Below are 262794 nucleotides of genomic sequence, written 5' to 3' on the forward strand. Positions count from 1 at the left end.
CCGAACCCGCGAACCCAGGTCGGCTGAAGCAGAACGTGCAAACTTAATCACTGTGCCACCAGGCTGGCCCCTTTAGATTCTTCTTTTTACATATTTTTAAAAAAATCCCCCCTTACTCTGAATTCTCCCTTATTATTCTTGATGTTCCACCCTCCAGTTTGCTACTTAATGGAGAAACCAGATATTTGAATTGGTTAAAATGATGTACAAAGTAAGACCAAGCCAGCTCTGAATTAGAGCCTAAGTTTTCCCACAGAGTAAAGTACACAGACTTTCCAGAATGGTCTTTGAAACACCTAGTTTGACTGTTCAGAGACTGTTCCTCACTTTTATTACAGTTCCTTCAAGTTGCTGAGTAAGTTATTTTTGAAACAATGTGAAAAACAATTATACCAGATTTTATCGACCTTAATATTTTCATATTTTCTGCAGTTATTTTTGGCCTCAATGGTGAGTTCAACAACTTTCCTGAGTTTGTTAAAATTAATGTTGTGCTGGAATAACTATTACATCAACTTTAATGCATTAGGGAAAAATATATGTGTAGTCACAGCACTATTCAAGATGTTGGCCAGATTAAGAAGATAATTAATTTACATATTTTTTATATATAAGATCACCCTCGTTTTTGCCTTAGGACCATATTAAGAATGCTGCCGTGCCTCAGTGGGGGTCTAGACAACAATGCTAATAACCAAAAACATTCGGGAAGAATCTGGAAGAGAACTATTAAAAATTCCCAGCTGTGCTGTACATGATAGGATTACTGTTCAAAAACTAAATAATCTTGGGGGAGAGATGACCGTAAAATTTCAAAATCCTAGAGTTGGAAAAAAACTTTTAGGGCCTTTTAAACTTCTTAGTGAAGTAGCTTAATTTTCAATCCTCCTGATATTTACACAGTTCCCGTGATAATGCTTTCAGTAATTAACAAAAAAACTTCTGTCTTGAGATACAATCAGATCAAATTAGTTTTTTCCAAATTGTGTATTAATTAGAATGCACCTCCTATCCTATCTATTTGTTCTATATGCATTGTAGAGGAGGAACAATTTAATTACTCTTCCATATAATAGGTCTTCACGTCTAAGTACTTAAAGACCATTTTTATGTCTTTCTGCACCCCTCACTCCTACCCCAACTCTCCCTCGACACTCACATATCTCAAGCCTTTATCTTCATAATTCTTAAGACATAGTTTCCACACAGATACTTCACTGTTTTTTTTTGCTTCATCAGTATCAATATTAGTTTTCCTATTTTTATATATGGCGCCCAGACAGATTTTAAAGCTAAGTCATTTAAAGAACTATAAGTTGAACAGGTAGATATTTTTTGTCTTCATTATCTTGAAATGATGTACTTCTTCCCTATAGTTTCCCACATCTTTTCTTTGTCACATTTTTATTGTTTTTTACTTTGTCTAGTCCATTCTTAAGATTGCATCTCATTGGGGCAGGCTCCGTGGCTGAGTGGTTAAGTTCACGCGCTTGACATCCACAGCTCAGGGTTTCCCTGGTTTGGATCCTGACTGCGGACCTAGTAACACCCATCAAGCCATGCTGAGGCAGCGTTGCACATAGCAGAACTAGAAGGACCTACAACTGGAATAAACAACTATGTACTGGGGGGCTTTGGGGAGAAGAAAAAAAAAAGATTGGCAACAGATGTCAGCTCAGGTGCCAATCTTTAAAAAAGGAAAGAAAAAAAAACAAAGAAAGATTTCATCTCATTGATCGTTCCACACGAAGTCAATAAGCTTGCTTATTCCTTCAAAGCTCCCTAAAAGATTTAGTTTCACTCCAGCCAACTCCAAAACAGAAATGGCCAACAAACTGAACCAGAAGTGACTTTTCATAGCTTTGAAAGTGGCTTATGTTCAAACATAAAGAATATAATCATGGAACATATGTCATGACCTTTCAAAGATGCCACATTATATTACACTTTAAGGTCACTTGAGGATTCTTTAATTAGTTAATCTGACTAATACTGAAAAATACTCATAACATTATGTTAATGAGACTAGTGAATATTGTCCAAACTTTGTCAAAACAGTCTCCCTTTTGCAGAAGTTTAAAAATTTTTGTATGAAGGACTTTTCCAGTCTTTACTCAGGAAACAAATTCTTTGTGGTCTGGAAAGAAAAAAAAATCTCAGAGAAGAATCAGGGTCAGTATCTAGTGATGTGATTTTTTTTCTACCTCAAGTTAGCTTATTTGAAGTAAACTATATCATTCATTTTGCATCACACTTTCAATACTTACTTCTCTTCCACAGTGAAATTTTATTGTCTTTACTAGACTAAAATGTAAGGATGGAAGACTGAAAAGATAACAAAGATTTTAGAACACAAAAGATGGTCTCAACCCCAAACTATTAAAAGCAACAACTTGATGGAGGAGAAGACACATCAGAAGGGTTAAATTAGTTGGACAGAAAAAAAGAATCTAGTTATTAATAAGAGTAAAATACTCACTCAAGTTTTAAATATTGTCTTATTAATAAATTCAATATTGGCTTGACTGAGCAGGAGAATAAATGTATAATATGGAATTCCAAGGGATATAAACATAATAAAAGATTTTCTTGATTTAATTAAAACTCTTACTCAAGGAAACAAATATTTAAAGACTTGAATACCAATTTCTTGCTCAAAAAAATGGCAACATAAGAGGAGAACTCAAAGTATAACAATTCACTGGATATAAGCCAATCTTATAAAGATAAAAGTGCAGAATTCTAAAGGAGACTGGCAGACATCCCAGATCAATTAAGGAAGAAATCCTGCAGTACAGGCAACATGTTCATCTTTGAAATCTTAAATTTAGATAATGCAGCTCAAGAATGGATAAATGGAAATAAAAAATATAACTAAGCTGAAGAAAAATTACAGATATAGGAATACTTTTACAAGATGAACTTATTACTCAATGACTTATTCCATTAAGCTGAATCACTGGTTAATTCAATGAAGTAAAAGAAAACTAATGCTTGACAGAACAGACGACCTGACGGACTGATTCGACCTGTTCATTATCAAAAAGTCAAGCTGATCATCTCCCCTACAACCAATTTTGAAAGATCAGCTCTGGAAGTCAGTGCTCAAAATGGATCAGCTTTATAGCTGGATAAATTGTATTTGACATTGCTATGTAGGAATCTAGGTAATATGTGGTAATGATATATACACATTGTTTATAGAGTAAATAATCCAGCGTAGTGTAAATTGAACACACAGGCTTAGGGTTCTATCACCGTGTACTGTGATTTTCTTCAAATTAGGACCCGGAAAATAGAAATAGGTTTGCTTTTGAGTCTACCAAGTAGAAGAGAACATCACTACCAGTTGTCTTGTATTTTTATGGTATGTGCTATTGAAACTACAGTTTTAAAGAGAAATAGTTAACAAGAAGGAACTCAGTGCCATGGCCTGTTGAGGAAAGGCAATGCTCAGGGAATGGGCTCCCTCACCAATAATTGGAAAGAAGAGTAAATGATGCTGCTTTGAAACAAATTAAATAAATCAGGAAGTTTCAGTTCTCCAAAGAGCTCCGATTTGAGTCATTTCCTCCCTCTTTAAACACAGAGAACGTAATGCTTTTAAGAAAAGGTGCTTAAAAAGTCTTTCTACAACTTATTTTACTATTAATAATAATGGGGATAAAAGGATACATATGACACATGGCAAACAAGTCAGTTAAAATATGAAAGAGTTTAACAAAAGGATAACTTTAATTGTTAAAAGACAGTCATTGGATGGGTTAAAAAATGGTATGCTTCTTGATGAGTCAACATAATTTAATAATGTGTTTTGCACATACTTGATATAAAATATTCTGTAACCTTGCTGGTATTCTAGGTCTTTCAAATCATTCGGAACTATTTAGAAAATTTACCACAGTTTGTCATCTTATAAATATTTAATGTCGTTCTTTGGCACCAAATATTCAAACATTATCTTTTATTCAATTTCAAAAATAAACTAAGTTTAATCCAGTTTTCTGAGCCAAATCACAAGTCAAAATCATTTTGTTAAATATATTAAAGGATCAGAGTTAATTTTGTCTATTTTCTAAATTTGTCATAATTTTAATCAACTGTATTTCATCTATTTAGTTATTTCTACTACTAAAACATGTTCTCCTTAGCTATGTTTTATATATTTGAACCATTGATTTCTTTAAAAGAAAACACAATTTTTAAAATTAATGTTAGATGATAAACCAACCTTTGATCTAGCATTTAATAAAACGATGTTAAATATATTAAATATATAAAAATTTGTCAGTTAATGAAATTTCAAAATATAAGCTCATTAAAGTTTGTAGAATACTTCTGTTCTTGTGTATAACCAGACTTTCTAACAACTATATAAAATACATTTGAGCTTGATAAAGCTACACATGTAGCACATAGAAGAATTATGAGTGAAGGCAAGATTTAAAAAATAAAACAAAATATTCAGATTTCTGAAAGAAACCTTAAAGGTAATCTGGCATAACACTCCCATTTCACAGAAAGGGATCTAAGTCCCACAAAAGTTCAATGTTGACCAAGCTCAGAAGCCTAGAGGCAGAGCAGAATTAGGATCTCCTGTCACGGTGTTTTGCTTTTTCTGAGATGTAGCGAGTGGAGGATGAATAACAGAGGGACACCCTCTCTGAATGGAGTAGGCCTCATAACATGACTACTAGAGTCAAAATTCCTGCAATAAGTTATAAATTAAAGGCTGGTAGAAGTTAAGTTAAAAAAAAAAAAACAAAAACACTGGTGTGAGCCACTTACAGAAATGAGAAGATTTCAAAAAGGTCATGCCATGTTTCATCCCTTTTCCACTGTGACTTTTATGAGTCAGTGAAAGAAACCAAGCATATCTGAAAATGGAATGGAAAACACCATTCTTGTGTCCTATTAATGTAAGGAAAAGAATATATGATAAAAATAGTGTCACATCCTAACCTACCCTTTTATCAAATCATTACATCTAGAATGTTTCTTTGTGATGAATGCCATTTTACACAGACCTGTTATAAGCTGCTCTTATATTTTTAAAAAAATTTTCTGAACAATAGAGGTATATTTATAGTTATATAAATGTCATTGAACAATGGCTAAACATAGAACAGATGATTTATGTTATTCTGAATAGTAATAAATATTTATAAATTGGATTTCATTGTGTTAGCTCACGTTCTTCTAACCGACCTATACGCATTTCAAATGTAGTGGCAAATTCAATGTTTTGCTAAGTTAGTTTAAGATACATGTGAAAAGTAAATTGAAACAATCATCTTTTATCTTGATACCAGAACTGTCCCACTCTTTCAATATATATATATATATATATTTTTTTTTTTTTATAGATTGGCACCTGAGCTAACAACTCTTGCCAATCTTCTTTTTTTTTTCTGCTTTTTCCCCCCAAATCCCCCCAGTACATAGTTGCATATTTTAGTTGTGGGTTCTTCTAGTTGAGGCATGTGGGACGCCACCTCAGCGTGGCCTGATGAGCAGTGCCATGTCTGCGCCCAGGATCTGAACCAGTGAAACCCTGGGCCGCCAAAGCACAGAGCACGAAAACTTAACGACTCTGCCATGGGGCCGGCCCTCTTTATTTTTATTAAACACCTAGTCTGTGTACAATGATATCTTAGTTGATATAATTGACCTAATTTGTAAGAATTAATTATTAGGTAATGTGGAAAACCAGGTTCAGAACAATTGGTTAGGCACAGTTCCCTAATGTTTTCATTTTATGGTTGATTTTGGATATTTACTGACATTAAAGATCAAGAGCATGCTGACACATGTGATGGTCTTTACTAATCTCAGCTAAAATTTTGATGTTATGAATTCATAACACCTTGTGAATGCACGTTATTAGTATCTTGGACAACACTATTTTGAATACTTTAAATTCAATATTTTATATACAATATTGAGATAAATAATCCTCTTTAGCATTTCCATACTTGTCATAATAACATAAGCCATTTGCACATTTTCTCATTTTTCCTATATTCTCTTGTCAGGAGCTAGGTATGAAATTTAATGAGCATTTCCAACCACTTTTTAAAAATGGTATCATATAATTTAATTAGCCATCACTCCTATCCCATCAATTTCTGATCCTCTTCTCCTTTTTACTTGTTTTTGGTCTCTCTCTTCCAGTAGAATGCAAGCTTCAAGGCATTAGTGACCTTATCACTCGTGTTCACTATTTTATCCCCAAAGTCTTTAGACCACGGCATTGCAAAAGGGAAAGTCTAATGCTTAATTAATACTTGTTGAATGAATAAGCCATTGAATGAAAACCCAGGTTTTATACCTCCCCTTTGTGCCTCTTTCAGTGATTTCTTATGTTTTTGAGACAATGTGAGCAGGCCTTTTGTCCAGTGGCTTGCAAGGTTTTTGTTTTTTGGCTGAGGAAGAGTGGCCCTGAGCTAACATCTGTTGCCAATTTTCCTCTATTTTGTATGTGGGATGTCACTACAACACAGCCTGATGAGTGGAGCATAGGTCCCTGATGGGGATCCAAACCCACAAATCCCTGTGGCTGAAGCACAGCAAGTGAACTTAACCAATACACCATCCACTGGCCCCGTTTTCAAACTTTTTTGATCATGTCCCACAGAAATAATTTTTATATCACTGTGTGTATTTGAAACAAAATAGTCATGAAACAATATTTAATGTTATCTTCAATGAACCCTGATAATTAAATCTCTAAGCTATTGTATTCCATTCTATTTATTTAAAAAATAATGCTGGAGCACAGAGGACTTTTAGAGAAGCAAAAATACTCTCTATGATACGGTAATGATGAATATGTGTCACCACATATTTGCCCAAACCCAAGGATTGTACAACACCAAGAGTGAACCATCAAGTAACATTTGTGTGTACCATATGTACTCAAGAGTGTGCCATAATGCAAATTTTTGGTGATTATGATGGGTTATGTAGGTTCACCAATTGTAACACATGTACCACTCTGGTGGGGGATACTGACAATGGAGGAGGCTATGCATGTCTGGGGGCAGAGGGCATATGGGAAATCTCTGTACCTTCTCCTCAATTCTGCTGTGACCCTAAAACTGTTCTAAAAAGTAACGTCTTAAAAAAATAATAATGCTGCTCGCAAAATTGATTTCACAACACACACAGTTGCAGTTTGTAAAACACTGTTATGGACAAAAATGCCAAGAGATGAACCACATTAATCTTCGAGTATGTGGAAAGAACACATGTAGCCTAGTCAGCGTTGGATGGTGTAATCGCTCAAGTCTATATTTTCCTCCACTTTCTACCCTTCTCAGCCGTTTCCAGCTCTCTATGTATGGATATCACTTACTACTCACACCCCACTCTTTCAGGAGCTGGAAGGCCTAAAAGAGACTGGAAAACATCCCTTGTAGAGCTCACAGGGGAGCAGCTGAGAAATTATGTCAATTTGGATTTGGCTTCAGCTTCCAACAAAGCAAAACACATACTAAAATTATTTCATATAATTCTCACCACAACCATACAAACCAAGAATTGCTACTTTCCTGCTGTAAGTAAAGAAAGTGAGGCTCAAGAGAATGACCTACTCAAGGTGACAAAACCAGTGAGCAGCAGAGTCTAGACACACTCCTGTTCCAAATATAGTTCCCTACCCCAGGGAGATAAATGTATGATGTAGAAGTTCCTGGAATCCAGAGGCCATTCCTCTGGACCTCTAAGCTTCCAGATACTTCAAGGAGGGAGGCCAAAGGCCTGGATGTTCCCTGCCTCTTACTAAGGGCTGTGAAGACAACACAGTGTTCTCTCTTGACTTCTTCATCTTACCACTCTGTCCCTGCCCGACCCCACCCTGACCTCCAGCTCCTTCTCTTGTGCGGGTCTGGGAGGGGGCAAATAAAAACACCCGTGACGATTGACTGTACGCTTCACCACATGGGCCTGTCACACCTAGAGCCCTAGGAGATAGGAAGGACGGGCTGTTTTTCCCCCTCAGAAATGAACCTTTACTCAGCTAAGGTCACACCTACTGACGCTCAAAGGAAACTCAGAGCCTAGCTGCTTTGCCCTTGCGCTTTTCCACTTTTTCGCATAGTGAAATCTTGACTAAGGAGAATCTGATTTTGGTTATTTGTAAACTAAACGCTTCCAGCTCTAGTCCCCCTCCCTAACCTCCACCATCACCAAGGGTGAACTCCGTCTTGCGGGTGGATGAGCCAGTCACCTCTGGACAAGTACTGGGAAGCTACCCTCTCCCACTCCCTCCTGGCCACCTTGTTCTCTGCTCCCTTTCCAGTCCAAGGACGAGGGCTTACCCCCCGGAGGTGGGAAGAGCCCTGGCCCACTGTCAAACTGGGCATGCTCAGTGGCCGCGCGGGTCTGGCCGGGCCGGGCCGCGGGAGCGCTCGCGCCGGGCTGGGCTGGGAGCGGGCGTGCGCGCAGCTCGGGGCGCCGGCGCCGGGGCGGAGGACGCGGCTGCTCCGCTCGCCTGCCCGGGCCGCCGCCGCCCGCCCCCTGCAGCCTGTGCTGCAGCTGCTGGCCACCGGAGGGGGCGAACAAACGTCAACCTGTTGTTTGTCCCGTCACCATTTATCAACTCTCAGCACCACAAGGAAGTGCGGCACCCACACGCGCTCAGAAAGTTCAGCATGCAGGAAGTTTGGGGAGAGCTCAGCGATTAGCAACAGCGGCCCGGCAAGCGCGGGGCGAGCGCAGCGGCGAGAGCGCGGCGTGGCCTCCGTCCCGGAGCAGACCCCGGCTTTCTCTTGGAGCGGCGCTGTCCCTGGGTCGCTGATCCCAATGCACCGGCTCATCCTCATCTACACTCTAGTCTGCGCAAACTTTTGCAGCTATCGGGACGCTTCTGCAATTCCGCAGAGCGCATCCATCAAAGCTCTGCGCAGCGCCAACCTCAGGCGAGATGGTAAGAGACTCAGATTTTATTATTATTCTTTAAATTGAAAAAAAGCACATTTTTTGTTGTCGTCGTGGTTGTTTCCTTCTCTCTGAAGTTTTTCAAATGAAGTCTGGAGAATGCAGAGTGGTGGGGGTGGCGGTGTCTCGTGCTTGTCCCCAGTGCTGAGGGAGCCCCTTTTTCCGGAGTGGGACGGAGGTGTGGGACGCTTGCTGGAGGGGATCGGATGGGTCAGGTGGCTCTTCTCGCTGCACCCTAGAGCAGTCATTTTGGTGACCAGTTGTCACTGATCCCAGGATCCTGGAGTCGCAGAAAGTTGCAGGCTGCGCCGCCCCTCGATCAGGCTCTTAATCTTTTGAACTTGAAACTCGGGTCGATGGGGCATTTCTGATAGGTGGAGGAACTCAGGAGTGGCTTTGTCTGGGTGATTTATTTTGACCTTTATTGTTTTGGTGGGAGGAGGGAATGATGCGTTTCAGTCCCGCAGTCGTATATGAAACAGAGCGAAAACCTTTGTAGATTATTTTGAGGAGGTGGCGGTGTACAATATGTTGCCCTTTTCGTCCCCGAATTGACTTTCCCTTTGGGGTGAAGTGTGGCTCAGAAACTCAGATTCTGGGAGAATAGGGCTTCTGGGGTTTCATGCGTACCACAGGGGGACCAGGATCCTGCTATTAGTTTCCTTGCATAGAAGGCTTTCCAACTGTTTGCAAGAAGCAGAGCTCTTTAAACAGCTAACCTAAGCAAGGTCCCAGCAGCCTTGTTTGTTTTCCTTTTCTCTAGAGGACACCTGGGCCCTTGGGTCCCAGAGACGTTAATAGAATTTATTTACTTTCTGCGTTTCCACCAAGATCTGAGGTTGATTTATTCCTCAATTCTCAACTACAGCTGATGTTTCCAGTAATTTGCAGCTGTTTTCTGCCATCTACCTGAACTGACCCATAAGTCTTTGTTGTTTTCCTTCATCAGTAATATCTTTCTCTCCGTCTTCTTGCTTCAAGTTCTAACACATCCCCTAAAGAGATCACCAAGGTCTTCTTAATGACTTCACTGTTTGAGCTGGCAACATTTGACTGTTCTCTGGTAAATTCATATTAGCCATCTTACTTCCTTATCAGTTTCTTTCTTGGTATGTTCTCAATTTGACTTCAGTGAAAGGCTTTTGGACTTTGAAACACACAAAAACACTATTATATTTTTTGTTGACAAGTAGACTGTGGATCTCAGTGTGCTCAAGTCATCTGAAGTGTTGTAAGTGTGTAGAGGGCCTACAGGAAGCCAGAGAATCACCTCCTGGCCAGAGACCCCCTATATTTATGGAATAATGTTATCACAGTGTTTTTATATAAAATACTCTAGCAGTGCATTTTTGATAACCTTCCATCTTAGTTAAAGCACAACATTTTCTTACTAAACCTAAAAAAAAAGGTTTAGGCTCAAGACCAAACTAATCACCTCCCATAAAAATCACCACCTATGAAAATGATTTATAGTTTTACTTCACTCATTAGTGTTATGAGACGATCTTCTCCTAGTTGAATTTTTAGATTTGTTAATATTTGCACTTTAGATGCCCTTTCAGCTGCATAGAGTAAAATGCCATTTATAATTTGCATGACTTCATAGCCATAATTTTGTAATCCTCAGCCTCCAAAGTATCAGTTACAAGAAGTCAAGGACAGAAAATGAAAAGTATGTAACCATTGCCCAGTAACTCAAGATTTCAACTAAAACCAAGTCATGCAACTCATAATTTTTTTTTTTCTTTGGAAAAGAGTAGTCTGATTTTAGTTTTCATTGTTAAAACTCTGTACGTCTGTCTAGTCTATATAAGCAATGCTTTTTTTAATCAAAATTTTAAAAACTACCCTGGATTTATCTTTTCGTATTTTAGCTAAAGCTGTTTTACAGTTCCCAACAGTACACACACACACACACACACACACACACACGTTTTGATTAGTTCAGATTTTTCAATACTTTCCTCACCATCAATCTCATTTTATAAACAAGAATAGGAAGGGCGGAAAGGTAGTTAGATTAAAAAAAAATTGTTATATACAGAGTAAAAAAAGTTAACACTCATAATTTGCTGTTAATTTAGGGAATTTTTAAGAGGCAGCTTATTCTTAGGTGTTACAGGGCATGCGTTCTCAAAGAGAGGCAGTATTGCCCAAAAGGAGCAAAATTGGATTTTAGGGGGTGAAAAAATCTTAGCTATTACTGCTGTTTGTGGTCCTCCAAAGGGCCAGTACATAAAACAGATAGACAATATATCTGTAGCATTAACGTCTCATGGTGGGAGGTGATTAGGAAAACACTGTCCAAAAAGTCTGCTTAAGGGGGGATTGATGATAATGAAAAAAAGATTGAGAAACTCTGCCATAGAGATTTGGTGAGAAAGTGAAAATAAAGGATCTTTGAAAAAGCCTAGACAGTGTCTGGAAAATCTTAATGGCGACAGTTGAGCTGATGAGAGTAAGTAGTAACTTATTAAATTAAAGCCTTGTTCTGACTCTAGACATTTCTAACTTGCTCTCGCAGGGTTCCTTAACGGCTCCTTAAAAAGGACAATATTCTTGCTCTTTTGACTTCCAGATTAAGACAGGATATAAACTTGGGGAAGACAAGGACCTGGAATATAATATGGGGACAGATAGAAGATCAGTTTCCAAACATTAACTTAGGGTCTTTGGAAGATCTGGCCCTCAGATTAAAGATGGTAGCAAATCACAACAGAGTCAGACATGATCCTTGAATAGGAGTTTTAGAAACCATTATCTAATGATAAAACTGTTTTCACACCTGAGTGCCATTGATTTGTCCCCACTGACCCTGTTAGCTGCTACCTAATATTGGCATCCAGAAAGGAACAAAGAGGGCAGGCATCCTGTCTAGGGCATGAGGTGTGTTGGAGTCTGTCCAACCTGATACAAAAAAAAGCTTGTTTTGCATCTACCTGTACCTGATAGCTCCGGATAACTGGAGTAGCTAAGAAATGATATGGAAATAGAGTATTAGGATTGATAAATGATAGTTGTCCTTCTGCCAGTGTAGGAGGCTGGTCTGCTGCTGTCTCCTGGCCTTCCAGAACTCTCCATCACAATGTATTCCTGTTCTAAAGGGGATATCTGCAGAGCCCTTTTCCACATCTGCAGAATGGCTAGAAGTGACCCAGTGGAGGAGGCTGATTGAATTTGGTCTGTCTCCAGGAAGAAACTCAGATTTACAGCTAAGAAGGATTAAAATATTAATATTTTGCAGTACTTAATTGAATATTTATACTTCCTTATATCATATTTATTATTCTTCCTCAAGCTTATTTACTTCTGTTACCCATTTCTAATCCACCTCTTGGCACAGAGAAAATCTTAATTTAGCAATAGCATCCACACATTCTTATTTTAGTGCCTGTGCAATTGGTGCTTTTGTAATAACTGGCCACAATTGGTGTTGCTCAGAGTGTGGATCAAGAAGTATAAAGGTAGCAATTAACTGACAGTATTACTTACTTATTTTTAAATCTAACTAGAGAGAACTTCCCGCTTAGGGGGTTAAGAATACAGATGCGCTCTTCATTTCCTTGACTTCTTCTTGCTTTCAGAAAGTACTGGTGTTGGTGGTAATGATTCTGAATTTAGTTCCGTTTGGTTGTTTAATATGCCGGAACTTGAATTATCTATTACATGGTCATTATGTAGTGATGGGCCTGCAGTTTTAGTAATTGTGGTCTTAGATTTTTAAGTAGTCAAGCTTGTTTCTTAAATAACATGAGTTTCTATTGTCATCATTGATGACAGCACATTGACTTTGGTGCAAAGATCAGAGCTTAAAGGGAAGGCAACAAAACAAAGGACAATATAAACAAATTATTTATAAAGTGTCTGAAAGCTAAGAATCAGTGTCTAAATTTGTGTTCTTCTGTGTTGATGTTTTCGGTTCAACTCTAAGGATATTAAAGCTTCATAATCTTATAGAGCATAGTGGTGATTTCATATTTTAAATGCAACATGGCTTTGGCTTGCTGCCATAGGTTATAGTATGTAATAGAGGTTCCTTTAAAGAGGGGAGTTTGGCCAGGTGTCTGTATACTATGTAGTAGAAGATGCCGGTAGGTTGAGAGTTAGAGTAATGACCATTGTGTGTTCTTTGAATGCCAGTGAGTTTTGTCTACAGGATTTTCCCTTTCAGTGAATGAAAGCAGAACTTATTGTTTCAGAACAGTAGGGTCAAACAATGGAACAATGTCCCCAGAGTCACTGATCTCTAAGCATCAGTGATAAGCATACTGTCACACGGGACTCTTAAGTATGTGTGGTCTCAGAACTCCATCATTCTAAGAGTCTGGAAGGATATGTGTATTTATGTCTCTGTCCTTGGGAGCTGAGTCATAAAGCAAATCATCTTCCTTCTGGAACTTACTCATGAACTTTCTTTGCTGAAATGATCTGACTAGCTTAAAAAGGGACTCTCTGAACATCTTAATAAAATTCTTCCTCTTATTAAAATAGGGACATCTTTTAAGCAAACCAAGTGTAGGATATTTCTAATTCATCTGTGCCATGTCGTTTAAGTAATGCATTGGTCTTTCACCACGGATCAAGAGTTAGTGAGTTAGTATCTGAGCTATCTGGCCTCTTTTAAAGTTCTCTCTTTTCAGGTCATTCTTTACTTGACCTGGACTGTCCTCTAAAGATGAAAGGATGAAAACTAACGTATAGATAGTTCTTTATCCTGAGCTGTGCTGCTGACCTCCACTGTAACTATTATTCATTTATTCAACAATTATTTATTGCATCTCTAATATCTGCCAGTTTCTGTGCTGGATCCTTGGTTATCTAGCACATTATGAATGAAACATCCATGGTTCCTGCCTTCTTGGAGCCTATAGTTTAGTGGGCAATGTAGACAAAGTATTAAGTTCCACTGCGTTGCAGTTGTCTTTCCGATGTGTTCTGGAGAGTCCCAGGATTCTCCCGAAGTTCTTTAGGGGTCACTGCAGACCTACTGGGGAGGCAGAACATGTGTAGCTTCAGCTTCTCCAGCCCTTCTTCAACAGAACAATTCCACGTGTCTCCACATTTCTGTTTCACATATTTGAATTCATCATACAAGTTTTATTGGAAAAAAAATTATTTCACAGTTAAAAAAGGGTGACATCACTGTGTGGTGTGATAGTGCTTCAATGGAGGAAATACAGAGGGGCATGGGAATTCACAAGGAGTACCTAATATAGACTTAAGAGACTGGAGAAGGCTTCCTGGAGGAAGTGATGTCTAACTGGGGAAATGAAGGGTGAGTAGGAGTTAAGAAGTTGGGGACAGTGAGGAAGGAGGGTGGAATTTCCTGGTGGAGAGAAAGCACTTGCCAAGATTTGGAGATGAGAACATAGGTGAGCAGGTGCCCTAGTGAAAGCTTTGGAAAGTAATGGTCGGGAGTTTGGCTGTTATGCTGAGGGCTATTGGAAGCCCTTGAAAGATTTAATTTGGAGAAAGATATAGCCTGTCCTGTGTTTGTATACTGAATGATGGTGTTCCTGAGAAGTCAGCCAGGCCAGTGCTAGATCAGAGCCAGTCCTCTTACACCTCCACTGCCTCTGGGACATGGACATGGAATTATTTCATTTTCAGTGTGATAGTGGGAGGTTGTAACTGACTTCCCTTGCCCCAAATCTCCAAATTTTAGGTGCCCAGCACCTCAGGGCCTCGCTGAGATCCCTTGCCCTGGATGCCCCTCTGCAGCTCAGCATGCCAGATGTTAGATGTTGTTAGCTGTCTCATTAGGGTAATAGAAATCACGAAAGTAACCTGTCTAGTGTTTAAGTTATTTCAAACTCCCGTATTTCAAAATTAATGCAATTTAAAAGGGACCGTTTTTACATTAACTTTCCTGTGAAGGACAGCTTCAGCAAAAAGCTACAGGGGGATAATATATAATAGCAAAAAAATGAAAGAATCAAAGACAAATTCTGCAGCAAAAATGTTCTGCCTCCCCATCCAGTATTTCAGGACCAAGTGTAGGTCATAAATAAAGGAATAAACCCAGGAGACTCTAAAGTGCACAGACAGGAAGAAATAGTTTCTTCCAACAGTTTTTTTTTTTCAGAACAAGAATGAAGCCTGCCTTGTTTCTTACAAGTGTTGATGATGCATGTAATAATGTATCTTTTCTCTGCTCCTACCCATGGTATGCTGACATCTATTAGCTTTAATATTCGTAGATTAATACTGTTTTTTGGTGATTTGTGCCGTGTGCAGGTTAGTGGTTTTGTATAACTGGGAGCCAGGGAGGTCTGGGGAAAGCATCATAGCACGGGCATATGAGCTTGTCTTTCATCGTGAGGAGCCATCTTTTCTCAGATTTTAGGTTTTTTACTTGAGCATGTTTTTGTAGTGTGTTTATGAAGACGGATAGTTTTGGTTGCAGTACTTTGCCTATAAGAGTGAGTCAAACATGATTTGAAACCGTGTATATTAGGGTTCTTGATTTTTGACATTTTCCCTCCAGCATGCCTTCAGATTGGACCGAAGTTGCTCAGTGACCATTGCTGAGTGTGAGCTGTGAACATGGGTTGAATATGCTGTGTTAGTTTTGAACAAGTCGTTTTAGACCCAATGTAAGAAGCTGCTGACAAGTTCTGCATTTCACTGAAACATTTAAAACAAGCAAGATAACAAAGGTCTGCTTTTACAGAATTTAGCTATTCAGCAACTTCCCCTATGTGAAACACAACCAAATGAACTAATAAATATGGAACAAATACACTTAGAAGTCAAAATCAGTGTCATAATGTGTATAAATGAGTTCATAAAGTTCATGTGGTAGACACTAAAAGACCATTTGCCTTTACTTTCCGTGTAATTCCATCACATTTGCTTATGTGGTTTCCATATCCATGGAACGTGGTGTTAGAATAGAGAACAGGACTGATTCGAGTTATTCACACTATTAGCATTGAGAAGTGAGAGCTTACAGTTTTCCTGTCTCCTCTTACATTTTCAGGCCTTGAAAAGCATTTTTAAGACCTAAGCAAGCACAACTGGCTTAGGCTTTTTATTGAATAAGTTGAAAATAGTTCCAGCCTACAATGGACTGAATGTTTGTGTCCTCCCCAAATTCATACATTGAAATCCTAACCCCCAGTGGGTGGTATCAGGAGGTGGGGCGTTTGGGAAGTGGTTAGGTCATGAGGATGGAGCCCTCCTGAATGGAATTAGTGCCCTTATAAAACAGACATTGGAGAGATCTTCTGCCCCTTTCACCGTGGAAGAACACCAGGAAAAGACACTGAATCTACTGGTGCCTTAATCTTGGACTTCCCAGCCTCTAGAAGTACAAGAAATAAATTTCTGATATTTATAAGCTACTCAGCCTATGGTATTTTGTTATAATAAACCTAATGGACTAAGACACAACCTATCTCCATATGTCACTAGGGAATTACTATATGACCCAGTAAAGTTGCTGATTTTTAAAATGATGTTCTTGAGTCATAAAGGAAAATTTAGATTATGTGTTTGATAAGTTTACCAGGATCGTAAACTGGAGGTATTAGCTTAAGTATATATGGATTTCAACCAGAAAAATTGACAACGCTTAGTATGACAATGTATGGAAGAGAAAGATTGTAGACTGGGTGATGATCAGCTATTATTATCATTTTTCTAGTGGTAACTAATAGATCTGTATTAGTTAAGAGATAAATGAAAAGGAATTTTGTTGGCATTTTGGATTAGATCCTATTGGGTTTAGATTTCTTTCTCTTTTTTTTGTGAGGGAGATTGGCCCTGAGTTTTGCTTGAAGAAGACTGTCCCTGAAGTAACATCTGTGCCAATCTTCCTCTATTTTATATGTGGGACACTGCCACAGCATGGCTTGATGAGCAGTGTGTAGGTCTGCACCTGGGATCCAAACCTGTGAGTTCTGGGCTGCCAAAGCAGAGTGCACAAACTTAACCACTACGCCACCAGGTCGGCCCGATGGGATCAGAATTCTTAATTAACAATTAGTAAACTAATTTAATTAAAACTAAAATTATTAACACTACTTATTAAGTTAAAGTAAACTCTCCAATTCAGTAGGCTTGAGAGTAAAATAATTAGTTTTTAGAATATTAGGTTATTCATCCAGTGGTGAATTCCTTAACAGAATTAGTCTTTTTTTTGTTGTCGTTGTTCTTCCAGACATATCACAATTATCTTTGAATGAACTGTTGAGTGAGAGTACTGACCAGGCATCAGGTTTTAGATAGAGGAATTATGCCACTCCCTGCAGGCTTCCTGACTCCCAGCCCTCCCCATGTAGAATTGACTGCTCCTTTATGTATCCCACATTTCCATCAGAAAACCTACACTGAGACTACTTATTTACGTATCTGACATCTGCTGATGTGAGCATACTCACTGTATTTAATACAGCTGAGCATCCTCATTGTCCATTTTGTTGCCTGGCACATAGGAGAAGCTCCATGAGATTTGAAGGATCAGTAAGTCAACCAATCATTGCCTTCTTTTTATGACTGCCTGTTGGGCCACAGGAGCCCGCTCACTATCAGATTGTAAAAGAATGGGAGAAGGAGTGTTTAAACTCTCAAGCTAGGGTGACTGTCAGGTTTCTGTTAAGTGGGTGGCTGTTTGTATCATTGAACAAGATAGGGAATAGAAGAGGAAAAGCAGATAAGCGAAAGCCATGGTTAGAAAATTAATTTATGGACACTTTAAGCTTTAGTAACTTGTGCACTATCTCTGTGGATGAAATCTGGAGGCAGGGAGGCAAGAGAGAAAAACACTTATTTGCATGAACTGTATGCACACTGAACATGAAGTAATCAACTATGTGTTATGTTTTTAAAGTAGGTGGTATTCATGGTTGTGGGTGTATGATAATACCTGATATTTCTCAACTGTTTGTAACGTGGCCAACTGTTTTCATCACCATTGTATACAGCGGCTTGGTGTGAAGCCACTGTATACAATGGCGTTTCCAAAAGACTTTGTTGAGAATGCCAAGATTATACATACTTTTAGACTGCTGCTAGGCATAAGCATGACATTTTGGGGTTAAGTTTGGACTAACATCAATGAAATGTGGAGAATTTTCAACCGCCTCCTCCCTGCCCCCCACCACCCCAGTACATACACTGACTAAAATGAATCCTTTCCTTTCCGGTATTAGCATTTGAGTAGTTTTACATGAAATTCCCACTGCTTAATAAAAGCTCAAAAGAAAGAGTGAAAGTAAGTTAAGGATCAGGAAACAAGTCTTAAGGTTCAGTCTGGATGATTGACTATAGAAGATTAAGGAAAGATTAATGCATCTCCATTCTGTTTATACATTTATCTATAGAGAGAGAACATATTCACATTGTATGTCATTTTACTGAGGCTTGAGCAAGAGAGTTACTATTGAATGGAATAAAAAAGTATACCTTTCTTATAAAAACAAAAAGTTTGTTGAAGTTCTAAATATATAATTACAGGATTTTTAGACAGCTGTTAATTTAAAAAAATAGAGAATGGAGAGAGCCATTTGGAGTTTAGTTTAAGTACAGCATCTGGGGAGAATATTTAAGTACCCTGAGAAAAGCCACTGTGGCTTTATATTGTTTTGATTGAATTCTTTAGGTTACTACTTTTCATCAAACCCTGCCGCAGTAAACATAAACACTACTCATTCGTTTGACAAATATTTATTGAATACTGACTACGTGCAAAGCTCTGGGTGCAGCACTGAAGTAGAAACAGTTAAGCCTAAGGCACAGTCTCTACTCTGTTAAAGCTCTTACTTTGGTGAAAGAGATAAATTATGTATGTGACTAAGCATAGGGCAAGGCAGCGTCATCTGAGTGCCACCCTTATGTGACTTGGGATTTTTTTTTGGAAGACTCTATCCTGTTGACCAAATTATAACCGTAAATCATCTGTGCTAATATTTGTTTAGAAAAAGTGGTATTGGTTAAGCTATTGTTGGGTACAATGTTATTTGAAGATTGAAAGACAAATCTCTATTGCTTATTATTATTATTATTTATTAAAATGAGCAGAGAAGTAACTTTTAATTGTAGAGAAGTAACTTTTAATTGTAGAACAGTGAGTTATACTTTCTTGATTTTCTCTTTGTGTGTTCAGATGTTAGGCTAAAGGTCCCTGAACCATAAAAGTAAATATGTGGGCTCACTTACCAACCCATTATGACAACTTAATAGGTGAGATGCAATATGATTATTTGACCACCGGATGGCAGTAGAAAAAAGACAGCTTTGTGCATCATGTTTTTTTTACTCCCTCTCTTGGTTGGGAATGTAAATTAAACTCGAGAAATTTCATATTTTCCAAATACATTTAAAAAATTAAGAGTAATGGTCATCTGTGTTAATGGTCATGACTTTTATTGCGTTGTACCCTTTACACATCCAGTTTGTGTGCATGTGTAAAATTCATGAAAGTCTGATTTAGAAACATGGATTAATTGTAAATCATTTTTGAGCAACATTTGCATGTGCACAGCTATGGTTGACGAGTTTCCTTTGAACACACAGCCAGCTAGTTGGCCACTCTAGACTTGCAGGAAGTCTCTAGAGACTCGTCATTACTTGCCAGGTGAATGGGTTTATCAAAAATGAGTTATTTGGGGAGACAAGAGTGTTGTTATGATATAAGAACTGAGAGGTCATCCTCTAAGAATATTACAGTTTATCAGATCCTAAGGAGACGTAGGCAGAATGGTGAGCATGTAGGAACCTGAGACCTGAAGCTTGCTATGAAGGTGTGAGACAGTAATCAGTCATAGGTGAGCAATAGCACATAATTGCTACAGAAACAAATTTGGTTGTGTTCTTCCAGCTTTAATAAAAATTGCAAAGCACTATACAAAAATGACCATTTTTAGTGAATGCTTTTGGGTAGATTGGAAAACTGTGTATTGGGGTCTGTAGTAGGCTGAATAATGGCCCTCAAAGATGTCCTGTCTTAATTCTGGTATCTCTAAATGCTACCTTATATGGCAAAGACTGTGCAGATGTGATTTAGCTAAGGAACTTGAGTTGGGGAGATTATTCTGGATTATCTGAGTGGGCCCTGATGCAACCACAAGTGTCCTTATAGGAGAGAAACCAAAGGAGATTTGACACAGGCAGAAGAAGGGAGGGCGATGTGATATAGGAGCAGCTTTGAGTGATGCAGCCACAAGCCAAGGAATCCCAGCAGCTACCAGAAGCTGGAAGAGGCCAGGAAGAGATTCTCCGCTATAGCATTCAGAGGGAGCACAACCCTCCCAACACCTTGATTTTGGCTCATTGAACTGCCTTCAGACCTCTGGCCTCCAAAACTGTAAGAGAATAAATGTGTGTTGCTGTAAGCCGATAAGTTTGTGGCAATTAGTTACAGCACCCACAGGAAACTAATAAAGGGTCTTTGATATGAAAGATAAATAGTTGAATTACCTGTTTGTTGGGCCCAGTTTTCTAACCATTTATGAAATTTCATTGTCCATTAAATCTATATTGACAATTAAATGATACATTTAGACCTATGCCTTTGAGAATTCTCTAGTAAGACCAATCTTACTTTTGCCCTACTTCCATATCAGAATATTTTGAAAGTTCTGGCTCTGAATCTTTTCTCTTTTTCCAATAAGATTAAGTCCTGACATGATGAAAAGGGCAGTGATCCTATTTCATTATCTTTTCACTGATTCTTAAAATTTTTCCTTAACTCAAGTGTATCACTTATGTATTTGTTGGCTCATACATTTATTCATTTGTTTATTCCACACACTTTTGCTGGAGTCCACTATGTGTCAGTTTCTATACTAGGTTCTGGGGAAAAATCTTGAAAATGATGTGATAGTAATTACTTTGTTAATTGACTATGCGATAATAGCTGCCATCCACAGAGTACTTATTAGTGTGGAAAGTATGCTGATATAACGTGATATGTTTTAGTGCAGTGACGATATTGTATGTTAGGTGATGGAACATAGAAAAGACATATCTAGATGAAATATTTGCAAATATTAGGATTATTGGAAATTTGGAGTTTAGGACAGAATCAGAGAATTCCAGTTGAATTCCCTTAGCTGAAATTGAACCCAATTCTTGGTACTCTAGGCCATCATTGTCCAGTAGAAGTATCATGCAAGCCAATGCTATTTAAAAATTTTTAGTAGCCCCATAAAAAAATAAAAAGAAATCATGAAATTAATTTTAATAATATACTTTATTTAACCCAGTCTACATCTAAATATTATCATTTCAATGTTTAATAAATATTTAAGAGATAAGATTTCTTTTTATATTCTTTTTATCATATTGACTCTTCATAATATGATGTGCATTTTATGCTTACAACACATCCTGTTTCAGACTAGCCACATTTCAAATTCTCAGTAGCCACATGTTGCTAGTCTTTACCGGTTTGGATAGCACAGTTATCTTAAGAGCATTTATTTAGATGAATACAACTTATCATTGGTCTTTTGCTAACATAGAAGGTATTTAATTTGTGAAAGCTGTTTCTCTAACACTTTGTTATAATGTGTTGAAATTGACTGAGTCACCTTTTAGGGAGATTAATAACCCAGCATGAGCAAGTTTTATGTGGTTTATATTTTGTTTTCTTATTCTATCAACATTGATACAGTTGACGTTTCTGGTTACTTCCATGGATTCTCTTGTTTTAAAAAGATTTACAGTCATCTAATAAGCTTGCAGTCAACCAGAGTACTCAATTTTATATGCCAGGTGCAAAATTTCTGATATTTGAGAAGCTCCTTATGAAAACAGCAGCTGGCACTTCATTTCCCTGCCATGGATGGGAAAAAGCTGTGTTTAACCAGCATTGGTTTTCTTTTTCGTTTACAACTTAATTTGACTTAGGTAATGATAGCATTCTCTTTTATCACTTGACCATTTTTTAAAATTACTCTTTCTGGCTGATCAGTATAAGATTTGTGAAAAAAAATCCTGCCATGTTTTTGGGGCGTTTAACCTGTTATATATTTGATACAGATTTTCATTAAATAACCCATATCTGCTTGGATTTAGAGGCTTTGGATGGCACACTTTTGGAGCATACTGTTTTTAGGAAAATTAAATGTTATGAAAACTGTTCTTCTGCATTTTAAAAATCTCAGATCTACCACTTACTCTAGGCCCAGAATTGAGAGGTGATTAAAAATGATCACAGAAATATAAACCATTCCTACTTTTGCTAATTGAGGTATTTCTACAAAGCTTTTGGTTGGGTGTTTTTTGGCATGGGCTTTTCATTGGCTTGTAATTTAGGCAAGCAAAAGCATCCTATATCAAGTAAAATGGCTTATGAGGGTCCTATTTCTACTCAACTCACTTTAGGAGCATCTCATTGGATTATGTTCCCATGAGAAGCTCATGTTTAATGATGCCCTCTAAAACTTTCATTGCTGCAGAATTTATTTCCTCCTTTTGTGGAGGACTCAATCTGAGTTGCCTATTTTGATGTCTCGTCCCATGAAGAGCCTCAGGACAGTGTACCTAGTTTCTAAAACAAGCACCCAAGATGGAAAAGGCTTGTTGTAAGGAAGAAACTGCTGCCTGAGCGCTGAATCTCTTCCACAACTCTCTATGTGTCCAGACACAGCATGACCCTACTATTGTTGAAAACGTTTTATTCATAAGGCACTTTTCATTTTCAGAGAAGTGGTTTTAAAAACAGCTACTTTTTTGGTACACCCTTGTGCCTGGTGTGCACCATTCTCACTTTTCTCGAACTGAAATTATATCATTTGTTTTTACTTTTGTATGTCCTGTCTTCTCCCAAGAATCTAAGCTCTGGTAGAATAGAGACTTTGTCTCATTCATTCCCTACTGTATCCCTGGCTCCTGGAATAATCCCTGATATATGGGACATGCTCCGTGAATACTTGCTGAATGACTGAATGAACATCAGCACACTGCACTTCAGGCGAAGCTCAAACTTGTAGCGAGAGGAAAGTGTCTTCTGTGGGTAGCAGCAGTGGACTGACTTGGAAGCTAATGAAGTTTAAGCTTCAGGCCCCCTCCCCTGCCAGGTCCCCTCCAAGGCCCTCTTACCTAATTTTCTATTTATAATTTGTTATTCTTTTTCTTAAAGAAATCATCTCAAATTATATAAGCGTCAGACCCCACAAAATCTGGATCATTCCTTGGTGTTAAGATACATGTCTTGTCATTCGAGGCTTCCTCTGAAGAAATGTGGAAATATCCTCGACCAGAAGAACAAATCAATGCTGCAGGAGTTCTGTTACCCAAGAGCTGGATTAACCACGTGCTCTAGTCTCCATTGAAGACGTTCTGACTGACTGGTGCCCACAGTGCTTGCAGCCCTCTTGCCTTTCTTCCCTTGGGTGCATTTCTGCTTCCACCCTTGAGATCTGTGTATCTCAAGAGTCTCTTGTATTTGTTTGCAAACATATGTCTTCCAGTTATACATGTTAGTATAATGAGATAATCTAATTAAATATTGCATGACATCGCAAAACATGAGTGTAAAAAAGAGTTTTGTTTCCAAAAATACTTAATTGAATACTTTATCCAAACTTTAATGGTGAGTCATTAAAAAAATATGTTGATGAGTTAAGTATAAGTGAGACAACAGAACTATTCTACAAAGAATGAAAATAAAATAAATCTAAAAAGCCTGAAGGGTTCTATGTATAAATTTTTTCACGTATGTCTTTAAGTTTTTCTCTACTTTCAAGAAAGAGAAATTGGAACTTATGGGTAAGTTACGCATATGGCTTATGCAAGAAAGATCACAAAGAATTTTATCAGTATGAGACATTCTCAAAGTAAAGATCTTTGTACTTCATCAGAACTTGATCACAGGAATGCACATTTATATGTTTTAAGCTAAAATAAAATGTAAAACTCCCCACTTTAGCATTTTAAATTGATCAATCCAGTACTGTTGCAACTATGTTGGATAAGAGGGTTCCCAATGTGTGTACAGAAAAAAAATAATAAAGAGGCGCATGTATTGTATAATAGAACATCCATTTATCCCAACAGAGGTTAATGAAATTCATTAACATGAAAAGAAAATGAAGCCTGAGGAGAGGCTGGATGGAATAATGATGAAGGGTAACAAGACCTCAGCTGAAATCCTGCCCCTACCACTTGCTAGCTATGGATTTGAGAAATTGCTCAACCTCTCTCAGGCTTCAAAATAAAAATACCTCTATTATTAAGAGACTATGAAGATTAAGTGTAGCTAATGTATGTAAAGCTCTTAGCGCAATGTTTGGGAAACAGCACTTAGTGAATGATAGGGCGTTTAGATGTCTGCATTAAGTTGTTGATCAGATTTTTTTTCACACTTCCACATTTTTTCAGAGTATACCTTAAATGAGAAAGTTGTATCTCACTACAAGTAGTAGTGACAGCTATGTGTAAAATATGCTTATGTGATGACTTCATAGACTCACTAACTTTTATTGCTAGAAGGCTGCTTCGAGGTAGTCTAAGCTGTCGTCTTGCTCTATTGATTGATGAAACCATGATACAGAGAGGTGCAGTGACTTGCCTAAAGTCACACAGAGAGACAGAGAAGGGTCAAGATTCAAGTTCAAGTTTTCTCGTGAGCAACCTCTTTGTTGCTTTTCCCATACTTCTGCAGATGCCTCCTGTCTATTGTTAGATATCACAATTGAGGCTCTCAGTAAAGATTGGTGATAAGAATGAAAGAAAGTGGGCTCACCAACACCTTGTTGGTTGTATCATCAATATGTCTACCTTTTCCCTCCAAAGCTATGTTCAGTTCAGTCTTGTTTATGATAAATATAATGGCTATATGTATATTTTTTGTGTTCTGAATGAAAAAGTAGTGCTAAGAACTGAGAATTTGTGGTTCTTCCTTTTTTTGTTGTTGTTTTTTATTTTATTTATAATCTCAACCTTCAGCCAACTGGAGTATATTCAAGTCAAAGTTGTAGATCAAGGCAGTTTGCAGCCTCTTCAGGGGAGGCTTGACTTTTTAGCAGTCTGCTTTCTATATATAAAAGCAGGGATCTGAATAAAGTTGGAAGTGAGAATGAAATCCATTTCTGAGTTGCCCGTCAAAGCTTTTGTTAATGTCTAAAAGCAATATGTATGCAAATACAAACTGGTCTTAAGAAAAAGAACAGAAATCTAAGCTGCCTTAAATAATCTTAGCTGGATTTGAAAAGTAGACAGATCAGTTTTATAATATAACCAAGGAAAAAATGTAAATCCTTTCCCAGTTTTTAATCAGCACTTTGGAAATGTTTTTGCTGGATTCGTCAGGCACTTACTGAATATCTACTATGGTCCAGGCACTTAGCTGCTAGAGACATGGTAGAGAGACATGATTATCCACCCTAGGAGCCCGTTTGCTGGGGAGACTCTTGAGGCCAGTAGATTATATGCATGAGAGTAAATGCTGTGAGATGAACATGCCAGGGGAGCCCTGAGGAGGGGCCTCCATCCCAGAACCACACAAGGGTGGTTCCCCAAGAGCTCTTCTCCAAAGAGCTCAGAGTTGCCATAAAATGTAAATGATGCCTTTAAGGATAGAAATAGATGGGTGAAACCAAACCTGTAAAGTCCAATGGGCTGCAAGGTTTTTTATTTTCAGGGAGGCCATAATCAAATAAGAATTCCAAAAAGGACAGTGTTACAGCTTTATTCTACAAGCATTGGCTCAAGAACCCTTTCTAATTCATGTCTGCTCCCCTCTAGTGTGTTCAGAAATGTGTAGGCTAGACATTGATATTGGTTTTAGTATAAATCTTACCTAATCGAAATAAAAATAGCCCCAGCATACAGTTCCTGATCTGGAGATGTTCCTTATACCAAAGAGGAAGTTACAGCTTCCTATTAAAAACACACACACACAACATATAAAAATACAGTGGATCTTTTAAAACTGTGTGTTTAATAGAGAAAACAATTCATTTTCTTTAGAAAATATTAATGATAATAAAACCCTATTCTTGAAATAAGTGCTACAAGGAAAACCTCCATAGCTCCCTAAAACTGAAGCCATCATCTTTCAGGGAGTTGTGGGAGCAGGTGGTCTCAGTACCACGGAGGACGCCTGAGGCATATTGCTTTCAGAGAGCGTCTCTTCCCTGGAGTGTTCTCTGTAGTTACAGGACCGATTTCCTGGCATCACTCAGGACACCCTGAGAGCAGGTGATTCTGAACCATAATGGAAGTGCAGTTTCAAGGCCCATATGATTGCTCCTTGATGCATCACAATGTTGAATCCCACAGAAAGCATTGGCTATGTTGGGGTGACTTACGAACATTTCTAAAGGATTTTGGTGGAGCGACCATCACTTCCTGAGACCCTTTTCAAAAGCTGAATTTAGGGAGAGCATTACAGGCTGCAAGACTGGACTAAGCAGAATGTAGGGGCATCTCTTCTCTAGGAAAGTGAAGTCATGTTGAGTAACTGGAAGGAACATCAGGGAGCAGCACTGTGCAGAGGAGAGGAGAGAGAGAAGCAAGCAAGCGTAATGTGGGACCAGGCCATGGAAGCCCTTTGCTCTTGGGCAGCCGTGTTAAAATGAATTGGAGAACGAGTGAGAACCAGTTAGGAAGCTATTAATATAGGCCAGATGAGGCATCACCAAAACCTACATATAGCTGGAGACTAGAAAGAAAGGGAGAGATTTCAGCAGTAAAATCAACAAACAGAGTTTGGAATTGATTGGGTTTAGATTCCACTGAAGAGAATTCCAAATGCCTGGATTAACTGGGAAAGGGGTTCGGACATTAACAACAATAGGGAAATTAGAAGGTAGAAATGATGATTGGGTTTGGGTGTGTTGCTTCAGTTGCCAGGATCACACACAGAGGGGGAGGTGGTTAGAAATGTACAGTTGGTCTCCAGAGAGAGTTTGGTGTTAGACTCATGGACATTGAAGGGTGGGGTTCGGAAAGGAAGAAAGGGAAGGGGAAAAAGAGACTGTCTCCAAAATTACGATCTTGGAGGTCTCCTTCATTCAGAGGTTAGGGGAAAGAAAAAGAGAACTAACCTTCCTATGTGTCAAAAAGTGCACTTTTGGACACAGAGGATTATTCAATTTACAGGATTTTTCATGCATTAAGTGGTTGTAAGTGAGCTCAATCTCTTTATGTCGTCTCTACTGGAATATTGGTGTGTGAATCTTGCTATGATTCTTTGCATTTTGTGCTGAAGTAATTTACTCTGATTATGATCTTATTAAAGTAACATGGTTACATTTGCTCTTTGTTTTATGGTAATGACTGGTAAACAATATGCTAATTGGCATTACAATTTTGTGCTATATTTGTTCTGATATTCAAATGATTTAATTAGGATTTAATTTATACACTAGCCTGAGTAGTTGTCTATCCTGATCGTTCTTTTGCTTTTTTTGTTCAGGGAAAGTTCTTTATTAAGAGGTGGCAAGGGCCCAGAGCTTTGTCACTGTGTGTTGTGCTAATGCTGGTTTTCACGGAAGAGAGTTTTCTTTATTACCCAAGGAAATATGCAGTTGCTTCCAATTATGTCATTGTGTGTGAAGTTTTTGTTGTTGCCGGTGAAAAATCACTGGATTATCCTTTGTCCATCTGAAAGCAATAGCTTCTACATGTAACTTTTGTGTTAGTGTTTAGTCTTTAGCGTCCGTGATTGGATTCTCGTCTCAGGGGTTATTTCTAGTTGAGTTCAGATCCATACAAACCTGTTTTTTCACCACTTATCAGAGAGCAATTTCTCCTGGGGCACCTGGTGCTCACTTTTCCCGTTTATTGTCTATTACTTCTCTTGTTTTACTTTTCAACTATTTCCATTAGAAGTTATATTTCCCACCCCCTGCCCCACATACCCACCACCCTGTCTTATGCTCTGAGCATGTGATGTGGTGCATGAGATTCCTGCATTAGGAATTAGATGTCCTATGCTTCATTATCAACTCTCTCATTAACTACATGATCCTTCAGTGTCATCTGTCAACTGGAAAGAATACGATTCTGTTGCAGCATTGTTAGAACAGAAAATGGAAGAATCAAATGGGATCATGTGTACTTAAAAGTAGCCTGAAAAAATTCATTGGACCATAAACTGTATGGTATAACTGTACTGTGTGTTTAATACTACAGACATTTAGTTACTTTATTTTGAAGTGACACATTCACACTACAAAGAAGGAGAGGTACGTGGACTGAAGTTGTGCATCTCAGAATTTATTGTGCATATAAATCACCTGGGGATCATGTTAAACTGTAGATTCTGCAGATTCAGGAGGTCTGTGGGGGGCCTGAGATTCTGCATCTCTAACAAGCTCCTAGGTGATGTCCATGCTGCTTGTTTGTGGACCATACGTTTAGTAGCAAGGAGCTAAAGAACTTATGCTTTACTAATGCAGGGTTCTCCCTAATCAAATGTGAGAAGAATTTAAAAGTACATATATGTAAGTTTATATCACTTATGGACCCAGAAACATTCTTGATAATACACATACGGCTGGGAGGAAACATAAGAATTTATTTAACCCAATTGGAGAATCAGGGCATTTTAAAAACTGGAAAATAAAATTAATCTAACCAGGGATTTTACTGTTTAAATGAGCCACAGAGGACACCTTTTGTAATGCAAAGCTCTGTCTAAAATAACTGCTTTGTAAATGTAGATTTCCTCATTGGGTTTTCTTAAAAGTAGACTTTTTTAATGAAAAAAGAGTTAATGTATAAATTAAAATCTGTTGTCAGTTTTTTCTCTATTCAATAAATATGGTAATTTGGAGCATAATATACCTCATTTCATATTTTTTCTTTGACACATAGAATTATTACAGTACATTAGGTATCACAACTTGTGGATTTATATCATTTGTTCCTAATAAGAAAATGTTCAGAAAATATTCATCTCCATAACATAAGCCAGGTTGAGGGGTGCCTACAGTCTAGCAACTGTTGGCCAAAGGTGGAGGATGCAGGAGGAGTCGGCGTGGTTTCTGCTTTCGGAGCTCATTTTCTTCTGGGGAGACAGGCTTGTGCATAGCCAGAGGCAAAACTCTGGGAACTCTCTGCAGAGGGGAAGCTCTGTGCTCTGGACAAGGGTGAGTATGGACTTTAGCAGGTGGGGGTTGGCAAAGGCTGCGGAAGGCAGCTTGAGCTGGGTGTTAAGTGGTCTTCTGGCAAGGGCAGAAATGGCAGACAGAATTCCAGACAGAGAATCCCAGACATTCAGTCAGTGAGAAGCACGAAAAGGTGATGTACATCAGTAGCAGAATAATTTTAGGGACAATGGAAGATCACAATCAATCATCACAGAATTGTTTTGTGGAAGTCGGCCAGCACCATCAATCAGTGACCCAGTCAACAAGTCAAGGTGCTCTATGGCAAGAAAGTGAGATTTACGAAATCGACCGCCACTTTATGAAGTATGGAATACCAAAGGGGCTCAGGGCTTTTGTGAGCACTATGGCTTTTCCTTATACTAATGATAAAATTTACCAAATATACTTTGCTTTTATTCTAGAAACAATGCTGCAAATTTTGTATCCGAAGGCATATTTGTGATTTCGGGATATTGCAAAATGTTCCACTTCCCATAAAGTTTTTTAGTGCCAATCAGCACACTTTATTATATTTTTGGTATAGTGCTCCCTTCTTCTGCTGGAATGATGTGTTGACAAGCTACAGAAAAGGCAAGGATTGAATCTCTCTTATTCATGGCTATGTCATAAGGAGAGTGCTGGAGCATTCTCTTCATTTAGGATGCAATTCTGTATTGGCTCAATGTTTAAAGATCCTTTTTTGTTACCGAAATTCTAAATGACAGACAAATTAAAAATGCACTTAGTATAGACAATAGTGTTAATATTTTGTGCAGGCCATTTGGTATAGTGGACCTAGTGTTCAGTAGATTAGAGCTTGAGAAATGCTGGTTTAGTGGAACAAAGAATGGGCCAGAAAGGAGGAACTCTGTGTTGTTGTCTGAGGGTGCAGCCACTGCTGAGCTGTTTGACCTCTAGCAAATTCTCTGGGATGGTACTTAGTTTTTCCATATGCAAAATGAGGGCATTGGAATGGTTATACTCTTAAGTCCCTTCTAGTTTAAAGTTTTATGTGTATGTAAGTGAAATATGACTGTAAAATCTTTTAGGAAGTTTGACCCAAATGTTTGAGTGTTTCTTAAGAGTACTTAGTCTGGCAGGTAGGATAATTCTTTATAGTTTATCTGCAATAAAGCATAAAAGTGCTGACAGATTGGTATTTGTGCAGGGTGAAAATGCCTGGCAGAGCAAACATTGACGTAGATTTGGTACGTCATAATCATGCTTTTCATGTTATTTATTATTGGAAAGGGTGTATTTGTGAAAATACTTGTGAGCTGAATCTCATTCTCATGTCTTTTATGTAGTTTATAAAACGTTTATTTTCACCAGAATGATATATATATATATATAAAAAATCAAACAGAAGTCTCTCAGGGTTTATAATGATGAACGGTGGTCCTTCCAATCCTTTCTTATGCACAAGTTCCAATTCCTAGAGGACTCTGTTTATTTTCTTTAATTGACATTTGTTTTATTATTTCTTCACATATTCTACTGTTTCTAGATTTGTCTGTTTTAGACATTATTTTTTGTCTTTTGACACTGGGAGGTGATGATTTGTGGGTCTTGTGAGGAAGGGAAGGTGAGCGTGCTTGTTCAGCGTGTCATGCTTACCTGGAAGCCCACAAAGGTATTTTTGTTTCTGTTGAACCGTTATAGGACAGTAGCTAGATCGTTAAGTCACATATGGCCTTGGTTCTCTTGGCTGTCCAGTCTCCAAGGACTGATCGTAGAGACAATTTTAGGTCTTGTGTACAGAGAGCTGAGTGCTACCCCATATCATCCTTTTTCAGATTCCAAAGCTGAGGCTCATAGAGTTGCCCCTGCATTGGCACTCCTCTCTGTGGGGAGAGCCCCCCCCAATCCCATTGCCCCTTCTGCCTGGAGGCCCCTCTTCTCCTTCCCACTCAAATCCAGTGTTGCCTTCTCTAAAAATGCTTCCCCAGCCTTCCTGAGAGTTGTTGGCTCTACTTCTGTATTCCTGCAGCTCTTGGTGCATGCATTTTATATATTTTCTCATTAGCCCTCCACCCATTTGTAGACCTCTCTATTGAGTGCAGACCCTTACCTTCAGTTTCCTTATAGACCTCATAGCTGACTTTCAGGCACTCAAATTCATCAAGCACAGAACTAAACTCATCCCAGCCTTTTGTAAAGCGGCTTTGCCTTTGGGAAGCTGTATCTTGGTGAACGGCACTCCTATCAACCAAGATTCCCACTCCCTTCCTGCTGTTATCTAACCCCCAGTCCTCCACGCTGCAAGGAGCAGGGGAAAATCAGATCAGGTCCCTCTCTTTCTTAAAATTCTTCAATGCCACCAAATAGCCTTCTTAGTAAGGCCCATGTTCTGACTTATTCAGACGCCTCAAGCCTCATCCCACCCAGCTTTTGCACAAACATACACCCTGGGCTTCTGGCAATGTAAACCACTTGAAATTTCTGGAAAATAGCATGTTATCTCTCATCTCTGAGATTTCATATATACTGCACCATTTTAGAATACTGTCTTTCCCCACCTCTCACACAAACTCCCATCATTACCTGTACTTCCTCATCTTTCACTCGCTCATCTCATAAGCCTTCCTAAATCCCCTCAAAACTGACACAGGTGCCCCTGCATTGGGCTGTCCCAGATCTTTGGCCTTACTTTCCTATAACACTTGATACTGTGTGGTATTATCGATTCTGAAAAGTATAGCCACCATTTATTTAGAACTTCTTTTGTTCCAAATTATACTAAGTTCCATAATTGTACTAAGTGTTATATGGATATATGTTATATAATTATAATAATTATATGGATATCCATATAATTATATATGGATATAATACCATCTAAATGTGATTGTCTAATTACTAGTAAAACAAACATAGTGGTCAATTTACTTGCTTTACTCATGACCCTTCTCTAAGAGACCAACTGCAGTCCTTGATGAGAGGGCTTTGGATCCCCTGCCCTGTTCCACTGGCCCCAGGACATTGGACAAGGGCAGACACTTGACTCAGCCTGGGTCAACCAGATTCTCTCTCATAGAAAGCTTGAATTTGGGCTAAGAAACTCTAATGAGCTAGGAGGTCATTGAATGCTAAACTGAGTGGAATAACTACTTTCTATTCCATGCATACAAGAGTAAGAAAGCTAGCCAGAAAAGAAAAAGGAGACTGGAGATGTGAAGCCCATGGGGCGCAGGGAGTCAGAGAGCAGACCTCTGTTTGAGACTTTGAGTTACCGGTTTCCGCCTGTCATGAGGCCTGAGTAAACATAGTGCCTTGTGTTCTAGGAGACCTCTCTGTGTCTGCCCCTAAATTCTCCTTATTACCTAAGCTAAATGAGTGGGTTCTACTGCTTAGAACCAAATTACCCCTAATTAAGGTTTGGTCTTAATCAAAATACTGCCTGTGAGCTTCATAAGCATGTGGAGTGCGAGTTCTCAAAGCTTGGCATATGGCCTGCTACATTGGAGGTGCTTAATAAATGAGTGAATGGATGAATCAATCTATCCTTTGGACGGAGAACTTCAGATCGTCAAAGCCGTAGCGTGACTCCTCATTTCCTGTGTTTCTGGAGTTGTACCACTGGAATTAATTGAGTTTTTAATGAGGCTTATTATCCCAGTTTAGAATTCCATTTTGTATATGTGATAAATTTTCTAATCCAACACGATCATTTCTTTTAATAGTATACTTAGGATGTTCTAAATATGATTAATGGGATGTATTTCCTTAGAAACACTTAGCATCTGAAAAAAAAAATTAAGGCTAGTGTTAAATGTGTGTAATCCATTATTGATTTTGCAGGTATGTAGTACTCCATAGATGGCATTGCGTGTATGTGAGTATATATGTGTGTCTGTAACGCCTAAACTGCCATTCAGATACGCACAGCTGGGTTTATACTTGCAAAGGGTAATGGAAACAGACCTCTTAAAAATTTAATTGTTATCTTCATGCTTCCTGTATATTTCATTAGTGGGTGATAGGAATGATTGATATTAGAGAAATGCATGTGGTTGTCAGAGATTCATTAGGTGAAACAAGGAGTAAGCATGGGTGTGATCCACATAGATGTCTATCCTGACATGGGGGCCTTATCAGTAGTTAAGAGGTATTCATTCTGGTGGCTGCTAGGTATCTTCAGTTTTACCAGGTCATGTCACTGGTGAATGATATGCAGAGACCTTGGATGCAGGATACACCAGGGCTCAGGGCTCTGCCACATATTAGATTATTCAGCGTTTTTGAGCCTCAGTTTTCTTGTTATTTTGGTTTGTTTTTTATTCAGTAGAATGGAATTCAACACTGATCTTGCATTCATGCATTATATGACTAGTCTATATAGTAGTCTAGTGCATTATATAACATAGTAGCATCTCAATAAATACTAGTGATTGTTACTGCTGTTTAACTCCAGGGGAGACAGTCAGTTGCTATGAATTAAAAACTGGATGCACATAGTGAAACATGTCAGTAAGTTCCTAAAGGAGGATAGCATTTGCAGAGAACTAGAGCACTTCTCACAGATAACACCATCACAGTTGAGTATGCTGGAGCATCTCCATCACTTATACTAGACAACTCCAAGTGCATAAATATGTTTGGCATCTTTGCTGTATTCTCTTCAGCATAGAAGCTGGAAGTATAATGAGAACTTCAAAACTTTGCTTATCATTATGACTTTTAAAAAACAGCCAAAAAGAAGTTCAGCTACAGAAGTTCTTCCAGCTTTTAAAAACTGCCTCAGCTTCTAAAATCCTATGAAAATCTTGGTGAAATTATTCATAATCCCTATTTCATTATTCATCATTTATAAAGATTTAATATATTAATCGAAACCAGAAAAATTATCTTCATTGCGTGTTATTTTATTGAATGCTGGCACCATTTAATCTTCCATTTATTTAACAAATAATTGAGTGCTGGGCACAGTTCTAGGTCATGCATGTACAACAATGGCCAAGAAAGGCAAGGTCCCTACTCTCATGGCATAAGCTTTCTAGAGAAGAAGAGGCAAAGGACACTAATAATTATTTATATATTTATATAGGACGGTCTCCAAAAGTTAGAAGTACCTCAGAAAAAATAAAAGGTTTGTGAGTTGTGACAGTGAGTGGGGTGGAGAGGTGGTGATATTAGGTGGATTGTAGAGGAGTGAACTCTCAGGAAGTGACATTTGAAATGAGACCCCAATATATCAAGGAATAAGCTTTGTGAAGATTGGAAGGAGGAGCATTGCAGCCAGTGGGAACAGTAAGTGCAAACACCTAAAGGCAGGAGAACAGAAAGCAAGCCAGTGCACTGAAGCATGGTGTTGTGAGCCGAGCAATGTCTACCCAACGATATCAGGTCCTAACGCCTGGAAGCTGGGTATGTAACCTTATATGGTAAGGTTTTTGCAGATGTGATGAGGAGATAAGGAAATGATTTTGGATTATCTGAGTGGGCCCTAAATGCCACCACAAGTGTTCTTACAAGAGAGAGGCAGACGGAGATTAGACACAGAAGAGGAGAAGACCCACAGAAGAGGAGAAAGCAATGTGAAGGTGGAGGCAGAGATTGGAGTGATGCAGCCATGAGCAAAAGAATGTTGGCAGCCGTCAGAAGCTGGAACAGGCAAGGAATGAATTCTCCCCCAAAGCTTCTGGAGGGAGCATGGCCCTGCCAGCACCTTGATTTTGACCTTCTAGGCTCCAAAACTGTTAGAGAGAAATTTCTGTAGTTTTAAGCCCCAGAGTTTGAGGTTATATCTTATGGCAGCCTTAGGAAACTAATGCCCATGGTGACGTAGAACTAGAGTGACAGTAGACAAGCAGATCTTCTAGGGTTTTGCAAGCTGAATTGGATTTTTTTCTTCTAATGCATTGGAAAGGTCTTGTATTGCAGAATTTTAAGCAAATCAATTTGGCTGTAGGGGGAAATAGATTATAGTGGGGAGCGAATAAGGATGCGTTAAGAGTGGAAACACACTAGTTAGAAGTCGGTTGCAGTAATCCAAATAGGAAATAATGGTGGTTTGATTTAGGATGGAAGCCATAGAGATGGAGAAAAGTAGATGAATTCAGATTATATTTTGGAAGTAGAGCTCATAAAACTCACTAATGGATTGGATGTGAAACCTATGGACAGAGGTATCTTGCTCTGAGTATAAGTAAAATTAAGGGCGTAATACCCGTTTGTTTTCATCTTGTTGACAGGAAATACAACCTGTCAAATTTTAACAATTCTTTTTAAATTTTTGAACAAACTAAAATAAGTCACCTATGAAATGGGTTACTTTTAAGTTATTTTTCAAGATATTTTAGATAACATCAGCTCAACTGTAATTGGAAGGAGACAAGACTGTTTGTGTGTAAGAGTAATGGCCATAGTTGGTGCTTCTTCTGGTGGATTTCAAGGAAACGTGTTAGAGAATACTGTGGAATGTACCAATTCACTCACTCCTTCTTTGAACATTTTAACATGACTCCTCATTTTGGGGCTCTTGGAATTTCTGTAGCCACACATGGCCCTAAGTGTGTGCACTACAGATATTACAAGGACAGTTAGAGTAAAATTTACAAAATTGTAAAATTTTGTAAATTGACGAAGTAAATTTTGTAAATTAAATTAAATTTTGTAAAATTGACTAAGTAAAAAGTAAAATTGACAAAGAAATTGCCTTCACAGCTGTTACCCCATCCTGCATTACTCTGGATGGTAAAGCGTCAGCTTTAAGGAAGAACACATCTCATTCTTTGACCATTATTTGAAGGGTAACACCAAGATTGTGATGAAAAAACTGATAAAAAAATTGATATTTACAAGCACTTATATAATATTTTTCTCTGTTAGCTGTAATTCACTAACAAAGGATAGATTGAAGAACTTACGTGTTTTGTTTGTTATTCAAGTAGGATGTGTTACTAATTTCAAGAAAATTTTTATCCACATTACTCAGTTTTCAATATTGAGGAAAATAATATTATAAAATGAGCAGGATTCAAAATCAGTCCATAAAATGGAATTGTTAAGTATAATAATAATAATGAAATAGTAATATTATATGTTATATAAATATAATAAGAATGAATTGAAATGGTAGTATTAAATATCTTGAAATGGTAATATTCAAATTAATATAATAACTAAACATCATTGAATGTTACTGTAGGCTAGGCATCACTTTATGAGTTATTTTTTATTATTTATATCTTCATAACTAATTCTAGCTAATGAACAGTGGTTGAAATGACATTTGTCAGTTCTGGGCTGAGGCAGTTGAGAGTCAGTGTGTCTTCCATCAGGTTCTTCCTCTACTTCAGCAACCTTGGAGTTCCAAATGGTGGAGGTACAGGAGGGCGACCCGAACTGCTTGGATTTTATGCGAGTGAGAAAGAAACTGAGTTAAGCCACTGAGATATCCAGGCTGTTTTGCTACTGCAGCATAACCCATCCCGTCCTGACTAATACAATCACTGCATAATATGTTGTGCAATAACATTGTTCATTTGGTATATTCTCAGAAGATCATGCAAAGGTAGGTTTAATATTAAGGAAATACGTTTTATTTTGACAAATCAGCTAATTGTACTCTTATAATCTCCATGTAAGACTACGCATTGGTCACATAAGGAGAAGATATTGGTCTCAATAAGAGCATAAATATTCAGCATAAAGAATTCTTTAAAATAATGCTGTACAGAAGTATATTATCTGGAGTAGCTGGCTCATTAGACTACTTTCCTTATAAGAATGGTTTTACAAGCCTGCTTTCCTCATGTTATAGAGTATAAAGAGGAGAATTGAAAAGATAATACAAATAGGAGACACCAGCAAAATTCACCATGAAAGAGGAGCCCCCATGTAAAGAGGTTGCAAAAGAGGCTGCCGGGAACCCAAACTGAGGTCACTGAGCATTTTCTGTCTGTGTGTAGGAAAGTAGGCAAGTATGTTGTTACATCTCTGTACAAAGCAGGGGGAGAAAAAAGAAAACAAGAAATTCTTCTAGTAATGTCTTAAATTCATCTGGGTATGTACATGTCAAGATTATGTCACTTGTGCAGAATTTTTGAAAAAAGATGCATGGTTTTTGTTGAATTTTATCAGAACTCTTATCTATTCAGTATACTATGATAAAGGAACTGCAAAGAGAGGGCATCAGAGAAAACAATGAGAAGTTGACCTAAGAGTAAGTGATGTGAGTTAAATCATCCTATTGGATAAAAGTTTGAGAGTTTTGTCTACTACAACCTGAATTTCTGTTATTTCCTTTCCTTCGGCACACTCACCATGTCAGGGGGTATTTAAATCTCTAGAATTCTTGAACCTGAAGGGGATATTATGTTTTTAATGGAGACTATGGTATGTAATTCCAGAGATTCATCCTCGTGGCACTTTGTCACATTATCTCCACTTTACCAGGCTTCTGCAAATGAGAATTTCAGCCTAGAGGTTATCTTATCAGAGAGTAGATCACCAAGCAGCTCATTTTTTTTTTTTTTTACAGTTCATTGCTGTCTAGGATACTTAAAGGAAAACACTAGGTCGATGTCTCTGTCTAAGGAGATTAAATGGCATTTCTTCTCATTGGTGGCAGCAAACCTTTAAGGCACAATTACTAGACCAGAAATGCCAGTTGTCATTAAGTTGACAAAGAAATTGCCTTCACAGCCGTTACCCCGTCCTACATTACTCTCGATGGTAAAGCATCAGCTTTAAGAGAGAACACATCTCATTCTTTGAACAAATATTTTTTAAGTACCTGCTATGTTCTAGGCTCTAGGGATATATAGGTAAGGTTCCTGCTCTCATAGACCTTATATTGTAAAGATGGAGAGGCAGTGAGAGAGATGGTAAATAATCAGCTTATTGTGCTGATTCTAAGATACACATTTTGTTTCACATTTTAGCAATTTTAACGTCACATGCAACTTACAATTGAAGTGTCTTCCCTGCCATTGGCCAGGCAGCAGTCTCATGTAGCTGTCATTTCCTGCTATGCCCAAACTGGTTAAAAGATGGGCATATTGTTGCCAATTGAGTTGTGTTATGTGTCCACAGCTTGAGTTTAGTTGCCATTTAAAATGTCTTTGAGAATATTACACTGTGATTTAACATTATGACATAAAATTATTGTTCCTGCCAGAAGGCTAGAAACAGAGCACTTAAATTTAATATTACTAAAGTTAATATTCATTTTTGAAAGAATGACTACAATTTTGTATTTTACTGTAAAACAGTACACAACATATGTCATTTATATCTTCCTATTTATGTTTGTAAAGGGCGATATATGTAAAAATCAATGGATAAATAAGTCTGAAACAGTCTCTTTTAATTAAGTGTACAATCAGAATTAAAAATGGCAGGAAAGTATCCTGTCTTAGTTTAATTGGCAGCATTTTGCTTTGTTAGGAATACACAATAATAGCGCATCTGATAATTAATTGGTGGCCTCTTGAGTTCCATGAAATACAATTAATAAACCAAAAAATATCAGGTGATTATAAGGTCAGTGAAAATACTAAAACAGGAAGAGGTAATAGAAAATGGCTAGGGGCTGGCCCCATGGCCGAGTGGTTAAGTTCGCGCACTCTGCTTCGGCGGCCCAGGGTTTCCCCAGTTCTAATCCCGGGCGCAGACATGGCACTGTTCATCAGGCCATGTTGAGGCAGCGTCCCACATGCCACAACTAGAAGGACCCACAACTGAAAATATACAACTATGTACTTGGGGGATTTGGGGAGAAAAAGCAATTTAAAAAGAAACGGATTGGCAACGGTTGTTAGCTCAGGTGCCAATCTTTAAAAAAAAAAAAGAAAAGCAAAGAAAATGGCTAAATTAAGGGGAAGGGAGGTACTTTTAGAGAGGTGGCCTGAGAAGGTATCTTTGAGAATGTTTGAGCCCAAGCTTGAATTCACAAAAATGAGCCAGGCTCCAAGAGCATTCCAGAGAGATGGACTGGAAGGTCAAGGCCCAGAGGGTGAACACACATGGCTTGTTCAGCCAGCAAAGAAGGCTAGTATAATTGAGTGTAGCCACGGCTGATGTAAGGATATTTTTATCTTCTTTTGTGTGTTTCAGCAGTCAAAGACATTAACTTATGCAGCTCAGAATTTGCCCTTCTCCTAGTAGCTGAGATCACCTCTCTGGGCATTTGGAGAAAAGTGGACTATTCTCTGCTCACCTCCAGTCAGTTCTGCTGCTTCTCTGTGTCATTCCCAGAACTTCTGTGTCCATTATTCATCACTTTGCGGCACTTCACCACCTAGAGACCCAAAAAGCTGCCCCTCATCAACAGCTACATTCCTGCTCCTGCTGTTTGTTGGTAGTGCCTGTGCCTCCCTTCACAGCCCCATCTCACAAGGATGTAGGGTTGCATTAGATTTCACTCAAAGTTTTGATAGAGAAAGAGGAGATTAAAAAAGACTTAGAATGTAGAGCGTCTTCTTTCTGCTTCATCATATGCCCTTCCCGAGCCTCCACCAGCCTGAATTTCTGCAGACTGCCTCCACCTATTGTACTTTTCAGCTCCCACCTGTCTCTCCCCTCTCTCTCATTCTCTCCCTTCCATACTGTGGCCCCACTCACAGTTCCCCTTTAATTTCCTATTCTGCATGGATTAGCTATTTCTTCCCTTTACTGTACTCTTTTAACTCTTGCCTTCGCATCTCACTTTCCACCTCCAAGAAACTGAGCAAGGTATTTAACTTGAAGTTTCTTCTTTAGGAGGAACTTTGGTGCCAACTTTTAAGATGGTAAATTTTGCACCCTGCTGCATCAAGGAAGCATCTGATGTTGGTGCGCAGTACCCCCTGCAACCATGATAGCAAGGTTTTATTCTATTCTTTATTCCTTCTCTTCTATGTTGTAAGTAAAAACGAAAAAGAACGTGTTCCTGCAGACATGACTGGGAAGGCAGATATTTATTTCCATGTGTCTGCTCGTGATTCAAGATGATCACAGGAGGAAACATAGTAGGTTAAGGGAGTAGTTGATAAGAAATACTGTAAAATCTTCGTGCCATGTTATTTTCAGAAGACGGAAGATAAGTGTGTCAGGGCTTCCTCATCATTAAACCACTCTCTGTAGTGCCTAAATAGTTGCCACACAGTGCTACCTGGAAAGATAAAAAAAAATTTTTGAAGTTGCCCAAAGGAGAAAGGAAAAACAAGAAAAACCAAGATGACAATGACGAAATGAGACTTCAGTTGTTAGGAAAATATAGAGCTCGAATAGGAGGCAGCTGTCTGCATGTGCTCTGCCAGGTTCCTTGCAGTTTGCTGTGTCTCCTGCATTTTAAGATTTATATAGGTTTCCAGCGTATTCCATGAAGTCCAAGGTACAGCTGCAGAACATTTGCAATGTTGACTATTAAACTGGTGGTCACAGCATTTATTTGGAAACTCTGCTGAATCACTGGATTTTGGACTTTGCATTTCTGGGACACCATGAGGGTAATTTAATTTTCAAATGCAGTATTGTAATTAAGAATTATGAACAACAGTAATAGCAGCGACAGCAAAATAATAATCACTGCCATTCACTGGGCATATTTTAATGTGGTGGGACAATGCCAAGGACTTCATGTGCATTGTCTATTCGCATTATCTCATTTAATCCTCACAGTAGGTTTTCCAGGTAGCTGTGATTTTTACCCTCATTTTAGAGTTCAATAAATTAAGTTTCCTGAATGAGAAGACAGAATTCCAAAACAGATTTTTTTCTCATTCCAAAGCAATTCTATACTGCCTCTTCTGAAACAGTATTTTTTGGATAGTAAACATCTCTTATTCATTGTTTATAGCAGGCTTGCAAAAGAAAGGAGAAATATACACATAATTGTCTGTGAAGTCTTCCTTTTGTGCCAGCCTTTTGATGTACTGGGAGGGTCTCAACTGGGGGTGAAACTACTACGCTAGAGGTGTTTGGAAACACAAGGGGTGTTTTGGTTTCCTGATGAATAGAGGGTAACACTGGCATTTAGTGGACGTGGGCCAAGAGAAGGGCATCTCCTCTCTGGGTGGGGCTGTGTTTGGGCACACATTTTAAACTATGCAGCGTTTTTGATAGATTAGTCCATTTCTGTGGAGACCACCATTTAATCTCTCTGTTTTTCCCTTTGTTCAGGATGTCATAGCCTTTCTAAGGTATAATCGGCCGGTACTGTGTTTTATCAGTGAGCACAGGTCATGTCCCCATGTCCCTTTACACTCTCCTCCCCTTTTTAGGTGGGTGGGATAGATTTAACACTAAGTAAGTTACAGTGGACAGAAGCTTGGGGTGGAGGTTGGAGGCCGGAATGCTGCGCAGCTCATAACAATTCTGTCAGATGCTGTTCCATGCTGGTTCTTTTATACTTCCTGGTCATGACTAATTGATCCATGAGCATTTCTAAGACATGAGGTGGGTTCATAACTTTCTCCTTGGAATTTCTAATGGGAATGGAGAGAGGCACAGAGACAAAATTTGTTGGAACACTAAATACTAGTATTAAAACTAAATAACTAATTGGCAGTGCTGTCAACTAGGAGAAGGTTTCTGAATTGTTGTGTTGAAGCTCTCGGAGCTTCCCTGGATCCTGTCCTTAGCATTCATTGGTTGCTCATATTCTTCTTGCAGTTGTTGAGCTTTCTCTGTGTCTTTCCTATAGATATTCTGCATCCACGTACACCACACACACACACACATATACATATATTTAATTGAGCCACAATTATTTTCATTGCTTGCAAAACCAACACACAAAACCTTGGCTAGTATACAAGTGTATTAGGACTGGAACGTGACATGAAAAGTTACTCTGTGCAGTTACCTTTGCATAGATAGTTTGGAATTTAGTGAGTGTTTGGTGTTAGAACCACGTTAGAGTCTAGACTTCCATAGGACATGAATTTGACCTTTTGAGAAGTGAATTCAGCTTTGTCGCTTTGTTCCCCTTTTGTCTGTCAGTGATTCTGACTTGCTGCACACTAGAATCACCTAGAAACTTTTAAAAGTCTCAAAGTCCAGATCATACCTCACACTAATTAAATCAGAAAGTCTGAGGGTGCAATCTAGGCATCAGTAATTCTCAAAGATGCCCAGGCAATTCCAATATGCAGCAAAATTTGAAAATTACTCACCTAAAAGACAGTAGGCTTCATTGTCTGACCTCCAGCTCCCACTCTAACCTCAGCTCTTGCCACTTCCTACTTCACGCTTCAGTTCTTAGATAATGTTTTTCTATCCTTCTTCGGCTTTTTTTTTTTTTCCCTAGAAGTCCTTTCTGGAATGACAGTATATAAAGTAAGAAAAAACAGAGCTGGTGTGATGGTAGGCATAGGGTTCGTGCTCCTACAGGGCCTTGAGCCCCTGAAGGTCTTTAAGAATTCTCCTCCCCTTCCAGAAAATTCCAAAGAGCAGAGTTTAAACATGACTGCTATAGCACTTTCACTTTCCATGGGGGCTTCCTGTGCAGTTGGGAGAGCTCAGGTAATTTGTTACTTCAAGGTACTGTAGTTTGCAAATGATTTTTTTTTTCTAAATTAGAGTTCTTTCACAGTTGTTCCTAGAACTCCTTTTCCTTGCATTGCAGTGTGTGTTGCTGTGTAGGAAGAAGGGAGGTGGAGTTGCAGCCGATGCCTGTCAGTAAGCACATCTCTCAGCCTCTGTTAGCAGAGACTTGTGCAAATTATTGATATGAGAGCGTCAGATGTCTCGCTTTTGCCGTTTTAGATTGATGTGCTCTATATATGTGTCCCTCTCTTACTAGACCTTAATCTTCGTAAGAACAGGAATTACTTGTTAATTATTTCTTTTGCATCTAGCATAATGCTTGGTATATCATAAGTGCTCAACAAAGGCTGGTTTTCTCCTTAAAAATCAACTGGTTAACAATTGACCTTGTTTGAGTTTAAAGAGACCCAATGAATAGTACTTGCCTACCCCAGCTGGTTTTTGAAACCTCTGTGAAATAGGCAAAAAATAGGCAAGACAGAAAATATTGGTAAAACTGGTTTTAGAGGATGCTTTTAAGTGTGAAGTTTCTTACCGCTTACGGAATCCCAGTCTTAGATCCCAGCACTGTTGGGCTAGGGGAGGCCTTCCCAGTGTCCTGCTCCAGTGAACTCAGGGCAGGACAGTGAGGATTATACATGCCCAGCTTTTCATTGCAAACTCTCTAAGTGCCGACCAAGTTACTCTTCTTTGAGAGTAAGTAAGGGAGCAGTGAGAGGCTAGTGACATCATGCTTGTGGAAGTCTCTCCACGTGGAAGGAAACATCAGGACTGGTGGGAAGGACCTACCTTGAACCCACCCCTCTGCGACCCCACACAGTCAATCTGTGCTGCTGTACTCTCAGCCTTCAAGCTTTGGTCTTCATTATATGATAGGTATGAGATTATGAATGCCCACTCTCTGCAATGGTGTCAGCATTATTCTAGCTCCTGAAATGAACACCTTGCACCTTAAATGTACGTTGGCATCATCTGTTGGTGATGGTGTAAACAGCTTTACCCACTGCCTAACTTTAGCATCAGGAGTACTCATGCCATACATATGCTAACAAAATTATAGGGAGTTTGATATTTTTGCAAATAAGATTATGAGAATTTTGTGTGCTCATATGAAGAGTCATTGGTAAATACACGAGGATGTAATAACATGTAATTTGATTCTTAACATGTTCCTAATAGTGGGGTATTGTTGAGAGTCTATAAACAAGAAACATTTTGGGGTAATGTTATGTGGTTTTATTTGAACCTAGGTCTGAATACACATAATCTATAATTACTATTTTAAAGTAAACATGTCCCTGATAATTTTTTATGAACAACTTAAAAAATCTGAAATTGAGATCTCTCACAAGCACTTTACTTAAGGTAGAAATTCTCTCAGTATAATGTAATAGTAATAATAAGAAGAAAGAGTATGTGTGAGTGTTTACTTGTTATGTGCAGCCCTTTATACGTATTATTTTATTTGATCCAGAAAACAACCTTATGAGGTATATATTTAGCCCTATTATCAGATAAAGAAATTTAGAGAGGTTAATTAACTTATTCAAGGTCAAATAGCTGGTAAGCAGGAAATTCAGATTCCAAAGCACATGCTTCTTTACTTCTAAGCCATGCTGTGATGGAGGCACACTTTCTAACCAAACCTTGAGGCTCGAAACCAACTATTGCCTTCATACCTATCCTTCTCTCCATTACTGCTTTCAAAGTTCTGGCTGTTCCTAAAACTTAGCAGGACTGCCCACAGATGAAGCTGGAGTTCTTTAGTCAATACGAAGAGCTTGGTAATTGAAGATCATCAGAGTACTTCTTTGTTGTAGCAATTTTAATAGTGAAAGGCAATTATAAGTCTAAAAATGAGTGTTTTTGACATCTACTTTAAAAGAAACGCTAGCTAAACAATTGTTTTTATTGTTTTCTACTTGAAGATGTATAAAGAGTTATTTTACTGACTTGGCTGGACTCTTTAAGATCCTTTGTCTTAAATTCTTAAACTGTTTATGGAGTAGGAAAGCCTGCGTGTAGTGCAGCTTTGCTGGAGAAGGGAAACTCTCATTTTTTATAGTCTTTAGGAAAGGGTATCATTTGGGCTAGAGACAATACTGAAAAAGATTCATTACATCATTAAAACAGTTATTACATTTGCTTATCAAAACTCTGCTTCATTGTAAACTAGTATAAACTAAAGCATCTAAACTTTTTATAGCCACTTTGATAAATGAATTTGGTGAATGTGTTCTGAAAAAGTGAGAAACAAATGAACATAAACACAGCTGATTTAATGAATGTAAATGTTTATAATAATTATACTTAGTGAAGATGAGGGCCATAAAGATTAACTGCTGGTCTTCTACTGATAGAAATCTCCTCTGTGGCGGCTCTAATGGATGTTGACACTGGACTTCTGGTAAAGGGGACTCACCACCATGTCATACAGCCCATTCACAGCTGTTGAGTCTATAGTTAAAGTCCTTTCATGCCTTAACTGGAATCTACCTCCTAAAAATGCCCACAAATTGCTCTGACTTAACAGCTGAATATGCAAAATGATCCTTTCCTCCCTCCTGACAACTCCTAAAATATACTGGCATTTATTTTGCTCTTTGCCCTTTATATTTGTTATATTTGTGCTGGAGGAGACTGGCACAGAGGTACTCTGTTGCTGAGTTGGGAGGCGAGGAGGGAAGTAAGGACTTTAGTTAGCTTGCGCCTGCAAACCAGATACCTGGGAAAACACAGCATTTGGAGCCTGGTACCGTCCACTTGAAAGCACTATTAACGTAATGTAGAAAAAGGTTTGATAAATTCAAGGTCACTCTTCTCCAGGATTCTGTCTAAGCCCTCATCTCTTCCCACTCTGCTCACTTTCTGGAGGGGTAGTCTCGTTAATGCTCATCCCTGCAATTGCCATCTGTTTATTATTGATTCCTAGGTGTTCCATGTCAGCCGGACTTTTTTTATATCTAACTGCTTACTGGACATCTCTACTTGCATATTTCACCGATATCATATAAATTTCAACGTTGTATAAATTTAATATGCCAAAATCAATCTTTTTTTTCTTCCAAATATGCTCTTCCTTCTGTGTTTTCTATTTTATTGAGTAGCTCTACCATTCAGCCAACCACTTGAGCCGGATTTTTGAGAGGCCTGCTTGATTCTTCTCTCTCCTTCACTCTTGTATCTTATCTCCCAGTGAGCTCTGTGTCACCTCCTCAATAGCTTCCAAAGCTTTCTGTCTCCATCTCCACTGCAACCACCCTAGTCTGAGCTCCTATTACCTCTAGCCTGCATCACTGTGGGTCCTCTGTGATCCAGCTCCGTGGTCTGTTCTCTGCCTCCATGCAGGCTTCAGATGAGGTTCAGTTCCTTGAATATTCCCTGCTTATTTCCATCTTAGGTCTTTCACGCAGAAAGTTCTGTAGAAACTCTCTGTCCTTCCTTGGCTGCCCTTAAGGACCCTTAACCCTCTTCCACAGTTGCAGATGCAGGGCAGTGTCTGTTTTCTTAGATATATCGTCAACTCCGTGAGTGAAGGATCTCCTTTTCACCATGGTTTCCCAAGCAGGGAGTTTGATGTAGACTAGGCAGGCAGTGACTCTGTGAATTAATAATCAGCCTTTGAACTGAGCTTTGGTGGATGGGTTTGGCCTTACTCAAAGAGGAGAGAAGACTACCAAGGCTAATACAGTCAGTAGCTACAGAAGGACTGTGCTAGTTGGGCCTTTGCCAATTAGGAGCAAATTTTTTTTATTACTTTTCTTGATTATCTGGAGTCAGCACTCAATCTCTACAGTAGACACTAAAACAGAGAAAAGGAAAGGAAAAAGTAGTGGTAGAGAAATATCAAATCCCAGGAAGGTGGTATCAGAGGCATACAGTTATGTACAAAACACAGGGCATTTGAAAAATCTGTCAAAGTCTGCATTAAAATTGCAAGCTTTGTCAAGAAGTTATTTATTTTTCCTTTGAATTCATGAATTCAGGATAAAGACAAATGAATGTCACTTTAAACATGTTTAATTAGTCAAATTCCTGTCTTCAGGGTATTATTGACTCATAGTTTACCAGGTTTAAAAATTGATAGAACACATATTAATAATACATACTTGTACTCATTATTTAACATTCACTAAGCAACCATACTTTTTGTCTCCATAGACAAATAAAGCAGTGGTTTGAGGCAATTAACGAGGCATTTCAAGAACTTTTTACTTGAATTGTCTAGATAATTGGCCTGGTGCCCTGTTTGTTTTTCATATGCAGACAAAGAGATAGAACTTAAAGTTTTCTTTCTCTTTCAAAGGCCATTTTATAGGAAAAAAAGACCTCATTGGTCAAAAGCAGCACCCAGGCCAATAATTAGGACCTGATCGTTACTTCGCAGGTATCAAATAGTCACTGTTATGGTCAGAAGTTTTCAAAATGCTATGCTGTTAGTCTTTTACCTATTTTAAGTTTGTATTTACTTATGTTTTTGGTTTTTTTTGGAAAAAAGTGAATTATTTCCCAAATACGATACCGTATTTAGTAAATATTCAGTACCGTGGAAGGTCCCAGGAAAACATTCTTTAAAAAAAAAAGGAGAGAAATAACAAAACTCCTCAAACTCCCCAGAGGTTTAAATCATAGGGATTAACATTAGTAGGGAAAAATGTAAGCACAGCTGTGTGGAGCGTGTAGGAGATCCAGGGTCCTGCATGAACGACTGTTGGCATTATGTGCCCCAGTTTGGACTAATAGTAATTTTTCCTTTTAGCATTATTTTTTTTATCCATTTAGTCTTTTGTTCCATGTTCCTCTCATATCTATACAAAATCATCAAGATCAAAGTACAATTCCAGGCTGTACAAAGTCCAAGACTGGCACTCTTAAAAACTGAAATTAAGGGCAAGTTTATTTTTCCTTTCACAAGCCTTTTGATTAGCTGAAGCAAATAAATCTTTTTTCTATCGAAGCTTGTGTTTTAAGTATCACATAGAAACAGAATGAAGATACTTGGATATCCCTGGGGTTCGCTGCTAACTGTGTTATCAGATGTGCCATGTTTTATGGACATCAGTTTCCTCAACTGTAAAATAAGGATGCTGTTTACCTAAAAAGGATTTCTTGAGGACTAAACAAAATAATATCTGTGAGGATTGAAACAAAAAAACAACCCACTAGTTGGGAAAAAATATTTACAAGTTATATATCTGACAAAGGGTTAATCTCTATAATATATAAAGAACTCACACAGCTCAACAACAAAAAATCAAACAGCCTGATCAAAAAATGGGCAGGGGACATGAACAGACATTTCTCCAAGGAAGATATACAATGGCCAATAGACACATGAAAAGATGCTCATCATCACTAATCATCAGGGAAATGCAAATCAAAACTACACTAAGATATCACCTTACACCTGTTAGAATGGCAAAATATCCAAAACAAAAAGTGACAAATGTTGGAGAGGTTGTGGAGAAAAAGGAACCCTCATACGCTGTTGGGTGGGAATGCAAACTGATGCAGCTGTTATGGAAAACAGTATGGAGATTTCTCAAAAAATTAAGAGTAGGAATACCTTATGACCCAGCCATCCCACTACTGGGTATCTAGCCAAAGAACTTGAAATCAGCAATTCCAAAAGTCCCATGCACCCCTGTGTTCATTGCAGCATTATTTACAATAGCCAAGATGTGGAAGCAACCTAAGTGCCCATCAACTGATGATTGGATACAAAAGATATGGTATACATATACATATATATATATATATACACATACACAATGGAATTCTACTCAGCCATAAAAAAGGATAAAATCATCCCATTCACAACAACATGGATGGACCTCGAAGGTATTATGTTAAGTGAAATAAGCCAGATAGAGAAAGGCGAACTCTGTATGACTCCACTCATAGGTGGAAGTTAAACATATAGACAAAGAGAACTGATTGGTGGTTACCAGGCGAAAGGGGGGGTGGGGGAGGGCACAAAGGGTGAAGTGGTGCACCTACAACATGACTAACAATAATGTACAACTGAAATTTCACCAGGTTGTAAACTATAATAATCTTAATAAAAAGTTAAAAAAAATATATCTGTGAAGAATATAGATCAAGGCTTAGTATGTTGTCAGTGCTAAAAAAAAAAAGAAATTTTTATGGCTCTCACTTTGCTCTTCAAAAAATAAGGGGACTTTATTAGTGTCACTCCGTGTATGGTTTGGGAGCCAGTAATGACCAATAAACTAAATCATTTGTGATGAGTTGAGTACAGAAATTGAGAATGTGTGTTACAAATTATACATAATCTGCCAGAATAACTGTATGTCTGTTGAATCTAATAGCTAGAAATTAGAACTTGTATTCTTATACATTTTGCTTTTCTATTGTTTTATTTTGTAGTAATTTTTTTTTTTAGTAATTCATTTTTATTATGTTTTACAAAATTAATGGTGGATGGCAGATTGAAAATTAAAAACGAAGGCTGGCCCTTCACTACAGGTACTTTGAGTAGTGCTGGGCTGGATGAACTCTGAGATATTCTTTCTAGCTCTAAATTTCTGTAATTCTAGATAAATTATACACTTTTTTTCAGAGCACTGTGAAGTGTATTCACAACAGATACAGAGGTTTTTAAAACATTTCATTTGGTGAAAATAGCTTCACTACATTAAAATTCCAAATATGGAGCCCTTAATATGTATTCACATTGTCACCTGGATGAAAAAAAGATGTTATAGATGCCTGAGGAAAAAAGCAATGTGTCTGCATTGTTGACAATCAAATTAAACTTTCGATTTGTTCCTTGAAATCTAATCTATTTGGATTCAAAGATCTGTTTTTAATGAAAAGCAGTGGGAGATCACAAAGCGATGGTGATGCCTGCTGTCACTTTGTGTCTTCAGTTGCTTTTGTTAGATTAAAAAGGAAATCATTCACTTCTCAAAAACTCACTTCCTTTAATTTAAATGTCCTGCTATGGGTGGTGGAGTTTCTTTGGAATTAAGGTTGCAGATGTGATTAAGGTTGTTAATCGGCTGTGTTTGAGATAGGGAGATATTTCCTGGGGGATCTGATGGGCCCAGTATGATCCCAAGAGTCCTTATAAGTGGAAGAAAGAGACAGAAGAGTGAGAGCCAGAGAGATGGCAGCATGAGAAGACTTTGGCCTGACATTGCCAGCTTGGAAGTTAGACGAAGAGGAGCAGGAGCCAAGGAATGTAGGAGGCCTCTGGAAGCTGGGAAAGGTTCCCCTGGAGTCTCTGGAAGAATGCAGCCCTGTTGACACCTTGATTTTAGCTCAATTAGGCCCATTTCGGACTTCTGACCTCTAGAACTATTAGATGATAAATTTGTGTTAAACCACAAAGTTCATGGTAATACGTTGTAGTGGCCCTGGAAAACTAATACAGGCAGGCACGCCAGAGACAGTTGTGTTATTTCCTCCTTCCTGGCCTCTAGCACAGCCACCAGACCAGCCAAGAGGTGCACTCCTCTGGGCTCAGAATAATCTTGTCTTCCCAAAGTGTTCGTTAATTGATCTGTTACTGAACAGAGAGAAGCAGAAATGTGCTAATCTCTCCCTTTTTCCTACACCTCTGCCATCTACATATGAATTAAAATTTATTTTAAAAATTACCCATCAGATTTTCTTATATAAAGTCATCAAGAGAGATGTGAGTCAAAAATTGACCTGAGGGTAAAGAGTAATCCAGGTTTTGTGTAGTTGTAAGCTTAAACAATTTGGGGGATTTAGTTTTAAAAAAATAGAAATTTAGGGGCTGGCCCGGTGGTGTAGTGGTTAAATTCCCACGTTCTACTTCGGTGGCCCGGGGTTTGCTGGTTTGGATCCAGGGTGTGGACCTATGCACTACTTGTCAAGCCATGGTGTGGTAGGCATCTCACATATAAAGTGGAGGAAGATGATGAGCACAGATGTTAAGTCAGGCCAGTCTTCCTCAGCAACAAAAGAGGAGGATTGGTGACAGATGTTAGCTCGTGGCTAATCTTCAAAAAAAAGGAAAAAAGTAGAAATTTAGTTAAGTGACTAACATGCCTTTATAATGGTTTTTCTATATTTTTGACTACATACCCTTGGATTATTTCTTCCATGATTTTATAATTTTATTTTTTGTAAAGAGAATGCTGTCTTTCTTCTAGCATTGCTAGTCACAATATTTTTCTTTTCATTTAATGATAGTTTAGAAAAGTTTCTTTTAGAATCACAACTTGTTATTAGCAATGCCATGTGAACTTTTCAGATTCTTGCAAACCTCCGTGAAGTGTCTGTCATATATGAGTTGAAACATTTAGAAGAGTTTTCCGTAAACTCTACTGGCTCCATACATTCAAACTTTGCTTCTCCTCCACTACCTCTATTCTTCCAGTAATAGGCCCCAGAGGATCTTTTCATCTCTCTACACAACTTCTGACTTTGTGACTCCAGATCTTGGCAGCAGGTGCATGAGGAGTCAGGATGGTAGGTGGTAGGATATTTCTGGAAGCCATTCCTACACCAGAACCATTATCAGTTACTTGACTATACAAGGACATGGCTGTGGACCGCATAAATATAGCCCATTAAACCCAAACTAAGTGTCTTCCCAACTCCGCTTTCCTTAGCATGGCTCACCAAGCGTCTGCGCACTCCTTCACTACCTGACATGAGAGGGAGCCTGATGAAATGTAAGAATGGAAAGAGACAATGGTCTTAATTGATTGCATTCAAAATATCTTACCTTTGCAAATTTTACTAAAACATAGGATTTGGTGAACACATTGCTAGGGCCTCTCCCAGAACCTTGGGAAGAGCACTTGCAAGGGAAGGGCCTTGAGAAGCTTCATTGGCTTCTCAGTAAAAACGTCTGTGATAGGACATGATTCCACACACTGGCAAGAGTCTGTAATTCTTTTGTCTTTGAAGTTTTCCAACCGATGATTCTGAAATTCTAGATATAGAAATAACTGAGAAACATGGGTCATATCCCATGGTCAAAACTTTTATTCCCATAGGCTGCTCTCCTCGACCTTGAGAGCCCCAGCTTTACACTAGGCTAAAGTTTTCAGACTTGTGTCTGTTTGAAGGAGCTTTCTTATGTGCTTTCACCAGATTTGACTAAGATAGACGTCCTTAAAGCAGGTGGCTCCCTTTGCTTTTTGGGTATTTTTTTCATTCATTTTTATAGTAGCCATGCTTTGATTTGAAATAGATTAGTTTGCACATTCCCATCCATTTGTCATTTAGCTAAAGCTTAAGTATCAGAACTTCTTCAAATATGAAGGCATAATAGGGAACAATGTTACCTGGAATGGAAAAAAAAGTGATACAGCAAGATTTCTAATGAAAGCAGAAGGAATGGATCAATGCTTTAATTTTAGCCATGGGTGAGAAGTTTCCCATAACTGGTGACTTAGTCAGTTGGGTGGTACCTTACAGAGCATCGGGAGTAGTTCCTGCATTTCATTTCTAAGGAAGATAAGACCCAGAGAGGAAAATGTTCCATCATTTCTGAATAGGTCTTTCCCCTCTGGGTTGGTAGAGCTTTATTCAGTATTTTTAGATATTCCAGTATTTCTCTGTTTGACAATATGTATAAGCAGTTAACAATTCACTTGTATTTTTCATCCTTGCAGATAGAATTTCCCAAATTTGTTGAAAAATTGAGGAAAGTTTTTCATTGGTGAAAGGCCAATGTGGGGCATGGAGAAGTGGTGCGAACACTTGACAATGTCAGGGTACAAAATTTTGGAAACCTCTAAGTGAGAGCAAGATGTGGAGTTATCACTTAGAAATAACTCTTCTAGACTGTGTGTTATAGCTTCAATGCAAAACAGGCGGATTCTTTGTGGGTCGCGTATGCACATGCCCTTCTATGTTGTGCTTAGGTCAAAGAAGTACATTCTGAAATACTCTTTGTGAGAAGCCTGTTTTCATATGTATTGCATGCCACTTTGAGTTGAGAACTTACTCTGTCTTGGTAAACTTCCGAGGGAATATTGAGCAGCTCCGGTTTAGAATTCTCTTCAATCTCAATCTCAGATTACACAGGGTCGCATTGAAGGACCTCCGCAGCACGGTCCCCTCCCCCTCACTTCAGTCACAGCTGATTACTCACTCCTCCCTGAATAGGACTTGCTCTTTCTTTTCTGTTTTTAAACACTTTTTGTTTTTGTGTGTAATACCTGTTAGAGAAATAACTGTTTGGTCCAGGAGAGTCTTTGTCATAACCTTTGTCCTCCTCACAGCCCTTTCCAAATCTTGCCTGTCTTCTGCCTCCTCCTTGAAGTCCTTCTTGATTTTTCCTGTTGGAATCAATCAGTTGATAGATCTCTTTTCCTCCCTCTCTCTTCGTCTTTCACTATGCTTACAAAAAGCCGTCCTTACTATATTCTGCTGTGTTTATAAATAGATATGCTTCTCCTGACTGGCCTGTAAGTTACATGATGGAAGGGATGGTTTCCTGTACTTTTTTGCCTTATTTCCGGTGTTTTGTCTAAATAGGAGATATTCACTTTTTTTGCTTGTTGCATTCATTCATTCATTCAACAAAATATTTATCAAGGACCTCTGTTTACCAGGCCCTGTTCTAAGCATTGGAGATGTAGCAGTGAACCAAACAGATAAAAATTTCTGCCTTAATGAAACTTACATTGACTGAATTGAATTATACATTAATTAAGTTGAATTATACTCATATTTTATTCTTTAATCTCTGATGTGCTACTTGATTTATAAAACATTAGTTTTGTTCTCCAGTCTTTGACAACTCCTCACATTAATATTGATTCTTGCTAACTAGAATTAGTAGGTATAATGCTGAAAGGTTCATCTTAACTGGTTTGGCAAAACATCTTTGTAGAATCGTTTTAAATTATCTGCAAAATTGTCAGACAGTGGTTTAGTTGACTGATGTATACATTGCGTATAACATAGTTACTTATGGGTTTTATACCTCCTTGGATGGATCTTGCCCTAATGCCATGTTGCTACCCAACTCCTTCCCAGCCACTCTTCACTCTCCATCCTCGTATCCTGTGTAATTTTCCATATTATATGTGTTGCTATCTGTTACTATGTTTTGGGCTACGTGTTTATTATCTGTCCCTCCCAGTGGAGTGTAAGCTTTATGCAGACAGGAGCTTTGGCCTGGACATGGCTGCATCTCCACTGCCCACTATAGTGTCAAGCAAAAAAGAGATGCTCAATCAGTGTTTTTTTTTTTATGATTGAAAAATAAATTAATAATGCCTTCTTGATTTCTGGGGAACTTATGTAAACTTTGTATAGACAATTTCCCCTACAAAATTAATTTTTAAACTTGCTCCAACAATGATGTCAATGATGGTCAAACATTCTGACTAAATCAAGTCCTCTTTCAGTTATAGGTCCTGTACTTAATCTTTAAAATCATATCATTGGTTCTCATTTTCCTAATCCTGCTTTACATTTTCTTTCATTAGTTGAATTAGTAAATATAATAAATACATTTGCATTTTTAATTGTATGAAATGACAGACAACGTGCAGATGACAAAAATTGTTTGAAAAGTTACATTGGTCTTACAGTCTTATTTGAGACTGACATGCAATTAAGATATAACCAATAAAATCCTTAGTCTGAAGAACTGAAATTTGTGGTAATGTATTTCTGTATCAAGTTATACAGGTTACAAGCTACTCCTTAGAGTAGGTTTAGATGCAGTAATAATAGATATTTAAAAGTCTGAGCTGTTTTACCATGACTTCTAATCATGCTTAATTTTATAATTCCCAATTATGTATATTATATTTCAGGATCCATATGGGATGGGTATATTTCAGGAAGTCTCTTATCATTTATTCTGCTTCACTATAACTCCTAAAATAGATAATTTCTCTAAACTGTAGAATGAGCATATGTCTAAAATTTGTCATTTTCTTATCAACAGCAGCATTTCTTCTTTTTTTTCCAGCCTCAGTTTCTTTCAGTAGAATGTTGCCTAAGTTTTCCAGAAGCTAGAATGGTGGAGAATGGGATTTACTTGTTTATGGAAAAATAATCAATAAGCAGATCTTATAGGATGGATTTGTTACTCATACTGTTCGTGTGTAGAATTTTCGTTTCTCCTGAATAGGAATTTTAAGAATTGGAGAAAAGTAGGAAATAAACATTGAGTCCATTAGGAATGGTACTGTTTGTGTGGTTATAGTCATTGTTATTGTTATATTAATAAATACCTAGAATTCTTGCACTTTTAGATAATAACCATCATGGGAACATTTTCCTCCCATAGAATTTCACTCAATAAACAGAAACAGTATATTTCTTGAGTTGAAACTGTTTGCACTAGGATTAAAAGCATTTTTGGTGATGCACGTAATGGTTAAGGAGATTTTTTTTCACTTTTATACCTTTTTTCCATTCCACTTGCTGTCAAATATTTTATTCTGAGATTCTAGTTATTGGAATCTTTCCTAAAATCCTCATAATCTTCTTACCGTTGAGAAGGGAGACAAAAATGCAAATAGACCAAACAATTAACCTCATAGATACTACCATCACCAAGCCATGATCAGAATTCTGTAACATCACTGCAGTGAATTTTTTTTCAGCTATATTGAGATATAACATTGTGTAAGTTTAAGGTGTACAATGTTTTGATTTGATAAACCTATCAGTTGTAAAATGATTGCCACCATAGCTTTAGCTAACACCTCTATCACATGATATAATTACCATTTCTTTTTTGTGGTGAGAATATTTTGTATTTACTCTCTTAGCAACTTTCAAGTTATAATACACTATTATGGACAGTAATCACCATGCTGTATATTGGATCCCCAGAATTTATTCATTGTATAGCTAGAAGTTTGTACCTGTTGATCAGCATCTCCCATTCTCCCACCCCCAACCCCTGGTAACTACCATTCTACCCTCTGTTGCTGTGATTTCAGCCTTTTTACATTCCACCTATAAGTGATACCATACATATTTGTCTTTCTATGTCTGACTTATTTCACTTAGTAGATATATATCACATCTTATTTATCCATTCATCTGTTGGTGGACACTTAGATTGTTTCCATATCTTGGCTATTGTGAATAATGCTGCAGTGAACATGGGAGTGCAGATATCTCTTTGAGATTCTGTTTTCATTTCCTTTGGATGTATATTTAGAAGTGGGGTTGCTAGATCATATGGTAGTTCTATTTAAAATTTTTTAAGGAACCTTGATACTCTTTCCCATAGTGGCTGAACCAATTTACATTCCTACCAACAGTGTACAAGGGTTCCTTTATCTCCACATGCTTGGCAACACTTGGTATCTCTTGTCTTTTTTGACAAAGAAAGATCTACTGATAGTCTTATGGGGGGTCCCTTGTATGTAACAAGTTCTTTTTCTCTTGCTGCTTTTTAAGACTCTCTCCTTAAGTCTTTATCTTTTGATATTTTAATTATAATATGCGTCAGGGTGAGTGTCTTTGGATTCATCTTACTTGAAACTCTCTGAGTTTCCTGGATTGGATGTCTGTTTCTTTCCCCAGGTTAGGGAAGTTTTCAGCCATTATTTATTTGAATAAACCTTCTGCCCCTTTCTGTCTCTCTTCTTTTTCTGAGACTTATAATGTGTATATTGGTCTACTTTGTTGTGTCCCATAAGGCCCTTCACTCTTTTTCATTTTTTTTTCTTTTTGTTGCTCATTGAATGAATTTCACTGCCCTGTCTTTGAATTCAGTGATCCTTTCTTCTGCTTGATCTAGTCTGAGGTTGAACCCTTCTGTTGATTTTTTCAGTTCAAGTATTATATTCTTTGGCTCTGTGATTTCTGTTTGGTACTTTTTAAATATTTTCTATCTCTTTGTTGAAATTCTCACTTTGTTCATGCATTGTTCTTCTGACTTCAGTGTACATCTTTATTTTAAACTGTGTATTATCAGATATATCACTTATCTCTCTTTTGTTAAAATCCTTGTCTGGAATTTTATCTTGTTGTCGTGTTTGGAATATATTACATTAATTCTTCACTTTCCTTGACTCTCTATGTTGGTTTCTGTGCATTATAAAGAAGAGCCACCTCTCCCAGTCTTGACACAGTGGTCTTGTATAGGAGATGGACCTCATCAATCAGGCTATCCTGTGCTCCTTGTTGTCTCTCAAACTTTTGTGGTTGTCCAAGCAGCTTTCTTTGTTCTTAGTGGCTCCCAGTAGTTGAATGTGCTGAGACCCAGTGGTGTCCCGAAGGGGAGGATAGCAGTCAGCACCTAGATGCAGGTGGTTGAAAGCTAGATCCTCAGGAAGAAGCTGGGAAAGTATGTAGTTAGACCTGTTCAGAGAGAGAGCATTTTTGTTTGCTCCCTCAGCACTAGGCCCAGCATATAGCTGCTCAGGGGTGCTCTTGAGCCCGCTGAGAACTTTTTCATTGTTGGTTACAGTCCTGTGGGTCTTCTGAATGCAAGCCCTGTTGGCAGAGCCAGGCAATTGAGGGCCCATTCCTCAGGAGGCTGCCAAAAGTGCTGGGGCACCAGCTCCTTCCAGAGAGATACTGGTGACTTGGAGTGGGCTACGGAGAGGGAAAGGGAGGTGTCGGCTGGCTTGCTTGGTCTCTGGGGAGGATCACAGTCTCCCCCTAGATGCATACTAAATTAGAAGCCTGACCCTCAGGCAGCAGCTTTTTAAGTAATTGGAGTGAATTTTAGAGAACAGCAGTCACGGGCTTGGGGAAAAGATATAGTAGGGAAGATCTGGATTATGGTTTCCTGTTCCCATTAAAACCATGACCAAACTGTTGTTGGGACCTTACAAATCTTTTGAAGCTTTCCTAAGCTTCCTATCTCAGTCTGGTCTCTAGTTTCAGTATGACATATAAGTTTCATCTCCAGTACCAACAACTCTCACTTGGTAGTACCTGCTCTGGGCATTGTGATGAAAAGGATTCTGAAGGGCTAAATAATTTTGTTTTAATGAATAAAGGATTAAAAAGTATTACGGACTGCCAAAATCACAGTCATCTGCAGTTTCCATGAAGCCGTTCCAAAATTCTCTCTCATTTATTCATTCATTCATATTTTTCAGCCTGGGCTAGATGTTGGGTATGTAGTGGACATACAGACATGTTTTCTTTAGTTAAATTAATAATGCTGGTAAAAATAATAATTATAGCAAAAACAATAATAATATTTTATGGAGAGCTTACTCTGTGATAGAAGCTGGCCTTAGCATTAGAAAAGTGTTCTCTCACTGAACACTCACAAACTCTATATATTATCCCCCATTTTATAGGGAAAGAAACTGAGGCACAAAGAAGTTGAATAACTTGCCAAAAGTCACACAGCTATTAAGTGACTCCAGAGTGCTTTAGTCTAACAGCAGTGAATTTTGTCATTGGAGAAAAACAGGGTCTTATTCTCTCTGAAATTTGTAACACTTCATCTTTTCTAGGGCATTTTTTGTTTACCCTGAATTTTGTATTAGTTTTCTATTTCTGTGAAATAATCTCCAACTGAGCAGGCTAAAATAACACTTATTTATTATCTCACAACATTGGCTCAGGAGTCTAGGCATAGCGTATCTGGGTCCTCTGCTGAAATGCAGATTAATGTGTCAGCCAGGACTACCATCTCATCTGAAGCTTGGGGTCCTCTTCCAAGCTCAGTGGTTGTTGGCAAAGTTTAGTTCTTTGTGGTTGTAGGATTGAAGTCTTCAACAACCATTTCCTGCCACGTGACCCTCCCCCTAACATGGCAGTTTGGTTCTTCAAGACCAACAACAGGGTATCCCTGGCACTTCTTATCTCTTAAGTCTAGACGTTTTTATAAAGGTCTCACTTGATTTAGTCCTTTTGGAAATAATCTAAAGTCAACTGATTAGAGACCTTAGTTACATTTGCAGAATTCTTTTACCTTTATCATATTTTGTAATTTAATCATGGGAGTGATATCTCTTTATTCTCATTGGTCCTGCCCACAGTCAGAGGACGGGATTATACAAAGGCATGGGTCATTGGGGATCACCATAGAATTCTGGCCACTGCAACTTATAATGAGGTCTTGCCTCATCTCTGCCGCTATACCTTAGGTTTGTGAAAGGCCTAAAACCAGCAGCCTTTGTTTTTCCCACTACATACAACAAAATGCCTTGCACAGAATAGACAATCAATGTTAGCTGAGTGACAGAACGAGTTGTGCAGTTTTTATCTTTTGTGTGTCAATTCCAGCATCTCACCCAGAATCTTAATTGGCATGTGATCTGTATTAATATAAATTATGCGTGTTTCCAGAAACAGAAACAAAGTTCTCTGCTATCGCTATTTGGAAGTTACACTATTGCAGAGGTATTGGTTTTTGTCCCTGAAAAAAAAAACCCAGTATGTTACACATGGTAAAAGTCTGGCTGTGTTTCTTGGTGGTATGCTAACATTTTTCAGAGCTGAAAAATGTAAGCATATGCTATAAATTAGTGGGTTCATGAGGAACTTTGCAAACAAATAGTGCCAAAGTATGGAAAAATTGGAATTACCTCATTTTGTATACAACTGGACTGCATGGAAGTTTGAGATTATACAGTTTACTAAGGCACATTGTGTGAATGCTTTTAAATCATCTACCAAGGATTTATTCTGCTGCTCAGTACAAAAATTTATGTTTCTAATATATGTATGATTTAAAAATCCCTGTGGTGCTGGTTTAATTTTTTAAGTGAAGATTTAACAATACTTCTAAAATTACTTTTTTATGAACTTTACTTTTTTTTTCTACAGTCATTCTATCTGGAATTTCTGACAACCATACATACCCTTCTAGACTTCTTTGTAGTCCTGTCTCAAATTTAAGTTCATTTTTCTAATTCATGATATACAAACTTCTACTTAGAAGTTTACTTTTTCTTTGAAGAATTATGAATTCTCCATCAAAACCCAAGAATACATTCCAGGAATTCTTTTATGTGATAACTTTGTACTTCATCCAATTTTACTATCCATCTCCTTTATCTTGTGACGCTATTTTCCTTCTGTCATTTTGGAAATTATGGGCTTTACAGCTGAATTATATGAGCCTTCACCTCTATCCAGAATATCACTGACTCCACATAGAGAAAATGGCATGGAAAGCAGAATAAGCATTTGGAAAATATGAAAACATTCCCAACAAGAACAGTTTGAATAATTGGAGATACAAACTTCTTTTTTCTTTTACAAGAATAGTTTTATGTGAGTTAGATAGATAACTGACCACATACTTTCCTTTACCCATGTAGACATGGTTTATTTTTCTTCTTCCCACGGTTTGTTCTCAGCTCTGATCTCTTAGTCTAAGTGGGGTGACATTATCTAGCAGGCATTTTATTAGGGTCTGTGACTTGTTAGTTAGGTCACGTAATTTGAGAAAACTGGTTACTAACAAAACACAATGTAATGAACAGTGGGTCATAATGAGAACCAAAATTTATAGGCGTCACTTTAGCTCTCCCTTCTCCTTACTGTAGGAGCTTATGGGGGAGCATGGGCTTCAAATCAGAGACGTGGGTTCAAATATCATCACAGCTGTTAACTTTCTGTGTCGTCTCGGACAAAGTACCATATGAGTGATTTTAACTCTGTTTCTTCATCTCATAAAATGATAATCACGGAGCCCCCTCGTGGGGTTGCTGTGTGGCTATATGGCTTATGTATGAGTAATACATGTAAACTGCTTAACACAGTGGTGGGCACCTAAGTTGTTTCATTTAAATGTTACTTGTTATTATCATTACGTTTTATCTTGCATCATACTGATGTATGTGATGAGCAGCAAGAGGGAAGTCCTTATTAGTGGAAGATAAGAGTTTTCCTGTGTAGTGTTCCTGTAGATATATGTCAATTTGCATGTGGTGTCAGTGTTTGAGGTAACAGCTGTTTTACAAAGTACTTTTGAGTCTTACCACCTGTTTCCAGTGACGCATACACTCAGAGACTTACAGCATTTCTTCATTGGAGAAGTTTCTGTGTGGATGTGTAGTAAATCGTTAATGGAATATTTTCACAATATTGGGTGGATTTTTCATACACATACACATAATTTTCTGTGTTTGTTTGGATATTTTGCCCGTTGAGAAAGGGAAAGAACTCTGTTCAGGTGAAAGATGCAGGTCCAAATGGATACTTACAAATAGGATTTTAACTGGATCTACAGAGCAGATGGAGAAAAATACAAAAGAGACTGGTTATATTTATAAAGATAAAAAGGTAACATTTATGTAGCCATTACAGTATACCAGCACTTGGCATGTATTAGATCATTTAAAACTTATACAACAAATCTGTGAGGTGGGCACTGTTAGTATTGCCATTTTACAAGTGAGGAAACTAAGGCACGGAAAAGATAAGTGACTTATTTGTGGTCACATGACCAATATATGGGGAACAGGGATTTGGAGTCCTGTAATGTGGCTCCAGAACCTTTGCTCTTAGCCCATATGTGAATTCAAAATAAGATGTCATTTCATATATTGCCAAATATTACCGCCTTAGTTAGAGAGACCTGTGCTCTAGGTGCTATATCTTTGTGGGCTCTGCTGATCACACACACACACACACACACACACACACGTGCACATGCACACACACACACACACGTACAAATGTGAAACAGCACATGAGCACCTGGTGCCTCGGGATCCTCTGCTCTTTTCTGGCAAAGTGTGGCCTGCTGCCCACTCAGGCCCCGCGAGCCTCTTTGTGCATTTCTTATGCTGAGTCCTCAGCAGGGCATCTGTGTCTGAATGTCCTGAGATACATGGGCTGCCAGGCGCAGAGAGACACTGCTTCTGAGGGTTCAAGTGGTGAAAGTGCTTAAGAGAGGGAGAAGAGTAATTAACGTCGCAAACCCTTCTTCTCGGGGCATGCATGAGTAGATTTTTGCACAGAACTAAGCATTATTCTCTATACTAGATGGATTACTTACATGCTAGAATTGCAAATATTTTTATTTTTTTAAGAAATGTGAAGATTTAGTATAATTTGATTAAATTTTCAAAATATTAATGAAGCAATTTAAGTGATTTTTTCAAGGTAGGAAGATGAAATATGTTTCGTTAAACAATTTGTTCACTTGATTTATAACTTTTATATATTTAGACATACTCTGTGTCAACCTCCATTTATACTCTTGCTGTGGGCAAAGGATGGGCCTGTTAGAAATAACTAAACATTTGTCAGAGTTTGAACTTTAGCAACCATATGATTGGCTTACCTTTTCACTTTTCTTTTTGGTAGTCTTTTTCTTTATTATACAACTTGGAAGGGGAAGAACATTCAGGAGGCAAATTTGAGACCCTATAAAATCCAGATTTCACCTTCTCTGCTCTAGATGGTACCTGTAGTTATTTTTGTTTGTTTGCTTGCTTATTTATTAATGTTTTTCAAGATTGGGTAATTTAAGGTGCAAGATCTCTTTCAGAAATTTGGTTACGAACACAGGTCCTTCCTACCATCAAGACCAAGGAGGTTCAAATTCTGGCTCTGTTGATTTGCTATGTATTATTCAAAGTAGTTGAGCTCTGTGTATCTCAGTTTGTTCCGTGAAATAGACATCTAATACATTCTGGTAGTGTTTTCGTGAGAACTGGTTCCAGGAAAACCCTCAATGGATGTTAGATATACTGAATAATTTATATGAGGAATTTCATCTGCCTTCTCAAAAACAAGACAAAGATCTTCTCCAACAGATTTTATAATTTTTATGTGGCTTGTCCATTTCTGTGTAACACACTGCATTTTCCTTCTTTTTTGTATTTGATGAATAAAATTAAGCAAAACAGAGAAAAATAGTTCCCCTCCATATATATGATTTGCAGCCTTTTAGACGGCTTTGAATTAGCAAATACTTCTTACCAGAGCAGGTGAAAGTGTAAATTAAAGGGAACTGCCACCCCATGAGAGGCAGACCTTGCAACTGTCTTCCTCCTCCTTCTTTTTTTCATCTCTTCTAGAAGGTTCAGTTGGCATCTCAGAGAGCCTCAAGCCCAGCAGAGAGGTAGGAGAATTGAACAGAAGTAGCCACCACATCTAATCTTTGCTTTACTCTCGCCAAACAAAAACCTAGCCCCGGATACAGGTGTGTAGTAAGCGCCAGGTGGATGCTTTTATATTTGTTACAAGTTCAAACAAATTGTGTGGTTGGAGTAGCCCGTTTTCAAATAGAAGTTGGTGACCCATCTCAGCAATGACAGAAATGTTCTCATGCAAAGCACTATTTGTGTTGGCATTTTAAGGGGGAGATTCTTTTTTCTAATGATTCAAAGTGATTTTTATGCAAAAAGAAGGTGGTCGGGGCTTTTGGAGAGCAAAGTTAGAGTTTTCCTTCTAAAGTGATAGATCCACTATTTTAAGTGTCTGAAATTTGCTCTAAAATTGCAGGAGGCCCCACTCAGAAATGGCTTGTGCTAGGGGGAGGCAATATATTTGTGTTTAAGAACAGACCTGGTACGGGTCAAAGCTCAGTTGTTTATCAGTTGGACAGACTTCTTAGTATCCCTAAACCTCAGTTTCTTCATTTGTAAAGTAAGGATACCACAGGACCTTCTCATAGAGTTGGTGTAACCATTCTTAGAAAAATCTGTGTAAAACAGTTAGCACAATTGAAGAAAACAGTTGCTACTCTATAAATATGTTATCATTATTAATGTTGCTGTTACTGAAGTGTCAGAGTAGTTTCTGTGTAATATTAGCATCTTGTGAACTCTTTGGAGGCTGGATTGTACTATTTACTGACCAACTTGCTTGTACCAGGCATTGTTCTAGATTCTTCCTGTTCTTTTCTCATCAACAGTAACTGGTAGGTGTTATTAAATCCTTGTCACAGAGGAACTGTAAGCACAGAGGAATGCAAAGTCTCAGTTTCTGGTTAGTGTGAAAATGTTCATGTCTGACTACTGCATTTTGGAAATGCCTTTGTATGTGACAACATCATGTCTTGAAAGAATACAATAAAATTTTCTTTGTAATTACTGTGATGTAAAACTGTCAATGTAGCAACACCCTAATAAATGCCTCAGTACCTGAGCGTGTTTGGTAAAGGTCCATGGCCTGGTGTGCTTATGACTTTATTTTGAAACCATATGAGTTTTCATCTAAGTGCTGCACAAAAAATCAACAGCTCCCTTGAGTGTCTGTTCTTGCTGAGGTCTGGGGCAAATCTCTTGACCTCATTTACCTTCTCTTTCAAGAGTAGAGGAATGAGTTTCCAGAAGTACTGTAAGGCCTGACGTGTTGAAGAACAAAACTATTTAGTAGAAAAGCTATGTTAAGACAAGAGGAAATAAATAGTGACCTCACTTAAGTCAACTTGTGATTATTCAAGTCCTAACCATATAATCCATCTCCTTTTAGCCAGTCTGGTCACATCACTACTCCCTAGCACAACTAGTGTTATACCCTTTGGAGAAGAAGTTTTAAACCATTGGATAAAAGTGTGCCGTGGATATCTTCTCCCTAATTACATCCTACACCAGCCGCATATATACATATGTGCATAGTTACAAATGATAGCTTGAATTGTTATCCAGGTTATTAAATATTGACCACTCTTGAATGAGGCAACTTAATCAGTGATCCCGGAAGCCTCTACAGAATAAGACATTTGTAAGAGATGCTTTTTGAATGACTGCGTGCATGATGCATATTGCATGAAAGGACATGTGTATCTTCCATGCGTCCTCCCTCACCCTGAGTGCCTTGTGTTTAGTAAAGTCTAAAAATGGTTTCTGATGAAGAAATGGAGTTTGGGGACTATTGGTAACTGTAATTTGTCCATTGTTTCTTTTAACTCATTCTTGGGTGAAATCAAGAGTTGAATAAACGTGTCATTCACATGCCTTATTTTCATTCTTTGGCTTTAAATTATATAATAAATGCAATGCTCTCCATTTGCAGTTTTCTCATCATTCCTGATATTTTGACCAATATTCCCATTATGGTAGCCAAAGATAGGAGAGCTTCTGTTGTCTTTTTTTGCAACTATGTAGCCTTTCTTTTTTTCAGGAAAAATAAGACAGTTGTTGTACATTTGGATTCTTGCACAAGTACTTAGAAAAACTCAAATTGTGGCTCATTTTATAAACTTCAGTTAGTAATTTTAGATTGAAATTGTTATCTTTTCAAGGAACCCATTGCAGAAAACTTAACTGTAATAATAACAGGAGATTCTAAAATTTAATGCCATATTCTCCAGCTGCCTAAGTAATTCTCTTGGGAATATGTTTAGGCACATCTGCAGTTTGTATTAATTCTTTCATGCCACTGGGGGAGTATTGAATGAGTTATTGTTTCAAAGTATGGGCTGTGAAATAATCTGCTCCAGAACTAATAGAGCTAATTTGCGTTTTTATCTACTCATATATCAGTAAGAGGGATTTCATTTCTAGTGTGATATATATGAAGAGATAAATATGAAACTAGAGTTTGTAGGATGCTTCCTTCTAAAGACTGGAGCTGTATATCTGGCCTTTCCAAACATTAGCAGTAATGGAGATTGCCTGTGTAAGTATTCATTACAGAGATGATAAGCTTTTCTGTGGAGCATGTTTTATAGACCAAATCTTAAAGGAAAATGGTGGGAATATTTCTTACATATAAGATGTCTTCAACTGCAAAAATTAAATCTTTTTCTCCTTCTTTCCCTCCTTCCTCTCATTTTCTTTTGTCTTTTTTTAAATCTCTGAGAACTAGATGTTATAATGGAAATTTTAGGCATGGATGGCAGAGTCTTAATGTGAATGAAAGCAGGAGCTTGTAAAACTCTCTCCAACCTCCTACTTACAGGGCCCTGATTATAGTTGAGTGGGATGCCCACACTTCAGTGGAAAGCATGGTTTTCAATAGTCAGAATCTTTTTTTGTTTATTAATTTACGCGTAATTCCTGAGCAGCTCCTCTGTGCACTGTGCTAGGTGCTGGATATACAGTATTGAAGAAATAAAGATCTAATTCATGCCGTCATGAAGAATATAGTTAGGTGACATAAAACAAACAAAAATAAATAAATATATTGTAATAAGATAATACTGGGTTAATTTAGGTTATGTAAGTGGTCAGATAAGACATCTGAGGATGTAATATTTAAACTGAGATCTCAAGAGTAAGTATAGGTGAGTGAGGTTAAGAGTAGCGGGAAGACATTTCCAGGTAGAGAAACTTACAAGAAAAAGAAATATTAGGCAGGAAAGATCTTGATGCATTGGAGTAACTGTCAGGGGACCAGTCTGGTTGGTGTGCTGTGAGCTGGGAGGAAGATAGGAAACCTAGGCAGGAGTCAGATCATGCAAAATTTTGTGGGCGTATATAGGAATTCTAATTTTGTTTTCAATTTGGTAGAAAGTCATTATAGGGCTTTAAAAAGGAAAGCATCATGACTTGATGTGTATTTTAAGAATATAACTCAGCAGTGTGCATTGGAATGGGGAGGAAGTGCATGGGAGAAACCAGCTAGGAGGTTATTACATTTGTCTATGTAAGGGATGAAGTCATGGCTAAAGTTTTGGCAGTACAGTTGGAGAAAAAAACTGAAAAAGTATAAGTGGATATAGTGATAGATAACAGATTGCATAGGACTTGGGAAACAATTGGATAAGGATGGTGAGAGAGAGGGAGATCTCAAGATTGAACTTTGGATTTTCATCCTGAGCAATTGGCTAGATGATAATGCTATTTATTGAACAGGAAGACAGACTTTGAGGAGGAAGGTGAAAAGTTTAATTTAGGAGAAGGTAAGTCTGCAATGCTTGTATCTCAGGTAGGTTTTTGGATATATTATTCTGGTCCTCAGATATAAATTTTGGCATAGAAATTATATTGAATGGATGAGACGACCTAAGGAGACTGAATGCACAGAGAAAGAAGAGGAAGCCAGGATTGATTACCAAGGAATTTCAACATTTAGAGTTCGGTTAAAGGAGAAAGAGTCAGCAGATACTACTGAAAAATAGCAGGGGGAAGCCAGCAGAGGCTAGAAGAAAATCATGAAATTGTGCTGATTTAATGATCAAAAAGGAGATGATATCAAGATAGAGGGGATGGCTAATATGCCAAATGCTACTGAGGGGGCTGATAATTTAGGAATCAAAGCATGTCCAATCAGATTTAACAAGATGAAGATCATTTGGTGTGTAAGATAAGAAGAGTTGGTAGAGTAGGGGAGGCTAATGCAAGACTGGAACGAGGTGAAGAATGAATGGGGAGTGAAAGAATATTGACAGCATGTGTAGACAATGCTTTAAAAATTTTATTCTCTGAAGGAATGGAGAAATTGGAAATTAGGCAATAGTTGGAAGAGATTGTGAGATTAGGATGATTTTGTTTTTTAAATATGGGAGATGCTGGAATAGAAAGAGAGAAGACAACCAGAAGGGCAAAGAGAATTAATGGGAGTCAGAGGCATGTGAAGAATTGGCCTTTATTTAGAAAGGATAAGGAGAAGATGGGTGGAGACCCATAACCTTTTGTAATTTGGTGATGTAATTAGATGAGGGAAGTGAACTCTCATGGATTCTGCTTTCTCAGTGAAGACGGAAGCAAAGTCATTGGCTAAAAGTGAGGGATGGAAAGATTTGGGAAGTTTGAGGGACAAAAGAGCAAGGATACTAGGAGATTATGGGAAGTGTACCCATTTGAGAACTGTTCTACAGAATCTTGATAAAAAAATTGATAAAAGAAGAGATGTTTTGTTTCACGGTGAGAGAGGAGGAGCAGGGTTTTGTCCATTCAGTTTTCTCCACACTATCGGAGCAGCCCCAGAGGAGCTCTCAGGCTCCATAGCACTCCATTTGAAAACACCTACACTAGGGAAAATATTCCTGGATTCTCAGCAGGGACCGAGCAGTCAGTTGCTGTGATTATGTGTGTATCTGTGTGCATTTATGCCACCCCCTCTAGGGCTGACCTATGGAAAATGATTGAAATCTCTCACCACTCCCATCACTTTCCCCTCAAATTTTATCATGAAAGTTTATCTTTTCATCTTGAAGACACAGAATTCCCAGTGAAAAGTCAAATTCTCCTAGAAGAGCTACTCGCTTGAAACTTAGAAGCATTTACATTTCAGCTGATTGAAAGCAAGATGAATGCCTGCACCCAGGACCTGGGAGACCTCAGAGTTGAGAAGAGAGTCACTCAAAAAGCAAGTGGGAAAAGAACCATGGCAAACTCCATCTACTTCATAATTTTCTAGTAGGTTGAACTTGCTTTTTCTAAGCTATTGTCTAATGTCACAGGAAAGTGTTGGACCTGGCATGTTCTCAGCCCACCTGTGCAGTGACTCATTTTCTTCTTGGGTCAGCCTTAAAAATATGAGAGGGAATGAGAGGGCAGGATAAATTTTTAGAACCCTAAGATGATCATGTTCTGTTTTTTCCCTATAGTCACTATTGACTTTCTACTTCTTGAACGTAATTCAGCACATTTAATCATGTCGGAAAAAGCCAACACCATTTGTGTAGTTTTGTTATAAAGGGGGTTATGTTTCTCAAAATTTTGATAATAATTACTTACGCATGTGCCATTGATATAACTCTACATAATATGCAATCGTTTCTTTCAAGAAGGGCAGAATTAGTACCTTTTTTCCTGGAGACATGTTTCAATTATAAAAACATGTCCTTTGGGAGTGACATTTTCTAATCTATGAGAAAAGCTATTATTTTTCAGAATATCATTCTAATTCTAGTTGATTTTAAAATGGGAAACATAATGGGTCAAATTGGCCATCTGTTTTGCTGTCTTTGTGCTTAGTGGCTCAGGACAGTGTGGCGGTTAAAGGAGTGGGCTCTGGGGAGTTCTCCTCGGTGTGATCACAGGCACTCTTCTCTCCTCTTCTGGAAAATGTGAATAATAAAATTACCTCTCTTATGAAGTTGTTCTGAGGATTTAACGAGTTAATAGACCCAAAACATTTCAGCTGTTGCCTGGTAAGCAGTAGCCATAGGCTAGTTTAGACGTGAAGAAGCTACAGAAGCTGTTAGGAGACCACATAGTATAGTTGAAAACTCATTGTCTTTGAGTCAGACTTCTAGACTTTCCAATTCTGGCTCTGACATTTATTAGCTGTGTGATCTTAGGAACATCACCTTGCTCTCTGAGCTTTGGCTTACTTAATCTTACTGCTGGGAGACCCTACTTCTCCTCGAAGCTTTAGTTTCTTCTTGTTTAAACTAGGAGTAGTCATCCCTCCTTCATAGGGCTGATGTGACAATTACGTGGGATAATGTGTAGAAAATATATGGAAAAGCATCATCGGTAAAGTTTGTTTAACATTGCTGGGGACGCTTATATAATGTCAGCCTCTCTTTTATTGCCAGCCAGATTTGTTTCCATCCAGAAAGATATGACTGTAGTTATTTCTGACAGCTTACTCAATCCTCACGGTCTGTTGCACCTACCAGTCCCTGAATATTAGATCATTTTTGCAATGAGGTGTAGATTTTGGAACAAGTCAAAATCGGTATTATGAAACCATTAGTTATATAATGGTAATTATTATTACTTATTACATAAACAGTGTAGGCTCACTTCTAAGTGCATAAAACCTAACTCCTAAAGAATACGTCTCAGCTTACTCCTCATTGAAGGATGTAGTCAGGGAATCTTTTCAGCAAACTGTGAAAACTGACTCATTAAAGACAGCTTGTCTGTTCTCCTGCAAGTACACAGTGCCATAGCACAGAGCACTGTTGCTGGAGTGAATAAAATGTGCATCAGTTTTCGAATATACACCCCGGAGGCTGTTGGTTCAGTCACACTGGGTAAAGTGTTTCCTATAACTGCCTCTCTGGGTCCTGCAGGAGTAGAGAAGGGCTGAAACATGGAAATGTATTGAACGAAGGAAACTTTTCTTTCTTAGATACAGATTAAAGACCTTATGGTATCTATCCCTTAAAATAAAATTTAAAAAGAGTATTTCGTAGTTGATTCTACAGTGTTAAGCATTTCTTAAGAAAGGAAAAATAAATTATCAACGTGTTCTTCATTTCTAAATATGTTCAACTGAAAAACCATTGATAAAACTATTTCTGCCATATGCTCAGACACATATAAGCAAGCATGTTTTGGTCACAGACTGTCAGAACTTCTGTTTTAATTTACAGTGCTGCTTTCTTTTCACACCTGAGGCATCAGCTGTATAGCTGTGTAAATCACAGTGTTTAGCTGGCTTAGAGTTTCTGGGGAATGCTTTAGGATTTCAGCATTAGGCCTGGTATTTTGCCTAAGGGGCTTCTAAGAGACTAGTTGCAGACCGAGTTACTACATCTGTTTTAAAGCCATAATATAAACTGCATCTTAGGCTCGGTGATGGCTGCGGCTTCCACGTGGACTGCTCCTGGGAGAGACCTAGGAGATCAATAATGCTGCGCATTCCGGGCAGAGCTGGGGGAAAGCACATGGTTAGCTGCTGGGCCTCCCTAGGAAATGGTGCACAAACAGAAAAAGAGTCATTTATTGCCTTTCATTGGCTTTCTCCATTGCAAGCAAATGTTCCTTGAAAAATGATATTTTTAAAAATAGTGTTGTGAGTTTTTTTCTTTTCAATTAATGCGAATTTTTCCACAGTGCTTGTTCTGCTGTACCTTGGTTTTTGGCATTGACTGAGCACTAAAAGTGATCTCACAAATGCTGAATTGTAGTTGGAAATTTTGTACAGACTTGGAAGCTACAAACCCAAGTGTTAAAGATGGAAAATCGATTTCCATAAGATTCATACCTTGTTATGGTTAGTGGTGTCATAATATGGTTCCAAGGAAAGTGTTTGGAGGAAAAAAAGAGAGAAAATATAGTTAAGATTTCTTCTTTTCTTTCTACTTTCCCATCCTGTCTTTTTGAAGAAGAGATGGCACTCCAATCAATCTTATAAAAATTATATATTTGATTGATAGTGACATTAATAGTTTTTCATTGTTGATCTTAATTTGGGCATGAGGAATTTTATGTTCTACTCTCTACTGTCTGCCTCTGAGGCAGGTGAACTGAATCTTAAATCTCTGTATCCAGAGAGAGTGGGCAGCTCCAATAAAATCTACAATTTGTGCTTCCTTTGCTATTTTATCATAAGTATGTTACTGATAAGTTGTGTTAATTTTGTTGTGACAAATAGATTCTGCTTCGCATCTATCAAAGAGACTTTCATTTAAAGCATCCTTTGGTAAATTCTTTCTTAGTGTTAAGGCTTCATCTTGTGATAGAAAATGGATACAGTTTCAAGTAGAGGTGCTCTCATTGACTGGCCAGCCATAGACAGACTTCTGACCTTGCCAAGACCCATTTCTTCATGTATAACGTGGAGATGATAATTTCCCATGAGGGTTGGTGAAGATCAGTTGATGTAATTCTTGCAACAGCACTTGGTAAACTCCAAATTCTGAGCTGATGTAATTAAAGTTCTGTATGATGTTATTTTATTCTTACAATTGAATTTTTACTTTTTATAGACTTGGAATTTCTAATATCAAACTCACATAGAAAGTGCATTATTCTCTGTACCTAGAAAACCAAGGATGTTGTGGTCATCTGTTAATTGTTGCTTAACAGTGTTGCTTTTTATGATTCCAGCTTTGGTAATACAGTGACTACTGCTTCCTAGGGCTTCAAGCTCTGCCTGCTCCTCAGAGAAGACCCTTTTGTCCCCCCTAGTTCCTATGGTTCCAAATTCAGTGTAAACTAATTCTCTGGCACCCAAATGAACCCCAATTTTCATCACCTATTCAAATTGTTCCCATATTTCAGGATCCTGTCCAAAACCTTTCTCTTCATGAAATATTCTCTCTTGGCTCCAAAATCCATTTCATGCTTCATGTTTGAAGATAATCTTTGATTCACAATTTTCCAATTTACCACTTATGGATGAATATGTTTATTACTCTCTAATTAGTTGATTTGTTTTGCTTCCCTAAAGCTTTTGGAGTTCCTTGGAGATGGAAGTAGTATCTTATAATTCATTTCCCTTCTCAGTGGGCTTTTTCCTATTCTTCTTCATTGCACTTTGATGCTCATGCTTACTTGAAGGAGCTAATGAACAGCTGCACCTTTTGAACTTTTCTGGGGAAGAATTTTGATCAGTGAGTTCTAAGAGGGCCTCCCCAGCTGAGGGAGTAGTCTGGCTGTTCTGATATCTCTTAGCCTCACTCATCTTTGAGGCTGATGTGGTTGACCTGGTTGTTGGTCCAAGAAGGTCTCCATGACTGTCCCCTGTGAGTCCTTCCCAAAGTTTCCTGCTTTGTTGGAACAGTCTGCCTTCCCTTCTCCCAGAGAAAAGGCATCTGTTATTGAGTCATAGCTTCTCCCAAGTTGTAATTCCAGACAAGGAGTCCAAACTCAAAAATTTTAATTTTGCAATGTCATGTTTATAAAACATGGTATCCCTTATATTTCAGAAATCTTTTATGTAGTGCTTCTACGTATCCATACATTTTCCCTTTGTGGTTGTTCTAGGTAATGAAGGTTCTCAGTATGAAGATGAATTTAGTGCTTAGAGGCAAGTTGTTAAGCAGTCAATAAATAAGTGATATGTTGAGCCCCATGGAGTATGTGTAGACACTTAGTTCATGTAATTCTCACCTTTGGAGAACTTTCAGTAAGGCAGGCTGAACAGATTAAACTTGTAATTGTTAAAATGTAATTTTGGGTCTGCAGAATCGTCTGTGTGTGTTTTAACTGAAAATGTATTGAGCACCCACCATGCACAAGAGCTTGTACTAATGACATGTGGCACAGATAGAAACCAGACACAGGCTCTGCCATGAAGGAAGTCACTCTGCTCATTTGAGTATAGTGAGAAGGTAGTTATTAGCACAATATAATGAAAGCATGGAAAAAATCGATTAATTATATGGGGATGTCTTCACAAAGAATGTGAAGCTTCAGTTTCTTTTAGATGGAAAAGTAAGATTTCGCTTGAGCAAGTGTAATGGGTGAAAGGCTATTGCATGTTCAGGGAATAAGTAATTTAGTATGACAGGACCATTGAGTATGTAAGAAGGCACATCATGGAAATTTGTTATAAATTAGTCCCGATCTCTGTGCCCATTATTCCAAATGAAAATGTTGTAGGTCTTTTTTTAATGGGTAATAAATAAATACCTGCCTGGAGCACAGCAGTAAGGCGTGAACTACACCTCTGAATAGAAATACAGTTTCTCTGTGTTGGGTATAAAATATTTCAAAAGGTGTCCCTGGGCATCCTGAACCTTAGATTGTCTTGAATAGTTTTTCAGGATAAGATAAGGAAGTTGTGAGCAAACAGTAATCTGTGGGCAAATGGCTTGTGTTTGGATTCTGTGGGATTGTACTGAGATAATTTAGGAATAGGTTTTGTTTTTTAGTACCATGTGTCAGATACATTGAAAAGATGGGAAAAAGGGGGCCTAAGAGCTGAGATACAAAAGGGGAACTGCTTTCTCTCTCTTTTTCTTTCTCTCTCTCTGTCTAAATCAGCTGAGCGATTGGCATTGCATTATAAGCTAAAGACCACTAATTCTAACTCTGTGACTTGGAATCTGTTATAAGAACATTACTTGGCACACAGCGGACACTCTAATTATCTGTTGCCAATACTGAGGCATCTCTGTTTACATCTGGGTCTGAACATATGCCTCAGTTTTCACTTCAGTAAAATGACTTTGTTTATATAGTATCCTCTAAGGGAATTGAGCAAGATGAGTATCTGAAAAAAAAGTGAGCATTATTACAGTGTTTGGGTGATATGTTTGCTTAATGTTAATAACCTTTGGTCTGAACTTTGCTATGTTTATTTCTAACTAAGGTACCAACAACATGAAGAGGGAAATGGAATCGTTAAACATTTGTGCATTCCTAGTTATAAAACTGCCTTTAAAATCTATACTTAGTTCTAGTCTGTGTTTAGATGATAGTGGAATAGAGAAGAAGGATAGTCCCTTAAATATAAGATGTTGGTTTTAAATGCACCATCAATTTAACAGCAGCTTTCGAAGAAGCAAAAAAAAAAAAAAAGTATATGTACTACTAAATGCACACATTTTTCTCCTTTGCCAAATTTACCTTAAAACTTGCTGCTCCTCCAGGCTTTGTCCGTATACTAGTGCAGGTGCAAAGTATATCTGTTCCCTGTTTCCTCTCTTTCCCTCATTTCCCAAGTCCTCTTCATTATCAAGACCTGTAGATGCTGTTTACCAAATATACACGACATCAGTGTTATTTTCACTGCCACCCCTCTAGTCCAAAGTACCACAGTGTCTTTCAGGGAGAGCATCAGTAGCCTCCTGGTCAATCCCTCTGCTGTCACTTAGGTCCCTCTGCCACATTCTTCGCTGCCATCAGCTACCCCAGACGTTCATTATGCACATAGAAGCCAGAGGAGTGATTTTTCAAAAAGGTATAAATCAAATCATGTTACTCCCTGTTTAAAATTGTCTCGTGAACTTCCTTTCCTTAAAATCCAACCTCTTTATCATCCATGACATAACTCAGTGGTCCTCAGTGGTTCAGGAAATCCTGGGAGCCCTTGAGGCCCTTCTGGGGGATCAACAAAGTTAAAACAAGGTGTTATTTACTTGTTCTCCCTCATTCTCTCATAAGTGTTCAGAGACGGTTCCCAGAGGTCACATGACATGTGATATCAACACGATCCAGTTTATCTATGTTGGGACAATGCCATATTTTGTTTTGTTTTTTTATTGTTTTAAAGCCCAGAGCATAGACAAATTTTCTCTGCAATTAGCAATTGGAAAATTTGATACTTTTGTGTTATCAGGAAATCTAGTGGTATTAACACCAAGTTATAGAATAAAAGTGATCAGGGCTCAGGAAAATAAAAGATAATGGGACTTCTGTCTATTGGGGAATGTTCCATTTCTTGGGATGCCCTCAAAAACCATTACAGACAATTTTTGAGTTATGTTTTTGTCTCTTATAAGCCAGGTACTTTAAACTTTGTATTAAAAATATTTCTCCCACACATCATTTCAGCTTTTCCCCACCTTTGGCCAGATCAAATGTTTTGTGTGCAAACCAATATCTCTTGTTCATTTCACTTCTCCCTTCAGTTAGTTAAAAAATGACCAAGATGCTGAGATATTTTTGAAAATTTTATACCATTCTTCATCTAACTTCCAAAAATTTGATGAGTTTGATTTCCTACTAGCAATATAAACATGAAACTAGTATATTATGAACCAATACATTATATGGGCAGTTTATAACAACCTGAAATATGCAGGATTGTGACTAACAAAAAGAGGAACCTGAAGAGGTTTACAGTCAACCACAACTAGTATATTTGTACTTAGAGACAATGGTAAGATACTCTTAAAACTTATGTTTTAATTAACTATGATGTTATAAATAAGCCTAAACCTTAGTGTTTAGAACTGACCTTTAAAAATGGATGAACCAAAAATTCAAGCCTCCAAATTTTGAACGAAAGTCACTAGTAGTTTTGGTAACTAAACAGAAAAAAAAATCATGACTGTAATCTATAGGGTAAAAAAACAACCAAACCCAGAAAATAATCCTTTTCTTGGAACTTCCTTCAAGACCAATTTCAGAATGGCCTTTGAAAGTGAGATTCACGTAATGGGAGAAGATTTTGTGAAACCTTGCCATAGATCAAGTTGAAACTCTTCTGGGTCAAAAAGAGGTAGCTATTCAGAGAGAAAGGCACCCTTATCTAACACCATCAGAGAATGTATACCTGAACAACTAATTGAGAGCTTGAGTTCTTGCCCATATATCTATATTATTTTGGAGCTATTAAATTTAATACTTTAATGGTCTTTGTTCATGTATATAATGGCATCAGCAAAGATATATTAAACTTCACATTGCCCAACTGATAAGCAAATGGGAAAAAGCTTGGCAATAATTGACAGTTCTATAAACAGCAAAACTTTGGGAACTCAACAGACTGTACCAAGGGTATTGCTACATTTATTAAGAATTACCGTTGGGGCTGGCCTGGTTGCACAGTGGTTAACTTCGCATCTTCCGCTTCTCCATGGCCTGGGGTTCACTGGTTCGCATCCCAGGTGCGGACATGGCACCACTTGGCATGCCATGCTGTGGCAGGCGTTCCACATATAATGTGGAGGAAGATGGGCATAGATGTTAGCTCAGGGCCAGGCTTCCTCAGCAAAAAGAGGAGGACTGACAGTAGTTAGCTCAGGGCTAATCTTCCTCAAAAAAAAAAAAAAAGAATTACCTTCCTTAAAGACTTTGGCCATAGTTCCCTCAGTTTTTCAATGGGATGGTTAAACAAATTTATAAAATCAAGTGCTTCAAATGCCCATTATTTTAGATAAATTTGTGATGAATTGCAAGATAAATTAAAAAACTTATTTTATGAATATATATGTTGAAGTGAGAAAGGTAGTTAAAATGCTAAAACTTAAGTTTGAATTGTGGCTTTTCTTTCAGAGGGAAAATCTGGTATATCATGACAAAAGGCGAAGACCTGGATAAATGGCTGATCTCATTGTTCTCATAAATTTGGTTTATTTTGCAGATTTTTTATAGCTGAATATTCTTATCAATAGCTGCAATTGGAAAACTGAACTGGTTTTTCTTTTTACTGTTTCTATCAACATTACTACCATAAAAATACAATTTTATAGTTGAATGAAGAGAATTGATCATATGGACTGTGTATTCTTTGTGGCACTCAGTTCATTTGGATTTGATAGAAATTATAGGTTTCTTAGTGAAAGAAAAATAACTTCTGATGACTTATTTTTCCAAGACAAACTGAGGAGTGATTCAGAGAATATTTCAATCTGTCACACAAAACAAGATTAACTCATTGAATTGCTTATCAACAGTAGTTTGAAAATATAACTCCACCAGCTTACTTTTAGGATTATGCACACCTCTCTTCAGATATTGCCTTGACATAGTTCAAGAAGTAAAAAATAATTTGCCATCTGTATCCACTTGTGTATTACTTATCTTTGTGCATAGCAAAATATCCCAAAATGTAGTGGCTTAAAAAAACAAGAAATGTATATTCTCTTAGAGCTTTTATAAGTCAAGAATTCGGGATGGCTTAGCTGGGCATTTCTGACTCCATTTTTTAATGAAATTGCAGTTCAGATGTCATCTAGGGCTACAGTCATCTGCGGATTTACCCGAGGCTGGAGGATCCGTTTCCACGTTGACTCACTCACATAACTAGTGCGGTAGTGCTGGTTGTTGACTGGAGGCCTCAGTTTTTCCCCATGCGGGCTTCTCCATAGGGGTCCTTGAGTGTCCTTATAATGTGGCAGCTGATTTCTCCCAGAGTGAGCAATCCAAGAGGCCAGCATGGAAGCTGCAATGTCTTTTATGGCATATTCTCAGAAGTCACACAATATTCTCAATATCTTTTGGCCATACAGGTCGCCCTAATTCGATGTGTGAGGGTAGTACCCAAGAGGAGTAAGCAAGGTTCATGGCAGAGGGACATAGTGGAGGCTGGCTATTCCAACACATGTCGGAGCATATACATGAAATACTGTGATACCAATATAGAGACAAGAAATTTTCTAGGTCTGAAACTGGGTGTGCAGTGAATTTCTAGGCATGCAGTAAATGCCAGATCTCTTCTGTTCAGCCCAATTTACAGACGTTTCAGATTCAGTGCAAGTATATCTTACATATTAACCAAACGATGTCAAAATCTCTTTGTTTTCCAGAAGATATTTTAAGCCATCAGTTTAATACTAAGACATAACTGATATATTATAGAGTCAAATTCAAATTTTAAATGAGATTTCTAGAAGACTAAAATATTTAGATCAGGCTGCTTAGACATTTGCTCTCCTCTAACTTTAATGATTCTTTGATAGGGAAGTTTGAGAAACTCTTTCCTTTAGAAAGCTCTTTCCTTTAGACAGTTTGGCTGAATAACTAATTCAAAATATCTGACTTAAAAAGGTATAGTATCAGATTCTTCTGTTAGTGCCTAAGTCTTGAACATGTTCCCTGCAAATCTTCAGTCTTTTTTGCGTTTCTGTATAGCTCAAGCCTTTTTCATTCACCTTCCATCTTCGTATGTCTAAATCCTTCCATCTTTCAAAACCAAGAGTTAAATGCTTTGTTTTCCACAGTCTTTTTATGTGGTCTCTATAACCGTCTTTTGCCTGCCGATTCCAGTCGACTCTGAGTGCAGCAGGGGCCACGGGATGGTTGAGGTTGCGAAGAGAGAGGGAGGTTGATGATAAGTTAGAAGTAACAACAGTGTTGTCTGAAATCCCTCCCTTTACTCTGCTGCTTTCATGTCAGTCACTAATAGCCACCTTGTAATGTCATAGTCACACATAAGAGACTCAGTAATGACATGTTGAATGCATGTGGTGAAAGAAATCTGTGCTTGACAAATAACTTACTACTGATTGTTACCTTCATGTGGTAAGCTATCGTGATATGAAAGTCAGGCAATTTCATGTCCATGCTTTTCTATATTCTTTTTAAGAAAGAGAAAACTCACAAATTAAAAGTTCAATTCTGCAGTTTGTCATTCATTGATCTTAGTTTAGAGTAGAATTGATTTTAATCCATTGAAGTTTGCTACTTTGGTTCTTCATTCTCATATAATCCTTGGCATTATTGCCTTTATTGACAAAAATATTAGTTGTACTGTTGTATTTATTATGAAAAAAGAACACTGGTGATCATTCTCTCAGTTATATTTTGTAGCACTTACTGCTTGTACCACCCATGGAACAGTTAAATTGAATACAGTTTTGAATAATTCTTGGTTCCCTAATTAAACAATAAAATACTGTAAGACAAGGTTAGTCTTTAGACTCCCTGAAGCACCAATACAGTCAATTTTGTTGATTAATTTGATTGCGCAAAGTGTGAGCTGCTAGAATAGTTTACTTCTCTTACAAAAGGCTTGTTTTTATTTTGTTTAAATGGCTTCACTCAAATCAACATCTCTCTCTGCTTTGTCTCCCTTTCCCTTCCTTCCTTTCTTCTTTCTTTCCTTCTTATTTAAGTCGAACAATTTAGCATCATAATTGGCTCTTGTGGGCATAGGACTTGCTTCAGTTTTGGAAACATACCAGTCTGTAAGCTTCTAGGACAAGCACTGTACCTAGTTCAATATTATGTTCCGGACATCAAATATAGCGCCTGAGTAGAGCGGATGTTTAAAAATATTTGTTCAGTGAATGAATGAATTAGATGGATCATACATTATAATCAAATTACTGAATCCCGTATATAATTTTAAAGTATTGAATTTCTGGCCTATAGTTCAAATCTAGTGATAATTGATATTACTTGATGGTTCTTTTTTTTGGCTTAAGCATTATTTATTTACAGTTGATAAGCACATATATCATAACTTATTCCCTTGTTGATAGCATCAAAAGGCTGCAGTGTTGAAAGACCAAAGACATAATGAATTACAGTCTTTGGAAATTCTGCTTTGAGGTCAGGGCAGTGCTAACAATGGATTTTAATGATTCAGACATAAAAAATCTCCACTTTTCTCTCAGTAGAGGACACACTGTACCAATCATCTTTTCACTTTATTTAGTCCCAGTTACTGTAGAATTAGTGGGGAAAACTAAGAGTAACTCATTGGGCTTTTCTGCCACATTTGTATGCATAGGCAATAATACTGTCAGCACCATTATCTTTTAATTCAAAGAGTACGACATAGACTTCAAAGCATGTACAAAACATATAAATTTATAGAGGTTCATTGCTCTCCTGGAAATGTAAGCTTATACTATGCATAAATGACATTAAATCATTTTTCCAGCCTTCTTCTTTATAACCTTGCCATTAATAATTCATTCATGGATGTGGTAATGTATAGGTATTTATGTAGAGATTAATTTTTCATATTAAAACTATTCTGTTACTATACATGTTGGGAAAACTGGACAGAGCATTTGTAAAGATAATCATCAACAGAGATTGAAAGTGGCCCTGAGTGTAGAACTAGCGTATCTGTTCAAGAAATTCAGGGTACCAATCTGATAATTTTAGAAGGAAGTTGGGGTAGCAAAGAGGCTTATTGCAGTTCTCTAGGTCTTTCTTGAGTAAATAGTATCCCTCCTGATTGTGCTGAGGTGATTAAGGATAGGAAGATGCTAAGGCAGGCTAGTTCTTTCACTTGCCTGGGTAGTGGAGTCTGAATTATTCAGTTAATGCACCTACATTGGTTTGAATTCATTGGATGAGTTTTTTTCAGATCTGTAGTTGATATTGTCAGAATTGAGAAAAATTAAATTATGCTATCTGCTCAAGTGAAAATAGCAATTTAACCAATTATTTTTAAGCAATATTCAAAGTAGACCTTAAGAAGCATCACATGGAAAACTATTTCTTAATCTGCCAAATTGCTAAGTGAGAGCTTTCTTTAAACACAAGTAAGCCTAGACAATGCTAATTCTTACATTTATTTAGGAAACATATATAAAGTGAATAAATAATGTGACTTGTTATAATATTTCTGCCTTCATTGGTAAGCAGCTGGCTACCTAAACATTAAATAGTTTATACAATGGGAGTGATTACTGTAAAGGCCGTTTTTGGTCAAAATACAATCAACTTATTAAAATGAAATAATATTTCAGTGGACCGCTTCCAAAATCAACATGAATTACATATGGAATAATCCATATTAATACACTCAAAAGCATTTCAGCTGAGATCGTATTGGACTTTCAGGTTGAGGAGCTAAACCACATGGAATACATAATGAATTACCCAGAAACAAAGAAATGAGAAATATATATTTTCAAAGTAGAGAGTAGTAGTCAAAAGAGAGAGAGCAGATGTTCTTCTAAAATGCTAGGGTCACATAGGCACAGAGCGTCTTTACTGTGTGTGGGCAGCAGATGCGCATATGAGAAACAGTGGCAAGGGCTGTCATAAAATCCACTTGAAGTTGTGATGTTTCCTTCTGCGTGTGGTTAAGTTGTGGAGCTACAGCAACACAGCCAGCCATGTCCTATCTCATTAGTCCACCAAACACAGCATGAGGCAGTGGAAATAAATCACCTTTGAAATCCAGCATGCCTAGTTTCATTTGTGAAACTTCTGCTCTGCCAAAGTGGGGAATTCCTTAAGCATGTTGAGTCTCCCTTTGTTTATCTGTAAAGTGAGGATTAAAATATTTACCTTATAAAGTTATTGTGAAGATGATGAGGATATTTTTACATTTTGAAATACCTCCCACACTATCTCCCTTAATAGGTAAGTTTGTTTTTCCTCCTGTGTCTCATATGCAATATGAACCCCAGGAGAGGTCATCCACCACCTTGAGAAGGAACTGAGTATAGGGGGGCCCCTATAAGACATAGGGGAAAGTAAAAGAAAGTCTGCATTAGGGAGAGTGGGAGAGTGATGGAGTAAGGGAGTGAATAAGAAAGAAGAGTTAGGGGACACTGTCAGATTAGAAACAGCCTACATAGGAAAGGAGGATTCTGAGAATTTGGTACTTAGTGGCTGGTTTCCTAGCGTTGGTGGGTGTATCAGCCTTTTGGAGAGATGCTGTCCGACACATCTCAAAAGCACTAGTGAAGTACTAATGGAAGAAGATGTCTGTATAACTAGCCTGAGTTAATGCTGCTGGTTAGATGGTGCGGATGTGGTGTGCACTTGATGCAGAAGTTCTCCATTACACAGCCACCAACCCATCTCTCTGGCCATGGATATAAAGATGTGCCTCGTGGCCTGACTAAATAGAGTAGACCTGTGGTCAAAGGAGGCTGAGAGATTCGAGACCATGACAAGGTCCAAAGTCCATGGCAGTAGATGCAAGCCTATGTGAAACTGGCCAGAGAGGACTGACAGCATTGCCAGCATGTTCCCTGTGGCCAGTGCTCACAGGTAAGAGGGGCCGGGGGCGTGTCTGCAGAGACCAGAGGACAGCATGATCACCCCTACCCTGGCTCCCAGGGCCTGTAAGCTTTCCCCTCACTCATATGCCATTTTGAAGGATGGGGGAAGGGTGAAAAAAAATTCTTAGAGAATCTGAACTTTGAATCGATTGAATATTTACCTAAAATAGATTGATTAGAATAGAATGATGCTCTTACCACACGCACTGAAATACATTTATCAAACAAGGGCATTTTTTCCCCTGCTATCCTTTGCGATGTGGGATCATGAGAAAATCTAGATCAGTTACAGAGCAGGAGGGAAGCTACAGTAGTTTGTCCAGTCATGCAAACTGGAAGTAAATGTTTATTCCTCTATACATTTTTAATGCTAATCTCTTCTGCACTTCTGCACTTGGGTGTCCCAAGTGCAGGGCTTTTGACATGCCTGTTTAGCATTGAACTGATTACTTCTCACTCACCTCTCTCCAGAGCCCAGCTTATTCTGCTGTCCTCTTTTTGAGGGAAATGACACCACCAGTTGCCCAAACCAGAGTCCTTCTAACTCTGTTTTCTTAACTCCTTCACATCTCTCTCTCTTTCATAATTTACTCTCTGTTCCCACTTACACAGCCTTAAATCTGGCCCTTGTCATCTCTCACCTGGTTGTCCTCAGTATCTTCTTTTTGGCCTCTCTGCCTCCAGGCTTGTCACCAGGTAATCCATCATCCACAGAGCTGTTGAGAATGCTTTTTCAAAAGTAGATCTACCCTTATCTTGTCCTTTCTTTAAAAATCCTTCTACAACAACCTCTTGCCTAGAGAATATAGTCCAAATTCCTAAACATGACCCATTCAGCCTTTCAGAACAAATGCATCAGAATAATCTGGGTGTGAACCTTCTTGGATTGATATTTTATCAGACACTCACTCCTTGGAGATTCCAGTATGATGCAAGGTTAAGAAGAAATGATCTAGATAATTCAGAATAATTCTGTGTACTTTTTAAAAGATGAATCTGAAGTGAAAACACACAATTCAAAAATTCTCATCTAGAACTTGCAGATCCCTGAGAACTGTTTCTGCAAGATGCTGGAGAAACACTATTCTGTCCTCTGATGGAAAACATTTGAAGAATTGTAAGCTGAAGAGTGATGTGATCACACTATATATCAGAAATAATAATAATAATAAATAGTACCTCTGGGAATAGTTTTAATGGAGGACACAGAGAGCACAGAGCTATCAAGAGGAAGTCCTCTGAAATACTTTAGGTGGTAAAGGCTACTGATACACAGATAGATGAGGCATGGAGAAGTCATCGTGGAGGTAGTCTAGGAGAAGAGAGAAACAATCACAGTCCATGGCAGTGAGGGTGGGAGAGATACATACCAGCTATAATGGGAGCACAATGGAGAGGGGCAGGTGGTAGTCAACCTGGCTTGGGGACATATATCACGGTTTTTAAAGTATTGAAATTATTCTACCATATAAGCACAGTCTCGTATTAGGTAACAACTGAGAAGAAAGGGAAAAAGTTTCCCTCAGACTTAGTATAATTTTTTTTTTTAAATGCTGAAAAGTAGAATAGTGAGTTCAGATAGACTTAGTATGTTTTGCCAAAGGCTTCTGCTTATAAAGCCAAATACAGCTAATGGTTCATTAGAGTAATGAGGTTTGTGAATTCATTCATAGCATAATTCACTTAATTATTTGCGTGTGAGAAAGAAATGGCCAAGATATATGGATTCTTTGAAGAGAGCAAATTACAGGACCCTCCTGTGACCAGTTACTGTTTTTGTCTCAGCCACATTTGCAAGCTGCATTACCATGTTACCGCATTACAAAGCGATGATCCTGGATCACGAAGAGAAAGTTAGATAGTACCCAATATATGTTGCGTATTGTAGCACACTTCCCAGCTCCCTTGGACGGCACAGCATTTTTAGTCCACCTGTGGACTGCTTTTACATGGTTGTTTACATGAAATTAGTTTATTTAGTTTTTAAATATTGTAATAAAAATGTGTGTGTTCACTCCACAAAACAAGAGCTAGAAGTTTTACAATGACTTCCATTTAACCATATCATTTCTCCATCCACCTATTTTCTCCAACCCAAGAAAATCAGCATCATTGATCTCCTGCTCATCCCTGCCTTGCTTTCCTTTGTATATAATTCTGTTGCTGGTTGTTTATTATGTAAAACAGGTGTCACACTGTGGATAATCTCTCTGGACTGACTTCTTCACGTAATGTTATTTTACTAAGATTCAACCATATTGTTCCCTGTTGCTTTAATTTGTTCGTACTGACTCCTGTGAATACACTGCAACTTAGCGTTCCACTCTTCCCTGGTTAGTTGTGTGGACCTGAATCAGTACCACACTTCCTCATAATCAGCCTTGATAGCTGCTTTTCTTCACATGTGGTTCCTTACTTATATATTTAAATTTTGTAATCACATTATCAAGTTCTATTTGAAAAGCTGTGTTGGAATTTTTGATCTCTTGACACCAAGAAACATTTAAAATATCCCTCCTTACAGGAAATTTTAGACCCTTTGTATCAGTTGTTCATTGCTACAATAATATTGTAAAACAAAACGTCAAAACTAAAGGCTTAAAACAACAACCATTTATTGTTCTCACAAGATCACAGGTCAGCTGGGTGCTTCTGCTGATCTGAGTTAGATTGGTTGTTCTCAGCTGGGCTCAGGCAGATGCTTTTGGCCAAATGATGGGTTGGCCTGGGACTGACTGGTTGGGACCTACTCAGCTGGGACTACCTGACTTATCTTCCCGTAGACTAGCCCAAATTGTTGTTATGGTGGTAACAGGAGTCCAAAAGAGGAAATGGAAATGGGCAAGCACTTTTCCGTGCCTTTGCCATGTTAAGTTTGCTGTTGGCCTGTTGGCCAAAGCAAGAGGCACTGAGGGTGGTGTGCACTAACTGAAAGTGTGGATAAGAGAGGTTGCAGCCATTGATGCAATCAATCTGCCACACGTTTTTTAAAATCAAGTATTCTCATATACTTTGTGAAACTACTTTGTATTCATTTTATGGTTGAACAAATAAGTAAGTATATTGTGGATAATGGGAACCAAGTTTCTTACTGTTGGAGAAGGGAGTTACAAATATAGTAAGAGGGAAGGATAGAATGAACCCTGTGATTTTAGATTTGTATTTGAGGTATCAGTGTGAACTGATGGATTGTAATACAGATAGCTAGATACATCTATTCCCTAGCTCTGTTCTCTGAGAAGGCTTAGAATCCGTGACACTATAGTAGGAATGAACCAACTTAGTACCTAGTTCTTGGTTTCTAAATACACTCTCTGCTAAATGGACCAGGGCTTCTTGGAGAAATGGCAAATTCTAGTGCTAGGGCAGGGAATATCTAAGTTTAGCCTGGAAAATTTTATGTGCCAAAAGATAAGGAAGTGTTCAAAGAATAATGGGGACAGGTCAAAAAGGCACAAGGACCAACATGAATGGGCTCCCACTGGCCAAATCTAGGAAAATATGAATGTCAAAATTATGATATAAGAGGATTATAACTATTAAATAAAGTTAGAATCCATGAGCCCATCTGAGGAAGCTCTTGTTTCAGTAGAAAGCCATCTGATAAATGTAGAAGGAATGATGGAATTAAAAAACCACCATTTGTCAGCCATCATAATAATGATTGATTCAGGCAAGAAACATCAATAGATGCTAAAAGAAATTGGTGAAAGTTTAAGAAGTAACGGAATGCTTACATGATCTCAAAATCTCTCTTAATAAGATATATATTAATTACAGAAGGTAAAATAACTTTAAAGTGGAAAAACAGGGCAGACACTACCTTAACCAAATAATAAAAAACTGTCAGTTGTGGGAGTCTAATTGACAGCTTGGGCTTCCCGATAACAATGCATTGGAAAGGACACACAGTATTTCTGTGGTATTTCTGCCAAAAGTGCACACAAACTGAATCTAATCATGAAGAAACATCAGACAAACCCAAACTGATGGTTGTTCTACAAAATAATTGGCCTGTACTCTTCAAACATGTCACTGTCATGAAAAAGAAAGACTCAGAAATGGTTTCAGATTAAAAGGGGCTTAAGAGACATGACAACTGAATGCCATGCAAGATCTTGGTTTTTCATTTGCTCTTAAGGACATTATTGGGACAATTTGGAAATTGAATAAAGTATGTAACATCTGTAGATTAGATAACACTGTCAGATCAATGTCAATTTCCTGATTTTAACAATTGTACTATGATTATGTAAGAGAATTCTTTGCTTTTAGAAAATACACATGGAAATAGGAGTAAAGGGACATCATGTCTGCAACGTACTCCGAAAGAGTTGAGGAGAAAAATACATACATAAAAATACACACATATAGGAAAAAGAGAAAAGGGAGAAAGAAGGATAAAGCAATTGTTATTGAATGCCAAAATCTCGATGAAGGGTATTTGTAAATTTTTTGTATTATTCTAGTAATTTTCAAATTATATCCACATATTTAAAAAGTGATCCACAAATATATAAATATATGTTTTTCCATTGGTGATCAATGTCTTTAAAAAATTAATCAGTGTTGGTCAATCCCAATTTAACATCATATGAAATGAGGATACTATATAATAGATGTGATAGCTATTTACTAATTGCCAGCAATATTAAACTGAAGAGTGGGATTTTGTTTGGGCCCAACTTAGGTAGCACCCAAGATCTTGGCCTTTTTCTACTTTTGGAGTGAAGGGACTTTGTATAAGTGGATAGGATTGGTCTTTCCACAGAACCCGTGTCTGCTAAAGCAACATGTTCTTTGCCAGAGGCATCCACTGGGCATTAGCTGCTATCTACCTCTAGTCATTGCTAGAATATTCACAGAAGCCCAGATATTTGAAGGTCAAACACTTTAGTAAATCATAATCTGGGTGTAGGTAATGCCTTCTCTATAAATATCCCGAGATATTTATGTTGTTGTAGTGTATTGTATTGCCTTATTTTATCCTGCCTCAAAAATATCTGTTAGACTCCCCAGAATGTCCCCATACAGGAATATCTCTTTTAGTTTAAGGTATTTTTGTCTTTGGAGAAATGTTTAAAATGGTGTATATAATCATAGGAGCTGACATGCCACCAATGCACACATTTCATTTCATTTCATTTCCAACAAATGTATATATTCAGCATATACTCCATAGGGAAGACTTCATTTTGTATTTTTGTATGTGTTGTTGTAAGAGGGGTATTTAATTGCAGTCTGGATTCAGTCCCACTTTGGAAAAAAAGCATGGCTGTGCACGGTGAAATCCTGAGACTTTTTTTTAATCCCAGATTACAAAAGCTACGTGAGGAGAGGTAGTCACAGTGAAAAAAGAAAATAATCATTAGCATTTGGTTGTACTTTAATGAAAATGTATCCCCTCATTTGGGGTTAAGCATATGTCCACTGCCTGTAGAAAATAGTCAGAAACAAAGCAATTTGGTGGTTTATTACAAAATCTCTGGAGCCAGACAGATTTGGGTTCAAACCTGATCCTATACTTAATCTCTGAAATGGAGACCTTTGTCTCTGCCACATGTGGTGTGAGTATGGTTTAACAAGATAACCTAAAGAAGCACAGTATTGCCATTATTGTTATTGTTTCAGTTTTCCAAATAGGGAAGTGACACCATCAAACTAGCTGCTTTCTGATCTCCTATGCTAAAAACAATTACCTGGAAAAGAAACTTACTCTTTAATGTGTTAACGTTTAAGTGTGTGATAACACATGATTCTCTTTCACTTAACTGAAATTTTTTGGCAGTTTCACACACATAATTCCCTCTCCCCTGCAATCTTATTAACATTGTCCCATGAAACAACCAAAGAAATAAAGCAAAAGCATTTTAATTAACTCAGGTTTAATACGTTTTCCTTATCTGCCATTACTGCAGACACCAGATGAGCATAACAGCTCTGTGTATTCAAAATCTTTTAGCTGATCAAACAAAAGAGACTGCAGGAATTTCAAGGCTAGAAATTCATTTAGTTCTACTTAGGCCACGGGCATGAGCAGAGGCCATTTATCCTTCAAAATATCTTAAATTTTCTGTTTTTCTCCTTGAATCTAATATTCTTTAAAATTATCCTGGCTTGCTAAAGGAGACAGTGCACCTGGCTGACCTCCTTCTTTTCTTATGGTCTCACATCTTATTGATGGGAAATCAGGAGATCTCTTATGGTACAGTTAGTAATACGTTGAATACAATTTAAAGGTGCTTGCATGTGCATGTGTGTATATGTATTGAAGTTGATTGAATTGCAATAAAAAGATTTTTGATTTTGCAGTACCTTTGTTTCTTCCTTAATATATATGAAACAAGAAAAATTGCTTGGTACATGTTTCAACTGGCTGTTTTAATGTTGTCAGGACAATTATTCAATCCATTAAGAAACGTTTAGCAGGTATCCACTATTTGAAAAGAAATTGTTTTCAAAATGTAATTGAGAAACAACATAAGGCTTTATTCCATCCTGCCTGAGACGTCTGTTACACTCCCCGGAATGTCCACATACAGAAATACCTTCTTTAGTTTAAGGTATTTTTGTCTCTAGAGAAATGTTTGAAATGGTGTATATAATCATGGGAGCTGACGTGCCACTAAAGCATGCATTTCATTTATAATGCATGTATCTATTCAGCATATACTCTATAGAGAAGACTAAATAAATGTCAGAATCCTTGCTTTTGAAATCTTCAGATGAAATATACCATCTTTGTGCTCCATTCACCCTTCCCCACAGGCACCCAGCCTAATGCCTGGGCCATATTTGGTCCTCAATAACTATGTGAAGAATTAGAATATACAGCTTAGGGTGCAAGAGAAAGTAGTTGGAGATGTACAAACCAGATTCTCCTGGAATTTGGTAGTGTGAGTATTTTTACTTCAAGACTTCAAGAAACGGGAACATTGGAGCTAATCCTCAAAGGGTGAGTGGGCTTTGATCGTATGATTTGATCATAGGCACTATGTCAGTACCGTCTGGGATCAATAGTGGTGCTGACTGAGCCCAGTGTTTTATACAGTGACGCTAGGGATTTTATATCACTTCCTTCTGAGATATCCTTAAAAATGTGCTCCAGATACCCTGAGCATTCCTTTATAGATTCTTAAGGACATTCAGGGGTCACTTTATCCAAGCACTTTCTTTATACTGTGTTATCTCTGGGTGTTAGTTCAAGCAGTCTATTGTCTACCGTGTACAGGGATGTTTCTTTTTACTTGTCTGAAAGCTACTATGACAGTGTTTGTGTCATTTCACTTAGAGGTTTTACTGAGTGCTCACTCTTCAGATTTGACAGTAACAAGACCAGTCCCAGCATAGATTCCTGAAAGAAACACAGTTAGCACTTCTTCATCCATTGAAGCATCTGATCCTTTCGATGACTATATATGACAAAACATATGATCCAATTCAGTTCAACGGGGGCTTTTCAGTATTTTAAAAATTTATTTTATGGCTTTGTTATAGGGCCCTAAAGAAGGAGTTTTTGGTGATTTTAACAAATCATGGCTTTAATTCCTATCACGGTATATCAAAAGCTCTAGAACACGAGGAAGGTATAGCATTCTACTACCAAATTCAGGCATTTTTCCAGTTCGAGGTAGGACATGCTGCTGATGCTTCTTTATGTTTAACGATAAATGCGCTTTCAACTTTATATCCTGTCAGTTTGCGAGAATTTGTAAATATGATACCATATGTTCCAAGTAAAAATGAAAATATTTTGGTTAACCACCAAGATACTCTATTTAGAATGTTTGGAATAATTCAGGTATTTGCATTTCTACACTTTATTGACTGGTCAAAGCGATTTATTTTCTCATCTCTTCAGTATTTATTAAATATATGCTATAGATCCTTCAGGACAGAATAAGAAGTCTCTAGCACTTTAACAAGATTTCGTTCTAGCATATATACAAGGTATAATATATAGGGGAGTCAATGCTTTATGTTTTCAAATGATTTGAGGATAGTTCTCTACAACACCTTGATAAAGAAAGTGGAAGAAAGAATTACACAAACATTAAAAATGACTTTGCCCAGAGGTTTCATTTTGAATATTCACTTCCATACTGAAGGTGATTAAGCAGTGAATAGCAGGGAAGAATTTTCCATTCCCAGTTAATTTTTTGACAAATTTTTAAAAAGTCATTTCTATTTTAAGTTTTATATTCTATTCTTATTTTATTTATGTTTCATTGCCAGTAGCCCTTCTATGAGTTCTTTATAAAAAATAAATGTTTATAAGGAATTTAAAATCTCATGTTCCATAATGAGAATTTTTTTAATGCTAAATCTTTCTAAAGAATATAAACCTTTAGTAAGACATGAGTTGGCACAATGGTTGATTACAGCTGAATAAGTTAGAGAAGTGTACAGTTGAAGTCTAGAAATAGTGCCCAGTAGTAGTTGTATTTTATATTAACTTTAGGTTCTGTTAATTTGCAGCGTGAACAATTAGGCATTACCTCCGTTTGAAGTCAAAATCAGAATATGCAGTGTGCACAGAGGCAATGTCTCCAGGATTAAATGTGAAAATACAGCATTGCAGGAATGTGGCTGTTGGTCCAGAGTGAGGGCTCCAAGTAGAGTGATGTCCCCCCTCTTGCTCTTTCCTTCTTCCCTCCATTTCACTTCTCTTTTACCTCTTTTACTTTATCAACACAATATTCCAAACTCATCAAAATCCAAAATACTCCTTTGGAAATGAAACCCCAGTTATAGAAAGTACTTTGCCTGCCTTGACTATGTACCATGTTGACTTTTTGAACATCTTAACTGATTCTGTGTCTCTGCCTGTGAGGGTGTTAGGAAAGCATCTACCTGCCTTTCAGAAAGGATAGTTACGTATTTGTTCCCACGTGCTTCAGAAGTGTGCTAGGCATCTGTCTAAAGGATACTTTGGAAGTATACTTCCTATAGTATGTGTATCAGTACTTTCACTGGATTGCCTTATAACCCCAGTCAAGGTATTTATCACAGAATGATTTAATGAATAAACCCAACACATCAACATAGTCAGTTTTAGGGGATATCTGTGAACTGTTTCAGCTCAGTGGGAAAGGACACATTGTAAAGAAAATACTATTTCTATTTTCTATCTTATAAACATGTAGTAAAATCAACCATGAAGGCTATACTTTAGATGTTATGAATGTACTTTAGGTTATATCAGTGACTTCGTGTTGAAAGTCACCAAGTCATGGCCTGCATGGGGTAGGTTCCGAAACCCAGCCGCCCAGATCCCAAATCCAGGCTTCGCCACTTAACGTAAAGCCCTGAACAAGTTACCCACACTTTCTGAACTGGCCTGCTTCTTTCTTCATTCGTTTCCCACCCTCCATTGGTCCTCCACTCTTCTCCTCCTCTGCCCTTTGAGGCAACATAGAATTTTTGATGGGGCGGGTTTAGTCATTGAAAAGAAAATCCACTTAAATTTTAAGGATGAGGAGACTATGACTCACTATTGTTCCCAGGATTCCCTCTCTAATTATTGCAGAGCCCAGAGTCGTTACTCTTCCCGCTCTGCTTCTTCATCAAAGTAGCCCTTTCTCTCCCTCTCTTTCTCTTGCACGCACACACACTCACACACACACACACACAGATCTAAAACAACATAGAAGGGAAGACAAATGATTAAAAGACTCTCTGAGAGGTGTCCTGTTTTATTTAATGTTGGTCATGATGCTGGAGTGAGTGTATGTATTTATAGAGAGACCTCAAGATCTTTTGCTTTAGGAGAAAACAACCTTCCTTACCCGAAACAGCCTGGCCACCACCCTCCACCCTCATTCTGTAATATTCAGCAGCATAATTGAATGAATGTCTGTTAGTCCTTTTCAAAGCTTGGAGCCTGGGGCGACTGCCCTAGTTTGCTGGAACCCAGGGGAAGCACCTCATAAAGTATTTATATAACCCAAATGTATGGAGGTTTGAAATTAGAGGGTTTTTGTTTTGCTCTTTGTTCCAAAGTGATAGATGTTTCAAAGTTTTGTAAGAATATGTGGGAGATAAAATTAATAGCACTGACAGATATTCCATATTTGTACCTCCAGAGAAGGCTGCATATCTGATCCGCACATTCATTAGCATGTCTGTTGTGGATAATGGTGCTTAATCCGATTGAAGACATTTTTGTTTTCTCTCTTTATTTTATTTATTTTTTTTTTTAAAGATTTTTTTATTTTTCTCCCCAAAGCCCCCCGGTACATAGTTGTATATTTCGTTGTGGGTCCTTCTAGTTGTGGCATGTGGGATGCTGCCTCAGCGTGGTCTGATGAGCAGTGCCATGTCCGCGCCCAGGATTCGAACCAACGAAACACTGGGCCGCCTGCAGCGGAGCGCGCGAACTTAACCACTCGGCCACGGGGCCAGCCCCTTTGTTTTCTCTCTTTAATATGAATTTTCAAACATGTCCTCTTGTTCTCAGGAAGTAGGTTTGAATTTACTTTTTTTTAATTGCAGCCATTTAGAGGATGTTCGTAGTAACATAATGATCTATTTGTTTTCTTTGTATGTCAATTCTCAGCTGGTTAGTGCTGCACCAAATTGAGGATTTAAGTGAGTGGATAAGCATGTTTAATTAATATAGATAATTGTTTCTAAGATATTCCGAAGTGTTGAACTGCCACCTGGATATTTTTGCAATCTGACAACAACAACAACAAAACCCATAATTTAATTCAAAACTTAAATGGGTTATTTCATATCAACTTGATAACATTGATTATGCAGTTTTGACATCCTGTATTAGAATTCATAAAAAATCCTTTTTTTATTAGACAGAGTCAGGGAGGTACAGGGAAGGAAGTACAGAGCCAGTTTGATTATAGGCTAGGAAAGAACAGATGGAAGAGTTTGCCTTTTCTGTGGCCAAGAAGAACAACAGGGATGAGAAACATTCCAGGAAGAGTTGGCCCAAGGTTCTAACTGGAATGCTGGTTGAAGGTATTTGTTTCTGTGTGACAGAGAGAAACCCTGAGAGCATTCTGGGAGCTGGATGACCATCACTGTAGGAGTTGAAGTCAGCAGTTGCTAGCCTTTATTCCCAAGGCCCGAACAAAATGTCTTTGAATCTCCCCTCCACCCCCCTACTCCCATCTTAGATGAGCTTAGCTTTGATGAGAGGAGATGTGTCTCAGTTAGGAATCATTCTATGAAATGTGACAAAGCATATGAACAGAAAATAGAGGTGTACACAAGCCTGAATCATACTGGGATGGGAGAGGTCAGTACCTGCCTGAACTGCAGCTTGTTGATTTTCAAGTTGAAACAACAAAATGCCAGAGAAACTTAATTTGGGCCGGCCCAGTGGGGCAGCGGTTAAGTTTGCACATTCCGCTTCAGTGGCCTGGGGTTCCCTGGTTCGGATCTCGGGTGCAGACATGGCATCACTTGGCAAGCCATGCTGTGGTAGGCATCCCATGTATAAAGTGGAGGAAGATGGGCACGGATGTTAGCTCAGGGCCAGTCCTCCTCAGCCAAAAGAGGAGGATTGGAAGCAGATGTTAGCTCAGGGCTAATCTTCCTCAAAAATAAATAAATAAGTAAAAGAAAAACTTATTTTAAAATGTATCAAAAATGCACACCTGAATATACCATATGGGAAATGTGGTTCCTGAAAAAGGCCTGGCACAAAGTAGGTTTGTTCATTCGTCTAATAAATAGTTATTAAGCATGTATTGCTCTGGACACACGGAAGTGTGAAGAGGAATCTCTACTAACAGGGCAGTCAGAGTTGCCCTTGGTCTCCAACCTCTGCAGAATCTAAGCTTGGACAGTGTGACTGGGCTGAATTAGCAACCTGGAGGCCATCTTTCAGCCCCTCCCAGCCCTGTATTGGAAGAGAGTGGTGATACCTCTATGTTCATGCCACCCAGACGGGTACCCAGGCCCAGTATAAAGAGGACTGTACTCCTCCAGGCTTCTGGGCCAGCCACCTGGCCCAGAGAACCATGCTCACCTTGTCTATAAGAGGTGAGAAAACCTGGCCCAGGGAAGAGGAAACTATGTGATTCAGAATACAGTCAACCTGGGAGTGTAGTGTCTGAAAGGTGTAATTACACCCAAATGCACCTGGACGCTTGGAGCCTCCCTGGGTTGCTGATCTGGGCGATACCCAGATCTAGAAGTGAAGATGCCAGTACACAGTCAGAATGTGATTCATAACAGAGTGAATCTATATAATCCTTTGCAGCTCTAGTTCTGCATGTTTTTGATGCAACCCTCCATTAGTAGGTCTTTGGGGATGACACAATGCCTTTATGAAAAAGAAACAAATAGGAGGCAAGCACAATCAAATTAAGATTTAGTCGATTGTCCTTCCAGTGCCATTTAATTCTGAAGTCTCTCCTTGGGCTATCGCCCATTTAGGCCATTCTATTGCTGGGGCTGAATCTCCCATGCAGTGAAATGACAGCCGATATTCAAAATGATTGATTTTCAAAGCATACTTGTATTTAGCACCTTCTAGGTGTTAGGCACTTTGCTAAGGGTTGGACAAATAAAGAGATATAAACTAGAATTCCTGTTCTCATTTTAGTAGAAGAGACAAATAAATGTTAGAGGGATGCTATCCTAGAAACAGACTAGGTAGAAGTCCTGGAGCTCAGGGGAGAAATGGGTGAATCAGCATGACACAGCAGCAAGAGTTTTGGAGAGGAAGCTGCTCTGTTCCCTCAGTGTTGAAGGATTAGTTATAGTTCCTGAGGTAGACAAGGTCTCAGAAGAAAAAGAAAAAACGCATAGCATGTGGGAAAGAGCTATAAAGTGAGAATTTTTACAATGTAAATTGGGAAAGCTCAATAAATTAATTAGAGAACTAAGTTTGACTTAACTGATCTTAGTAACAATATTGTAACAACATAGAGCTAAAACTTTTGGGCTATTTTCACTGGGGGGAGGGGTGTTTCACTTAGAAAGAGGTACTCTGTGCTTAGTTTATCAAAACAATGGATAATAAAGATATAAGGATGATCAGGAATCCTGTGGTAATGACAGTGCTGACAGTTATTAAAAAAAAGGTCTTTACTTTTTAGTCAAAGATACGTATTTGGATTGTAGTTGTTTAGGAATGTTTAGCATTTGTAATTGCTCGGGAATGTCAGACTTTTTGAAGAACACAGCTGTGTTAATAAAACTTTAAAGGGACAAATAGTATTTCACAGCTACTCAAACTCTTTAGCTCCAAACCTTCCTTTTTGCCATTGAAATAGCTTTTTAGACAGATTTATTGAAGTGTAACTTACAGATAGCAAAATTCACCATTTTTTAGGTGTACAAATCAAGTTTTGACAAGTATAAACAGTTGTGTAGCCATCACCACAATCAAGATATGGACCATTTTTGTCACCTGACAATGTTCCCTGTTGCTCCTCTATAGTCAGTCCGCTCCCCATCCGCAGGCACTGGCAATCAGTGATCTGTTTTCTGTCTTTATAGTTTTGCCTTTTTATGAACATCAGATCAATGGAATCATGCAGTATGTAGCCTTGTGTGTCAGATTCTTTCAGTTAGCCTATGCTTTGTAGATTCATCCATGTTGTTGTGGGTATCCATTGTTCATTCCTTTTTATTACTGAATGGTTCTCCATTGTATGGAGATTCTGTAATTTGTTTATGCATTCAAATGTCCGTAGACATTTGGGTGTTCCTATGTTTTCTTCTAGAAGTTTTATAGGCTTTACATTGAAGTTTATGATCCATTTTGAGTTAAAAAGATTTTTTCTTGGTATATAGATGCCTTATTGTACCAGTACCATTTGTCGAAAAGACCAGTCTTTCTGCATTTGACTGCTTTGACATCTGTTGAAAACCAACTGACCACAAACGTATGGATCTCTTTTTGGACTCTCTACTGTGTTCCATAGATGTATATCACTGTCTATATGCTAATACCAACTTATCTTGATTACTGCAGCTTTGTAATATATCTTGAAATCAGGTATTGTGAGACTTCCAACTTTTTCTTTATCTAAATCATTTTAGCTATTGTGGGTCCTTTGTTTTATGTATAAATCATAGAATCAGATTGTCAATTTTTACCAAAACATTTCCTGCTGCGTTTTGGTTGGGATTACTTTGATTCTAGATGTCGAATTATGAGGAATCGACATCTTAACAATATTGGGTCTTCCAGTCCAGAGTTCTTTAATTTTTCTTGTCAATGTTATGTAGTTTTCAGCATACAAATCTTGCACATTTTCTTAGATTCATCCATAAGAAGTTTTTTTGATGATATTGAAAATTTTTAAATTCAATTTCCAAATGTTCATTGCTAATCCATTAAAAGTACAGTTGATTTTTATATAAAATAATTGGTTTTAAACTATTTTATTAAAATATAAATATGGAAAGAAAAATTGTTTTAAAATGCAATTTTTGGCAAGTTTTTTTAGAAGCAATTGCCATGCTGTTAAGGAAGAATATGTTTACAAAAGCACGTAATACTTAAAATATCACTCAAACAAAAATATTTTTTACTTTAATCCATGATTAATCTGAACCAGTCTCTGTTAGAATTTGAGTTGTGATAATTTTCGAGAAAGTTCCTTCTCTGATCCTTAAGTTCTTCCTCTGTAAAAGGGGGCAATTTTTCCTCCAGGTTTTGTGAGATTAAATACACAGCATTTAGCATAGTCAGTGCTCAACAAAGATCGCTTTCCTACTTCCCTTTCCTTGTTGCATGTTGTATTAGTTTCTTAGGTCTGCTGTAACAAATTACCTCACTTGATGCCTTAAAACAACAGAAATTCATTCATTCACAGTTCTCAAGGCCAGAGGTCCAAAATCAAAGTGTTAGCAGGTTGCTTCCTCTCTGAGGGAGACTTCCGTTCCATGACTCTCTCCTAGATTCTGGTGGCTCCCAATAATCCTTGGGTTCCTTAGCTAGTAGCTATGTTACTCTATTGTCTGCCTCTGTCTTCACATGGCCTTTTTTCTCTGTGTATTTGTGTCCCAAATCTTCCTTTCTCTTCTCTTGTAAGGACACAAGTCATTGGATTTAGGGCCCACCCTAAATCCAGGATGATCTAATCACAAGATCCTTAACTACACCTGCAAAGACCCTGTTTCCAAATAAGGTCTCATTCTCAGCTACCTGGGGTTAGGACTTGAACATATCTCTTGCTGGACACTATTCAGCCCAGTACACGTGTCCAGACAAATATGTTTGCAAATAAAGGCGTTGCTTCATATTCAGTACATGTACAACACAGGAAAAGAGTATAGAAGAGACACAACTTGGGCATAGGATGGATTTATGTTTGTAGATGATCTGACATGTATATGGGTTGCTCTGTCCCTCTTTCCATTCTACATTTTAAAAATATTTATTGTTTGATAGATTTTATATAGTTAAAACCAGAGATCAGTATGGGGGTAAAAGGACTTTTACCAATTTTATATTGAATTATAGATTAATCTTTTAACTTGGAGGTGGTGGTGAATATTCTGGCTCTGCTTGTTGATTTTTGTTTTTTATTAGGCATGTTATTTTAAAAGGCAGAAAAAGAAAAATTTAATTAAAAAACAGAAATTACTCTCAGTGTTTTTATTTTTTGGGTTTTTTTTTTTTTTTTTTTACTCTTTTATGAAGAAAGCACATCCAAATGAAGAAAGCAAATTGGAGAAATAGCATTTCTATGGCAACAGTTCTATTATGCTTGTGCTTCAGTAGTAATTTCTATAGCACGTTGGATCATTGTAGTTGGCACCTCCAAAGGACTCAAACTGGGGAAATAACACATCAATATCTATTATGTCACTTTAGTAAAAATTCTGGAAAAATTTCTCGAAGTAAAAAATATTTTAAATGGATCATATTAATGGTGTAGTTCAGATTTTAAGAATAATAAAGTTCTGATTTATATAACCTTTCTCTTAATTCTTCAAATAATAACGTTTTTACTGTTATTAATATTTACCACATAGCTCCAATTAAGTGCCAGACACTGAATTACTGCTTTAATATGTTATTTCTATTCCTTGTAACACACTTGAGTTAGAAGTATTATTACTTCCATTTACCAATAAGGGAGCCAAAGCTCAAGAAGTCAGGAAACTTTATTCATTTATTCCTTCAACAAATATTTATTAAGCCAGCTGCTATACTGAATGTCAAAAATGCAGCAATGAATAAGAATGAGCTAGAAACTGGCAGGGCCAGAATTCAAACCCATGTCTGTGTGACTCTAAAATCTACATTCTTTCTGATAAATACTTGCTGCTGAATCTGATTCTGCTTGCCAGACTGTGTATATAAAACTATATATGGTGTGTGTATATGTATATATATAGTATATATAGAGAGAGTCTATATAAATATATTTTATTTATATGTTAATATGTTATATATATGTTAATTCCTTATAATGAATTCTTTGAATTGAATTGCTTCTTGTGTTACAATGGAGTAGCACATCCTTTTACCTGCCAGAGATTTGCTTCTGAACGTACATGGCATTTGCTAAAAGCCACTGGTAGTAACAGGTTACTGGGCTTAGGAATGTTAAACTTGCTCCATCTTCGGCCTGGCCCTCCTCTTGCCTAAGAGACATCCCTCCACCTGTCCTTCTGTGCCATCTCTCTCTCTCTAGGATTCTTTCCCTGGCACCACTTCTTTTCCCCTCTCTCTAACCTTTACCAGTGGCTTCCTTTTGCATTTCAGCTTAACTCAAGTATCTCCCATCTAAAAACATACACCCTCCCTTTGCCCTTCTAGTCCCCTCCAGCTAGCACTGTTTCTCTTCTTCTGAAGCTAAACAATTGAAAACGTTCTCTACATTTGCTGTCATTACTTTCTCCCCTCCTATTTATTCCTCACCATCTTAATCTTGTTTTCTCCCCTTCTACTCTTAAGTGCCTTATCTGAACACTTTGTCAATCCAGTGTTACAAATGATGCCTCATTGCCCGTGTGTTTATTTTATTTCTAATGTGATTGAACATTAGTTCGTATTTCTTACCCATTTCTCATATATGTGTTTGGGTTTCCTGCTCAAGACTTTCACCTCTTTTCTTGTTATGGTTATCCTATTTCTTTTAAATTATCACATATTTGATGGGGAAAATAGATTATTTCATCACTCTTGGACCAACATCAGGTAGAATGAAGTTAAAAAACCATCACTGGTAAAGGTCAACTGTGTATGTGCGGATGAGAACGTTAAACAACAAAACCACAATGGGTACTGTGCAAATAGGCAGCTATCGTTTTACCAGAACTTTATTTCCTAGAAACATGAAGCTTTCTTCCTCCTTTCCAGTAATCATTTCCCAATAGTCAAAATCCAGTTATGAAGTAATCATGTAATCTGTGGATGCCAGTGTTTGCTGCTACAGGATTTGATATAAAGCTTTCTAGAGACTACCTGTCTGTCTCATGGTGGCATGTTGGAATAATGGTGGATGTTGTGGGCTTCCAGCAAGGTGGTCTTGTGAAGAGCATCATGCCTCCTCTTTTACTGGCCTCTTTTGCTTCTTCTATAATTCATGAATCTTCTACCTTTAAAAATGTCTTTGTTCTGCCTCCTGCTGCACTGTAAATCTCTTTTATCTCTGTTATGTGGCAAAGTGCCATCACAACCAAGACTGCCCTGCAGTTTGGAAGCTGCAAGAGTTTGGGGCATTGTTCCATCCAATTTTATAGATTCATCAAACTTTACACTGAACATGTGTTGTTTTGTGTCTCAGTATTATATCTGGTTTGATTTTTCTGGACTATGCAAGTGTTTATAAAATCCTGCTCTGTTGAATATATGTGCTTCTTCTGTATCTTCTATTATAACTATATTCCAAATAACTGATTTGGCCCCCCAAATTTCATTTTTATGTGGATGCAATTTGGTTTTATATATGACTGCAGTTACATTAAAGGATGTAAATAATTTATCTTCAATTTATAGCTATTTTAGCTATTTAACATATTTTCATAGGCATAGGATTGAGCTTTTTGTCATAAGCTAATTATATTCCAGTTGCTCTTTGCACAGCTATTAATTTCTGCAGGAATGAATTGCCATCTCACTTAAATTGAGCAAATAAAATGACCACAGTTTTTAAAATACACATGTATGAAAAGACAGACACAAGCAAAGAGTTAAATTTCAGTTATTTTGCGTAATGTTTTTGCCTAACTATCTAAAATATAAAAGAGAACAAAATGTCTCCTTGGAGGAAAATTTATACATTGTAAACGGTCTCTCAGCTTCTTAGTATTCTTTCTGAAAACTCTTGCAATATAGAAAGGGCTTATTTTTTTCCTCCAAGGTATCATTAGGAAATCAGGTTAGATAGCTATCCCTCTTCAGTTCAGTGGACTGAAGTTCTTAAAAGAAGTTCCCCATTACAGGTTTCATAATAATAAAGTATTTTTTCAATTAAATCATAAGCGTGTAAACCAAATAATAGGAAAAGTGTGACTTAAAATCATAGCATGGAAAATGACAGTTAAGACCAATATTCTGTTTCATAAATTGCTGTGTCTTTGACAGCTAATAAAAATATAGAAATTCTGTACTAGATGTTGTTAGAGTCAAGATCCCACAGGATGGAGATGTGGACTAAAAAAGGAAAAAGGAAAATCTTCTCTGACATTTTCTACAGCCGACTGAGGACATTTCATACAAAAGCAACCTGCTCCGCCAGCCCTGGTGTGGATCAGACTACCAGTTTAGAACCAGGTTTATGATAACTTTGAGAATCAATGTGATTGACACCGGACACAGAAACAACTCCCTCTGTTCGTGTAAACGATATTGCATCAGCCCTAGTTGGAGATAAAAAACAAACACCAAAATACCATGTAATCTCTTTGATTCCTACTGTAATTCATTCAACAGACATTTTCTGAGCACCTTCTACATCCTAGGTAGGGAATTCCAAACCTTCCAGCTCCTCAATAATTAATGAATATTTATGTCTCCTTAGTAAAGATCTGAATGTCACTTAGGAAGCAAAGAAAGGGCTTTCTAATAGTAGCATCTTCCATTTCATGAATGATTCCTAGTAGTAAAATTAATAAAATAGGCTCTTTTTTGCTCCTCTTTCCTTAAGAGTTGTATTCATCAGAGTAGGCTAGATTTTGCTGGATTTCTGCTGGGCTCTGCTTATTGTTGTCTCTCAGAACTGAGAGGTAGGTCCATGCCATGCTTTGAAATTAACACTGCAATTCTAAAAGCACATTGGCTTCAGCCATAAAACAGAATGAAGTACTGTATGCTGCAAGGTGGATGCGTCTCGAAAATATTATGCTAAGTGAATGAAACCAAACATAGAGGGTCACATATTGTATGATTTTATTTAAATAAAATGCCCTGAATACATAAATCCATAGAGAGCATACACAGATTGGTGGCTTTCAGGGGCTAGAGCAGGGGGGGAGGCAGAGCAACTGCTTGATGTGCACAGGGTTTCCTTTCAGAGTGATGAAAATGTTTTGGAACTAGTTAGACGTGGTGGTTGCACAACATTGTGACTATATTAATTGCTACTGAATTACTCATTTTAAAACGGTTAATTTTATGTTAGGTGAATTTCACCTCAAAAAAAATTATACCAAAAATGTTTTTTTTAATTTTTGAAAAGTCAAAAACAAAGCACATTGTCAATTTGTATATTTGTACTATATTTGATTATAGTCTGTAGATGAAACGGTCGTGTTTATAATATCTGGCAGGCATTTTAGTCAATAAATGTGAGTAATAAAACTATTTGAGAACTATGTAATCACTGGTTTTTCTTTTCAGGAATTACCATCCTACTATTTAAGATTTTCACCTAGAATTTTTCTCATCTGTGTTATCTCACTATATAATTGCCTGCCTTGAATTTGAAATCTTCCCAGGAACCTCTGTATTCATTTCTACTTAAGTTATTACTGTGATGTTGGAAGCTAGCATTTGGAATATCTCCCTCAGTAGAATCATTTTTGAAAATCCATTCACATGCTGGTTTTCCTCTTACACATCATTAATGAAGGTGTCAGCTAGAAAGGTCGGTAATAGCAATGCCTGCAGCACCCCACTGATCTTTTGAGTAGAATTTGACATATTGCCTTTAATAATTGCCCTGTCCTTGTCAACTCATTCTCAGTTCATGTTGGGGACGTCATGGTCAAATTAATTAAAATTAGTTTTTTCTCCATTTATGGTAGTGAGATGCTATCTAATACCACACTGGTGATACCTGTGTACCAAACTTTCTTTGCTACTATTGGGCTCTCTTGCTGGCAGCACTTCTGTTTAATTATTATGATAGTTAGTGACAACGGTTTCCATGATAATAGAGGGCTGATTTTTCATTTCAGGATCACCCTGTGCTGGCTCTTCCTTTTCCTGGCTGTAATCTATAGACTGTTTCACTGCTCATTAGTACCTCTAAGCCGCGAGGAAATAACAAGGGCAAACTCAACTTCTGTTCATTTTGCCTCGTTAGCAGCCTATTTTCAGTCTAAAAACTGCTTTGGGGAGTGAGGGGGAGGATTGATAGTGTGAATTAAATGGGTGTGTGGTTTATCCATCAGTGTAAGCTTCCACTGACATGGACACCTAAAGTTACAGTTAGAGTCTTTGAGTTGGAAGGACGCATGGTGTGATCCTCTGCCCCTGTGTTTCTCACGGCGGAGAGTACTGCTGGAGATTTGGGAGGGACAGTCATGTCTTACAGGATTCTTCCCTACACTAAAGGACATTGAGGACTCTGGGACCTGGAGTTCTAAAAGCCAGTAGTTTCCAGGACAATCCAAAGTATGCTGTGCATTTCTGGGTGCCTCCAAGTGGTAGCAGATATGCTGCTTGATGAGCAAACTGAGGCCCAGAGAAGTTTGATGCCTTACCTAAAGACATGTGTCCAGTAAGTGGCAAAATTGGCGATAGGACCAAAATGCCCACTTTCTTTGTCCAGTGTTTCTTCTATCAGCATAGCTACTTTTATTTAAAATATTTAAATTAGAATCTTAAGTAGATCCTGAGAATTGGTCTGAAATTCAGTTACTTTTCCTACTCAGTTTGCTCTCTTGTGCTCTAAAATGACTATTTCATATCTTCCCCTGACACCTCAATCCTTCAGCACTCTCAACCCTCATCTCACTCCTAGCTGGTGCCCTTGCTTCTTATTTCACTGTGAAAATAGAAGATAGAGGAGAACTAGCTCATCTTGATGCCATCAGATCTGCCATCCTGCTTGCGTGTACACCTATATACTGTGCCTGCCCTCCCCTTACAAGCAATGAACTCTTCCTGCTGTCTAAGCCCAATTCTTCTCTCATATGCAAAGACTGTGCTTTCTTGAGTTACCTTGTTCTCTCTTGTTTCTTCCATTTCTCCTTCCCACTGGACATTCTTGTCAACATATAAACATATTGAAATCCTTACCTTTCTAGTAAAGGAAATGCTCTTGTGGCCCCTTCATCTACTATGATGTTTCTCCACTTCCCTAGAAGAATTCTTTCCTGCAAGTATTGTTAGTACTTGTTCTCCCCACTTCCTTCACTCCAGTTGACTCCTCAACTTTCTCAGACTAAGCTTTCTTTCCCCACCACACCCACAAAGTCATTCTTGTCAAAGTTACCAACAACCTCCACCTTCCCAAATCTAGCCATGAATTCTCAGCCGACTTCCTAATCTCCTGGCAGCATGTGACTCAATGACTGCACCATTCTTCAGGAAACATTTGGCTTCTAAAGCTAAACATGGTCTTCTTTATGTCTCTGCCTACAGTACTCACAGCCTTTTCATTGATGAGATGTTATATAGAGAGTCCAGTAATCTCTGTAGTCTTCTCAAAAATGTATACTAGATTATTCATATGTATCTTGGTAGACTGAAATAAGTCAGTGTTTCTTAATCGCTATCAAAGATAGTGTATACTAGAATTATTTTGGCCAATTATAAATTAACATAATGCCTTTAATCTGGCCAATCACCTTCACCTATTCTCCGTGGCATCTCAACTAAAGGATGCTGAATCACTAACCTATTCTCTGAACTTCCTGAAGGACTTAAACTCATCCCTTTAGTTGGCTGCCAAGTTCTTTAGACCTTCATAAAGCTGTGCTGTAAAGTTAAGAGTGCAAATGGAAATTTGAAACTTCCACATTTATAGCACTTAGCTACAACCCGAAATATGTTTATAATGTTTTTCAAAGAATAAAGCATTTGAACATATATTCCCGCTGTTCTTTTGGAATTTTTGCTAAATGACTTTTTTTTAAATGATTTAACCTGAATCATTGAAAATCCTTGGATAGCATGGAAGAGTTTTACCATTTTTCATAAGACTTAAACAATTTTTTAGTTATTGAACACTTAGAGAAAAAGAGCAAGCATTCTTTTAGTTTCTAGCATTAATAAAGGCACTTTCGGACCAGACACTTAACAGTCATTATATAATGAGGTTTTGACAGTGGAGACCTTGCCATATGGGGACATAACCTCCAAAGCTTATGGAATATCAGTGAGACTGTTTTCTGTCAATTACTGCTTTGGAGACCAAGTGATGAGAGTTGGCAGTGTCTGAACAGAGAATATCTTTGTTTCTGTTTTACTTTAACTGCCCATCTGTTGCTTTAACTTCGTACAATTATTTCTGATAGAATGAGATTTATAGCACTCACTCCAGTATATTTATATAGAACTTTTCCTAATATCATTTAGTTCTAAATTTTTGGTCAGATATGCTAGAAATGAAGTTATTAAACAGTGAATTGAAGAACTGACTCAACTGACAACAAAAGTTGCCTTGTGTATGTGCTTCTGATGTCCCATTGATGTCATCAACTTCTCTGTGCCATCATCCCTCAGTTCTACGAAAGCTGCCCTTGTCACAGGTTTTATTGTTCTTCCAGGGGCGAAGGTTAAAGATAAACTTGGTCATTTTGCTTTTCTTCAAATTATTTGGCACACTGGTTGTTAGTGGCTGACCTGTTTTTCCTTCTTAGACCTCTGCTTCCGTGGCAACACCACAATCTGGTCATATCTTCCTCTCCTTTTTCCCATCCCCCACATCTGTGGCTTTCAACTGAAGACTCATAAGCCCTCCCATGTTTTTTCCACCCCTCAGCCAGATGCTCATCAAATCTTCTTCTTCTAGCCATCATCTGCAGTCTATAAGCACATCTCTTTATCAGAAGCTGCTTGTCTTTTCACTGCTCCCCATTGTACAATCCTACCTTCCATTCTGTTCATTGCATCTTGACCTTCCAATAGTTCCCTGACAACTTAACATAAACATGAAGGTAACATCATTATTTATTTGTGCTTCTCTCTGAAGTTTCTGCTCCTTTGTTCAAATGTTGTTTTAAAACTTAAAACCTAGAATTTACTTTAAGGCTTAAATTCAGTCCATCACTGTCCTTACTGTAAGTATAAAAAAATGATATAATTTTGTTTTATCAGTGCTTTTTCAGGATAATCCAAATTCAGAGATAATTTAAATATTTACTTGAAGCCCATGTCTCTGTTTTCTGATATCAGTTTCTTCTCATTTCATTTTTTCAGTTGCATAAATATATACCACTTCCAGGGAAAATTAAAGAAGTTTCATCAGCTTAACTTACATCGTGGACTTTCTTGAAAAAATATATAGGGTTTCTTTCATTAAATACTTATAGTACTTCTTTTAAAATGTGATTTTCTTACAATTTTTAAATGATTAACTTTCCAGTCCAGAAATATTTGATGAATGAGTTTAAATACGGTTATTTCTCCTATACAAAATAGATTGGGATATTATACTTTCAACATTTGGACATATACTGATAACATGGATCATTGATCATTCAGGCCTATTAAATTTGCAGTTTGTTTGAAGGTGCCCACAGCATGCCCACATGCTTTAAATTAAAAATGCACTACCAGGGCTGGCCCAGTGGCCGAGTAGTTAAAGTTCCGCATGCTCTGCTTAGCTGCAGACCTACTCCATTCATCAGCCATGTTCGCTCAGGGCTAATCTTCATCAAGCGAAAAAAAAAAAAGGAGGATGGGCAACAGATGTTAGCTCAGGGCAAATCTTCCTCACCAAAAATAAAATCCTCTTCGAACACTTGTAGGGTGACCAACTGTTCAGGTTTGCCTGGGACTGAGGCCGTTGCCAGGACTCAGGACTATCAATCTTCACGACAGAACGGGCCTAGGCAAACTGGGTGGATTTAGCCACTGCAAACACTAGTTAAATTGCCTTTAGATGGAGCAACTGGCAACTTTACCAGACTAAAACTGTTTTTCCAGTTAGAGGAACTAGAGGGAAAAAAACAAGAAAAGAAACCATTTTCTTTTTCTTTTTGAGAAAGACTTTTGTGAATCTATATTTCTAACCAATAGGCTTATTTTAAGAACATCATTAGAAAAATCACAAGATAATTTCCTCCTATGTTAAAGTCCCTAGAATGCAACATGGGACTGTGCTCCAGATGAGAGTGAAGAGTTTATCATCCTACTGTTAATTGATATATTGATTCTGTGTCCAAATAATAGATGCTGGTTACCAACATAAGCATGTTCCAGGGAAAGTAATCACTTAAATCCATCAAAGTCTTACCCTACAACATCAATCACCATTCTAAAATCTTACGCTACCAGCACTTTACTACAAGGACCCCTTGAGATGACGAGGGAAATTAATCTAAAATTACATTAATTCACATATTCCCCCTTCCAAACTCATGTCATGTCTAGAGAGTGAATTAGTCTATCAGTTAAAAAGTATCAGTGATTTGCACGCATCAATGTCACTAACTGGACTCTGTTGTCATTTTTACTGCTAGTGTTTTGGTAGTTTCTATAGGTTTTTTTTTTTTTTTTTTGACCCCTGCACATAAGCAGTTGGGCCATTTATTGGCATTGGGAAAGCATTCCCCTAAACAAGGGAGGAGACTCTGAACACTAAAGGCTCTCCCATTTTGTGAAAACTTGAGACCAAACTTCCCATCATCTGTACACAGCTTAATCACCAACAGGAGGGAGAATTCAAGTTAATGAAATTTTGTGACGATTTTGAACTGGTGTCTAGGATTAAAATGTGTCAAGTAAAGGTTACATGGTGGAAAGAACTTGAAATCAGAAAGACTTGAATTCGGCCATCTGGTAGGTCAGTCAGTGTTTTTCTGATTGTGGATCAGGATACCTTGGTGGGATACAATTAGTGGGACATGTCTGTTATCTTTCTTAAATAATAAGATATAATGTTTCAGAGAAATAGACTAGGAAAGGATAAAACATGTCATATTATTTCAAGAACTTTTTGTTTCAGAGATAGACTTGTGTATGCGCATGTGTTTCGTGTGTGGGTGTGACATAAAAATGGATCATAATCTAAAATGTAGATTGTCGTCAAGAAAAAGTTTTAAAAACACTAAGCTTTGAATATTTGAATGTTTCATAGTAATTCTGAGCCTTAAATTTCCCAACTGCAAAATGGAGTTAATGATAACTACTTTGAGGGTCTGTTCTGAGAATTGACGGCAGTAATAAATGCCAGGTACCTTGCATAGCACCTGATTTATGTAGTAGACATGCAAAAGATGTTGCCTTTTACTAAACCTAATCCATTTAAAATTTAATCGATTAAGATCTATGCAAGTGTACACAGGATTAGGTTAAGACTTTAAATCCATGAAACTAATTTTTAAAATACTTTCTGATTTGAAAGACAGTGTAAAAAATTAATCAGTAAGGGCATTGCTTAATTAATTCACTCTGTTTATTGACTTTTCTTTGAGATCATTGTTTTTCAATTCAATGAAAGTGTTTTTAATTTACAAATCCATTCACTCAAGTGATATTTTTAGAAGCTGGAATATGTCCAAAGGAATGTGACAGAAATTTTTAGGTGATTCCAAACTTACCCTATGAGGAACAGTTAAAGAATTTGGTGAAAGCCTACAAAAGAGAATATTTAACATGACATCAATTTCATATATTAAAAGGATTGTCTCGTGCCAGAGAAATTTTTAACATGTTCTTGGCAAAAGGAAGAGTGAAGACTAATTTATTGAAAGTTATGGAATAATAGCATTCAGCTCAAAATAAGAAACAGGGAGTTATAGCTGAGACTGGTCCTAAAACATTATAGCTACTTAGAACAGATGTTCCTCTGGGAAGGGAGAGTGGGGGTGGTCAGATCTGATATTGTGCAAATTGTCTTTTAATTTAAAGATTCAGTGATTTTTAGATTGGCTTGTATGGGTTAGATATCCTGATAAGCCATATACTAAACTTTTATGTTGAGCAGTCTCATGTGACATATGCAAATCAGATGTTTTTTGCATAAAGGGGCCTGAAAATTGAGTCCAGTGGAAGATGCTGAGGAGTTTGCATATTTTTGTCTGTGAAGGAATCCATGTATTCATCAGTCAGTTCTCCTCTAGTCACAGTACTTAATTAGAAACAAAAGTAGAAAAGAAGTTTGTCCATTGGTCGTTTATAGCAGTTCTCCTGGGTGTAAGCCTTGGTGCTGGTGCAGATGTGGAAAGGCTGAGGAATATGAGCATAGGAACACCTATAAGGAAGAAGGAAACTAGGAGGTGAACTGATGATGGCTGGAGGGGAAGAGCTGATTCTCTTTAGAAAGAAGATGCTTAGTCTCACCAAGAAGCAGACCAAGAAAGGGATATGGTGATTATAGGGGAGGATTTTTTTTTTTCTGTAGGATATCGTAGAGAAGAATATCCTAGATCATAATGTAGTCTTAGTACCTGAAAATAGCTCTGCCCTCCGAAACAATTTTTAGATGAGAAATCTAAGTTGTGTAATAGGTGAATTGATTTGCCTAAGTAATATAGAGCTAGAATCAGAACAAATATTTGTTGACTTTGAATCCACTATTCTTTCTAATGCCAGTCTTGATGGATTATTGCCCTAAAATGTTTTCGGAGCCTGATGTCCTTGGGCAGCTGGAGTACTTTTTTTTTTTTTTTTAAGATTGCCACCTGAGCTAACAACTGTTGCCAGTCTTCTTTTTTTTTCTTTCTGTTCTTTCTCCCCAAATCCCCCGAGTACACAGTTGTATATTTTAGTTGTGGGTCCCTCCAGCTGTGGCATGTGGGACGCCACCTCAGCATGCCCCAATGAACGGCACCATGTCCACGCCCAGGATCCGAACCCGCAAAACCCCGGGCCATCGAATCAGAGCCTGCGAACTCAACCACTCGGCCACAGGGCCGGCCCCTGGAGCTTTAGTCTCAGGTGTTTTACATGGATTGTAATTAAGTCTGGGATCTTCTGTTTTGCACTTATCCGTAGTAATGGAGAGTTGCTTTGTCAGAGTGGGTTATAGAGCTGAATGAGGCCTTAGAGATCTTCTCATTGAGAAGGTTTGAATATTATTTTAACAGTGAAACTCTTTGTTCACACAATATTTATGTTGCAGCTTAATATATAAAGCAGATTTTTTTCCCCCCAACAAAGGAGCTGATCTAGTTGAAAATGAGTACTGGGGGACCTGGACCACTGCCTGCTGCTCCCTCCCACTCCCACTGCAATGTAACCACGAGGCTTCCAAGAAGCCCCATAATTTAAAGAAAAAAAAGATCTACTTGATTGCCTTTGTTTTACAACCAGGATTTCTTTGAATGCAAGAGAAAGAGGAAATTATGTTAGGACATCCAAGGAGAAAAATCCATTTTCTCAAATATGGCAAAAATAGCCTTTAAGGGCAGATTGCAGTGAGCATGACTCCAGGGACGTGCAGGGGAAGGAAGGATGTAAAATATAAGGAAATTGGCCCTTGTGCTGTGCAAAACAGACATTTATAAGTACTGCATTAATCAATTCAAGAGTATAATTGACCCACCATTTTTCATATTTTTCCCAAAGGAAACAAAATCTGCAAAAATAGACGTATTTCTCTGAATATAAATAATTGTTAGTGCTGACTTGAAATTGTTTTATGTAGATGCTTTGTAGGGTCTGCAGCAATGGCTTTTTCTGGGGAATTCGGCAAAGTAGCAACTGGTTTGGACAAGCCACTCTGTAATCTGATAGGACAGTGTCTCCAAAGGAAGAGGCTGATTTTCCTTTCATGGATTATCTGGAAAACAGTTAGAGCCTGAAGAGCTTTCCTAAGATGAGGTTCAGTGATCTTTGGATAAGGGGAATGGAAGAGGGGCTGAGATCAAGCGATCATGACTGACATAGTGACAGATCTGAGGACTTAGACCCAAGGCCAGGTTTAGTTGTTACTGATGTTTTTAATGATTACATTGCCAGTGAGCTCATGTCTTATAATTTCCCGGAACCTGAGATTCCCTCAAGGTGGTGGCCTATTTTTAACCTGCCTCAATGCTTTTTTCTTCCTGAATCCATGACTGAATGTTTAGTAGTATTTGCTGCTTCCTTGTTTGAAGACTCTTCTTGCCCAGCACCACTTACCAGCTTAGCACATGGAGGTAACTCTCCCTCAGGAAGAAAGTGAGTCTGTGTGCCAGTGGTGCCGATCACCAGCACGTTTTTCTTCAAGTCAATGGAACACTGATGTCTCCTGAGCATATCTAGCCCTAGAAGCATGTCCATGGGCTGCTCCTCGAGGATAGAGAAAGAGCATTGTAAGAAATCACCTTCGATTTGAATCTGAGCCAGATGAATTCGGCCAATAATTCTCTGCATGCCCACTCCTTTAGCAATCCCAGCCCACCGTCGGTCAACCAGCCGTATTATATTACATCTCTCCGCACAAGCTTGGCTCATAATGGTCATTTGGGCTCCTGAGTCAACAAAAGCCTTCAAAGGATGTCCGTTCACTTTGCAGTTGATATAGAGCATGGCCACTTGTCCGAAACTCTCTGGAGCCTCTTCCATCGCTATGTTCATGTTTTCCTCAATGTTCTGCTGCCGGATTTCTTCTTCTATTTTGGCCTGAGCTTCCAAATCAAATGGATCAGCTGAACAGAGGCGAAGCCTCTCTTGCTCTCTCAGGGCCCTTTCCCTTTGCTGCTCCATCAGGACCTGAGAAAACGTCTCAAGGTTTCCGCTGAGCAGGGCTTCCGCCAAGGTGGGGTTGCGTTCCTTCAGCAGGGACAGATCATGGGGATTGGACAGCAGCATGCTTCGGATCAAGGCGGGGCTGTCCAGACCTTGAGCAGACCTCATCTTCTCTCCAGAGTCCAGGCCATGGGCCTTCTGGGCTGATGGTGCACGCTGCTGCTGATGGTGCTGCTGCCGGGAGCTGGATGTCCCAGGCTCGGCTATCCCAGTGAAATCAATTCGAGGGAGGCTTGATGTCCGTCCGGGATGCCAAGGTCCCACATTCTCCTTCTGAAGTAAAACAACGACATCGCCGTCTTTGAGGCCATAGGAGCCTAGGGAACAGTGGTCATCAGTGAGGAGTCGCTCCATGTAGATGATCTGGGTCTCTTCAGCAGGAACACCGGACTCAAGCTCACAGAGGACCCGAAAGTTGTGGAGCTCGAAGTCAGGGCTGACCTGGAGGGAGAAGGTTACTTCGGAGAGGTCCCTCCGCACGCAGTACACAGTGACCAGCATGGCATGGGCTTCAGAGGGCCAGGTTGGCAGAGGGCATGGATGGTTCTCTGGCTGACTGGAGCTGGTCTTTGTTGATGGCTCAGCTGCTCCTCAAGACTTGGTGCCTCGCTTAGGTTCATTCACCTCTCCAAGAGGCCCAGCCACTCACCAGTCTGGGGGCCGCTGGCCAGCCTCAGTGCCTGCTGCTTGGCCCTAAGGAACCTTGAGGTAATGTGTTGTGTTCCAAAGTTCATTTGTATGTGTGCTGTTTGGAACTTAGAATGCCCATTCCCATAGAAATGAAGTTACTCAAGTCCACTAGGTTCCAAGGCTAGTCCTTCAAAACCTATTTAACCCGTGATATGAAAAACATTATTACAGGGGGCTGGCCCCGTGGCCGAGTGGTTAAGTTCACACACTCCGCTGCAGGCAGCCCAGTGTTTCGTTGGTTCGCATCCTGGGTGCGGACATGGCACTGCTCATCAAACCACGCTGAGGCAGCGTCCCACATGCCACAACTAGAAGGACCCACAACAAAGAATACACAACTATGTACTGGGGGCCTTTGGGGAGAAAAAGGGAAAAAAAAATCCTTTAAAAAAAAAAAGATTATTTCAACTCTTCCTAAACAGCATGTTAACATCCATTTTGTTTGTTTGAGAATTGTATCCTACATACTTTTACTTATTCTCCAAACAGTGAGTATTTGTTTCTCAGATAGCAAGTATCATGCTGTGTGCTTGATTTGAAAGATAGGGCAGCCTGAGTCCTGCCCGTGAGGTGCTCACATTCTAGGGAGGGACTGATGTCAAATGGGTGAATCACAATACTGGAGAAAAGTGCTTTTACGTGGCTACATTCAGCATAATAAAGGAAAGCAGAACGGAGGATGTTTCTCTGAAAGGGAGACATGGTGGGTGTTGAAGGATGAGCATTTTCTGTGAAAAATGGTGAGAGTCACCCCAGACGAAAAAAAACTGCATGTACAAAAGCAAGAATTCATGACAAGGTCTGTTATTTCCAGGGAAAAGTGAAACATGCAGTGTAACAGGAGAAATTTGTACATGCATTTGAATGACAGGATATGAAGCTGGAGAAAATTGACTGGAGCCAATTTATAAAGAGTAATATGAGTCCAAGGATTAGAAATATTATCAATAAGCAAGAATCCCCTCTCCAAAAAAAAAAGAGGGAAGAAAAAGAGAAAGGAAAGGGAAAAGATTTAAAGCAGATATTTGTAATATTTATTGTTTTTCATTTAACTGATTTAAGGAAGAGGTTTCTCATGACACATGGAGGACACACAGTAGCAGCAGGGACAGGAAGAGGCTTTCTCAATGGCTCAAAGAGGGAGCAGTTGCTAGAGTATGAAAATCTGAGGAAGACTAAAGCCGAAGCAGTGGAGAATAAAAATGTTTCTTGAGTAGAATGGACAGGATGTGTTTACCCTTTGGATGTGGGGAATGTAAAAGAAGGAGAGTGTGTGGATAGCACAGAGGGTCTCTAAAATGGGAGACTGGTTAAAAATAGGCCATTACCTTCAATGGACGAGCAAGATGAACCTTTGAGGAGACCAATTTGATATCAATTCTGTAGTAAAATGCACGATGAGTGCCACTCTGGGGCCGGATAAGCCTCACTCTCTGACCCGAGGGCACAGCCCCTCACACACGCACACCAGAGTGGAGGAGGCCTGCAGAGTAAGGGTAAAGAGGTCCTTCGGGTAAATGATGATTAGGTAGAAATCCTTGAGTGCCAGTTATTTTTCTTTCTGTTTCACAAAGTGTTATGCGCTGTGAAGAGCTCACACTTGCCTGGCTTGGTCTTCCTGGGCGTATCTTAATATGGACCAAACAATAGTCAAACTCCTCTGCCTCATCCCCTCTCCTTAGTTCAAGTCTTGCCAGAAGACCGGCACCACTACGTAGAGAAGGATGTTGCATTAGCCTAAAGAATTTTTCTTTTGCCTCCTGTTTCTCTTATGCTTGTCTCAGATGGAAGACCTTATCTCACTCGTTGTAATTATCATAATGTTTCCGTACCCATATTCATTTATATTGGAAATATTGACTGAATGCCCAGTGTGTGGGAAGCATGTACTTCTGGGGATAGACACATGAATAAAGTTAAATACAGGCTGTATTCTTAAAGGGGCTCACAGTCTACAAGAGGACACACATACAAATTGGTGGTGGGACGGGGAGAGGGGGTAAAAAAAATGCCGCAGAAGCCGACACAGCACGGGAGAAATTAATAATGTCTGGAGCATAAATGAAGAAGATGGAGAGGGCTTTTGAGTAAGGAAGGCTTCCCAAAAGAGTTGGGCTTAGAAAGGTGACAAGAAGTCAGCCGTGTCGGGGTGGGCCTGGGGGGAGAAAGGCTGAGAAAGGTTCAGACCATCCTCTTCTCAGCCTTTGTTTCTGATATGAAGGACTTATTACAATTTTAGGGAAAAAAATCCAGCATTGTAACTTGTAGAGAATTATGAATCATTTAGAGCTATTTTTCACTATTTGTGGAAATGGATGGCCCTTTGACCCAGCAGTATTAAGTTAATACATTTCTTCTGTGGTTCTTAGCATCCTGGTAAGTTCCTCAGAGATCAATACTGGTTTTTCTGAGTTTGAGAACAACTATACTGTGAGACATGTCACGTGCGAATTACTCTGCTAAAGAACAGATGAGAAGCCAGGGAGGTTTCTATTCTATCTTCCTTACCACCCCCTTCCCCACAACTAGCTTTGGACAGTTTGTTCTTAAAATCTTACTAAGTTAGAGAGATAATACTGGGTTTTTTTTTTTTTTTTTTTTAACAGTGGATAAAATTATTTTTGTAGAATAACCTTTTTTGTTTTTTTGGCAAAGCGAGAATTCAGGGCTCACATCAAAAGAAGCTAGTATCTTTTTTTAGTATATATGTATATTACCATTTCCTTGATACTGAACATAGTTAAGCTTTATGTGCTATGTTTTATTATCTTGCTATAATTCTTTACTTTTGATGACATTTTGCATTTATGTGCTTTTAACTACTTTATCCTTTTCTGAGAACATATAAATCAAAAAGCTTCAAGGTTTGGCCAGTTAACTGTCATCATTCTATAGATCACAGGACGTCAGGATTGGCAGGGATTCTTCAGATTTTGGTCCAGCCACCCATCCAGGCCTTAAACCTCTGTTGCAAAACAGTTTGGAATCTGAAAAGATAAATACAGCCTCCTGGGGCTGTTTAGTACTTCTGTTTACATATTGTTTGATTCTTTCATTTTACTCAGCACTATTGATGATTCAAGTACGATGTGTATAATTCTCTTACCTCAAAATTTTAATCAGAAACCTCTTCTGATTATGTGATAAACTTGAGGATCATTGGGAGTGTATATAAATACTCCTAAATATAAAATGCTCTCATACCATAAATCCCTGTTGCACAGACCGCTGAGAAATGGGGGATCTGAATTTTCCAGGTGTGCTAATATAGGTAACTGAAGGCTATTGCAAGTTTTCTTGAGGAGTTTTTTGTGAAGTATATTCCCTTACTTTTCTTCCTTGGTAAGTACAAAATAGGAACATAATTGAATCTTTCTTTGATAAGTGAGACTCCTGCAAGGTCTCAGGGCTATCACTCAGAAAATCAATTCTATTGTATAGCCTAAGTACCCAGAAAATAGAAAAGATGACAGTGATTTCATACCGGCCAAGTAAATAACCCCAAAGTTATTTTTAGAATAAATCTACAATAATGCTTTTTATAATTTGCCTCTTTATGAAAACTTACTGGGGCAAAAAAAATCCATAAAATTGATGGTTCCACTTAGTATAGTCAGTTGATGTTTCAAGCACTCTTTCTTTACAGAGCAAAATAAGTGGTGTTTTTGTGAAAAAAGAGTAGCTGCATAAATGTCATTATGTAGCGTATACAATAATCCACGTTAAGTAGAATATATTAGTTTGCTGTTTTCAGATTCCTTCTTAATGTGCTTGGTGTTACTTTTAAAATAAAGTGTAATTGAGACTTATTAAGACAGTTAAATCATCACTTGAGATTTTTCAGTGCAAATTAGGAAAGATGCAGAATTTTGAAAGCTGTATTCATAGATTAAACAACTAATTTTCTCACTATTCTATTTGCTATACAATAATACAATGTTATGTCAGAACTGTCACAAATGAATAAACCTTTCTTCAGATAGTTAATTATTTAATAGATGTTAAAAGTGGTCTAATGAAAGTTCAAGCTTTTGTAGTGTGTTTGGAGTTTTCCCATAAGAAAACGTTTAGTATTGCTTGTCTTTGAAGCTTAAATGCCCTGATAAGACCTCTTAAACAAATATGTAAATAGATATGTAATTGAAGAGACTTATGAGACCTGAGAATTTAGTGTGTATCACCCTGCTGGGAACTCAGCTAGTGGTTTTTCCTTTCTTAAGGAGACAGAATATGGACAGAAGACCCACACATACACACATGCACACATACATACACTTGCACTCACATGTGGAGAGAGAGTGAGCAAGTGCACACTCAGAACATGTTTTCAATTACTTTGAAAGTGCAGTGAAAAGATTATGTCATTTTCCAGCAGGGAGTATTGTTATGGTGCATTTTATTTATTGCTTGAATTTATAGATTATCATTTTAACATTTTATCATAAAAAGAGATGCATTTTTAGTTATATATTTCATGTTGGAAATAATATAATCTCTTGATAACTTTTGGCATTTTCCAAGTATATACTTTGCAAGTCTATACGTATGTGCGTGTATACATTCATGTTTATAATATCTTGATAACTTTTGGCTTTTTCAAAATATGTAAGGCTAATGTTCCAAGTCTAAATATACATGCGTGTGTATTTGCTTACTTGTAAGAATGTTTGCTGCTACAATTTTGTGCCTTATGGGCCCTTCCAATGTCTTAATTATGTGAAAATCACTCTGATCTGGGGACGCAAGCCTTGTTGTTGAAGCTTTGGAGATTACTTATAATTTGTGAGAGAAACATTTATTGATTAAATGAATTTAGTATGACAGATTAAAAACAGGATAAAAATAATTTATGGCTTTGTGGGTTGACCCACAGAGATAGCTACTTGTTTCTTAATTTTCAGTGTCTCTTAGAAAAGGAATGTTTTCGTTTTCCTGTTCCTGCTATGTGGAGAATAACCATGTAACACAAAATAGTAATAGAATGATAATAGGACCTTATGTTTTGAATTCAGCTATGATTGAGGAAAATCATTCAAACCATTTTTTGTTGTTTACTCTTTTATAATGACGTAATCAACTCATTTCAAAAACACTTCCACTATAATTTAGAAATACCAATGTGACCTATTCATAAGTTCAAGTACACTTTAATAACTTCAATATACGTTTTCTTTGTCAAAATACTAATGCTAATTCTATATGAATTCATCATTACATTTAGGTAATAGCATATTATCCTGAAAATGAGAAAATTAGCTGGTTCCCTCCATGTGGTGTTAATATTCAATCACCTAGGTGTCTATCTCTTCTAGGGTAGTTGATAGAAAAGTCGTGTATTTCTGAGCATAGTTCCTTAACTTCCAAGAACAATGGTGTACGTTAGACCAAAATATCAACTAGAGGACAATGCAGAGAAGTTTGCAAGTCAGCACCTTTATGAACTTTCTTATACTTTTATTTTAGAAATTATATCTGTATTTCATTAAAATTAGTTGCATGAGATATTTCCTCCATTAGTTTTTTTTTATGTCAGATACCTTATTGTATTCAACCTTGAAACCTCCAAAGTTCCTAACACAGGGTCTTGATCATGATGTATAAGCCAAAATGTTTGAATGAACGGCAAAATAACCACAGACCCGCACACTGGACAAGAGTCCACATGAAAGAGTAGCACTAAAATCCTAGATCTTTGTGAGTCCTTTCTGAGAGCTGCCAGGAGGATGCTGCTAAGGTTTGAAATCACTATTTGTATTTGTTTTGTTTAGTTCTAACTTACTTGTGATTTCTGTGCTTTTCCTCTTTATCCTTCCTATATAGTCATTCCTGGTGAAAAGTCAGTGGAAGGCAACATCATTCTTTGGAAGTGTCTTGGCTTGGTTTCATTAATTGCCCAGAAGTATATGTATTTGGAAAGTTATAGACTTGTTTAGCATTTCCATAATTACTTAAGCTTTTTACTTTTTGGAGATGAGTTCAGAAACATGCTAATAATTTCTCATAGTAAATATTTAATGATGACTTCCTATGAGCAAGTCAGTGGATGAGGGCCTTTGAGGATAGAAGGATGAATAGGAGCCACTTTCCTCCTTCAAAGAACGAGATATCTACTAGGGGAGATAAGACTCATGCACTTGGAATTATTTTATGTAATACAAAGAATAAGAGTCATGATAGATGTGTAAATAAAATGCTGTGCTTGCTTAGAAGGGATAAAGGTAACTTGTTGCAGGAGGGGAGTGCACGGAGTGGATGGGACTGTACAGAATGCTCACTGGAGAAAGTGCCACTGAGTGGGGCCTGGAAGAATGATTTGGTCACCGCCATAGTCAAATTTTACCCACCTGTGTTTGGAGACGTACCATACCACTCACTCGACTCCTTTCTTCTCGCGCAAACATACGTTTTCCTGTTCCTTTTAAATGCCGTAACCAAATGGGTGCAGTAGGATGGTAGGATTGGTGCAGGGGAGGAAGAGTAGTCTGGCCTTCCTAAAAAGCAGTCTCCTCAACCCCAGATTCATGCAGGCACCCACACAGACACAAACAGAATGAATTGCCCATGTTTCTTTCTGCTGCAGTGTCTGACTAGTTGAGTTAAGAAACAGTCTTTATTTCATGATGGAAAAGCTTATGCAGTGCCCAAATTGAAATCCACATAGGTCTTTTTATCAGTTCCCCTTCATCTGCTAGTGAAGATTCCTCCAAAACTTTGGCATTACCTTGCCCATCCAGTCTTAGCTTATGTACACTCTAGCTTGTGCAGATATTTTATTAGGAAATGAGAAGAAGCTACATCTGGAACTTCCAAAAGTCTTTGTGGGTCCTTTTAATATGAATGTGTATAATTAGTGGAGATCATACTTTAATTTTAAAGAAGGTGTTGATGGAACTACACACGTGTCTATGACACAATGCAAAACTTTCTGAAAGTAGCCAATTTCCATATTATCCACGTACATTCACCTCTGACACATGAGACTTCTAATTATAGGGTACAGAGGAGTAGCATACAGTTCACCCAAACAGGAAGGATCTGATGCCTCCAGCCACTGGCCATGCCACCCCAAAAGCTAGTTACATGGCACGTCACTTTATTTATGGTAACACTTTGGATCCAGTTGTCTTTGCAGCAGGGAAGTATGTTAGTTTCCTGACAGGGCAGAGATAATAGTGAAAAGATCTGGAGTAAATAAAAAAGCCCATTGTACCACAACAACATGGTCAATTGGATATTTCATGAATTATATGCATGATAGGTAATGTTTCTACAACTGTCTATAAAAGACAAAATTTCCAGATTGTTGTTTATGTAGCTTTCTCTATTCTAAACAACAGCTGAGTGAATTGATTGCCATGGTAATTAGCATGGCTAAAGCCCATCTGTCTATAGAATTTAATTGTATTCCAACCATGAAAATGAGAAACAAAGCCTGATAAACAAAAGCTTCATTTGTAAAAGATAGCAAATAAAAGAGAAATCAACTCACCTTCTATTTTTCTCATAAAAATCAAATTTAGTAGCTTAGATACAAGAATTCTTCCTTAGACCATCTAAATGACATCAGGTCCAGAGCATTTTCCTTCTTGTTATTAGAATGGTTTGGGAGTGTTAATGTCTCCATGGGCAATCTCTCTTTTCTGAGAGATGTGACACTCCTATGCCTATCCTCTGTTCCATTATCATTTCCATTCTACTTATGAATATTCTGTTTCACTCAGCTCATAAAATGTGCTTAACTGCTGATATGCTCTTGTTTACTCGTGTATTGGTAAAATATTTCAGTGCTGCTTATTCACAGAACATAAAGTAGTCTCTCTTTGGAGGCCTCCAGAGGACAAGAACTCATCAGATGTTGAAGAGAAAGAAGATGGAATCATTGATTCTTTTTCTTTACAAATCATGCATGAAATGGAACAGCAATGTCTCAGGCAACCTTACAAAACTGTTCTTGAGTCTTTTGTTTTTCTGTATTTCCTTTTTGTCTTCAAAACAGCTTAAAACACTATTAATTTTGAACAAAGACTTGGTTTTATTTCATGTTCTTACTGCAGTGTTTTTCGTCTCGAATGTACAGTTGTGGTGGGCCCTTCGTGCCTGTGGCTAAGAGACACTGGACCTAATGTTCTAAGGATAACTCATAAATTACTGTTTATGCAACATGAAATATACTGGCATTAGATTCACATCAAATAATGGAGACCCACTGTAGCCATGGTTTCCGATATTAAAATTGGGCTCTCAGACTATTTCTTTATAGAAAAGTTTAAAGCAAATAGAATCATCAGCTCCTATATTTGCAGCAAGCCAACCTGAAAAAAAAAAACAAAACAAAACAATGACAGCTTCAAGTAGGAGATGTAATTTGTGTTTGTTGGGGTGGATATGTAGCAAATTTATTCAGCAGTTAGCCTCAGGTCTGCACTTTCTCTTTTATAGTCCTAGGTAAGATCATTCCTTTATGGTACTGAATTTTTCATCTCAAATAACTAGGTTCATCCTAGATACAAGATACCTCAGAGAAAAAAATTCATGCTGTACTTTTAATAAAATAGTCTCTTAGTGAATCGCTTCTTACAAAGAAGGCTGTGAATTCTGTTCTTTGAAAATAGCGACTCAATCTGCCTCTGTAACCAAAAAAGAAAGTCAACAAAATACAGGCATCTTCAAAAACTAGTAACAAAAATTTAATTAAGATATGTTATTCTGTCCTTGTATAAAACAACAGTCCTTTATATCTGTAGCTCTGGAAAAACTGTCATACACACACACCAGAACTGGATAAGATATACAGATCAGTAAGATGGAAAGCCTGTTGTAGCTTTGAAGTCATAAAAGTAGGGTTCAGGTTCCCTGAATTTGTCACTTATTATCTGAATGCCCTTGGACAAAGCATTAATTTTTCTGAGCCTTATTATCCTCTTATGTAAAATGGGGGTGATGACAATAATCTCTTTTCTATTGGATTTTAGTGTGGACATAACGGTTATTTTGAATTTGTCTTGTAAATAGAAAATCACTCTATCTGAAGTAAGTTATTTTTTCCTCATATGAGTAGAAACAGTAATTAACAACCTGGAAAAGTAAAAAATGAGGTGGCATTTATAAATCCTGAAGGGAACATGTAGATTAATCTTAACCTCCTATCCACTTGGATTGGCTGCTGTTGTGCTTTTAAAGCTGTTCCTACTCCCTTCACCCTTGCACTCTGAGCTGTCCAGGATAGTAGCAAGATTTGATCACCAAATCTGTTTCAAAACCTGGAAATATTCTTCAAAAGTTGAATCCATAAATCGCTTAATAGTGCCTTATTTCAACAATTTATTCAATGTCATTTTTAACCATATCAGCCTACAAAGTGTTCTTGTAAGTAAAAGAAAGTAGAGAGCAAGGTCCTTGTTCATAAAGTGCTTACAGAATTTTTGAGCAGACAGAACATAGTGAAAAGGCAATCCCACATAATTAAGAGTGAGCAAGTGTGGCATAGTAAATCAAAAAATAACAAAAAACTTTGATCACACTCTCTGAACCCGCTTTTATGTATGTATTTATAAACTGTATGTAGTATTGTGTGTGTGTATAACGTTATACAATATGAAAAGGATACATATTTTAAATGGATCAGTTAAAATAAATACAAATAGAATTTCTCTTGTTTTTTTCCTGCCCTCACCAATGGATCCTGAGGTGCAGGAAGGGTACTTTTGAGTCTCTTAGAAAACAGGTAAGTTTCTGATGCTTTGGGTGTATGAGCAAGGGGCAGGCTTTTTTTCAGGATGGCATAGGTTAGGATCAAAATAGGAGGGCAAGAGTGCAGACAAAGCAGAGCATTGAGAGAGATCGCAGAGAAACACACCTATACTGGCACATTCATGGGCTGGGCCCAACCTCTGCTAATTCAGTGTAATACAGTCTCTCCTAATTCAGCTGGATGGTGGTCAAGAGGATAGTGTGACAGCCACGGCCACGGAGTCAGGAGCCAAAGCAGTAATGGCAGGAGCAGCGGGAACACAACTTTACCTACCCTAGCCTCCCCACCTGCTGTACTGGTATATTAGGCAAAAATGCAAAGGGCAGCCGAGGGCCTCTGTAAAGAGTCCATATGGGACCTGATAGTCAGAGGATGAGGGTGAATCCAAGAGAAAAGCAGGAAATGAAAGCGGGTTCAGAAAGACTCAGTGGCTGTAAAAGTTGATCAGTTCTTTAGAAAGACAGTACTGCTGAATAAACAAAGCTGAGATTTTATGATGCTTGTACTTTTGAAGCAGATATGTTGCTGCCCCAGCTCATCTCCCTGAACCCACGGTGTGTTCTTGTAAATGCTGACAGCTTCCCATTTCCAGTGCCCTGTGTCTTAGTTTCTCTCCTCCTGGGGAGCTTAGATCTCCGCAGCCTGGAAGTGCTGGGCTCTATTGCCCCCAGGAACAACTCTCAAACAGTGAAAGATGGGATTCGAGATAAATACCCCAGCTTCTCCCTCTTTCTGTGGGGCAATTCTGAAGTATGTTCCATATGGTTCCTCAGAGAGGTTGAACTGCAGTTGCCCACAGTGATAAGTGCTTGTTAGGTTTTTCTCCTGCCTTTTCTCAGTTTATCCACTTTCTCCCTTGCACTCCCTGGGATGACCTCCCACATACTTGTCTCAGGGTTAGCATCTGAGGAGAAACGAACCATAAATAAATTTGGGGGTGGGGCAGGAGTTACATATTTATCTGTTGTGTTGTGTGTGTTTTTTCCAAATCATTTCTTCTAGAGTCTCAAACAATTCATGTATATTTTACAAAAAGACCAACACAATGTATTTATACCTCACATCACCTGGTCAAAATCTTGTTGCCTGGATCAGGGTTCAGTGTGGGTGTGTAGCTTTAGTTAATTCTACATGTTCTATAACAGTGTTCTCAACGGTTGCTCTCAGCTGATTGAGATTCTTTCGGATCTGTCCTGTCAGTAAATCTCACAGTTTTATATATATTCAGTAATTACAGTGTGTAATAAAATGTATCAGGCAGACAGTTTGACGTAAGTCTTAAAGGCATGGACTTTGGATATACTGAGGTTCAGTTCCCTACTTTGACGCTTTTAGATCTGTGCATAAATTTCTTTATATTTTAAAAAAGAATGTCAATGTTGATATCCTGTTGATTCCTGAGAAATCTACCTGGCATTAATTTGGGGGCTTCTTTTAAATCATCAGTCATGTTATGATACTTGGTTAAGGATGTCTTCCATATTCTGCCCACCACTTCTTGAGATTAGTTCTTCAGTAGAGATTATGCAGATTTGACACTTACATGTGCAAATGGGTAATTTGTATGCACATTTTTGACAGAGGCCTTATGTGTATCTCTCATTGTTTTGACAATGTTAGCAAACATTAGAGAGACACTGACTTAAAGTATCAGTTATTTGTATGCAATTCAGTCGACTTATTGGAGCTCTTTGAAGAAAATTCACGTTCTCTGACTAATTTGTTTTACGTGTGAAATAAGGAAAGAATAGCAGCATGATAAGTTATGAATAAAAGTGTTTTTTTTTATTCATATTATATCATCATGTTCAAATGTATTCTTTAGCATATATTTGGAGATATTAATCCTTTGATTTACCTTTTTTTATCATCCAGATTTACAGCTCAAGATGAAAACTCCTTACTAAATGCCATATTATGTATTTTGTGAGACCTTTTTGTTCACGAGGGTCCCAAAGGAACGCACCTCCTCACTCTTGTGATCTTTTCCTCCCTCAGAACCTTAGTTAATGTTACACATATGACACATATGTTTAAGTTCATAAGAGGTTGTCTAAAGCAAAAATGTTGAAGAAGTGTTTGGGATCATATTAACATAGTCAAGGTGTCCCAAGTTTGTACACCATTTTTTCTTAGGTTAGCAATGCTTGTATATTAAAATATAGCTGATGTGAGAGACACAGGTTGTGGTAATTTCACTCTGAGTTTGACTTTTAGACATAATAGGGAAATAGTTTCCAAGAGAATTTTTCCAATAAATATGTAAGTTGTAATAGGGATTTTGCCAACCTATAAAATTCCATTTGAGAGTCCATGGTAGCTATAATACTAGTTCACTGTTGGAAGAGAAATGTGGAACATGTGTGTAGCAAATCTCCAGATCATATTTATCTAATCTTTATTCTATGACTACATAATATGTTTCGTGGAAAACATATATGGCATTTCTTAACGGTAGATTGTCTTTATGTGATAAAGGCGTACCTTGGAGATATTGTGCTTTAGGTTCCAGACCCCCACAGTAAAGTGAATATTGTAATAAAGCAAGTAACATGAATTTTTTTGTTTCCCAGTGTATACAAAAATTGTTTACACTATACTGTAGTCTGTAAAGTGTGCAATAACATTATATCTAAAAAAACGGTATACATACCTTAATTAAAAAATATGTTGTTGCTAAAAAATGCTAACCATCATCTGAGCTGTCAGCGAGTCATAATCTTTTTGCTGGTCCAGCAACCTTATCTTGCCTCCATATTGATGACTGCTGACTGCTCAGGGTGGTGGCTGCTGAGGGTTGGGGTGGCCGTGACAATTTCTTAAAATAAAACAACAGTGAAGTTTGCTGCATCAATTGCTTGGCTCTTCCTTTCACAAATGATTTCTCTGTAGCACGTGAGGCTGTTTGATAGCATTTTACCCACAGTAGAACTTCTTTCAAAATTGCAGTCAGTCCTCTCAAACCCTGCCACTGCTTTCTCACCTAAGTTTATGTAATATTCTAAACACTTTGTTGTCATTTCAACAATCTTCACTGCATCTTCATCAGGAGTAGATTCTATCTCAAGAAACCACTTTCTTTGCTCATCCATGAGAAGCAGCTCTTCATTCATTAAAGTTTTATCATGAGATTGCAGCAACTCAGCCACATCTTCAGGTTCCACTTCTAATACTAATTCTCTTGCTATTTCCACTACATCTGCAGTTACTTCCTCCACTGAAGTCTTGAACCCCTCAAAGTCATCTGTGAGGGATGGAATCAACTTATTCCAGAGTCCTGTTAATGTTGATATTTTGACCACTTCCTGTGAATCACAGATGTTCTTAATGGCATCTAGAATGATGAATTCTTTCCAGAGGTTTTCAGTGTACTTTTCCCAGATCCATCAGAGGAATGACTATATGGCAGCTATAGCCTTATGAAATTTATTTCTTAAATAATGAGACTTGAAAGTGGAAATTGCTCCTTGATCCATGGGATGCAGAATGGATGTTGGGTTAGCAGGTATGAAACCAATGTTAATCCCATTGTACATTTCCATTATAGCTCTTAAGTGACTGGGTAGATTGTCAGTGAGCAGTAATATTTTGAAAGGAATCTTTTTTTCTTGGCTAGAGGTCTCTTCAGTGGGCTGAAAATATTTGATAAACCGTTTTGTAAACAGATGTGCTGTCATCCAGGCTTTGTTATTCCATAGGCGCAGGCAGTTAGATTTAGTGTAATTCTTAAGGGCCCTAGGATTTTCACAATGGTAAATGAGCATTGGCTTCAACTTAGTCACCAACTACAATAGCTCCTAACAAGAGAGTCAGCCAGTCCTTTGAAGCATTGAAGCCCACCGTAGACTTCTCCTCTCCAGCTGTGAAAGTCCTAGATGACATTTTCTCCCAATATAAGGCTGCTTTGTCTACATTGAAAATCTCTTGTTTAGTTTGGCCACCTTCATTAATTATCTTAGCTAGGTCTTCTGGATAACTTGCTACAGCTTCTATATCAGTACTTGCTGCTTCACCTTGAACTTTGATGTTATGGAGACGGCTTCTTTCCTTAAACCTCATGAACCAACCTCACCTCTGCTAGCTTCAAACTTTTCTTCTGCAGCTCCCTTACTCTCTCCACCTTCATAGAATTGAAGAGAGTTAGAGCCTTGCTCTGAACTAGGCTTTGGCTTAAGGGATGTTGTGCCTTGTTTGATCTTCTATCCAGACCACTAAAACTTTCTCCATATCAGCAATAAGGCCGTTTTGCCTTCTTATTCGTGTGTTCACTAGAGTAGCACTTTTAATTTCCTTCAAGAACTTTTCCTTTGCATTCACAAGTTGGCTAACTGTTTGGTGCAAGAGGCCTAGCTTTCAGTCTATCCCAGCCTTTGACATGCCTTCTTCACCAAGCTTAATCATTTCTTGCATTTGATTTGAAGTGAGAGATATGTGACTCTTCCTTCAATTGAACACTTAGAAGCCATCATAGGGTTATTAATTGGCCTAATTTCAACACTGTTGTGTCTCTGGGAATAGAGAGGCCTGAGGAGAGGAAGAGAGATGGTGGAATGGCCTTTGGGTGGAGCAGTCAGAGCACGTAACATTTATCGATTAGGTTTGCTGTCTTATATGAGTGCAGTTTGTAGTGCCCCAAAACAATTACAATAGTAACATCAAAGATCACTGATCACAGATCAACATAAAAAATAAAACAATAATGAAAAAGTTTGAAATATTGTGCGAATTGCCAAAATGTGACTCAGGCACACAGGGTGAACAAATGCTGTTGGAAAATCAGTGCCGATAGACTTGCTTGATGCCAGGTTGCCACCAACCTTCAATTTGTGAAAAACACAGTTTCTGTGAAGTGCAATAAAGCAAAGCGCAGTAAACTGAGGTTTACCTGTATTAACACTAGACATTAGGAGAAATTGTGAAATTTACTAAGAATGGATCAATAGTGTGCTTTTTTATGAAAAAGCCAGAACTACTGATAAAAGAACAGTCAGTGCCATCTTTTTTCCCTTGTACTCAAAATCAGCACTTGTTAAATGTTGCCCAGTAGGTAGGAACATTTCTGGAATGATTATATAAGTCTTTCTTTGGTGACTTGAGTGAGATGGAAGAAATTTTGCCTTAATTGCAAAGTACAACTGAATCGTTTGATATGAAGAGCTCTCTGAAAAGACAGGATGCTTGACATTCTATTTGAAATGCATTGGAGCAAAGAAGTTTGTAGTTCAGAAAGATGTAAGTAAAACACTGCTCAGAAGACATTTTTCTTGCTTATCCTGCAGCTGTTATTTACTAGAGATTCTGGTTCTTTAATTATACCTTATTCCAGAAGATATTCAAGGTTATTGTTGTGGCAGATTTTTAATTATATACAAGGCTATACAAAGTGGAACGTTTCACCCTGGGGAGCCCCCCAAAATGGCTGTAGCCACTTTATTAAGTGAGCTGCTGCAGAGTTTGGCTGTGGTTGCTAAATCAAAGGTTTGTGTATATGTTTTGTTCCTTAAGGCAATAGTTGTTCCATAGTTTTCATTTTTGACTAATGGAAATACAAACCAATAAAGCTTTGAAGAAATAAAAACAGTTTTTACATTTTTATATAGTTATTACCCAAATAGTATCCAGGAAAGTTTAACAACAACAGCAAAAATGGCCTGGAAATTTAGTGTGTGTGTACATACCTAAAGTTAACTAAATATTGGTTGAGGTTCGGATATATACACTAAATTTTGGCTTAAGATTGTAAAAACAGAAACCAAGATAAAATATTGTTTCACTTTTATTTTTGTCAATTTTTAGGTCATATTTTTCCTTCCTCCTAGTGTGGTTGGAACCAGGTATTTTGGAAACTGACCTAGGAAATTGGTGGGATAAAAGCCATTCTTTGTTAGTGCTACAGAAAGTATATGTTATTGTAATAGCACACTCTAAATAATAATTATGAAAGCATTATTCTATAAACAGTCCTGTTCATCCAGGCTACTCACAGAAGCTACATAAATTAATGCAGTTGTTTCTCTCAGCTGTTGAGTCCAAATATCAATCTTGAACACCATCCTGATGGGCTCCATTAAGTTTGAACTTGAAAGGAAAATGGAAAGAACAGTGGGAAATCAGTTGAGTCCAAACTGTGGAATAAGAGCTCTGCTTTTACTTTAGACAACTATTTTAAGAAAGCAAACTGAAGAGTACAATTTGGTATATATCAGCCTATTGCATTTTATTATTAGCCTAAAATTTTTCCTCTTTCGTAAATGGTTAAAATCTGTTAATCCCAGTTTGAAACATTCTGCTTTCATTAACATCTGGTCTTTGTGCGTTGCACTCTGTTTTTGTTCTTTGCTACACTAACTGGGGAAGAAAATAAGGAAGAATGGTCCTTTCCTTGAATCAGGGCCCTGATGGAGATTCTCAGCACTTGTGAGATCAGGAGTTTTTAACACTTGCCTGAATGTGCTCCTCATACGCCTAGTTATTAATACCTCTTCCGCCATGCCTGTCACCAGGTGTGAGTATACCTGCTCCAGCACTATCCATCTCAGCAGCCCTTCTCCACCCAGACTCTTGGAAGCTTCCCCTCATACATGTATTAGTTACCTATTTACAAAATAAACTGTGTAACAACTATCCCAAAACTCAGTGTCTTAAAACAAAAATTATTTATTCTCCTATGGTGTTGCTTCCTACATTCAGCTTGGATCTATATCTGCTCTTTGTGTCTCTCATCCTTAGCCTAACAGCGTACCCAGTACATGTGCTCCTCATAGCAATAGCAGAAGCACAAGAGGGTTGAATAGAAACACAGAATGACTCCTAAGGCCTAGGCTCAAAACTGGCATGCCAGCACTTCTGCCTGCATTCTGTTGTCTCAATGAAGTCATATTCCCAAGTCTAGCATCAATGGGACAGGAAGATGAATTGTTCAACTCTAGAAGGACTACTAGAAAGTCATGTGGCAAAGAATGAGGAAACTATGGAAGGATGAAGAACTGGAACAATAATGAAATCTACTATAGTATGCACTTAAGAATTGGCCCCAGTACCCTTTTCTGTCTCAAAAAATGCTGTGCAAGGAAGCTCTAGAATACTTGTCCAACTGTTAAGACTAGTGATTCAGTAGATCACACTGAAGAGAATCAATCCATTTCTAGTTTTCCCTAGATCAGCACAGTTCAAATGTGATCCTTGGACCCACTTCCACTCCCATGAGCCCTTTGTTGTTAGTCCACAATAAGATAAGGAACTTGCACCAAATGTAGATCAACTGTGACCCTAAGTACATGTTTAGTTTGCTAAAATTGTTTTTTGTAGCAAGAAATTTTTGATGAAGGAAGCAGTATGTTGATTTTCAACCTGACTCAAGCTCCTCATGACACAGTAAACAGTCACTTTGAGTAGTATTACCCTAGAACTTGTCTAGAAAAATGGATCCCTTAATCCAAGATTTCAGTTCTTTCACTAATTATAGATTATACACAAATCCCCAGAACTGAAGTTAAAACATAATGAATACAGTACCTTTGTGTTGGCATTAATGGTCCTGACTATGTGAAACTATTCCATTAGGAGTGCAGATTCATGCCAGGAATACTATGTTATTAGGATAGATATGAAACTTAGCAGTTATGTAAAGGCATAAGAGAAATGGAGTACAAATATGACCATGTCCTAAGCCCTATACTCTTAAAATATATCATTTCCTTAGATGTAAATAGAAAAAGATGTTTTCCATTGTCTTTTTCAACATATTCTAGAAACATTTATTGTGTTCCCTGATGTGTACAAGGTACCTATCAAAATACAGTTGTGATATAATAAAATAATTACTGCTGTTATTAATACTTATCTGCTTTGTCATACATATAATCTCATTCTATTAAATTGGAACATTTTTTCCATTTTTTATTTTCATTTAGGAGCTATCAATAAATTATTTGTAATATATTTGGGAGATTAAATGGATAAAATCAGGTCACACTTTATGGGGTTTATATTTTCAGTGTATTATCTCAATACTCACAGTCATCTCAAACTTAGTAGAAGAAAATTCATGAGATAGCTCCAAGGTCTAACATTTCTAGAAATAGTGTCAAGGAAAGCCAAATTTAAAATATTAAGTATATGTCTCCATCTCTTCATTTTATTACATATGTTATTTCTACTCTCTGAAGCAATAAATCGGGCTAAGAAACTGCATCACCATCCTCTGAACTCCTAAAATGTTTGCTGCCTAGAATTCATTGTTTATTTATTCCTTTGTGTTGTTTTTCTGTAGAATTAACATATATAATAAAATGTAGAGATGGAGACATATGTGTGTTTAACTAAATGACATTTCTCTCACTTCTGCTTTAGACTTTGTGAAGCATTTCCTTTTTTTTCCATCCTCATAACAGGTCCATGGAGAAGTTAGGGTGGTCACTATTTTTATTTAGCAGGTGAGGAAAGTGCCACCTAGATTAGGTGATTTTTCCCAAAGACACACAGCTAGAAAGTAGTACAGAACACTCCATTGAAACACACTGTTTTAAGAAAAAGCTCACTCATATTAGCCCTTTTACGATAGAACTAGCGAATAGATGTGTATGGTCATTTATCCCCCTTCCTTGCTCAGGATAGATTTTAATGGTGAGGCCTGGTCTTCTTCCCCCCAGTGCATATCTGTATCTTAGGAAGCTTCTCAATGCACTATTCCAGGAAAATTGTTGTAATTTTTTGGAGCTGTCATTCAGGACTGAATGCTTTTGATTTTTCCATCTCTGTGCCTTGCTTTGTTAGGATTGGTGTCTTTTGTATTTGTGCCCTATAACTTCTACTATGGTACTTGGCACAAAAGAATAAATTTAGATAAATATCCTAATAGTTTATGATTAAATGGGTACAAGTCGTAATGTGGTAGAATTTGGTTGACTATAAGGAAAAGTTTTTTCCTTCATTTTCATTGAATAATTTATTTCTCAGATATTACTGGGCCTCATCTTGTGCCAAGCACTGTGTTGTGCATTTGAGACTCAAGGATGAATTCATTCAGTGGGGCGTGAAGGGAGACTGAAAAGGACACACCATAGCAGACAGAATGTGCAAGACCCGGAGCCCAATGATGTGGTACAAACATTGCTGGCCATAGTTCACCTGTGAGGAATGGCAGCCACCTGGGAACCTCCTGGATTGCAAGTCACAGAGACATGAGTATCATATGAATTGGGCAGACCCTCCAAAAGACATCTTAGTTTACAGAGGCAGTCTGGAAGAAGCACACATTATGGATTTGGCCGTAGAGTTTGTGAATTCTCGCCTCGACACTGCAAATGAACCTAGTCAGTTAACAAATGGACTGATCATTTAACTTCCATACTGCTTCCTCACATGTAAATGCACAGAAGTATCTTGCTTCAAGAATATTCTGAATTTTATTCTTTCAACAAATGTTTATTGAATGCCTCCTATTATCCCTGATTAGGCCCTGATACAACAGTAAATGAGACCCAGTCTTTATTTTCCAGAAGTTTTCAGTATGGGAAGTGGAGGACAGGAAAAGGGTTAGTGTTTCAGGCAAAGTCAATAAAATAGCACATATTAAGTTTTCTGTCACAATGCCTGACCCAAGAGATGTGATTTTCCTCCCCCCATCATCATTTACCATATCATTGTAAGGTGCTCTGTTAATTTTTTTTAAATTTAAAAATTCCTCTGTCCCATAATTACTCACCAATGAGAACAGCAACAGTCACTGTTCCAGTTTTCAAATCTTTCTAGAGATATAAATGACAATGACACACCTTTACTAAAGAGCTTGCTTAGCAAATGCCAAGCATCCTATCTACAACACTCATAGCAATTAAATATTGTGCACTTACTTTCTGTAAGGCTGTGGTAGGAATAGCTATATAAGACTTCAGTTTTCCCTCACGAAGGTTAACATCCTGGTACATGTAAGAAGGTGAAGATGTAGGCAATGTCAGCTGAATTAGTCTATAAGACATATTTCAGGCAACCACAAAGAATTTCACAGATTAGAGAAAAGATCAAGACTTACACACTTCAGTTATTATTTATCAAACACTTTAGTGTTTAAGCATTCGGGGTTTATGAAGACCGCTAATTGGAAGGACTATCTTTCTTATAATGGAAGTAGGTAAGTGGTTGGACAGGACAATGTGAAGACTCTGTTGAATGCCTGACTGAAAACCTGACCTGGAGAAAGTAGGAGATGAGGACTAAGTTTGACTGAAGTGGACTGAGACTCAGCCTGCAATGGATGGACGTCAAATCTTCCTATCTGATGTCATTGGTAATTGTATCTATATACTGGATAGTAGACAGGAAAAACACCCAAGGAACGTTAATAGATGGTTCTAGGGAGAGAGAGATTTCTAAGAGGGCTGAAAAAGTCAGAGGAGATTTTTTTCACAAAATTCATTTTTATGTGACCAATATTTCTTAAGTGGCACTACATGCCAAGTGTGGAAGGAAAGATTTTACTGACAACCTCCATTCATATCAAACAGTTTATTAACACCCTTTTCAGAGCAGGAACTGTGTCATATTAATTTTTTCATTCTGACTGTGGTTATGGTACCCTGTCCATGTTGAAGTAGAATGTACTCAGGAAATATTGGTTGAATGTGTATTTCAAGTGACCATCTAAGCCTTGATAAAAACACAAACACACTAGCTGTTAAATCACGGCCATTCTTGGCCACTCTTATTGCTTTCCTGCCTCTTTTTTTCAGCTCACAGGACCCTGATGGGTGTGTCTGGGCTTCAGGGGAGGCTCAGCTACCCCCGCCTAGGCACTGTGTTGTGTGAGTGTGAGCCGGTCATAGTAACTCTCTTCCCTATTCCAGGACTGGAGTCGGCCTAGGAATGTGCCCAGATTCTCTCCAGTGAGATGGAGAGAAAGCCTGCTTAGGAGTGAGCGTGGGGCTTCCAGAAAGGTTTCTACTTTCTTAAAAAGAGATCATGTGGAGAAAAAGCCCTTTCTTGGCCCCTGAATCCGACCCTGTGAGGAGGAGATAGCTGGAGCTGCTGGAGCCGTCTGTCATATTTTGAGGAGAGCAGCCAACACACCAGCAGGGCAGAACAGAAAGGTGGAAGCCCATGACTAAGCCCATGATGAAAGAGCCCATGTGAGCTCTTTATATGCATGGAAGGGTTGTCTTTGAGTCTCTGTTTTTAAACACCAGTGAAAATAGAAATGGAAAATGTGTGATTAGCTAAATTGGACAACCATGCAAAAATCTCACACAGTATCATAATTTGGTGAAATATGCCATTCTAAGTAGTCTAATGCATACTAATACTCTGGCACTTTTTAACTTATTCAGTTTTCACGCTTCCACACACCCTATTTTATTCTTTATATATCTCTAGGTCTAATGTAGAGACATATAGTAGTTAGAAACCATGCTTTTGAATGTACTGTATTATTTAAGGAAAATGTTAAAGAGATGATTTCCCTATGTGCACAGATGCTTTAAAACGCTTTATTATATTCCAGATGCAAAGGCAATGCTGTCTTTCCTTTTCTTTTCTCTTTTAAAGTACCAAAAGAGATGGCCTGTAGTTCTTCATGCCTCTGAAATTCATCTTTTTCTAAGACTTATTTAAAAATGGAGCTTTGTTCACACCTAAGACCCCTTGAGAATAAACAAAATCTGCATTTTCTTTCAAACTGTAGCCTCTCAATCTAAGAAGAAAATAGTACCTTGTTTCGGTCACTGGCTTCTCATACCATGGTGTCTGTAGCAATCACACAAAAGATTAGTAACTCTAGCTCAATTTAAAAGTTAGAATTTTATTGAGTGTGTTTCAGAATAAAATCTAGTAAGATTTAAAAGCAGTTACTCATGGTTTATGAATAAAATAAAAAATATCATAAAATAACAGTTCAGAGCAACAGATACACTGGCAATATCCTTGAAGACTTAAGATGATGAGAATAGAAATTTCTCTCTTTTCTCCTCCTTTGTAAAAACAATAGTCATGGAAGAACCTAGAACTTGCCCATCCTGCCTAGTGGCATCATACTTAGGATGAAACATGAACCTATTCCACTGTCTAAATGCAGCTCCTGATTCCCATCAGATGCTCTTTAAGATCTCAGTAAATGTATTAGGTTGATGGACTCCTTTGGTCTTATCCCAGAAAATAAATTCAGATTTCTTTTCTGCTAGTCACATTAGAGATTGATCATTATTAATACAGGGGTTCCTAGGGAAGCCAGACAAATGCTGGTATATCATTACTCATTTTTTCCATATAGCCTTCTAGTTTTCTAGCATAAACCACAGTAGGCCTTTGAAGATGCCTATTTGGGTTCCTAGATAGATTCCTTTTAACAATTTGTGTACACACAGTTCCATCCTTCTCAATAGTCATTAAGTGCTAGTATGAATTGTCCTTTATTTAAGACCAGGCTTTTTGTTCTATCTCACCTGAAAAAATGATTCTAGATTACCACAGGAGTGGTCCAGAAAGTAAGTAAGCTTGCCTTATATTGACATATATTTCATAAACCAAGGCTATATTGCAAGCATTTTTAATAATGTCTGAAAGATAATATGTATTAGAATATTTACAAGTTCCTAATTTGATGGTCTGACTCCATCAAGTATATGTATTCCATACATATGACCATGTCTTAGTTATTAACTTAGTTTTCCCTATCAAAAATAACGTTATTTGCTGTTAAATTTTTGCTTTAAAATTATGGTTAGAGAGAGTAAGCAGGGTAATCTTACCTGAGATAGAAAACAGTCTTTCTCTTCTGCAGTATCATCTGTGAACTCATACTGTTCCTTTACTTGTTTGTTTATTTACTCCAGTAACAAACACTTAAATTAACATCTGATCGATGCTAGGAACTGAGCTTAGTGCTGGGGCCACAAAAAGTTTGCCTATGTATTGTGACCAGCACCAGAACAACTGGATATGTAAAATGTGGAGATGAGGAGAATGAAATCCAGAGAATATTAACCTCATTTGTTCAGTTCTTCCTTCTTGATCTGCTTAACTGGTTACAGAAATCTGATTGTCTACTACTTAAAGTTAGAGTAGGTGATGCAATTAAAATAGATCATGATGTCTGTCAATAAAGAATAGAATGAAATTTATCTCTGTATATATAAACAAGTGACTTTCTGTTTCTGAGTAAGTGATAATAATAAGGACAAATGCATAGGTTCTTTTGAGCTTTAAATAGACCACTAAACATTAAGCACTTATTGTAGTGCCTGGGACATATTTCATAAGTATTAGCTTTTGTGAAAATTATTTTAACCTAACATTCACAGATATTCTGAAATACATGTAATGATGTGCTACATGAATTTAATTTGCCCAGAGATTTTTTTGCTCCTAGACAGATAAGCCATCCTATTTTCAGTGTTACTTCCAAGCAAATATTCATCGACAAGTTTATTAGGTACCCACTGTGAAAAACACTGCTATCTAGAAATTTATAATCTTGTTGAACAGGTAAGAGGAAAGCTAAATGTAAAGTAACAAGGATACCTAGAATATGATTCAGTGTTAAAGTGAGTGATACAAAAAAAGAATAGCAAAAACATGCTTCTGTCTTTATGTTTCTGGGCCCATGCCAGACATTGGTAACCATTTCCCTTTTTCCCCATTTAAAATAGACACAGGCTTAGAATCCTTTTTAAGATAGCACTGCAGGAAGCCATCACCATTCAAGTTTACCTACCAGGTAAAACCTGTTTGCCATCTCTAACAAGACAACAAGTCTAAAGAAGATCCAGATCACTGACTCAAATACATTTCTCTGGCACCTTGGCACTATTTTTCTTCTATAGTCATCAAGTATTCATCTATCAATCCTCTGCCCCTCTCTGTTTCTCTCCTGACTATCTCTCCCACCACCGTTGCCGTGATTTATAGTAAAATAACAATGAGATGTTATTCAGTGTATGAATAGATTATGCTACCAGTTGGAAAATAAAGAGACAAGTCAAGCCTTCACTTCAGCGTGTGGAAAGCAAGTAAACCACTGCAATAGTCACTAGAACTGTTCATCAGTTATCAGTTCTCCTTTGCTTTCAGGCACCCACCCTGTTGGAAGTTAAGTCTGGCCATGTGATTAGCTTTGGCCAGTGAAATGGAAACAGAAGCATTTAAAAATCCAATGGGTGATTCTTCATTTCCTGGTTTCCCCCTGCCATGACTTAATTTTACAATGAGGATGCCTCATTAGCTTGGGTCCCAAAGCGAGAAAACGTAAAGCAGAGCCCCACCAACTCGAAGTGGACATGCACTTGCTCATAGGAGCAAGAAATAAAATTTTGTGGTTAAAACTGCTGAGCTTTAGGCTAGCATAACCAAACCTCTCCTGAGGTTACCACTCTATGACTATGCGTAGTACAAGGAAGATCTGTGGAGGAGGCTCACCAGACCAGGTGACAATCCTGAAGAGACTTATTAGCACCCTCCATTGTAAAACCCAACATTGATTTAATAGCTTTTGTGGGGGAAAAAGATCCAAATTAAAAGTACACAAAACTCTTTTATAATAAATTGGTAATAGCATGAATTTATTCATTCGAGTATAGCCTCTTTTATTTCATTATCCCAGTTATAGACCAAATCCAAGCCATTTTTTTTTAATTGAGTCTCAAAAGTCTTCAAAATCAGTTCTGTCCTTCATTATTGATACATAGCTTCAAGGTAACTTGATCTTTTGCATAACCAGTACATGTGGTCTTCATTTGCTTATCTTATCACTATAGGACTCAGAAGAATTTTCAGGATTATTGAGGAATACTGGGAATTCATCTCCATTTTTCTGCTTAATTAATTGTTATATCATTTTTGCTTACCTGAGTTACATATGACTAGAGTGAATTCTCTTGAAAGCCATGAGCTTTTGACAGATGTTTATCACCGTCACAATGCATGAATTCTTTGCATTAATTTCTCATAGCTTCCACAATTCTTTGACCTATTTTGAGATCTGTGGTAGTAATTTCTACTGCCTTTAATTTTATTGTCTGAGGTAGGAGGGGAATTTAATTTTTTGAACTTCAATAACAAATCAAAATTGAGCTTTATTTCCTTGTGTTCATCTTCTCTGCTTTGGTCTTGTAAAGCACTTGATTATTTATAAGAAAATATGGCTGAAATATCATTTCTCAATTGTTTATTATATTTACATTTTTTATCTCTTTTTCTCTACTCATTTATATGCACAAAACTTTTTTTATTATAGTGCTGCATCATAGAATGACCTTTATAAAGACATTTTGAGTGAGTTAGCTATCCAAATACAGGCTGTAATTCCTCCATTTATGGTGCTACCAATGTAAATATCGGAGGTTGAAATCAGATGAATAGTTACCTCCTAAGCATGACTACATTCACACACACAAAAGCTATGACAACCGTGTCACAACTTACTCTACTTCCTAGCAGCTGGACAGTCACCTTTAACAGTAATAATAAGATATTTCCCTATTTTAAAATATTAATATATGAAAAAAGTGTTCTGGAATTCAGTGAAATTTGCTATTGAAAAATGGCTGATTCCATAAATAGCACTAAAGCCATATAGTTTAACAAACATTTAAATATAATTATAGATATCGTAGTGTGTTCGTATATATTATATGATATATAACTAATGTATGTATTAAATATAGAAATAGGTATATGCAAACCGCAAATAATAAGTGATGTGATTCTTATATTAACTCCAAGTTCATTTTCTCCTAGGAATTGATGATCCCTTTAGTCAGATATGATTAAGAAAATGCTTTGTCTTTGCCACACGAATCAAGTTTTTAATGATTAAGATATTTCAAGATCATCTTCTCTGTTCCACGGTATTCAATCCCATGTCAGCTTTGTTGGACTGACTACTTCCTCCTGAAACTTACTCTGTAAAATAATTTCAGAAAATTGTCATTCTCTGTGAATACTCAAAGTTCATACTTTAGTCTTCCTTCATGATGTTCATAAGAATGTTGGTTTTCCTGTAATAAATGTTTTCTAGAAAAAATGATAAATCTAGTTCTTCCTGGGTATGACTTTTCTATTTTGCTTGTTATCTTTCTGTATCGATAAGCTGTGTTGGCAGTGGTTAAAGCAAATATTTTTATCGTTACGGATGTCTTGTTTTCTGGGTGTTAAATTAGTATGATTGAAAAGATCTCTCTCTTCAGCAGCCTAATCTATAATACTTTGTGTCATGCCATTCAACATTGCCCTTCCCCATCTGCCACTATTCTGGATGTTATTGTTTCATTTTTTCCACATCATTTACATGTAAACAACAATATCACAACACAGAAAGATTACAGTGGACGAAAAGAGAATTATCAGAGAATTAATTAGTATGAATTATCCTAATGTGATAAAATATAGCATGGCTATTTTAGGACAATCTTTAATTTTAATTTTCTGAAAACTAGACCAAAATCATTTGCATTTTAATGTAATTTTATAATCAATTCTGTAATCTACCTGTAAAAACAAGCTATTCTGAAGGAAAGAGTATAATTGCTCACTGTTGTGCAGTAACATAAACTCTTTTACATTAAAAGATCTAGTGAGGTGAGGAATAATAAATATCAATGTGGTACTTAGGCATTATGACACTCCTGGTGACTGTTTCTGGCAAATGTTCAAAGGGACTTTGTGCTACTTTTTTCTTTTTTGATGGACTCAAATTCTTAAAAATAATTTTGAGCTCAGGGAATTATCAAGTGATTACTCTCTAAAAACATTGTCTCCAAATTGTTACTATGAGGAAGTGAGGAACGTTGTTTATAAAACATTAACACCTTGGTTTGTGCCAAAAGGAACTGTAATTAAAAAAAGAAAAGATATGTAACTGGCAAATGACCAACTCCCTCCTCTCCAGATCTTCAGAAGCAGAAAGGTTTTGTATTATCACTGACTTCTTAGAAAAATTCTAAATAAATGTCTGACGTTTAATCAGCTTTGCTCTTGAGTTGCTTAAAAGCAGAGTGAGCACAGGTGACTTGTTTTTTGAGCGCTCATCTGGGCTTTTGGAAGACTCGTTCTTATCAGGAGCATGTACCAGGTGTTAACCCAAATTCCTTAACTAAGTTCGTCCTCGCCCCACCAACAGTCCCAGAGGAATTTAGTTCATTGATTTTCATCGATTGCCAGCTTCAGTGCCTTAGGAAACAGAGGGAAAAAATGTTGAAAATGCTTTCACACCGATTTTTAAACTAACATTGTTAACCAAGTCTAATTTTCACCTTTAGCAGTTCACATGGTGAAACTCCAATCTTGTGCTTTTTAAGGTAGGAAATAATTTATGGAAAATTATCTAATTAAATTCAATTTAATCCCAATTGTGTATTTTAGGGTCTCTGCTGCAAATTGACCTACTCATTTTAAAATTAGGGACTCCCTGCCCTACTATCTTTTATATTCTCCACTTCTCCCTTGTTTCTTTTTTGCCTCTTCCACAAGGCTCTGCACTGTATCTCAACGATGAAGGTTCTATTTTGGGTCATAGGACACTTTTCTGTATTATGTTGCTGTTTGTTAAGGGAGATTGCAAAGATTATTTGAGGTAGTTTAGTAGTAATAATAATAATACCTTAGGCAAGGCACAGTCCTGACTCTTGATTGGCCTTGCTGAGCTTGCTGTTCTGAATTAGATGGTTCTGTAGGATGAGCACCTGTGGGATCTAGTAAGTCGCCTGATTTCATATACTGCTCAATAGATCTGAGAGTAGTCCCCCAATATAACCACAAACTCGCCTGCTTTGATTCCAGCATTGATGTTTTCTTTCTTAGTCACAGCTTTCCTGTGACTATGGCCTGGCCATGGTGAACCTGGTAGTACAGGTTTTGATGGAAATAGTGCAGAAAAGGAGGTAGTCATTTCAGAATTAATGTCTAATCCAGATGACAAGCAGGATCATTTCAGTGAAACTCTCCCCCAAATAATCCTTTAATATTCATGCTAAATGTGATCCCACGATGTCAGGCCCACGGGCTACATTGAAATTGCATTTCTTAGAAATAGAATATTTGGGCATTTTTCAACTTCATTTCTGATAAAACTGCCTTTTATTTGTTATCTTACTTCAAAATGCCTTTCAGTTTTTAAGAACTCTGAGTATGCACTGTTTGCAGTAACCATCCACCTGTGTTTGTATGTGACATATATTTTCAGTGTGTCTCCATATGCCCAGGCTGGCAAGGCACTGACCTTTCCCTGAAGGAATTTAATATTCTGCATATGATTTTCTTTTTTTTACTTTCCTATGAAACTTTTCAAGAAATTATCAAGCACCTTTGAATATCTTTAGTTTTTATCTCTTGTACCTAACCAGCCTCAGAGAGAAGCCTAGTCTTCGTAGATTTAAAAATAGCAAAAAAATAGAATACGTTGTTTCTACACTAAAGGATTTATTTAAATTCCTCCATAACGTGTTCGGCACAAATTGATGTTTTAAGTGGCCAGGTATGTGCCTGGGACACTTTTCTAGTTGATAAGAAATAAAGATTTTCCTAAATAATATGTATTTGAACAACTTGTTGAAATCATCCATTTGAACTCTTATTTTAGATGACAGCATACAACTATATAATATCATTTTTAGATTAAAAAAGTGTCTATTTATCCCATTGAAGATTTGGGATTTTAGATTCTGTTGTCCCATCATTGCCTCACTCACGTCTGTTAGTCTCGGTCAAAACACTGACAATTCCGTCCCCTTGAAAGAAAATTGTTGAGGTGTCATGTCATTTGGACCTGAAAGGAATCTTAAATTCCCCATTATCCATCCCCTAAAGTATCAGTTTAGGAAACAGAAGCCAGAAAGCTGACATTGTATGTCTAATGCTGTTGTTTGATTTAGTGGGGGAAATTCACCAGAACTAGAACATTTTAGAGCTGAATTCAAGATTCCGCTCTTACACATACCAGCCTTCCATTCTTTTGACTTGCAACAAATCACTTCAGCTACTCTTTGTTGGTTTCATTCCCTATTAAAGTGACAAAACAATTAATTTAAGAGAAAAAACAATGAGAGCAATGATATTTACTGCCTACTTTTTTGTCAACTTATATTTATGATAGACTTGCAAAATTGGATACCCGTAAACTATATTGCACCCTACACAAATTAAGTGGTCTTATTGTGGTTGTTGAGCAGCGTAAGTGGGACTGTTTGGTTTATGTATCATTCAGCTACACTCTAGGCAAACATGGTTTTCATGATATATTGTATGATCATGGAACAGCCATTTTACAAGTGGAATTTTGTGATAAATCTCTTCACAAGTTGGGAATTTCCTGACTCAATGGCCATTCTTTGCTTTTGGCTTGTAGAGTATAAGCTGCAGAATATAAGGTTTGTGCATATCAGTCATGCTGCTGGCTTCTGGATGTCTTATGGGGAAAGTGGGGCAAATGAGTATGTCTGTACCACTCCACTGAATTTGGTGATGTGGCACAGTCTGCAACTATATATTGTTTGTTCCTTTGGAAGCTTTGATCAAATATTTTAATCCTTACTTCAACCACTGAGCATTTGCCCTTTGCATCTTATATTGTCATAGATAATATTATGATCTGAGAAGAAGAAATAGAAGTATTACCAGTATTTGCAATTTCATTTGTCCTTAAACATTTTAATATGTGATTGATACCAAACCTCTTTCTCAAGTTCGTGTGTGATGCACAGCAAGCCAAACACTGAGACATCAGTGGTTAGAGATGGAGAAAGATTTATTCAAATAGGCCAAAATGAGCAGGTAAGAACCTGGGTTCACTCAACTCCGCCTCAACCAGACCACAAAGCAGGGGGCTTTATAGAGCTAAGGGGCTTGGGAGGAGAAACTTTGGAGAAACAAAGGGGTCACTCCCAATAAGCCCTTGGGCAATCTGCAGTGGCTACTGGGGGCCAGCCGTCTGGTGATTGCAACCTCCCCAAAGGTATTCTCTTTCTTCAGAACAAACTCACAAATCCTCGAGACCCAAGTCACGCATCAAGTTCAAAAAGTAAACAGCAAGTTGACAGGATTCCTCTATGTCTGTGTCGAGAACAAGATCAAAAGCCAATCATGTTCTTATTCCGTAGCTACAGTAACCCTCAGGTACCCAGCTTCATGATGATGGATTACCAAATACATCTATTGGGACCAGGAATGATATTCCTGAAATTGGGAAATGTAGATAAGGGGTAAGACCCAGCTGCTTGGTGTCAAAGGCATCGAAGTAGGTAGCTCTTACCCTAGGTCATTGTGTACCAGAAATGATTTCTTAGAAGAGGTTCCAAGGTCAGAGACAGGAAACTGAGTCCAAGACAGGTCATGAGCCAGGGAGGTAAGAAGAAAATTCCGACATGAGGTAGGGAGTCAAAGCAAGGAGGCAGAGGAAGCAGGGATATCAAGAATGAGAAGCAAAATAGTAGAATGAATGAGATGGTCAGTGGTTCTCAAACTTTAGGGAGAGTCAGAATCAACTGGAGGGCTAATAAACAGATAGTGCTGGGCTCCACCGCCGCATTTGTGCGTCAGTAGGTCTGGGGTGGTCCCCAATAATTTGATTTCTAACTAGCTCCCAGGTGATGCTACTGATGCTGGTCTAGGGACCACACTTTGAGGAAAAAAGTTGTTCTAGATGAATCCCAGAGATAAGTGGTGGTGCCTACAGTGAGTTTCCTGCGCTCCTGGGATACTTGTTTGGGAGAACTGAGTTTGCTTAAAGGGTTGAAGGCAGAAGAGACGAATGTAACATTTTGGTTTTTCTTTTTTTCATTTTAATTGGCTTTAAAAAAAAAGTCAAATGCATAACTCAGTTTATAAGGATGTGAAACTCTTTCTCTATTAAAATGTAAACTAAGAACTTATATTCTTGCCATATAAACACACATAGGAACTATTCTCTATGAAAAATGATAGATTTCATATTTTTGCATTTTAACAGCTAGTGCAGTGCTCTGGTTAAGAGTTTGTGCTCTAAAGATCAACTGCCTAGGGTCAAATCTTAATTCCACCACTAGCTTTGTTCTGTGAGGTCACAAGTTTCTTAAACTCTCTGAGCATCCTTTGTGAAGTGGGAATGTTACTAATTGCATGGAGTTGTGAGGATTAAATGAAGTAGAGTACTAAGCTACTTATTGAAGTTCCTGCCACATAATAATTGCTCCATACATGTTAGCTCTTATTGGCACACCAAAATAAATGCCTTCGTTCAAGAATGTGGCTTTGTATATAATACTTGGTAGTTATCTCAGGTTCTGTATCTATAATTGCTCTCCGTACTATCTATAATTCATTACATTCTTGTGCTAAGAATAGCCCTGAGTCAGCATGAAGTTATAAATTATATGTAAACAATGTGATTCAAAAGTCAAAGTGAATTACACAGATAGCAGTCTAAAATTGCCTGTAGCAAATTTCAGACTAAGAAGGAACACAGTGGTTAAGAGCTTCACCTCTGGGAGCAGATTGCCTGGGTTTGTATTCTGACTCCATTTTTTACTAAGTTATTTGACCTCTCTCTGCCTCAGAATCTTCATCTGTCAACTGATGATAATAACAGCATCTATCTCAGCGAGTTGTTCTAAGTATGTATAGTCACACAGACACACACAAGGTCGTATATACAAAGAGTTTAGATCCTGTAAAAAACACACAAAGTGCTTAGAACAATGCTTCACACAAAATAAGGAGCATAAAAGTGTTTGTTGTTATTCGTATTTGGTTTCTGTGTATGTGTATTTTGTCAGTATTTTGTTTTGAAGGGAAAATAAATCAGAAAACGAGATTTTTTTTTTTTTCTTTTTTGCCTCTAGTTCAATATAGTGCAACATAGGTCTGTGGTAACTTTATAAAATTGGAAAGAAGTTTTGTCTTAATCAAACGACATAATAAGGAAACCTCTCCCACCCACCCCTACCACAGCTTTCTTAAAAATATAATTGGCATTTCATTTGTAACCAGAATCAGTTTGTTTAAAACAATCTAGCCTTTAATGATGTTCAAAAAAAAGGTCCCTTTTTTATTTACAGAAATCTCTACAAGTGCACTTGTAAAGGATGTCATTGACTTTGTTATTGCCAAATTCTGTGATCTTTTCTTAGTCTCACTTCTCCATTGGACACTATTTACTGCTCTGTCCTTGAAATCACCTCTTTCCTGGGCGGTTTGATGCGGACGCCATGCTGCTGTGGGTCTCCTGCTTCCCTCTCAGCCATCTCTTCTCTGATTTCCCTGGGCATTCCTTTTGTCACTTGCCCTCATGTCTGCCTGCCCCTTCACCTTGGCCTCCCTTCCCAGGATACTTCTTCAAAGGGCTCAGTGGTCCCAAGGCTTCCTCTCTTCCCTCTCTAAGATGAAGCCTCATCTGTTCTGTTCTCCCAACTCAGCTCTAGCCTTGTCTTCCCCAGAGCCTACTGAAGTTTCTACTTGAATTCCTCATCAGCACCTCAAAACCGAGCTTACGTTTCTTCAAACACGTTCCCTTCCCAGTGTCCCTGTGTGCCCACATTACCGCACTGGGCCCTGGCTTTGCGATTAGCTTGTTGCTCCTACCTGTGATTCGTCCCTTTGCCTTCCTTCCTTAACTACAAGTTCCTGTTGATTTCACCCTGATGCGGCCTCACTGCCACCTGCGCTTCTAAGTCAGAACCTCATTACTCTAGCTGCTCCCTTCCAGGAGACACTCCCACTGCAGGTGCCTACCCCCAGTTCATCTTTCCTAGCACCAACAGGCTAATCCTCCTTCAACAGACCTTTACCCTTTCCAGAGCTGTCCTCTTTCCACTTATATCAAGTGCAGGTACATTTGCCTGGCTTTCAAACATTTCCATAGCTTACCTTTACAGCCCGTAGCCCCCCCATGTGTCCCACGAGGGCCCGCTTGGACTCTGCTCTGGGCAGGCCTCTTAGCATGATCCCAGCCACACACCTCGCGTTCACCACGTCGGTCCCTGTGGCCGTCCCTCGACAGCACTGCATTTGCCCTCAGCTCTTAATTGTCCTTTGTGCATTGTTTACACGTGTATGCTAACCATCAACTTTGATGTTCAGGTCCAGAAAGAGAGGCACTCTTCTTTAAATATTCTTAAACTGCAGCCAAATCTAACTTAGCGTCTTGACTAGTAAAAATAAAATAAAACCACTGAATATTACCCCTGAAAGAGACCAAAGAGAAAATGTGCTTAAAACTTATTTTACAAATGAGGAATCTGAACATGAGATGTTTTAAAATTTAATAGGTGTATAAAAAATGGCAAATGGTATCTAGTTGCTATTTACGTTATTGATATAAAGTTTTCTTTTAGAATAGATTTACCTTTGATTAATAATATTAATTTAGAGAAATATTAAATAGATAATAGTACCCGAGGTAAGACAATGTGGCAAAAGTTGTGAAAGTATTTAACTCAAGTGATAGAAGTGTTGAAAATACCACAATGCATTATGTTTAGAGTCTGTGCTTAAAGAATGATTGTTGACTGACTGGCTGATAGCTCACATCTTTCTCCCTAGAAAACAGCTTTCGCTCATTTCCTACAAGCCCATTATGCCAAAACGAGCAGACAAGTAATTTTTAGGGCTACATTTTCAGCATAAGATCAAGGAGAAGAGAGGAATGAAGGAAAACTGGCAAAAATGTTTTTGGCCCCTAGGAGATTGTGTTTTGCTGAGCTCACCTGAGGTGGCCAGACGTGACTGCAGAGCCACTGTCTAGCCTTGAGGCAGGGAGTGTGGACTTCATCAGCAACCTCAGCTACCTTTGTGCCTAGGAATCTCTCTCCTACACAAAGTTTAACTGGGCAAGCGCAGCACATTAAACACTGTATGAGTTAAAAAGTTGAAATTCCCGTACCTACAAGAACGTTTATAAAAGGGAGAGAAGCTTTTGTGTTTCACATGCCGATTCCTTGTTCATCCTCCTTCTCTTATTTTGAAAGCTTTCACAGCCTCCCTCAGCAACCCAACTTTTCGGTGGTTTCCACCAGCAATTTAGGCCTCCCTGACCAGGCTCACAGAATTATAGACTGAATTACAGGGTTCGAAGTAAACTCTCTGCGGGAGAACACAAATAGACTGTGGCTGGAGGTTTGCTTATGGCAGGGGTTAAAAAGCCAACATCTAAAATGCAAATAACTCTGGATATTGGGAGAGATGAAAATGGCTCCACTGTGCAGTACAGTTCCCATACAGACTCCCAGAGTTAGGTCAGATGTCACAGGCTGAGCGCAGTCCCTCCAAGACTGCACGTCAGACCTCAGCTGCAATTTTGGGAGTCCCCAGGCTCCCTGCACTTCTGACCAAGTGGCTACAAGTTGAGGGTTCCCCAAAAGCCCCTCAGGTTTTAGAATTTGCCAGAAGAACTCACAGAACTCCAGAAAGCACTATTGGGGCTGGCCTGGTGGCATGGTGGTTCAGTTTGCACACTCTGCTTTGAGCGGCCCACTCATCAAGCCATGCTGAGGCAGCGTCCCATGTAGAGGAATTAGAATGACCTACGACTAGGATATGCAACTATGTACTGGGGCTTTGGGGAGAAAAAAAAAGAGAGAGGAAGACTGGCAACAGATGTTAGCTCAGGGCCAATCTTCCTCACCAGAAAAAAGCATTCTTAGAAAAAAGAAATTAAAATTCTTAAAAAAAAAAAAAAAGGAAGAAAGCACTGTAGTTACAATTACAATTTTACCTTAAAGGGTGCAAATCAGGAGCAGCCAAATAAAGAGACAGATAGGGTGAAGTCTGGGAAGATCCCAAGCATGGAACTTCAGTGTCCTCAGGACGGGTCACCCTCCCAGCACAACAATGTGTATCACCAACCACGAAGTTTACCCAAGCCCGGGTGACCAGAGTTTTTATTGGGGTTTCATTCTCTACACATGATTGATTGATTGAAGTAACTGGCAAAGTAATTCGACTCCATCTCCAACCCCCCTCAGCTCCAGGGAGGTTAGGAAGTCAGGCTGATATCACATGGCTTAAAGCCCTAACTCTCTAATCACATGGTTGGTCTTTCTTTCTGCCAGCCCCCATCCTGAAACTATTTAGGGGTCTACAGTGAATCACCTCAGTAGCATAAACTCAGGGGGGGTGCTCAGGGGCCTACCATGAATAACAGAGACACTACCATCACTTTGGAAATTCTAAGCATTTAGAAGTTCCTTCTCAGGAACCCAGGACAAAGCCCAGACAAATTCTTTATTATAAAACACACAGAAAATAGAATGAGAATTGGACCCATTTTTTATTTATTTATTTTTGGTTTTTGTTTATTTATTTATTTTGAGGAAGATTAACTCTGAGCTAACATCTGCTGCCAGTCTTCCTCTTTTTTCATTTTTTTTCCTGAGGAAGATTGGCCCTTAGCTAACATGTGTGCCCATCTTCTTCTCTTTTATATGTGGGACACCTGCCACAGCATGGCTTCCTAAGTGGTGTATGGTTCCATGCCTGGGATCCAAACCGGCAAACCCCGGGCTGCCAAAGCAAAGTAGTTGAACTTAACTGCTGCACCATCAGGCCGGCCCCTGGACCCATTTTAAGCACCAAAAACTAAGGCAAAAAATATATAATTTTCATGATAGAGAAATCCAGTGGAAAATGTCAACTGAATATAAACTAAATGGTCATTAAATGCCATTAGATTCTTTTCATTTGTTTTTCTCTCACTCATTCATTCCTTCAACAATATTTATTAAGTACTTCCTATGCTAATCACTGAAGATATACTGTTACACTGTCCGTGTAAGAAAAAAGTTTATTTGTATTACATGGAAAAGAGGAAGGATGAACTATTTGAAGTTATTTGCTTATGTTAATTCTAATCGAAATGAATCGGTGTTCTGAGATAATTGTTAATTTTTACTTGTCAAAAATAATGTTGAGAGAGTGGGGCCGGCCCAGTGGCATAGTGATTAAGTTCCTGCACTGAGAATCAGTGGCCCGGGATTCACGGGTTCAGATCCCAGGTGCAGACCTACACACCATTCATCAAGTCATGCTGTAGTGGCATTCTGCATACGAGGTAAAGGAAGATTGGCACAGATGTTAGCTCAGGGCCAATCTTCCTTGCCAAAAAAAATAAATAAGTGATGTTGAGAGAGCCCCGACGTACAAAGTATTGGGCATCAAGTCTAGCTTTGTGAAGAATTTGGGGAGGCGGGGGATAATAATAGAAATATATGTGTTGTTCAGCCAGAAGGCTACCATTGTTTTTAAACAAAATCAAGAAGTGCTTTGAAATGTGATGTGTTTTAAACTGTTCTTTTTTTGCTTTCCTGTAATTGGAGCAACATACTAATTTCTACAAGTTGTGACTACTAACAGAGAGCAATCACCTCACAGACTTGTACCGAAGAGATGAAACCATCCAGGTGACAGGAAACGGCCATGTGCAGAGTCCCCGCTTCCCGAACAGCTACCCCAGGAACCTGCTTCTGACGTGGCGGCTCCATTCCCAGGAGAAAACAAGGATACAGCTGGCCTTTGATAATCAGTTTGGATTAGAGGAAGCAGAAAATGATATCTGTAGGTAAGTGGGAAGAAAACCCCATTTTAGAGTGCAATTCCAGTGTGGAAAAAAGATGAGTTTAAAGCATCACATCACGCTTCCCTTTTGGGCTCTTTGGACCTACCCAAGATGGGCCACTCTTCTTCAAAGAGCCTTCATGTCAGTCCTAGCAGGCAAAATAAATTGCAGCATAGACTGCTGCTGCAGAGGGCATGATAACCCGGCACAACTCAGAAACTCACTTCCGTGACCGTCAGAGCCAGACTGCATGACCCCCAGGGAAGGCGGGGGTCTGAAGGCCTCTACCTTGACCAGGCGTAGAGCAGCTCTTGTGAACAGGTAGATGCATCCAATATCCCAGGTCACCTGCCCTTCATGTGGCTCTGGTCCAAGCCTGCCATGGGCTTAGGGAGTGTACCCTCCCCCCGCTGCTCTGTTCCAGGAGCTGCCCCGGCCTCCTGTAACTGGTATATAGTAATGACTTCCCCCAGCACTGGGAGAGGAGGATGCAAGGACCATTCAGGGCCTCACCCTGTAATCCCAGTTTTGAGGTTTCAGATATGTGTAAGAAGGAAGAGAAGGCAACCCCAGGGTCCACGTGCTCCTCAGATGGTCTGTTTCCTGTAGTTTCTGGGTCAGCAGTAGAAAGTGAAAGCTATGCCTGAAAATCTCCCCTCTTAGCATAGTTATCAGAGAAAGTCCTGGCTGTTGTTCTTTGAATTGTCTGCTCAGGACATCTTATTCACTTATAATTAGCATGTATAAGATTTGGGGAGGATTTTTTTTCTTTCTGTCTTTACTGCATGTGCTTGTTCTGCATTGCCAATGAACTACTGAACTGCTAAATCCTTTCAGCAGGTTTATTTTTCTTTGAATAATAAAAAAGAAGATGCCTCAAATTTGGCTGTCCTTTGTTGCATGTTTATTATGCTGACAGCTTTTATTATGTTGCTGTTTTTTCAAGAATAACAGCAATGACTATTACTTTCTGGGACCATAGAGGGTAATGTATGCCAGAAAGCAGAGACAATTACATGCAGGAAGAGCCAGTTAATATTTACAAAGAGAAAAACTAGAGCGGATCTTGTGTCTTTTCAACCTTGAAAGGGAGAACTAATTTTCTGTGCTGGAAAAAAATAGATGGTGGAAAAGAAGAACCGAAACACTATTAAAAGATTGTTAAAGGTGATGACATGCAAGGGAAGCCGGGTCGCCACTACGGAGCAGGAGTTTGATCCTGGTGGTGAGCCAGCCCTTTCTGCATCCTGGCCTTGAAAATAGAAGAGGAAGTTAGCATGGTTTCCTTTCCAGACCCTTCCTCGAATCTATCTGCTCCTCAAAATTTATGAGGGGAGATGGAAGAGTAGGAGGTGAAAAAGGGGAAAGGAGGAAGAGAAAGAAACAGATAAGAGACTTGCCTCAGAACCTTCCCTGAGAACCAAAATGGTGCCTTCTTGACTTCAGATCCAGCATAAAAATTACACTGATGCTGTATTTTTCAAAAATGAAAGTGACCTATTGTATTATTAACAAAGTTTCAGGTATACTCATGCCTTGTGTAGTAAATATGATTTACATATATTATATATAAAATGAAATGAAATTGATTTCCTACCATCTGTTCCAAGGCCTCCTTGACGTTTACATTGTAATATGGTTAGTACTTTTCACCTTCTGAACACCATGTGAACATTAAGTAATTAATTTACAAAGCACCGAAGAGATATTCAGCTGGTAAAATTGTATAAAGCTTCTTATTTCGCTCCTAAGGAAACTGAGGCAAGGGAAGACATGCAGGCCTCATAAATCACTGTCAACAAAATTTAGTCACAATATCATTAGGTTCACTAACTCCTTAGATTAGCTTACCCAATCCAGCAAAAGCTCTGAGGTGCATGGGTAAAACCAGGAAAGCCATATTGGATTTTCTTCATATTCAGACATGGTGTTTCTCATGCTGATTCCTTTTGGCAATCACGACAGAAAAGTATAAGATGGATATGAGATTTCTGCCACTGTTCACCCTGAATGTTCATCATTTGCATTGTGACTTTAGCATCTGGAGTCATTTGGGGAAAAGTAGAGAAGAGGAGTGAGACACTGACGCCCAGAACTGAAAGGCAAAGGGTTCAGCTCATCAAGTAGAATGTTCCAAGATTTTGGGTATCTGAAAATAGAGTAAATAATCCCTGGAAGCTGTCAAGTCTGTCACTGAAGATGTCCTACTATGTGATGGAAAGGTGGGATGCTATGGAGGGACCTTGAGGATCAAATGGTTATATGGAATATCTAAAGAGACTTTTCCTGTCTTCCCTAATCCTAGGATTCTATGTTTCTCTGACCAATGCCAAAGGTGAACCTATGGTCTTAAGCTCATTCACACCCTGGTTTAAACAACCCAGATATTTCCAATATTGGTTAGCACACATTGCTTACCAAAGCCATTTGCTTTCCATCATGATAAATAGCAAAGTTTATGATATGATCCTTCCGAAAGACAGTTTCTGAAAAGAGAAGATAGAGATTTATTTTATTTTACTATTATTTTCTGGAATGAGAATGCTGATTCTATATACTGTATAGATATAGATTATTTCCTTTGTTAAGGAAGCATTGAATGTGGTAAATTAATTCAAAGTAGGAATTTGTTTGAAAAACGTTACATAGTAAATATTTGGGCATATAATTAGAGCCATATCTCCTAAAACAATAGATTATAGTTATTAGTTTTTCTAGGAAAACCTTTTAAGCCAGATGCTCAGAAATTAGCCCATTTTGATTGTTGATAATTTGGGAACCTTCATGGCTATATGTGTATAAGAGTTCTCTCAGAGCAGATTGTTGCAGTTTGACTTTGGAAAACTTAATCCGAAAACTAACTTTCCTTTTAAAATTTCTGTAGGTTATCATTTTCTTTTCAGATGGTAGGTCATGAGAAATCACATATATTAGTTTTAATTTCTCAGTGAAAGTATGAATTTCAAAGTCTACTTTAATCAAAATTTGTTTATTTATGTCAAATTGATACTAGGTATGATTTTGTGGAAGTTGAAGATATATCTGAAACCAGTACCATTATTAGAGGACGATGGTGTGGACACAAGGAGGTTCCTCCAAGGATAACATCAAGAACAAACCAAATTAAAATAACATTCAAGTCTGATGACTACTTTGTGGCTAAACCTGGATTCAAGATTTATTATTCTTTTGTGGTAAGTAGCTTAACCACCCTATGATTAAAAGCAGACACTGGTTTCTTGAAGTATAGAGATCGTTTTCTATGATGAATTACAGTGGTGTGAGGGTGAGTGAACTTTATCAATTCCCTATGATATTCTTTGTTCCTGCCTATGGCCAAAATGTTAAAGTCTTCTTTAGTAAGGAATACCATTTTGGACCTATTAAGTCAACCCTTGGGCCCACACATTTTGAAAGAAAGCATAGTAAATAGAAGAAGTAAAATAATTTATAGTAAAGCAGATGCCACATTACCTTTGATTCAACTGGAGTCAGAAACATTCAGCTGAATCGGAGGTTATATGGGAGTTGAACGTCTTTGGTTCAAAAATTTGTCTATGGAATTCCAATCACAGAACAGAGTCCTGATGATTTCAGTTTAAATTAAGACCCAAATTTGGGAAGGGTCTATGTTCTAATCATAGAGCCTCAGGGTTGCCAAGCATCTTAAAGATGGGAAATTGCAATTCAGGACCCAAGAGTTTGATTCTTGTTTACTGCACCCATGCTTATTTGTGGTCTCACCTCTACTTAAATGCCTTAGGAGCCATTTCCAACTTTAAATGGTTCTGACTGTTACAAAATGTTCAACCTCTTATTGAGCCAAAATCTACGTTGTGGTTAACTCTGTTGTTGGGTCACACACAATCACTTGTTTAATCAATCGGTCATTAACAAAACAATATGAAAAGTTCCTGTCCATTGTCAGACACTGTGATAGGTATAGTCCATACAAGGGCAAGCAAGACAGAGTTCTTGACCTCCTGAGCTTATAGTCTGGTGGAGATGATAAACAATTAAAAAGCAATAACACCTGAGAATGAGGAGTAGTAGTAAGACAGAAGTACTGGGCACTATAGGTTAAGCCCAGGGAGGCACTGGGATAATTTTACCTATATATCATCTTAAGTATTTCTGAATCCTTCAGCTGTTCTTAGCATATTGCTTTTTGTTCTCCCAGCAACATTTTTCACACTTGTTCAGTTTGTCTCTATCCCTTTTCAAAGTGTGAAGGCCAAAATAGAACACAATAGTATAAGTGGAGTCAATTTGTGTTTTTTTCCCTCTTACAATTTAGAGTAGGAAAAACCTTGCTTATTTAATCTGATGTGTTTTTTTTTCATTATGGTGAGTTATTAAACACAATGAATTCTACATCAGAAGATTGTAAATGAAAAAATAGCATGTGGTGATACTGGTTCCACTTTTAATTTGAAAATAATCCATCAAGCATGATTTACATTATTGCAAACTCATGTAATCCTGTGCAGCATTAAAAATTGAAGTGTGAACCTTTGATTTCTACATTTCTTTGCCTTTTAATGTGTTCAGTGATGTACCTGTTCTCAATTGTTCACGGGCAAAGCAGGCTTGGCATGTTCAAATGGTGATGGTTAGGCTTAGTGAAGGATCACTTTTTTCCCTTAAAATATCAAGCACTGTTAATACTAATGTATATACTTCTTATGAAGCTTTGGTTATGAATAAGTTGAATGGTCCATAAGTCAGTTAGAAACACCCTAACTCTAATACAGTGTCTTTAAGGCAAAATAACTGCTTTTTTAAAAAAAGGCAGTACAGGTATGGATTTGGGGAAGAATGAATACTCCTGTTTATGGTGTTTTGGGTTATGGGGCACGCCCATCGCTCATTTCCTAGCCGATGTAAAGTAGGGTATTGGAGTTTGGATGTAAACTGGCATCACTCCACTCACTTACTCCTTCACCTCCACCATACTTTCAATTGTGTTTTTTAGAAATGGTGATAGTTAGAACGTTTTTGTGTATTTCCCTACTGGTCTCTTGGTCTGTGTTTGTTGGGAATAGCTCCAGTCTCTCTTTCCCCTCCTAATAAGCTTCGGCTTCTGGCACTAAATAGGATCAACTAGGGCCAAAGTGCATTGGTGGCTGAATTCCAAGAGGTAGAATGAACTTAACCTTCAGGTGTGTATAGACTCTACATCTGTGTGGCTTTTTGGTAAAACTCTTCCATTTGATTCTTGCTCAACCAGGCTAGAAGATCACTTATCTTGACCATGTATTGGGAAGATCATTTTATTTGTGTTTAAATTTTACTTGGAGAGACTTTAAAGCCGAGTTTATAAATTCAAGTGCTGCAGTGACTGGCCTTAAACTCTAAGTTGGGCAGTTATAAATCAGTAGGGTGAGAGGAGGATAAAAATGGCAAGCCCTCTTTAAGTGTGTTTAAATAATGATTTTTAAAATGCATACAGGCTCACAAAACCCCTAGGGGTTGGAGGCAGCTATTTTGCAGCCCCTCCTTCAAGGAATGGTAGACGCCGGGGAAATTTGAGCCTTACACTGGTCCCTGAGTAGTCAAAGTGCTCTTGGAAAATGGAAAGTAGCTATTTGGATGGGTCACAACCGCTTCCCTTCCCACCTCTACCATCCTACCTCTCTGCCTTCCATGGAACATCTCTCCTCTTCCTACCTCAGCCACTCTCCAAGTATACAAGGACTTCCCCTGAGGCTGTAAGGAGTAAGTGCCCAGAACCACAAGAGCCCACTAGGCTGGAATCAATTCTGCATGGTCCCTGGGCATAACGCTTTTGGAACACCAAGTCCAGTGTACATTTTTAGTCAATTTTTCACTCCAGCAAAGTGTGAATGGATAACATCAAGATCACTTATTTTTGGTTAGGAGTGATTCTTATATTACAATTTTATTTGATGTGCTTGGAATTCATTCTTCTACCTTCTTTATAGCACCTGTCACAGTCTCTCCTAGGGCAAGGCAGCCTAGCCACATAGGACCGGAGCTTTACTGTAAAGCTCACTTTGCATTGAAGGAGGTTTCCCCAGTTAATATTGCACCAGCAATATTAAACAAGTCTCTTACCCTTTGCTTTTACATCTATAAAATGGGTATATTCATTGGAGTTGATGTAAGATTTTAAAATGATAACAAATACTTAGCACCATGCTAGGATATAGTAAGTGGTCAATAAATAATGGTGCTAATGATCCTACCTTTACCAATAAATAATGGTGCTAATGATCCTACCTTTACCATGACTAGTTGTGTCTATATCTGTCTCTTCCAGATAAATGGCGATAAGAAACAAATTTCAGCTGAGTAAATTTTAAAGATCTTATTGGCTTTATTCAACAATTCATGAATGGGGCAGCATCCAATCTAGCAGATAGAAGGGAGTTCCGAGGAGCTGTACAAAATGAAGGACTTTTATAGGTAGAAGAGAGCAGGAATAAGGAAGTTATACTAGGCAGAAAAGCAGATTGGTTATTGCAAGGTTACTTTCTTTTAGAGGATGGCAGGGGTTGATCAAGCAGATCACACTAGTTCTAATCAGGTGATTCCTAATTGACTGGTTTAAGATTCTGTTTCTGGGAGACCCAAAACTGTAATTAAGTTTCATCTCAGTTTGGTGATGTGGTGCTTAGTGTAAGTGACTCCATTTTGTGTCTGTTGTCTTGTTTTTAACAATAGTAGTAAACTATTCAGGGTGCTACGAGTATCTTATTGCTCCGCGTATTCTTCACAGTGCGTGATACATGGCTATTTAGTGATCTTGTTGAATTGACTGTTTCCTGATAAAATAGGAATTTTAAGAAGAACTGCCTAATTTCATTTGTTTGCTCTCCTGCTCATCCTTCTTTCCTGATTTCACTCCTCTGAGGAGAGCAGGTACCTTCAGAGGGCATAATTAAGCAGAATGGGTAATGTTATCAAACACTTGTTAGCAAGACGTGATTGTTTAAATAAATCAGGCTCTCCCACCTCACATCTATTTTGTTGGGGAATGAATGGATGAATTGTTAAGAATCGTTTTTGGAAAACCATTAAGTAGATTATTGGAAAGGTGTCCAATTACAGGGCTCCAGTGGGTGGTATGCAGAGAAGTCAGCAGGCCTGGGTATGAATTTCAGCTCTGCTCCGTACCGGCTAAAAGCTCAGTTTTTTTGTTTGTAAAATTGTAATACTGCCTGACATTGAGTAGTTGTGAGGATTAAAGTAGATAACTTTTGTAAACCACTCTGCCTAGAACTTATTAACTACTCAAATATCTGATGCTCTTTTTGTTATCATTATCACTGATGTAATTATTAACATATCAGGTGACAAGGGAAGCTGGCAGTCCTGTACAAACATCCCAGTTGTCAGTGTGTGCATGTGCACAGGTGTACACTCCTCTGACCATAATTCACTTCCTTCATCCAAGGTAGAAATATTTTATTTTACATTATAACAAACAAAAACTTTTATTCGTGTGTGTGTCTGTGCACATGTTCCATATAAGGTACATTGTCTTTTAATTCAAAAATAAAAAATAAGTTATTTGAAAGCTTCCTTGTTTTATTAACAAACTCTAGTTTATTTTATAAGTTGAAATTTGCTAATACCCATTATAAAATCTCTAAAATAAAAAAAGCTATTTTATCAGACCAGTTACTTAACTGCGTATCTCTGCAGTTTGAAATTAGCTCAGTTGTGCAGTTAAGATTTCCATTGAGATTAAAACTCTACATGAATTACGGTTTTGCATTACAAATAATTATTTAAAATAGAATAAGAAAAGGAAGAAGATGGAAAAAAGAAGAGGAGAAGGAGACGAAAAAGGAGGAATAGAACCAAGAAGTTGAACAAGATAAAATTCTCAATTATAATAACTTTTGCAGATTCTAATTTTGCTCACCTACAACTTACCAGTTGATGGAACAAAAACAAAATGATGATGGGGAATTATCCTCATTTCCCTAAGCTGAATTCTCAAACAAAGGTAGAGAGTAAAGGACCCCATTTGCTTTCTCTATAAAATGTGTGGAAATTCCATTTTTATTTGCATAGTCAGATAAAAATTGTTGAGGGGCCGGCCCTGTGGCGTAGTGGTTAAGTTCATGTGCTCTGCTTTGGCAGCCCCAGGTTCACAGGTTTGGGCATAGACCTAGCACTGTTCATCAAGCCATGCTGTGGTGGCATCCCACATAAAACAGAGGAAGGTTGGCACAGATGTTAGCTCAGGGCAAATCTTCCTCACACACACACACACAAATTGTTGAATGTTCTGAACATCCACTGGTGTTCTGGCCACCTCAGCCAAGACTGTATATAGAGCCAAAGACAGTCAAGGTGAGGCTGTGATCCCTCTCAGTGGATTCTGTGTACCTCAGTTTCTTCCTTTCAGATATGTCCTACTGGAGGTTTGGAAGCTATAAGAGCTGTGATATTGTTTATTAAAGGCAATAATACTGTGAGCCAAACCAGACACAGTCCAGGACCCTGGAGATACAGTGAGAAAGACAGGCAGAGCCTTTGCCCTCAGGAAGTCACATAATAGTGGGAGGAAACGGACAATAACCACCTAGGTAAATAGGAGGGTAAGTACATATATAGAAACGTGAATGATTTGAAGTTCAGTAAGAGCTAGAAAGAAAATAAAAGAGAGTAGTGTGATGGAGAGTGAGTGGGAAAGGGCCCACTCTAGCTAGAGTGTCAAGGAAGATCTGTGCATGCAAAATTTGAACTGAGACCTGGAAGATTAGAATCAGGTACCCATGTGAAGCTATGGGAGCAGAGTGCTTTAAGCAAAAAGAACAGCAGACGCTAAGACCCTGAAACAAAAAAGAGAAGACATCTTTCCTTTGACCGTAGCAATTCTCTGGTGTCTTGGGATTCAGGCTCCTGGAAGGAAGCAAACATAAGAGAGGAAAGTAAAACAGTAGCCAACTCCTCGCTCAGTCAAGAGCGAGTCATCTCAGCTCATCCTATTTTGGATATTTCTCAAGTCTTTCAGTACTTAGGGTAAGTTTCTAAAACCGTAGGGTCAGCTAAAGCCAGATACCAAGAAAGTATCGACAAAATATCAAACAAAGTGTGGGGTAGAAGGAAAACCTGGGGCATGGTCAGGGTCCAACAGGAGGAGAGCAGAGCAAGAGAGGCAATGCGTGCTCCAAAACCCTCAGGAAATATTGTTGCAGTAGGCTGCTAAGTTGGCAAGACTGCGAGCTTCAATGGATGTTGGTTGAAACATACATTCTTAAGGACAGAGTCTCAGTGTTGCAGCATTTTATAGGTAAGGATAGATAAGTGTTCTTATTTAAAATTTTGCAAATGTTCTAAAATTTCACCAATTACGGGGAGCATTTTGATGAACCACGGATTTCTTTAGGAAGGTTGAGTGAATCGCTTACTTTAATCAGATTGCTTTCCTAAAATCTGAATCCATAATAAGAATTTTAATAGAGTTCATGAGAGAATGAAGAGCAAATTTAATATAATCCCAAGAAGACGATAATTTGACGAAGGGTATGGTTGGTCTAGAAGCAAATGGTGGTAGGTGAGGGGAATAAAGAAGATGTTGGGTTCTTGCAGGAGGTGGGGGTGAGGAGGAGAAGAGGAACATGTAGGTAAAAGAAAGATTAAAGGAGCAGGAGGAGACAAGAAAGTGAGGTGGAGTGAAATCCCCTGATAATATTATTTGGTCCTGCCTAATTCAAGGCATATCTGCTAGTCATGCATTTGTTTAATGCATTATTCAACAGATGTTTTATTGAATGCCTGTTATGTGTCATGCACTATAATAAATGCTGGATATAGACCAGTGAACAAAAAAGACAAAGTTCCTGCCCTCATAGAACATACAGTTTAGTGGGGACAGTCTTGATGATGATGATGATAATAATTAATACATTATAAAATAATAATAAAAATTAATAATAGCATCTAACACTTTGGATTACTGTAAGTGTTCATCGTATAAGGCAATGTATCTGAAATGTTCAATGCAGTGCCTGGCATGTTGTAAATAGTCAGTCTGCTGCTACTCAACCATGCATTGCATTGAAGCCTGGTCTAAGAAAAATACAGAATTTAGAGCTGTAACCTCTTAGAGATCTAGTGCCTGGGCCAATTTTATAAATGAGGCAATAAACACATGTTAAGTAACTTTGCAAATTGAGACAGTAAACACAGAGAGGTTATAAATTTTCCTATGGTCACAAAGCTCACACATAAGTGCTATCCATGACATACAAAAACTGTGGACCCCCTCCAAAGAAAAATAAATATATCTAAAATTGTGCATAGCCACTATGGAAAGTAGTATGGAGTATCCTCAGAAAATTAAGAATATATCTACCATATGATCTAGCTATTCCACTGCTGGGTATTTATCCAAAGAACTTGAAAATACAAATGCATAAAGATACTTGCACCCCTATGTTCATTGCAGCATTATTCACAATAGCCAAGACTTGGAAGCAACCTAGCTGCCCATCAAGGGACGAATAGATAAAGAAGATGTTATATATATATATACACAACGGAATACTACTCAGCCATAAGAAATGATGGAATCCGGCCATTTGTGGACAACATGGATAGACCTTGAGGGTATTATGCGAAGTGAAATAAGTCAGAGGGAGAAAGTCAAATACTGTATGATCTCACTCATAAAGAGAAGACAAAAACAATGACAAACACACACATAGCAACAGAGATTGGATTGGTGGTTACCATAGGGGAAGAGGGGAGGGGGGAGAGCAAAAGAGGTGATTAGGCTCACATGTGAGGTGATCGACTGTAATTAGTTTTTGGGTGGTGAACATGATGTAGTCTACACAGAATTCGAAATATATTATGACGTACATCTGAAAGCTATATAATGTTATAATTCAATATTGCTGCAATAAAAAATTTTAAATACATTTTTCTTGAAATACAAGAAAAATAAATAAAGTTGTGCATAAAATTTCAGGGAGCCCCCTGATTCTCATTCATGATGTCCTATGAGCCTTTAGATGCAGTTTAAAGCCCCACACATATTGTGTCTGCATGTTATCTGAATTTTGGAATGTTTCCTTCCATGTGGACTAGTCCTTTCCAACACAGCAGTGTTTGAAATAATACTTTACTACTGTAATTAATTTTCCTCATAAACCCCATGTGCTAATCACATGAGCAGATGACTCCCCGCGTGCTGAGTAAACACATTTCCAGCTTTGAGAGGGATGTTGTTTAATGACACTTGGACAGTCCCGTATCCTGTTTATCTAATATTTAATTATATAATTAAATGGACATGCTACAAGTAAACTTTTATCCTTGAGAACCAGAAAGATGTAGTGATTTTAAATGACTGGGCTTCTTTATAAATAACTTTCTCTCTATAACTGTACTCTTTGTGTACTAATATTTTGGTAGATGAAAAAGATGAGAAAAATGAAGAAGGAAAACGCTATTTGATTGTATTAGAAAATGACTTACTTATTAAAGATAGGCCTAAAACGGAGCATTCATTCTTTCTTAAGAAGCTATGAAGAACCTCAGTAAAAAATATCTCTACCTAATGTTCACTTGTAAATTCAACAGATATTTCTGAGAACTAACTGTGGATAATAATAAGAAAATGATAGCTCTGGGAGGGAGAAGGCACAAAATTATAAAACTCTGTCAATTGCAGTGATAAAATGTGTATGGAATATTCTGGCCACACAAGGAAGAGAGACACTTAACCTCGCAAAGGTGGAGATTGCTACATAAAGGAAGAAAAAAGTTATTTTTCCCTCTACCCTCCTAAGTTCTCTGTCTGGAACCCTGCAAATTAAACTGACAAAAGATAGATTAACAAGAGAAAAAATGAACAGAAGTTTATTAACGTATGCATCTCGCATACACCTGGGAGCACTCACTGATGAGTAACTGAAAGGGGTGGTTAGAACTTGGGCTTATATAATATCTTAAGAAAAGAACGATAAATTTTTAGAGAATTGGCAAAACAAGGGGAAAGTACTTTGAGTTTCTAGGGCAGCAAACTGTGGGAAGGTAAATATATGGGGGAACTAATGGAGCCTAAAGACTAGTTAGCAAAGTTTGTTATGTAGTTTTTTTGGTGCTGTTTCTGGGCTGATAAGGGTCTCAAGTTATTTGTGGTGATTTGACTTCTGTCTTTCCTGGTCGAGGGGAGGTGGGGCACCTTTACCCATTTATCTGCTTCTAGGCAGGTGGGAGAGGACGGAGAGCTTTTCCTGCATCTGCTTCTTCTCAGTTGCCTTCAGCTCAAAATAATCCTCAAGCCAAAGTGGCATATTTTGGGGGTAGCATTTTCTGCTTCCCTTCATTGGACAGAGTCAGGAAGGAAAGAGCACCCTGGGAAGAGAGTGTTGCCTATATAAAGACACAAAGGCAAGAAAAGCAAGGCATTTCAGAATATCCTGATGAGGCAGCTCAAAGTGTTGCAGGTTAAGGGTGGTAACCACTACCATCCTTTCTTTTTTTTTTTTTTAAGGATTGGCCCTGAGCTAACATCTGTTGCCAATCTTCTTTTTTTTTCTCTCCAAAGCCCCCCAGTACATAGTTGTGTGGTCTAGTCGTTGGCCCTGAGCTAACATCTGTTGCCAATCTTTTTTTTTCTCTCCAAAGCCCCCCAGTACATAGTTGTGTGGTCTAGTCATGGGTCCTTCTAGTTGTGGCATGTGGGACACCGCCTCAGCATGGCTTGATGTGCTAGGTCCACACCCAGGACCGAACCAGCGAAACCCTGGGCCACTGAAGCAGAGCACAGGAACTTAACCACTCGGCCACAGGGCTGGCCCACTATCCTTTCTTTATTCTAGCCAGTAGAAAAGAGATCAAGGAGTCAAACGGTCATCAAGAAATGCCAAAGCTCAGGACTGTCTTATACAACTAGAGTACGGAACTTGGCTGGGAGCCAAAGCCAAAGTGTAGGTATGACACTGGTGTGATGCAAATTCAGACCCAAGGGTTCTTTTGAGGGATATGAGGTCCATGAAATAGGCTAGGGGTGCACCTACCCATCCCTCTCACTGCATGGAAGATCACAGGTCTGGTCACAGTAGTCACAAACAGGCAGGAGAGTTGTTGAGGACAGCCGACTCCAAGCCCAGCTGTGCTTAGTGGATGGACTGAGGAAGTGGTTGAGTCCAGACCCTTACTAATGATTGGTGTCCAAGAGAAGCAGGCAGCCCAAGAGAGAAATGGGGAAAAGGGATAAGAGTAGAGTAAGGGAAGGAAGATGGAAGAAGTGATGAAGAAAAGAAATTCATAGAGAAAGAGACCAAAAATGTTTGTTGATGTCTCCGTATTTATGAGCTGAGGCAGGAATGTGGAGAGAAGGATTTCCCCCTTCAAAAGAGCAATCAGAGGGCTGTGTGCCCAGGAAGAGTCCAAGCCCACAGTAATTTTTATGCTTTTGTTTTTTAATCAGTCCTCTTTGGTAACAGTCCCTGAGAACTCAATCCTACCCACCTCTGGTTCTGCGGAGAGCTAGCTGACATGCTCCATTTCGATAAGGATCAGCCATTCTGACTGGGAAGTCGAAGATCCCAGGAACTTTAGGGAAACTTCAGTCTCCTCTCCCAGGTGAACGAAGGAATTAGAAATCAATCATAGAGACAAGACTCATCTAGCCTTGAAAGTAACTGTTCTTAATGTTCCCTTTATCAGTGAGAATGTGACAGATTAAGGCTGACCTCCGTTCAACATTGCTTCTTTCACCTGTGAGAAAATTGAGCTACAGATTCAAAGTGACTCTTCCCTTATTTTGCAATTGAAAATCAGAGCCAGACAGGCAAAAAAAAAAATCAAAAAGAGAGATTGAAAAGCATGGAGCTACCTCTGAAAAAGAGAGCTACATGAATAAATAATCAAGTAATCATCGCTTCTTGGCTGGGCCCTGCTAATCGCTTCCTGATTGGTCTCCCTACCTCCTGTCTCCCCTATCTTCAGTCTGTCCTGTGCATGGTTGCCAGCTAAAGTAGAGGTGTGATCAAATCATTTTCCAGCTGAAAACCTGTAAATGACTTCCAATTTCGTATGGAGTAATGTCCAGACACCTCCCTGTGACACTGAGAGCCTTCCATGTTCTGATCCCAACCTAACATTCTAGCTTCAATTCTCCCTTCTCCCTATACATATTCGTCAGTCCAGACAAACAGCATTATGCTGTGATGGCCCAGCTACCTCATGATTCTCCACCCCTAATCCCTGGCAGTTAATTTTCCTATATATATTTTCTCAAGGATCCAAGCCTTCCTCTATCTGTCAAAGACATATTCAGGTCAAACATACTACTTCTCCGTACCTCCTCAGCCACTTACAGTCATGCGTCATGTGACGACAGGAATATGTTCTGAGAAATGCATCAATTTTGTTATTACGCAAACATCATAGAGTGTACTTACACAAACCTAGACGGTCTAGCCTATTACATACCTAGACTATATGGTGCCAGTCTTATGGGACCACTATCATATATGTGGTCCATCAGTGACCAAAGCATCTTTATGCAGCACATGACTGTATACTCTTTCCCTCAGTCAGGCACCCAAATTGCAGTTCTTTATCAACGTTAAGGTTTCTCAAAGGAAAAATACTGTACAGATATCCCAGATACTTTTGAAAATATATAGAAAAGTAAAAAAGAAAAAAATACCCGTAGTTTCTGTCACTCAAATATAACCACTATGAATATTTTGGGATCTTTCTTTGCAGTAGTTTTTTTTAATAATTTTTATTTATATTTATTTTTTTTACTTTTTGAGGAAGATTAGCCCTGAGCTAACATCTGCTACCAATCCGCCTCTTTTTTTGCTGAGGAAGACTGGCCCTGAGCTAACAACCCTACCCATCTTCCTCTGTTTTATATGTGGGACTCCTGCCACAGCATGGCTTGCCAAGCAGTATGGAGGTCTACACCTGGGATCCAAACTGGCAAACCCCGGGCCACAGAGGCAGAAGGTGCAAACTTAACTGCTGCGCCACTGGGCCGGCCCCTCTAGTATCTTTTTTAATCCATAAAAACCTATGTACATGTATCACTGTCTCTCTTAGAGTGAAAACTCCTTGCGGGTAGAGAGTGGCTTACTCCTGCAGGGTCTATCACAGGGCATTGTACAAAGTAGGTCTCAAAATATTGGAGCTGAACCAACAAGCATTCATTGAGTACATATGATGCATCTGATAATTTGGAGGAAAAGCAATGAAAGCAATCCCCAATGATGTATAAAGAGAAAATATACTAACAGCCCATTGCCTATGTTTTTCTAGACTTAGGACCAAAAGTCTTGCTCCCTTTCACTCTAATGTTACAATTATACCAACATACTGATGGACCTTAGCTGTTTTGCGTCAGGATTCACTGGCATTGGAGGAGGTGGGGTGAGGCTTGGCTTAGGGGTGAGGATAGAGGTGTGGGGGCCATAGTAGGGGTCAATTGTCAGGGGAACTGTGGAATGGAGCTGAAGCACATAACCAGGCATTCTGATTCTAAAGTCTGTCTCCAGTATGTTTGCATCCTAAAGAGTGTGTAATTGCATCAGTAACAGCCTGACCTCAGCAGTTCTTATATCAGACTGTGTAATTTTGACATCATGGCACACTCAGCAGTCCTCTGTTGATGCAGCTGCTGAGCTGCCCTTCCTCATGAAGACTGTCGGCAGCCTTGAAAGACTCGGGGCTTCTTAATAATTGTAAAAAGATGTTTGGGGTTCTGATAGTCTCTCACTCCATGGGGTCTTCGCTGAGGCCTCAAGAGCTTTCCAGGTTTTTAAGACACTCCAAAGTCACTGATTTGAATTTTTTGAGATTTTCTGTACAGGATAGAGGATATATGAGTAAGAAACACTCAAGGTCAAATCTATGTATTATCTATCAGGCCTGGGACACATAACAAACTATCCAAGCTGCTGTTTCTTCATTTGTAAAATGGGAAGGACCCACCTGCATCATAGGGCTGGTTGAGGATTACCTTTAAAATAAATAGGTTTGATACACGTTCTGTGTACAACAGATGGAACTATTACTCTTACTATTCCCATTAAAATGTCTTTGGAGGGTTAGAATCAAATTAGGTATATCCCAGGTTCTTTAAGAGGTATAGCATAGCCTGAGTGGCTTATAAACAACAGAAAGTCACTTTTCAGAGTTTTGGAGCCTGGGAAGTCCAAATTCAAGGCACTAGCAGATTCACTGTCTGGTGAGAGTCCACTTCCTGGCTCAGAGATCGTTGTCTTTTTGCTATTATCTTAATGCAAAAGGCACGAGGGAAGTCTCTGGGGCCTCTTTTATAAGAGCGCTGATCCCATTCGTGAATTCGCCACCCTCATGATCTAATCGCCTCCCAAAGGCCCCACCTCCTAATACCATCACATTGGGGGTTAGGATGCAGTATGTTAATTTTGAGGGGGTACAGTCAGTCTACATCATCTTGGAACCAGGTGAACACTGGGCAGACCCATAAACTTACTGTAATGTCAGGCCTCCGAGCAGTTGTGCAGTTTGATTCCAGTTCCAGCTGGAAAAATCCACAGCCTGAGACAGATTTGGGAGGACAGCAAGCCAAAAACTCTTATACCTCTATTCGGCTGTGCTACATTAGGTGTACGGTCCCTTCCTCCTTTTGAACTGTTCATGAAAATGTCTTGAAATAAAGTTTTAATATGTATGTTTGGATTTGAAAAGTTCCTTGATGTCACTGCTGTAGAAAGACATTCATTCCTCATCTAAGTCTACAAAACACAGTGCAACCAGCCCTTAAAATATTCCTTTGACTCAAAGGCTAGCCAGGTCTCCAAAATGTATAGCTGTTCAAGATTACAAGTAGTCAAGGTGATCTACTGGCATTTTTTTTCCCCTGAAATGCTAAAACCAGCTATTTTCACAAGGGGTAAAAGAAAACCTCCTCCTATTTTAATCTCTACAATAAACATCTCTGTAACAGACAAAAAGAAATACGATGACTAATGGGAAACTCATTTAGCCATGGAAGATAAACTTGACAGAGAAGAGTTTTTTTGATTGTTAAAATAAATATGAATACAAAGTCTGAACCAAGAAATCATTTCTGAAGGAAAATCATGTTTTAAAAGTAGAGCTCTAAATTCAAATTTCAGGCCAATACCTAATTTTGATTTAATGGTACAATTAGTTAGAATAAACAACTGTAAATGGTTCTGTTTCCTTCTTTGCCTTTTGTAAGACCTTTCCTTGTGTAACGAAAATGTATACTATGAACCAACATGAAAATAAAATGATTATTTCTAAGGCCAGTTGTAGACAGAATGGCAAAGCAGAGCTAATTTTTCGTGCACCCCATTTCCTCTTGGAATCATCTACAACCTTCACCCACCCTGCCCTACCCTCCTCTGCCCAGATGTTCTTTCCTCACACATTAAAACGACTGGCCGATCTTTCATGTAGACCAGGCTGTAAATTAATTCTCTACTTAATTCGGTCACTCATTCATTCTACATAGATTTTTGTGGATCTTGTCTCTATGTCAGCTTCCCAGCTAGGTCCTAGAAATACAGATAAGGTGGGAAAACTGCCCTCGAGACAGTGAAGTTAAGAGGACTTGTGATAAGCAGTAACTGAGATACAACCTGAGAGGTGTGGGAGGGGAGAAGAGAGAAAGTCATTGTGTCTGAGGGAAGGAGAGGTGGTCAGGAAATGATTCACAGAGGAAGCCAGTAGCTGACCCAAATAAGAGGTGGGGAACCTTTCAATCCAAGCAGAGGGAACAAAATGAGTCACTGACTGATAACAGCTTAAAGCCTTACCCATCCCAAGGTATTTGCATTTTAAAGTGATAAATCCTAAAGCTAAAAGGAGGAAAATCAGCCAAAGGCATTTCAGGCTTAAACCATAGAGTATAATTTAGACAGCACAAAGCATCACAGCTCCAAGAAAATGAATCTTAATCAAGTGTTTGCATTAGAACCATTTTAGGATTTTTTTTTTCACTGTAGGTGCCCAGAACTTATCCCAAACTTACTGAAGCAGAATTTTGGCGAAAGGGCCTGCAAAACTTTATTTTAAAAAGCTCCCCAGCTGATTCTGATGTGCTGCACTGTCCTTGTTAAGAACTATTTTCTTTGATAAGAATTCTTAATTTATAAAGCAGAGCTGCAGAATTCATACTGTTTTCTAACGATACTGTCCCCCACTTCATGTTTGTTACTCATTTCACTGCTTCGATAGCAGAGCTCACCATAGCATTTTACGGAGCTCATGTTGTGTGTTGACATTTCTTGTTGAGGTGTCACTAGACTAGGAACACCTCAAAGACAATGACAAGCCTTAATTGTATTGTGTCTATTGCCTGACTCTATCAGTTAGTGGAGGGGCATGTGATAGTTACTTAGTAAATGTTTCTGAATGAATTAATGTTTTTTTCAGTAAGCTTCTGGAACGACTGTGAACATTTCTAAAATACCTATTATGTACCAAACACATAGTAGGATTAAATGAGATGAGATATGGGAAAGCACTTTGTAAAATCTAAATGCCCCACATAGTTTTGAAATATTGTAACAAACTACTGAGCGTGCTTCTTAATTCCATCAAAAAACTCAGTAGGCTAAGGTTTCTATCATTGAATTCACACTTTTCATCAATGTAAATATATTTAAGCTGCATAAAAAGAGACCTCTTAATTAGTTCTCTTAATTCCACACTCCCTTCAAATCAAACAGCATTTTAGTTCACATCTTCCATGAGTTAATTTTCTGGGTGGTGGCGTTAGGAGACAGTACTATCAAAACATGAATACTATTTTGCAAAGTGGCCACTGAAAAAAAGAAAACAAAGCAGCTCCATTGCCTTATAAACACCATCCACGTACATTGCCCATTTTCTTCTCGCAGTAAACCAGATTTCATTTTGAAGACACCACTGTTCTGTCCTTCAGTTAAGAGAAAATTCCTTCAATTTCATTAATTAAAAAGAAAACTTTGTGCTTAGACAGAGAAAGCACACGTGACAGTGTTTGCTCAGCTGTCAGCAATGAGAATGACACTTCTTGTGATGCTGGTGCCTGATGGAACCAGCGGCATTCCCAGCTCCCCATCCTCTCCTCTGCTGTGGCTGCTATGAGTCTGCTTTCAGCGCATTCTATTCTCTTCTCTTCTCTTCCCCTGTTTTAATAATTCTGTAACCTCTGCTTTAATTTCTATGAACTCTGCTTCTCAACACACTTCAATTTGGATGACTACTGCCTCATCTTATTTGGATGGCTGGTCTCAGCAACCATGTAAAGAAAAGAAAAACCTCTATATGCAATATATTCCATTATCCTCAAATATATAACAAGTGATAATGGGCCCTCCCACTCTTTATAGATGAAGGACTGCCACTAAGGTTTGTTTCTAGACATATTTGGTATATTTGAATCCAAATAGGACAAAGTAATACATATGTTATTTGATTTGTCTATATATACTTGTATACTACAACTATAAATATATAACTATAACTAAACTACTATACCAAGAGGGGTTTGGAGTGGCTGGTTCAACAAATAATCATAGAGAACCTGCTGTAGCTTGATACCCTGGGGGATTCTGGAGACCTAGCCTTAGCTTTTAAAGAAAAATAAAACAATGCTTAATATTGTCAGTTAGGATGGAACGTGGATTGTGAAATAAGTGCAGAAAAGTGCTATTTGGTCACTCTTAGAAGCGGACAGAATTCGCTCCGTTGCTGGAGGTGGCAGTACATCAGGAGAGGGGAGCACCACTTCACAGAACTCTGATGTCTTACCGCTTTTAGTCCCCATTCCATCCTGGTATGCTTTGGACAGTAAAACGTTGGGAATGAGGGTATATATAGGCATGGTCTTTTCTCTTTCCATTTGGAAAAGTGCTAAGATTTTTCGTCATTAATGAGCAACTCCCTTTTTACTTCCCTGACTCCTTAATATTTTTTCTCTATGAGCCCTTTTTATCTCTGTTTTTCTGTTGGTCTGGGTATGACCACCATAATCTCCTCCCTGGGCGATACCCAAGAATCTCTTTCTTCCCTGGTTTCTCTGCCGATAGGATTGTCATTGAACCCCACTTCCCCACAGCAGCCTAAAGAGCTTTCTAAGGCTCAAATCCAAACAAATCCACTATCTCTCTTCTCAAAACCACTTTTCTGTGTTGTGGCTCCCCATTATCTGTGATAAAATCCAAACCCCAGCATGGCAACAGAGCATTTTGTGGTGTGTATCTCTACCACTCCTTAGCTTCATCCTTGACCCTGGCCCGTCTCTCACCCTGTCCAGCCACACTGAGCATGATAGATTTCCAGGAATAGGTGTGGCATGTTCACAGGCTCTGCAAGTTAATTCGTGCTTCCTTTGCTTAGAGGAGACTCCATAAAGGCTCTGGAATTTGAATCCAGACTCCGCCACTTACTCAGTGTAGGACCATCAGTGAGGTCTTTTCAGCTCTCCAAGCCTGAGTTTTCCTGTAGTTCAAGTGGAAAGAGTGAGTCGCAGAGTCCTTGTCAAGACCAGAGACAATATGTCCTGGAACAGAGGCTGGCACATAGTAGATGTGCAGGATTATCACCTACTTCTGATCTTTTAAAACTCCTTTCCAAGAGTCACTCCCAGTTAGAAGTGGCCGCTTCATCCTGTGCACACCACACTTGCATTTTTCTACTATGCACTTGTAACAGTTTATGACACTTGTTTACACCTTAGTCTAACCCTAAAATTTCATGAAAGCGAAGATGCTATATTATTGATGTCTGTATGCCTAACCCCTGGCAAAGCTCCTTGCACATAGATGACAGACACAGTATATATATTGGTCAAATGAACGAATTGTTATTGCCAGACTTTCACAAAAGTTTCTTTTGATCTTGGCCAGTTCATGGGAGCTAGATAGACAAAAACTGAAAGCAACCCTTAGAGTTATCCATACAACATCCCCATCTTGGAGTTGAGAACACTGTAGACCACAAAATGGAAGTGTACCCACATTTATCCTGTTAGATGGTGGACTTCTAGGTAAATGTTTTTCTCACTATATGTGTATTAATGTGTGTTAATGTTTGCACCATCTCACTCCACCTCCCGTCATTGGCTTATAGAATTAGACGTGAATCTATCAGTAGCACATTCTCAATAAGCAGGTATAGGGTGCCTCTTCTCAGGGAGGCTGTGCATTAGCCTATCAATACCTTTTGTTGAGTTTTCACAAAACTGAGCTTCGAAATCCTATTACCTGATGCCATGTGGCTGGGATATTGACTGCTAATTTTTGTTGTTGTTATTGTTGAGGAAGATTGGCCCTGAGCTAACCTCTGTTGCCGGTCTTCCTCTTTTTACTTGAGGAAGATTGTCCCTGAGCTAACATCTGTGCCAATCTTCCTCTGTATGTGTGATGCCACTGAAGAATGGCTTGGTGAACAGTGTGTAGGTCCATGCCCAGGATCCAAACCCTGAACCCTGAGCCACCGAAGCAGAACATGTAAACCCAACCACTCTACCATCTGCCACCAGGCCAGCCCCTTGACTACCAATGTTTTTAGCAACTAATACCAGCTCAGTGTTCTCGCAGCTTCCTTCTCCATAGAACCTTGGAGATGCACCAAAGAAAGAATAAAAAGGGGAGTGCGTCAAGTGACTCCTCCTGCCTTCTGCCACCTTGCCCTAGAGTGCTCCCTAGCTAGGGGGGGATTTTGCCCTCTCCTCCCCAACCCTGAGATATTGGACAATATCTGGAAACATTTCTGATTGTCACAACTGGGAGAGGGTTACTGCTGGCATCTAGTGGGTAGAAACCAGGAATGCCAGTCAGTATTCTACAATGTATAGGCCACCTCTCCCCTGCCATAGCAAAGAATTACCCAACCCAAAATGTCACTAGTGCGGAGTTTGAGAAACCTTACTCTAAGCCATTTGTACACATTTTACTGCCCAAAGTTACCCTTGTGATTTCCTGGAGTATTTTAGAGATGGCATTTGAGGAGAATTGGGAACAGCAGAGGACCTGTTAGGACTTAAACAACAAGGAGGGAAGAGGCAGGATTATGAAATGTAAGAGAAAGCTAGGGGATATTTGCACAAACCACAACCTCCCTTCACCATCTCTTCATTCCTATGACCCTTTCCAGGAGTCACTGTAAGCGTGTTTTATTCTTTATATTCATGTTGTGAGTATTCCCAAAATGGGCGACCTGAAATTGATACAATTAACAAAGTACCTGAAGGTGCGGTAAATGTTACAACTAACGTGTTCTTTTGCTGCTATAACAATTGTGAAGTAAGAAACAGCTTTATAGTGGGAGAATTCCTTACTATGTTTAAATGGATCTTACTCATGAGATGGGATATTAACACAAAGATAATGTCCTAAGTTCTTGTTTCTTTGGCAATTGTTTGAAATTTACAATAAATTCTCATCTAGCCAAGTATTTTATGAGATGTAAACATATACGTATGTATATATTTCATAACCAACATTAAGAAGATCATGATTAAGCAGCTATTTTCAAAGTACAGAAAGTATCAAATATTTTTTCTCTTTCTATTGCCGTTAATCCATTCCTCCTAAATTGTCATATAAGAGAAAATCAGTAATAATAAGTGCCCATGAGCAAAAGAATTGGGGTTCAATAAAACATGAAAAAGTTAGACATTTATAAATGGTTAAAAGCGAAGCTTTCTAATATAGGATTTATAGCCATAAATAAAACACAAAAATTTCTTCCTTCTCTCTCATCGGCATTCAAAGGCTACAAGTTTGGACTTAGATGTATACATTTCAAGCTGCATTGTAAAATGCATTAACATTTTAACTGCTTTTATTGCTTCTTCCGCAGAGTAATTTCCTTTTAGAGAGCTCAGGATATTAGGTACAAATGTGATTTTCATAAAATATTTGCATAAATATTGTAAAAGGGCTTACAAACTAGAGGGCTTTTAGAAAAATAAAATCAAAAAGAGATTGAAAGAATAAACATAAAACTAAAGCTATGCCATGAATATATTCACAAGAGAAGACAGAGACTCAGTGAAAAACACATAACACCCCTAATAGCAGAAAAAGAAAGCTCTCATGGGTCATTCATTGTACCCTCCATCACAGCAGTGGGGTAGATTTCTTTCCAGAGGTATATCTTTGAATACTTTGTCCACTCTGGTGTGAAATGACTTACAAGATGGCTTTTCCACTACTTCCATTATGAGGCCATTCCACAATTTAATAGATGTCACTATTGGGAAAACTCTGTAGATATGGAGACTACATTTTCTGTTATTCAATTTCGTGCCCTGACTTCTAGTTACGGCCCCCAGGGAACGTCGTAAACAATTCTTTCCCTTCATGGTGATGCATTTTGAATTCTTGGAAATTTGTATCATACCCTCTAAGTCACTCTCTGAAAAATTTTGTATGTGGTATACCTCAAGTACTTAACTCCTTTGTCGATAAACAATGTATTTAGTTTTATAATCTTGTCTCATAAGTCATTTTCCTCAACCTGTTCATCAATCAGCTCTTCTCTAAATTCCCACAAGTTTGTCAACCTCTTATATTAAAGGACTCGCAGAATGATTTGGTAATCTGACTCCCATCTTACCAATGCACTGCACAGAGCAACGATTGATTCCTAGTTTCAGACTGCAGGGCTCTTGGCACCTTTGAGATAACAGGTCCCTCCATAGCTTTTCATCACTTGCTATATTTCATAGAACTTTCTCCTTTGAAATTTCAGGTAAAGTAGTTACATTTCTAGATTCAGTGATACCAAAGAAGTCATAACAAATTTTTTATTAACGCTCAATCTCTACTACGCATGATATTTTATAACAGCCAGTTTCCATCAATTATTGATATTTAGAGAAATAATTTTACTAATTTCTATGTTCTTTCAACACTGAGATGGTCTATATCTAATGTGATATCAACATTTCCATATAAAGAATGTCTAAAATACGCTGTGAAGTCTGCCCCCACATGGACCCATACATGTGCATTATGCAAGTTATTAAAGTGACTGAGGGACCTTTGTCAGGTAAATAATTTAATCCCTCTGAAATGTATAGTGTGTATAATTAGCACAGCCATCTTTTCTCTTTCTTTCAAATTGATTTGGCACGATCATCTATGTCAGGAAAACTTTACTTTCCTTTAAATTCCTAAACTGTAAAACCTATTTTTAATGTAATATATTTTTAATTTAAAATTTTTAATATAAATGTTAAAATTTTTTAAAAAGTTCAACTTTTTAATATAGATATTTCCCATCTTATAAAATGATCTTTCCTTTTCACAACATTCAAATTTAGAGTTCTCCAGTTCTAGAATTCACATTATTATTAAAACCACTGTTGTTGTTTGGTCTGAGTATTTTATTGCTGTCAGAATCTGTAGTTTTCATCTTGAACTAAACTAAATATGGGTAGTGAATAAATTTTGATAGACTTTGACTCTGTTAACAGAGTTGGGTCTGTGAGAATCTTCACAATATCTTGACTTTCAATACTAAAACCCCCTGAGGGAGTAGTTCTGATATCAAAGTACAGAGATATAGAGAAAATATTCTTTTGACGTGTGCTTAAAATAATTGTATTAGTCATCTACTCTCCCATCTTCATAGCATTCATGTTAAGGGTGATACCTCAATTGTTTACCAAGAAGAAAAATAATTTTGGAGATAAAACTAAATGTCAGCTGCCGTCTTGCTGCCAAGAAAATGGCTTTATGGAACCTTTAGTTGTCACACATTTAGAAATATTTAAGAATAGGAAAAATCATTAATCCATAAGCCAACCTTTAACTTTAAGCCACCTTTGTGAATAAAGATAGCTTACAAATGAGCTGACTACCTAAAAATAGTTTAAAGACTTTCAGATTAAATTCCCAGCTGATAGATAATGGATCTTTATCAAGAATCTGATACTGACAGTGTCACGCCATGTCCTAGGAGCCCAGTCATTCTTCAAGTCTGTCGAGAGCCTAGTATATCCCAAGCACTATACTGGCTGCTATGGAAGCATGAAAGTGAACAGGAAAATACACTGTAAGAGTCTTTGTGTACTCTAGGAACACAGCGGAGGGAGCATCTACATCAGAACTAACAATGCTTCTCAAAGGAAGTGATTTAATTTGTTTTAAATGATGAGGTGGAATTAGCTAAATGGGAAAGAGTTGGGAGAACTTTCCAAGGAAAGGGAACAGCCTCTGCAAATTTAAGAGGGCTGATAAAGCGTGAAATAATTCTGAAAGCCTGGGGAAATATAAGTGACTAGCAGGAAATGAAGTTAGAGAGGAAGATAGGAGGCAGATCATGAAAGTTTTGATGGACTCAGCAAAGGACGCAAGCTATTCAGAAACTGAGGGGTTTGGGGCTTGGAAGTTACATGAATAGTATAGCACTGCTGGTTTTGATTTTACTTTTAAGACCAATATGGCAGGCCAATGGAGGACAGATTACAATTGGGCAAGAATGGAGAATGACTGGTTATGAGGCTATCATAGTAATCCAGAAGAGATATGATAAACTACTGAACTAGAACATAGACTAGAAGACATGGTGTTGAAGGATTAAGAAAGTATACTCTGAAGGATTTAGTGGCACTTGAGGAATATTTCTGGATGACTCCTAGGTTTGTGATTTACACAGTTAGGTGAAGGAGCTTGTAATTTTTCTAGGAAAGGGAACACAAGATGAGCAGGTTTTGTGGGAAAATTCTTGAGTACCATTTTGGACATGTTAAGTTTAAAGAGCTTATGGGACATCCATTGGGAAGTGGCCAGAGGGAATTTGGCAAAATGATCTGATTCTCACCAATGATTTCTTGACCTGTGATATGGAGTCAGACATCATTCATGTACAAATTGTTGCTAAAGCCAGGAAATTCAACAAGTTTACTTACATGCCAAGTATCAAGTATCAACATCCTGGGAAGCACTGACATTTAAGAAGACATTAAAATAAGGGACTCCAGAGAAGAAATGGATTGAGAAGTAAAAGGAGAACACCAGAGCATAATATCACAAAAGTCAAGGAGGAAGAGAGGATCATGGAGGAAGTCATCAACAATGTTAAGTGCAAGAAAGAGGTCATGTAAAACAAAGACTAGAAAGGATGCATTGGCTTTGGCAATTTAGAAGCTATTAAAAATAATAAGAGTCTTCATCAGAGTGGTGGAGCAAGAACCAGACTGCAATGGGATGAAGAGAGAATCAAAATTACAGTAAACGACAAGCATAAACTAGCGTTTCAAGAAGCTTGAGTGTAAAGGGACACAGATTTAAAGCAATGATACCTAGAGAGGAAGTTAGAATCAAATATAGCAATATTTTTTAAGATGGTAAATAGACTCAAACATTTTTTTATAGTTTGCATGGGACAGAGAAGTAGAGGGAAATGGTAAAGATACAGGAGAAAGAAAGGCAACAGCGTGTGGTGGGTTTGTAATGTTTCTCCAGCAGAAATCCAGATGAAGGAGTCCAGATGTTGAAGAATAATTGGATTGCTCCAGAGCAGGGCTTCTGTAGGATAGGTGTCACAGGACAGCTAGGTGGTAAGGGAGTATTGGTAAGAGAGGGTTTGAGGAGAATATGAAGGGCATTGCCACAGAATGCACTCTGCATTGAAGATTTCAGATTAAGAGGGAGTTGCTGCAGTGGAGATACATAAGAAGGGTCATTCCAATTGAAGAGTCAAAGAGCTGCAAAGCAAGGATATTCTCTCTGCTGTCTACATGGACACTGCCATCATCCAGGATGATGGTAACAAAGGGTGAGACAGATACCAGGACATAGGTGCCGTGGTCGTTAGTGAATGTGGGGAAGTGGCCAGGACTTCAGTAGAAAGCAAGGAATAATAGCTGAGTGGCCTGAGTTTCAGAGGAGGTGACTATACAGTCATGTTCCACATAACGACGTTTTGGTCAACCATGGACCCCATATATGACGGTGGTCCCATAAGATTAGTACCATATAGCCTATGTGTGTAGTAGGCTATACCATCTAGGTTTGTGTAAGAACACTTTATGATGTTTGCACGACAATGAAATCACCTAATGACACATTTCTTTTTTTTAAGATTGGCAGCTGAGCTAACATCTGTTGCCAATCTTTTTTTCTCTCTTCTTCTCCCCAAAGCCCCCCAGTACATAGTTGTATATTCTAGTTGTAGGTCCTTCTACTTGTGGCATGTGGGATACCGCCTCAGCATGGCTTGATGAGCAGTGCCATGTCCACACCCAGGATCCGAACCGGCAAAACCCTGGGCTGCCGAAGTGGAGCACGCAAACTTAACCACTCGGCCACGGGGTTGGCCCCTATGCATTTCTCAGAACATAGCCCTGTCGTTAAGCGACACATGACTATATATGAGTTTACTTGTATATGCCTAAAATATCTTTAAAAGAATATGTAAGAAACCAGTAATGTTGATTGACTCTGAGTGGCATCCCTTTTCTAACTTAGATTTGGGGTTATATGAATGTATAGTATTAAAAATATCAATGGTTTGGAAGTACCAGAATGGAACCAGACGAGAGGCAGCCCACACCCACATTCCCCAGCCTCACAGGCTTTTAGAATGGGTGCTCTCATTAAGTCGGCCCTGAGGGAAGTACTGTCTTCAGAGGCAAGTAAGAGAGTAGTCACTGAAGGCTTCAAGGGTGTCAGGGTTGTTTGTGCCCAATGGTGCATGGTTCTAGAAGGCATCACAAAACGTAGCCTCTCAGAAGTGATATCGTGTTTATGGTACCCCATTTTAAAATTAATATCCTCAATAGTTCTTAGACTGAAAACACTCAACCAGTGTCAGAAATCCAATTTAAAGTTTCTCTTTTATTTTTGATGATAACATGGAGTCCAGACTAAAACAGCTCCCAAAAGCAGTATTCTTTAGTAGAAACGATAAATCATCAGCTTTCTATCTCATCAGTAAACTAAGAAGTTGGCAGAAGGTAATGCAATATTCTTTTGAGAGCAGAGATTCTTGTTAACTTGTATTCTTATCTTCTACAAAAGTTTATGGCTTTTTTTGTTGTTGCTGTTGCTCTTAAAAGGATAGTATCTTCCACTTACCACAGGAGAATTGGGGATGTTTTTCTTTTATTCATCCTGATGAAATCTAATATATGCACTGGCTGAATAGTGACTGCAGAAGTTGATGAGCCCCACTGAGGATGAGCAAAAATGAATGGAGCCATAGAAAGCAGGAAAGCAAATATCTAGCTTCCTTAACCTAGCATTATTTGACACTGTGGTTAAATGCGATATTATTTTGCTTTGAGCCGTCTGTCTTTCTTCCCTCCTCTCCCACCCCGATTCTATCCTCTGTAACTCAATAAGAAACATCCTACACATAGCTGAGCATAAAATGATTCTAATTAGATGGTTTTTGCCTGACCCAAATAGTTTTTGGCTTGTATATATCAAACGTTATTACACAGTTCTCTCTCCGCATTATAAGGAAATAGGAAAAAAGTCCCCTCCTTTTTCTTGTTCTCTTTGAGAAGAGCTCAGTGCTAAAGTCGGGAGTACTCAGTACTGTCGATTCACTGAATCAGGCTCTGTGAGACAGAATCCAAGACCAGCCTCCCATGCTGCCACTGTTTCCTATCTAATCAGCTGTGGGGAGAGAGGGATACTTTTCTTTCCTCCAGCCTGGATATCAAGAAGCTGTTGAGGTGTCAGCATTTTCCATTTTGCTCAATACAGGTGTTCCTATTACTGAGGAGGCATCCTCTAAAGTTGTCAGTCAGAATGACAGGAGTTCACCAAAGACCCCTCAAGGGCAATGAATTTCACATTAAGGTTGAAACTACTATGGTCAGCACTTGAACACAATAGACAGTGGAGCTGGATCATTAGCTCTCCCCAACCCACAACCCTTTGTCAGACTCCCCTTGGGTACCAGGTTCTTTTCTGCGTGTAGAGAAGAGCTTTGAATTTCAGTTGTATTATTTCTACCCACAAGTATTCCGTTAACGTAGCAGTATACACAATATTGTACAAACTTTGCTTCCAATGCACATAAAATCAAGGGGGAATTTTACAACTGTTGGATTTATTTTAAAATAGAGCCTTTATGGGGCTGGCCCAGTGGCGCAGCAAAGTTCACTCAGTCCTCTTTGGCAGCTGGGGATTCACCAGTTTGGATCCGGGGCATGGACCTATGCACTGCTTATCAAGCCATGCTGTAGTGGCGTCCCACATATAAAATAGAGGAAGATGGGCACAGATGTTAGCTCAGTGCCAGTCTTCCTCAAAAAATAAAATAAAGCTTTTGTACCTGGAAATAAAGACCACTGGCTGACCACTTTTGATGATGATAATCAATTGTTGCTTTCTGTTGGACCGTGAACTAGATGACCCTTAATGTCTTCCCTAACTTAATCTTTCATGTAAAAGGAAAGATCATATGGTTCTATAGTATGTGTTTATTATATCTTCAAAAGATTGCTTTAAAAGATGGTTGTTAAAGAGTCATCCTAAATGTTTCAGAGTTTCCCCTGGCTTCCTGCTTGTCAAATGCAGAGCAACCACAGTGAATGCAGTTCATTGTCTGTGTATTATGACTTGTGTATCATTTCATATAAAATAAAATTTTACATAACAGAAGATTTATTTTAAATGCCAGTGGTTTTTCCTTGAGGAAACTTGTAGTCATGTTGTTGATCTAAATATCGGAAGAAGAATTAGTGTTTTTCGAATACATCTAGTATAAGATTACCTCCTCTCCATTCCACCACACTTTGGACTATTTCTACCTTTTTAAAAGGTAAATATTACCTGAGATAATATCTGCTGAACTATTATGAGAAGTGTACACTGTACTGCAGCTATCTGTTGGATCAGAACACAGACTGGGATAAATTTTGAAGTAGCACATGGATTCAAGATGACATTGTCCCTCACTCCCACCCTGGACCAAGAGTACCACTCCATCTGACTATCTTCCACATAGACCTCATCTGCTCCCTATGCACCTCCTAGAGTACATCCACTGACCCTTTCAGTATTATCAGTTGCCTCTGAAACCAACATGATTTTCCTTCTCTTCCTTCAACACTGATAGATTTAGGGCAGAGTTGAGTAGAGATTGAGAGGGTGCTACAGAGTGGGGCAGTGTTCACGGTTTGCCACTACTGGATTTGGGGAAGAAAAAGATATGTGACTGGAAATCACTCTAGAGGTCTGAAGAACTATTTAAAGAAAGACACTCTTTTTTTGAAGCATGTGCTAGAGCAGAAGACATCTGGACCAGGAGTGAGGAAACATGTCATCTCGTTCTGGCTTTCTCATGAGTTAGATGTGTCCCCATCGGAAAGTAATAGCTCTAGACACTGATTCCTGAAATAGTCGTGGTTTGCTAAGTTACACTGCAGTAGCAAACAACCCTGAAAGTTCAGTGGCTTACAAATCAGAGGTTCACTTCTCATTTGTGTTACACATCAGCTGCTAATCCCCTGCAGCTGTGCTCCATGTAGCGTCTCCATTTGGGGACCCATGCCAAAGGATCAGCCCCCATCCGAGACAAGCATAAGAGGGAAAAAAGTAATTGTAGAACCCATACAATGTATTTTAAAGCTTCTCATATTCCATTGGTCAAAGGCGGTCACATGGCATGCCCACTATCAAGGGGGCAGGAAGTACTCTTCTCCCACAAGGAGGGCACCAAAGAGGAGCCCTGAGAAGACAGACCCAGTAGAGAGGGACAGCACAGTGTCTTTAAGTTGAAAGCACTGGTCAGTGACTTATAAAGTCTCTTCCAGCTCCAAAATTACAAATTTTAATTCATGAGTTAGAAATAGCAATATTAGGTTATGTAGAAATGTTTCACAAAAAGATAGGAGACTGGTTGAAAGATGACCCAGTCTAAGAATGGGCTGAACTCCTGCATGAATGAGTAGTTAGCATATACATATATAATTTTTATTTTTAAATTCCTTCAACTATTTCTAAAGCAAGTTCTTGCCCTTTAAAATTTTTTGTTTGATATTTTGAAGAATACATGAATAACTGTCCTTTCTATATGTATACTAATTTTCAGCTGGCAGAGTTCTTTTACATACATCTGTTCCTGTCTCATCTGTTCTTCACGTGACCAAATTGACCATGTTTGGTTTGTTGACTATGCATTCCCAATGCATAGAACAGTGCCTAGCAAGTAGTAAGCAGTCAGTCATTTTCTGGGGGATGGGGCATAACAACTTTTGTTGGGAGGCTATTGGAGATAGTTCTGGGGCTGGAGGAATGCATTCTCTCCCCAGGAAAAAAGTCCAATATGAGGTCATACATCCTTTGCCTAATGGTTGTAGAAATGACCAGTCAGAAATCAGAAAATCTCCTCTTTGAGAAGACCCAAACTATTATTTTAACTAATGTATCTGTGCCTGTAACCAGGTCATATGGTGGTGGGGAGAATGAAATGAGATGAGAGATGTTAAAGCTCTCTGAAAATTTCAAAATCCCAATGTGCATCTTTTTCTTTTTCTTTTTTTTTGCTGAAGAAGATTAACTCTGAGCTAACATCCATGCCAGTCTTCCTCTACTTTATATGTGGGTCACTGCCTCAGCATGACTGACAAGTGGTATAGGTCCACGCCCAGGATCTGAACCTGTGAACCCCAGCCGCCAAAGCCAAGCACACCAAACTTAACCACTACACTATGGGGCCAGCCCCCATGATGTGCATTTTAGGAGATAGCATGCTAGATCACTGTAGTTTGGATGGGCCAATCAATATTTTTTCCAAGGAGAGAAATGCCAAAAGGTGGTAAGTCTAAGACTTTCTATGTGTCCGGCACTTTTCTAACAGCTTTACATATAATGATTTTTTTAATCCTCGAGATATCTTTGGAAACAAGAATTACTGTTATCTCCATTTTCAGATAGGAATATTGAGGCTCAGAGAAACTAAGTAATTGGTACAAGGGCTCTAGCTGGTCAGTGGGGGAACTGAGATTGAGTTCAGAGTCTGACTCCAGAGCCTGCAACAGGTGATTGCCACCTTTGCAGAGGTATGAATATAGCCATTTTTTCAGTAGAAAGATAGCATATTGGAAAGACTATATTAGTTTTGGAAAGAATGCAATGAATGTCCAGCTGGACCAGTTAGTTTCACATGAGTTATCTAATTTAATCCTGACCTAACTCTGTGAGAGAATAAAAAAGGTATTTTTCCCATTTAACAAATCAGAACTCTTAGGCATAGAAAGTTTACCTTGCCCAAGGTCGCACAGTCAGCGTTCCATGTGGAATTTGATTCTGAGTGCTCTGTCTCCAAAGCTACATTCTAAAAATGCTTCAACACATTGATTTGTAAATTTCTACCAACCAAAAATGCTGCAATCCTTATTCAGCAGGTTGAATAGCAAAGGAGTTTCTCCACTCCTCTGTTCTTCGTTTAAAGACGTGGAGTTTGCTTTATTTTGTTTGTACTTGGAGATCCTCTGATGAAAGCCATTCAGGCCCGTTTGTATTCTAGCATCTTTATGATCCCTGCTGGGTTTAGAGATAGCTTTTGGGAATCCCACCAAATCAGTCCCCGCTGACCAACCTCAGGGGTCGTCATAAAGTACTTAAGGGATTCTCATCTATTCAATCCTCTCATCAGGCAAACATTCAAATTGTTACTTGAAGAAGAAAGGTAATTCTGTACCCTGCTGAGGGATAAGATAAAGCAAAATTATATTTGAGTGGAGAATACTATGATCATTTTAGGGGTTTGATTACCAAGATAAGGAATGGCTCCTAATTCTAAGGTTGCCTTAGAAGATTATGGGCATTCCAAAAAGTTTTTCCAAACCAATGGCGCTGAATTTCTTGTCTTCCTTTTTTTCCACTATTCTCATCTCTCAGAATAGCCATCTGCTGTTTACCATTTGTTTTCTAGGAATTCCATTATCTTGCTTAAAATCACTGAATTCAAGATGATGAAGTGTTTTCTTTTCTCTCTCTTTTTTATCGTACACATAGAAAGGGAGCCGTGTGAGCAGGGGCGAGGGAGATGTGGCTGTTTCAAAGACCAGCTCCATACAAGTTAGTGCCGTGCAGTACCGTATGTCGAGAGACCCAGGCTCCAGGCACCAGATCTGCCAGTGCTGCTGACACTTGGCCTTTTGGGGGCTTGGTTTTCCTTGTATGTAGGCAAAGCATGGTCAGGATGAAAGCTCCCTGAAAGCAGTGACCTTGTTCATTTCCGTCTCTCCAGCACCTTGAACTGTGTAGTCAGTAATAGTGCAAGTCCATAAGTGCCTGATGAATGATTAAATGCCCTACCAAAAAAAATGTCAAGCCTGGCATTCATGATCCCTGATTTGTCCTTCTCCTTCCTTTTCAGCCTCATTTTTCCCAGCACTTTGGGCACATGGCATACTCATAGGTCCAAGATCGTGCCACTCTCTGCCTTTGTACGTGCTCTGCCCTCTATCTGTCTGCTCCCCTGACTATCAAAAGCTCTGATTCTCAATGAAGGGTCAACTCCAAGGCCACTTCTTCTGAGACCTTTTCCCAGCCCTCCTAGCTGGACTGAAATCACCTGCCTCTATAGACCTACAGGACTTTGCTTACGGCCCTAATAAAGCATTTATTTCTATAGGTCTTGAATTATTCCTTTATTCATTCCACAGATATTTATTAACACTCACCTGTGTACCAGCCATGTGCTAGGGCCTTACCTCAGTCATCTCATTTGCTCCCCACAGCAGTGCAGTGTCTATTTATTCTTTCCTTTAACTAGTACTTAGGGAATGCGTATTAGTTAACAGACCCTGTTGTAGGTGTGGGGGTTGAGGAGTGAAAATGTTAGAAAACATCCCACCCTCCAGGGGCTCACATTCTAATGGAGAGACACAGACTTGGAAACAAGTACAGAAATAAATAAACAAGATAATTTTATGTAATGCTAAGCCATTAAGGGAATACAAGTTGCTGTTGTTGAAAAGGAATGACAAGAGCAGGGAATTAGAGTTAATCTAGATGATAAATTGCTTGAGGGCAGTTGTACGTCTTAGGCATCTATGCATTCCCCGGTGCCTAGCACAGTGAGTTACATATTTTGGTCATTCAAAAACCTTAGTCAAATAGTGAAGAGAAGTTGGAACTCAGTGATGTGCAAGCTCCCTTCCATCTCCCAAACTGTGCTGCTGACAATAAAGAAATAAGCATAAGGTGTAAGTATGAGACAGGAAGTATGCCTGAAAAATCTACATGCAAGGAATGTCTCAGCAATTGGGCCTGGGCAACAACATAGTCAACTCTGAGTTTTCCCAATCCTGTGGAGAAGAAGCGATAGTTTACTCAATCCCTAGAGTATTTTCCCTTTGACTTTGGAATGCACTGTACTTTTAATTTTTGTGGAATGTTTTTTTGTTTTTTTTCTGTGTGTGAGGAAGATTGGCCCTGAGCTAACATCTGTGCCAATCTTCCTCTATTTTGTACATGGGACGCTGCCACGGCATGGCTTGGTGGGCAGCGTGTAGGTCCGTGCCCAGGATCTGAACCAGCAAACCCCAGGCCACCAAAGCAGAGCGCCTAAACTTAACCACTCCATCACCAGGCCGGCCCCACATTGTACTTTTAATTTTTTTTGACAACACAAATTATCTTGGTAATTATATTTGGCTTAGGTAGATACAGCAATGAATTTACATTCTCTCAGTACACAGCATGTAATAATGCAAAAAACCACAGCAGGAAGCAAAGGAGAGCCAATCTAGGATTAAAATTTTGCTGTGCATAGCCTAGTGTTTTCACTCACTGAAACTGCTGATGAATATTGCTAACGTAATGACAGGCAAAAGTAAAAAATGCTATTGTTCACTGTTGATAACCAAAAGTACAAAGGAATATAAAAGCTCATAAACGGGAACTAATAGGATTCAAATTGCAGTATCTCTCGTTTAAACACTATTTATACTATTCAGAAGTGATTTTCCCAACCAGTAGGAGAAGACGGTGAGTTGATTACTCAGGAGTGATGATGAAGTTATATGCACTAAGTCATGCGTCTGTTCCCAGGAGGTCTCCTTCACTGCCTTTAACTAGAGTCTGGCCACAGTATGGAGTTTTTCTCTGTGCAAAGTTTTACCAGCTCTTATCAGAATGAAACCCACGACCTGTGTGCTTGGCACTCAGCCCCAACAAGCTCAGCTAATGGGCCCAGACAGCAAGCCTGCTTTTGAGATCTGAAACCTGCAACCTGATTTGATTAGTCGCTAGTTGAGTGAGGAGTGGAAAGAGGAACTGCAAGGTCAAGAATGTGCTAATCTCACCTCTTGTCAGGAGTGGTTTGCAGGGGTATGGGTACTACGCCTTTGGTTCAAACTTTACGTTAACTGACTCTATCATTTAACCACTTAAATGAGTCTGGAAATCCCCTTACAGTCACCTCAAGAAAAATGTTGTACTTTGAGTTAACTGTTACTTCATTTACATAGTTCTACAATATTAACATGACTATTAAATATTTTACATTTGCTGTATCCTGTAGTACCAAATGATAATTATAATGGGTGGCAGCTCTGATGCATGCACACTGGTCCAGTGTAAGGATTAAGGTGAATGTGTACAGGGAAAATGTGTTACTGACAACACAAAATCACCTCCCTAGGCAATATTCATATTTTTAAGAGGAATGAACAGCTTTTTTTAATGCTTTCTGACTGACTTACCCCTGATTCTCTTATAAGATGTTCTTTACTTTATAAACCTATCACTTGCTGAGTAACATTTCATGAGTGCTTTTTTTCCTGGTGGTATGACAAGCTGTGTTCACTATGGCTTTGCTTATTGGACTTCAAATGGTATTTTTTCCCTAAAGTCAGACCTGAGGAGTTTTAATTAGCAATGGAATAGTTTGAGTTCATAGAGGAAATTATTTCAGCTAAGGGATTTTGGTGACATGGCCTTAATCCTCATAGTGTTTGTAATTTCCATTTTCTCTAATATTTCTTTTAATAATATAACTAGCTTTTGGCCAAGATGAAGATAATTCATTTATATAGCGCCATTCAAGTACAGAGAAATTTAGCTGTTCTTAGGAGTGTAAATTTCAGGACAGAGTCATCCAATCAAAGTGAAATGGTTTGTTGAATTTCGAGTATGAAACAGTACTTCCTCTCTCAACCACAACAGAAACAACAACAAAAAAAAAGCAAAAAGAGTGTTCACCATGTACCAGGCATTGTGCTAAGTGCAAGGAAATGAAAATATGAATAATTCAGGTCAATATTTCTTTTTTTCATTTCAAACTTGTAATTTCCTAGAGTAGCAAAATAATTCCCTCAGCTATCCATTTTAAGCTTGGTAGTGTAAATAGTCTTTAAAATTAGCTTAACAATATCAAAAGTACAATCTTTAATAATTTTCAGGCAACTGGTGAGCCGAACTAAATGTTCTTTTTGAAATGCATTTAAGGAATGTATGAAAACCTGTTCTTAACACAAATCAGGGGTGTTTGTTTATCTTATAAAAGGATTCCATAAATGAAAGGAGGAATAGTTCAGCAGAGATGAAAGAGCGTGGAGGGTCAGCCTCAAGTTCAGATATCTGCAGAACCTGTTATTAACCGGAGTTGCTTCCATGGGCAAGTTACTTTAAGCATCCTGCCTTCCTGATTCTTCATCTCTTAAAGCTGCAGAAATGATGAATGAGATAATGTAGGGAAAGAGTTTCATACGGTGCTGGTCCCATAATATATGCTCCATCAAAAACAGCTCTTACTGGGGCCAGCTCCGTGGCCGAGTGGTTAAGCTCACGCGCTCGGCTGTGGTGGCCCAGGGTTCGGATCCTGGGCGCGGACATGGCACCACTCGTCAGGCTACGTTGAGGCGGCGTCCCACATCCCACAACTGGAAGGACCTGCAACTAAGATATACAACTGTTACGGGGGGGCTTGGGGAGATAAAGCAGAAAAAAAAAAAAAGATTAGCACCAGTTGTTAGCCCAGGTGCCAATCTAAAAAAAAAAACAGCTCTTACTACAGAATAAATTATGGAGTTTTTTTAAACTACAACTTTATTGCGTTTATGAGAGCTATTCACAAAGTTTACATCTGCACCTAGCTTTTCAGCAACACATTGCAGAGAGACCTCTGGCAGTATTTTTCTAGATGTAAATTAAATATTCATTTATCATTTATTCTGTATCAAACACAATGAAAGGTATTAGCAAAGTTATATTTTGCAATTGGCAATTTTCTGTGCAGCCCCTTGCTAAGATGTTCTTGTTTGGCAAATACAGGCTTTAATTAACCTTCTTGATCATCCATCTCTCCTCTCCAGGATCATTATCTTTTCCTCAAGTCATAGTACACAACAATAATTGCACATTGTTCATCCTTTTCCTATTTGAATAGACCCTCTCTCTCTATCTGCAAAGACACATTGATCCTTCTCTAGCTCTCACCTATGACTCTCATGATGCCCCCACCCTGACTTGATGACCTCTTGTCTGCTCACGGGAGAAGCTTTCTTCTTTGCCCATTGGACTGGTGTTTGCTTTAGTCTTTGCTTATCCTATTGGAAACAACTTCCCACACTAGGTTTGATCTGAAGAAATCAGAAACTAACAATTATAAAAAGTTCCTTGTCCCATAACATAAGAAAAATGAACTTTTACAAAATATCTCGACATTAGATTACATGGATGAGTAGTTGACGAATCCTAGAAGTTCTAAATTAAAACATTGTACTTTATTGTCAATAATGATAAATTAAAAAGTTATAAAATTAGCTCAGTGGAAATCTGCAAGTAGTCTTATCTATGAGGGATGTTTATTATTAAAGATATATTTATTTTATTAAAATTGTGTTTCCAGTAATGGATGATTCATGCCCAGGCTTCTTATAGCTCTAAGAATATATGATATTAAATTTCACAGGCAAATTCTGTAACTCTGAAAGATGCTCTTTGGTTCTTGTTAATTATTGATTCTTAAACTTTTGATATCCTTGTATTAAACATTGTTACCAATAAAACCTGGCCTCCAGCCAAGGCCTTTCACTTGTAAAAGAGCTGGTTTGATGATGAGCATGTAATGAAATCTACTTGTAAAGATTTGGTTGGATCACACAGTTTGATTGAACCTAAGAGTTTTCAATTTTTGCTTTATTCTATTCCTATAAACATTAAGATATTGATGTATCATTGTTTCCATGTATATTTCTTGGACTGCATGCCAGAAATTCATGTACTGCGGCATCAAAAGTCTTTGTTCTAAAGGATCTCCCCCGTAAAGTGATCCCAGGGCACCAGCCTCTGAGTTTAGCATTATTTGAATTTCCCTCAGTGGGTCATGAACAGAGCAGAATGTCATGAACAAATGGAGAATTCAGTGATGAAATAAATGTTGATAGTGTATTTGTTCATTATTGTTTTATGAATGCCAACAAATCCCTCTGTGTTTCTTTCACATTACAAAAGAAACACCTCTAAGCCTTAGATCAATCAAGAAGCACAGGTACTATTAAGAAAGAGATGTTTTCTTTATTTCCTGCCTCTGAGATATGAATATAAAACAACAAACAGAAGAAAAATTTTCAAAATTAGGGAAAATACTCTGACAAGTATCTTTTAAAATTTTGGCCAAATAAATCATCCTTGGTAAGTTAAAGATTGTTTTGGCTGAAAGATTTTTAAAATCTCCAAGTAACTGCATATGGTTTGTTTTAAGAGATGGTGGAATACATCCCTCTGAGCAATGAACACTTTATGGCTCATCTACTCACGTACAGCATAATCACCTAAGATAAAAACAAACAGCCATCTTCCGTGAGATCCAGGAACAGGTGGTACAACTAATCATCCCAAATGTTTGGAATATTGGTCTAGCAACAGCTGTCTCTAAAGACTCAAAAGACAAGTGTCCCCAACTCCCCAGTCACGGGCCAGGAGAGGGATTCGTTTGGACATCCTTAGCAGGCACTCAACGATTAAATGTGTATAAGGTTGCCTTGGTGGAGGAATGAGTGGATTATTCACTTGCTAGTTTATGATATACCACCTGCCCTCTGGAATGGACTCTAAGTGACTGATGGCAAGGAAGGGTTATCTGGAGATATCCTTTCTGAAAATGGAAATTCCCATTTATATCTTAGTCTTTAATAGTGAAGATTATTATGGAAAATATTCACTACCTGTAGTGTTATTTCATTCCTAGCTATCTTTGCTTTCAGCCTGTGAGTAAACTCTCCTCAAACAGAGCCCAAAAAATGTCTGTCTGACCCTGGAGCTTATGGTGGGTTTCATGTTTTCATGGCTGTTTTTAAAGACATCAAATGTTTGTATTGCATTAGCCATGTTTTAGGTGGAGCCAAATGTGATCATTCAAGAACCTTTTATGTCCCATCTTTGCACAGTTCTCTATTTAGTAATTGGTGAGAAGCATTTCTACAAGAAGGCCTTTATTTTCCACCAGGTAATACATGGCTTAGATCATTTAATCTAGTAATATAACATACAAGACCTTAGGGGTAAATTATCACAACCCCCCTCCAATTCATTTTTTCTTTTCTATTGTTTCAGTCCTGGTTCAATCAGATATCTGTACATTTTTCTAGTAAAATTGTATTGTATGTAACATACCCTTTTTTAATATTTGATTTATGAGTTCATTTTATTTTAAGGATGTTAACTGTTTATCTGTTACAAATATGTTTGCTAGTGTGTCATTATGCTTTCAATTCTGTCTTTGGTATTTTGGGGATTTATACAATGGTTTGTGTATGTGAGGTGTATCAATTTTTATGTTTTCTGACTTCAGCATTTATGCTTAGAAATATCTCTTCCACTCTATAATTATATAAATATTTATCTGTATTTTTATGTAGCACTTTAAGATTTTATTTTTACATACCTCTCCAACTTTCTAATCTGTAGCACTTTTCTCATACACACCAAACTGTGCATACTAAGCTATTTAAAAAGTGAAGATATGAAAATTATATCTGTGTTCAAAACTACTCCAAACAGTAAAATGCAGAGAATGAGGGAGTGAGTTTCATTTCAAAATTCCAAATAATGATTTCACTGCCAAAATATAATTATGAACTATTCTGAAGTGAGACATGAGCTAAGCATTAGTTATTATTTTAAATGATATAAATGTTATTAGTTTAAAGCTATACAGATTAAGATGCCTACAATTATAGGATGATATATATCATTATTTGGTGGATTGGAAAGAGCATGTGACTAAGAGATACACACTAGCTTATTGGGTTCTAGTCTTGACTCCAGTAATAATTAGTTTGGGGATGCTGGGCAATTCGTTTGGCTCTCTGAACTTTATTTTGCTCTTCTCTCAAGGGAGAGTATTGGACCCCTAGATGACCTCAGTAAGGTACCCACAGCACCAAAGTGCTAAGATTCCCTACATGGACTGAGAGAACAAAGTAACTAAAATAGTAGCTCCTTTCTTTTAGGATGGGACGTACCACATTTCAGGAGCAGGAGGTAAGGAAAGCAAGGGCTGAATTTGTACCTACTTCTTGGAACTGGCAAATAGTTCTCTCTCCTCAGAAGAATGGGACATGGCTTTTAAAGCGCTTATCTGAGTTCGCTATAACGAAGAACAGAAATGTGTTATTGTAAGCTGGACTATTTTGATGCCTTTCAAATGATTATTCACTGTTTGTTCTATTTTAACATTTCTTAAAGTAATGCTAAGGGCACTGCTCTGCTAAGAGCACCCACAAAAATGAAGTTTGTCTTCTGTTAGCCTGGAGCTTGAAAAAGCTAGCAATCTACCCAGTATGATATTAAAAATATGTAACAAACAGTATGACATAGGCACTAACTGCTCGGAATGGATTCTGGCTATAAACTACTGCTTTGTTTGTACTTAGGGGGAACAGCCAAACGTCATCCTTGAATGTACAGTGGGAACCAGGGAAATTGCAGTGTGTACCAAGCTAGGAACTTGGGATAGAGTGGAGAACAATAAAAAAAGGTCCCTGACATTCTAAAGCATACATTCTAGTTGGGGGAAGAGATAATTAACAATAAAACAGATATAAAATCATTTCAGATCATCAAAAAAGCTTTAAAGAAAATTAAGTAAGTTACATGGATAGAATGACCAATAATGTGGGGATATTTTAAATAGTGTTCAAAGAAGGGTCTCTAAAGATTTGATACTTGAGCAGAGAACTAAGTGATGAGAAGCCAGTCATTGAACACTTGGAGAAAGTGCATCCAAGGCAGAGGGAAGGAACAGCAACAGATTTAGACCCAAGGGAAGAAGAAGCCTGGAGTGTTATTTGAAAGATTGTAAGAAGGCCAGTGTAGTGAGAGTGAAGTTAGTGAGAAATGTAGAACATCAAATCAGAGAGGGACACCAGGAGATGAGGCAAGCAGTGGGCAGATCTTAAAAGGCCAAATCCTAAGTACAGTGGAAAGCTATTGGAGAGTTTTAAGCGGAAGACAGAAGTGATTTGATTTACAGTTAGAAAAGATGCCAATGAAATAGACTTGAGAGCCCAGAAATAATCCCATGCATATACAGTCAACTAATATTTGACAGTAGAGCCAAGAATACTCAGTGGGGAAAAAATAGTCTTTTCAATAAATGGTGTTGGGAAAACTAGATATTTAAATGCAAAAGAATGAAATTGGACCCCTATCTTACACCACTCACAAAAACCAACTTGAAATAGATTAAAGACTTAAATGTAAGACCTAAAATCTTAAAAGTCTTAGAAGGAAACATAGGGAAAAAGCTCCTTGATATTAGTCTTGGCAATGATTTTTTGATATGACACTAAAAGCAAAGGCAATAAATGGACAAATAAGCATTGAGACTACATCGAACTAAAAAGCTTCTACACAGCAAAAGAAACAATCAACAGAGGGAAGAGGCAATCTATAGAATGGGAGAAAATATTTGCAAACCACATATCTGATAAAAGGTTAATATCCGAGATATATAAAGAACTCATACAACTCAATAGCAAAAAATAAATAAATAATTTGATTGAAAAATAGGCAGAGGACCCGAATAGACTGAATAGACATTTTCCCAAAGACATATCAGTGGTCAACTGGTACATTAAAAAATGCCATCACTAATCATCAAAGAAATGCAAACCAAAACCACAATGAGATATCTCCTCGCACCTGTTGGAATAGCTATTATCAAAAAGACAAGAGATAACAAGTGTTGGGCAGGATGTGGAAAAAAGAAACCTTAATGCCCTGTTGGTGTAAATTGGTACAGCCACTATGGAAAACAGTATGGAGGTTCCTAAAAAATTAAAAATAGAACTACCATATGATCCAGCAGTTCCAGTTCTGGATATATATATATATATATATGAAGGAAATGAAATCACTATATTGAAGAGTTGTCTGCACCCCCATGTTCATTACAGCCTTATTCACAATAGCTGCAACATGGAAACAACCTAAGTGTCCACTGACAGGTGAATGAGTAAAAAGATATGGTACATATATATCACATTTTATATATATATATATATATATATATATATATAAATTATGTGAAAAATATGTTTTAGATATAAAATATATAAAACATATTTTTACATTAAATATATTTTAAACTATGTATATTTTACGTGTATAATGGAAAAGTATTCAGCCATGGGAAAGAACAAAATCCTGCATTTGTGACAACATGGATGGACCTTGACAACATTAAGTGAAATAAGTAGTCAGACAGAAAAAGACAAAAACTGTATAATCTCACTTACGTGTGGAAGCTAAAAAAAAAAAGCCAAACTCATAGAAACAGAGAGTAGAACAGTGATTGCCAGGGGCAGAAGGATGGGGAAATGAGGAGATGTTGGTCAAAGTGCACAAACTTCTGATTATAGGACAAATAGGTCCTGGGGATCTAATAGTGACTACAGTTAACAATATTATATTATATACTTGAAAGTTGCTAAGAGAGTAGATCTTAAATGTTCTTACTATACACACACACAAAACTGTAATTATGTGAGGTGATGGATGGGTTAACTTAACCTCATTGTGGTAATTATTTAGTGATATATACATGTATCAAATTATCATGCTGTACATCTTAAACTTACACAGTGTTCTATGTCAACTATTTCTCAATAAAGCTGGGAGAAAAAGATAATTCTCGCTGCTATGTAGAATGCAGACTTTAGGGAGAAAGTAGAAGCATGGAGAAAGTTAACAGGCAATTGAGACTTCATGTCTTGGACTTAAGAGGTTATGGGGGATGATGAGATGAGAATGACCATATTGAGGATAGATTTCCTTCCCATGCTGAGATTCTCCTTTCAGGGATAAAATTTGGAGGTTCTGTGTTTTATTTTTGGAAGGGATATTCTTCCTTTTGTAAGCTCATTTTGAAGGTCTTTTATGAATAATGGCAAACTTTTGAAATAACGTAAAAGGTTGGTTTCTTTTAAATGTCTAATATTCATGTTACTAAGAGAAGACAAATTCACATTTTATTTAGGACTTACTGAAATCCTTTATCATTTGTGCCTATTAAAGTTTCTGACTGGAATCCTGTAGCCTACACAGTGGACTAGATAGTCTTTTTCCATAAATTGATCTGGAAAAACTAGATATTCAAATGCAAAAGAATGAAACTGGACCCCTATCTTACACTACTTACAAAACTTACATAGAACCTTCCACCAATACTCTGCTTTATGTCTTTCTTGCTTTTTCTATTGACTCCTCTTTCGTGCTCTGTTTCATCTTTTCCCCTCAGGCTTACAATTATCCAAGCCAGCTCTAATGATGTGAAAGGTGAACGCACAGTTTGTACTTAGGAATGGGCTCTAATGGTCCAAGCTTTACCAAAAGATGGCGACATGATATGGAGCACACCATTTATCTCTCTGAGAATTGGTTTTCTAATCATTAAAATGAAGAGGTTGGATTAGATAATCCTAAAATTCTTTCCAGTTCCAAGATTTTAAGATTGCCACTCTTCTGATTTTCACACATGATCAACATAATCCGTTATTTGCTTTAATTAATTACACAATATTATATGTCAGCCATTTTTGTGCTGATGATTCGCAAATCTGTATCTCAAGTTCAAGACTCTTAGGTTCATTCTCATATAGCAAATGGCTTCCTGCACATCTCTACCTGGATATTGCATAGGCACCTCAAACACTCTATGTCCAACATGACTCCTTAACTTTCTCCAGTAACTTGCTCATTTTTCTATGCACTTTTCTCATGTTGTCTAGATCTCTCTCTCTCTTTGACTGTCTTCCACTCTACCTTTCTTGCAAATAACCACTACTTACTTATCCACTTATCTGAGTCTACAAGACTCATCTCAAGAGTCACCGTCTTAATGTGAAATGTTTCCAAGCCCACTTCCTCTGCAGGTAGAATTTTCTACTACCTTCCATGGGGTCCTGATTAGACTAATATCAGAGCACCCACATGAGTTTATTGACCTGTTTATTTACATGTTTACATTTTGAACTCCTTGAGGGCAGGGATAGTTTCTTATTTCCTTGTGATTCTACCCTCAGCCTAGAATGTATCACATAGTCTGAGATTAACAGATATTGAATGAATAAGTGAAAATGAAAATCTATGATCTGAGGATTGCTCATGTCATTGTCTTACTTGGTATATGACCTCCCACCAACAGTTTCTTAATACATAGGGAAACCGTTGGCTCTCTTGCCTCATTTCACCGGCTCACCAGCTTATGAAGCCTCATATAAATGCCAGCCTTTATTTGTTTGCACACATCCTTCTGCCATTGGAATTCAGTGTCTTTTTCATGTATATTCTGTCTTTCAAAGTGCAGGGACCACATTTTCTTTCTTCCTGTCTTCCCTGAGGTTGAGATTAGAATAATGGTGTCTAGCCAATTTTTAATAGATATTCATTCCTTGAATCCCACGTTTGACTTAGTTCTCTCCTCGTAAACAACCAAAATTTTCTTCAACACAGACATTTGTATATAAACCAGTTTCATCGTGTGCAACTAACAAATGCACTTCCAGCTCCTCAAAATGTTAATGAAATTTAGACCTGATACTTAGCTCTCATTCAGTAAGTATACTTGGGTAAAGAAGCTGTCAGATTTGAGTGGCTGAATTTTTCTCAGCATCATCTTAAAATACCTCCTACTCCCTGTTCAGGCTGAAAGAAATTAACTAAGGTGATTTATTTGGGTAGGGTCAAGAAACCAACTGTGACATGAACAATGGTAGAGTCAGCTTTCCTTCCCATTATATTTTTTAATCTTACCGGTGCTAGAGTAATTAACATGGAAGTCACATACAAATTGGAGAGAAGTTTGCCTTTCAAGAGAAGTTTCTTGCTCTGAGGTCGTTTGCTATCATATATCCTTTGAGGCCTCTCTGACATAACTAACTTTCTCAGATCTGCCCTTTACCTTCTTTCCTCAAGTGGGTAGTACTTTGTCACTCCCACAGCCATGCTTTTCCCCCTGCCATCCTTACTGACATTTCATGATGGAGTCAGGGATAGCCTTTTATCAGTTAATTTATCTTTGAAAAGAGCACTGATATTGTAACCTACCTCAGCAGGCAGGATTGAACATGACAGCAGAATCTAGATCAAAACAAACATCAATACTGGTAATAATTATTATTACTCTTTATTAAGTACTTTATTCAGAGCTGGTTATAATTACATAATTAATGCCTTCAATTCTCAAAACAATCCTGCAATTTAAGCATCCCATACCAGCCTTTTTCAGATGAGGAAGAGAAGGACTGGAGAGATTAAGTAGATTGCCTGAGGTCACTCAGCCAGTAGATAGCCAAGTTATAATCTGAACTTCTGTCTGCACATTTTCCATTTCACCAGTGCTTATAAGTAAAGGGGAATACAGTTGTCCATGTCATGAATGAGAAGGGCGCTTGAGGAGAAGTGCTTAAGACATTTAAATGGTGACCTGTTCAGCAGGAATGCAGCCCTTCTTCCTATTGTCACTTAGTTGGAAGAAGATTCAGATGGCTAAAAGGTTGAAACGGTACATGAAATGGATTGAACAGAGGTTTGACAAACTTGCGTGGATGTTTCTTTGCCTTCTAGGAAGATTTCCAACCCGCAGCAGCCTCAGAGACCAACTGGGAGTCAGTCACAAGCTCTATCTCAGTAAGTAATTTATTTTTCTGTTGCCAGTGAAAAAACTGATGGAGTAGCTAAGGTCAGCCCCAGAATGACTTCAGCTGCATTAAGGACCTATGGCTTGACAAAAGCCAGATCTCAAGCATGATGTATTCTTCTATTTCATTCAGGTTACAGTGGGCTATGTCAGACGCCCTTTTTTACTCTCCTTCCAAGGCTTCCAGGAAATGCCAGTACCCATTGTAAGAACATGGGATAGACAATGACTTAAGTGTTTATCGGTTTTAAAGCAGAACATTCCAACAGAAGGACTGTCTAGACGTATCAAATGTTTCAAACTGATCCATGGCCCGGGCTCAAGTGGGGAATTTTGAAATAATTTTTTGAATATTCCAGGGGAAGCTATTAACCTTTACATTTTCAGGGATCTTTTCAGATGTCAAAAATCCCAGTGTTTACAGTAAGATAACTTAATTGCAAACCAAGAATGTATTCTATTTGACTTGGAAATAAAATATAACTCACCCTGAAACTGTAAAATGGTTCATGCCCCCATTTTCTTCTCCAAATTTAGTCATTTCTCAGTATTCTGTCGACTTATCTACTTTGTACAGAAAGAAAGACCTTGTTTTCACCAATCCTACGGGTAGCATTTATGTAGCAATAAAATACAAAATAATAAATGCAGTTGTTCATTAAAAGATCAAGAGCATGGAGAAAGCTTGTCCTTGGTTCTAAAGTGGGTCAATGTGGCTGAGTCAGAGTTGATTTATTTTTTCTAAACGTAATATGCTATCTTTTGCTCTCTGGGGGATTTTTTTTTTAATTCCCTCAAAAGCAGGATTTCCTCAGCCATGGATTCTGTGGCTATTTAATTCACTTGGTGTGGCTGCTGGACTAGAACAACATGATCTGATCAAGAGCTCAATGAGGTCTCTAATGGTGAAATTAGGAGTGTTTTGTTTGTTTTTGACAGTCCATAATGCATGCTCTGAACCTAGCTAAGTGTAGGCAATCATTGTCAGGCAGGTGAAAATGAAAATCAGGCAGGTGATGCTGCAGAGCTGGGAGGCTAGGCAGCAGGCCTATGGTTAGCAGCCCGAGACTGACAATTCAAGGTAGACATCAGCTGCCACTAGGACCTAGTGTGCTATTCTGTCAAGAGCTCCCTGGCTTCTCAAGCATCTTATACCTAGCTCAGCATTGGTAGCTCAGCGTTGTCTAATCATTCCTGCCCCAAATCTAGAAGTTACAGCTTACAGGACCCTTAGCTAATTCAAGATAATCCAGGTCCTCCTAAAGAGAAGGATTGTCCTATCCATTTCGAGTATCTGCTTAAGCACAGCACTAGGTCCATATCCACTGGAAATTCTTCTGGGTTGTGTTCCAAGTCTAGGTTCTGCTTAATCCTCTAGGAAAACCAGGGAGGCTCAGCGTCTTTCCTCAGCATTCCATTTTTCAAGAACCTTCTGAAGTAAGAGCAAGGGCCCTCGGACCTACCATTAACTTCTGTATAAATCATACTTTGTTTTTGTTGAAGACACTGTACAGTTTTCAGAACATTTTTTACAAATTGTTACCATTTTAAGGTAAGTCAGTTAGCTTTGGAATTGATTTTTATAAATGTAAAACAAAAGCTGAAGGAGATCAAATTTATAGTGCAGTTGAAAGAGGCACACCCAGTTAATTCTTTCTCTCAAAAATAATTTTTAAATCATTACCTAGGAAGCAAAAATGATCTCATGGATTTCTTAGGTCGCCTAGTCACTCATAAATATTTTCCTAACCATCGTTGGTGTTTCTGTCAACTGCTCTGAGTCACAACTTGAAAAGAGCAGTAAAGCTCATATGTAAAGACAGTTTTACATTTTACCTATGGTTTGGATTTGCTCTTCAGACTAATTTAAGAAGAGGTTAGATTTCCCCCTCCCCCTCAGGGACTAAGAGCTCTTCCACAGTTTTCTGTTAAAGAGATTGATGTCTGGGTCTACACTACACTCTAGATACCATTAAGAGCAACCCCAGGAAACTCTTTGCCAGGAGTTCCCCAGAGCCATTGTAAGGAGCTTTCACTTGTGTGGGAATGGCTTGATTGATGTCCCCACTTCTGTTTCAAAAAAGAGGGAAGCATTTTATTTCAAAGCTATTATACGCTGCCATGCACCTAACTTTGGCCAGCTCATTTTGATTCTTTGGATCTTAGACCCACATTATTGTGATACAAGGCTAACTGTAAATCCTCTGGTGAGTATCAGCCAAGTAGACTGTATGTTATCCAGAGAATACAAAGTTGAATGGGAATTTGGAATTTTTTTTTGATACTGGTTTTTTTTTTTTTAAGATTGGCAGCTGAGCTAACAACTGTGGCCAATCTTTTTGTTTTTTCTGTTTTATCTGCCCAAATCCCCCCGATACATAGTTGTATATCTTAGTTGCAGGTCCTTCTAGTTGTGGCATGTGGGATGCCACCACAACGTGGCCCGACGAACGGTGCCATGTCCGCGCCCAGGATCCAAACCGGAGAAACCCTGGGCCGCCACAGCAGTGCACGAACTTAACCGCTCGGCCACGGGGCCGGCCCCAGGAATTTGGAATTTTGATACTGAATTATAATATTATCCTTCTCCAGCATTTGATGCCAACAGTGATGTGAAAGACAGAAAGGATGTGCTTGAATCAGGGTTCAGTTTACATCAACTACACACACACACAGAGACCCGTGCCCCGCACACACACACCCCTAGGGTAAAGAGCTGGCCTGACACCTTCACCAATCTATCTCATATCTTCCACCCTCCTCTCCAAATGCCATCTTACCCCAACTCCCCTTCCCCTACAGTGCATATTTGAAAACTGCTCCTCAATGACACCAATGGTAGGTTAATGCTTTCACGCACTCAGTTTTGCTAAAGAGGACCATTTCTGTGAGAACAAGTGATCATCGAATCACTTATGGACCTTTGGACCTTGATTGGTTAAAAAGAGAAAACATTACTTGAGAGTGAGAATATAAATGTGGGCTTTGCTGTCTGCTACTCTATAGGGTATATTGTTTGTCAAGAGGATACTACAGTTAAGTTGCAGGATCGCAAGTTTTCATTAATTTCCATTTTCCCATCGTGGTAGGAGATATTTGCCCTTAGGGGAATCTTATTTATTTCGCAGTTTCTTTAAAGACATTTAGAAATCATTGGAGACTGTGTGCTCTCTATTTCCTTATTAATGGGTCATGAATTTTCACAGAGATGTTTGAATCTTGGCTCATTTACCTCTAGATTGTACCAAGGTTAGTGAAGTAAGTGCTTGGAAGCTTATGTGAGAATATATTCCATGGCAAAATATATAATCCCTTCCAGACTTTTAGTGACATTGCAGTCCCCATTTAAAGAGTATTCCTGAGAATGTTTTGATGGCAACTGGGATCACTAGCAAGCTACAGCACTTTTTAAAAAACCAATGTGCTTCCCATGTGAATCTTCCACTCTTAAGAGAGCCAGTTTCATGCCTAATTAATCTTGTTGACAGTAAATAAGCTGGTTAAAGTGCCAAATGTTACCAAAATGTCTCCAGAGCAGATTCAAACATTGCTCACACAACACCTGCAATGCTAAGTGACCTATAAAGAGGGGACATGGAGGCTAAACATGGGAGAATGGAATGGGTTATGCAAAATTTGCTTGGAAGGAGTTCAGAATTTAAATGCTCACCATTATTTGTTGATATAGATATGGGTGATTTGAGACCTTGAACCAAGAAATTGGATGACTTAATTTTAATATTTCCCTGTGTCTTTTTTAATGATTATAATTCATATGAAGTGAAAGTTTTATTATCTGCCTGTTTTTGATTTTCAAAAAAGTGAATGACTATCATTTACCAATTAATTGCTCTTATTTAGGAAGATGGCAAGACTATAGCAGAGTACTTTAGCATGATATTTATCTATATGATGTCTCATAATCAGAAGCCTGCTTATATTCCTTCCATATAGTTGTATTTCGTAGCCATGGACTTTTTCTGAGTACACTGAGCTGTATGTCACTATCTTAGGGGGTGTCCTATCACTCTCCATCAGTAACGGATCCCACTCTCACTGCGGATGCTCTGGACAAGACAATTGCAGAATTTGATACTGTGGAAGATCTGCTCAAGCACTTCAATCCCGAATCATGGCAAGAAGATCTTGAGAATTTGTATTTGGACACCCCTCATTATCGAGGCAGGTCGTACCATGACAGGAAGTCTAAAGGTAAGAAATAGAGCCTTGGAGATTCTACATAAGCAGATAGGAGTATTAATAGTAATAATAAGTCAGGATTAGCAATGCAATATATTTAATTCACTTAACTCAAATGATTACGTTCAGTCCCTTATCACATATCTGTTTCACAGCACCTTCAAATGAAGTTCTGTGTTTTGCCCAAGCTGAGCTGTTTGTATGGGACTAAGGAAGGTTTGATTTAGTCAAAGATCTCTTATAGTTTGGAGCTGGGAAAGACCTTGTAAAATCATCTGGACCAGCTTTGTGCTTCTTGGCAAGTAAGGCATGATTTAACCCCACTGTACACAGTGGAGGCAGCCAAAATCAGAGGAGGCAAATAATTTGCCAACAGCTGCATGGCTAGTTATTAGTGGAGAGGAAATGAGAATCATGGTCTCTTGCCTCCAATGGCAAAGATGTGTAATGGTCTACTGTGCCTCTCTGATAGGTATGATGTTGACTTAGCCAAGACTCAGTCAGTATTGGCAGGAGACAATACTGACTAGTATTGCAATCATCCTAGTAAATTGCAATTCCTAGTAAAGCAGTCATCAAAACTCGTTGGATGATTTCAACTGTACTCATTCAATGTCCATTCTACAAATTTTTTATGAGGACCTACTACGTGCTTGGTGCCCTGAGTGGTTCATAGCATGTAGATGCCCCAAGGAAGAAGCAAAGAAGTTTGGGATAGTTTGGAGCTGTGTGAGGGCACACATCCAATTGGAACATTCTGGAAAGTATAATGAGAAGGGAAGAGAGGACCATTCAGGCAGAGAAAACATCATAAATTAAAACGGTGATGCTTAAACTCTTAAAAAATAAATATCCTAGTCCTATATCAGAGTGATATAATCTTAGGATGAGAATGTTTATTTGAATGTCTAACTCAAATTAATAGAGAAATAACATGTAATTACCTCTTATTGAATAAAATTGTAATTTCTAGTCTGCTATGTCTTTGCTTTATTTGATAAGATTTGTTATTATTAAAATTCTCTTTAAAAGTCTTGCAAGGCTGGCTTGCATCATAAATGTGAAGGTATTTAGCTAAAATACAGCTTGTTTCCTATAGTTTGTAATATCATGGGTACTCTTAAGAACTGTGAACCTGGACTGCTTCATAGATAGTGTCTGTGTCAGTCAGCACAACCTGTTAGGACATTTGGGCCAAAATGACTAATTAATTAATGACTGTCTACATCTACTGCTTATGGCTTAGGTCATAATCTTATATACTTAAAACGCACAGCTAAGGGAAGACAAGAGTCCCTGGTGGCCCTGACATTATGGAGATATGCCATATGGAGATCACTGTAACTCTCCAACTGAATCTCGCCAGGGTTCAGATTGGATTCAACTCAAAGAAGAAATTGCTGTTCTGTAAGGCATTGCTGTCTTTGGATCTCTACTAGGTCAACTTAAAGGAAAGTAAAATATTCACCATGTTTTGAAAACCCCCCCAAAAAATATTAAAAATCGTGTTTCACAAAGAAATGGCAAAGTCTGATTCTGTCTTCAAGTATCTTAACCACTACAGCTATTCAAGGTGCAGGGTGCAGGCACTAGGCATTTATTTTTTGGAAATATTAAAATTTAAAAATCACCTAAATTCATTACTTTTTTTCCCTCCCAGAAATTGTGTTGAGTTGGAGGCAGGATGTCTGGGTTCAAATCCTAACGCTGCCACTTACAAGTTTTGTGATTTTTTAGCACATCACTGATCCTTCCTGAGCCTCGGTTTCCTCATTGGCAATGTGTGTGTGGTAACACCTACTTCCGGGAATTGTTAGTGGTGCCATCAAAAGCACCTGGCACATAGTACTTGTTCAAGAAATGTTAGCTACTTATAGCTACCTAGAATTCTGAAATATGTTTGCATCACTTCCTTGGTGAAGGCTTCCTTATTCCTTGTTCTTTCCCAGTGAAGCCCACCACCCTAGACAAAGTTCAGAGTACTTGGGACACCACAGCATTTTTTTGTCCTACTACTGCATCATTATTGTATTTTCGTTTTCTTTAAGGGAATATGAGATCCTACGACCTAAAGGTCTCAACTCTGGCTGAATATTTAATCACCTGGAGAGCTTTAAAAAACTACAGATGCCTAGTCCTATCCCAGATACACTGGCTCAGAATCTCAGAGGGTGAGGCTGGGGTATTGATAACATTTTATGGCTCCTGGGAGATTGAGATCGATCCGTAGAGGCAGCCAGGGTTGAGAGGCACTGTTTAGACATAGTTCATCCAATATCTGCAGCGCTTGGCACAGTGTCTGACACATTTTAGCTGCTCAGTTAATGTTGGTGGAATCGAAGACGTTAATATTTCAGCATTAGTATATTTCTAAAGTTTACAGAAACCCACCTCACAGACTAAGGAGTGTAGCTTTATTAAGAATGCCTTTGGTTACTGAAATAACCTTGCAGGAGCATTCAAGGCAACATTCTACTTATTTCTGACAGAGGAAACATTTCTCTCCCCTGTTGGCTTAGGTTCCATTTCTTAATCTCTTGTTTAAAATGGTCCTAAGGCAGATCTGTACCGTTTCGTTTAATACTGGCAGTTCACCACTGTCTCCGCACTTGTATAAATGTGCTGATTTAATTGTTTATCGTTCCACTGATGCTGAGCCACCTGTGTGTATCACAAAAGCAAAGGGAGTCAGGTTTAATATTTCAGCTGTATTTTCAGCTTTTAGAACTTAATACAAATTCATGGTTAGTATCCTGATGTATCAGAAAGGGAGCAGTGAATAAAGACTAAAAACAGAAAGATAGTTATAGAGAATGGAGGTCCACTGGGTGTTAAATAAAACATGAGCTTTATAGGATCCCTAAAAAGTTTCCTATTATCAGTATGTATAATAATTTTTAATGATGTTGTGCAGAGACAAACATCATTTATGAGTATCTGTTGAACATCCATTCTTCTGATTTCCCCAGACTGATCAAAAGTGGGGTTTTTTTGTGTGTTTTTTGTTTTCTTTTTACCAAAGAGCAAGTTTCTGAGATGACCCTGAATGTGAATATGCAAAACACAGAGGTTTATAAACTTAAAACACCCAGTGTGTTTGCACGGGGTGAAGAATTTATGTAACGAAATAGACACAGTTAATATTTAAAATTACATTCTGTGCTTTGCTTCTGCTGTTTATTTGAGGGGAGAACAGGTGACAGTGAGTTTTTAGTTCTGTTTAAGAAAAGAGTTGAAAATGGGAAGCATGAGGACAGTATAAGTTTGGGGGAGAAGAGCGAGAGAAAAGAGACAGACAATGTTGCCAAGTACTGAGGCCAGAACTTCAGCACTTAAGGTCTACTTTTTAAGAATTCACAAGTAATAGATAAGCTCAAACTTGTCTGTAAAAGCTTCTGGACTGAAGATAATGTAACAAGTTAATACATCCAACTTTCAGTTTCCTAAGGGGTAATGGATAAAAGGGTAGCATGGATAGTTGAAATCTGTAGATAACTATAGTTCCAAAACCCAATTTTTGCCAATAATTTCAACCTCATGCTTTCAACCTCAAAGCTGCCCAAAAGTTAAAAAAAAAAAGTTGTTTCAAGTTCAAGTTGCATTTACTTCTTCTGAAGAACATGCTAACGATATAGCAAATTTGCACATAATTAGGTAAATAATTATACAGATGCTCTACAAGCCATATAATTACCCTCTGCATCATTGCATGACCACTGTAGTTTAACTGAAACTATACTGTGATTCCTTTAAAACACATACCTTTGAACTTAGGGGCAGTATATATTCATTCAAGTTCATAGCATGAAATATGACATCTCTAAATTAAGGAATGATTGGTCTTGAGCTCAACTAGACTGGGCATTAATTGAGAGATGATTTATGGTGATTAACAATGTAAGTGAGATCTGTTCTTTTGCTTATTCCAGGAGAACTTGACTTTCCAGAATGATAGTGTATTTAGCATAGAAAAATCCAACACATAATAGCAAGGGGGAAGCCTGTTTTCTCAGTTTGTGTTGTGATAAAAATATGGATATAATTGTTGGGGCACTCCAAATTGATAGTTTTGAACTTCCATTATGCTTAATAAAAATACATTCTTCCCCAAAGAGTTGCCATTTTTTGATGCCCATGCCAAAATTGACATGTACCCTGCTTTTAAAAAATCAGTATTTTAATATTGAGTGGAGCAAATATGTTGATATTAAATTGATTCCAAATGACCAGGTTTGAAATACATGATTTTTGCAGACTCTAAATGGTTAGATGTTGTAACTTTGAGACAGTTACCAACCCATTTCCGTGGCTCTAATACCAATTACATGATTTCTTAGATGACGTTATTTTTCTCTAAGAATTAAAACACTTGGCTCTTTAATTTGCAAACTATTTGTAGGTAAATAACTGGCATAAGAAACTGAGGATTAAATGAAATAAATATGTTTTGTATCAAAATGTTTGAATTGGTTCTGAATTCTCTTAGATCAGAATACCTTTTATTTTTAAATTAGTCATTTATAGGTATTTCTTTGTCATGCCCCTGCATGCTAACCAGGAAGATGCAAGTTTTGCTCTTTCAAAAGTGATTTAGAAGGTTGGAAATAATTTCAGAGTTATTAAGATATGGACGTATTTTAGAAACCAGCAAAAGTCAGCATGAGTTGAATGCTTGCAACTTTCTGTGTCTGCCTATTTGATATCTAGGTAAGAATTTGCAAGAAGTCCTTTTCTGACACTAGTGATGAATCAAATAAGTCAGTCTTAAGATATCATCCCTCTGTAACTACCTATCTGTAAATTAAACAAACAGAGGTACTGGGGACACTAATCAAAATATATTATTTTTCTAATTTCTAATGTTGAATGAGGGTTAGCTTCACTGAGTTTCCTGAACTGTGTGTGTGGTATGCACCAAGTAAAGGCTTTCTTTATCAATATTAAAATTGTTTACCACGAATTTGATAGAAATAGAGCAAAAGAAAGAATGCTGCAGTGGGAAGAGCATGGATTTTGGAGTCAAGAAAACTTGTAATAAAATGCTAATTCAAATCCTAAGACTAGTGGCCTTGGAGATGTTATGTATAGACCCAGGACCCTCTGTCTTCTGCATTTTGTAAAATGGTATAATTATAACCACTTTGCCATGTTGTGTTAGGATTCATAATAGAATCGGATCTAATACCTAGTGGGCCCTCAATAAATGCTAGCTATTATTATAACTTGAATACAAAAGTCAGCACCGAACCAAGATATTTCTGTGAACTTCTCTGCTCTCTTCCCTGTAAGGTACTAGGATAATCATCAGTGATCTGAGAGCCTCCTACAGAGGATCCAAATATTGTCAGATTTAAGTATCTGTATAATCAGTACACTCATTAAAAGTTTACAAAATAATCGCCAAATACTAAACTTTTCTATGATACTATTTACCCAGAAACTTTCTGGCACCATTTTGCTTGTTGGATGTTTCCTTTGCAAAGTTTTTTTTTTTTGAGACTGTAGCCACTGTTTATGACCCGTATGATTTGTAAGTATCTAGATTCCCCACTCAGTGTGCCAGAAAGCATTAATAAAAACCGTATGGTTGTTTATTGTGTTGTATGTTTCTACAAGGGCACAAACATAAAACGTTTGAAGAAAATCACAGCACAGGGACAAGGACCCTTTCCTCCTAGTGCCAGTGCAGCTTCTGCTTTTCTCCTACTTGGGGTTGTCCACCTTTGTGGATATCCTAACCTCACTTTCATCATCACAGTTCTTTTTCCCATCTGGGCATGTGATTCAAATGCAAATTGACTGGAAAAATCCAGCTGTCAGTGGAAAACCATAGGTAACTTCTAGTGTCAGGGTGAACAAATGTGCCTTTTCCATCATAGTCACTCTTGTTAAAGATGAATGGGTTTGCCTTGTGGTTCATGTGCCCACATTTTCTGAGAAGCACTGGGGAACCCCTGCAGCATCCTTTTTCTCAGTACCTCAATGGACTTAAGGAGACACCACAGCCTTCCTAGAGCATGTATGTGCTCATGCCGAAACTGCTGGTGCTGGGAGATCTGGCTCATTAATGTCTTTACTTGAAAGGACTGTGCTAAGTCCCATGAAATTAAACTGAACACACACAATGGTTGCCTTCTGACATGTAGATCAAGGTGGGCATGACCTTCCTTTCCTTAGGGATCGCCATTTGCAGAATCTTAGCTGTTTGGGTGATTCTGTTCTTAACCTTACCTCATTGGTCTGTTTTACTCATTTCAACAATAATGTGGGACATAACTACTGAGAACTGGGATTTGGACCTGTGCTTCAAACACGTTTAACTCATTCAATTTTAATAAATTTCCTGGCAGGAGGGTACTCTCGTTCCCATTTTATGTAGTAAAAGAAATAAATTCAGAAAGGTTTTGTGGCAGCTACAAAGTTTAGAGCCATGATATGCACTTGAGTTTGTTGGCTGCAAAGCCCATGCTATGGGGATCTCAGTGGTGTATAAAGCCCAGAGACTCATAGTCTAGTAAATGAAAGAGAGACTAGTAAATGAAAGAGAGCTCCTTGACTCTTATTCATCTCCTAACTTGTTTTCCTATTCTTCATTTCATAGGTCTACTTCATACGTTCTCCCAGGTGATGAGTTCCTAGAATTAGAGAATTGCCTTATGGTGCCCTCAGCTGCTTTCATGCCTAATTCAGTGCCTTGCAGATATTCACACACTTATCCATTCATTTTGTGGCATATAGTTGTCAAATGCTTGCTGTATGTCTGGTGACTTTAGGCAAGTCACTTAGTTCCTCTGCATCTCAGTTTCTACATCTATTAAATGGGAATAGTAGTTCTAAGGTGAGGGTTTATTATGAGAATTCAATGAGACTTGAGTTTGTGAAAGCATTTCATACAGTACCAGGTACATGGTCGGTACCCAATAAATTTCCATTTACTTATTGCTTAACAATGTTTTTAAACCTTGAAAATTAGGAGTTATCTGATTGGGAACGTTTTGCTGTGATTTAGGTTAATTTTCATAAATATAAGTGGTAAATGTTTCCATTCTTTAGAAATTAAATCAGCAAATGGAGTCATGAAATTCACGATTTTAAATTTAAAATATCCCGATGTTCCCTTATTAAAAGTTATAAAACAATTTTTCTTTCCAGATTTATTTGCACTACCAAATTGGGGTTGAAATGTGAAAACAGTTTTCACAATTATGTGCTGATTTATAGAAGAGGGAATCTGAAAATCACGGTGAGGTTGTAATGTCCATAAAGACGAACAGACTCCTCCTGGAGAATTTATGAACCTTGAAAAAGGCTGAGAGCCCCTAGTTGCTTGGTATAAAAAATACTACAATTATTCATCTATTTCCCTTTCCTCCCACCCCCACCCAAAACATCATAAATGTAGTGTTGTAACATCCAAGTCAAATGTTTAGCACTTTACGTAACAGATTGTGGCACTATTCCCCATTTGGCAAAGGACGTATTCCTGAGCACCTTGAGACGTATATTGGACGGCCAGCCTTCTTGATGCCGTCCTCTACCCTGTGTGGCACTGCTTCTAGATTCCATGGGTCTTAGTGCCAGTCATCTTCATGCATCATAGTTCATCCTTGGTAGAGCTGGTTCCAGAACTCTAGTTTCTCAATTCTAACCTAACACCATCAGTAGTTTGATTCATTCAGATAGTGGTTATTGATTACCTATTCCTTGCAAAGAAAATCTGAATTGATTAGTAGGGAAATAAATGGCCTAAACTTTTTCTAATCTTGACTTTAAGTTTATGGGTATCCATTCAGAGTCACAAAAGATATTTTTTTTAAATCGGAAACACTCATCCAGGGAGTGCCGTAGCGACTTAAGTTGTTTTTTAGTGGATTTAATTAGTTATTTCAAATACTCTAAAATGGCACTTATGCTTAGACTACAAAGATGTCATGCTCGTTTCAGCAATACTCTGCTTTTTTTTTTTTTTTAAGATTGGCACCTGAGCTAACAACAGGTGCCAATCTTTTTTCTTTTTTCTGCTTTTTCTCCCCAAATCCCCCCAGTGCATAGTTGTATATTTTAGTTGTGGGTCCTTCTAGTTATGGCATGTGGGATACTGTCTCAGCATAGCCTGACGAGCGGTGCCATCTCTGCGCCCAGGATCTGAACCAGTGAAACCCTGGGCTGCTGAAGCGGAGCACACGAACTTAACCACTAGGCCATGGGGCCAGCCCCAGCAATACTCTGCTTCTAGTTGTTGACACCAAATTGTTTTAGAAGAGGTGGGCTTAAATGACCTGCATTTGGTCCTTCCACTGGGAGCAAAGCACTAGGAAAGGAGGGATAAAGAGATGATTAACTTTCTGCTTCCAAGAACCTTACAGTTTAGTGGAAGAGAAGCACCTAAATAAAGAAAATGAGGGCCCAGCCCGATGGCTGAGTGGTTAAAGTTCCGCATGCTCTGCTTCAGCAGCCTGGGTTCATGGGTTCAGATCCCAGGTGCAGACCTACTCCACTTATCACCCATGCTGTGGAGGCATCCCACGTATAAAAAATAGAGGAAGATGGGCACAGATGTTAGCTCAGGGCTGAACTTCCTCAAGTGAAAAAGGAGGAGGATTGGCACCAGATATTAGCTAAGGGCGAATCTTCCTCACCAAAAAAAAGAAAGAAAGAAAATGATAAAGCAAGATCTCCATAGTAAGCAGCCTAGTAGAAGGCAGAGGATGTGTAGTGAGTATATAGTAAAGGGGTCAGGGGACATGTAGAGTGAATATGTCTTTTGATTTGGGCCCCAGAAGATTAAAATGATGTAGCGGACTGAGATGCTAGAGAAGATAAAATAGAATGACAAAAGCATGGTGTTAAAAAAGGCATAGCCCTACTTCAAGCACTTGCTCTCCTCATTCTGTCACCATGTGCTAAATGTGCACAAATATATAGGCTGCTAGTGTGTGCCTGCTAAAAGAGTTTATAAAGCATTTTAGCACTGTAAAGGCTTGATTTGGTTGTTATAAAATGGTTACTGGCTATCTCTAAGAACATGTGGGAGTTTAATTGGAGACTCTAGCAGACTCAGGAAGATGGAGAGAAAAAAGGCTGGTGACTCACATAACAGAATAAAAACTGATGAAAGGCCAGCACAGTGAAAGCCAACCAATAAACTTGACACCCAGAGACTGACCATCGTCTAGTTGAACAAAACAAGCAGTGGATTAAACATGCGTGGAGAGGGGAAAAAAATGTTTTCCTACATTCAAAGTGAGGACATTATTTTGTTTCACAATGAATTTTTGTATTTATAAAAAAATCGAAATGATCAGTTTAGAAAAGACTTTTAAAATTTTATCATGAGCTCATCACCACCCATGCCGTGCTTGCCAAGCACGTGAAGTCTAATATTGGCTTTATCTGTCAATTAGAAAGAATCTCTAGGATTCTAGCATTTGTTCCCTCTGAAGACAGATCTTGGCTATCAATCTATCCAGCTCTTTACATGGGCCTTTGAATGCTTTTTATGACAAAGACTACAGGTAGAAGGTCAAGAAGGACTTAAGGGAGAAATGAGGACAAAATGAAGATCGTGAATTGACAAAAATCCCCTCAGTTCAGGTGAAAAAGATGGACCTGGTTATATTGCTCAATACGACAGAAAAAAGCAGGCTATCTATGCTATTGCCTGGTCATTAGCAAGAACATGGTGTACTTTTCCAGTAGAATCTGGCAGATGAATGTGTGTGCACAGGATCACATGCTTGGGTATATGTAATTGACAACATCTTGGAAATGACAGGTCAGTGCCTATCAACACACCTGGGAAGCCAGGTCATTTGGACAGTGAATGGTCCTCAAGTTAGAAGGCTCCAGCATGGCTCATGGAAGCTGCTCTTTGCACCCTCCTTCAAATCTTCAGACTGGGCTCCTGAGTGCAAGAGGCATGAAAAAGCCTGGATTCGAACTCTGGCTCTATCACTCACTGTAGACAAGTTTTTTTTTTTAACCTCTTAAAGGCGGTATTTCCTCAACCATAAAAGTAAAGGTAGTAATTGTATAATTCATAGTATTTATGAGGATGTCATACAATCATATATGTGAAGAACATTTTTCATTGACCGATACTCAGGAATATAAATGGCCAGGATCAAAAAGGCCCAGCTGACTCTCCATCCTCCCACACCGAAGCCTTTCTATATTAGAAACTGAACAAGGGTGTGCGTTCACCAATATACCACTGATTTATGCATTCCCGCTCCAGTGCTCAGATCCCAGAACTCTTCTCCCAGCCCAGGAACCTCTGACTGGCTTGCACTTTGAAACTGGGGCTGCAGAAAGGAGGGTGCTCCCCACTGCGCTGTGCAGTGCCCCACATTGGATAAACATGGCCGGAGGAAGCCTTTGAGTATGGTGGAGCCTTCTCAGCCTTTCTAGCAGATTCAGGGCAGGGCCCCCAAAATTTAACTGAGGTCAAAGATTCATGAAAAGGCAAGACTCAAATTCAAAAGGACAGTGAAAGAAGGATTGTAACTTTATGTACACCTGGGGAAAAATAAGGAAAATTAGCTGAAATTCATGGGCCTTTGAATTGAAGTCAGAACATCCTTGCTGCCCTATAACGTTCCATTATGGAAATGGAAGCAGGAATGGAAAGGGCAGCCCCTGTCCCTGGGTTTGTAGTGCTTGTCCTGCCTTCCCCCCAGAAGGCTCACACCAGAGCCCCCCCTTCCTACCGGAGCACGTGAGTGCTGGAAGCTTTAATTGCTGCTCAGCCCCCTGTCTGGCTCCCTGCTCTGCTGCCCTGCCTCATCAGTCTTCTTTGACTGGAAACTCAATATCCCCTGCAGAAAGTCTGCGGCCGTGCTTTGAAGTTATTTGCATCCAGTCAGAAGAACCTTTTAGTTCTAGTTCTAAATTGAGTGCCTCGGTGGTTTCAGTCCCCTGAAAAGCAGGGCAGCTGAATTCTACAGCAGTCACACTGGGCCCCAGTTCTTAGTCACGTCGGTGAATTGATGCATAAAACTTGACAGCATTGTAAATCTCTTCACGGCGGGTAGGAAACGGAAGTCACCAGTGCTAGTCAGTAAAACAATTTTATGAGGTGAAGAGTTTTGTTTCAAGGCCAGTAAGGCATACGTGGCTTATCTTGGTTTGTTGAGGGCACTTTGAGGTTTAGCTAAATTCCTGCAGGGAAGCCATGCTGTCATTTGCCTCCGATATATCCTAGGGATAAGGATGTGGCCATTTACCACCCCAGTCCTGACATAACACCCTTCACAGGAAAGCTGATACAGCACCAGGGAAGTCAGTCTTCCTTCAGCTGTTGGCTACCTGTCCCCCACCACACACACTCCATTCTGCTTGATGTGGCAGACGCTTTGGAGCAAAAGGGAGAAGGGTTTCAATTCCGGTTTTCCCACTTACTATTCACTTTGGGTAAGTAATACCCACCTCAAAAGGATGGGGAGCAACTAAACGTGGTCATATGTGTAAGGTGCCTAGCAGAGGGCTGAACTAAAGTAGACACTCAGTACTGTTACTTCCTTCCTCTCCCTCTCTGACTTCCCACACACGTCACAGCCCCTTTCTGCTAATAGCCCCTCTTTACTTCTTGGTGTTGGACAAAATATATTCCCGTTATCACATGCAGCAGCTTTGGCCCTCTGCACCAGCTCTGTCCACAAGCACAGGCCAGCGTCAGTATTTCTCTCAAGGTGACACTTGTAATGGATGATTGCTGCACTTCTTAATCCATTTATGTAATCCTTCCTGCTTTGCTTGCAGTTATTTTCAGGGCTTTAACAGCAATAAAATGGTTCCTTTCCCAAGACAGAGTTCATTCAATTTAAATCTGGATTGATTATGGCTAAACTTATGACATGCCTTTACAAAGGAAGAAAAAACACAGCAATAAATTATGCGCAGTAATTATGGAGCATTTATTCAGACTCCCCAGTGTCCTGGGCTCAGCATATAACAGGGGAAAAACCCTGCCCTTGAGAGTCAAAGGAGAGTTGCGCATATGAAAAGGCACCCAGGGCAGGACGTAGGTCCAATTGCCATTTAATTCCTCATTCAAGGGGTCATCTGGACATATGGCTGATGTTTCAGCTGACTTCATGGGGTTAAGTGGACTCTTCACCCACTGGTGCCTTCTTTTCCTTCAGTTTCCCTCAGATGCATTTCACTGACAGCATCCTTAGCCTTTGAGCTCTACCCAAAAGGGCACTCCTTACTGCTCCTCAAGCAGTTCTGATTTAAGACTAAGACGTTTATTGGAGCTAGAGTCCAGGGGACACTTGGTGATATCCTCCTAACATTTGTGGGATTCCTTCTGTGGTGGCCTGGCAGGTGACATGGGAAGTATGCTAGGAACTGGTGGTGGAGCGTGTGCAGACAAAGCACTTTCTTCTAGCTGCACTCTTGTGAGAAGATAGTCACATGTGTGCTCGTCAGTCAGAGGATTCGGATGGCAAATGATGGATGATCGGATGGATTTTGAGAGCACTAATTGAAAAGTGATTTATTAATACAATAATGCAAATTTAATTCCAGTACGCATTTATGACTTATATTTGAAAAGTTAAGGTGATGCTCTTAATTCATAGAAGTCCCAGTAACCATACTGCTTTGACAATCATTCACATCGAGTAACGGCTAAAAGAGAGAAATAGAGGAGAAAGGTGTGACATTTTTTTTTCTTTTAATTTTTGACCATTTGGCTTTAAAGGGAAAAAATGGAGGAAAAATCTAAATGAATCAAGATGAATAACCAGCATTGATTGAGTACCACAAGCTAAATTCAATCCTTTGAATATTGCTATGAAATCGGTCAAGTTATACTACTTACGTTTTATAGGTGAGAAAGCAGAGTTGGGAGCAGTTAAGTAACTTCCCAACTCAAAACAGGCAGAGCCACAATGTGGAGGCAGCTGTAGCCTTCCTGCAGGGACCAGGCGCTTACCCACTATGCTCTACTGCCCTCTAGGACCCAGGACACAAATAGGCATCACATTCACAACCCAAAAAATGCAATTTCCTTGGACATTTTGGTTGACCTTGGAGTTAAAATGAAGCTAAGACCTTCTTCTTCCTCACATTTACTAGTAAAATTTCATTGCCAGTTAAATATATTAGACTGGTTATCCCTAATGTGTCTTCGATATGGTTCAAATTAGATTTAAGTAATGGCTTACAGTCAGGACTTATTTAGAACCATGAAACAATTTATTTTGTTTTTTAAGATAAAGGCAATGATTTTAAATTGCTGAACTTTTCGTTTTCTTTCATCAGAACTTTTTTTTTTTTGCAAGGCACAAGGAAATTTGAGCCAAGATATAGGTTTAGCCAAGTTGCTGAGAGTTTTTCATTTTTTTCTTTGTTGTTGTTGATTTTTTTTTTGAAGGGCAGACAGGATCAAAAGAGAAACTAAATTTTCCACCTTTGGTGTTTGAGTAGTAACTGGATCCCAAAGACAGACTCAATCCCTGGTTAAGGTTGTCCTCTCGGAATCTTCCCGCTCTGTTCCCAAAAACACATGCTGAGCATGTTTGTTTACAGCCATGCGCTTTGTTACATGGTGTGTGTGTTTCTTCCAGTTGACCTGGACAGGCTCAATGATGATGTCAAGCGTTACAGTTGCACTCCCAGGAATTACTCAGTCAACTTAAGAGAGGAGCTGAAGCTGACCAACGTCGTCTTCTTTCCACGTTGCCTCCTTGTGCAGCGCTGTGGAGGAAATTGTGGCTGTGGAACCGTCAACTGGAAGTCCTGTACGTGTAATTCAGGGAAGACTGTGAAAAAGTATCATGAGGTATGTCATTCTCAAGTATTTTGTTGCAGTGCTGCATTTAGCTCTTTTCAGCTGCGTCAGTCCTGTAATCTATAGTGTGTTGGAATTCAGGGCCATTGCATACAGTGGTGCGGGTTGTTCACTGCACAAGGACACCCAGTCAGGGCAGGGGATGATTGGGAGCTGAACTTTCACTCGTGCTAAACTTACCAAGCCAAGTGCCCTGGGTAGGAATTAAGTCCATCCTGAAGAAGTCACTCCTTTTTCTGATTCTCACAGTAAACCATGTGGGTTGACAACAGCCTTGTTAGAATATATAATCAATCAAATGTATGGTGCAGTAATTTCAGAGCTTACTTGGCCTCATTGTAGAAATATGATGGTATTCATTTACGGGATATGGCTGCAAAATCTAAATGGCTTTAAGAAAATCCTAAGAGCCAAACATTCATTTAATCATGTCATTAAAAAATTAAGCAAAGATAGAAAAATATGAATTGTCAGAAAATAGACATTATCAGAGACCTTTTCATTCTCTAAATATGGAAGTATTATTCTTCTAGAAATACTAGTTTTTCCTAAATACTATTGAGTGCTACCTGGGAAATCAACTGGGAAATTATGCAAAAATAAGCAAAAGTAAATAAAATGATGTAAGAGGAACAAAAATCTAAGGAGAAAGTAACCTTTAATAATAGTGCCAACAAACACTCATGAGCATTTGCTGTGTGCCAGACACTATTATAAGTAGTCACCAGCTCACTCAGCAGTTTTTCAGCAACGTTGTGAGGGTGCCATTTTTATTCTCTCATAGGGGAGTAACTGAGGCCTAAGAGGATCAGCAAGTTGACCAGTGTGACATGGTCAATAAGGTCAATAAATCAGAGAGCCGAGACCTAAACTCTGATCAGCTGGTTCCAGAGTCTATGTTCTTGTCACAAGTAACACGGTGCTCTCTCTTTTTAAATAGAAAGCACTTTATTGAGCATTAAAGAAAGAGTAAAGGGCAGTTAGAGGTGCTCCTGGCATTGACAGCAGCTTTATTACTTCCTGATTTGGGGAGCAAATGCAAGTCACTAAAGTTTAGAGTGAAATGGGACTAAGAAATTATATCAGATAATCCCTTCAGGGTGGTTCTGGGATCAAATAAAAGAGTGCATGTGAAATGCATTTTGTTAAGATGTGAAATATCCTACAGAAACACATTTAAAAATATAAACTAAAATGTGAAGCAAACATTAGTGTTTGCTATTATTGTTTGAGTTGCTTTTCATCAGTACCCACCAAAGCAAAGGAATAGGTAGTTCTCCCTAAATAAAATCTCCAGCTTGGTAAAACTGTTTTGTTATCCTGAAAACAATAAAACAATAATAATAAGTTAGGAGATAACTTCTGAGCTAAATGAAAATAAATACATCATAACTGGTATTTTCACCTTGAGAAATGTAGGAAGTCATGGGCCACAATAACCATGCATACCTTCGACAGCGGAAACACATTTTTTTAGACCTACATAGAACATATTTTCTTAGTCACAAGAATTTCTTACTCCACCCCACAGTTTTCAAAGGAAAAAAAAAAAATGTTCTCATATGCAGAGAATGCTATCGTCTGTGTGCATTGTGTTTTATTTTTGTATGACCTGATGAACTCTAGATTGGATGTGGTCCTTTGCATCTAAGAACCTGAATTTTGTAACATTTAGTCATACCCTGAGGATGAACGCAGAATGCGATAATCAGGTTGGAGTTAAAATAATTGAGGAAGTGACAAGATCTCTACCTAGTCATAACTGTGAGGAAAAATATTCGAGTTCAGCCTTTGATGTATTTGTAGAGAGCTTTATTTTCATCCCGACTCTCTGCTCAGCTAGAAGTTACAGCTTGATTTTTTAAATTCCATATTGTGGAAACGGCAGAGTTAAACATACACCCAAAAGGACCCTTGCCTCGCAGACAGTTAACTCTGAAGAGCTCTGAAGAGTCCTTTTCTTAGTTCCTTTCTTGTCTCTGTACACAATAGCTGTTCCCTGTAAATTTCTGTTCACAATTAATATCTAGAAAGGAAGCCCTTGATCTCTTTGTTCGGTCACACGAGTGGATCTGAAATGCTGGCATCTTTGTGAAACTGCTCTCTGAAGCATCCCTTTGAAGCATGTGTAGTAGTATTTTTACTTCCAGGAGTCTGCAGAGCTCTACAAAATCACTCTGCCAAGTGCTGGACAAAGGAACGAAACAGCAGCCATCACTCAGTCAGTAACTGCAAACCTGCAACAAACACGCCTGGCGCGTTTCCCTGGGACTCCTAAAACACCCTTGAAATGTGTCCCAGCAATCACTCTGTGGAGTGCCCTGTGGAAAAGAGCAGAGGGCTGTTCCATTTCCAGAAATGGTGCTTGGGCTAGGTTCATTATGGAAAAATCTTCGTCTTCTGTTAGTTCTCTGTATTCTTACCTCAGAGAAATGAGAAACCAGTTTCCCCCACTCCTGGTTGTAACTGAGGAAATGTGAAATGAGTTTCTATAGGCGATTAGCAGCCTTAAAAGGGTGACTAGAATTTGTCACATAAGCAGCTGTGTGACGCTCCACAAATATTTCAATACTCAACATTTAAGGAATAAAATCCAAGAAATTATAAAGCTCCTAATGATGCTAATATCATTGCTCTTTTCACAGGTCCTGCTACTTCTCCTGTAGGGGTTTGAGCATTCTTCACTGTGCAATACCATATTATCATCTTTAGTATTTCCTTTTCTAAAAAGTTTTATAGGTATCCTTTTTCCTAACAACCATTCTATGCTTCTTGGAATATATAGGATATAAAAGATACTTTGGGTAGTGATTTTTAAAAAGGAGAGGCTCCAGAAAACATATTTTGTAGACAATAGAAGATGCTATTGTTTCAGTTCTCATCTTTCCTTGATAATGCATAATGAAGGAATAGGATATTTCTTAGAAATATGGTGACCTTTTAAATTAATACTTTCTGTTATTCATCATCTGGTCCCCTGGCTATGTCCATTCAGTCAACAGCCAAAAACTTAGGAAGCAGCAGAGAGACAAGAAGTTAATTTTCTCTGTCCTTTGTCTCATGATTTTTTCATGATGTTGACATAACCTCCTGAACTCTCTAGGAGAACTTTCTGCAGTGATGGGAATGTTCCATGTTTACGCTGTTCAATATGGTGGTCACTAGCAACACGTGATTATGGGGCACTTGAAGTGTACGTAACACAACTAAGAAACTGAATTTTTAATTTTACTTAATTTTAAATAATTTAAATGTAAAAAACTACACGTGGCTAGTGGCTACCATTTTGAACAGCACAATCCTGGATCCATCTCTGTTTCTGGCACACTTATAACATCTAGAATTATTTCTGTCTCTGGACAAAATGAGAAAGTGACTTTAGAGGCTTCTTTTTATTTTAATGTAGAATTTAATATTAACTATTTGCTTTCTATTAAAGTTTAAGAGTTAGAAAATGTAAGCAGATATTTATATATGAAACAGAAGATTAGAGGTAATAAAATGTTGAGCTTCAGAATTGAGATCAAACAATAGTACTTTTAGGTTTTACGTTATTTTAAGCATCTGTCATTGAAACAAATTTAGCTAAAATTGCAAATTGAGACCAAGGAGACAAGAAAAAAAATTTTTCAAGGAGTTTCTACTCAATGGCAAAGGCAATGAGATTTGGGGTAATAATTATAACTAACCATAACAAAAGTCAAGAAAATCTCTTTTCTGTTCTTTTTCTGGAAATAGCATTTCTAGAGCTTATAGAGTCTCCCTGCTTCCTCTCCTTTGTCCTTCTTTGAGTGAGACCATGACACAGCTGTCTTGCAGACCTTTCCTCTTTCCTCTGTTTTCCTATGAGAAAGAGGAAAATAGAGCGAAAAAAGTGCACAACTAGAAGAGAGAAGATGTGGATTCTGGTTCCAGCTCTGCCACATGAGAGACCACCTAGAACCAGCTGCTTAAAACCTCCCAGGGCCTCAGGTTTCTTCAGATAATCCCCACACTAATTTACAGTTTGGAGTTCCCAGACAGACGTGAAATTACATGATATCCATTAATCGTTACACTCTATCCTACCCCCCAAAATCTTATCTTACTGAAATTGTGAAAGGAATATAAACAAATTGGACGTTGAAGTGCTAGGTAAATGCAAAAGAATAAAGATATGATCTGGAGCAATTGATGTTTATAGACTGCTATAAAAAGTTGATTCACTCATCAAAAATAACACCCGTGCTACTTACCTCCTGGGGATACTGGGTGAATGAAAGCATTTGAAGATTGTAAAGCATAAACAGATGTGGGTGGAATTTTTTTAAGAGCATGGGCTAGCTTTCTGAGTTCTGACTTCCTTACAGCCCTGATGACTCACCAAGTGAATGGACTCTCCGTTTAAGTACTACGAGAGGCTCACATCCTCTCCCTTCTAGATCTAGCATCACATCTGGCCTTCCTGCGGAAGTTGAGCAAACCTGTCATGGGGCATGATACTCCTCAGGTAGACAAGACCCATCTGTGTCATGACTGATACTCAATGCCAATGCCACGCTCTGAAATTTGGTGCCCAGCTAGGCTTCCATTATGTGTTCTGCAATGGGAAGGCTGAACATGTAGTCATTGACCCTCTAAGGTGCCGTCAAAATCATTTAACTGTTTAGTTCTGTAAAGGTACGAGTACAGCTAAATGCCCCCCATGGTAACCCCAGAGTGCTCACAGAAATTTCTATTAGAAGTTAATGTCTACAGATGTCAGTATTGCATTTTCAAACTTCATGAGCGTTTTATAGACCCTAACTGTACCCCCACACTTTGGTCACCTTCAAATTTAACTTGTCAGCAAAACGTTGCTGAACTCTGTCATTTGTATCTTTCTTTGTGAGTGCTGTGTCTTATGACTTGGTATCAGTCCTTCCAGGACAGCCCTCAGCCTCTGTTGTGACTATTGCCTGCAAGTTGAGCAGCTATCCAGGTAGAAAATAATATGTTATCCCTTCTCAAAATATTTTTGCTTGTAGTCACTTAGGTTTCAGAAAGATTGACTATTAGCCCTTAAAAATCTTAACTCTATGCACATTTTTCATAGAGGCTATAAGCATGACAGAAGTAAAAATGGAAGCAAAAATATGGAAGCCTTTTTTTTTTCTTAAAATAAGAAACTATATGTGTACTGAATACTGCCTGCTTTAGAAGTTGGATAGAATCTTAAATAAACTCTTAATGATTCAGGTTTATATAATGCATTTGTCCTGAAATATGTACTTGTGTTCCTATGTCAGCCATTAATTTGAAAACTGTTACAAGGCCTTAACAACCTTTTTTTATATTGTCAATAAACAAGAACCCAACTCAACAGATAGCTTCTCTGCCTAGTATTGTTTTATTACTGTAACAGCTTTATGGCAATGATTCATTCAGTGGTTTTTTGGCAACAAGGCGAGTAACTATAGTTAAATATCGTTTGTGATATGGTAATTGCAAACTGAGCATCTTTGACTTTGTGTAGTGCTGTGTAAGACACCGACTGACACTGTCATTCTCCATTTAATAAAAGTCAACTTTGCCTGGTTTCATGTGGTTTTCCAGGTGGTAGAGAGGCATCAAGATTTCCATTTTCACTGATAGGTGCTAAGAAATGGCTGCCTGCTCCTCAGTGAATTTTTATTTCAGTGTGTGTGTTTGCAGCTGTGACTCATAGCTCAGAAAATAGGAAAGCATTTTGTGATGGCACCTATTAGCAAGTGTCCTTCAGCGGCTGTAATTAATTCAATAGTTCTTTCCCTTTAAAGGTGACCAGATAACCCATAACCAGCCAGTTTGCTTTTTCAGATAAAGGCTTTTCATTTTTCTTTTAACTTTCCATGCTCTCTCAAATCAGCTTTGCTTTCTTCCTCTGTTCAATGCTGTGTACCTGAACCTAAGACTATTACATGGTCTGAAAGCTTTGAACATCAGTGCTGTGATCAGCCAGAAAAGCAGTCCAATTTCCACTTTGTTCAAACAGTGCTTTCCTGTCTTGTCTGGGAAAGTGTCTGCCAATTCATTTTTCTCTTCTTATCAGCAAAACACATATATACTGTCCTCATGTTGCTTAATATAAAACACAGGGAAAATCCCCGAACAATCAGACCAGTTAGAAAAACTGCCCAGGCTCTGCTCTCATCCCAGAGCACACACTTTGTTTGCTGTCAGATGAGAAAGCAAATCGACAGAGCACTGAATTTATAGATGCTAGTCGTTGCAAGTTATTAGGCTCTCATGATGGCCTTCTTTAAACAGAGGATACATATCATATGCTCATCTTCTTAGGAACCATTTCCCTTCTCTGCTTCTGCCAACCCCTAAATCTAGTTTACATGGAGATAGTCTTGGACAATAGTGGCTAATTTATATTGGAGAAATTCTTGGCAAAGCTGTAGGACGCCAGTCTCTAACTGCTTCCAGGGCACTCTGCCCAAATATGGCACAGTAGGGCTTTTATATCTGTCATGGGCAGGGCTATTTAATACCCAAAAATGTAATGCATTCTTCAGCCATTGCTTTTTTAACTTATATTTTCATGGAGAAGCAACAAATTTATTTTCTTGTTCACCCAGCAGGAGAGAACACAGGAGCAGGGAAAGGCAAATGTCATTGTAACTCTGCTCTCAGTACTTTAAATTTTATTTTAAAATTGCAAAGGATTAAAAGTGGTCCAAAGTATGGGCCACTTCATTTTGGCCTTTGCTTTATTTCCTGGCTTATTTTGTCCCCTGTGTTTGTTGGAGGTGGCATAGAGGAGATTCAGGGAGGAAGTAAAAAGGAGAGAACATGAACACACACCCCCATACTTCTGCATTGGTGGCATCACCCATCACGTTCACCCAGGTACATTTCTTTAGCAGCCACTATGTTCTCAATATACTGCTGAGCTGTAGAGACAAAAGTTTCAATTTCAGAGAAAAGGGCATGAGCTAGTCCACGCAGAGTCAAATTCTGGTTCCACCAGTTACTAGCTCTGTGACTTTGGGCAAGTGACATAATCTCTCTCTTTCCTTATCTATGGACAGAATTAGGAAAGTACCTAATGGTACCTATAGTGTTGCAGTGAAGTCGAAGTAAGTTAGTATTTGCCAAGTCAATTAGAACAGTGTGTGGCATCTAGTAAATACTCAATAATGTAAGTGATTATTTTTGCTCTCCTTGCCCTCAGAGTGCTTATAATCGAATTAATAGAAAGAATGCATAATACATCATATGAGAGTGTGCGATACATATTGTAAGTATGGCAAAATTGCAAGAGAAAAAGGTATCAGTTAGCTATCAAAACTGGCATTTGGGGGCCTGGCCCAGGGGCCGAGTGGTTAAAGTTCTGTATGCTGCACTTTGTGGCCCAGGTTTGTAGGTTTAGATCCTGGGCATGGACCTACTCCACTCACCAGCCATGCCATGGAGGTGTCCCACATACAAAAAAATAGGGTAAGATTGGCACAGATGTTAACTCAGGGCTAATCTTCCTTAAGCAAAAAAAGAGGAAGATTGGCAACAGATGTTAGCTCAGGGCACTCTTCCTCAGCAAAAAAAAAAAAAAAAAAAAGGCATTTGGACAGCTTTACCGATATCAAATACTTTTGAGGCTTGCGCATTCTTCATGAACTCTCTTAGGATGTTATTTTTCCCCCCAATTTTGTACTCATTAATCTTCTTTTGAAGCTCTGCTACAAATGGGACTCCATGTCCATTCTGTGTTAGCAGAGTCCAGGCGCCCTAGCTTGATGGAACATTGAACAAATACAGTGATTCATTCTCTTCCTCCCTGGAACTCCTATGGAACAGCTTGGCTAGATACTAAAGTAAAGTGGGTGCACATACTATGATGCATGAGTACTGAGGACTCTGGGCCTATTTTCCTAGGACATGGTTTTGGTTTGTTTATGACTTCAAACTGGTAATGTGAGGATGAGAAAATTGCTGAGAATATAATTTATTGTAAAGAATTGTGGGGAAGCCGTGAAAAGTTATACAGATGTGAAAGCAAGATTTCACCATGTCTAACCTTCATCTAAGACCAAAGTATACCAAGCAAAGTGTAGCAGGTCACCACGCCCACTCACATGTGGGGCCCAACACACTTTTGAGACACAGAAGGAAATCACAGGCACATTGGAGAGGCATTGGGTCAGAGTGTGCTAGGAGCCTAGAGGAAAAAGCCCTGCTCCTGGGTCCAAAAGGCACTGAGCTTCCTTTAGAGTCTCAATTCCCTAATCTACAAAATGGGAATGAAGACGTCTCCTCTACTGGGTGACAAGGTTCACCTGAGGGCAAAAGAAATAGTGCGGCTGTGCAAGTTCTTTGAAAACTGTAAAATGCTACATAATTGTTTGATGGTGCCGTGATGGAGTTTACAGTCTGAAAGGAGAATAGAACAAGATCAAAAGTAAAGGCTAATCAGAACCTAAGAACGTGAAGAAGAGAAGCGATTAAACTGACTATATAGTGTATGTTAAAGCGAGTATGTAATTTTCCGAGCATTTGTGCGTGTGCTGCTACTGTTTGACTTCGATGAAGGCCACAGCGGGAAGAGTTAGCTTCTACTTAACCTTACTAATTTAAAAAATTATGTTTAAACTTATTGATTTAAAAAATTAAGGATATACTTTATTAATTTAAGAAATGCTGTATTGATACACAGGTATTCATGTACAAAGCTTTTAGTGGAGCCTGATTTGTTTTGAATTGTAAAAGGTATTATATATTAACAAGTGTGTGTGAACACAAACACCTTTTCATATTTTTATGGCCACTAATGACCTGCATCAGGGCAAAATGTTTTATGTCAATCAAACATTTAGCCATACCGGCATATTATGTTCATGACTTTATTCATTGTCCTGTCCACAGAGATAATAATATGCTTGGTATTGTATTTTTCTGTAACACATCCTTTGGTCAGAAGAATCTTTATGATAGTATTTGGGACAGCACCTGGCACAAAGCAGGCCCTTAGAAAGCCATCGGTAAATACCTGCTAGGACACCTGAGGTCATCTTGGTACTGCAGGTAGGTAATTGCAGGAGGCATTACTCTGGGATCACTAGACCCCTCTACTTCGAGGAATTGATGATGGCTTGTAAAAATATTTGCATATGTACCTTCTAATAGTGAGCCCATAATTTTCGCTGGATTCTCAAAGGGTTAAGAACTAGTTGTCAGAAAGAGAATAAGTGCTATCTAGTTGAGTTAAACTCCAGGGGCTTTCTAACAGCAAATATGTTTCTTGTCCTAGGTATTAAAGTTTGAACCTGGCCATTTCAAGAGGAGGAGCAGAGCAAAGCACATGGCTCTCGTTGACATCCAGCTGGATCACCATGAGCGGTGTGATTGTATCTGCAGCTCAAGACCACCTCGATAAAAGAATGTGCACATACAATACTTACGTTAAGCATGAAAGAGCCTTTAGTTTAAGGAGGGTGTGGCAAGAGACCCTTCTCCCACCAGCAACCGAACTTACTACTAGCCTGCAAAGCATTGAATACAAGCGGTTGCTGAGTTTCAACCTAGCTTTGTTAGTGCTGTGACAAGTAGAAAGGTGTATCATCAACTTCTATATCCAAGAATATAGGATTGCATTTAATAATAGTGTCTCAGGATATATATATATATATACACACAAATATATATATGTATCCCCATGTCTATGTGTAAATAGATCAAATGGTTTATTCAGTATATATAACCAGGTACACCAGAGCTTACATATGGTTGAGTTATTTAGACCCTTAAAATCTTTTCACAAAATAGGAGACATGTTATATACATGAAACATGCTTTTGGAAAATTTGGAAGAATTAATTTGTTTATTTTTAAATTTGGAATCACAAAAGAATTTTGGATCTTGCTCTTTTCAAGAAAACGCCTTGGATATTAAAAACCAATAGATGGGCTTTTCTTACGGATACATCTTAATTATAAGAAAGGAAAAATATGGTTTCTGAGAAAAAGGCACAAACATAACCATTTTTCCCATAAGATGCACCACATACTTACCTATTTAGACAATAATCACCTGTCTCCAAAAGCATGCCATAGTAATATAGGTGCCTTAGAAATTAAGTCATTAAATCTTCTTTTTAGGTATCTTGCTGAGGCGTGCTAATTCATTTAACACCTGTCTCAAAAGAAGTTTCTCAGAAAGTTTATTATTATAATCTTACGAGAGACAGTTTATAAGTTGTAGCAGAATTGTGAATTGTTCCTTTCCAAACATCCCTCCACAGTAGTAACTCCTTTGGAGAATGGCGTGGGGAGTCTACATGAGCCTGTCAAAACAGTGTTCATTGAAAGATTGAGGCAGTTGAAAGTCAAAAAAGTGAGCATCGAAGTATTAACATAACTAGAAATTGGATGGAATATTTGACAGGATCCATATTTGATAATGGATTCAAACTCTCGAAACAGTGCCAATTAATTTTATGTATCTTGCTTTTGTGTTCCTGTCTCTTCAATATACAGACATGGATTTACAATGGCATTTTATATTTGGCAAGCCCTCAAGGAATATTTATAACCTAAAAGCTTTTGTGTATTAAAACAAACCAATTTTATTGATGTAAATCCCTAATCATATACTCACTCACCACTCTGCATTCCTGTTTCTGAACTAAGTGAAATCAGATCTGGGGTCTCATTCTTTCTAAATCTATAGAGCTTGTTCGAAGAAGTGACACTACAAGTGGTGGGAGCTCGAGTTCGGCCCTGTTCTACTGCTAGAAACCTGGTTTTGCATTGATGGTTGGTATTGGTGTTTAGAGTAATTTTTCCTCCCTGGCTCCTTCATGTCTCTTGGAAAGGAGACTGCCTCCAGGCATAGGAAGTGATTCATCAGTCTGCAAAGCAAGACTCTTAAGAGAGCAACTCTGAAATCAAGATAGCCCAGGGGCTGCTCAGAGAGCGCCACATTTTTCTTCCTGCCTTGAGAGAAAAGAAGGAGAGCTGATTTCTTCCAGGAGTCCAGGGCTCTACTGACTACAACCAATTTGAGTGAGGCGTTTGTGACAGGGACTCATTAAGTCCCAGTGTCAGGGGAGTGGCCTAAATATACTTGGATTTCTAAGCATGGTGCTCTCAGGACCAAGTTCTCAACTATCCTTAGTAGCTCATTTCTTCCCAGCTCTTGGAAATGAAAGACGTATGCTTATTAAAGGACTTTCAAAACTTCCCTAAAAACGTCCAGTGTTTTTACCTCAGGGGGTGAGTGGTAAAATTAAGTACTCAATTGTCCAAAATCAGAAATAGCTGAGGCGGACACTCTCATAACAGGAACCGCTCTTCCCCTTCATGACCACTTGCAGGTTTCCCATGAAAACATCAGTTTCCTGGATCCAAATCAAAATGTATGTTACATCACTCCAGCTTGTTCAGCTCACCTCGGAGCTGTAAGTGTGAAAAATTAGAGTGTTCTACTTCATTTTCAATAAACCTTCCAGGCTGCAATAACCAGGATGGTTTTCAGTTAAAGCCCTATCTGTACTTTTTATTTATTAGCTGAAATGTAAGCAGGCATATTCCCTCACTTTTCTTTCTTCTTTCCTGAGTGTTTTATTAAAACTTCTCCCTTGGTTATCTGTTATCTATTGCACTTTCAACACGTAGTCAATAAATCTGTTTCATTGCCATCAAAGGAATAAAAAGCTCGCCGTACAAATTACATTTCAAAACAAACCCTAATAAATCCGCATTTCGGCACAGCTCACTCACCTGGAATAATGCCTTTCATTCAATATGTTCTTATAGGGCAGAACACTTTCATAAGTAGAATTTTTTATGTCCTTTTGTCATATCGGTAACAAGCAGCTTTTTCCTGTCATAGTCTTGTCTATAGCAAATGTAATATGCCTCTTATCTTCATGAAAAATAAATACCGCTTTTGAACAAAACTACTTCATTATTTAGTACTCAATGGCAGTTTTAAAAGGTGTACAGTGTTATAAGCTTGCTTTCACAAATGCACACAGTTGTTTGGAGTGACAAGATTGGGTGATTTCTGAGGGCTTGGTTTTAGGATGTTGAAAGAACGCAAACCTTGTTCCTTGATCACAGGCTTTTGCCCTGGCCCTTTCCTCAAGCTGGATGGCACAATGCGGACTTGGGTTTTGTTATTTGTTGTTTTATTGTTGCTTCTTTGTTTGACTGTTTGTTCCCCACAGGCCTTTTAATGAAATATATTTTCCCATGACATTCCTCGCTTAAGAGAGTTCACAGCCTCTGTCTTCTTTGGGGGCCTGAAATCAGTAACATCACAGACCACTTTCTCTTTTGTCTGCCCCTTTTCCTATCTAGACGGACACCCCAGCTGGTGGGTCAGTGTTGTCAGCTCAGGAGGACCAGTTTAGGGGCTCCCTTCCTATAGAATTTGGTTTATGACTTGGGAGGGGTGGTACAAAGCGTAAAGAGGGCTCTTCTCGCTGCAAGAACTTTTGCTTTGCTTATAGCTGAGTCTTTATCATCATCCTACTGGAGACTGAAGAGCAGCTGCACAATGTTGGGTGAAACTCTGCCACTTTATTTAGTTGAGTGGTTTTAGATTGTTGGGGAAAGGGAGTAGAGAGATGTGTGTTCTGTGGCAGGGATCAATTTTACCATCGGAAATACCAGCTATTGTATGAGTCAAGGTGTCGGGGAGGGATGGGGAAAGACTCAAATAATGCTGTGCATAGTAGTTAATTCAGATAACTTGGGTTTTTATGTAAAAAATCATACTAGCCATGTATATAAACAGTATTTTAATGCAAATAGGTTAAGAATTTTAGTTAATTTCCAGAAATGTGCATATATCCTGAATTACTCAAAGAATAATTCAACAGATGTCCAAATTGTTCGTATTCTTCTAGGGTCCTCTGGTAGAACATTAAATTAAAATGCATGGATTAGTATTCATGACTGAAATCCTAGAAAATACTATTTTGCTTATTGACACTTCTGATCAGATATGGTAGAAAATAGAATATTTATAATTGACTGGTTTTATTGACATTCATTCAAATTCTGTTGTTCTTAAAAATCTAGCTAAAGACTACACAGCCCTTCAAAACTTATCGTAAGACACTGGGCTATCTCCCAAATATAATAGACATCAACAATGGATAAGCAACTAACTGCTTAATTTAAGACTTTATGCTGGCTGAACATCTTACAGTTCCGAATTTGCAAGTTAATTTGTTTCTTTTTTAAAATAAATTTCATTGCTATAGAGATCTCTAAAAACTCTTTACCAGATCACATTAGAAGAGAATGGAGCTGAGTCCATAATAAAGGTTAATGTACTCAGTGCAGCAAGTTATGGGCCAAGAAATCTTCATTTTCTGATAAAACCATTTGACTTTCTAATTATTTTAAACTGTTGGATACTGGTTCCCAGGTTTAGTGGCCAGGAACCGAATGTTAAAATCACTCTTGTATCCCATTTCTATTTTAAATAATGCCTGTCGTACAAATTCTCATTTAAGAACTAAAGCCTCTGGGTCACCATCTTTAACTTATATCTTTGGTTGAGGCCATATGGCAACAAAAATTCTCTTCTAGTATCTTCTTGTCTTTCCTTTTCTCCCTGTGACTTCCACATTCCCTATCTTTCTCACCAGTCTCTACCCACCCATCTTCAAGTCAGAGAGAATCAGGACTGATGTCTGTTTTGGGGAGGCACAGGAGGTGAGGGTCATTTCAGGAGATCAAGAGAGCAAATGCATGGTATCCCAAGTGAGCATTTAATAGGGTGAAATTGCCAACTGTTAAGAAATCACTGCTTTTTAAGAGTTGAACACGTCAAGTGAGTATTTCCTAATATTGTCCATTTTGGTGCAAACTTCAGAATATGGTGGTGGATATTTATTGACTTCCATCAAAGGAAATGTAGCCATAGCCAGTATGGGGAAAACTGACTAATTAAATATTTCATTTATTCATTCAACAACAAAATGTGTTAAAACATACTATGTACCAGGCATGCTTAGGGGTTCAAAACCCGTGATCCACAACAGAAGATGAAACTAGAGGAAGATGTTTAAGGTGAGATAAACAGAAAAAATACAGATCCCCCAGCAAAAATAGTAAGGTGAATGTGGGCAGTTCAGAGAATAGAGAGTACAGTCAAGTGGCCAAAAGGAAAGGAATGTATAGAGGAACAATTGGTGGTATGTTTGCAAAAGTAGGTAAGCACCTGGTTACACAAAGTCTCACACGGATGGCTAGCAAAGGAGTTTACTTTCTGACATGTTGAAGAGGAAGCCATGGGGGCTTCTGAGCATAGTGGGGGCTGCAAGTGTCATAAAGTACCAGAGAGAAAGTTAGAAGCCCTTGGGTATAGTGACAAGTCTGCCACTTTCTGGACCTGTGATTCCTCATTCACAAAATCTGAGGGTAAGATGTTCTGTAGGTCCTTTCCAACAGAACAATTCTGCAACTCTGTATTTTGGAAATTGGCAATCTGTAGGAAGGATGAGGGTAGGGATAGGAATTAGGAAGCTCCTCAAGTTGTAGAGGTGAGACAGTAGGGCCAGAAATGAGACCTCAGAGACGGGAAGAGGTGTATTGTGCATTGCAAATCTCTAAGGGGTGCTATTTGCATGGACTAAGTGAGAAAGGTTAACAAGAAGATTCAAAGGTCTTAATGACTGGATGAGGACGGTAGTGCGGGCATGGGGGTGTTCTGGAGGAAGGTGTCATGTGGATTAGAATTGCAAGAGTATTCCCTTGGGAAAACAGGAGGCAGGAAGGAGAGGCGAATTCTGAAAGAAGAAGACACATCTCTCAGAAGAGCCAGGTCTCGTCATTTTCACTGGGAGTCATCCTTATAGTGGCAAAGCTGAAACCGTGAGAAGATGAAGAACAGAACCTGAAGGACATCCATAACCACAAAGAAAAGGAAAAAAGATATTCACAAAGCTCACAAATATGCATTCCAAAAATTGAGCAAATACTTACCCAAGGGCTGGTTAAGTACCCAGCCCTGGGCCAGATGTTGACAGAGTTAGGAAACAATAAAACAGCTATGTTTCCTGCTCTTATCAAACTAGAGAGGGAAGGGTAGATCTTAAACAAATAAATAAATAATCCATTATATTTTGAAAAAACAGAAGCATAATGTGGGATGGAGGTCAGCCTAGTGGCAGCATAGTGGTTAAATATGCGCACTCTGCTTCAGCGGCCCAGGGTCCGCCGGTTCGGATCCCAGGTGCAGACCTACGCACCGCTTATCAAGCCATGCTGTGTCAGGCATCTCACATAAAATACAGGAAGATGAGCACAGATGTTAGCTCAGGGCTAATCTTCCTCAAAAAAAAAAAAAAGCATAATTTGGGATGACATTAAAAGGTGGACTTTAGATTGGGAGCAAGGAGGAATTCTGTACGAAGATGACATTGGAGCAAGAACAGAAAGTTTAATAAATATTAGCCAGGGGAAAGTGGAAGGAGAGTGTGCATTAAGATGGTGGCATTATAAATGAGAAAAAGAAAATTGTGGCTAGATTAGAAAAATATTTGACTGTTTATTTGACCAGAATTAGGGATGGATTGGGTGTTGAGAATGAGATGGAGGAAAATGTCAAGGATTTTTCCAAGGCTTTTCACATCATAAACTAGGCAGATAGAGATGCTGTTTATTGAGATAGAGGGGCCTGGGTCGAGGAGGAGACGTGGGGTAGATCAAGAATTCAATGTGAGATATTAATGTCAAATGGTCTGTGACGTATCCAGTTGGCAATATTATTAAGCAGGCAGTTAGGTCTGTGGGTCTGGAGCTCAGAAAAGGGGTCTGAGAATGAGATGTAAATTTGGGAGTCATCAACATGTAGCTGTCAAAAGCCACTGGAATGGTTGAGTCACTTTGGGGAGGGTGAAGATTGAGGGGGAAACGGATCACAGGGCAATTGCAAGAGTATAAAAATATCCTGAGCGCCAGAGGAAGAAATTGTTCCAAGGAGACTGGGCCCGTTTTATCAAGCATTGCAGAGAAGATGTATCCGACACGTACTGATGTAATTGCCCAGAAACACTCCTCCCTCCCACCACCTCCACTCCTCTTCTGGGAAAAGCCATTTTATCTATAGTGGCACTGCCCAGTGGAACTTTTTGTGATGATGGAAGTGTTCTATATCTGCACTGTCCAATACCGTAGCCACTAGCTACATATGGCTATTGAGCACTTAAAATGTGACTGATATGGCTGAAGACTTTTTAATTTACTTAAGTTTATTTAATTTACATTTAAATGTAAACAGCCACATCATCACCAGGAGCTACTATATCAGACAATGCATCTCTAGACTCTAGACAGCACACACAGACTTGCAGCCACAATAACACGTCACAGTACCACACACACACATACCAGCCTCAGCTGAATATCCAGGGTTGCAGCACCTGACCCAACCTGGGTCCTAAGTCTTTCTCAGGATATACGGAACCAAGAAGAGAGTCAGTCTGTCTTCAGTTAATTGGATGGGAGGATGTAAAACTCAATGGCTTTGGCTGCCATTCTTCTTCCATATAGACCAAAAAGTCCAGAGAAGGTCAAACTGCAAAGGGAGAGAGGGAAGAAGGACACTGACACTCAGAAGGCAGCTGAGAGTCCTGAGGGGGTCCCTCATTCCCCCTGTCCTGAGGTCTGGCGGAATTTCTCTCTTGGGTTCTGAGAATGTCATAGGGTGCAGATGTGAGTCAGATAATAAAATATTCTGGCAGGAAGTATTGTGATGAAATAGAGGTTTCGAGTGAAAACCACTTTCTGGAGAAGTTGATTAGTGAGTGGAAGGAGAAATATACAGTTGATTCTTGTTATGCCTGGTAATTGAGTCCTATAAAATCACAACAAACACTGAATTAGCGAATACCGAATCATAGCTTCTGGGGGAAATACAGGGTTAGGTTTCTGGGAGCCTCTGGCCACAACATTTTCATTGACTGATCAATATATAATCCTGTTTTATGAATGTTTCTGATTAAAGACACCTTATTTAATATATATTATTGATTCACTAACATTGAATTCATGGCCAACAGCACTATTATTCATGCCTAAATGAAGCTTATTTTCACCATAAGACACATCACAGCCTTCTTGTGCTTAGGAACACCAGACAAGACTTTAGCACTACACTTGGGAGCCATTTTAAATCACAAAATCACCAACAAAAAAACATAAAAATGCAAAACATGTGGCACTAAATAGACCATGAAAAAGACACTTATTTCAGTATGAGAGTTGAGATAAGAGGGCAGAGTGTCGACTTGGTCAACCTTAGCTGAGAACGTGTGTGTTGGACAACTCAAAATTTTCACCACTCAGTGCATATCCACGATGACTACAAAAAAGCACTGAGTGTATTAGTTTTGAAGTTACATATAAATTTTAGGAGTAGGCAAATTTGCAAATACAGAAGCTGCAAATAATGGATATTGACTATGATAATTGTGTTCAATTATTAAATATTTACAATGTGCTAGGAATTTTTCTGAAACTTACGTGTATTTACTTCATTTTCATAATAACCCACTGATAAATTGGTTTTATGAAATTGAAAAATTAAAGCTTTTATTATAAAGCAACGTTATGTTTCATAAAGATGAAAAAGTGAAGCACGGAGAGTTCAAGTAAATTACCTAAGGTTAACAAGTAGTAAACTCCAGGCAGTTCTTCTGCAACCCATGTCCTGAATCACACTGTAATGCCATCTGTCCAAGTCATTGGACAGGAGGCAGGACTAAAGAATTTCTTCATAAAGCCTTCTCACCTATAACCCCAAGCATAGACCCTGGGGGCATCAATGAACATTCTCGTCAAGCTTCATTCATTTAATTAATAATAATTAAGCATCTACTATAAGCTAGACACAATATTCAGCACAGGGACAATGAACAAGATAATGAACCACACAATGTTCTAGCTTTCACGGAATTTGCACCAAGGTAGAAACAGGAAATATACACATACATAGCTTCATACGGTGCTAAGTGCTGTAAGAAAAACAAAGCAAGTTAGGCAAAGGAAGGTTTCTCTGAGGATGTGACATTTTTGCTGAGAGCTAAAGAAGTCAGGAAATAATGGGTGGAAATATCTTGGGGAAGAGCATTCTAGGCAAACAGAATAGCAAGTACAAAGGCCCTGAGGCAGAAACAAGCTAGGGATGGTGTGGACAGCAAGAGGGTAAGGGTGGAGTGGACAAGGAACTCAATGGTAAGAAAACAGGGGTGAAAGAAGTAAACAGGGCCAATTCGTAGGGCATCTTATGGGTCATGGTTAGAAGTTTGGATTCTGAGTGTGTTGGGACATCCTTAGAGTTTTGAGCAGGGGAGTGAAATATGAAATATGACGAGTTGTTAAAAGATCTGTCACTAGATAGAAAATTGGCTGTAGGAAAATGAGAGAGAAGCTATAGATCACTTAAGGAAACAGGCTCAGGAGAGAGAGGAGGCTTCATCCAGGAAGGCCAAAGTAGAGGAAGTGAGAAGCAGACAGTCTCAGGATATTTTGAAAAGCAAAGCTTTAAATATAGTGGGAGACAGAAGAGTCTAGAATGTCTCCAAGGACCCAGGCCCAGGATCCTACGTGAATGTTGGAATCTTCTGCCTCAGTGGGGGAGACAGTGATAGAAGGAGGGTTGGGGGATGGGAGGTTTAGTCGTTTTCTTCAAACTTACACAGTCTTTTACTAAATCCTAAATTCTGGGGTTGGTTCATTTTTTATTATTATTATTATTTTTTAAAAAAGGTTAACTTCTGGGTCTCCTGGGAAAGTGTGCCCTTGATATGTAAGAGTAAATCACCTTAGCTATCCACTGACACTCTCATTTTGTTTAAAAAAAAAGCACTGATTTTTTCTCAGTTAAACCTTACCAGAACACCAGATACAACCTTGGTTATTACATAAATAAAAGCTGAAGGTTTGTGTGACAAATTCTTCATCCCTCTATACACGCATACCTAAGTGCGGACACTTGAGTGCAATAGAAAGCTCTGACACGTAAACAGATGAACAAATTCGCTTTGCTGAGAAAGACGGCTGGCACTCATTGGAAGGCTGCAGTGGAGAAGAGCCCAGACCAACCAGCAAGTGTATTAACTGGGTAAAAAAAAAAAAAGAAATATTTCGGTCAACTATTGATCCAAAAACAAACTAAAAATATTTCTCTGAATTCTAATACCCCAGCCTCACCCCATTACATTCTACAAGATTAAAATCATTTCCTGTTTTATCCATAGGAGGAAACATATTTCTTTAGCAGACATTTTAACAGAATATATGAGCTTTTGCACAAGACTGGGACTAATGTGACTTTTCTTTTTCTTCTCATAGAAATTGAGAATAGACTAAAAGTCACAGAGTTGTGAATAGTATAGGTTTAAATTTGATCTTAAAATAGAATGAAGGAAGCAAGGCAGAGCTTAATCATCATCATAATGCTGAGTCTGGAATATATCTCGTGTTTTACTACGACATCTTTTTTCATTAGTTCATTGAACAATTATTTTTTGAGAACCTGATATGTTTCAGGCACCGTACAAGGTACTAGCATGTGCCAAGGAATAATATCGTCTTAATTCTTGCCCTTGCAGTACTTACAGTCTAACACTGATAGGTAGTAAAACAGTGATTATCTGAAGCAACTTTCAGAACCATTGTAACCAGGGCCTCTCCACTCCCCTCAGAACAGGGTTTCTCAAGCTCGGATCTGTTGATGCTTGGGACTGGATAAGTCTGTGTTGCGGGGGGAGGAGGGGCCATCCTGTGCATCGCAGGCTCTTCAGCAGCACTCCTGGCCTCTACTTACTAGATGCCCGTAGCCCTCTTCCCCCATTAGTGATCATCAAAAAATGTCTCCAGATATTGCTAAATGTCCGCAGGGGAAAAAAGAATCATCCCCATGCAAGAACCAGTGACTTTAGTGGATGACATCAGCAACAAGATCCTGACCTGCTCTGAGGTCTTCCATTCATTCTGTAAAGCTACCTTTGCCAAATGACATTGCCTGGAGAGGAGACCGAGAATTGGGTTGATGTGGCAGTGCCAGCGAGGCACACTGGACTGGACTGGGCTTCGAAAGCAGCAGAATCCCTCAGGCAACTTTTGAAATAGAAAGGTAATAACTGATTCTGATGATGAAAATGTTAACTTCCAGGATATTCATTCATTTATTCAACAAAAAAGTTATGAAATACCTACCTCTCTATAGGCCAGGCAAAATTACAAGTGCTGGGGCTAATGGACAAAACAGATCAAAATCCCTGTCCCTGTGGAGCTTATAATAAGGGGAGGCAGATAAATAAGAAAAATGCATATACTATGTGAGAAGGAAATAAGTGTATGGCTACCGATATATAAAAGCAGGGAAAGGGGATCAGTGGTGGAGGGGTATTCAATTTTAGGTAAGGTGTTCATCTAAAGCAAAGTCCCAAAGGACATAAAGGAGAAAGCCATGCAAATATCTACTAGAAGAGTATTCCTGACAGAATGAACAGTTAGTGCAAAAGCCCTGAGGTAGAAGCTTCCTTAGTGTAGGGCTGGAAAGGCATGAACCATGTTGGGTGGTAGGAGATGAAGTTAGGGAGCTAGAGGAAGCCAGATTTCAGTGAATCTTTTAGGCCATTGTAAGGACTTTGGCATATCCAACTAAAGATCTTTAGTGGAGTTCATCAAATATTTTAAATAGTTCTTTCAGGTACACAGGAGGATTATATTTCTCTGCCCGTAAAATTAGGTGTGGTCATGTGTGATAGATTGGATTATTTGCCCCAATTCTTCACCCCTTCTTTGCATCCACAACCACGCCCTGGCTTCACAGTAGACAGAGTATGCTTCTTTAGCCCTTGGCTGTGTGTCTGTGGTCACATGACTTGCTTTGGACCACAGGATGGAAGTAGACATGATTCAAGTGAGAACTCGAAGTGTGCTTGCCCAGTGGGGTTTGCCCTCCTGAGCTTCTGCCATCACATGAAAAAAACATGCCCTGGCATGTCCACTGACTCTAGGAGGAGGTTGAGAAACCTGTTAAATAGACCTACCCCAGACAACTTGCATCTTAAAGTAGACGCCCAGCCTAGCCTAGTTTAGATCAGCTGATGCCCAGCCAGCCTGCAGATGTATGACAAAAGCTTATTGCTGCATGCGACTGAGATTTTGTAGTGGTTTGTTGCACAGCAAGGCACCTTGTTTTAGCCAAAGAGATGAGAGTGGAAGTGGAATGTGTCAATTCTGAGTGGGGTGACATATTTAAAAGCCACTGTGGGGCCGGCCTGGTGGCTCGGTGGTTAAGTTCGCGCGTTCTGCTTCTGCGGCCCAGGGTTCGCCAGTTCAGATCGTGGGTGCAGACCTTTGCACCGCTTGTCAAGCCATGCTGTGGCAGCCATCCCACATATAAAGTAGAGGAAGATGGGCATGGATGTCAGCTCAGGGCCAGTCTTCCTCAAAAAATAAATTAATAAAAAAGCCACTGCATGTTTTCTCATCCTCTTTCCACTGCTGGAGTGATGATGTAAGTACATGTCAAGGCAGGGCCTCTATCATCCTGGTTCCATGAGTGACTATGTTGAGCAGAGCCCCTGATGACCCACAGTAGATATATACCCTGAGAAAGAAAGAAAAATCTGTGTAACAGCTGATGATGTTGTTTCTGTTTCTGATACTGCAGCATGACCTAGCTTGGCTGATACGGGAAGTCTCCACAGGATTCTGAGGTGAGGAATTACATGATTTGACTCATATGTAAACAACTCTGGTGATGTTAAGAATAGACTGCAGGGGGTGGCGGCAGAGGCCAGGAGACAAATGAGGAGGTGGTTAATGCAACGATAACGCCAGCAAGAGATAGTGGTGGACTAGAGCAGTGTAGGAGCAGCAGTGAAGTAAAAAGTCCTCAGATCCTGGATGTATTTGGAAAATAGAGCAGCCAAGATTTGCTTATGGATAGGATGTAGGATGTTAGAAGAAAGATGAAATCAAGGATGACTCCAAGGTTTGGGGCTGAGTGAAAGGTCTGATGGAGTTGCCATTAACTGAGATGGGGATGTTGTGGCAAGAGGAGGCTTGGCTGTGGGGAGGGGATCTGGAGCCTAATTTTAGACATGGTAAGTTAGGAGTGCCTATAACCATCCACAGAGAAGTTAAGCAAATAGTTGGATTTGCCAGTCCAGGGTTCAGGGGAAGAGTTGGGGCTGGGGATGTGATTTGGCTGTTAGTGTTAGATAGATTGAGGTTGCATTTAAATCCAGGAGACTGGGTGAAATCACAACGGGGTTGAGAGTAAATAGAAAAGAAGTTCAAACTCTGGGGCATCCTTGATTAAGATGTCAAGGGATAGTGATAATGAGCAGGAACAGCCAGTGAAGTAAAATGAAAAACTGACTCGTGTGGGGTTGTGCTGAGCATCTTGCCTTTGCACATCCAGATGCTTTCTTCAGCATTCTCCACCTGGATCTCTGTCCCCAGTGGCTGATCTTAATGGAACTGACTCCTGTTCCCTCCAGCTTCTGGTTGGGTTTGGCTCACAGGAAGGATCCCTAACGAGAGATTAGAAAGAAGAGAATAAGATTACATCAGTGGCTCTTGACTTTAAGAATGCATCAGAATCACCTGCGAGGATTGTTAAACACAGTGCTGGACCCCATCCTCAGAGTTTCTGATTCTCATCCAGTTCTTGGGTGAAACGAGGATTTGCATGTTTAAGTTCCCAGGAGATGCTGATGTTGCTGGTCTGGAACCACACTTTGAGAACCACTGAGTTAGGATATGTATACCCCTGATTTTCTCCCTGTGAGATTGCTTCCCCATGGCTGTGACCCTCAACAGAATGTCACTGTTCCCCTCTGAGCTGGCTCGTACTACATGATTCTATTTCCTCTGGAGTTTCAGTAACTTCTTCCTGCCTTCAAATTTTCAAAGGTGGTGACAACTCCATTCCTGATGGCCCCAATTCCTGCCCTACCACCTGTCCTTCCCCTACATCCTACTCATATCTTGGTAATTAGTCTGTTTGTAAACACACCCTCCTTGAATTATCCTAATTTCAGTGAGCCATCAGTGTCACTGATCTAGGAGTCCTGGAGATAAATGAAAAAGCATTTTTAAAAGGCATGTGTGGCCAATTGTGTCAAATGCTGCTGAAGGGACAAACAGGATGAGGATTTAGAAATGACCATCACATTCAGCATTAGGAGGTCTTCATAGAATGTTGGAGACAAAAAACAATTAGGGTGCATTTGAGAAAGAACAGTTTAAACTACAGATTAAGCTGGGCCTCCTAAAACTTCTAAGTGATATTGAGGACAATGACCATGAGGCCCTGTGTCTTCAGTGCTTCAATTTGCGAACCATTGAACCAGACCAGATGCTCAGATACCTGTGAGGCATCCTACTCCCCTCTTCTAACCTCAAATTAATTAGCAAATCTTGCAACTCAATCTGCAGCAGTGGTTCTCAAACTTTAGGATGCATCAGAATCTCATGGAGGACTGGTTAAATCTGAATGACTGGGCCCTGCCCCTGGAGTTCTCATTCAATAGGTCTGGAATGAAACCTGATCATTAGCATTTTTAGCAAGTTCCAAGTGATGCTAATATTGTTGGTCATGGGACCACACTTTAGAAATCGCTACTCTGTTGGAGATTTCTCCTATCCTGCCTTTCCTTTCCATCCTCAGCCAGTCCAGGCTTTCATGATATTTGCCTGAATTACTACTATACCCTCTAAACCATGTCCCTGCTCCTAGCTTTGCCCCTCCCCTCATCAACCTCCTACAAGGCTCCCAAAGAGATCATTCTAAGATGCAAATTTGATTCTATTACTTCATTACCTAAAACACAAGGATCCATGCTGTAGGGGAGGAAGACATTTCCTCTACCCACTCTGGGTCCTTCTGGCTGGAGAACAAATTAAATTCGCATGAGACAGAATAACAGGAGAACATTAAACAGAACTTTATAACATGTATACATGGGAGAGGCTCAGGCAAACTGAGCAACTTGCCAAAATGGCTGAAGCCACCACCTTAAATATCATCTTCAGCTAAAGACAAAGGAAGATGTTGGGGGTGGGGGAAGTCAGTTATGGAAGGTTACCAGACAAGTACATTAAAAAAGAGTAAGATTATTATGTAGATTTAAGTCCTAGCCTTCCACATTGATAAGAGTTTCTAGAGAGAAGGTCATCCCCCCTTCTTCCTGGTACAGAGAGGGAGACATATTTACAGATGGAGATTTCCTTTACAAATGTAAGTGTCTCTTAACAAAGGGTAAGTAAATTCTACTTTTCAGAGTTTCTTTCCTGTCTGAAGTTTTTTAAGTAACCAGTCCAAAATAATCTTCATGCCAAAGAGATATATCTTGGGGTAGCCAATTCTAGTCCCCCACAATGCTCATGGTCTTTAGGATAAAGAGTAGACTCCTTAGCATAACTCTCCATTCTCACCATTTCTGACTCTTATCACACTCCAGACATGCTGAATTAGTTCCTGAATATAATTCTGCCTCACATACGGCATTTCCCTGTCTTTAGGAGTCCTTCTTTCCTGAGTCTCCCCCTCTCCAGTTCCCAGGCTCAACAGACACCTCCCTCTCCTCTGGGATCCCCTGACATGCACTGCAGTCACATAGCTGAGACCCTGTAGCTCCCTGCATCACACTGACAAATTGTCCTGTCTGACTACCAATTAGACAAACCTCCCAGCTGTGTCCCCAGTGCCCAGCACTGTTCCTGGCCCACAAGATAGCAACCACTCAACCACTATTTGTTAAATAATGAATGAAAGGTCCTGTATTTTGTCAGAAAAGTGGGCATTTTAGTAAAAATTTCAGTAAGGTTCGAAGCAAAAATCATTTTCTAGTTAATCTGCAATTAACCAGAAAAGTCAATGAACCGTAAAAATATATTCCCTGGTTAAGTGATGTTTCAGAAATAACAAAAATTAAAGAAGGGTAGATAAACCCAGCTTAAACCATTAGACTTTGGAAATTCTCAATAATGTGCTATCAAAAATTAATACGGATATGTTGCATTCAGGATTCAATTTGGCTAACCATAGGTTCTGGGACAAAATTCCTTGCTTTTTTTTCCTCTTCATGTCACAAGAGCTTTCATTGAGATAAATAAAATCAAGCTTTTAACTAACTATATTTTCTGTAGTTCATAAACTCCTCAAAAAATTTACATTTCTACGTGAGTATATATAACAAACCACATTCCAACAAAATGAGAGCCCTACTACAGTGTCGAACAACTTACAGAAGCTGGGTTCTCACCAGTTTCTTTGTGGTGGAACTGGTCTTGGCAGTTAGGGACATTGAATTTTTCTCTCCTTTGCATTGAACAAAAAAATCACATTTAACAGAAAGATCAACTGGCTAGCTTAAAGTTAGAGAAGAAGTAAAGGCCAGAGTGGGGCCAGGGACACAGGAGATCTGAGTTTCAGTCTTGTGTGTGGCTCACTCCCTCACAACATGCCCTTACCATGTGACTATTGTATAACCTTATTCTCCAGGTTTACTTTAAAATTCATAAGGTGAATTCATTGCCTGAACATGTGCATTGGCTGTAATTCTACAGCAGAACTGGAAGTCACAAAAGCCAGAGAGCTTCTGAAAAATCCTGTGCTGGGGACCTCATGAAGTGATGGATCTGAAGGCCAGGAAACAGGACTTAGAAGTCATAAGAAGAAGGTAAGTTGGAAAAGTCAAGTCTTGGGAATCTGGTGGCTTACATGCTAGAGTTCTTTGTCTGGTATTCTTTTAAGTGTGTGTGCGTGTGTGTGTGTGTGTGTGCATGATCTCTGACTTCACAGGCCATGGTAAGGCTCGTCATCTATCTAGGAAACGTGTTAAGGTAAATATTCAAAGTCACCGTTAGAAAATGAAACAACAATGTTGAATGCTGAAGTTGTTTGTCTGACAAAATATGGTTTCAAATCTCTTTTGAGAACTGCCAGGCTTCAGGAGTTTTTAAAATTATTTTTGAGTCCTTTGATCATTTTTCTTACGAGTTATGTGATTCATCACTGTTTCAAAGATGCTCCTTCTTCAAAACTCATTTTGCACAACCAGTTGCAATTTTTCTATGGGATAGTACTCATCATTTTAAGGAAAATAAACTGGTTAGCTATCTATAAAGCACAAAGCAGGGTTATTTTTCCTGATAAACTGTATCTGTAGGATTATAGTGTGTTTCTGTATTGTTGATAAAATGCAGTTGTGTTAAACTATCAGTATTTTCATAGTCAACCAATTTTTCTTATATAAACGTGGCTTAAAAATTCTCTGAAATGATAAATATTCAATCTTCCAAAAATTATATTGATTTGGAATCATCCTTCAAATCGCTAAGAAAAAGCATTTAATTTGTAGAGAGGCTAGTGGTTGTGTTAAAATTATCCCAGAAGAGTCAATGGTTGGGGACCAAAGGTGTACGGGAGTTGGCAACCCATTAAGGAAAGTTGGGTTATCAGGTTTTCTGATGTCCTGTCTGGAGAAGAAAATTACTGTTGGTAAAAAGTGAATTTTGTTTCTTTTAAAAAATAGTTTGTACTCCTTTTGTTATACATGGGTTAAAAATTGACTAAGGAAAAGTAGTCCATCTAATATAAATTTTGAAACACAGGGAAATTATTGTCAACATAGCTTTTATAGAATGTGTGTTTTTCTGTCAAGTGAAAATTAGGATTGGCACATTGGATGGTGATGTTGAAGACAGTGTGGGAGGGAGGCGAGAAGGAGCTCTGAGGAAGGCGGATGAACTGGGGAGCTGAGTGAGGAGCTCTGTGCCCAGAGAGGAGAGGAGGTTGGCCCAGGAAGACTGACCCAAGATAGGCATTGGATGGCAACTCTGAGGACAGTTTTGTTCTGAAGACAAGGAGGAATCTGGGGCTCTGACAGACTGACAGAAAGCATCTTACTTTTTATGGACCAAAGACAGTGAGAAGTGGGATAAGAATACCACAGACTAAACCAAACCAGACCAAAGAGAACAAAAACCTCTTTTGGAGGGCTTAGGAAGGATAAAGAGGGGGCGGAGGAGCCTCACACTGCTTTAAGCTGAGCAGAGCTGACAGTGACAACATGAGACCTCTCATTTACCAAACCTCCCTCTGGTGGGTTCTCTGAGGTGCCCACAGATCTTAGTCAGGTATTTCATATGTTGTAAATAGATGTAGTGAGCTAAAATAGAAATGGGGAAGGGGAGAAACACATTCCCACCCCCTCCAGCCTCATCCCCAGGTGGTAATAGCACACAGTTTCAAGAGACAAGGAACATTTCTCTCACTTTCCTCACAGAGTGGATTGACTGACCCATAATCTCGACAACAATGCTTCTTCCTTCCAAGCCCCTGGGAGAGGAGACTATGGTGCAAACTCTCTGTGAACAGCAGCCAGAAGCACTTGATACTAGCAATGTTCGCCACGGCCCGGCAATGACGGCTAACACGCTTGAGTGCGCGCCAGCATCTGTTCTCAATACTTCACATCGCTAATTCATTTAACTCTTACAAAGGTCTTTTTCTTTTACTATGCACATGTTAAAGATGAGAAAATTAAGAGAGAAAATTTTAGATTGTGAAGCTGAAAAGGCTCAAAGCCTGAACGAAACCCAGGAAGCCTGGTTTCAGGGCCTGTTCTCTTAACCCTGTGCTACACACGGCACAGGCCTTTGAGAAGAGGCTGTTCTTCCCAGCTCTGTTCCTTACTCAGGGAATATACGCTTGGATCTAGAACAGTAGAATGTAGACCAAAAATTGAGGGCCATGAACAAACCGCGTACATCTATAGTTTGCTCGTGCTGTTCCTTCCTGTTTCAAGTCTAGCTCATGCACACCACCCCTTCTCTGTTTGGTAAACCATCTCACATCTTTCAAAGTCCCCCTGAATGCCACTGCTTTTGAAAGTCTTCTTTGTCCCCCCTACCCCTACCTCCTGCACTGATCTTTCACTTACCCTGTCATAGCGTTCTCCGTGAACTTTTCCTTCCTACAGTACTCATGACAACCATCCCAAGGCTCCGTTCATCCATGTGACTCTCTCTCACTCTGCTCTGCGCCCTCTAGGGTAGGGATCCTAGCTTTCTTGTCTTTGAATCCCCAATGCCTAATAGAGTGTGTGACAAATAAAAGATGTCCAATAAACTGAATTAGCTAAACAATCAATTAAACATCCTGAAAAATTGTCTTTCTTGGCACTTGTGTTGCTAGGATTGTATTTCACTAACTGGATGCTTTCTCTTGATGTCTGTAAGAAAAAAAAGGCAGAGGAACTTTCCCTTCCCTACTTGGAAATTAGAGGATAAAAAAAAAATTGACTTCTTTCAACTGTGATGACACTCTTCACATTGATTGTAATTGCTTGTAACAACAGTCAGTGTTTGCTGCTGGAGTGCAAGCCCTCTGAGGGCAGAGTTCTCCTTTTCTCTCTTTCTTGGTCACTGCTGTGTCCCCAGCCCTGGGGCAGTGACTGGCACAAGGTAGGTTCTTGCTGCACCTTATATGGAGTGCAGATGAGCTCTGAACTAAGAGTCAGAGACCCGGGTTTATAGCTTAACTCTGCTGCCAACTTTCCATAAAAGCTTGGGGAAGCCTAACTCATTCTGGCCTCAGTTTTCTTCCCTTTGTAATAACAATCAAAATCAAGAAAAGTGTGTATTGTACCTTTTTTTTGGTGAGGAAAATTCACCCAGAGCTAACATTGCTTGTCAATCTTCCTCTTTTCTTTTCCTTTTTTTTTTTTTGCTTGAGGAAAATTAGCCCTCAGCTAAAATCTGTGCTGATCTTCCTCTACTTTGTATGTAGGCTGCCTCCACAGCGTGGCTGATGATTGGTGCTAGGTCTGCACCTGGGATCCAAACCTGTGATCCCTAGGCCTCCAACGCGGAACATGTGGAACTTTAACCACTCAGCCACGGGGCCAGCCCCCTATATATTGTACTTTTGTGGATGTAGAAACATGAGATCTTTGTCATACAGAGACATGGGATTTCATGTCTCTAACACTGTATATTCACGAAGCAAGTGGTGGTGGTAGAAGGGTCAAAAGTACTTACTGGTCACTGAGCCAGTGTCAGTGAGATGTGGCCCCAGATGACTGTGTTCTTGCTCCAGCTGTCACTGGAGGCAAACTCAACAAGGACACTTAATGGAGAGCAGAGCCGGCAGCAGTAACCAGTTGAGTGATCTCACAATGATGATCCGTTAACTGAGGATGCCCTAGATTAGAAGACCTGTGAAGTCCTTTCCAGTTTTCACCATCTCTGAATCTATGTACATGCAGCTGAAGTGAGAGATAAAAAACAGATTGGAAGTAACCAGAATCCAAGCACTCAAAGCTGACTTCAAAGGGGTGATGAGTGAACATAACATCATTTCTGCTTCTTCCAAACTCACTTTTTCATTTGAAGTCACATTAAGCTTAGGGAAAAGGGACAACTTCCTACTGCTCTTGTTTTCATATCAGAGGTATAATTTATACAAAACTGGAAAAGCACAAGGGCACTTCAACCTTTCCTTGAGTCTGTCTAAAACAGCAAACTCAAAAGAGCTGAAGCTGAAAAAGCATTCTGGGACTGCTATGCAAATGAGAACACCAGGCTTTACACTCGACAGCTTCATATTCCTGTGAAGTGGAAATTTTTTGCTTTGAAAGCAGTGCTGAAAGATTGCAAGAGATGTAAGTGTGATGTCAACTATTTGTATTCCACTTATGTTTTCTCAAAAGGCTCAGGACTTGAAGACCCATCATGCGTTGAATAACCAGAGTCCACTTTTCCAGTGGCTTCCTTTGTAGCTGCTCACCGCTGCAGCTGATGTGCAATCTCTGAATACAACAGCAGCCACTGAGTTCCCTCCACAGAGCCCTGGCGATGGAACAGCTGCAATTCCTTTCCACATCTCACGCTCCCAGGAGGGGAAAAAAGCCAAAGAGAAGTGACAAACTGGTCACAAGCTATTGAACACTAACACACAGCTGCAAATTCTGCAGCCTCGGCAGCAGCTGGCACCATCTTCATAAGGAGGTAGCTGTTTTTATAAAGAAAATACAGGTCTCTGGGGACCATTGACAGAACTTTAGGTAGGAAATTCAGTGATCATGTTTTATTTAAAGTGTGTTCGTTAAGTCCCATACTTTGCAACTACAGCACAAACTTTCAAATACACAGCAGTTTCGTGAAAGAGGCTGGCATGTTAATAGAGAAACATAGCTGAAACCAGGGACCTGATGGAATTTTAATTTGCCTATTTGTTGGGGGGCACCTTGAATGCCTGTTTTTGGGGTTCCGGGCAGCCAATATGTGTACATTTCCTGTGACCTGTGGGGAGTAGGTGAAGAGGAAGGTGACGCTTGGCTGTATTTGCCTGCAGGCACTAAAGGGGTGGAGGACTTGCTGCTCCCACACCAGGACACAGCATCCTAGGGCAGAGGGGACAGCCTGGACCGTGAGACCATGTGACACAACACAGGCTGAATTCTTCAGTGAAATGATGGAGGCTTAGGAGAATTTCATCATTTTGAAGCTGTGCAGATCTGCAACTCTCTCCAAGAACTCCTCGGAGATACTGCTTTTGAGGAGTAAGATTGCAGTCTAATCACAAACAGGTCTAGTTGCTGAGGAGAGACCTTCCAGAACCAGATGGTTAACTGGGACTATAAGTGAGCTTGGGGCCTGTGATGGAGCAGCCAGTAGAACGGGGTAGCAAGAGCCATCCAAAGAGACAAGTTCAAGACATTAAGGTATCCAAGGAGAAAAGGCACACTTCAAGAACAGCCAGGCCTCCTCTGCTCAAGAAATTTCCAGAGAGGCCCTAGGCTTCAAGGACCCCATTCTTCAGGGGAAAATGCATGTCAGCTTTTCTTGATTGTGATCACCCTGGGGGAGGGTGTTGTTTCTTCATGAAAACGAAGGTGGTGACTAGGAGGGTTGAGGATCCAAGACCTAAGGGAGTTGTAAAGGATGTGAACTGGAACAGCCCCATAAATTCCTGGAGGGGAAAGGTGTGAAGAAGTAAATGAAATGTCAGTATGATTTGGAGGTAGGCTGATGAGTCTTCTTTTTTCATGTTATTGAAGGAGATATTTCAAAACAGATGAGACTTGAGAAAGGGTTTGAATATTGTTAATGAATCCTACACTTAATAACATCTAATAATGCACACACAAAGAACATTCGAGAATGACCTCAATAGTATGTGAAAATGCCTGGCACAATGTCTGGACAGAGTAAATGCTTCCTCTACCCAGTGTAACTGCTATCCAGAGTCATTTCTTCCTGCGAGAGGAGCCCAAACAAGGTTTTACACCAGCCTGCACCAGGAAAATTCTACTCCTGGCCAGAAGTATGCATCAGTCCACCCGTTAAAGTATCCTGATCTCTTATTATTTGCCAAATTCAGAATTTAAAAATGTCTAATATATAGGACTGCTCTTAAAGCCTTTATAAACGCTGCGGTATAAAAAAATGACTCTCAGCCCCAGTCTACATGAACATTACCTAAGAAGCTTTGAAAGACAAAGTACTTGCCCCAGAAATTCTGATTGAATTGATCCAGTGAAGGGCCCATACGTCTGCATTTTCAAAGGTCCTCAGGAAATTCTAGTGCGCAGCTAGGTTTGAAAACCATCGATATTGCTCATCTCTTAATTAGTCTCCGACGCTACAATTTCCCGTGTACTCTGCCATCAGAGGACTTTTTCTCTTCAAATTATGTCAAAGTTTCTCATTAAAAATCTTTAATAGCTTCCCATGGCATGGTAAAGTGAATTTCAAGGGTATTCAAGGGCCTTAGAAATCTACTTTCAAACTATCTTTTCAGTTCTATATTTTGCCATGTTCTGTGAAGCTATGGAATTCAATTTAATAAGCCTTCTGTTCTCCCCCAAAGCATGTGCATTTCCATACCTCAACAATGGCCCCACGCTGTTCCCCTGTGAAAAGTGCCCTCCTCTCTTTTACTCATCCAGCAAAGTGTACTCATCTTTCAAGGCTCCACTTTAATGTCAATTTCCCCAACCCCTCAACAGCTTTAAATGACGCATGCCCCCTACTCCCTTAGTGCTATGTACACACTACAGCCAACATCATATTTTATTAGAGGGTCATATGGCTGAGAGGATGCTAAGTGGTCAGTACATTCTATCTCATTTTTCCTTTCCTGGACACACAGGAAGAATATTTCTCCCAGCCTCCTTTATTGCTTTACTGGGGTCATGTGCTGGCTCCTAGACAATAGAATGTCAATGGAAACAATGAAAGCTATTCCCAGACATGGCCCTTGAGAACACCCCAATGAACCTCCTATTTTTCTTTCCCTTACCATGGCAACCTGAAAACAACTATAAGTTTCTTAAGTTCAGCGCCTGTGCTTTAGTCTTCTTTGCATTCCCGAGAACTGGTAAAGTGGCTAACACATTAGTAGGTGCTCAATGAACACTTACAGACTGATGCCAATATATGGTAAAGGAAAATAAGTGGAATTAGAAGTTTAGAAACAAAGCTGAAAGCTGATTACTGCTGACAAGGCATGACACAGGCCAATAAACAGGGAAGGCAGTAGACCAAGAAATAGAAAACTGTTTCAAAAAGGTCAGTGTATCCTTTGGGAAAGTAGCTGGCATCTGTGGAGGTCAGCATGACATTTGTCTTCAGAACAGCAAAAAGGCTATGGGATAGGTTTATAATGATGGTGATGATCAACATTATAATTCCTTGTGTTTGCTTAACATGCCATATGTTTTCTAATATGTTCTTTTTTTTCTTTTTTGAGGAAGATTAGTCCTGAGCTAACATCTGCTGCCAATCCTCTTCTTTTTTTTGCTGAGGAAGACTGGCCCAGAGCTAACAGCCATGTCCATCTTCCTCTACTTTATATGTGGGACACCTGCCATAGCATGACTTGACAAGCGGTGGCGCGTAGGTCTGTACCGGGACCGGAACCGGTGAACCCCAGGCCACCAAAGCGGAACGTGCAAACTTAACTGCTGCGCCACAGGGCCGGCCCCTCTAACATATTCTCATCTATTATTTAATTTGATTCAAGAAACAATACAGAGATAATTAGAGCAGTTATTGTCATTTCTATTTCAGATAATGAAATTGAAGTCCAGTGAGATTAAGTACTTGCTCAAGGTCACACCTTAAGTGGTGGTAGAATTACAGCCCAATTTCTCGTGTGCAGCAGGCTGTTACTCTGTACCACCTTGTGACTTAGACCTGTCATCTCTCTGTCGTCTATATGCTACATGAGGTTCTTAGTTATCAATTGTAAAAGTCAAAACAGTAAGAGAGGCTTGTTCCCCAGCGTCTGTTTCAGCTATACTGATTAGTCAATTCCCAAGGCTTTTCCTGTTGTTCTTGCAATGGCTCCATCTCTGAGGTTAGTGGAACTGGCCAGGTTGATAGAGAAATAAGCAATTCAGACTTAATAAAGAATTCTGAGAAGCAGACATTGTGCAAGACAGAAGACATTTGTAGTTTCTAGGTCTCCCTGACATAAGACGATCAGAACCCAAAGGTTTTATTTACATGGGAGTTTTTCTAAGCCTGTAAAACAAAGAGGCTAAATGGAAAATTCCATGAGGCTAGATTTAGCATGTAGAAGGCAGGCCTGGCCAGCATCTCCAGCAGGTCGATGGGAGAGGTGAGATCATGATGAGGATGAATGAGACAAGGTTATGGGTTCAGCACCTTCATCTCACAAATGATCTTAGTGATAGGCCGCCTCACAAAGACAGAGGGTTCTGGTCAACCCAGGCCCCTAATGGAGGAGAAATTCAGAGCCTGTGTTCTGACCTGGGCAGACTTTTCATTTGAAGAGGGTGCTCATCATTAGCAAGGTCAGCTGAGTGTCCTCACCGAGGGTGGTACCATAGGCATATTTTGCATTCCAAATGACTCTTTGTTCTTTCCTCTCCAGGGCTGCCTGTACATTGGTTTAGTACCTAATACATTAAACTTAAAGAAATACTACAATAGTGAACCGCCTGCCTGTGGAAACTGCCTAGGTTTTAAAATTCTTATACAATTTAGTAGGTAAAACACGATTGTAAGAATAACATTACCTACTATGTATTAAGAGACTACTATGTGCCAACTAAATTTTATATATTACAACCTGCCATATGAGGAGACACAAGCACCAGAAAGGTAACTGAAGTCACCCAACTAGAAAGAGAAGATTTCAAAGTTTCTATTCTTTCCAGAGAAGAAAATAACATGGAAAGAGAGGAAGAGAGAAAGAATGGGAGATTTCTTTCCACTGTGCAATTTTGAGCATCAGTTATATGCAGGAGAAATCACTTTTATTGTGCCACGTCGTCCCCAGCTGCTTCTTCAACCCTCCAGCTTCTTTTTTTTGTTTTTTTAAAGATTTTTTTGTTTTTTTCCTTTTTCTCCCCAAAGGCCCCCGGTACATAGTTGTATATTCTTAGTTGTGGGTCCTTCTAGTTGTGACATGTGGGACACTGCCTCAGCGTGGTTTGATGAGCAGTGCCATGTCCGCGCCCAGGATTCAAACCAACCAAACACTGGGCCGCCTGTAGCAGAGCACGTGAACTTAACCACTCGGCCATGGGGCAAGCCCCCTCCAGCTTCTTTTTGAGCCTTTTCTCCTGCTGCCTTGAGATCTAACTCAGGGACCCTCCAGCCAGCCTCTAATCTTATCCTCCTTAGGATTCAAGGCTCAGGAACAGGAGTTTGGGGCCTGGCAAAACCAAGTGTTTGCCCAGAGAGCTAAGGCTGGATCTAGTGCTACACAGGCCTTAGGGTTTTTAATCTGTCTTATTTCACCTACATCATGAGTTAAAAAGGTCATTAGGGGCTAGCCTGGGACCTGAACTCCCATGGGTTACACTGTTCCTCTGGGGAAATAGTTCCAAATTCCAAAGAAGTCACTTACAAGTAAATTTTTGGGACTCCTCCACTCATAAATTTGTGACAGCCTATATAGCTATGACAAGAGTATACATTTCTTTTTACCTTAATGAAAATTTAAGGATGTAATCATTACATGAATACTGCTCAGAGTTAGGGAATTTAAAGATTCCGTAGACTTTTATCACGCACATAAGGGTAATGTGCTTTGTCTAAGACCTATAAAATTGTGATATTATTAAAGAGATTTATCACAGGCAGCGCTTCCATTAACTACTCTCTCCTTAGCAAGCATTTCTTACAGAGTCTAATTGGGTGAGCCTTCAGTACTGTTTTCTGGCTTTGAATGAAAAAAATGAGTGCAAATGTCCTTATTACCCCAGACCACACAGGAACTAGTCCTGCCTGGCTTGGCCCTGAGCTCCCTGCACTGTTGTGCAGCCCATGGCAATGTGGGGTCTCTACTGCAATCAGGAGCCTGATGATACAAAGGTGGAGAAATGAGGGAAAGAAGGAGCGATTGGGGAGGGATCTGATTTCTCAAATGCAAGAGTGACTCTAATGAATTTAATCGCAAGCGTTGATTGAGTATCTGCTATGCGATCTACATGGTTCTTTGGAAAAAGGAGCAACCAAGCCTCTGGGCAGTGTGCTAAGTGGGCTGCATCCACCATTCCTGACAATGAATTTACATTCTGAAATGAATGTATATCTCCTCTTCCCAAGGCCAGTATCCTTCCTCATGTGCCTCTGATAATGTAAGCATTTTGCTGAGTCGAATGATGCTAGTTATTTAAAGTTACAATTTTTTTCTACAACATGTGTCCTAAACTCAAGCCAGCTACTTCATCTAGTTTCCAATTAAAAAAACAAACAGGAAAGACAGCCATGTCCAACTTACTGAGGGATTGTGCGTTAGTCCAACATTTTCTAAGGAAATGTTCTGCATAGTTTCCACCTTACATGCCATCTGTAAAACCCAGCCCCTCTGTAAAATGTGACTCTGCTCTGCTTGTTTTGAGGATTGGATTCATGAGCCAATTATCAATTTGGATATTTCCTAATTGAGTTATCAGGAAACATACAGAAATTAAAAATTCTGTCACTCTTTGCTCCTGTGTGCTTATGTTCTATTGTCATCTTTCGCTATGGTTTGCAATGATTTTTGTTGTTGCATTCCACACAACAAGCACACGACTGCTCTTGAATATGTTGCCTGGAACACCAGCGTTAGTCTATTCAGGCTGCAATAATAAAAATACCATAAACTCTGTGGCTTATGAACAACAAAAATTTATTTCTCATAGTTCTGGAGGCTGGATAGTCCAAAATGATGGTGCTGGTGGATTTTGGTGTCTGGTGAAAGCCACTTCCTCATAAATGGCTGTCTTCTTGCTGTATCCTCAAAAAGCAGAAGGGACGAGGGATCTCTCTGGGTTTCTTTTATAAGCACAATAATCCCATTCATGAGAGCTCTACCCTCAAGACCTAATCACCTCCCAAAGGCCCCATCTCCTAATACCATTACATTGGGGATTAGGTTCCAACATATGAATTTTGGGGGGAGGACACAAACGTTCAGTCCATAGCAATCAGATGTAAATATCCAGGGGAGACGAAAATGCAGGATCTCTCAGGGCTAAGGTAAGTAAGAGTGTACAGATTCACTTGTTGGGAGCAGTGAGGTTATGGTCAGAAAAAATGTAGGAGTTTGGCAAAGTATGACTGAGAAACATCAAGATAGAAGAATTGATTTTAGATTTTAACAACGAACCTGAGCAAGTAGAACTGTGATACTAAAATGGGCAATGGGTGTACTATAGGACTTCAAGATGAGGAGTGAAATGATGAGAATCATGTTCACCAGAGCAACAAGTTTCCATGAAGCATGAACCGTTTGATGCAAAGGCAGCAAAAGGTCGCATATAATTTATAATCCAGTGATATCAAATGAGACTTGCACACAAGCTCAAACTGGTGAACCAGATGATATGAAATAAAGAGCTGAACTACACATTAAGGACTGTAAATAAAATAAAGCATCATGGAGGGAGATTCATCTGGTGTATATTGAATAAATTAAGTTAAAATAAGGAGCCATTAGATGCTGGACGCTGTTATCTAGGTGAGGTAATGAGGACTTAAGATAACAGCTTCGGCAAAAGACAGAAGGAGCAAGTAGGCTGAAACATAAAGAAAAAAATCCTGATTTAAGGATGTATTGGAAGTGGGAACAAAATAAGAAGGGAAGTTCCCAGAGATTCTGTGTGAGTGAGTCTCATGGGAATCAATGAAAGATATCCTATGGGAAAAGGAACAAGCTGCAGAAATGCAAGAAGTTGGGTTTAGGAGATCGTTAGCCCACATTATGTCAAATAACATCAAGCTGTGCAGACAGAGATGCCTTATGGATAGTGAGGATTTGTTGGCAAGAGGCCCGCCAAGAGAGATCTACAGTGAGACCAAGTCTGTATAAATGGGATCCAGCCATCTGTACAGATAGTAAGTGTTTCCAGAGCTCAGAATAAGGAAAAGCCACTTGGGAACAGATAAATCATAAAACTTTCTAGGAAGATATGGGAGGAAGCTTCGCCTTCAAGGGTGAGTATGAATTGAATAGGTAGAAAGGATTTGGAAGAACACTTCAAGTTAAAGAGGACTGATAAGAACAATGGCCCAGAAATGGCAAAATACATGATCTGTTTGACATGGCAATTTGTACACCAGCTTTTCAGGTGAAGAGTTCCTAAGAAAGAGAAAACTTTGGCACCAGGCTTTATTCTCACAGACAGGAATTTGGCAATAGGTGAGCTTTTGGCGGTTTTTGAGCGGGCTGTGAAATGATGAACTCTTTGTTGGATGAACTCTTTGTTGGAGAAAGTCAATAGAGAAGTCAACTGAAAGGGACATGGCTGTAGTGGCATGGAAAACAGCTGACCTTGGCATCCTCAGACCCAGATGCAAATACTGATCTGCCAAGTATGACGTGTGTGACTATGAGTGTTCCACCCAGTTAACCTTTCTGAGCCTTAATATCTGTCTCAGTTAGATGGGGATAGAATATGTACCTCTCAAGGTGTGGAAAAAATGCCTGGCACAAAACAGATCTCAATGGCGAGTTAAGCAAATGGATTGGAGGAGGAGAGTCTTGAAGCAGGCATTCTCTAAGCAAGTTATTTCAATAATCTAGGTGTAATTCTAGATTATTATTTCACCAGAAAGAAAGAAAAAATAGGAATAGATGAAAGCGATGTTCGCAAGGGAAAAAAAAGACAGAAATTGGCAGTCTATTGGATTGAGTAAAGGAAGTATGAAGATGAAGCTCCAGGTGATAATACGTGGTCTGCTGGAATGATGGTGTCCATTGTCAGAAAGCAGGGTGTTTAAAAGAGCTGAAATGCATTGAATTTGGCTTTAGGCTGAATCCATGGTACATATATGAGAAACTTGAAATAGCATAATTTTCCATATTTGTAAGTTCAGTTTAACCTCTGTTATAATTTAAAAAAAAAAAAAAATGACAGGGGGCCGGCTCCAGGGCCGAGTGGTTAAGTTCGCGCGATCCGCTGCGGCAGCCCAGGGTTCGGATCCTGGGCGCGGACAAGGCGCCGGCTCGTCAGGCCACGTTGAGGCGGCGTCCCACATCCCACAACTAGAAGGACCTGCAACTAAGATGTACAACTATGTATGGAGGGGTGGGGTTTGGGAAGTAAAGCAGGAAAAAAAAAAAAAAAGATTGGCAACAGTTGTTAGCCCAGGTGCCAATCCTTAACAAAAAAAAGGAAGATTGGCAACAGTTGTTAGCCTAGGTGCCAATCTTTAAAAAAAAAAAAAAAAATGACAGCCCTTTTGTTTGACTTTCCCACCATCAGTGATTTGGACGCCATCATTTCTTTGTCTAAATTGGCCAGGAGAGGAACTGAAGGCAGAGCAGAGAAATAAATTTACCCCAAGGCTGGTAGAAGTCGTTTTACACTCACTGCTGCAGAAAAGCAACTGCAATTGTTTTGTGACCTTTGGTAACAGTTGCTCTGCCTTCTGGGAATCAAGATTGATTTTTTACATCAGCATAGGTGGAAGCCAATTGCCCAAGAGCTGAGATTGATGGTCTATCAAAATGCAGCAGCTTTTCTGGAGAAAGAGTCTGTGGCAGAGCGCCACAGGTGCTAATAAAATGGTTGCTTATTCCCTGCCCCTAAGGTGACAGCACAAAGGTGTTCCCTTTGTGCACATTTGAAAGTAATAATGAAACTTGGTATCCAAATGGTAGCTTCCTGCCAAAGAGTTCATAGTATTTATTAACAATATCTCCCTGCTCCACACCCTCTCTAGGAGTCTGTAGGGAATGAGGATCTTCTCCCTCCTAAAGACTGAGTCAAGGAGCACTCTCAAAGCCTTGCAGAGAGATAATGAGTAGGCTGTATGATCAAGGAGAGATTGACCATTCTTGGTGCATTGACTTTGAGTCTGAAACGATTATGACATCACAATTTGAAGAGTGCTCTGGAGTTCACAAATTACATTCACAAACATAATCTTTGAGTTCAGAGTGGGGTTTTAGTACCCAAATCCTACCACTGACTTCATATCCTAACCCAAAGAGCTGAAAGCACAAGGAATAATCGCCAAGCAGAAAGGAAAATACCATTTTGTTAACAACATCTATGCGGCGGCACACGGTCCACACGAGGGAGCCTGCCTGGAGACTGCTAGTCCTCCTCACTTGAACTGAAGAGAGCAAGGTTGGCAGAGCAGGTTCTCTGACACGGCCTGCCCACTTACAAAGGGAGGAGCAGGAAAAGAGGTAGCTCTGATTGGGTCTTCCCAGAAAAACGATATATGAGTTTTGATTTTCTTTAAGGTATTTCATGAAATTTTATGTGGATTTGAATAGTGAGTCTTAAAACAAAGTCTTAATTTTAATCTTAAAATAGAATCTTAAGGCGCCCGGCCTGTGGCCGAGTGGTTAAGTTCACACACTCTGCTTTGGCGGCCCAGGGTTTCGCTGGTTGGGATCCTGGGTGTGGACATGGCACCGCTCATCAGGCCATCCTGAGGCGGCATCCCATGTAGCACTAGAAGGACTTACAACTAGAATATACCGCTGTATACTTGGGGGCTTTGGGGAGAAGAAGAAGAAGAAAGAAAAAAGGAATCTTAAACTTTAATATCTTTGAACTGCCACAGCATTTTGATCATTCATCTAATGCCACATCCTCTTTAGGCTTGAAAGTGAAACCCGTTAGCTGCTTCTCCACAGTCTTGTAACGCAGAGCTTCTTCTGGGGATTAATATGACTATGGAGTAGGGTAACCAGAAATGCAAACTATAATGTCCTAAGGAACAAAGTAAACAAGTGCCTTAACCCAGGCCAACATCACCATCCAAGGGCTCTAATCCAATATGGCTCCAGGCAGGTACCAGGCACATAGGGAGGCAGATGGCAGCCTAGAGGCTCTGATGCCCCTATTGGTGTAGAGCAGAGTCCAGCCGGTTGGGAAGAGAGTTAGGCTGTGGGTCAGGGCCCCGAGCAAGTGGACAGTTCAAGGCAGAGCTCCAGTCCCAAAGAAGAAATTGGAGAGCCCATCAGCAAACCTAGACTCAAGTAATAATTGGCTGACTGTGGTAGGGATGATGGAGATGGCAAAGACTTGGTCGGTAAAGCGGTACCAAGACTCAGCCTAGGGGCACTGGCAGCAAGACCAAGTTTGATGGTGAGTCTGAGCTTTCAGATTCATCCTTAGACCAGATCAGCTTCAAAGGAAAGACAGGAAAATAAACAGGGAAACAACAAGAGGACAAATCCATTCATCACACCCTGTACAGAATTACTGGTATTTATGTGGGCTGGGAGTTGCCACCAGAGCCTAGCCTTGTTCCCCACTGGGATTCAGAAACATCTGGCCATTATGGACAAGCCAGTGGAAAAAGACTATCAGGAACTTATTTTATCAGGAGCCAAGGAATCTGGGAGCAAACTCGTTCTATAAAAAGAGAATCAAGACAGTCAGTTCTGCCCATTCACAAAGCCTTAGACAGGGATGGATAGGGGTAGGGATTATTCTGCTTGCAGCATATTTTCTGTCACTTGGATTTGCCTCCCATCCTGGTCCTTCTGAGGACTTATGTCTGAGGGGTAAGTTCCAAGCAAAAAAGTCAAAGTATGGTTCTACTGACCATTCAATGAGACATCAAAGCAAATGAAACACTACTTTATGCAACGAATATGTAATAAAACGACTTCCAAATGAGAAGACAGACAGTGTGTGAGCCCATGATGCCTCAGTCTCCAGAGAAGGAGGCCACTCCCTTGAACCCGAGAGCACTGAGGCACAGGGGCAGACGCCACGCCCAGGAGTAAAGCCTCGACCAGGCACAGCCTGCTGTCTCACTCCCCTCTGTTCATTTCACACTCTGCTGCCAGAGTTATCTTTCTAGAACAGTGCTTCTTAAAGTATGGTCCTCATAATACCTGCAAAGGAATCGTTAGATGCTTGTTAAAAATCTTTTCAGTGTCTAGACCTCAAACGGGGCCTACAGACTAGGAAAATCTAGGTGAACATCCTCAGAATTGACATTTTTTTATCAACTATTAAGAGATTCTTGTATGCATTCAAGTTGGAGAAACTTTATTCTAGAACTTAGATTTTACCATGGCATGTTCATGCTTAAAGACTTTGAACAGTTTTCAGTCGTGTGTAAAACAAATTCTAATTGGTAAAAATGGCCTTCTAGGTCACTCACAATTGGATGTGCACACAGCCTTTCCAATCTCCTTTGCCGCTGCCTTGCGGTCCCCACTGCCCAGCCCTCTGAGAAATTGTCCCTTCCTGAAGTATGCTCACTTTGTCATGCCTCTGTGTGTTTATGGCTCCTTTTGACATGAAATTTTTGCTTTCTTCGTTTTCTTAGAGAACAAATTTCTCCTCCTACTTTTTAAAGACTAACTTCATATATCACTCTCTCTCTGAGTTTTCTTAACCACCCCAAACAAAATGAATCAGTATCCTTCCCTGCTATGGTGGTTAATTTTAGGTCCACTTGGCTAGGCTATGGGTCCCAGTTGTTTGGCCAAACACTAGTCTAGATGTTGTTGTGAAGGTATTTGCGAATATGATTAATATTTATAATCAGTTGACTTTAAAGAAAGCAGAGTACCCTCTTAGTGTTGGTGGGCCTCGTCTGATCAGTTGAAGGACTAAGTGCAAAAACTAAAGTTTCCCAAAGAAGGAATTCTACCTCACCACTGCAAACTATATATATATATAGGTTCTGTTTCTCTGGATAATCCTTACTAATACACCACCGCTCTTATTTATCTTAGAGTGAAGATGATGAACAACTCACTAGGGAGAAAGGACTCCAAGTTAGTCACAGCATCCACCTTGTTCCTGGAGTGAAGAGCAGGAAGCTGCTGCTCAGTGCCACTAACCTGTTCCCCAGGATGGAGAGGAAGGAAGAGCTAGGTGTGCAAGGAGTGTGTCTTCTCCTCCCCCACACCATGGCTTTCTCTGCAAACAGAGCAATCCTTCTGGATTTCTCCCCGTACTATGTGGCCTGCTCGTTGGCCCCGCACAGTCATTGCTTAGTTCTCCTAACTGCCTTTCTAGTCCATAAGCTTCTGTGAGTGGCCTTGTATCTGATGTTTCTTTGTATTGACCCACACAACTCCGGAGCCCAGCTCAGTGACCCCGTATTTAATAGCACTTCCTAATTGTTGAATTACTGACTGAAAGACTATTTTCCTCTCAGGATCTTTCTTCCAGGCCCCACTCAGACCCTTGCATTGTCCCTGGGTGGCCTTGTGCCCCCTCTCACCTGGAGGGAGAGTGCAGCATGCCAGCGACTTCACAGTGTTGGTTTTCAGTGTTCCACAGAAAAGTGTCTCTTGAACAAGGTGAACTTCATTTCAGAGTATTGTCGTTGCTCGCTCTCTTCCTCATAAATACAGGCTAACAGATTGATCTTACTTTTGATTGCGAGTCAGACTGGTGACTTGCTATTTAACCTTTTGTTTGGAACGTGGATCATTTCCGAATGAAAGGTCTGCACTTCCCAAGTGGCATTTTAATCAGAGGTGATTGTGAAACGAATGCGAATTTTAGTCTTGTGTTGAGAGTCCTCTAACCAGCTGCTGCGCACAGTAACATCTTCCACCTCCCGGTACTTTATATTGTATGACGCCCTTTCATATACGGTAATAAGTCCTCAATAAATGTTAGCTACTCCTTTTCTTTAATCCTGACGACAAACCTGGGAGGTGGTCAGTAATGTCAAATTGTAAGGGCAGCTCAGAGAGGTTCAGGGGCTTGCTCAAGGTTACAAAGCTGGTATTTCAAGGATAGAGGTATATTTATGTACGTAATAATAGCTACTGTTTATTATTGTGGGCTTGTTATATGCTAAGCAATTACTAAGAGCTTTGCTTGCATTATATCTTTTAATTTTTGCAACAACCCCATGCAATAGGTACTATAATTATTCTTATTTTATATCTGCAGAAATTAGTGCACAAAGAGGTAAAGTAACTTGCTCAGAGTTGTACAGCCAGTAAGTGGTGGAACCAGATTTCAACCGCAGGTCCATCTGAACCCAGAGACCACATGCTTCACTGCTACCCTCCTACTCCTTTTGTGCATACGTAAGCACGCACATGTGCATGCCTGTGAATGTTTGTGTGGGCACATTATACTTTACCGTGTTTCAAAAAGCAATAAAACAGCTTACATAGCAAGAGGCACAGCCAGAAGCTGAATCAGGCCTTGTACTCTTCATGACACCGTGGCTGCCTTCCGAGTGCTTGTGGCTGCCATTTTAACCAACAGCCTCTGTATCAACACCAGTTTCCAATCAGCTCTGACGACTGGGGCCAGAGAGAACACGGGTCACTGAAATCCAAAAATAATCCTCAAAACATATTTTATGCAATGTCCAGTGTTAAAATCTCCTGCCAGAGCTGTTTAAGTAGTCCTGGAGATGTGTCTTGGGTTACTTCATGTCCCTTCCTGTCCTTCCTGGAACAGAGTTTCAGACTGACTCCCAGAGGACCAAGGCTGGACAAGAAGGGAAGGCTGAGGGGCGGGTGTTGGGGAGAAAGGAACCTTAGTGATATCCACAAGAGGCTAAATAACTGAGGAGTTCTGGCTCCATTATTTGAGTTTTTAAAAATCTAACAGCAGGAATGACAGGAATGAGGCGAGAAGGGGAGGCATGTGCGTGAATGGGGCCAGTAGGCTTCAGTAGATCCAGGATAGGGTTTGGCACTTTACCCGTGTTGACCATCTGTTTGTTGAATAGTTGACTGACTGACTGAGTGAATGAAAAATCAGAAATGGTTTTCCCTCAGCTGACCTTTTGCATCGGTACCACACCTTGACTTACATGCACAATTCCTGGAAGCTCTCTCTCCCAGGCACCTGAAAGGGGATATAATGAACAGGAACTATTTGAACAAGGACCCTTCTCTCCAGAGGAAGCTGGAGTCCCTGAGTCAGTGGCAGGCCTATGTCTTAAGTTCAGCCAATCAGACTCAGCCTTCTGTAACTGTGAATCTGAAGTGAGTGACATGGGGTCTCACAGCTGGCTGGAGGTCATCTTGTTAGCAGCAGCAGCAGCAGGTCAACTTGTGTCTGCTGCATGATCTTTGCTGTAGTGTCTGCAGCCAACCTCCAGAGCACCATGGTATCCACCCTTGTTCTCACTCTGGGCTTCCAGCCTCCACTTAGCTCTGTGTGACCCCATTACCCTTCCAAAATATTCCCTTTTTGGCTTAAGATTGCCAGACATTTTCTATAGATTGCAATCAAGAACTCTGACTGATAGAAATTGTGTGAATCACTTGAAATGAAAGAGCAGTGAGAGAAAACGGCTATGTATTTAACCCTCACTGGTACCACAGCCATAAAAGCCACAACACAGAACCCAGAGTCCAATATTACTTTTTTACTGCTAGAACAACTCTGTCAGACACCATCTATTGAAATAAGCACAGCACGGAAATTGCTGTACAATACACTCACAGAAATAGCAAGGGTCCAGCATGGGAGTCGGAGAGAATAGTTTCTATCGCTAGAAAATCGTATTGGTTTTTGACTCAAAAATTGGAAAATGTTGATTTGTAGTTGAAATTAGAACACCGCTGAACAGAAAAGACTTGTCACAGAAATCTTCTGCGAGCTCTTCTCAGTGGCGACCTCCCACCGACAATTCCTGTAAGGCTTAATGAGTGATTTGCGTTAGGGCAAGCTCAAGTACAGATTTGGCATGGACAAACACTTCCCCCGTCCTCTGCGACCTACATAAATAGGAGGCCAATATTAGGAGAATCTCTCTTGTTAAATTGATAACACTTCCATAGCCATCCAGAAACCAGGTAATTGTAACAATATTTCGGGGCTAAAGTCCAGTCACTGCTGCTGAGAATCAGAAGGAACGGAAAAGACACTTCAGATGTTTAGAATTGTTTGACCTGGGGTTCAGTAGAGGGGTAGGGGAAGAGATAATTAAGATCACAATTAAATTTCTGCCACCGGATTCAATCTCAATATGACTTACTGAAATTATATATTAAAAAAATAAGCTGATGTGTTGGGACCCCCCCCCCACACACACACACACACACTCCCTCTCTAACCAGCCCTTTCAGGTGATTTGGTTATTGGACTCAGAAAACTAGAGCAGTAATTGTGTGTATTTGTACATCTGGCTGGACTAACATCACAGTGGAGAGAAGGGGAGGAGAGAAGCAAGGGAAGGTGTGAAAGGTCAAGTTCAAACCAGGAAGGAGACTCAAAGACCAGGATTTGCTCCAGTTATCAGTTTATTGCCTCTTAGCTCTATATCTACCCTTTATCGCCTGCTGCTGTGATAATGGAACTAGACCCTTAGTAAGCATTTCCCCTTTGTAGAGAGCATGAGTTAGACTTTGTTAGTGGAGAGTTCTGGGGCGGGGGGTATTTTAGGAGGAAGGACTTCTCTGTCTGGTTCTGGAGGGCTGCTGTTTTGTTTCTCTCTTGCTCCTGCCACATGGCTGCCAGTCATATGCATGAGGAACATCCAGTGGCACTCTTTCCCCGCCACTTTCCTGCAGCACTCAGTCCCCTGGCAAGTTTGCAGCCCCAGCCCTGACCCTGATCAGGTGGTCTCCTCTCCGTGGACCTCTCAATGTGGACGACACGCACCTCAGGCCTAATGTTGCCCTGATGGTGAGTGGGCTCCCACCCCAGACTCCCTGTGTTTGCCCATCCCCAGCCTCATCCAGCCAGACCCCAGAGAGTTTTTCTCTTGCTTACCTGGCACTGGAGAAACCCAGGGAACTTCTCTATCCAGCGGATGGAGACCGCATCTCAATCTCCAACAAGGTCTCGATCTCAGCCTTGGGGAGGGGACCTCCCTTCTAACTTTGCTCCTTCTTTAGGTATTCTTTCTCAGATCTATGAAATTGTTTTGAGTTCTCTTTACATGTTTATAGTTACTCCTCTATTATAGTGAGTAGTGCTTTGTATTAAACTTTCCCTATGTGGTTCCTAATTGGAACCCAATTGATAGAGAATTGGTAGAGGGAGTAGTCTCACAGAGATTGGACTTGGGGATTGGTCTGGTCATGCCTTTAGGCTGAAATGCAGTGCTGAGCTCCTTGACAACTGGGAATAGGATACTAGTAATCTATGCCATATAGTGGCATTATAATTAATCTAGCTATACCCTGTGTTTGATCTTGATGAAGTGCCAACTAAAACAAGTGCCTTAGGATCCCAAGTGGTTCCTGCACTTGACTTTTATGGCAGTAACGACTACAAGAACTGTGATTTGGGATTGATTTTTTTCAATACACTTGAGCATTTACAAAAAGAAAATTACATGCTCAGTTCTTTTAACTTTTAGCCTAAATTGTTATCTGAGATTGTCCATGACAGCCTTGAAAGGATCTCCTTTTTTTCTTGTAGCCACGGGGCTAATATAGCTGAAAATAAAATGCAACATTTAATTATGTGGGTTGCTGAATTACAACAATAGTTAAACTCTCATCAATTCTCATGTGAAATTCAGGATATTGATTAGGAAACAATGGAATCATAACACTTAGAATAGGGACAACCGGTTTGATCCAGATAAAGCTGACAGTCTCGAATCCCTGTGTCATTCTGACCCTCCCTTACCAAGGGAATTAGCTTCCTAACCAGTGTCTGAGGAGAATAGCCTACCTGCATTTGAAAACCCTGTGATAACCTCACCTGAGACAGAAGCCTTGAAAATAGATTCTCCTTCCCCTTAAGACATGCCACAACCATACTCTGATGCCACCAGACTTGTGGTCAAATCTCACCATGATCTAAGGGGCCAGGACCCACTATGAACCAGGAGAAATTAGCTTGCATGCCAAAGAACTGCAAGACTTTGCTATTACATATGGGTAGAAACCCTGAGGAAGATGTGCAAGAGTGAATTCTAAGGGTGTTAGATCAAATGCAGCACTTAGCTACAAAGACAAGGTGGAAATATTTACCATAAAAGCTGTCATAAATGCTTTGACCCACAAGGATATTCAGCAGTGGGCTAATTGATCATAGGGTCCCTAGGAATTAAACAGATTGGTAACTGATTAGTGTATTTCTTGACTGATATAATAGAAAAAACTCTAGATCTGGAGCCAAAATCCTGACTTGAGTCACCACAGTGAATAATCATGGCCTCGCACTGAGTTTCCAGAAGGTAGTGAATTCACAGACCCAGAGCGAGAGGGCAAGCAAACTTGAGGAAGGACCTTGTGCCGTTGTTCCAGGTGCCTACTGTAAAAAGAATCCTGCAGTGACAGTGCACTGGGGAACAATCCCCTGATCTGTGAGGGATTATTAGACAATAGTTCTGACTTGATGCTAATTCCTGGGGACTCAAAATGCCACTCTGGCCCAACAGTCAAAGTGGGGATGAATAGTGATCAAATAATAGATGGAGCTTTTGTTCAAATCTGACCCATGGTGGACTCAATTTATCCCCAAATTGTCTCTCTGACAGTAGGATAAGGGTCATTATGACAGGAATGATGAAGTGAAAGCCCCTGGAACATCCCCTGCCTATCAAGACTGTAAACTAGAAGCAATACCTCATCCCTAGGAAAACTGCTGAGATTAATGTCGCCATCAAAGATTTAAGAATGTCAGGGGTGGTGACACCTATCACATGCCCATTTGACTCACCATTAGGCCTGTGACAAATTCAGAATGACCTTGTAGAATGATCAGGGACTACTGTAAACTTATCAGATGGTGACTCCAACTGCTTCTGCTGTTCCAGATGTATTAACTTTACTATTATCTTTACTGGAATAAATCAACATGAACTCTGGCACTGGGCATGCAGCTAGTGACCTACTTGGCCAATGCCTTTATCTCCACGCCTTGCAAGGAACACAAAAGGAACCTTGCTTTTATCTGGCAGCACAAGTGGTGCACCTTTATAATCATACATCAGGGCTCCCTCAGTTCTGCTCTAAGGGGTAAAATAGCCAGCAGAGATTTTGAATGTCTTATTCCCAGAAACATCACACTGGTTCACTATATTGATGACATTATGCTCATTAAATCTAATGAACAGAAATTAGCAAGAACTCTAGATCCTTTAGTAAGACATGTGCAAAGTAGAGGGTGGGAAAAAAACCCCCACAAAAATGCAGGTGCCCGAAACCTCAGTGAAATTTCTAGTGGTTCACTGGTATGTGGCACATCAAGATATTCCTTCTGAGGTGAAAGATGAATTGTTTCATCTCATACCACCTACCATGGAAAATAGGCACAATGCTTGGTAGGCCTTCTGGATTTGGGAGACTTGTACCATATTTGAGTGCGCAACTTCAGCCTATCCTCAGACTCACATGTAAGGCTGCCAGTTTCAAGTGAGGACCAGAGCAAGAGAAGACTTACATCAAGTTTAGGCTGTACTACATGCCAAGTGACCACTGGGTTCTTATGATCCAACAGATCCAATGATACTTGAAGTAACCATGACAAATAGGGATATTGTATGGAGGAGCCTCTGGAAAATCATAATACAGATCTCTATAATTTTGGAGAAAATCTATGCTATCTTCTGCAGATAACTTTTCTCCCTTTGGAAAACAGCTTCTGACTTACTGTTGGGCCTTGGTAGCACCTGAATGCCTAACCATGGGACCATCAGGTGGCCATGGGATCTGAGCTTACCCTCACAAACTGGGTTGTCTGACCTACCTAGTCATAAAAGTAGATGTTTGTCATGAAATAAAAATGGCACATAAAAGACTGAGCTCAGGCAGATCTTGAAAGTAAGAGCAAGCAAGTAGCTCAGACTCCTTCAACACCAACTCTTACTGTGTTGCCTTCTCTACTTTAATTAATGCTTATGGCCTCTGGGAGTATTTCTTACACCCAGTTAACCAAGGAAGAAAAACCTTAAGCCAGATGGGTTTGCGTGATATGATGGCAACACTAAAGAGAGGACAGCTGCAGCACTACAGCCTGACCCAGGCATGAATCTGAAGGATAGTGCTGAAGGGAAATCTTCCCAGTGGGCAGAACTTTAAGCAGTACATTTGGTTGCCCACTCTGTTTGGAATGAGTGAGAGATAGGCAGAAGTGTGGATGCGCGCTACTCTTGAGCAGTTGCCAAGTTTGGCTGGATGGTTAGGGACTTGAAAGGAACAGGATTGGAAAATTGCTTGCAAGAAATCTAGGGCAGAGCTATATGGCTGGACCTCTTATAATGACACAGAGTGTGAAGATGCTTGTGTTTCATGTGAATACCCAACAAAGGGCGTCCACTCCAGAGGAGGCTCTTAAAAATAGAGTGGACAAAGTGACATGCACTGTGGATGTCTGTTAGCCTCTTTCCAGCCACACTAATGCTTGTTCAATGGGCCAATGAACAAAATGGCCATGGTGGCAAAGATAAGGGGACTCAACAAAGAGATGTCTCCTTGCCAAGAGTGACCTGGCGAAGCCACTGCCGAGTGCCTAATTTGCCAACATCAAGGCCAAAATTGAGACCCTAATATAGCACCATTCCTCAAGGTGACAAGCCAACCATCTGGTAGCAGGTTGACTACATTTTACCTCCAGTATCACGCAGGGGACAGAGAGTCATCTTCACGGTAATAGACTCATATTCTGGAATTGCTTCCAGGAATCAAGGATTGGGATGGCTCTTCTCACTATTATGCTTAATAACCTTCTCACAGAATTTTTGATTCTCAACTGAGAAACTTTGAGCTCTGTGAGTTTGAGGGTCTTAGTACCTAAAGGAGGAAAATTTCCACCAGAGGACACAATGGTGCTCCCATTGAATTGGAAGATGAGACTTCTACCTGGTTATCTGGGCTCCTATGGCACTTGAACAAACAGGCAGAAAACAAATTGTTTTACTTGTTGGAGCTCCTGATCCTGAATACCAAGAGGAAATTGAGTTGCTGCTACACAATGAAAGCAAGGAGGATTTTGTTTGCAGCCCAACAGACTCTCTGCAGTGCCTCTTAGTACTTCCACATCCAACAGAAAAAGGTGATGAAAATTATAGCAACAAAAAAAAGGCAGACCCATTGATAACTTAAACCTTTCGAAACTAATGTTTGGGTCACTCCATCAGGTAAATAAGACCAACCAGCTGAGATTGTGGCTTAGGATGGGGAAAATACAGAATTCATAGTGAAAAAGAAACAATTAAATATCAACCAGAGCCTCGTAACTAATTACAGGAATAAGAACTGTAGAAGCTTTGCATATTTTCTCTTTTCTTATTATATGTATTTGTATAGACTATTTTCTTCTCTCTCCTTTGCTTGTTTTTTATTTTATATACAAATTGTTGTAGGGTTAGTTTTAAAATTTACCCCTTAGGTAACAGAATATTCAGTGGGACTGTGATGGAATTTGGGAGTCATTAATATAGCCAGACATAAATACAGTGACTGGGACTGTGCAGCTCCTTGCTTTCGGGAAAAGATGAGAAATCTTCATAAGGACAGCTGTATCCTATTAGGGTTGAAATACAGAGTTGCTTAAATGTTGTGTGGCAGTTCAAATGTGTGTAGAAGGATGCATACGGAATGTGAGTTATCACATGGTGGACTATGAGACCCGTCAATGTTTTGCTTTTCATCTCCAAATCTATCATGCATTACTTGATCGGTGATAAAGGAGCTGGATCCTTTAGGCGTTCCTCTTCTGCAGCAAGCATGATGTTATGCTTTGTCAGGAGAGGGCAATGGAAGAATATTGCAGGACGAAGGAGCTCTTCTTCTTGTTTCAGGGGTGCTGCTGTGTTGTATTTTTCCTGCTCCTACCACATGGCTTCCAGTAGTGCATACAACAAAAATTCAGTACTGCTCCTCCCCAGCTGTTTGCCCAGAGCATGCAGTTCCTTGCAAGATCAGGTCCCTTGCCCGAGCCCAGGGACCACCTCACCGTGGCCTCCCTGCCGATGCTACATATCCCAGGTCTCACATCATTCTACTGAAAAGTGGGCTCCCTAAATGAAGTGTCCTCTGAACCCCTCTGAGACGTTTATTTGGCCAGTGAGTTTCCAGCTTTGCATAGTAAATCCACTCTAGCATGTTCTATTCTCTGAGCCTATTATTCACTTTTTCTTGAGTTGACCATATCAACACTGGCATTTCTACTTCA

The 262794-nt window shown here is 38.9% G+C and overlaps 2 protein-coding genes across 3 annotated transcripts; one reads left to right on the forward strand and one right to left on the reverse strand.

Annotated features, from left to right (window-relative positions):
- Window positions 1–8392: 8392 nt before the first annotated feature.
- Window positions 8393–223194, forward strand: PDGFD (platelet derived growth factor D). Of its 2 annotated transcripts, none has more exons than XM_014860027.3 (7): window positions 8393–8929; window positions 147033–147219; window positions 150230–150410; window positions 193218–193280; window positions 197304–197502; window positions 211065–211279; window positions 220542–223194. In XM_014860027.3, the coding sequence occupies exons 1-7, from the start codon at window positions 8806–8808 to the stop codon at window positions 220665–220667; spliced, it is 1095 nt and encodes a 364-aa protein (XP_014715513.2). In that variant the 5' UTR covers window positions 8393–8805; the 3' UTR covers window positions 220668–223194. The 2 variants fall into 2 exon arrangements, with proteins under 2 accessions (XP_014715513.2, XP_014715512.2); XM_014860026.3 differs by having other exon boundaries at window positions 8394–8929; window positions 147015–147219.
- DDI1 (DNA damage inducible 1 homolog 1) lies at window positions 109565–111086 on the reverse strand. Its single transcript, XM_014860029.3, has one exon. It carries the CDS (start codon window positions 110765–110767, stop codon window positions 109565–109567), a length of 1203 nt encoding a protein of 400 aa, XP_014715515.1. The 5' UTR covers window positions 110768–111086.
- Window positions 223195–262794: the final 39600 nt, after the last annotated feature.

The sequence above is a fragment of the Equus asinus genome, chromosome 20 (assembly GCF_041296235.1).
Source record: "Equus asinus isolate D_3611 breed Donkey chromosome 20, EquAss-T2T_v2, whole genome shotgun sequence".
NCBI classification, from domain to species: Eukaryota; Metazoa; Chordata; class Mammalia; order Perissodactyla; family Equidae; genus Equus; species Equus asinus.

Coding starts and splice junctions, on each gene's coding strand:
- DDI1 (XM_014860029.3), bottom strand. CDS start 110,767: ATGCTGGTCACTGTGTACTGCGTGCGGAGGGACCTCTCCGAAGTAACC.
- PDGFD (XM_014860026.3), top strand. CDS start 8,806: ATGCACCGGCTCATCCTCATCTACACTCTAGTCTGCGCAAACTTTTGC. Junction 147,220..150,229: donor GCAGAAAATGATATCTGTAG/GTAAGTGGGAAG, acceptor AATTGATACTAG/GTATGATTTTGTGGAAGTTG. Junction 211,280..220,541: donor CTGTGAAAAAGTATCATGAG/GTATGTCATTCT, acceptor TTCTTGTCCTAG/GTATTAAAGTTTGAACCTGG.